Source organism: Pongo abelii, chromosome 13 (assembly GCF_028885655.2).
Source record: "Pongo abelii isolate AG06213 chromosome 13, NHGRI_mPonAbe1-v2.0_pri, whole genome shotgun sequence".
NCBI classification, from domain to species: Eukaryota; Metazoa; Chordata; class Mammalia; order Primates; family Hominidae; genus Pongo; species Pongo abelii.
In genome coordinates, this window is record NC_071998.2 from 64,905,984 (window position 1) to 65,156,844 (window position 250,861).

The 250,861-nt window shown below is 37.6% G+C and overlaps 1 protein-coding gene across 1 annotated transcript; it reads left to right on the forward strand.

Moving 5' to 3' along the window:
- The first annotated feature begins 33,362 nt into the window (after positions 1–33,362).
- Positions 33,363–229,018, forward strand: RORB (RAR related orphan receptor B). The gene is made up of 10 exons (XM_024252412.3): positions 33,363–34,019; positions 166,169–166,254; positions 170,514–170,655; positions 178,264–178,665; positions 196,505–196,626; positions 198,356–198,488; positions 201,336–201,443; positions 203,623–203,733; positions 207,615–207,727; positions 221,293–229,018. Exons 1-10 carry the CDS (start codon positions 34,013–34,015, stop codon positions 221,446–221,448), a joined length of 1,380 nt encoding a protein of 459 aa, XP_024108180.2. The 5' UTR covers positions 33,363–34,012; the 3' UTR covers positions 221,449–229,018.
- The last annotated feature ends 21,843 nt before the right edge of the window (positions 229,019–250,861 follow it).

Below are 250,861 nucleotides of genomic sequence, written 5' to 3' on the forward strand. Positions count from 1 at the left end.
CAAACTCCAGACGCGCCAGCTTAAGAGCTGTAACACTCACCGCGAGGTTCCGCGGCTTCATTCTTGAAGTCAGTGAGACCAAGAACCCACCAATTCCAGACACAAAAGGACAAGTGGCATTTAAACATTGAAACTGGCAAAGTTAACTGAATCAACTAGATTGCTTTACTAAAGACGTTATCATTGGCCTTGATGGAAATCATATCCATCCCTACTGGAAAACACAAATTAACCCCTTATGAAATAGTTACTGGGAGACCTATGTCCCTAATATTAAAACCTTCTGTATCTCCTGGTCTTATAAACTCTGACATGATTCAGTGTTGCAAGGCTTTAATGCCTTATGCCAATGTATATTTTCATCAGGTAAAAGGAGCCTTCTGTGACCCACAAATGATAACCAGATATTTAATAAACTAAGACTTAAAGACTGCATCTTTTTGGAATTTCACCAGAGAAGGACTGCCTTTTAACCCTGTTGGAAGTGATCATACTGTATTCTCACCACCCACACATCAGCAAAACTGCAAAGCCTCAAGCCTGGGGTCCATCTCTCTCAACTCAAGAGGGCCCCTCCAGACTCAGGAGTGTGCTCCTGTTGGAGACCTCAACGTATCAGACAGCTTCCTCCCAGAAGCAACTGACATCCCACATGTGGACAGCTTTCCCAAGATCACAGATCAAGACTTCTTTCCTCTGTCATCATGAAATGTTTACTCTTTTTCTTTTTTCTGCACCACTATTCTGTTTATGCATGGGAACATAATGCTATGGTTATAATTTCACAATTGATAGCTTCCATAAGAAATTTAACTGAATGATGAATATGTCATTTTAAACCTAAATCTCTACATGGTCTTAGAGATCCTCTAGCTTATCCTATAACAAATTTCATTCATATTCCAAGTGCAACTACTGTTCAAATTGCACATCTGATTCTTTCCATAGTGTTAGGCTTTTAGATTCATATATTCACAGTGTTTGTTTAAATCTGACAGCAGGCAAAAACTGTAATGAGGGTTTTGCAGTTTTTTTGCCAGAAACCACATAAGAAAATTAAAGGGAAAGATAATTCAACAATTTGTAAACAACTTCCTAACCCTAATTTTCATTATCCTCCTGATAGTCATCATAGCAGTCTCCCTGGTACACTGTATCAAGAGTCTTAAATGCTTGTATGCAGCCATCCACTATGCATCAGATGGTCTCAATCTGGTTAGAATAACAAAAACACAAAGAAAACATAAAGCATCAATCAATTGACCTGGCACCCTGACTTGTGAATTCCATACTAAGACCAAACAAGTCCATGAGGATGGTGACAGAGAGTGGTGTCAATGTTGAAGATTTTCAGAGGCTGAGCAAAAGGGGGACATTATTAAAGCAAAATTGGTAGGAGTTCATTAGCCTGAGGCTATCTTCATACTTTGAATTTCTATAACAAACTACAATAAAACATAGTATGTAAACAAACTGAAGCCTAACTTAGTAGTAACAAACAGCAAGCTTTCAGCCAATCACAGACAGACAACTGAACATTTTCTGCCAATCACAGTCAACTGACCAAACTATAATCAAATAAGGCAAATGCCTAGGTGTAGCCAATCAGATGATTTCTCTCCTTTGTTTTTGTGCTTGGCGTAAAAAAGTTCACTGCTCACGCTGTTGGGCAAATCTCTCTGAACTACTTGTTCTGATTACTGCCTTGTTCATGAATTGTTCTCTGTTAAATGTATCTAAAGTATTTATTTTAATACCTATATGAATACATATATATATCCACCAACAGACATATGCAAGAATTTTATAGCTGTATAATTTATAAATGCCCAAATATTTTCTTAATCCAGTCTATCATTGTTGGACATTTGGGTTGGTTCCAAGTCTTTGCTATTGTGAATAGTGCCACAATAAACATACATGTGCATGTGTCTTTATAGCAGCATGATTTATAATCCTTTGGGTATAGACCCATTAATGGGATGGCTGGGTCAAATGGTATTTCTAGTTCTAGGGGAGTGGAGGGATAGCATTAGGAGATATACCTAATGTAAATGATGAGTTAATGGGTGCAGCACACCAACATGGCACATGTATACATATGTAACAAACCTGCACGTTGTGCACATGTACCCTAGAACTTAAAGTATAATAAAAATATATATATACAAAAAGGCCAAATAGGAAATAAAGCTAATGTCTATCAACAGCAGAATTGTCAAGTAAATTGTGTAATATTCATTTAATGGAATAACATAAAGCAAATAAAATGAACAAACAAGTTAACACCACAACACAGCCAGTGTTGTGGTGAACAGTCAAACAGTAAGGCTACTGTGAAGATTAATGAGATTATTGCTATAAATGGCCTGTTGCTTGGACTCTTCAAAGTTCCTCTACTTACCAACTGCACTTAACTACACAAGTATAGCTTGGTAACATTTATTTTACTTCTTTAGTGGAAGGATCCTTTCTGATGCTCAGCCTGTAACATTACTTTGCATCTACCTGATGCCCTTCTGAGCTGCTGGCCTTAAGAAAAGGTGGTATCAAGAAGGAGCAAAGGACAGCATGAGCACTGACTATGGGGAAGTTCTGAGTGAGGTTCTGCTGAGCTATTAATGGCTGTGGTCCAAGAGTAAAAGGAAGAGAAATTTTATTGTGATCTATAGATTTATCAGCAAGAGAAAAATTCTCCCTACTGAGCAGCCAAAGAACATAGGATACAGAGTGTGGGTGACAGAGCTGCAGCCCACACTGCAACACAGTTCAGAACCCTGAGTGGGGAACATACTGTGCACACATGACAAACATTCCTATCCTATGGTCTTGGAAAGGAAAGCACAGACAAGCTCTGAGAAATGGACAGACGGCTGGGAAATCATGAGAGAACTTTCACACTCAGAATGTTTGTATGGCATATAAACAGCCTCTTTAAATGTGATCCAGACTATAAGTGACAACTCTAAATGTTCTTTGATCCACATCTGTGGAAGTAAGCTCTGTGTACAAGTAACCTCAAATACTAGTCACCCTGTAAAAAACAAACAACAACAACAACAAAATCAAGAGTTCAGTAGTGGAGGCTTTTACACTTTGGAGTCAGAGTTACACATGCTGTAATCTCAGGATTTTATCAGTTACTAGCTGTAATGTGTCTAAATTAATCTTTCTGAGGTCAAGTTTTATCACGTCTAAAGGTGGTGTAACAATATCTACCAAACAACAGAAGTATTATAAAAATAAATAAATAATACATGTAAAGTACATATCACACTGGTTAGTGAAAAAATAACTACTGAATAATGGCAGCCATTATCCAAAAGACAAATACATTCTCTTTGTGTGTGTGTGTGTGTGTGTGTGTGTGTGTATATATATATATATATATACACACACACAAACATATATATACATACACACACATACATATATGTGTATATATATACATACACACACACACACACACATTCATGCTTTCAAGTAGCTCAAAGCCTCACGATGGAAGTTAGTACTAAATCATATGAGAAATAAATGCAGAGGTTTAGATTTGTCATCAAACCAAATCTAGGGACTGACTATCAAGGAAAAAATTATTCTCCTGAAGAGAATGGACATTTATGGTTCCATATATGCTATATGCTAGATGACAATGCATGCTATATAATATTATAATGCTTTCTAACTGGGTCAATCCACAGTGCCCTCATCAATGTGTAAGTATTACAAGTTTCACAAAAACCATGCTTACATAAGGTGCTATTTTGTTGTTGTTTGGACTAATTTTTAGACTTTTAGGAGATGTTAATTACTAGAACTTCATGAAATGTTTAACTGTTTTTCATGATTTTTAGGAGACAGTTAACTAACAAGCATTATAGAGCTGTTCAACTGAGCAAATTGGTTTTCACCACTAGCATAGGTTGATGAGGCCCATCAAACAAAGAGTGTGAGAAAGCATAAAAAAGAATTGTTGTGCTCTAAAATGATACATCCTTAATCCGGAAGCTCATGCAGTTCTGAAGCTCTTTCACAAAGCATTTGCAATTATCCATCAAATGTGCTTCCCAAGAGCATTTTGAAAATCAAAATTGGGGGTTATTTTCGCACATCCCAGTGTTTTCAGGCTTTCACTGGTTTTTAAATTAATGGAAAAAGTATGACAAAACAAACAGAATTTTTTTCTTACAAGAACCTGTTTGAATGCCCATTGTGCTTTTTGACAGTAAACACCAGGTAGGAAATTCAGGGGTTTTTTGAATTCAGTGCGCACAATTTCCTATTTACTCTTAAAGAGTGATTTGTTAAGAAGTTTCTTTATTTGCAGTAATGTCTCATCATCTCAAAAGCAAAATAATCATTAATAGTGACAATTATATGACAAAAAGGATTAGGCCTTATGAGAGAAGAAAGCCAAATTTAAGTAGCTTGTGATAAATTATTTTGCAAAATAATGCTGAATATGTATTGAAATATGTGTATGTTTGTGCACACCTGTGTATGTATATGTTTATGTATGAGTGTGGGTACATATATATCATATATATATACGTTACTGTTACTGTCTACTGTCATTGCTGACTACAACACCTGTGATTATGGTTTTGATATCACAGACATATATAATCATACTGATAGTACTTGTCATTCCTTCTATTATGTCGAAGGGTGGTAACAAGGACCCACTATGTAGCTAATAACGTCCAAGAATCTTGAGAAACCCACTACAACACTGAACTGCTCTCTCATTTTCTGTTTAAAAAAAAGGAGAAAGAAGAAATCGTATGTGAAGTACATCATCATGCCCTCTACAATTTGTGTGAAACAGTTCAATACAGTTGTCACCTGAATTAGATGTGGCCTTCTCTACCACTTTGGAAATAAGACTATTTATTGTACTGTTATTTCTATTCTATGGTAACTTGCCTATCATTCTTGAGAGTGCAGCACTGAGAATAAGTTTCGTTTTTAAAATAACCCACATGGCTTGTACTTTAAGGATGTTGTTGAGGATGCTGTTTGCTACATCAAACAGATCTTCCTGATGAAGATAGGTTAGAAAAATGTTGCATTAGTTCATTTTTCACGCTGCTCTGAAGAAATACCCATGACTGGGTAATTTATAAAGGAAAGAGGTTTAATTGACTCACAGTTTTGCAGGACTGGGGAGGCCTCAGGAAACTTACAATCATGGCAGAAGAGGAAGCAAATACATCCTTCACGTGGCAACAGGAAGAAGAAGTGCCAAGCAAAGGGAGAAGAGAAACCCTTATAAAACCATCAGATCTCGTGAGAACTCACTCACTATCATGAGAACAGCAGCATGGGTGTAGCCACCCCCATGATTCAGTTACCTCCCACTGAGTCCCTCCTACAATATGTGGGGATTATGGGAACTATAATTCAAGATAAGATTTAAGTGAGGATACAGCCAAACCATATCAAATGTCTTTCAAGCCCTATGTCAGGAATAATTGAGCTTCTCATCAGTAACTTACCTATTTTCATCTCATGAACATTGGGCCTACTGTAAATGAATGATTGTATTTCTTCTTTTGCCTTGGCTTACCATAAACTTTGTGAACCACCTCTGGCAAATAATACTAGACCACACTACATAGTGGCTATGAACCAATCTTGTATATGAATTCGCTTTATCTTTTCCTTTCTTTACACTTATTTCATTTTTGAAATTGCATTATAAAAATTTTAAGCCCCTTAAATTATTTTTGGCAATGCAAAATAGGCATCAATATATTTTCTTGGTGTATTTATACTAATCAATCATCTACCTTTCCCGAAGAACTGTGAGAGATACCAACATGAGTCAAATATGGCTTCTGCTCCAGTTTTGGAAGAGACCTACACATAAATAAGTATAATAAAACAGAAGTAGGTAAAAGTACAGAAAAAATATATGGAAACTGGGGAAAGAGAGACATGAATTGCCCTTAGTGGAAAAAAAGGATAAGGGACATGTGGTGAAGTAAAATGAGCAATGCTGTTTCTTACTAGCTGTGTGATCTTGAATAAATCACTCACCTTCTTTGTGCCTCAATCTCCTCATCTGCAAAATGGGAATAGTAATATCTTGCTATATAATTAAATGAGATAATGTACTTAGCACAGAATCTAGCACAAAGTAAATGCTTAATATATTTTAGCTGATATAGATAAATTTTAGGTACTGTGACAGAGATTATATCAGAGCTGAATTTTTATGGAAAAGTATAATTTGAATATTTTGATATGGGAAGAAAAAATATCCAGTACTACAAAAATATACAAAGAGAAAAGGAACAGAGACAGGAAATCATTGTACATGCACAAGAAAGAGTATGTAGAAGAGTTTGACTAGATCTATAGCACTCAAAGAAAATCAGTCAGACATAGGCTTAGAATGGTAGGTCTTCATAAAAAAGCTTAAACAGAGATAATGAATTTGGGATTTATTCAGGAGCCATAGGAAGCATTTTGAAGTTTTAAATGAGTACATATTGCAATCAAATTAATTGGAGGACAAGTGAATTAAAATGTGAATAAAAATAATTACCAGTGAAATGATTAGTCCAGTGGCCCAAGTAAGAGGTATTGATATCTGAATTAGTGTATTTGCAGAAAGAATAGAAAGGAAAGAACAGCTGCAAGATAGTCATAGTCTACAGATGCTTCAGAATCTGGCAACCTTTCGGTTTTAGTGTAAAAAAAAGAGGAGAGAAATCAAAGTCTGTGGTTTTAATTGTAGCTAATAATAGATATTCAATTTCACCAAGAGAGGGGAAGTTACGGAAGAAGAGGAGTGGTGAAGGTAAGTTGATCAATTCACATTAAGATGGTTGGCATTTGCGACGCTGAAGGGCTACAAGAGCTGAGGTGCCAACGAAGTTGGAAATGAAAGCACTCAGATGAGGAACAGAAGTGGAGGTAAAGAATTGGGAGTCACCTTCATTGCTGAGCTGTCAAATTAGGTGAGCTTTATCAGACAGAAAATAAGGGAGAAGATAAAAGAGGTAAGGATCGGCCTTTGAAAAGCATTATATTTAGGGCTGAGAGGAAGAAGAGCACCAAAAAGGAGTAATTGATGAAGCAGGAATAAAATCAAGGAAATTTGGTACAACCCCAAAATCATAGAGTTCCATTCAAATGATGCAGTTTTCCTTCATCTTTTGCAATTTTTTTAAAATTAGAACTTGATGAAATTGGAGTAAACCCTTCTCCCAAGATAATGCCATTAAATTTTTTTCTAAATATAAGAATTACATCCTGAGGTAGCTTAAGCCTGGAAAATTCAACAGAAGGAATTTGACTCCATAAAGTATGCTTCGGTCTCAGTAGTCATAAATATTACTCCAATTATGAATTAAAATTTTTCAAAAGAAACTAAATTAAATCACAGTATATTTAGTGTAACTTTTGAAAAATGCAGCACTTCTGTGTAATATGATACTATTGTTTCTCCACTAATTCATTTTCTATATCATTTGGGACAGATAAGTACACTTTCCTTGCAATCTGACTATTTTGCTTCTGTTTGTACATTTTGCCTTCAGATTTTCTTCACTTCTAAAACTCTATTATCATTTGGCATTAGAGGAATCATTTTTATTAATATTTTTCCCTTAGCCTATTTTTTCATGCTTAATTTCTATCATACATTTTTAAAAACTTAAAAAGGACCATTGGTAGTAAGTGATTGGTTATTACAGTGACCTGAAAGCTTCAAAATCCATGAGCAAATGAGAACCAATAAGCTCATATGAATATTAAAAGATTTTTCTATTTACTTCTCCCAACCAAGTCCCTCACAGTGATTTTTTGTCACTTTTTGTGACACACTTGGTCTCTCTTGTTCTTTCCTTCTACTCTCCTCCATTGCTTATAACTCTGCTTTTGAGTCATACCCTTCTACTGCCACTGTGTTGATGCCTTCAATTAAAGCAAGGCTTCCTGGTGCATGAACTTTAAGTTATCAAAAACAGAAATGTAGTAGGGCTCTCCACAAAGACAAAACCAATAGAATATATATATAAATAGATAAGAGAGGATTAATTAGGAAAATTGGCTCACCCAATTATGGAGACTGAGAAATTCCTCAATAAGATGTCTGCAAGTTGGAGAACCAGTGACTCTGGAGTGTGGCTCAGTTCAAGCCCAAAGGCCTCAGAACCAGGGAAGCAGATGGTGTAACTCTTTGTCCCAGGCTAAAGGATGAGAATCCAGAGGTGTGGGAGGTGGGTAGTGGTAAAAGTCCTAGAGTCCAAAGGCTAGAGAACCTAGAGTTCTGATGCCCAAGGGCAGGAGAAGGATGTCCCCGCTCCAGGAGAGAGAGAGAGAAAATTCACCTTTCATCTGCCTTTTTGTTCTGTCTGGCTCCAGCAATTGAATGATGCTCACTCACATTGAGGGTGATCTTTCCCACTCAATTCGTCAAATCACATGCCAGTCTCCTTCAAAAATACCCTCACAGACACACCCAGAAATAATGGTTTACCAGCTATCTAGGTATTCCATAATCCAGTTAAATTGACACTAAAAAATTAACCATCACAAATGGCATGTTCCTTTCAATCATGCATGCACCAAAATCAAATTATATTCCACAGAAATAGGGAGAATGCCTATGCAGCTCACACATTGTCTATCAAACAGGGCTGGAGCATAGATAATGTTTTCCCCATCTCTCTCCTAAGGTGTCCATTTCAAAATGCCCTCCATATAGCCTCTCTTTATTCTAATGCAAATTAAATCATTTAAATGTGTGCCTATGATAACACACAGTTCAGCTATTTATTAGATTCATTAGACCCTGATTTCCAGTTCAGACCAATCTAGTCATCTTAATATGGAGAGAGATATAAACAAACATAGTTACATAAAAATGATAATATAGATATAGATGGTACAGATATAGATCTAGAGATAGATACATATCAATAATCATTTTTATTTTGATACCAATTACCTATATCCTAATGTAAGATCCTATATATACAATAAAAGTATCAATTTAGCTTCAGTGTTGTAGTAGTTACTTTTTTCTGCATAAAAAACACCTCAGAACTTAATGGCTTACAGTCATTTATTTAGCTTACAATTCTGCAAGTTGGCAATTTGGGCTAGGTTTAGCTGGAAGTTTCTTGTAGGCTTAGCTGAAATGGCTCATCTGTACTCAAGTGGGCCTGTACAGACCAATTCACAGAGTAGCCACAGAGATCTGAGAAAGAAAGGGGAAGCATTCAAGACCTCCAATGATCTAAGCTCAAAACTCGCACATAATCACTACTACCGTATACCTTTTCCAACACGAGATGAGGCCAGTCCAAATTTAAAGGATAGGGAGGCAGACTCCACCTTTTTATGGAAGGAGATACAAGGTCATATTTTAAAGCTTTTGGACCTGGGACTAGAGGACGTTTTTTAAGCTGTTAAATAAAAACTGATTGAAACAAACAATAGGACATGCAAGTTCACATGACAGCCCTCTCCCCAGGAGTGTCTATTCTACATAATAAACAGTGAAGATTCTGAAAGATATTTCAGGACAGTATGTGGCAAAAAGAAGGCATTCAAACCTATTTGTCAAATAAATAAATGATTTGATAAAATGAATTTTCATGGCAACTAAAAAATGCTTAACTCCTAGCATATTCTGAAAAACTGTCACATCCTCCAGATGCCTATCATTAACTTAAACAAAATATATTAATTATTCTAAGTTACAAGAGTTTAGAAATATAAATAGTTTTTCAAAAGGCAAATGATACATAAGTCCTCACTTAACATCGTAGATAGGTTCTTGAAACTGTGACTTTAAGCAGAATGATGTATAATAAAATCAATACTTTTCTCATCAATGTTATCACAAAATGATGTTAATTGAGGGCAGCAGTCTTGGTTTCTAAAAGCCTATTTTGACATTAAGTGAAGATTTACTGTGCCAAAATGAATACAGCATCTTGCATTTGCTAAAGAGAAATGGAATTACAGTAGCCTCAGACTCTCTTGAGTACAAGCCCATCAAAAGATAAATCAGGCTGAGCACAGTGGCTCACACCTGCAATCCCAGCACTTTGGAAGGCCAAGGCAGGAGGATTGATTGAGCCCAGGAGTTCGCGACCAGCCTGGGCAACATAATGAGATTCCATCTCTACAAAAAATTTCTTTAAAAAATTAGCCAGGCATGCTGATGTGCATCTGTAGTCCCTACTCAAAAGGCTGAGGTGAGAGGATTGCAAGGCTTCACTGAGCTATGACCATGCCACTGCACTCCAGCCTAGACAACAGAGCAAGACCCTGTCTCAAAAATAAATAAATAAAATAGAAATAGAAATTGATGTAGTTTGCCTGTGTCTCCACCCAGATTTCATCTTGAATTCCCATGTGTTGTGGAAGGGACCTGGTTGGGGGTAATTGAATCATGGGGGCAGTTCTTTCCCATGCTGTTCTCATGATAGTGAATAAGTCTCACAAGATATGATGGTTTTAAAAAGAGACATGCTTCTGCACAAGCTCTCACTCTTTTCTCCTGCCGCCATCCATGTAAGATATGACTTTCTCCTCCTTGCCTTCTGACATGATTGTGAGGCTTCCCCATATACATGGAACTGTAAGTCCAGTTAAACCTCTTTCTTTTGTAAATTGCTTAGTCTGGGGTATGTCTTTATCAGCAGTGTGAAAACAGACTAATACACTAAATTGGTACCAATAGAGTGGTGCATTGCTGAAAAGATACCCAAAAATGTGAAAGAAACTTTGGAACTAGGTAACAGGCAGAGATTGGAAGTTTGGAGGGCTCAGAAGACAGGAAAATGTGGGAAAGTTTGGAACTCCCTAGAGACTTGTTTAATGGCTTTGAGCAAAATGCTGATAATGATATGGACAATGAAATCCAGGCTGAGGTGGTCTCAGATGGAGATGAGGAACTTGTTGGGAACTGGAGCAAAGATGACTCTTGTTATGTTTTAGCAAAGAGACTGGCAGCATTTTGCCCCTACCGTAGAGATCTGTGGAACTTTGAACTTCAGAGGGATGATTTACAGTACCTAGCGGAAGAAATTTCTAAGCAGCAAAGCACTCAAGACTTGACTTGGGTGCTGTTAAAGGCATTCAGTTTTATAAGAGAAGCAGAGCATAAAAGTTTGGAAAATTTGCAACCTGACAATGTGAGAGAAAAGAAAATCCAATTTTCTGAGGAGAAATTCAAGCCAGCTGCAGAAACTTGCATAAGTAATGAGGAGCCGAATGTTAATCACCAAGACAATGCGGAAAATGTCTCCAGGGCATGTCAGAGGTCTTTACAGCAGCCCATCCTATCACAGGCCCAGGGGCCTAGGAGGAAAAAGTGGTTTCACAGGCTGGGCTCAGGGTCCCCATGCTGTGTGCAGCCTAGGGACTTGGTGCCCTGTGTCCCAACTGCTCTAGCCATGGCTGAAAGGGGCCAATGTAGAGCTTGGGTCATGGCTTCAGAGGGTGCAAGCCCAAAGCCTTGGCAGTTTTCACGTGGTGTTGAGCCTGTGAGTGCACAGAAGTTAAGAATTGGGGTTTAGAAACCTCTGCCTAGATTTTGGAATATGTATGGAAATGCCTGGATGCCCAGGCAGAAGTTTGCTGCAGGGATGTGGCCCTCATGGAGAACCTCTTCTAGGGCAGTGCAGAAGGGAAATGTGGGGTTGGAACCCCCCCCACAGAGTTCCTACTGGGGCACCACTCCATGGATCTGTGAAAATAGGGCCACCATCCTCCAGACCCCAGAATAGTAGATCTTCTGACAGCTTGCATCATGTGCCCAGAAAAACCATAGACACACAACACCATCCCATGAAGGCAGCCAGAAAGAAGGCTTTACTCTGAAAAGCCACAGGGGTGGAGCTCCCAAAGACCATGGAAACCTACCTCCTGCATCAGCGTGACCTGGATATGAGACATGGAGTCAAAGGAGATCATTCTGTAACTTTAAGATGTGACTGCCCCACTGAATTTTGGACTTCCTTGGGGCCGATAGTCCCTTTGTTTTGGCCAATTTCTTCCATTTGGAATGGCTGTATTTACCCAATCCCTGTACCCCTAATGTATCTAATAAGTAACTAACTTACTTTTGATTTACAGACTCATAGGTGGAAGGGACTTGCTTTGTCTCAGATGAGACTTTGGACTGTGGACTTTTGAGTTAATGCTGAAATGAGTTAAGACTTTGGGGGACTGTTGGGAAGGCATGATTGGTTTTGAAATGTGAGGACATGAGATTTGGGAGGGGCCAGGGGTGCAGTGATATGGTTTGGCTGTGTCCTCACCCAAATCTCACCTTGAATTCCTATGTATTGTAGGAGGGACCTGGTCGGGGGGTAATTGAATCATGGGGGTGGGTCTTTCCCATGCTGTTCTTGTGATAGTGAATAAGTCTCACAAGATCTGATGGTTTTAAAAAGAGGCATTCCCCTGCACAAGCTCGCTCTCTCTCTTTTTCTCTACTGCCATCCATGTAAGATGTTACTTGCTCCTCCTTGTCTTGCACCATGATTGTGAGGCTTCCCCAGTCACATGGAGCTGTAAGTCCAATTAAACCTTTCTTTTATAAATTTTTCAGTCTTGGGTATGTCTTTATCAGCAGCATGAAAATGTACTAATACAGAAACAAATAAAAAATTTAAGATAAATCAGAGGTAATTCTCAGAAGACAGTGGCCTAAATACTTTGCTTCTTTCCTTAGCCAATGTACAGCTGAGATGACTCAAGCAGTGGGAGGTCTGTAGGGCAATTGGAGAGGTGGTGGGAGGAAGTGCAGGATACCTTTTAAGCCTGAAGGAAACCCTGCAAACATCTAAGGAGCTGCTGTCAATCACGATGACATAAGACTTATAGGAGGCTCCACAACACAATGTGAACCAGACTGTGAGCCTCCTCTGGAAAAGCATGGGGCAGAGTATTTCAATCTTGAGACTATTTAAGGGTTTCAAAAGATTGGTAACAGGATCCACTCAGTTCATAGAAAAAACTATCCCAGCCCTCTTGTTCCTCAGTCCTGGAAAGAGACTACTGAAACAATTCTAGCTATTTAGAAAATTAACTGTTTTCTTTGTTCCCACTGCTTGCCAATATAGCACTGCCCAAGATGCTGAGTATAATAACCTCAACTGACATAGACTGATATAGAAAAATAGAACACATATTACTTAGAAGGCTTGGTTATTTCAAGGAAGCAGACTGTCTTAGTCCATTTTGTGCTGCCACAACAGAATACCTAAGACTAGGTAATTTATACAGAACAGAGATTTATTTCTTACAGTTCTGGAGTCTGGGAAGTCCAAAATCAAGGGGTGCATATCTGGTGAGGGCCTTCAGGCTGTATCATCCCATGGTGGAAGGTGAAAGGGCAAGAGAGATCCAAAGAAAGAGATATGAAAGAAAATCAGGTAGGCTTCAAATTTCTCATTTACTACACAAAAATGAAAGAAGACAGTGGACTATTTCAAACATTTTATTATTTTGTGAATAAGGAAAAAAGAGACACTCTCAGACATACACGGACTCAGAAAGTATACAATGCAGAAATCCTTCCCAAGGAAAATACTTAAAAATCTAGTAAAAAATAAATTAATAAAAATAAAATCAGGCCAAATGTCAATATAGGAGTAAAGTATACCCCAAAATTTGAATAATTGACATTTCCATTTATTCTGCCTTCTTAGGTAATTTCCCTATTGCCCAGGAGTTCCAGGTGGGGCCCATGAATTAAGTTTAAAGCAGTTGTGGATACATACATTCTTCCAGTTACAGGAATTAATTCAGAGATGGGAGCTTGACCAAGTCAAAATTGCTAAGACATGACAAGACTCTCCCATTGTCCCTGTGTCTGACTAACAGTAACAACATCGGGAGTTCTTCAGCCACTTTACAATCAGAAGCAAGATATGAAGAAAATGCTAACATTTTGCTGAAGAACATAAAACAAGACAACTTTTTGGAGCAATGTGTCACATGTGAACCCATCTTCCAGGAAAATTCAATATCATAAAAATATTAATTCACCCTAAAGTAATTCATACATGTAATTACAATCCTAAATAAATTTCTATGGAACCTAACACTTTTTATTGAAATCAACAAGCTGTTTCTTATAGAATTTAAAACTATAATTCTAAAATTCATCTGTAGAAAAAACATGCCGGAGGATAATTTTTTTTAAAAAAAGAACAATGTATTAGTCTGTTCTCACACTGCTATGAAGAAATACCCAAGACTGGGTAATTTATAAAGGAAAGAGGTTTGTTGATTCACAGTTTTTCATTGCTGGGGTGGCCTCAGGAAACTTACCATCATGGTAGAAGGCAAAGGAGAAGCAGGCACCTTCTCCACAGGGCGGCAAGACAGAGTGAGTACAAGGAAGGGAAATGCCAGATGCTTATAAAACCATGCAATCTCATGAAACTCACTCATTATCACAAGAACAGCATGGGGGAAACAGCCTCCATGATCAAATTACCTCCACCTGGTCTTGCCCTGGGGATTATAGGGATGCATGTGGGCCTTATGTGGATTATGGGGATTATAATTCAGATGAGATTTTGGGTGGGGACACAGCCAAGCCATATCAAACAATGAGAGGCATATGCCCTTCCAGACGACAAATATATCTTAAAGTTATAGTAAATAAAGAAAAGCGGCACAATGAGATCAATAAAACTCAGTAGAATCCAAAAACAGACCCATTTGTGTATGTATATTATAGTAAATATGATGTATCAATTCACTAGAGGAGAGTCTAGATTTGTTGCTGTTGTTGTTTTGTTTGGGGAGTTTGGGGGATTTTGTTGTGGTTAGCATATATTAAGAAGAGTTTACAATATGCCAGACATTATTCTAAGTGTTTTTCATGTAATAATTCATTTTATCAGTCCCACAATCCTATGAGGTAGATAAAAGTGTTATTCGTGTTTTGTGGTAATAAAACTGAGGCACAGAAGAGGCTAGTTACTCTGAACTACCAGCAAACGGTAGAGCTGGAAAATAGACCTGAGAATTTTGATTCCATTACATCGTGTAGGAAAAGACACGTTTGATTCCTACCTACATTATACTAAATAAGAAAGCTCAGATTCCTGGCTAAAACTAAAGCCAAACTATAAAGTATTTGAACAAAATATGGGAGAAAATTCTCACAAGATTGGATTAAGGAAAAGTTTCATTGTAAAACACAAAACTCAGAATCTAAAAGGAAAAAATGTTTTCAGGTGATTCTATAATACGTATTTACAAGAAAAAGACATTAAAGTAAGCTAAAAGGCAAACTGCGGAGTGAGAGAAAATGTTTTTAACTCATATGATTGCAACAAAGAATTAATATCCATACTATATAAACACTCCAAACAAATCAGCAAGGGAAGAATAAAGATAAACAATTCATACAACAAGAATTCCTAACGGCCCATAAACACATGGAAGGGTCCTCAACATCAGTAGTAATCAGGGAAATGTAAAATAAACCAACAGTTGGGTAGCAAGTGCTTAACTGAAGAGTGAATGACTCTGGGTTGGTAAGGGTAAGAGGAAATGACTACTTTCATACACCATTTGTGGCCATGGAAATTGGAAGAGCACATTTTGGAGTCTGGTCATATCCACCAAAAGGTTAAAGTTAAACCTTAGACTCAGCAGTTCTACTTGTTATGGTAAGAGATTAATTTGTATGTATAAGGAAAGACAATGATACACACACACACACACACACACACAAAAAACTAAAATTACAAGTGTGAATGTAAAGTGAAGAGTTCTCTAATAAATGCACTAATATTTTAGCAGTAGTTCCTGCTAGTAAGGGAAGATTGTGGAGGAAGGGAAATGAAATTGTAATGTTCACTCTATATGCTCATATTATTTAATACTTAAATGTTTCGTAATATATAAGTGTTTATGTATGACTCGTGTTATTTAATTTTTTAAAGAATAAATCTTGGTTGTATAACAAAATGTCAAAACTAGGTTCTCCTGTGTGCAAATAAAACTGTATTTCACAGTTTTGCCATTTGCTGTCTCAGTTTTCCTTCTCTGAGACTATTTGCATAAATCCAGACAGAGAATTAATGTAACTTTTTGAAATGTATTTACAGTGGTCCACTTGGGCCGTGTACTGTCGAGTAAAGTCAAATCTAGTCCAGCTTGTGAATAGTCAAAGGTTTTTTCCACCCCTTTTCTCCAAAACCCTCACTATATTTCTGGTATCTCTAGCACTGTCTCTTTAGTTGCTAAGGCCTAGCCATGAGTGCCAGGTCAGCTCCTAGCAACAAGGCCCATTGATAGCGCCAGGCCAGTTCCTGGCTGCCAGGGGCCTCTTTTCTCTGTCTCTCTCTCTCTCTCTCTCTCTCTCCCTCTCTCCCTTTTTCCCTTTCTCTCTCTCTCTCTCCCTCTCTCTTTCTCAGGGAGGACAGTTAGCTGGCATGCACCTTCTGCCCTCTGTCTTCTGCGTCTTCCTGAGGTAATGTAGGAAGTGGAGAAAATATCTTGAGATCTTCAGGGAAAATGCAAGAGGACAAAATCCATATCCTACGGGTATCTAAGGAACAGACAGACGGCCCTGTGTCCCTGACGGAATCATGAAGATACTGTACTAGCCTGCTTACCTCTGGCCTTCACATAGTGTAAAATAACAATAATAACTCTCTATGTGTTTCCTCCAAAGATAAACTTGTTTTTCTGTGATTTACAAACACTTTTCTCACTTGTGTAGAATGCTCAGTGACAATTCAGGGAAACAAGGTGGAACTGGACCAGGTAGTAAGGTGTAAAGAGAAGACAGTGGCAGCTCCTCATGTTCCACAAGGCTGACTGTCCTGTAACTTCTGTGGCAGGAGCAGCTGATTCAGGAGTTCTTTCTTCCCATGGGGAATAACAAATGAAAATAGATGTGATTTTTTTCACTGTCTTTCCCTCCTGCAATGTTCCTTAAAAAGGGTCACAAAAGAAATCCCTATACAAATGTGTAAAATGCACATATGTGGGGCAGGCGCGGTGGCTCATGCCTGTAATCCCAGCACTTTGGGAGGCCAAGGTGGGCAAATCACGAGGTTAGGAGTTTGAGACCAGCCTGACCAACATGGTAAAACCCCGTCCCTACTAAAAACACAAAAATTAGCTGGGCATGGGTGACACGTGCCTATAATCCCAGCTACATAGGAGGCTGAGGCAGGAGAATTGCTTGAACCCGGGAGGCAGAGGTTGCAGTGAGCTGAGATCACACCACTGCACTCCAGCTTGGGCAACAAAGCAAGACTCCGTCTCAAGAAAAAGAAAAGAAAGCACACATGCAATTTTGCCTCCCAACTCATTTTCTTTTGGGGATATTTTCCTTTCACATAATTCCAGTAGGGCTGACCCCTTCAGAGGTCACCAAGGACCCCTTCCAGACCTGCCAATCAGACCCACAACCTCTGGGTAAAGGATGTGAATAATATCCAGACCAAGCCAATTGATATCAGATCTGGGGCTTTTGCTGAACTGTTAGAAGAGATATGCCCTTTGCACAGAGTTTACTCAGATGGTAGAATACAAGCTAGAACATCTGGTAACTAGCTTCGCCATCTCCTAGGGACATGAGAAGGAAGACAACACAAAGTAAGACACAGTCAGAAGATGGAAAGCGACAAGCCTGATGATATTGTGTGAAGTCCTACATCCCACTGTGCTCCTTCTGGCCATAAGCCAATAATTTCCTGTTTTTCTCAAGCTAGTGTTATTTTTTAAGTGCTTGAGTGTTTTCCCTGTCACTTGTAACCCATAGAATCCTGACCATGCAGATATGCTACAGAATTGCCTTTCCTTGATAACTAGAAAAACCATGAACAAAAGGAGTTGTTCCAAGGAGCAGACTAACATTTATGTAATAATAATTAGATGCTGGGTGCTTTTGTATATGGTACTTCCTTTAATTCTCAAAAAATTCCTGTTGGATTGGTATGACAAGTGAGAAACAAGGAAGAGATGGAGTAAATGACCAGTCTCTGACTCTGAATCCTTACTCTTTTCCTGGCCTTCTAGCTCTGAGACCTCCATCCTGACCTCATTCTTCTAGCACAGTAAAGTGGTTACAGAGCTCCCTGCCAATGCAGGATTCTGAGAAGTCACAAGAAATGTTAAGGTTCTAATTAGAAATGCTAGGATCACAGAGAACATGTTAAAACTTCCAAAGCTCAAAACTGTGCCACCTTTGAGAAGTTCTTCAAAGAATTGACCAGGCATGGAGCTTTTATGATAGGGTTATATCCCTAGAAGACACTTTTCTACCTTCTAGGTTTTCACAGTCACCAAATTAACTATCATATGTTAGGGGCTCCACGAGGGCAAAAGCTTGCCAGCATTTTATTACATGTAAAAATGATCCATATCTATCTATAATCTCCTGTTTATATTAAGATATTTTAAGTCTCTGGTTTTGTAGGCCACAGGTCCATTAGAACATGTTTTCTGTTAAGCGTACCTACAAAATAATTCTTCATTTCCAAAATAGGTCACTTTAATCTACCAAAAAAAAAAAAAAGATTTAGCAGAATTTGCAGTTTTCAACTCAAAAAGAAATCTACAGCGTTCAGGTTCAGTGGCTCACACCTGTAATCCCAGCACTTTGGGTGGCCAAGGCAGGAGGATTGCTTGAGCCCAAGAGTTCGATCAAGATCAGCCAGGGAAGCATAGTAAGACTGTGTCTCTACAATAGTAATAATAATAATAATAATAATTAGCTGGATGTGGTGGCACATACCTGTAGTCCCAGCTACTCAGGAGGTTTATCTAGGAGGATCACTCAATCCTGGGAGTTTGACGCTGCTATGAGCATTGATCACACCATCGCACTGCGACCTGGATGGCAGAGTCTCAAAAAAAAGAAAGATTTATAAATTTGCTTTGTTAAAAAAAGAAAGCTTTTAAAAACATTGCATGACAAATGGAAGTAACCTAAATATCCAATATAAGGAAATGATTAAGTTAATTATAATATACCTACTCATTTATAATAAATTATATTAATAATTACGAGGTATAATATTTCTAAAGGACCACATAAAATTGTATGTACCTAATGACAATTACATAAAATTCTTTTGCATTTGAACAAAATAATGGAAAAAGATAATATAAAAACAAGAATAGTGTGGTTAAATGTGATTTTAAATAACATTTTTGTTTTTCCAAGCTTTCTCTGTTGACTATTTCTCTGTATGACTATATATACATATATAATTGTGTATGTTTTATAAATTTAAAATGATCATTTTTAAACAAAAGATCTGAACAAATACCTCACCAATGAAGGCATACAAATGCAAATAAGCATACGAAAAGATGCTCCACATGATATTAGAAAATTACAAATTAAAATAGCAATGAGATACCACTACACACCTATGAAAATGGTGAAAAGCCAGAACACTGACACCACCAAATGCTGGCAAGGATGTTGAGCAACAGAAACTCTGATTTACTTCTGCTAGGAATGCAAAATGCTATAGCCACTTTGAAAGATTGTTTGGTGCTTTCTTGTTAAAACTAGGCATGCTCTTACTATGTGATCAAGCAATCACACATTCCTTGGTATTTACATAAATAAACTGAAAATTTATGTCCATTCAAAATCTGCACACGAATATTTATGGCAGCTTTATTCACAATTGCCAAAACTTGAAAGAAACCAAGATGTCCTTCAGTAGGTGGATAAACAAACTGTGGCTATCCAGACATTGGAATACTATCATTTGGTGCCAAAAAAAAAAAATGAGTTATCAGCCCATGAAAAGATATGAAGGAAAAGTCAATGCATACTACTGAGTATAAGAAACTAATCTGAAAGGGCTCTATACTGTATGATTGTAAATATATGACATTCTGGAAAAGGCAAAACTATGGAGACAGTAAAAAGATCAGTGGTTACCAGTGATTGCGGCGGGGAAGGGATAACTAGGTGGAGCACAGAGGATTTTTAGGGCAGTGGAACTACTCTGTTTGCTACTACAATGGTGTATACATGTCATTATAGACTTGTCAAAACCCATAGAATACACAACACAAAGTATGAACTTTAATGTAAACTATGAACAATAGTTAATAATAATACATCAACATTAGTTCATTAACTGTAAAAAAAACTTACCACATGAATGCAAGATATTATTAATAGAGAAAACTGTTGTGGAAGTGGGAGGGTGCATATGGGAACTCTCTGTACTTTCTGCTCAATTTTTCTATAAACCTAAAACTGCTCTAAAAAAGTAAGTCTATTAAAAACTATCAGTCATTTTGATGTGATTTACAAGATCATTTTATTATACATTTGAGCTTAGCTTTTTATTTAGTTCGCTTAATATTTTGGTTTTAGGGTATTTCTTTTCATTTGTAAAATGCCTACAAATTTCCTACATAAATTATAAAGCAAAATTATAAACGACAATAATTTTTCAGGCTTATCTATATCTTAGAATACTTTTTAGAAGGACTTCTGTTTAAATAAATTTCAATGGTCCATGATTTTTAACAATTTTTACTGTCTTTGCAACAGAATTTACTCAAGGTTTGCCCTTTGTTGAAATGTATAGGAAATTGAAATGGCAGATTTTACTTAAATCTATATTTATTGAATCTTTAAATGAATGACAAATCCACCTGTAAGTATAGTGATGGCTCTATAAAGTCTGCTTTTTAAACTATGCTTTTCAAAAATAATTCCCTTTTTCCTCCCTAGTGCTGAATTCATCTCAGTCATGTGTAACTACATCCTCCACATTTTTCTCAAGTCCATGATGTTTGCACAGACATCAAGTTGGTCCCCATTCATCACAGTCCACAGGGATCAAAACCTGTTTCCTTTTCCTTAGGCGTTTTAATGTTTCCATTTTCTGTTCTTTTGTCACTGTCAAGTTCATTAGTCCTTTAGAAAAAACAATTCTTGGCCAGGCGCGGTGGCTCACGCCTGTAATCCCAGCACTTTGGGAGTCTGAGGCGGGCGGATCACAAGGTCAGGAGTTCGAAACCAGCCCGACCAACATGGTGAAATCCCGTCCCTACTAAATACAAAAATTAGCTGGGCATGGTGGCACGTGCCTGTAATCCCAGCTACTCAGGAGGCTGAGGCAGGAGGATTGCTTGAACCCGGGAGGCAGAGGTTGCAGTGAGCCAAGATTACACCATTGCACTCCAGCCTGGGTGACAGAGCAAGGCTCCCTCTCAAAAAAAAAAAAATAGTGATTTTGTAGCCTGACATTAGCTTCCCATGAATGGGAAGATGCTGGTCCCTTTTATTTGCCATCACTGCTATGTTCAAGTTCTCCAGCTCCTTCTAAACCAATAAAGCTAAGGTGTTTGCTAAATCAGGTCCTGGCACCAGCACTACTCCCTCTGCTGGTCACTGTTCTTCCATTTCCAAATCTCTTGGGGCAGGAAATTTATGCAAGGGACCCCTTGGATGAGGCAGAGTACACAAGCTTATTTGCTGCCCCAAACTCTTTCATTTACCCATTTCATTTATATCCTGCCCATATCTCCAGAAGCAAAGATAGTGGATACAAGTGATCTAAGCAAATCTCTACAACTCTTTGTCAACTTATCCCCGTTTAAATACATAAAATAACTTCACTAGCCTTCTCTGGGGACACATCTGCACATGTGTTAAGTGTGACATGACATGACCAATTATTTTCAAAGCCATGCTTTTCTGCTTCCACTTTGATTACATAACCCTTTGGGACTCATAGCCCATAAAAATTAATTCTTTTATAAAATACTTTTGTTCCTGTTCCTGATACATTTTGAGTATAGCAAACCTGTTGAAGAAAAAAGAAAAAAAAAAAAGACTTACTTGAATGTATTGTCCCTTCACTGTGTTGTAGATTCACTGATACGTGGAAGAAACTCTTTTCCTTTTTAACATATAGTTGTCTCATAGCACTAATTTCATTAATTTTACATAATCCCCAAATGAACAATACCAGCTTTACCAAAATTTTTTTTACAACTTCATAAAGCAATTTAGTTAATGGATATGTGCTTGCTTTGCAGTAAAGAAAAACAATCCTTTCTTAAACTTTTATTGGGGGACTGTGAACATTGCCTTGTATTATTGGTTTCATGTTTGCAGGTTGGACATAAACTAAACCCAAGCAGAAAAGCCCATCATTCCCTTTTCCCAGGGTAGTCCATGGTTGTCAAAGGTAGGGACTGGTATTTTACAGAGGCCATTAAGAGAAGACCCTTGAGACTTAATTGACAAAAATACAAACAAACAACAAAAACGCCAGTACTACTCCTCAGGAAAACAGACAATCAATTCGGTCCTAAGTGATCAACTCCCCTTCACATAAGCCAATAAACAAAGTAAAAGTTGCCCCTGCCCTTTGTCCTCTTCTCTTTTTCCTTTTTAACCTTCTTTTTCCTTTTCTGCTCACCATCCTAGGCATCACCCCTGCTTTTTCTCACTTATTATAGAATGACTCATCTGAAATATGTCCATGAAATATACAGCGCACTTTAGCTACCATTCTGTTAAAGACATATGTATGCCTTCCCTGTCTCTCTCAAGGCCTTTTTAATCCCTTAATTCTCATTCCTTTCCTTATTCTTTATTCCTACTTTTCATCTCATGCTCATGTTTTTTTTTTTTTTTCTTTCCTTCTTCTAAGTCCTGGCTGTCGAGTTAACAGAATTTACATTCGAATAAAACATTCTTTCCACATTTTGATATAAACTGACTAAGGTTGTAGCCATCCCACTAGGGAGTTCAGGTAGACTTGTTGAGAATTTTTTTTTTAAAGCATGCTGCTTTCGTTCCTTTACTCCCAGTGTCCCTTCAAAGAGGAAGATGGACTACTCTAAAATTGGTTTATATTGATAAAGTATTTTTCCCTCATTTAAAGGGTTCATCTTCCCTCAACCTCTCTTCTCATTTACTAAACAGATTCTGCAGCTCTCCTCATCTGAGAAAATTGGCCTCCCTTGTCTGCTTTGATCCAGAAAATTATGCTTTTATTAACACGAACATTTCCTGATCTCTGCCAATGCATTTAAAATTTTCAAATTATGTATGTGCATCATTTATCAAAATGCCATCAGGTCCCAGGAATGCCAAGCATTCAAACTGAGCAACCTATGGCCTGTATGTGGATGCATTCTAAGGGAGGGACATGGTGATTATAATCTTAGTCCCTAAAGTAGCTGCAGTTAGCTGTATAGTTTTTATTTCAAGGAAAGAAATGTGGCAATAAACTCCAAGGATGAGCTCTCACCAAATTGTAGAATCTCAAGGGAAAACACAGATTCCCATCTACTCCTTTAAGCAATAGAAAAGATAAAAACACTTTGTACTAAGAAATGATCTGATTTTGGTGAGTGTGTTGAAAAGAATGTAGTAATTTTAGTGATACTATAAACATGCAGCTATATACCAGTAACAATTTTGATGCTTGGGAAAAGGAAACACACAGTAAGTTCTTTAATCTTCATGGAAAATACCCTGAGTGAAGTTTGGCCTATGTATATGTTTTTCAACAAAATTTTTTTCAAACTCAAATCTTCAAAATTGTCTTGACTTGTGTTCTCTCTGTTCATTCCAATCTTCTCTGGAACAGAGAAAGAAAACACTACCATAAAAAGCAGCATTTTGATCACCCAGAGATTCTTTAATTTTTATAAACTATGTCCAGAATTTCAGTTTAAATACTCTAGAGAATAAATTAACAATATATCAAATGAACAGATGACCTAGATATTGGAATTATCTGACATTGGCTTTAAAGTAACTATGTATTCACATGTTCAAGAAAATAAAGGGCAAGATGGAGGATTTTATCAGATAACTGGTAAATCTATAAACAAGAACAAAATGGAAATTCTAAGACTAAAAACAGTAACTGAAATAAATGCCTCAGTAGATAGGTCTAACAGCAGACTTGAAGATGGGACATAGCTGAGGAAAGGATTAATAAACTAGAAATCAGGTAAGTATAAAATATAGTGATGGAAATCTAAAGAATACAAAAGATGGAAACTACGTATAAACTGAAAGGGACATGTGGGACATGGTGACATGGTGAAAGGTTCTAGCGTGCATGCAACACCATCTCCCTCCAGAAGGGAAAACAGTGAGAATGAGGTGAGAACTGCATTTATGAGTAAATATCAAGAACATTCCAAATGCTAAAAGATACCCAGCCACAGATCCAAGAGTTGCTTCAAAATCTAGAGAGAGCAATTAAAAAGAAAACCCACACCTAAGCACATCACAATAAAACAGCTGAAAACCAAAGACAAAGATGTTGTAAAAGGATCCAAAAAATAAGACACTTGATTTTCAAAGGAGCAACCATGAGACTGATAGCTGACTCTACAACAGAGAAGATTTAAGACAGAAGACAATGGAATTACATGAATAAGGGCCATACATTTAAAACGGCCACTAAACTGCTAAAGATAGTTAAGGAAAATAATCTCAAAGGGAAACACAAAAAATTCAAGAAAACTAGATAGGCTGAGCCTGGGGAATATCTGAAGAAATTCTCACCACACAAAACAATAACAATAATAGCAATAGCGATTAATATTATCTTAAGGAATAATGTTATCTTAAGAAGGTTAAAATATATGTAGAGTTAACAATGCATGATAACAGTAACACAGTATTCAGGAGATGAGGAAAGATTATCGGAGTTAAATGTTGAGGGTCGCAGCATTAACTGGAATGTAGTAAGAGTACTAGTTTATATTAATTATAATAATCCAAAGACACATGTTAATCTCTAGAGAAATTACTAGTAGAATAGTGAAAGACTGTATAACCAGCATGCAAACAGAAGGAAAATAAGTGAAGTAATCCAAAACTGATTAATCCACAATATAATAAGGAAGGAAAAAAAGGGGCAGTCATAAAGCAGTTGGGAAAAATCAAATTGAAAATAACTGATAATAGGGTAAATATTAAATTAGTTTTGTGCATTCTTTGAGCACTTAACAGTAGCTGTAGAGTATGATGAACAAGCAAAGTCTAACTGACCTGAATTGAAAATATTTCTATTACCTATACATGAAACAGATTTTCCCAATAAAATAATAAAATGTTTCAATAGTTAATGATTTTTGCTTGATTGTGATGTCCTGAGCATTATACTAGTACATCTCATTTTATCCTTTTAAGTGTATTAGCCTTATTTTACATATATATACATATATACACAGTACATACATGTAAAAAAAATTGTGTGTGTATTTTGTGTGTGTGTGTGTATATATATATATGCACACAAAACTAGATAAATAGTTTGCTATAACAAAATACCATAGACTGGGTGGCTTAAACAACATTTATTTCTCACAGTTCTGGAGGCTGAGAAGTTCCAAATCAAGGTGCTGCCAGATTTGGTATCTGGCGAGAGGCCTCTTCATAGCTTGCAGACAGCTCACCTTCTTGCTGTACTCTCACATGGCAGAGAGAGGAAATTCTGGTGTTTCTTCCTCTCCTTATAAGAGCCATAAAAAATGATGAGTTCATGTCATTTGTAGGGACATGGATGAAATTGGAAATCATCATTTTCAGTAAACTATTGCAAGAACAAAAAACCAAACACCGCATATTCTCACTCATAGGTGGGAATTGAACAATGAGAACACATGGACACAGGAAGGGGAACATCACACTCTGGGGACTGTTGTGGGGTGGGGGGAGTGGGGAGGGATAGCATTGGAAGATATACCTAATGCTAGATGACGAGTTAGTGGGTGCAGCACACCAGCATGGCACGTGTATACATATGTAACTAACCTGCACATTGCGCACATGCACCCTAAAACCTAAAGTATAATAATAATAAATAAATAAATAAATAAATGAAATGAAGAGCACTAATCCCATCATAGGGGCTCCACCCTCATGGCCCATCTAAACCTACTTACCTCCCAAAGGCCCTACCTCCTTAAACCATCCAATGGGGATTAGAGCTTCAACGTATTAATTTAGAGAGGACACAAACATGCAGTCCTTAACCAGTAGGTTCACAACCAGCTAGAAGTTACATTGCAAATAGCAGATCTGGGGACGAAATCAGTTTCTGTTTGTTTTTGTTGTTGTCCTGTTTTATTTACCCCCAAACCAATACATTTAGTCATCACTATATGTCAGTTGCCTTGAAAGGAAAAACAATATTTCATGCATTTTTTTAATGTGGCCATAATGAGATCTGGAGATATCTTAGCAAATATGTGAACAAAGTTTTCAAAAAGAAAAAGAATTATTACTTATACCACTTTATTTGTGGCAATTAGTCAAAGTTATCAATTCACTGAACAAACTTACTAAGCATGTACTAACTGTCAGACATCATTCGAGGCACTGATAATATAATACAATATACAAGAAGTGGTTACTGCCTCCTGCAGCTATTAATAATATTAATTATAAATTAATTGAGTTCCTATATTAGATAATAAAAGAAAACAAACAGATAATCATAAATTCTGATATACACTATAAAGAAAACAGAGATTTTTTGATAAAGAATTATAAACTCTTAGGTGGTATTACAAGAGACGATTTCTCTGAGACCCTAACATTTAAGCAAGCAGAGCTTTATAATCGTCAGGATAATTATATTATGCATTGCCCAAACAGGAACACATTTGAAAATGAAAGGGGCACTTTTAATAATTATGCAGGGTTTCAGGGCAAACTATAATATGTATGCACCCTACTTCTAAGCCACGGTGAGGAGTATGGGTTATTTTCTAAATGCAATGGGAAGACACTACTGTGTTTTAGCAGGGCAATGTTTATTATCTGATTTTAAAAGTTCTAACTGCCAGTTGGGAAATTAATGGGGTGAGAGGCAAGAATGGAGATAGAGAAAATATTCTAAGAATATTATACCCATCTAGGCAGGAGAGGAACAGTAGCTTAGATTGATAAGGCAGTGAAGGTACAGAAAAGTAGCCAATTCAAGATAAATTTTAAAGACTATCAGCAAGAATAGTGAAGTTATACAAAATATTACTTTTGCATTTTAATTCATATTTTAAGAAATGTACAAGAAATTATCCTAAAGCCTTATCAATTGATCTGGAAAGGAACTTCTCAACCTTATTCACAGAGCTATAAACATGAAGAAGAAATTATTCACCTGTATCAAAAACCATAAAGTAGATGTGGATTACTGCACATTGGGCACATGTACCATAAAACCTAAAGTATAATAATAATAATAATAATAATAATTACAATAAAAGAAAAAAAAAAAAAAAAAGAAATACAATCAAAAAAAAAAAAAAAAAAAAAACCATAAAGTAAAAAAAAAAAAAAGAAATTAGCCACTAAATTATCTTCTCTTTCTTCTCTACCAACTTCAGTTTTAGGGTTTTTTAAAATCTAATGTTTATCAATTTGTAAGTTTGCATACATTTGTTATGAAGGCTACTAATCTTTCATCTGTCACATGGGCAGCAAATATTTTCTCCAGCCTATTGATTTTGTTTTGGGGTCTTTGCCATTTAAAATATTTACTTTGTGTATAGGAAAATATATCTAACCTTATGGTGTCTGGGTTTCCTGATGTAGACAAGTTTGTCCCTATTTAAAATATCATATAAATATACACAAAAATGTAATTCTATTATTTTATGTACTTATTTGTTCATATTTAAATCTAATATTGTCTCTATTCTCCTTGGTGTTTCTGAATGTCATAAATTTTTTGAGACAGAGTCTCGTTCTGTCACCTGGAGTGCAGTAGTGCAACCTCGGCTCACTGCAACCTCCACTTCAGCCCCCCAAGTAGCCGGGATTGCAGATGCCCACCACCACACCCGGCTAATTTTTGTATTTTTGGTAGAGACGGGGTTTCACCACATTGGCCAGGCTGGTCTCGAACTCCCTGCCTCAAGTGATCCACCTGCCTCGGCCTCCCAGTGTGCTGGATTACAGGCGAGAACCAACACTCCTGGCCTGAATGTCATAAATCTTTACTTTCACCTCTAACCAATTCCCAAATCTCCAGTTCTATCTATAGCCAACTATCTGCTGTACATTGTCACTGACATGCAAAATTGAAAATTAATGTCAACATTTTCCCCTATTTAAACAAGAATCTGCTCTTCCTTCCTTATATACTTATTAGATTATTGGGATATTCATTCTATAAGCCTCCTACTGGTGAAGCTTTGGTTTGACTTCTCCCTCCCTTTAGCCAACACTCTGCCCATCAGCACCACTGGTCTAATCACGCATTAGATGTCATAGCTTCTGCCTGCAAAACGTGTCGTGCAACCAACCTTTTCATTTTTCCCCCTTTTTTCTGGTGCCAATTTAATTCAGGCTTACATTGTCTACAACCTGAAATATTTATTGCAGAAGTATTTTCCTAAACTCCATGATGGACCAAATCAGGCCATTATTGTTTCATAAATTTTTCACAATGTCCTTTTATTTTTAAAGTCAAAATTAACTCTTCTTTATTTAATGTCATTCAGTCATGAGAATGTACATATGTAGTACTGTGTGGTGGACGAGGGTTTAAATGTCCATTTATTTATTCACAAGTGTATTTTAAACATCTACTATTTATCAGGCAAGAAACTCTAGATTCTGTGGATTCAGCATTGAAAAAATAAAATAAAATGAAGAAAGTTCCTGCACTCATGAAACACATTTTAGTGGCTACATCAGGGTTTCAATCTTGGATCCAGCATTTTACAATTTGTGATCTTAGATAAGTTAACTTTTTTAAGCCTCTGTTCTTTTTGCCATAAAATAATTTTTTAAAAGATGGAGAGGAGGAAGAGATATAATGTATAACATGTAGACTTTTGTAAGAAATGGAAATTAGATAGGTTGAGAAATCATGTGATTCACCCAATAAATGTTGGCTCTTGTTTTTCCTGACCTGTTTGTTTTGTCTTTGTCCCAAAGCTAGCCTTACCTCTCCCACATACTGGGCTTAATTCATGCTTTGGCCCTTATCACCTTTTCCAATTTATTACAAAATTACATGCTCTATTTTAATATTTGCTTTCTTTTTTTATTTTGAAAACTTGTTGAACTTGCATCTATACTTTAAAATGAAGCAAAACTTGAAGAACTCAAAGATTATGAAGAAGACTCAGTACCTGGGAATAAAATTGAGAATAGGGCTGGGTGTGGTGGCTCACGTCTGTCATCTCAGCACTTTCGGAGGCTGAGGCAGGCGGATCACTTGAGGTCAGGAGTTTGAGAACACTGTGGCCCACATGGTGAAACCCCGTCTCTACTAAAATACAAAAATTAGCCAAGCATGGTGGCGGTCGCCTGTAATCCCAGCTACTCAGGAGGCTGAGGCAGGAGAATCACTTGAACCCAAGAGGTAGAGGCTGCAGTGAGCTGAGACTGTGCCACTGTACTCCAGCCTCCAGCGAGACTCCGTCTCAAAGAATAAATTAATTAATTAATTAAGAATAGTAACAAATATGAAAATAACTAAATTTTAGTTTTCTTTTATGACTACATAACCAATCTCAACCATTATTTTTTGCTTCCCCAAATTAGGAGAATTGAAAATGCAGATTCTCCCCACCCTCCTCTTCCCATTCAATAGAAACTGAGAAAGAAGGATCTTATTCAGGTCTTCACTCCATTTGTGGTTCACATCCAGTGGCTGAAAGGTTAGAAAGCATTCACTCCACCAATAATGATCAAGCACCTATAAAGTACCAGGAGCTCTTACAAACTCTAGGGAAATTCTGGCTCCTATTTTCATGAATTGTGCATTCTCAGGTAGGAAATATGGCTCTGATGCCTGCTGGGGGGGTGGTAGCAACCTTTAGTCCACGTGAATGCAGGCATCCCTTGGTATGCATTGGGGATTGGTTCCAGGACCTCCCACCAATACCAAAACCCACAGATATTCAAGTTTCTGCTATAAAATGGTGTGTAGTATTTGCATATAACCTATGCACATCTTCCTATATACTTTGCATCATCTCTAGATTACTTATAATGCCAATGTAAACACTATATAAATAATTATTATACTGTATTGTTTAGGGAACAATGACAAGAAAAACATCTGTACATGTTCAATACAGACACAATTTATTTTTGCTCTGCTCTTGGTTGAATCCACAGTTGCGGAACCCATGGACATAAAGGCCAACTGTATACTTAGAGCTACGGAGGATATTGGAGGTAATCTAAACAATTTCTACCCTAGTATAGAAATCTGTACACTAGAGCATCTCTAACAGAACCTTTCATTCAACCCTTTTTTGGATGCCTTCAGCAACAGGCAGCTCAGTACTTCCCTTCCCACTTGTAAAAGGTTTGAATGTTAAAAGTTCTTACATTTTTCTGGCTTTTCCAATATTTAATAGCAGCTTTATATCTCTTTCTCAATTTTCACAACCACACAGCTCCCTAAATAGAGTTAAACATAACGAATCTTTCAGTCATTCCTAAATGTAATATTGTTATCAGTGTTGCTAATGTCCCTTCCAGATTCTTAATTATTTAAAATATTCCCTGACCAGTGAATATTCTGACTTATCAGCTCAGAATATTATGAACTATGACTTCCTGTTTAAGCCTTTTAGGATTGAAATAATCCTAAATGCCGTGGTCACCCTACCTGGTTGGCTTATATTAAAACTTTGCCTCTTTCAGGATATTTGTTGTCATTCCTATTCCGTGGTACAGCTCAACCTGAGGGGTGCTAATGTGTCAGAAAAACAGGTAAGCAGGCAAGCCTAAGTGGAATCTGATGTCAATTCTTGAGATTGAGGACAGTGCTACGTGACCGATTGTCATTTAAATTAATCAAAATGTAACTATCAACTTAGAAAATCCTTCAGGCCCAGAGCGAAAAGCAGAGTTTCAAGCTTATAGGAAACCAGACATAATCATTCAAATAAAATTACTGATACTGTACTTCATAGGAGCAAGGACATTACAGTAATGTATTATTATTATGCCACTTGAAATATGATTATTTGCTGGCAGGTAGGTTACAAAACCATCAGATTATATATACGTGCTTTGTGAGTTCTTAAAAAATACTGACTTCTTTCATTCAAATTCTTAATATTTATTTTAAATAAATGGGCTCCATTCAGTTGAAATAAATGTGAAAATTATTAGAAACATTCAACAAACCAGTTTTTAAATTTTTAGAAAGATCCAAAATGTCCCAGGCCGCCACATTATAACCAATGATTAGCATTTAAAGAGAAAATACATACTTTTGTATCACTGTATATAGAGATTATATACATAGTTTTGAAAAACGAAATAACATAGAGTCTTCTAATTAATAATTTATCCAAAAATACTCAGAAGGAATTAAGAAATATGTTCTAAGCAAAATTATGCCTTGTTGAAACCACAAAACAAAGAAAATATAAAAATGTATCGGGGGTAAATACTTTTTATACATGTGTTGACTACCTTTTTCAAGGATTACAGTTATTGCAGCATTAAAACAAATTTCAGAATTCAATAAATGTTTAGAAAGTCAAAATTACATAAATGTTTAAATTTTTGAATTTTGAAATTCCTGTTTACTCTAAAGAGAAATAGAAATCTAAAATGATAACAACAACAATAATAATTAGACAATGTTTACAAAGCCTTTGGAATTTTCAATATTCTTGTGTCTCTGCTTGAAGCAACAAAATTAAAATGATATAGTCTCAATTTGTTTCTTGACTATTTTATATTCAGTAATTTTTAATGAAGCGACTAAATTAGGCATAACTTTGTACAGCTTTAACGTAGTTATGATGAATATATTTTACTTGATTAAAAATGATAAAACCAGGGAGCCTTAAATATTATCTTAAAAGATTAACTACTGTGTCCATTACAAATCTAGGAGAAAGATATTTATAAAGGAATAACTATTCTGAACAGTAACTTCCTTTTGTTCATTTCATTTAATTAATGACTCAATCAACTTTCACTCTTAATACTAAAATTTTCCTAAATTACACATTGGTTTGCAAATGGGATGGCATATAGCAGGGCTACGTCAATTTAACACTGGTGAAAATTCAGCAGATAATTCATTTTTTATTTAATCAGGAAGGAAAAAACTACTTGGCAGTGTAGAGCGACCTAATTAACTAAATAACTGCCAATTCTACATTGTCCTTTGTGTTACATGACATATCATGAATAAATACCAGTCAAAAATCAAATTATTTGGATACTTAAATGATGATGAGGCCTGCTGCCAACAGGTATGCTAATGAGTGGACATCTCCCAGCCTCAAGACTGAGTGAATGAGGCAAATATTTTCACCTCCCAATCTTTTAGGGTGTTCAATTAACTCAAGTATTTAAGAAGTTCCCTACTATTGGGAAGGAAGTAGATGTAATCATCTATATGCTTATTTTGTCAACTGAGGAGGAAAAACTTGCAAAGGAACAGTTTGGATATATGTATTAGATTTTTATCAAAATACAAATAAATGGTCATAGATGACAATTTTCACCTAAGGAATACAAGTAAGTTTATCTATGTTCAGTTACCAATCGCCTCTAACTAAAGTTAACAATGTCTTCCTTCTAAAACCTTTCTAAAGAGCACCCTACAATCACACCTTCTAGCAACAGCCATTTCTCTTGAATTAGTAAGGTGGCTACACCGCCAATTTGAGCTGTTCTCCTTCAGTCCTGTAGTCCATCGCCAGGGGAGTCTCCAAATGCTAATAAAAATCAATTTCCAAGACAAAAGAACACATACACGTTTGTTTTTTGTTTTGTTTTGTTTTGTTTTAGAAGAGGGCCAGGGAGCATCTGACAGACGTTTTTAAAGGAAGGGGACAGCTACTTGCATGGGACTGCATTTTAGTTGTGCTAAAAGTGATCAAAGTGGGTTTGCATTCTTCTACCACCAACACCCAAACCACCTGCCCACGGAAACCCCTGCCGGAGACCGAAGTTTACCCAAACAGCGCCCGGCAAAGCGCTGCCATAAATTCAAAACTAACTCTGCCGGGCCCGCGGGGGTTGCGAGACAGGGACCGAACGTGAAACCCGGGGAGCCCCGCCTCTCTTGCCTCCGAAGGTTTTCCGTGATCAGTGTCCCCTTCTCTGCTGGAGTCGGAAGTGCCTGTCACCTGCGGATCTGCCCGACTCTCCCGGTCGGCCCTTCTTCTCTGCCCAGTTCGGACAGTCTTGAATTCCCCGTCGCAGCCCCGGCCGCCTCGGACTCCCTGGTCCCCAGCCCCCGCCCCACCCCCCGCCTCCACAGCGTCCCCTCCCCGCGGTCCCAGCCTCTCCAGGCGCCGCTGGGCGCTGATTGGCGGCTGCGCTGACAGCAGGCGGGGCCTGGAAGTCGCGGCCAAGCCCGCCCTCGCGTATAAGCCCCTCTCAGCGCTCTCTCTCCATCTCTCCCCTCTCTTTCTCTCTCGCTGCTCCCTTCCTCCCTGTAACTGAACAGTGAAAATTCACATTGTGGATCCGCTAACAGGCACAGATGTCATGTGAAAACGCACATGCTCTGCCATCCACACCGCCTTTCTTTCTTTTCTTTCTGTTTCCTTTTTTCCCCCTTGCTCCTTCTCCCTCTTCTTTGTAACTAACAAAACCACCACCAACTCCTCCTCCTGCTGCTGCCCTTCCTCCTCCTCCTCAGTCCAAGTGATCACAAAAGAAATCTTCTGAGCCGGAGGCGGTGGCATTTTTTAAAAAGCAAGCACATTGGAGAGAAAGAAAAAGAAAAACAAAACCAAAACAAAACCCAGGCACCAGACAGCCAGAACATTTTTTTTCACCCTTCCTGAAAACAAACAAACAAACAAACAATCATCAAAACAGTCACCACCAACATCAAAACTGTTAACATAGCGGCGGCGGCGGCAAACGTCACCCTGCAGCCACGGCGTCCGCCTAAAGGGATGGTTTTCTCGGCAGAGCAGCTCTTCGCCGACCACCTTCTTCACTCGTGCTGAGCGGGATTTTTGGGCTCTCCGGGGTTCGGGCTGGGAGCAGCTTCATGACTACGCGGAGCGGGAGAGCGGCCACACCATGCGAGGTAAGCGAGTCTGCGGGCACCGAGGCTCCCCGAGTCCGGCCAACTCCAGCCAGACGGGGAGATGGGGGAGGGGAGGGCACCCAGCAGAAAGGGAAAGAGGTTGCCCAGGCGCAGTTCCCCGAATTCGCTCTCGCAGGTGGGGCTGCAAATGGCCTGGGCGTAGAAAGTTGCGGGAAGGTGTTGATGTCTTTCGGGAGTTCTGGAGGGACGCGGGAGGGCGCTTTTTTGGAGAGGGGAGACAGGCTAGTTGGTTCCTACCAGTCCTTGAGTTGCACTGAATCTTTTTTGCATGTCGCTCTCGGGTGCGGAAGCGGACGCGGGATGGAGAAAGCCGAAAGAGGGATGCCTCTGGACAGGAGCAGTTTGGAAGCGCCCGGCGCGCAGTGGTCGCCGGCCGGGTTTGGGCGCGCGGGGCGCACCGGCCGGGGGCAGGGTGGACACGCGCGGGCACACACTCGCCAGGTTACGAGGCCCACTAGCGTCCCGGCCAGCAGGCATGTCCCTTCGCTGGAGTAGCAAACAGAAGAGCAGTGCTGCGAGGCTGGACGCGGCTAAGGAAACAGTTAGTTCTCCGGCGCGCGCCTTCGTGCCGGCGCTGCGCCCTGGCCAGGTCCTCGTGCCCGAGCCCGCGCGGCCCAGGGAGTAGTGCGACCCCGGAAAAGTTGTGATGAAAAAGTTCTAGAGGCTTGGAAAGGCCACACTACTCACGGCCGGAGAGTCATGGGCTCCGGCTCTTTTGTCAGATAAAGGGCCCGTAGTGGAAGGAGGTGCTGATGCACCCTCGGGCCAGGACCCTCGCAGTCGCAGGCGGTGGCGGCGGCTGGACCCCGGGGCGAGCTGGGGTCTGCGGAGATGCGCGCCAGGGACTATAGCGTTACGCTTGCTCCGGCTGGACTCTGGGCCTCTCGAAGGACTGGAGGGTGGGTTTCGGGGAGTCACTTGGTCTCCTCTCCTGCCTTGCCGGAGACTTCAGGTTTCCTTCGCGCTGTGCTCGGCCTTTCTTCACTCTTTTACTGAAGAGCCAGGCGGGTGTCCGCTTGACATGGGGATTTGTGCAAGCTCTGGGCACCCACCCCCACCCCCAGTCTCTCTTCCTGGCCACACCGCGGTTAATCGGGGGCTCTTCTCTATCCTTCGCACAACCCCTGGGTCTTGACAACAGGAAGTTGGTAACGGCCAGTTCCAGACCTTCTTGCATCCCAGACCCGGAGAGAGGTGGTCTAGGCAGGGAGCACTTAGGAGAGTTGGGATGCAATCACTGGTCTCCTCCTTCCACTGAAAGTGATCCTCTCCCACTCAGCCCCCCTACCCCCTAGAGGAGCACCCCAGGAGGCAGCGGGTCTCACTCCCACTCCCTCCCGCACCCCGTGAGCCCCGAGCCTGGACTCAAGGGTTTGCTGGCTGGACGCTGGGATGTGTCAGGAAAGGGAAGGAGAAGAAGGAACGGAGAGAGATTGTCCATGGGGGAGGGGGTTGACTGTAGATAAGAAACAGGGACGTCCTGATGGGATGGTCTTGATTGGCCGGCTCGCTGAGAGTGGGGCACCCGTGTGTGTGCGCGCTGGCTCCAGCTGATTGTCCCGGTTGGGGGTTGGTTACATGCTCCACTGTCTAAATTCTTTCAAGAAACTATACTTGGGCAATTGGCGAGTAGAGAACCTTGGCTTAGTAAGAGACGCCCGGTCTTTTGTTTTTCTTTTTCTAGCCCATCTCACCATCCCATCCATTCTTTCGGTTTCCCCCGTCCCAGTCTGGAGCTGCCAGTTTGTCCCTCCCCTTCTTCCCTTCTAACTTTCCCCCTGTGGCTGGGTTCATACTTTCTGAACGTCGGAAACTATGCACCACCTCAGCTCGGACCCAGCACTAGGACCTAGGGCATAAAATCCGCTCACTCCTTACATCGTAGAAGGAGTGCGGCGCGGGGTGGGGATGGGTTGTAGTTTGATCTAGCCTCTCCTGAAGGAGCAGTTTGCAGATGACTGTCCTGGTTCGCCACGGCCGTCGCTTTGAGGATTCCAGAAGCTGGAAGGATTGAAAGCCAGGCGCTGGTCCTCATGCCCACCTTGAGAAAACCAGTTTAAGCCCACAGACCTATCAAAGAGGGCGCCAGCCTCGCCAGGCGCCCTAGGACCCCTTACAACTTCTAGCTTGAAGCAGCTCTCAGGCGGCCTTAGGGGAACGCGCTGGAGAAAATGTAAGCTTAAAAGATGACCAGGTCGCTCTACCGCCATTCCTGGTTGCCCTTTCCTGACCCCTAGTGTCTTTCCTTACTACCTCTTCATATTTTCCCCGGACAGTGCCCTTCCACAGTATGAGAGGCTGTTCCATAAGAATGTGATTGAGAAAAGATCCAGGCTACTCTGACGTCTTGTGGAGTTGGGAGTTGAACTTGAGAGTGAACTTGAGAAATGAAAGCGGGAAAAGAATCAGCTTTCGCTCGTGCAGGGCTACTGAGCACCCTATGTTGGGAGAGGGGCAGTTTTTGACCTGGGCTTTACCGTGGGCCCACTGCATTTCCCTCATCCACACGGGCGCGCTTTCCATTCCCAGGTGGTCCTAGTTAGCGCCTGGGCTCCACAGTCTGCAGCTGACAACTGTCCTGAATCAGGGCGCTTTGCGCGACGGAAAGGTGATCTGGGATTCAGTGGTCTCCCTGGGGGCCAATCCGGCAAACCTATTCCCACACCCTACTGCTCCCGCGCCTAGGGCATTTAAGAGACTTTATCCCCAGAGAAGCTACGGGGAAAGAAAGGGGTTAAGAGTCCCTGATCTTTGACGTCCTTGTCCTGCCCCATGGCTGAACTGAGTCCCGGACACAGCGCAGTGGCTTACTCTAGCCTGGGGCGGAGGAGGTTGTATTTGGTAGCGCACAAAGCCTTTCATCCTTTGTCTGTGAGAGGGTACCACAGAAGTTCTAGAGAGGCTTCTGCGTAGATTTCATTACTGAAAGGAATAACTTCTGAAGGCGGAAGGGAGGACCTTTAATTGGGCCCATCACTAGGTGAGAAAGAAGTGAGCCGCGGTGTGGGTTTCAGGGTTCCTTCTTGAAAGATCTGTGGGCTGTTTATTACACAGGGGCGCGGAAATGGTCGGATTTTTCAGTCCTGCCTCCACGGAAAACCCTGCTTCCAAAAACAGGGGCATAGATGTCGTCGCAATCAATAGGTGATTGTCGCTGGGGCGGATTAGAAATCTGGTTTTATGCTTGCTATAAACAAGGATTGGGCTTGGCTGTTTTAAAGTCTAGTTTTCCTCTATTATTTGCAGGTAGTTAATTTTTACCAAGTGCTAAACTTTAGAAAAGAGGCTTCTTGCTCTCAGAGGTATGGCAGCCCTTCAGAAGTATGGAGCTCTGAATGTCCTGCTGGCAGGGCCTTTAGATTACCTAAACAAGTTCTTTCTCTTAATTTCCTCCACAAGTTCCAATTAAATATTTCTAACCAACATTCCACCTCCCGCAATTAAAAAAACATTGCTGGAAGGACATCTCTGTTAGTAGTCCATTAATAACTGCTCATTAAGTAATCATCAGTAAGCTGTCTTCATTCCAAGAAATGTAATTATTCAAACAGTTTAAAAAGAAATCCTAAAGCTGTATTCCAACTATTGTTGAAATAATATATAGCCATAAGAATAAAATATTTTCTTAAATGGTTACATCTAGCGACTCTCTCCTTCCTCCCCCAGCATCATGGGTGAGTTTGTAACAAGTATTATGACACAGAAGTGCTTGACATACTGGACTTCTGGGATAGGTATTAGTACCACCAAGGCTTTTACTTTTCTATATTTTCTGACAATCACGAATTGGGAAACCAGCAGGAAAATGTAGATAAAGAAATTTTGAACAGCAAACTTTATAAACCTGAGGGACACAAGATTAAAACTCCTTTCTTGGCATTTACTTAAAACTTACTGATCTTTGGATTTTCCATCAACCACAGTATAGCTTTTGCTCATTAGAGAATCCCTAAGAGATGAGTTTTTGCATCATTATTAAAGTGGTTTATGTGATCATTTAATATAAATAAAAACATTATTTTATACTCTTAACCAAATATGAATGTTAACATTTACTTATTTTGGCAGCAATTTGATAATACTAAACTATGATCAGCCATAAAAACAACTATTCAGGAGTGTATTTGCATAGATTATATTTTAAATTTCAGTATTTCCAAGCCATGAAACCTAATTTTACAGAACAAAAATTTTACTACACCAAATTACAAAGTTTTTGGGTTGGTCTTCATGAAAATGGCATTTAAATCTCATAATAATACCTACTTTTTTCCCTCAAAAGTAGCGTATACACAGTTGTCAACAGGGATTTAATACGATTTGATACAAAAAGCTTTTCTACATAAAAAGATAAGTAAATTGCTTTTTCAGCTATGACATCACCTTTTATAAACCTGTATTCACCTTTTAGAAATACAAGACGGCCTATATGGCTTTTAGACCTCTCATTACAATAGTTCTAAGATATAAAAGTATAAATCACAGCGTATTACTAGATTATTCCATTGCAATGAATAATACACCTCTAATTTAAAGTACATATTATAGCATTCGATTAATAGTTTAATATTATAACTTTAAAAATTATTAGTTAAAAAATTATGTATGCATGGGTCTGCTGGGATTCTGCAAATTTGTATATAAAGTGAGGCTTAAAATTGTGAACAATAATATCAGTGCCACTGTGCATTGGTGAAATTTAAGCCTTACAAGTAAACATATTAGGAAATAAGAATTGATTCCAAAGTGAAGACTGTCAAATTCTGGCCAAATTGAAACAATCAAAGGTTCATGAGCACATACGTTGTGAGTGCAAAAGTTATTAGTGATTGAGGTGACATCTTAATAATATGAGGATAATTTCTTAAGACTAAACTATTTCTGTATTTATTCTACAAAGACAAAAAAAGTAAAGACTTTATTTGTACTGGCATTCATTTAATTAACATTAACAAAACATTTATTGTGATGTTAAAATATACAGAAAAGTAAACATTAGAAATGGAAATTGTGCTTAATAATTAATGTATGTTTTTTATTCTAGTTGTAGTTCTGTTATTCTATCTATTCTTATCTAAAGGATAGAAATCAAGCTGACCAATGAAATAAGTCTTTTGTGATATAATGAATGATGACCTTTGATGAAATAAGCACTCTAAACAAAAAGTATTATTCCTGTAATTTTGTAATCATCTTCCAATTACAGCTTTTTGCAAATATTTATCTTACTTTGAATAGAATCTCTGACTTAACAGAATCCCCAGCAGATAATAGCAGTCTTTGGAGGCGTCTGTTGATACACACTGATACGCAATATGTATATGTATGTGCCTATAACCACCCACTCAGACAAGGAGAATGAATATTTGAGAGAGAAAATCATTCTTATCTTTGCTTTCACAATCCAGACTTCCAAACTCAAACATATTTAGAGAAACAGAGCAACTTTCCAGAGCATTCAAAGGGAAGATATGAATACACGTGGTACTAGAGTCACATAAAAAAGAAACTGTTAATAACATCTATTTATAAATAATCTACACAAAACTCCATTATACTACCTAATGATAATTAGAGGGAAAGGGAATCAAAGAATTCAGGACTGCCAAGTAAATAAAATATTCCCTCTCAAATTAAGCAACAAATTCATAGATAACAAGGTTTATGCCATGAATTTGAAGGATGTCTCCTTTGTAGCACAAGACAAAGGAAGCATAGAGGAATAAATATTGATTGAACTAATCATCTGATGAATAGAAATGAGATTTACCAGTGCACCAATATAATAGGCTATGTTAACTAGTTCTTTCATAGCGCATATGCTGCCCTTTCAACCCCTGACCCCATCCATTCAATTCTTAATGAGGGAAACCACAGGTGTTATAACGGCATTTATAGTGAATCAAGCTACATATAATAACCATGTGGTTAACTAATGGCACTGGGGGTAGATTCTTATGAAAGGAAATATTGTGATCATAATATGACAAAATTATTGTATATTTCAAACCACTTAGAATTTTGGGTTGCTCAGGTAACCTCTAAAATATGTCTACGTGGCCATTAATATCTCAAGTCCCAGATTTGGTGGCTCTGTAATAAGTGCAAATTTATTAGTGCATATCTGAGGAGCAAGAATTATTCAATATATATTCTACCCACATTGTTGTACACCTTGCATAGTAAGCATTTAAAACATTTAAAAAATAACACTTAGAAGGTACAGTATTTTAAACTCAATATGTCATGCATGCTGCTTGGTTAGTAGTTATTTTATAAATATTGTAAACAGATTACAACTTTATGGTAATAATTAAATGATACACTTTGTGTTAAATTTACATTAGAACATTCTTGAAATAGGCATGTTTTTACAAAAGCCAAAACGAACATCTTGCCTTTGCCAAAATATAAGGCTAAAATCTTACTCAAAAATATGTTCTTATAAAAGAACAAAAGTAATTTGCTTTGATTAAGCATGTTCACCTCTGCATAGTAAATATTTTATTAACTGGCTAGTAATTTAATGCTGACATTAAAATTACTAGAATGGGTATTTACTAATGTCATTTCTGTGTGATTAGTTATGATATCATGTGGTCCTGGCTAATTTAGAGGAATCACGGACATCAGTAAAGAAAGATCAAATTAATCTGGTTGTTTACTAAATTATGCTTTTCTTACTACCCTACTTATTACTTTGTGCTCATATAAACCAAATATCTTGGCACTGTGGAGTATATGAAAAACTTGGGATGCTTAAAGAAAACTGTTACATAGTTTACCTCATAGTAAAGCTTTTTTCAATAAATAATTGCAATAAATTAATTTTAAATTGTGTGTTTAAAAAATTCACACTCAACTGCTCAATATAGAATTCTTCTTTTAAAGACTGCTACACCATTAACTAAATTTCACTAGATTATGTTGTAATCATGTGACACCCAGAGATATACAATATTTTAGGACTGAATTAGATGTACAAATGGTATTCTGAATTTAAGCACAAAATTATCCTTAAAAAAGAAATAGCAAGAGCTTTTTAAAAAGGCCTTGGCATTTATAACCAGAACTTGGCATGAAATAAATGAGTATTATTAGCTGCAAAAAATGCAGATTTATTTAATTTTAATTTTCTGACCAGCTTTATTTTGTTTTGTTTTGTTTTAATATTTTCAAATACAAATGTCTCTCCTTATCTGAAACCAGCTAAGCTTGATTCTCATCTGTTCTGAAAACTTTGTCAAACTCATTGATCAACTCTTTTTTAGGAGCCCAAATTAAGATATACTCTCAAGTAAGTACAAGAATGATACCATCTTCTCCAAAATATTTCAGTTTTAATTTTAAAAAGAATAAGCTCAAAGATGATGTCATCTTTTACAGCCATATATATAAAAAGAAATGTGCATGACTCACATATTTATTTATTAAAGATTTATTGAATACATCCACCCAAAGTAAGGTACAGGGCTGAACCCCAGGGATGCTCAGGTTGATAAAGCACAGTCAGTAGTCGAAGCTAGGATCAAAGAGAAAGCAGAATGGAACATGGCAAGCACGCTACCAGAAAGTCAGACTAGCTCTCAAAGGGGAAGTGATGTTTGAGATGGGCCTCTAAAGATAAGTAGAACTCCCTCTTTGGGTTAATTTGTTCATCATAAATGAGGTCTATTAAATTACCGTTAGTTGTACTCCTCAGTTGCCTTATATAGTTGGTGTTATGTGAAATTGAGTTTATAGTAGAACTATTCCAAACAACATAACCTGATGTAGCACAAATAATAGTATTGCTCTCAAAACTTTTAGTAGTAAAATTGTTCTCAAGTGACAATTGAAAACAAAATCCTTTAAGGCAATTTTTTAAATTACAAAAAGAAAGTATATTGAAGGTGAGACGAGTATCAGTGTAAGGAAGAGGGTACAGCTTGTTTTAAAAAAAGTATCACCAAGAAAAAGAAAACGTAAAAATACTTTATAATATCTATATACATTTGTTTTTATAAGGAAAATTATTATTTATTTTTTAAAAAAGGAAATGACTGATGTATATTGAGTTTCATTTTGTTTAATACTATTATCTGAAAGTAGCGATAGCTGCTCTAGAGAGTACCTTAGATTACTAGATATCAAGTAGAATAAAACCCATTGAAGTAATAGAGTATGTAGGCCGTATCTGAGGGCCACAATGATATTCTTCAAATTCTTCCATTCCACATACTTGGATATAATACTGTACTCTGAAGATTAAGTTATAAAATCAACACTTACTGACTTTTGAGCTATTCTCTTTCTTCAGCATATTTAAAGAAGGAAAATTCTGGAGACTCTTAGTAATAAAAACCTGAGTGTGAGAGGCAAATATTAGCTGGTTCCATCCCAGCACTGTGAGTGAGTTGCTGATCAGGCTGAAAAAAGTGTCCACTACAGTCCTCAGTTAAAGCTCAGTCATTTTGAAAGGATAGTTTGTCATTCTGGTCTTACACATTAGCTCTTGTGAACTTAGTTAACATGGGTCCTCGTACTAATGTCTGATCTACTCTGAAACACTGGTAAGATCAAATTTCTGAGACCACAAACCTGAAAAACAGACTCTGAGCTGGGATAAACTCACATAAGCAAATGCCTCCATTTGAAACTTGCAGGCAGCCAAACTGTCACTCTTGGCCATAACCCTCTGCATTAGCATGAATCTCGTCTTCAAATTTCCACATAGTGGGCAGGACCACAGAGTCATACCTTTTAAGTCCTGAAACACAAACAATTGTTTTAAATGCTGAATATTAACTAGAATATATTAGGCTAAGGAATTATGCCCTTCGGTTGTAATAATATCCAGTTAACATAGTGGTTATGGTGATTCCAGATTTTTTCTTGGAAATAGAAGAATTCAAGAAGTGCATGAATGATTTCATTTCTTGAGGCTTTTCCAAAAAGGTGAAGGCTTGGAAGGCTCCTGTAACTTTTACTAGCCTTGATTAAACAGCTATTTAATAAGACAACCAGTTTTCTGGATACTCATTCCCCCATGCCTTATTGCAATTTGTCTCTGGTGTTCCTAGCTTATGTGACAATGGACACATACAACCACTTCATGTTATGCCTGGGCCAGGGTACTATTCTGTTTGGTGAATGGAGACTAAACCATTGGAGAACAGTCGTTTTACTTAAAGTGTTACATATAACTTGAGTCTAGTGTTTTTACTCTAGCTTTTATGTAAATATGCATCATACTTAGTAAACAGTAAACCGCTATTTTGGTTTTTCCGTTAAAAAGCGATTTAAAGACAATCTTATTAAATAGAATCAAAATGTGTTGTTGCCGGTAATTTGCTCTGAGAACATGAAATGCAGACATACTATTGTTATTTGCCTAGTGCAATGAAAATAAGTGAAACCAGTTGTATTTGACAGGCTACATTTAAAAAGTTTCATTTCACCTCTCCAAGGAAAGGATCACATAGTACTTCATATGAGTTTGTAATTCTGCATTAGTATGAAAACTCATATTCTAAGTTTCCAAAGTAAAAATCTTATCATATAGCTTGAACCAGAATAAACACTCAAATCATATTTAACCATCCAGCAGCTGTTGACTTCCAGAATCCAGAACTAAACAAGAACACACAAGTTTCAAGAACTTAGACATACTGAGTTTCTAATGAATAACTGGCTTTCATTATCATTGCCAGGACAAATAATAAAATTATTACACAGAACATTTCCTGTTAACTTGTATATAAATTGTGCCTGGCCCATGTAAAGGAATTAAAGACTTTTAAAGAAAGGAGAAGAAACCTTGTTCCAAATTTCCACAGTTGTTGAGTATGAGCAAATGCCACACAGTCTGGTAGAATAGAGGAACATTTGTTCAGGAAAAACACATCATATCGTTAAGGTACATGCTTCTTGGCAATACTTTGTTTTTTACAAAAATAAAATATTTTAAATAAATTATTTAGAATTTTTTAGGATCTCAACTTATTAATCTGTTTGCTCTAAAATTAAATTTAAAACAAACAGTTCAATATGCTGAGTTTTTTTCCCCACTTAAATGCTGACTACTTTTAATAAGCTTAATTCTAAGCAGTTTTATCCTTGCATATATACTTTCATTCTTGTGATTTCAAAAAAAGTTAAGTACCAAAGGAAAAGAGCTTTTGGAGTAAATTATCCCAAGGACAACTCAGAAATATCAATAATGAGAATCCTAGTCAGACAGCATTAATACCCTTCCAGTTGTGTTTTTGCTTTGCTTGCTAATATAAGCAAAGATAAGTTCTGGCTGTCACTCATGTCAGAATAAATTAAAAATTATGTGATTGGTTTTAGAAAGTGTTCTTTTGCAGTTCTTTTGCAATAAAATAAATTGATTTGGAATTTTTTCCACCAAAATTGTACTGTATCTTTATGTTCATTAATGATTTTTGAAAGGTTGTCTAACATGGTTGATTTGTGTATTGATTAAGAGTAAAAGCCATACTTTTTAAAACTAAAATAATGCTTTAAAAGTAAAGGGAACTATCTGACAGAGTTGTAGGTGACACCTTCTATAGTGAAGAAGGTTTAAATGTAACTCAGCGAATCTTAAATATTGAGTACTTATGATGTCTAAGAAGCAATACCCTCCAAGATAACAGTCTGAAGCACAACAAAACTACATCTTATAAAAGTCTTAAGGAATTCCTTAGATAATATTTGTCTCATTTGAATTTCTCAAATGTTCAATATTGATTATGTCTCATTTTCTTAAATGAGAAAAATCAATGACTTGGTCATAATTATTTGTTAAAAGAGACTAGTATCAAAATTTGACTGGAAACAAGGGTTCCTGCCTCCAAATCCAGTTCTATTTTTATTAATCTATGCTCTCTCTCTCTCTCTCTCTGGCCACACTATTTTTTGCCACCCCTGTATTCGTAGTAGATATCCCTAATCAACCATGGCATTAATACTTGCTAAGTCTGAATGCAACCTCCGCTACCATTTGGCCAGCATTGGCCCTTAAGATAAAACTTGTTACCACAACTCTCACCAGTGTTTTGACCACATGAAGAATAGAGAATAATACAGTAAAACTATTATTTAATCACAAGATCCCCTTGGGTAAACCATAGTTCTCCACAGCTTTCACTCCCAAAATAATGATAGTGGCATTTACCAATCTCGGGAAAAACTAAAATAAAGTAAGTATTATAGAAAAATCTATAGATTCTGAACTGCATCTGTCTAGTCAAAATAATAACAAATTCAAAGTATAAGTAGTAAATTTTTTATCTTTCCATAATTATTCCCTTGAAAGTTCCAAATATTTAATTTTATAAACAAATAGATCTCCTTTTATATATATTTCAAAATTTTGAAAAAATTGCATATTTATAGATTTTTTTCCTCACTAAGAATCTGTATCCACTTTAAGGCAGCGATTTTATCAGAAATAGCTATGAAGACAATAAAAAATTTCTCTTCATTCAATAGCCGACATGCATTTTTAGTTTGTGATGTGAATGCACTCATTTGACCCTCAGCTTGTCAATTCTTTCCTCTAGTTTTTATGCCTGTTAAGAGGCGGGTTCTCTATCTTCAGCTATAAACATTTCAATGAAAAAACTGTGTTAATAGCCTAGCATACCACCATTTATCCACCTGAGTTTAATTAATTTTGTCTGATTGACTGAGACTGGAACTCTCATCAACATACTATTTAAATCAAAGGCCTATTATCATCCTTCTATGTTGTGTACAAGCATAAGATGTTTTCTTAAGGAAAGAACCTTGACAACATTAAGAAGGTGCCATGTCTAATTGTGCCCAGCATTATAAAGAAAAAAAAATTACATTTGACATTAATTCTAAAGAAATGCAGAGTTCTGCTCCTCCTTAACAATATTGCAATTTAATTTGTTTTGCATTTTGGCTGAAACATAATATTCCTTACATCAAGCTATCATTTATGCGGTTAATTTTTATGCTTTCAAATGAAGTTAATTTGCAATTCTTTAAAAGCACAGTTATTAGTCTACTGTTAGTGATTTTTCAGGCCTCTTTAATGTAAACTGCACTGTAAAAAACATAGCTTGAAATACCAATCCTACTCTGTCATTTATTCCACAGGACTCCAATTGATCGTATTATAGAATGGTCCTGACACCCACAACTTGACTAAATTTGACCACAGATGCTATTAGAAAGAAAATGAGCCACACTGGGTTTCTTCCTCTTATATTTAGTATCTACTGTGTTTAACAATATCGGGTTGGAAAAGATTGTACACTTACCTCAGGTGATCCTCTTTGTTTTACAGCGTGTAAAATATCTTTTTTGCTTGCTCCATTTTAGATAGTGGTATGTTTCTTCATATTCACTAATCCTGTCAGCCTGCTCTGCAGCTGCTCTTAAGGAAAATTCTGAAAACATTTAAGAGAGGAACTATGTAAACCTGAGAGGAGCTGACAGATGCAGTCTCATCTCTACAAAATGTAATAGCAGTTAAAATTTATAATAATCTCTTGCCTGTGTTTCATACTCTATAGCTCTCAATAAGCTTATGTAGCCACTGTCTCAATGACACACCCAGCAATCTTGTGAGCTACGCAGGACAGGTATGAATAGGAATGTGCCCAGAGCACCCAGATCAAAGAAAACTCTAAAATATAAAAGAGTGCTTTTTAAACAGTTTTAAAATGCAGTTTCCACACTTCGAAAAATTGTACCAAATCAAAAATATAAATATTTGATTTATAAAAGGAGGAAATATAAGTGGTTAATAAACATTTGAAAAAAAGAGCTCAATTTCACTTATTAAAGAATGCAAACAGAATGAGTAGCATCTTCACCTGTCAAATAATAGCAGTTGTGATGACACCCTCATATTCCGTAGCAGGAATTTATAGTGGTACAGTCTTTTAACTTAAACCCTTAAAAATATCATACTCTTTAGCCCAGTAATTCACCCTCTGGGATCTTTCCAAAGAACTAAACTAAAGGACAAAAAAGACTTTATACCTAAAGACCTGTGCCTAAAAACGTATTGCAGCCTCACAGTGATGTTTAGGGAAACCTTAGTTATAATGCTCTTTACCACATACTTTCATGTACTATGTATTCACTGTGTATACTATTATATACTCATGATATACTCAATGCACTTCACTGGCATTAAGTCTCTACATGTACTTAATAATTTATTTTAGGTACTGGGGATAAAATGCTGAGCAAAAAAGACATCATCCTGACCTCACTAAACATAAAGACTAACAAAAAATCAGTAAAATGCAAAATTGTATGTACTATATGATTTAAATTAAATAAAAATTCATAAAAGAGCAATCGAAGAAAACATAAAACTGTTAAAAATCACCCCTTGATATTAACATCTTAGAAACTGTTTTCTTCTTCTTTTTTTTTCTCTCCTTTCAACTTTTCCCACACAGTCTCTGTAGATTAGTTGTAAGTGTCAAAGTGTGGGAGGCGCAGTGACCCAGGCCTGTGGTCCTGGCACATAAGGAGGCTAGGGCAGGAGTTCAAGACCAGCCTGGGCAACATAGCAAGCCCTAATCTATATAGTAAAAGAAAAGAAAAAAAAAGTGTCAAGGTGAATGAATGTTCAATTACTCTGGTATAGTAATAAGGCTATGCTTTATCTTTCACTCATTGTGTTTTAGCTCATCCATTTGCCTGAGGTCATCTAGTATGATAATAAGGTTAAAGTTGAAAGTTTAATGGCTGATTTATAAAATTAACTGATTTGATATTGCACAACTACTCTTTCCTTCATCATCCAACATTTATCAAGGATCTATTATGCACCAAACACTATCTTAAGGTTTGAAGATACACAGGTGAATAGGATTCCATCCCATACTCTCAAGACCTTAGAGTCCGGTCTTTTTGAGAATCGTATATTACAGTTCACAATAGGTACTAGAAATAGCAATAATACAAGTGATAACAATAATAAGAAGAAAAAGGAATTAAAAAAACTTTTTCTATCATTGAGAAAAGAAGAATTCTGCCTTATTAAATTCTTTAACAGTGGATTGATACTGTGCTTTTTGTCTCTAAAGGCTCCTAATTGGGGAAGTTTATTTTAAATGTTAGAGGAAAGATCAGGATACTCATATAGAAAAGTTAGTCAGCTAGTCTTCAATTTGTCTCCATTAAACGAGCTTGCATCTATCCCCTGACAAAGCTGCAAGACTGCAATTCCTAAGGATGTTAAAGAATATCAACACAGACATACCAGTTCTCAAAATATAAGATGAATGATGAATTGATTGCCATTGGTGGAGTTGTGGGAATGCTTTAAATATTCCTACACTCTGTGGTAAATGAAGAATCTCAATTTTCTCATAAGACTGTTATAAACTCATTGGTATTTAATAGGGCAGAATTCATTATGATATTCACTGCTAAAGTAGTCTTCATATATTAGTACTAACACCCCTAATACAGTGATTCAAAACAGGCAGTGATTTTGCCCTGCAGGAGATAAATGACAATATCTAGAAAAATGTGGAGTTGTCACAACTGAGAAGATGCTACAAACATCCCATAGGTAGAGGTCAGGAATGCTGTTAAACATCCTGCAATATACAGGACAGCCCACAAAGCAAAGAACTATCCTGTCCAAAATGCCCATAATGCTGAGATTGAGAAATGTTGCCCTAGGACTATATGAAGGTTTTCTGAATAGAATCACTTTAGGATCCTCAGTTTTTTTGTGTATTCTCTGAGAAAGCTGCTTCCTCTTTTCTGCCTCCTCCTTTACAATAATCTCGCTTCCATTCCACAAAGAAAGATTGAACTCTCTCACTCATTTCAAATATTATTATGTGCATGGTTCCCAACATGGAAAACTTCCATTGCAGTAAAAAACAGACAATTTGAAATATTGATTTTGATGTTGAGAAAATGATCGATTTTAATGAATGAGCAAAATCGTCTTTTGCAAGTCAGGTAGTTTCCTTTACTTTCAATGAAATTGAAGGAAGATGCATTCAAATGATCAGTTATTGGTCATTAAAATAGTTTTTGATAATAGAATGCTATGTGATTTGAGGCATATATCTCAGAATGAGTTTAAAGAAGTGAGTTCAATTGCTGTGGCAAAATTAGTTCCAGTTTCCTCTGCATATTTTTGTGAATAAATTTTTCAACACTTGTATTCCTAAAAACGAAAACATAAATAGAATCGATGTGAAACCCCATTACATTCTAGTAGTAAATAATAGTCAAGCAAAAGTACCAGAATTAAGTGAAAGAAAAAACCTCGCTCTGGTCCATTAACAGATAATTTTTCTTTTAATATTTATTCTTATATTTAGTATTAGGTTGATGCAAAAGTTATTGCAGTTTTTGCCATTACTTCAGCAAAAACCGCAAAAACTTTTGCACCAACCTAATAAATATAAAATTTGTAATATATTTGTGTGATTTTTATCAATTGTGTTCTAGTGATAATGATAATAAGTCAATCTAGAAGGAATTTTAACTCAGAACCTGTGTTCACAGAGAGAAAAATGGTTAAATCTAAAATATATACTTTTTTTTTTTGGAGAGTGGTATAACCTAGTAACTAATAAAAGACTTTCAAACATGAGAATTTAGACATTAGAATAAAATCATGTGCAGTAAGTGAAAGTATGAATTCAAGGAGAAAAGTAGATATTGTAAAATTTCTGTAAAAGAGTTTATACATTTTCTTTTCAAATGTATGATATGGCTATTAAAACATTTTGAGATATAGATTCCATTGGTATATTTAAATAGAAACTCATTAGTTCTATTTTAATATATAAAATCTAAAATGCTTCAAAAATTACATCCTTTGCAGTGTTATTGTATATACTATGTAATCTGCTTTTACAATAGTTCTGAAATGGAAAAGAATGCCGTAGGATCCACAATTCCTATTCCACAGGGTTCAGCCATGGTTTTTCAGGTCCATATTAAACATGGTATCCTTATTGCTTAGAAACTGCATTAGTCAAGTACTTGGGCAACAACTATTGCAAACTCTTTGAAGAACCCAGAATGATAATTCATTCTTCGTTAACTTTTCTTAGATGACCAGGCACAATCATATCTGAGAAGCTTTGGACAACAGCTACTGCTTATTTCACTCAAGTTTTTGAAAGTGCTAGTTTTCTGCAGAAATTGTGAATAACTACCAACCTCAGAATCAGCAACCCTGAAATCGAAACATTATTCTCCTCAAAGAGACACTTCAGTACATTCCACTAGACCACATATCTGCAAACTTTTACGTAAAGCCCCAAATAGTAAATATTTTAGACTTTGTGGCCTGTGTGGTCTCTGTTGCTCTGACATTGTAGCACAAAATGTCAGAGTAGCGCAAACATAGCCACAGTCAATGTGTAAATGAACAATCATGACAATGTTCCGATAAAACTTTATTTACAAAAACAGGTGGCAGGCTAAACTGGAGTGGGCAGTAATTTGCTGACCGCAACACTTGACTGTTAAGTCCCTAAAGACAGGATATATGTCTTATTAAACTTAGTATTCCCATCACCTAGCACAAAACCTGAAACTCAATAAATGTTGAATAAATGAGTAGAAGTATTTAAGCCTTAAGAGGATAACAGTATATTCAAAATATGCTAAATGATATTTATATAATATATATTTAATAATATATATAAATACATATATGTAAAATGAATGATAGTGGAGAATAAGACAATTGTAAACCTCATCGACCTTAGATATTGGCCAAGGAGCCCTATTTCTAGAAGTACTAGGCAGCTTGACCACAGTTACTAGAATGAAGCTATAGTATTCAATTATTTCAATATAATTTTGTATATAATTCAATACAGTTATTTCAATATTCCATTGACTAATAATTATTCAACATAATATTGAATAATTAATTAACCCTCAAGTATAACTTCTGAACCCCTTGAGGTCAGACAGCTTTGAATCCTCAACTTCAACTCTATATCTTCTCCATAATAGGTCATCGAAAATTCAAGTTAATTGTGAATAAGGAAAAGTAAATCAAAACCTAGCCAATTAATAAATCAACAAACATCTGGTGTATCTAGTATGCTGTAAGCATTACATAGTTGTTGAAAAAATCCAATGAAGAAAATGTATTTATTCAACAAACTAACACCATTATAGCACTTACGTGTCATGTTTGCGTCTAATTTCTAACAAATATTAACTCAGTTAATCCTCACAGCAAATTTCTGATTAAACAGTGTTTATTATTAGGTCCATTTGATAGATGAAGAGGCTAAGGTACAGGAAAGTTAAGTAACTTGTCCAAAGTCACACATCTAGTAAATGGCAAAACTGGAATTCAGACCCAGGCACTCTATCTCCTGAGTCTGTGTGATGTTTCCTCACATACCATCTCACTGAATATTATTATACCCATTGTGTTTTTTACATAGCTGTGGAAGGTTGATTTGTTCTTTCAGGGGAGTTTTTTATGAAGGAGCTCACCCCTTTTTCAATGGGAGCTAATTAATATTTTATTTTCTCAAACTTTACACATAACTTTTGAAGATTCTTCCAAGAATCTAAAATAGCTAAGTCTTTCCTTGCCCTCCCACTAAAAAATATGCTTTCTATTAGAAAAACTCAAAATTCTCAAAACCCACCATTCCAAAATGCTGTCACTTTTCTTGCAAAGTGAAGCTATAATGTTTCAAAATGACAGATGCAAATTGTTAAGTAAGAGTACAACACACTATGGCATTGCCAAATGACACCTGTAACCAGTAAAAGCTGGATGAGTTAAAAAGATCAATATCCCAGTGATTAGGAAGAACTCTGTGAGAAGTCACTTGAGCCAAGCTTTCAAATTGTGTAGAATTTTATTGCCAAAGAATCACAGAGAAACTTTGCAGGTGAAAGGACAGAGGGAACAAAATCTTGGCAGCAAAAATCATGTGTGTGCACCACCTCAAATGAAAGAAACAAAGCATAAGAGAGAGAACTAACATTGACTCTACTCTATGTGTCAGATACTGTGTTTGGTCCTTGACCTCCTAGGGGGGCTAGTTACAATCCCAGGCATGGAAGTAAAGCAGTCCAGGTACCAATGCCACCTCTACTGCTTACCGTGCTACTTAATTTCTCTAAGCCTCAATTTTTTTGTAAAGTGAAGATAGATAATACCTTCATCGTAGGCTCATTGTAAGAGTTAAATCAAATTAGATAACATCATAACATGCTTAGCATTGCACCTGATATTTAGCCCTCATTAAGTGGCTTAACATTGTTCTTGAATTTTTATTGTCACACACAAAAAAGTGAAGTATTGTTATCTCTACATGGCAAATGAGAAAGCTGAGGCTCAGACAGTCTTAGACTAACATCTATAATATATGTATAATTACCACAGTACAATAGGCCTCCAAGGGAGTTCTCACTGGGAAGCGGAGATTTGGTTATTAGAAGAGAGAATTGAGAGATGCTGAAATGTCAAAATAGGAGTTTTGTTGTACTGAGATAAATTGAAAATGTTGGGGGCCTAGCGTTTGAACTTCTGAAAAAAGGGAAATCTGTGCCTGTTCCTGTGTTTAAAACTTGCCTCTTAATGATTTAGGGGTCACTGAATAAAAAGAGGAGTCAAGCATGAAGCAGAGAAGCAGTCTGGGGACTTGGTTTGGCATTCAGTGACAGCAATGTCAGCTTAACTGACATATCAGTTACCTCCCTAAAACCTGTCTCATAGTAAGTGTCCTCCCTCCCATCTAACAGTTCCCAACATACCTGGTGCACTTGATTTGAGTCTGGTGTTTTTTCCTTATATTTATTTACATTTGTTTAGCACAATCTGGTTGAAAAAATTTATAGACACAACATTTACCAAATATAAATTGCAATGTTTCCTCACATACCATCTCACTGAATATTATTATACCCATTGTGTTTTTTACATAGCTGTGGAAGGTTGATTTGTTCTTTCAGGGGAGTGTTTTATGAAGGAGCTCACCCCTTTTTCAATGGGAGCTAATTAATATTTTATTTTCTCATACTTTACACATAACTTTTGAAGATTCTTCCAAGAATCTAAAATAGCTGAGTCTTTCCTCTCTCTCCCACTAAAAAATATGCTTTCTATTAGAAAAACTCAAAATTTCATCTGAGTCTACTTTCAAATGCACATCTGCAAAATGCATGTGTCATCTTTTAAAAAAACTGAAATTCTCTCATCATTTTTTTCTCAAAATGAATCAATGTTTTTCTTCATCATTTCATTTTTAAGATTCCCTTTATTCCCATGATTCCGATGTTGTTTTCTGCTGTAACGAAAGGTACTGACATCAGGAGATCTAAATTGTGAAACTTATGTAACTTGCACTATACTCGGTCCAACATCTTGTGGTCTAATTAAATACAAGCCAAGTCAGTTGGCAGAAAGGTACGGCGTGGTGGTGTGGCTATTAGCACCTTGTTAGCAGTCAAAAACCTGCTTTCTCAGGCAGAACCTATTTCTGAATACAAAGTTTTATATAGATTAATGCTGTAATGTTTGAAAGGCATTTGATAAACAAACTTATATTTGAATCTGGAAATAGAAATACTTTCTTACCAGACATTTTAATCTGATCTTATTTTTTAAAAAAGGCTAGCCCCATACTCTAGTAGGCATTGCCCTAAAACCATTGTTTTACCTTTTAGTGTTTAATTTCTAGAAAAAGAAAAAATTATACTTAAAATGTCACTATGAGAGAAATGATCTTGGAAAAAAATACTATAAATGTGTAATACAAATAAAAATAAGTTATAAGGTTCATATTCCCTGGCATTAGTCTAAATCTTCTTCATCATAAGTAATTCTTGTTGAACACTCACTATGTGAAAAGCACTGTGCTGAATACTTCATGTGAATTAGCTCAGTTAATCATCAGAATAAACCCTTGAGATTAGTAGTATTTTTATCCCCATGTCACAGGTGAAGAAAATGAAGCACAGAGAGGTTAAGTCATTTGTCCAAAATTACCCAGATAGTATTTGAAGGAACTGGGATTTTAATTCGGATTTTTAACAGCTCTGCCCTCCCCATTACAGACCTATGGCTGCAAGATGCTTCAAGCTGACCTCTTCCTCTGGGTCTGTCTCATTTGTCTCAGAGGTCCTTTCTGGGATACATCTCCCTTACTCTAGTTAAGCCAAAGCTAAGTGAGTGGTCTAGGAAAATGCACTAATTTATCTTCTTCTTTAAGTCATGCATAAGATGAAAGCTTCCCTCCATGGCACTGTTAATTGAACATGTGAAATGAGAGGATGATCGTTCAAAAACATTGGAAAGCATGTCTTTCTACCGAATGGGCATTTAAAAAATTGCTGCCAATGACCACACACTGCAACTGACCCTAAGACAACCTGAATTAATTTGAGAACATGTGGCTCACACCTAAGTGCAAGAAGTATCCAACGTAGTGGTACTTTGCTATCTCACAAAAGACAGACTGTCTTCTGGGGGTTCAGTGGAAAGACTTCTAGAATTTAAATCAAGAGGCGTGTTGTTACCCTTAACTATGTAGCCTGTGCAAGTCACCTCTTTGCCCCCCCACCCTCCTCATTTCTGAATGAGAATGTGGGCTGTGGTTGTCTCCAGAGTACTTTCCAGCTTTCAAAGTCTATAAGTTCATGCCCTCCAGTATAAAACTTTTCTTAGATTGTTACAAGGATTGGTTTTCGGTTATTTTAGTTTTTGAGGGAACAGGAGCTTTTATAGACTAGGTAACCTGTCCAAAATCAAACAGATATAAGATGTGCCACTGGGATTCTGCCTTAGAACCATGTAATTCCAAAATCCTGAACTACAGTGTCCTTTGTGATTTTAAAGTCTAGTAGACCTGTCCCCTAAAATATGCTTTTTCTGCAGCTTGTTAGAATTACAGTTTTTACATAGTCTCATAATCTTACAATACACCAAGAATACAATATTCATTAGAACTACAGTAAGATAAGGGTCACGTATATCAAAAGAAGAGTATAGCTTTTCTTGAATGCTATGATAAAGTATATTTTACAGAGAAATTCAGCCTAGATTTTATTTATACCCCAGTAAATGAGTTTACCGAATCCTTTCCTAAGAACCTATTTTCATAGGAATATGAGGAAAAAGCTCAAAGGCCTGAAAACTTGAAAGATAGTTCCATCCCCTCTTGACAAAGTCGAGATGGAGCCAGTAAGGTTGTGCTGATTTCAGATAAATATCCTACCTACTTCACAATTTTGCTGAGGGCTAGTTGGAGTGTGCACACGCATGCACGCGGGAAGTATTTAGAGAAGTCAGGGTGGGTAGGTTGTGTGGGAGACAGGGGAATTCAATGAAGGGAGATTCTTTAGCCTTTCCTTCAAGTACATCTTTCTCCTGAGTACATTTACTTCCATCACAATGGACTAGAAGAGATCCTTGCTTAGTGGTGCAGAACCCTTGAGACCTAATTTAGCTTTTATAGGAAATTCAAAAAGAGAAAGACGGCACAAGAGCAAGAGAACAGAACAAAGATATGAGTTTGTACAGAGAATATTGATACTTGTGGACTGCTTCTGTAACTCTTTTAAAAGAAATTTTCTAAGTAAATGCTGACGTAGACTTTTCTGTTAGTGGAAGGCTGAGCTCCTCCCGCCAAACAATGCGCTGCCCAAATCATCTTTACAATTTCCGACAGTCTGTCGTCTCCGAAGCTCGGGTTCATTGGTTTTTATTCTGTGAAGGTCAGGAAACGTTTTGGAAAAATAAATTTTCCTTTTTAATTTCTTAAATTAAATGTGCCTTCCCAAGGATGCCCAGAAATAGGAAAGTTACATAAATGCTAATTAAAAACATGCCTGACAAGCTGTGCCCACTAGTCCCGTTGATCATTCTTTAATTCACATTTCACAGCAATTTCTAAGAACATCACCACGTCCTTCATTAACTACATATCAATTAAAATACCTCTGAGAGGCAGGTACAATAATGCACTATATATTATCCTTGAAAACTGAAAGGCCCACTTTGCTAACTGCTACACACACCACATAAAGTCTTAGAGAGAGAAGGAAAAAAAATAAAGCCTGCCCTTAAGGATTTCACAGAGGATGAAGAAAGACATTTTTTCCAATGCTGTACAAAAAGAAAAGAAAGAAAAAAAAATCAGCGGCTTAACCAGACAATCAGTGGGAGGGATAGGACCAGACCTAGACATTTTTATTCTTTCTCATATAATGCAGCCACAAAATCTAAATAGTCATTCACAAGCAATTTTGCCACACAAATATAAAGTTGTTAATGTAAAGAGCCCATATTATATTTATGGATGGCTGTAGCAGTGTAGTAGTAAAAGGCAGACTGACTGAAAGAAAAAAACAACTTTGAAAACCTTGAATTCTGAATATAAGTGTCTTTCTGCCCTACTTATGTTCTGCGTCGGCTGGGATCATTTACCTACTCCTCTTCGTCTGTTTCCTCACCTGTCCAATATGATACCAATGAGAGCTACATCATTAAATAGGTGTAAGAATTAAATAAAGCAATAAATATCAAATCTACTAGGTTCTTTTTAAAATTTTTTTTGTTGATTAAATTCAGATGATAGTGAGATAAATTACCAGGTTCTTAACTGGTTGTATTATTATTTGATAGATAGCAATAATATACAATATTTCAACTTTTAAAAGTTGGCTTCAAACAGCTACCTAGAATTTAATATGCCTTTTATATTTCTGGGCCTGGCTTTTTTTTTTTTTTCTGCACATTGTGAACCTGCCTGTGGTTCTGTTGATCTTGCATCTTGCCTGATAACGAACTAACCATTATCACTAACCTTAGAGTCTTACATATTCTATAGTCTATTTCCTATCTATAGCTCCACATTATTGCAGGCCTGTTAGACATGAAAATAAATGGTAAAATTCTGTGATTTGACAGATTAATTAACCAGCTCGAGGTGTTAAATTGAGGCAGTCATTTTCATGTGGCTAACCCTGTATTTAGTTTATTAGGCAACCAGATGCCAATTGGCATTCCCTACCAGCTAGAAAAATACATGAACATAGCATCTTCCTGGTCTCTAAATCCTGCTGTTAACTAAAACTTCATTGTACCACTGCATTAATCACCAAGCTTGAGCTGAGACTTTTGTTTTTATTCTGGAAAGATAATTTATTCCAAATAATGTTTCACTTAAGGGTCTAATCATAAGTCCAGGATGATTCAGATGGTGAAGTCCAGCTGTAACAACAACAGTATCATCCAGAAAAATAACCACATGTATATTGAATCCCTTGAAAGTTTTCCATAACAGATCTGAGGGTGATAAATCATGCAAACTCATTCTACAATTAACTAAAGTGTTTCTTTTCCTTCACCGTAATCCAAAAGGATTAGCCCATGACCTTTAGTTGGATAAATCAGGGGGCCATAATTTACTCTGCTGTACAAAATTAAATTCAGATTTTAAAATCTAACAACAAAAAAATCAAACACACCCCAAAGTGAGCCTTTTCTGGAACTTTAAAAGTCTTCACAGTTAATAAAAGTTTGAACAATGAACAATATCTCTATGGTAAGTAGCACAGCTTTCAATAATATATTTCAGAACTTTTCTATAGGACTCTCCTGAAATGTCATGATTATGTCATCTGGAAAAGTTATTGAGCAAGTGACATGGATAAACTAAGAGAGCCAGGCTTCTACAGTTTACTCCTGATCTCGGATTGTCACAGGCTAATTTTTCATCGTTTTATCCCTATTGCTGAATACAGTACCTGTCACGAGTGTCTGTTAAATGAAAGCACCAAGAAAATTGAACCATACCTTGTTTCCTAATCTGTAATAGTATGAAAGTATGGTTAGCCTCTTTAGATGGTTTACTATAAAATTATAAGGACTAGTGAAGCAACATTGCTACAGTCCTTTGACATTTTATAAATATGCTCCTTGTGTATTTTATCCTATACTAATTCCTGCTCTTGTCCGCAACAGGCCTTGGTTCTGTTCTTATTTGGCTTTTGTTTTCTGTTGTCACACCACTGATACATTCAATGAAAATGTATTGAGCAGTCACTTAAGACCTTTCTGCAACAAAGCAGAAGATGGATGGATTAATAGAAAGATAACTTTCTCTAGAAAACATTTATAATTACTGAATTTTAGCAGTAGACTTAGTAAAATTACTGCATTTTAGCATGCCTTCAATTTGTTTTACATTTTCAGCCCTCTAAAAAATTGGCTGTCTTTGGAGAATTGCATTGTGTTGAACTTATTGATTTCCACTGAGCATGCTGAAAATGCCCATTATTTGATGCATCATTAATATAATAATAGAGATCAAGCATTTTTAGATCCAAAATAACTGACATCAAAATCTTACAAGCATTAAAAAAATAGAAGGTAGAATTCACCTTCTCTCCAGGAACAACTATCCAAAATTATTCTATACAGTGATTTTTATTACATTATTGTCTGAGTTACCTGTATGTAGGTCAAATAAAGGCTGAGAAATTGAGTTCACATTATTAACCCAATAACTGATCACAAACTGGTTATACAGCAGTGGATGGGTATTTGCCTCAATAAGGGTAAAGCCCAATTCTTTGATTTTGTTAAAATAAATTATTTACAATGTAGTGCATTGTCTGTCACTTGCTTCCTTAGAGGATGGTGTTGATATTCAGTTTTTAAAAAATGGTTACCAAAAAGAGGACAACATAAATCAGAATCTGTGCAGGTTATTCTTCACAAGGAACAACCTGTAAGCCAAAGTCATTGTTTGGTGCTCCACTGTACCCAGATAATCAGCCAAAGAATGGAAGGAAGTGTTTTGATGAATAGGGGTGTCACTGCAAATCACTACTGGCCTAAAAAAAGAAGCAGAATGTAAAATGCATGTGAGCACCTCTTTTCTTCTAGTTCTACCTAATTCTTATTAACCTAGCACATCACACTGATTTATAGGATAGGGATGGTGCCACTTGAGTTTAGGTGCATAACAAGCAGTAAACATTTGGTAGATATTTCTTGAGGTTTGACTCTGGTTGTTATCTGCTGATTCTCTCAAATTCCTCTTCTTTTAATTTAAAAATTAAAATTTAAATGTAGTCTTTTAATTTGCTATAGTCTTATGTTTTTCCCTTACATTTTCTTACAAGTCTGTTTGTTTTCTGTCATTTCTCAGTTTTTCCATTATCTCATAGTTCTCTCCCTTAAGATTGATGCATTTTCTCTCTTCTTTTGTTATCCTTTCATCTTTTCTTCTTGTTTCCCTCTTTTTCATTGATTTTATGTCAGTAGTCTTCTAATTTTTTCCCATTTATTTTCAAAGCATTTGCTTGGCCTGCATCTTCCTCTTCCTCTCTTCAATCTGCCCATTTTCATGCTTTCCTTTAAATAGCTCCACCTTTAGCAAAACTTTATCACAACTGCCATTGGATTCAGAAAAAAAGATTGCAAAATCTTATTCTTGTACCTTCATTAACTGGGAGAGATGCAAAGTATAAATCTGTATTTACAGGCCATGGATCTGATTTAAAAGTATAATTGTCCCATATCTGTGTTATTGTACATATATGAACAATTCACAACTAAAGGACTCAAGCCAGAGCTTTCAAAATAAACTTATTGGCCTGATTGCCAGTGCCCTATAATCAGAACATTAAAAGGAAAAAAATCACCTGTGATGCTTTTTCCAAACTAGCTTTAACTAAACTCTTTGCCTAGAAGATGGTTAATCCAAACACTTTTTGAACTTGATTCTTTTAATAAGGATAAGTAATCTTTTGTTTCCTGTTGAATCTTCCTTCTTGAATTAATATTAAGTGTGGCCTGACTTTTGATGAACTGATATATGCACCCAAGGCTGTTTGGGTTCATAGTCAGTCTTTAATTCCTGAGCTGTGAAATGCTCTTCAGAATGAGTCAATGGCACACCACTCCAGAGTTTGAAATTTGCAACATGAAAATTATTGCCATGACTTATTCACTGAATCAACGACACATTTTTTTTTTTAACCAAATAGTATGTACCAAAACCTGTGCTAATTTGGAGGGAGTAAAGAGGAATAAGGTAAATATCTCGTCATCTACAGAAAGCTGGAGACATGACCAACCAGTAATTCCAGTATAGTGGGATATGCCAGGGTGGGGTTTTACGTGAAGTGCTAGGAGGTCACAGGAGAGAAGACTTAGTTTGTCCTGGATGGCAAGTGAAGAGAAGACTGTGGAAAGGCTTGAAGAAAAGTGGGGTTCCAGAGGAAGGAACAGTTAAGGTCAGTCAAAGCAAGAGCAATATCCAAAAAGTGATTCACTTTTTACTAGATACTATGGATAATGAAATTGGGAAAAAACTTGCCTTGAGTGATTGATACTACAGCAGAGTCATTATAATCTCTTACATACTAAATCTTAAGAGATCTTGAAGGAAAACCAAAGGTCTTGACTTCTACTGAAAAGCTAATTACCTTTATTTTTTGCTGACCTTTTCATTTCCTTTCTACAAGATGAGCTGTTGATTTAAATGCATGCATAAAAGATTCCACTAATTTATAGAAGAATATAATGTTTAAATACCTATCCTATTTTTTGCTCAAAATATGCCTATGGTGTCTTCTGTATTTGCATAATGTAAATACTTTTTTTTAACCACTATTGATTCTTCCCTTGTCTGGTAATCAAAGCTTAGATCAACCATTATAATTCAAATATGAAAAGCCACATTCAAAAAATTATAATATTTGTCTTTTTTTATGTTCAGCAATGAAAGAGAAAAATAAAAGTATTATATAGCCTGCAAAGATCACATCTGGAAGCCTGATTTTTCTTTAAATTTGTTAAAAATTTTTTGAAAAATATGTCTTTGATTCTAATTTCCTAATGCCTAATATTTCAATATTCTAATAATCTAATAAGGAAAATCTTTAGAAAGGGAAATTATTATTTTCACCTGGAATCTGCCATATCACAAAGCTAAGGATATAAAAAGTACCCAATAATTACTCATCAAATTATATTTAATATTACTTAAAACTAAGTCTACTTAGTGATTTACATTCCTAATGCTGGTAAATAAACACAAAAGATTAACCCAAAGCTATATAATCTTTAGATCAAGAATGACAATATTAGACTCCTGATTTTCAAAAAGCAAGCAATACTTCATTTTATCAGCGGAATGGAGAAAGAAGTGTGTTTTATGTGCCATAATCACTACTGTGGCTTATTAATTCCTTTGTAAGAAAAATATAGAGGTTATAAAGAGTTGGAGGTTATATTAATTTTTCATTACTAGCTAAAGGTTTGCATGCCATATAAAATGCATTCTAAAATCAAGGTGGGAGAAGTCATGTTCCCAAGATCCTTTTTTAGAAATCAGTGGGAAACCAAACAGTTATACAGTCTAGTTCATAAAGTTAGGCAGTAGGGTGGTAAAACTATATTGTTACTCTTTCATAGAGAAAGCTAAAGGTTTATCTTTATACATAACTGATCAAATAATCTTCCATTTCCCATCTTACATTTCTCATTTTATTAAACCAGCCAGATTTTCTTCCTGGTCCCTCTTAAAAGGACAAGAGGATGTCATGCCCACACAGAATTTTCACTCTATGAACAGCAAGTAGGCAGGTATGTGGGAAACCGGATTTAAGTTCAGATGTTCCCATGGGAAAATGAATAAATTAAAGAGCATACATTTTCAGTTTTTGTAATAAGTATAGAATTCTACTGCTTTTTGCTTTCCATCCCCATTCTAACAGAACCTCGATGAAATTCGGGAACCCTTTGCGTCCTGAAATTCCCAACTAAATGAATCTTTTTTAAAGATTCAGGTGATTTTCACATAGAGCCAATGCTGAGAGACATTGAGAAAGCAAATGCAAATGTACTAGAGTTAATTACTAAATTTTTTAAAGTATAGGGGAAAAAATTGCAAAATGACTAGTTAGAAAATACAAGGATGGGATACAGTCACTTTAAGAAAAAATTGTTTGTGCCGATGAATCTAATTTACAGCTTCTTCACACACGGTCTCTTTCACAATAAGAAACCAAAATGGACTATCAAAAACTCTTCTAATTTGGAATCACTCAAGTTGTAGTAGGCACTCCTGGCTTGCATCAGAATCACAAGGGAGTTTATTTGAAATGCAGATTACTGAATAAAAATCTGTAACAGAGGGACCCAATAATTTAACAAACATTCACTTTCACTTTCACAAAAACCCCCAACATGATTCTTATGCTAAAGCTTGAGATTCATTACTCCAGTTAACTCACACACTTTCCCCTTAGAAAATAAAAGGTTTACATTTAACTTTGCGCCTTGAGCAACCAATGAGAAAACCCTAAAAGACTTATCCAGACCCAACTGGGCAATAAGCAGTAGTGATCCCAGCATAGAGCTCGCCTTCCTTCCCCTGCTCAGTGCCTCCTCCATCGCACTTTCTCCTTTCTCATCTTTGAAGCTGCTCTGCCACAATAGAATGGGTTTATTTTCATCAAATGCCTACTTCTCAGAATTTTCCATTACTTCTTCTAGCTAATGAGGATGCTTCTGTAAGACATCCAACACAAACTTCCTGTCAACTACCAAAATCTCACATTTGTGCCAGAAACTTGAGGAAGGTGTATTTTCTTAGATGCCGAATATACTGTGATTTGTGGTACTGCTGCAGTGGTATCTGGTTTTTAAAACTGGGTAGTTATAACCAATTTCAGAATGCACCACATCTGCAATAATATAAAAGAGAAACTTAGGGCAAACATGAGAGATGCTCATGGCTGATCAGAAGAAAAAAAGGGGGCCAATATACCTTTTAGAAATTGATGCTTTAAGAAACAAAAAGCAAGCAACAAAGAGAGTTGCATCAGGCTCTATCACTGGACTTATGATTAGAGAGAGCTTGGAAGGGTTGCCTTTCAGGAGGTTTACAAACATAAGCCTCCTTGAATGGAACGTTGGGATTAAAGAGCTAAATTCCATCAAGTGCTAATATTATATGTTGATAGATTTACAGCTACTCTCAAAAGACAACTTGTGAAAGACATCCTTATTAATTAAAGCTAGCCAAAAGACTCATGAGAATTTACAAACCGTAAGCATGAGTAATCAACCATTATCTGTTACTATAATAGTAATACATTTTTCAGTGTGAAAGGACTTTGTTATTCAGATTTCACATTAGAAATTTAGTCTCAAGCATTTTTTAGATAGGATGTGAGGAGTAGGTTTAGGTACTATACTCTACTATGGAAAACAAAATGCTAAATTATGGACATTTATGAATCATTCATTCTTAAGTATTTACTGAACACCTATTATGTGCCAGTCGCTGTTCCAAAATCTGGGAATCAAGCAGTGACAAAAGAGACCAAAACCCCCTACCCTAATGAAACCCACATTCCAGAAGGGAAGGAGAGACAGTAATTTAAAAACAAGTAAAACTGAAAGTATTTGTGACGATGGTAAGTTCTACAAAGAATAATAAAGCAAGGAAGAGGTTTAGAGACTGTCAAAAGGATGCATTGCAGGGAATTATTTTTTTATATGACAAAATTTAAACAACATCTGTTATTACCAAAAATGATTTTAGATTTTACAGACTCAGTATCATTTAGCTCAACCCCCTGGTTTTACAGAAGAGAGAACACAACCATCCGCAATTCATGTTTTGTCAAAGATTTCCGAGTCTGATCACACGAAGGCCAGTGCTCTTTGCACCGTATCCTGTGCCTGTCTTGGGAGTTTAGGAGTTGTCCCTTCAAATCTGTTTTGTCACTACAAATGAGCCCAGGCTTTGACTAAGAATGTTTTCACTCTTCCAAAATATTTCTCTCTGTGTATCTCACCAGCAGCGTGTTTATAGGGTAGCAGGTTGACTTCATGCACTTGAAGATAGATGGCTGCTAACACCATGCTGTGAGTGGTGACGTAATTTCACATGATTCCAAATGGGGTTTCGGAGCTACTCTTCCAAGACAGAGATCTATATAGACGATCAACAGATGACCATAAATATAGTTTGCTATAATTTATTTTTAAACTATCTATGTGTTTTTAAAAGAAACTCCAAATCTGTCACTTTCTTTTCCCTAAACCTCAGTGGCATAAAACCAGAGATCATTTTTTCACTAGGGCAAAGACCAGAGAGACCTTGAAGGAAGAGGAGCAAGAAATTACCCAACTTGAGTGAAACTGTAATCTACATAAAGGGACTAAGGGGTTCTTAGAGTCCAAGTGTTGAAACACTTTTAAAGTGCAGTTATTACTAGAAGTAACTGTGAAAATACTACTCTCCTAGCGCAGCTGCTCCCTGCATATTTGCTTTACTGAAAAAAGAAAAATGTTTATTCTGGTTAGTACTGCAAGCCTCAGGCATCAACGTCTCAAGTGTCTCCTAATCTCTCCTCGCACAGCCGTCCGTCTGGCGGTGGGAAAAGCAGCAGCTCTGGATGTTTGAATCCAGGATTTAGTGTGCCAGGCCAAAGTCTTGTTACCCTTTCCACTTGTAAACTGTGAACAAATGAGAGAAAGACAGAGACAGACTGTGGATATACCTAAACTAGTTTTTACACTCTGTGAGCCTGATTGGGTTTTCAATACCATTTAGGCATAACCTGAAAATTACTTCTTCTGAATGGAACATCTTCTTTTGTAATATTACTGAAATTATTTTCTTCTTCTTTTGTAATGTTGCACTAGCATTTATTGAAGAGCTACTAGGGGCTATTTTATGTCCTATGCTTTAGATTTTGTTGCACAGGCGAGAAGAGTGACCAACATTTGTTGTGTGCCTACTCTATCCCAGGCACTGGATAGGCAATCCCGTGAAGGGCATATTGCTATTAATGCCATGTTTTCCACGAGGAAATGAGACTAAGGTAGGTTAAATAACATTCCTAAGCTTGTGTACTCACTCAGTGAGTGTTGGAGCTAAGATTTCAGACCAGCAGGATTCAAATTCTTGAAACTTCTTTCAAAAAATGGTTGATTGAACTCTCTTTATTTGACAACCATTTTAAGGAGAAGTGCCCTATTCGTTATCTATGAAGATGGTTAAAGAGTAGAGGAAATATTATTGCAAGGACCAAATATTTCATAATTAAGAAAAATTTCTCCCGCTATTACAGAATTTCCAAGCACGGACTTTTAGATGATAATATCTATTTTTCTTGATACAGGGGAGAGATATTAAAACCCAAGGACTTCTAAAGGTTGATTTGTTATAGAAAAATTAAGGAAGAAAGGAAAGAAGGATAGTCTGTCATGGAAACAAGACTGAACAGAAGAAATTTATAATCTAAGAATAGTTAATGCAAAGCTAGAAAAAAAAAGTAACACTGAGATCAGATTTAATGATTTAGTTCTTAACCATAAAAAAAGTCTCCATAGTTTCTGCTCCTTGTAGGATCACTGCATATTTCTCCAATATTTCAATCTTTGAAAATTGAGGCTTTCTTTGCCTCAACTTCTCATCTTTAAAATGGGCATAATAATAGTACTTGGCACAATGACTTTTGAGAATTAAAACAGTAAAATTTACTATTAGTAAATAGTAAATTTGTGTTTCTTTTAAAATATAAATAGTATGTTTAAAAGAGCTAATATAAAGTACCTTAAAAGTGCTTTAAGCAGTGACTAGTACATAACAAGCACACAATGAATGTTGGATATTGTCATTTTTATTATTACGTATCTTTGTATAAAAGCATGATACCCAGGGAAATGAAAACTAGCTCCCTGGTTTCTGTCCTAAATTATAGATTTTTTAAATTAAATTGGTATATCAGGGTGATGGGTGCACCAAAATCTCAGAAATCACCACTGAAGGACTTACTCATGTAACCAAACACCACATGTTCCCTAAAAACCTATTAAAATAAATACATTGAAAATAATAAATTTGCATATTAATTTAGCAACTCTCCAAAGCTATGTCAAAAAAAGTGCATCAGACTGATGGCGTGCCCACTCAAGATTCTGTAGTATAAATATCCTGTCTCTCATCCCAAATGTATAAGCACTTCATGTTTCTTCTGAAAATTGATCCTCCCTTTCTGTTTCTACAAATCTCTGAGATAAATCCAAATTCTACTCCAAGTGGGATGAAAGGTCACATAAGCAAAATATTTTCCAAGTAGAAGTAAAATTGTATTCCCTATAGATTTTGGTGGTTGAGGAAGAAAACATGATTCTATTCATTTCTTTTGGTCGTTGACCGAAAATTCTCCACCTTTTCTTTAGGTTTAGCAAAAGTCAAATCTATCGTAGTTGGTGTACCCTGAATTTGAAGCCAAATACAGCCCCAAGATTAAAGTGAGTCCAGTATCTGTAAAGGTGACACTGGTCATGTTATGGATGCTGCTGTGAAAACTTCGCATTGCTTTCTGCAAGTAGAATAGGCCATATGGCCACCTGGAGAGGAAATTTGGTCTTTCTTGTCATGTAGATCCAGAGACGATGGACCAAGTAGAGGAAAAATTGTCACGCTGACATTTATGCTGATAACCTAAAGGAACTGATCTGCAAATCGGACAAACACCTATAGCTTGTGGTTTGAAATTATTCATTTTCCTTTGTATCATTCCTCCTGGTAGGTATGAATTAAGAACATTGATCCTTCCACGCTGGCCTCAAGGTGGTGTTGTTTCTAATGTAGGCTAATCGTTTATTTCCCAATGACTAATTGAGATTTTTTATCATTATTATTATACTTTAAGTTCTAGGGTACATGTGCACAAAGTACAGGTTTGTTACATATGTATACATGTGCCATGTTGGTGTGCTGCACCCATTAACTCGTCATTTACATTAGGCATATCTCTTAATGCTATCCTTCCCCCTACCCCCCACCCCACGACAGGCCCCGGTGTGTGATGTTCCTCATCCTGTGTCCAAGTGTTCTTAAATTTTTTTCTTTTTTTATCATTTTCATTTGTTAAACGTTATTCTTATCCCAGAAATGATTTATAACTCTTCATTTTTCTTTGTTTCATAAGGCACTAGATTATTATATTGTTAATGATACTGTCCTACAATATAGTGCTCCCCCAATGATGCTATTTATGTCACGAAAAAGCCTTCAATACCTGAGAACATTTTGTTAAGGAGGCAGTTTACTTTGAAATAGTTAGTCAGCATGAGTGAGCTCACATCTTTGTAAAGATGTAAACTGATGGCCTAAACACTGGGATTTCACTGATTATTGTATCAAAGTGACAATGATTGATTAAAGTCAAGTTTTCTGCTTTTTAAAATGCAGCCATTAACCCAAAGCTGCCTACCAACAATGGGTGCAAGATGCCACCATCAGACTAGGTCCATGTGCACAGCCAAATCAAAAGTGGCCCCAAAGCTTTCAGTTTTCTATGTATTATGCCCAAGATAAACTGAAGATCTGGAAATACTGAGAAGCTGAATTTCCCTTCCTGAATGAATGGCATTCCCATTTCAGAAATACCAAGCTTGGGGTTTTATGCCATTTTATCCCTCTGTGAAATGCAGTTCTATTACGAGATCCGTTTAGAGAGCTCAGACATCTTAGGTTCAGACATCTGAGCTTAGGATATGTATAACCACTGCATAATTGCCTTCTTTAAATAGAATGACAATCAAGTTTTATTGTTATTTGGCTCCTTTAATATACAAGAGAAAAAAATAAGCCCTACATTTTTTAATGATATCTTCTTTTGAAAGAAAAATAAGTACAAATGAACTCAGAATAGCTTTTCTCTTTCCACACTCCCCTAGTAAATTTTGAGTGTAAACATACTAAACTTTACATGAGACATTTTTTATAAAGACTACTGTCTTCTTGCAGATGGGGTACAGTTTATCTGGAGGGGTGGTGAATTCCTAGTCTTGAAATTCAGTGTGAAAATCCTTGCCATTTAAAGTCACATCTTGAAAATTTTTCATCAGAATTAATGCTACGTGATGTCTCAAGCCCTTGAAAAACCTTCAGTGTTTCTTTCTATCTAAGCTGACACACTGTCACTGTGAATAAAAATGAAAGAACATATAATGCTGTGGAATCATTTGCAATCAGAAATTTTGTTTCAAGCTTACCTATCCTTGATAAGCTATGATCTGTAGAGTCAATATTAATTTCTAAAAATTAAACAAATAATATTTATATAATTATTTCCTATGCTATTCTATACATAAGGGAAGCGACTAACAATTCTATTTCAACAGTCACATCACATAGATGTGTATCTCTTTGAAGATCATTCAAATCTAACAGATTCTCCAGCTCTCCCCACTTTTTCTCAGTGATCAGTTCTGATATCCAGCTCCAAAGCACCACTCTAAGTTTCCCTTCCCATGCTCCTTCACTCCTCCTGGTCTTTATTCCTCAAAAGCCTATTTTAGTCTTGTTACTACTACTAATCAGAGTGAAGAATCCAGTGCTGTCCTCTACATTGCTGCTTTCCTTATTGGTTCAGCTATACATCATACTCTTTAGGAGTAAAATTCTTGTCTTCAACATATCCAACAAATCCTTCAGAGCATTAATATTGAGCTTTATGTTCAGGAGACCCTTAGTAAATGTGGACAGTGTGGTAGCATATTCCATGAGCTAAAAATGGCAGCTAGTGTGATGAATTCCATATATGTGTGTATACATATATAAAATATATGTATTATATATAACTTACATATTATACGTATATAAATATACGTATAATATATAACATATATTACACGTATATAAAATATACGTATTATATATAACTTACATATTATACGTATATAAATATACGTATAATATATAACATATATTACACGTATATAAAATATACGTATTATATATAACTTATATATTACACGTATATAAAATATACGTATTATATATAACTTACATATTATACGTATATAAATATACGTATTATATATAACTTACATATTATATGTATATGAAATATACATATTATATATAACATATATTATACATATGTTTATACATATGTGTGTGTTACATATGTTTATATACATATACTTTTTTCTATATACACATGTGTATGTGTATGTATATATATATATATGAAATATAACAAATATATATAATTGTTAGTTTTTGTTGGGCTCATTTTGAATAAGCGACCTTCATTTTAAAATCAGGAAACTTTGCAAAAATTCAGATTTTCAGTTTCTCTTTTAAAAAGTTAGGAGATTTGGGCCCCCACTCCCATAAGGCAGCACATCTGGAGCTGAGAAGTGGCTTCCATCTTGAGATAGGCATCATTTTCTCTGTATTTCCATTGCCCACTGAACTTGCTTTACTCATTACACCACCTGCTTGGACTCTCTAGGCATTTGTGTTTGCTACCTCTGCTCCACACAAATATTGTTCAAAGACTTTCTAATTCGTTTCATAGAATTATCTCACAAACATAACTTCCCCATGAGGAAAATTATAGATGTTTCCCCTGAGAGGATCCAGTCAGTGTCAAAATGTTTTTCCTGGGGCTTTCCTCATATTTATGCAAAATTTTGCAGGACTTTATAGTTCCACAGGAGCCTCATTCAGCTGCTCCCATTCTGGGAATACGATGAGATCTACATTTTTGAAATGTTCTGTAAAATGTCCTGAAAAATTACTCACAGTGGCAGTGACAGCAACATCCCCAACCTGGAGAAGTACTAATGATGATAAAATAGAAGCAGAGTCCCTTTGACATGTATGCTTTTCATCACAATGTGGTTCTCCAAGAGTTAACCAGCTCTAATCTATATTATTTTGTTGTCTTTTAAAAATCTACTCCCCAACACACACTTTTTTGAAAAATTAGTTTAATCTGGTTGGGCCTGGTCAAGCTTATTTAAATTGATTGCAGGGCTGAGCATCAGTTCAGAGAGACAATGCCGTCAGTTGTCATATGTTTAGCTTTGCCATTATATCCATCAGCTATAGTAGTTATGATTCCTTAACTAGGAGGAACTTAGATAAATGTCTAATTCCTTTTTACTAAATATATTCGTGCTGAAATTTCAGACTTTTAAGAATATTGAACTTGTTCTCTTACTGAAACGTTAAAAAGTTAATGACATTCTTGAAAAACACTTGTGCATTAGGAGTTGGTAAAGGGGACATTAAAGAAGGACACTGTACTATTGACTTGTTTCTTTAATCTTGAATTGGGGAGCAAATCTTTCCAAATAGTGCTTGGCCACTGTGGTATCAGGATAACTGTTCTGTGGTGAAATTATTTATATCTCTACTCGATGTTCTTCAGGACTGAGACCACATTTAACTTTTCTGAAGTTGTTCCTTCTATTTCATAATTATCTTTTCCCTATGTTTGCTATTTTCTTCCTATGGTTAAAATGGCGAGGTTCATATAGGGATAAAAATAGACTAAATGCCTTTTAGCACTCCCTTAAGGAGCTAAGAGGGTTCTGAGAAAGAAGTTTCTCTCAGATACGGAATCGTGAATGGAGGTTGGTAGTTAAAGGGCACTAGTTAAATATGATTGATAATGGCCTGATATTATTTCTTTGATCTTATCTCCTTTCCCCTTTTTAATCCACATGAATAGTAATGAACACAGCTGAGTGAATGAACACAAAAGCAGATAAGCCACTGTGTGCCTTTTATACCCTCCAATCTAATGAGTGCATTGTCTTTAGCATCATTAATGAGTTTTGCAAAATCTGTAATATTTTCATAGAACATCGTTGCAGCTTGTTTAAGGATCATCTGACCATATTTTGCCCCTGGCACCAGAGTGATGGCTTCATTTTTAATGACAGATGCTAATTCTAATTAGCAGTCTGGAAAAAGTCAGACTGAGTTCTGGGTGAGCCTGCCTGTCCACCCATACACCCTAGATGCTAACTTGAATCCCAGTGCCACCATATATAAATTCTCTCTGCAATGCCTAAGAAAAGATGCTGACGTTGCTGCCGCACCCCCTATGGTGGATACGGAGGAAGGGAATATTTTGACATAATGATCACAATAATATTTTCATTCTGCAGCTACTGTACCCCAAAGTGGCTATGTCAGGACATTACTTCGTCTTTTTCTGTTTTCTCAACCACAAAATCAGGCTCACAATTGGATTTGGCAGCTGCCAAGCTACCCTAATATAGCAGCAGACGAATCCAGGCAAAGAACAGATCTATCACTGTATCTGACTGATCTTTCTGCTTATGCACAGTGACAAATTCTCACCTCTCCATATAGATCAGCGGGCTCTGTAACCAGTCAGTCACGCATAAGTTGTGACAGCGCATCACAAGATTGGCAATTTGGAGCCCTGGAGAACAAGGTGAAACATGCAGTTATTTTACACGAAAACTGCAGTCTTTCCCAGAGCACCATAGGGGTGTGTGTGTGTGTTGTGTGTGTGTATGTGTGTGTCTGTGTGTACAACATTTTACAAAAAGAAACAGATTGTTCTATTCACTATATTAAAATACACAGAAAAAGGAGATGAAAAAACAAATCTTTGCATTGCAGGAGAGGGATTTACATTGCCCATTGAATAAAGACTAAGCAGATCTTTTTTCCCACCTTCTTCTAGGTTACTCAGAATGGCTAAATCAAGGGAACGCCTGGCTAATGAGAATATGTGTATGTGTCTCTGGGATTCCAGGGCTGTGCCTAGGATGGCAGAATGGAAAAAATCTTGGAATAAATTTTCCAATCTTCCTCTCCCTAGTTCTAGTAAAACACAATCACAGGAGGCTTCTGTTTACCCTAGTAAAATCAACACCCCCCCCCCCACACACACACACTTTTATCTCTCAATTTAAGAACTTTGAGAAATGGTTTTGATATTTGATATTTGCAAGGATTTTAGAGAAACTTTCTTTGTCATTTTATGGTAAGCATATTAACAAAAGAAGATGTCTGGCTGCTTCAGAAATGTTTCAGGGTATGAGGTGACAATAATTCCCATGAGCTATCCAAATTCAGAAAAAAATTGGGGACTTGCTAAAAAAAATCTAGTAATAATGCATGCATGTTGGAATTTATAGATTAGTAGTATACAAATTAAATATGTTTTAACATTACTCATTTATAAGAAGCCAAATGTAAGTACAAATGACTGGAAAATAAAATGACATAGGATTTTAGGGTTGTTGTTGTTGTTGATTATCTAAAATTATGGCTATAAGAGATAGTAGGTCCTGGTCTTAGGACAATCTTAGGTCATTGATTCAACAGATATCCCCAAATGGAAACAATAGAGTCATATCTAAAAAGTAAATTTATTACAAAGTCTCATAAAATATAATGTATTTCTCTGCTTACATGAAGTATTCTCCTGTTCAGTTACTTCCATCAAGAAAAGACAAGAGTTTATTCAGTTTATGGTTTATTATGATTTAGATAATTAATATAACATCTTGTTTTTAAAAGCTTTAAAAAAGAGAGGAGTCAGTTGCTATACTTACTGTGCTAAAAAAGTGTGGGGGCTAAAATACTGCATTAAAACTAAGTAGGATTCTGATGATGCTGAAGAAGAGGAGGAGGGGAGGGAAGAGGAGAAGGAGAATGAGGAAGAAAAGAGGTAGTAGAAGAGGAAGAGGAGATTAGAAAAATTATACTAACTCTGATGTATTTCTATAGGATAATAGACAGAGAGGATCCTTTCTATGTTAACTAGTTCTTCGAGTTCATCTAAGTCCTTGGAAATACATTAACCGAAATCTTTCACCTCTTTTTGAGAAATGACAGAGCCATTAGTTCAAATATTTGGTAAATTAATTATAAACAACTGTAAACCTCCCTTCTCCCACTTTCTGGAGCAAACTCAGTTGACTGTATTATTCCAAACCAATTGTTCACTCTGACTGTCCCGTAGCAATAAGACCAAGTCAGTAACTTCAAGGTTCCAGAAATGAACTGTGTATCTGGAGTCATTTGTTAAATTGTTTCCATAGCAAGAAAAAAAATTCTGAAAATGTAAGAAATACAAAAAGAAAACATCAGCTTACTAGCCCACAGTCACCTGGTGGGACAGCAATAAAGACAGTAGTTTGATATCTGCCATTCAAAAAGCTTTTAACTTGCAGAGAGAGAGAGAGAGAGAGAAAGAGACTTTTTAAACTTTTCTGTAGTGTGTTAACTATCCCCATGACCCACATGAGGGAGAATTCTCTCTTATATTAATATCACGCTTTTATTATTTGCTCATACAGTTTACTTATTTGAATTTGAATTGATTCTTACAACCACTTGGTAATATATATATATAAGACAGTTATAAGACCCATTTTACAAATAAGGAAACTGAGCCCAAGAGGTTAAGTGACTTATTTCAAGTTATAGAGCCAGTTAAGAGCCAAGCTGAAAACAGAATGCAGCTCTTTATTTTCTGAATTTAATGTAGTTTTCTAGAATGTCATGGTGCCTCCTTCATCATTCATCATTGCCTCTTCCCCATGGTTCCTGGCATGAAAATCTGTTTTTGCTTGGGAACTTGAAGAATAAAGACTGTGTATCCTCTTATGTAGTAAACAGAGATGAATGAAGTAATAATGTATTAAGCATCTGAAAGCAAAGACTTTTTCTGCATATGGCTTTCTAGTTCTTAAACTTTTTATTTTTTTCTCTTACTCACTTTTGTTTATTCAAAAGAAAGTCCCCACAGCATCTCCTGAAACTTGAAAAGGCTAATTTGTTTCCCCCACATGAAACCCTCAACTCTTGTTTTTTTAACAAGAGTTTAAAAAAAATCATCAAACAGGTGTTTGTTTTCTTAAAAACACGAATAACATTTAATTTTATTCATTCTGCTTCAAAAATAAGCATTTTATTCATTAGTCCAGAATTAAACATTTTCAAAGAGCTTTGTTGCTGACTAGTTGCATGCCATTTGAAGTTTTAAATGTCATTTGATGAGCTTTAGCAGTACAGACATAGAAATAATAAAAAGATGTATGTTAACTAATGAAATACATAATACAGTCATGTGCCACGTAGCAACATTTTGGTCTGATGAGGGTACCATAAATTCATAATGGAGCTGAAAAATACCTATCTCCTAGTTATGTCATAGCAGTTGTAACATTGTAGCACAATTACTTTTTAAAAAATATATAGTGTAGCCTAAGTGTAAAGTGTTTAGGAAGTCTATGGTAGTATACAGTAATGTCTTAGGCCTTCATTCACTCAGCTCTCACTCACTGACTCATCCAGAGCAACTTCCAGTCCTGCAAGCTCCACTAATGGTAAGTTTCCTATATAGGTGTACCACTTTTATCTTTTATACTCTATTTTTACTATACCTTTTCTATATTTAGATATGTTTAGATGCACAAATATTTACCGTTACGTTACAATTGCCTACAGTATTTAGTTCAGTCACATGCTATACATGTTTGTAGCCTAGGAGCAATAGTTAAACCATATAGCCTGGCTATATAGTAGGCTATACCATTTAGACTTGTGTAAGTACACTCTGTGGTGTTTACACAACAACGGAATCACCTAACATGCAACATGCGTGTCTCTGAACTTATCCCCCAAATTAAGTGATGCATGATTGTATTCTTGTTCTCAAGAAGCCCTCTTGGATAATTTTTAAAATAGTAAAAGAAATGTTAACAATAAAGAAATCTGTTTGGTTTTGTCCACTGTTCACCCCTTCAGTTAAAAAATTAAAGATGAATGAAAGAAATAAAACTTTAGGATTTGAAAAGCAGGGAAAAAATTTCAAGAGATTATTTGTTTTGCATAATTGATTGTGAAAGTGCTTCCTCTGTTAGTGTTTTGCTTCAGCAATACTATTAGAAATACTGTGCACCTCAATTGTTATTATTTATTAGCAGTTATTAATTAATCAATTAATATACAAATAAAATCAGAAAACTTTGGGAGATATTTATTTATATATGTGCATGTATGAACAGATTATACCTGATCTACTTCATAAGTAATTTTTAGTAGCTTACAGCAAAAGATGAAGATGCAAAAAAAAAAAAAACAGAATTAAAAGGAAGGGTTAAATAGTAAAAGGGAAATATTCCAGTCATAATTAAGAGCATCGTCTTTAGAGTCAGATAAAACTGGCAGCTTGGCATTTCTAATCCAAGATTGTCTGGCTGTGTGACCTTGGACAATTCACTCAACTTCCCTGATCCCCAGCTCCTTAGTTAATCAAACACAGATAATAATGCCCACCTTGAAGAAGATGGTGGCGGCTGTTGTTTTCATTTCTGAAATGCTTTTGCTAATGAATTCTACACTAATTAAATACAAAAACAAAAATCTGACCTACACTCCCTGCCCCACTTATGATTATATAGAAATATATATTTAGAAAGCTAAACTCAAGTTCATTTTCTATGAAGGTTAGAAATACCAAGTTAAATTTTAAAACAAACCCTGTAGAATGGTATTCACGAATACACCTCACATGTTGAGCAATATCTTATGGAAGTAAGCAATCAATTAAGAACCACAGCAGAAAATTGTAAGCAAACATCAGAGATAATGACATATATTTAGTTTTAAATTTATAGGCATGTTTTGCATTAAGATTTCATTTAGATGTTGCTGGTTTCTCTTTATAACACCCCTTGAAATGCAGTATCTTTAGAGAAACTACTTCTATCATGCTGTAAAAATGAGCGCACAGCTTTCCAAGATTGGCTGTTGTTCGGATGAGAACAAATAAAAGAAACAAAATGTCATGTACAAAATTGCTCATTTCGAATATAAACTGGAACTTCCTATTCATAACTTTCATACATATTTACGGAAAGCAGGCCACATTTGAGACACTGTTTTAAAGTACTAGGCTACAGCGTTAAGAAGCCAGACAACGTTCTTGCCCTCATAGAGCGTTTTGTTCATTTGTAGTGAGGAAGAACATGAAAACGACAACAAAAAAATGATACAAATGGCATTTATAGATAAATGCCATGAAGACAAATAAAGCTGGATAAGGGAATAAAGAATGGCAGGGAAGCCAGGGGACAGTGAGATGGGGCCAGCTTTTACTATGAATTCCATGTATAGGTAGAAGGAAAATATTATTTCAAGCACAATTCCAGAAAACCTTAAGTTTCATGGTTAAATTACCAAATCACTTACACACCTTAACCTCTCAAAAAAAAAAAAAAAAAAAAATCCAAAGAAACAGAGTAATTTTGCTCCTTGCCTCAGCCCTAAGTCATCTCCCAGACAAAAAAGCAATCATCATTTTCAAATTTAAAAGGGAAAAGGAAAGACTCTTATTTGAGTGAAAAGATTTTTTGCAGTGTGATAGAGAGGGAAGACTGAAATAAACAGAATTTACAATCAACCTTCGCACCTTTGCACCTTCCTCTTCTAGCAATATGGCAAACTAAATAACTTGCACTGAAAACGACTTAAAAGGCTGTATACTTTTTTAAAAAATATATTTTGTTTATGTCATTGATCCACACAGTTTGAAGACAAAAATATATATAACAGGGAATATATTGAGGGCTTTTGCTGCCACCCCTGCCACGTCTGCTCACTCTGTGCCCCAACCTGCCTCCTCTAGCTTATCATTTGTGTTACTTTCTTTTGCATCCTTCCACGTCATAGCTGTGTAACCTCAGTCACGTTATTTAACCCCTCTATGCTTCAATTTCTGCATCTGCAAAAATAAATAAAACAGTATCCACATTGAAGGGTCTTAATGAGTATTAATTGGTTTAATATTCAGAAAACACATCGAAGAATTCCTGACAAATGAAATGTGCAAGCTATCTGTTAAGTAAATCAATGCATACAGCAAATAAGAAAATATATTGGTAACTTCCTCCTCAATTGTACAAAAGATAGAATATAATACCCTCTAGTTTGTGATTTGGCATTTTTTTACTTAAAATATCTCATTATTGGTACAGAGATCTTTCTCATTCTTTTTTTTTAAGCTGCATAGTATTACATTGAATAGATGTACCATATTTAATTTAAATGCTTCTCTGTTGATCATTTGGGATGCTTCCAGTCTTCTGCTTTTAGAAACAATGCTTCAATGGAAAACCACATAAATATATCATCTTGTAGGTATGCAGGTAAATCTGTCGGACAAATTTTCAAAAGTGAGATTGCAGAATCGAAGAGTTAAATACATCAATTATTTTATATACATTTCCAAACTGTTCTCTGTAGTTTCCAAATTGCTCCCTGTAGTGTTTGTATCATGTCGTACCCCACCAGCATCTATGAAGGTGCCTGAGAAAACATCTTTTAAAAATACATTGTTGAGCCGGGCACCGTGGTGCACGCCTATAATTCCAGCATTTTAGGAGGCCAAGGTGGGCAGATCACCTGAGGTCAGGAGTTCAAGACCAGCCTGGCCAACATGGTGAAACCCTGTCTCTACTAAAAATATAAAAGTAGCCAGGTGTGGTGGTGCATGCCTGTAATCTCAGCTACTCAGGAGGCTGAGGCACGAAAATCACTTGAACCTTGGAGGTGGAGGTTGCAGTGAGCCAAGATCGTACCACTGCTCTCCAGCCTGGGCAACGGAAAGAGACTCCATCTCAAAAAAAAAAAAAAAAAGGTAAAGGCTTTTGAGAACCAACCAACCAATCAAACAAACAAAAAACACATATGACAAAGCTAGAATCAAGAGAAGTGGGCTCTAATATTACACAATTAGATTTTAAAAGATTTAAATGATAAAATAATTCTTGTCATAAAAACTGAGTGATGTACATAGTACAAAAGAACAGCCCTCCCCTGTAAACAGCCATCTTATCCTCCAGCCTCCCTTCACTTTCTTAAACTGACTCTGTTTAACCTGTGATTAATTCTTTTCCTAAACTATGTTTTGAAGTTTTGGAGATGATGCAGTTCTGGGAACAGGGCTATTTATAATGTTGATGTGTGTTTCAACTGTGAGAGATTGCAAAGTTTAAATACAAAGGTTTGGGTAGAAAAATAAGCTTCCCTTTAATAAACTTACAAACATACCTAATCCGGAAAGCAGAAGGAGGGCATTTAAGCTTTTATTTCTGAGCTATCTGTCAACCCTCATGAGCTTTCATTTCAATAGGTGTGGGGAGTACAGGAGATAGGATAGTAATCTTAGGACCTTCTCCTAATGGAGATTCTAATAGGAGACCTCCAAGACATTAGATAATTTGTGAGATTTAATAGCTACAAAAAATTCCTGAGAATTAATACTACAAAGTTGTCCTCTTGTGGATTTTCAGCCCAAATTTATACTACCTATGTGGGTGAGAGGGAGCCCAATCCAATACAAAAATTTGTCTGAAATAAATGGTAGTACCCTTAGATACCTACCTTGAAGCAAATGCAATCCTCTTAAAAACATGAAACTTCAATCCAGACTTCAAAGAATCCACACAAAGTTCTACAAAATATAAATTAACAGTCAAAAATGACAAAAACACTAAAGTAAACAAAATACCCTAACTGAAACACAGACAGAAAATCTAGATTCCTTAAGACTTCAGATACTAGAATTACAGGATCCAAATATGAAATTAGTATGCTTCCTGTGATTCAAGAAATAAAAAGTGATAGATATTATGTAAGTAATAAGCAGGAGACAATGAGTAACACCAAACATATTTGCAAAAAAGCAAAAACATTTACAGAAATGAAAAATATATTGATTGAAATCAAATTTCAGTGGACATTAAATTGCAAAGTAGACACAACTGAAGAAAGACTTAGTGAAGACATTATCCTCAATGCAGTACAGAAAGGCAAGGAGCTAGAAAATACAAAAAACAAAGGAAGAGAAATAGAAGATGAAGGTCTACCGTAAAAGTAACTAGAATCACAGAAAGATAGGGAGAGAAAATGAGAGGCAATATTTAAGAAGATACTCTGCAGTTTTTCACAACTGATAAAAGATGTTACTTCTCTGACCTAGCAAAATCATCCCTTTCCTGCTTCTTATCCAATATCTTTTTCCAAAAATTGTGGCTAACTCTACTCAAGATGCTCATAATTCCAGTATTAATTATCTAAGAATTCTTCCAAGGATCTCCCAAGAACACATTTCTCAATCTTGTTTCTCAGGGCCTGCTTAAAAGGTAGTGGGGTATTGTGGAAAGCCTCTGGGAGTATAAGAATCTGGATCAAGGTCTGGTCTTTGCATAGCCTATCTTTGTAGTGCCAGGCAAGGTACTTAAGCCTTCTGAGCTTCAGCATTCTCACGCTTAAAATGGGAATAATGGAATCTACCTTAAAAGACAGGTTATGAAAATTAACTACTGTAGCATATATAAAATGCCCAGCATAGTGCCTGGCATATTTTAGGTACTTAGCACATGTTCATTCCATTTGCACATCATTAATTCTTACAGTCCCTGATCATGAGAGCCTTCAGACAGACGGGCCCATCAAAGCCCTTCTGTCAGGTACACTCACACCACTCAATCATTCACTGATTTTGGTATTAATCACACCAATGAGCTTGGTAGGAGCCAGCATGCTTCTTTCCACCACATATGGCAACCCACCCTCAAGTGAGAATACTTGTTTTCACCACTAGTAGTATCTACAGGCTTCAGGTACAGGCAGATATATGAGCAACAGGATGGTGTGGAACACCCCTTTGAGGAAGAGCTGCGTCATCACATGCCACTCATCCAACTCATGTATTGTGGGAAAACAACAGAGGCCCATTTGCTGTTTTAATTTCAAAGAATCCTCTTTGTTCATTCTTTATTATTTCATTCAACAAAGATTTGTTGAGCCCATTTTTTGCGTGTGCCAGACACTATTCTAGCCCTGACTTCAGGACCACATCAGTCCCAGAAATCATGAGGCTGTTTTCAAAAGACCGCTCTAGGTAAATCCAGAAGTTCAAGGAATTTGAGTTTAATTTTTTTTTTAATCTTCAATTGATGGAGGAGGAACCAAAGGAGTTGGAACTATTTTGAAATAATGCACATATCTCCAAATGAAAACAAATTGAATCAGTAAATAATATCTCCCTAATCACTTCTATCAAAAACTAATATAATCCCCTTATCAATGATCTTTAAAAGAGAGTTGGGAGATATTTTTCTTTGTAGTAATGCAAAGGAAATTAATATCACTTCATCAGAGCCTAGGAGGAAATTACTGTGAAACACAGTCTCAGCTAAATGCATATAATATGAGACCTAGTTTCATATATAGGTGTAAACTAAGCTGTGATGTGGATTTGCAATTAAATAGAACACCTTGAAGCTAGACTCAAGCTGCTAGAGGGTTTTGTTTCCAATCCCTTGACCTAGGGTTTAAACTGGATGAAATCTTTCAGGATATTGTACCAGTGACTCTCTTTGGTGGAGGAGAGCCAGTGAAATGTACTGTCAGCAGACACAATACCTTTTCACTTTCTTATTTTGTCTTCATTACTCAGCCTCTGTTGCCGCCTCCTCCAAACACTCTCAGGCTTGCCGCTTGCCTTGGTGCCTCTGTTTGCTCCATTCTCTATCATTATCCTTCTGATTTGAGGACACAGCTATTGATGTTGATTGCTATCTGGTCACATGACGGAGGCTGAAAAGGCCCGCACCAGTACAGCAAGCCCTCTTTTCCTCACTCACACACACGCAAAGACTGTTCTTCAGTTTCCAGAGACCGCAGGATGTCTACGCACAATTCAGTACTGTAAATGGTTAAAGCCAAAGGTAGGGGGAAGGGATGTGCTACAGTGATTGCTTTATAATTTTCTCATTTGCATACAGTGGGGCTAAGTTAATAAATAAATGTGCTCTGAGGCTGCAGGCCTGATACAGAGGTCTAGTTCTGTGCTAAATTGAAATTCATCTTCAGAGCCTGAATGTCTTCACTCGACTCCCTTCTTGCCTAATCTTCTCCCTCCAAACGCAGCCTTACTGGGCTGTCATGCAATGCTGTAGCTCATGGAAGTCCCTGACTAGGAAAGCTCATCACGACCAGCCCTCCTCTGTGTTTTTACCACGCTTGTCCTGGCAGAAACAAATGCACAGATTCCTGTCTCCTTCGTGTGCACAGGAATCCTGAGGGGAAAAACCTTCCTCTATCCAGCCAGCTCGATCAGCTGAGTCAACCCCCACCTGCAGAAGGATAACAGATGTCACAATCAGGTCCCCATCACATCTAGAGGAATAAACATAAACTTTGAAAGCAGATCTTTAGAATTTGCATTCAACATGGCCACTGACTGGTCGGGCGCAAATGGGGAGGCCATTTAACTCTCAGAGGCTCATTCACCTCATCCTAAAATGGGGATTAGCAATATGGGCTATTGCAGCACTTGAATATGGGAATGTATTGAAAGTTCTACAGAAATTGCTATGTACTACAGAACTGCAAATTTGCTCTTCCCTTCTATTTCCACTGCGAGCAGGCTTTTTTTTTTTTTGCGGCGCTTATTGGGGTTGAGGGTTCTTCCTTCTGTTTTGCCAAGTGATAGCTATCTAGTTAACTAGTGTGAAGTTGCATGGAGTTCATGGCTTAATTTACTCACAGGCCCTCCCTTCCACTTTTGTGCCTCAAAAGAGATCTTCTGGTACAGTGTTTAACCCAGGGTTATTTCAGTCATGGGGATTTGGAGCACGTTGGTAGTTCTAGTTGGAGTAAGATTGCGGTGCCTTTTTGTATCCATCAAATCACTCCATTATTTTACACAAACAACTGGCCCACAGGATTTTTTTGAGATACTCCAAGTCATTTATAGTAAATATATCTAACATTGTCATAGCTAACTCATTCTCTGTTTCAGAAATGAATGAATCCAATTTCCCAGTGTAGGTGATCAGAAGTGTTTGTGAAATAGGTAATGTCTGAGAAAAGTCTTTGAAAATCAGAGAAAGAAGCAGAGTACCCTCAAGAAGAAAAACAAGCAAAGGTGAAGACAGAAAGATGAGAAGGTTGGAGAGAGCTTGTAGAAAACTAATCTGATTAGGCTGGGGAAATTTCTCAGGAGAGAAAGAAGTTCCCAGGTCAATTACATTTAGAAACACTTCAGACAGTCTTTTTGGAGACTTGCAGTGCTCCTTAGAATATTAACCTGCAATATGGAAATCACAATTGAGTAACTCTTATTTTACCTGACAGTTTTTTTTCAGGGGACATACATCTATTATCATTGGCATAAGCCAATAATTGATGGACCCTTGGTAGAGCCTTTAAATCAGGGCAATGGCACAGTCAATATTTTGTTTCAAACATAGCTATCTAACAAAATGCAAAGGCGTAAAAATAAAAGGAATCTAACTGGCAATAGAGAAATATGTACAGGTTGTTGTGTTATCCAGGAGAGTGATACTAATGATTATTTTTATAGTTCTAGATAAAAGGATAAATATAAAGACACGGCAGAAGGAAAATATGTGAGCTTTGGCATCTGATCAGTGGGGATGATCTAGATAAAGCAATCTAAAAATGACGAAGATTTCAAACTGCCATGATGGGAAGCAAAAATTGATTTGATTTTAGATAGAGAAGCTTGGAGGTTCATTCCCGTGGGAAAATGGTAGAAATCTGGGTTTACCACTTGAAAGGAGAGATATGCCAGGGTTTAGGGAATCATCTTCAGAGAAGTCATCATTGAAATTGCTGAAGCAGCTGATATCTCTGATAAATGATATAGTAAGAGACGAGATCAGGGTTGACATGAGACCTTGGAGGATTGTCTGGCTTTAGGGGGCAGAAAGAGGAAGAGGTGCTAACAAAGAATGCAGCAAAAAAAGAGAAGAGCTAGTGTAGAACACTGTCACAGAAGCAAGTGAAAAAGGTTTTAGAAGAAGGGCCTAATCAATGGCATCATAAACTGATGAGAGTTTCAGGAAGAAGAAAACTAAGAAAAAGCCATTGGCTTTGATGCTTAGAAGTTTAATCACGGACAGCTCAGAGGGAAAGGTTCTCAGAGAGAAGTGGCAGATAAACCGCTAGGAACTGAGACTGTGGTGCTAGGTAGGTCTAGACCCTGTTGTGCATTTGAATCACCTGTGGATTTGATTGCTGTTGTTGTTTAATGCATGTAATCAAAACTCACCTAGAGATTCTGATGCAGTAGGTTTAGGATACAGCCTAATTATCTCTTGTGAGTGAGTTTAGAGGTGATACAAATAAAGGACTATGTTTTGAGAATACTGACAATGAGAGTGAAGACAGAAGAATATCAGGATCAAAATTTGGGAGTTTGAGACCAGCCTGGCCAACATGATGAAACCCTGTCTCTACTAAAAATACAAAAAATTAGCCAGGCATGGTGGTGTGTGCCTGTAGTCCCAGCTACTCAGGAGGCTGAGGCAGGAGAATCTCTTGAACTCAGGAGGCAGAGGCTGCAGTGAGCCGAGGTCATGCCACCACACTCCAGCCTGAGTGACAGAGAGAGAGACTCCATTCCCAAAAAAATAAATTGTTGGATTGTTTTGGGGTTTTTTTGTTATCAGAGGAGAGACCCAAGTATGTGTGTAGGTTGGTGGAGAGAATTAAAACTATAAGAAAATATGTATGAGAGAGATCATTGATGAAGCATGGCACAGAGCAAGAAAGGAAGAGATGGGATCTGAGGTATCAGGAACCTGGCTTTAAATAAGGTGGTGGTTTGAACTTGGAGGGAAGAAGGATGAAAGGAAGAAGGATGGGTAAAGCCTACTAAGATTTAGAGCTAGAGAGGAGGGAAAATAGGTGATGATTGAAAATCTGTCAGTTAACCAAGGACCAAAGAACTTCTACCAATATTGAAGGAGATAGAGTTAGGATTGGGGAACCAAAATTGGAGGTTTATCACAGCCAATTTGGGAAATTCTAATAGTAAACCCAAGAGGCTTGCAATTTTAAATAGAGTTGTCAGGGAGGCCTCACTAAAATGATGATATTTGTACCCAGATCTGAGGTTGGTAAGGGAGTGAGGGATGTGGATATCTGCTCAACAGCACCCCAGGCAGAAGGAATAGCCTGTGCAAAGGCCCTGAGGTAGGAGAGCACCCAATATGTTAAAAGAACAGCAGTGTGTGAGAAGATGAGGTCACAGAATTAATAAGGGGAGGAGAGATAGTGACTCCTATGACCCATGATTACATAAGACGTTGTACAACACTGTAAATAATTTATTTTTATGTTACGTAAGATAGGAATTCATTCAAGGGTAGAATGGAGAGTGATATTATCTAACATGTTTTTTAAAAATCTTCCTGGCTGCAGAAAATAGGCTGAAAGGAGGCAAGTAAGAAACCAGGAAGACCAACTACCAGGCTACTGTAATAATCCAGGCTAGAAATTAGAGTGACTTAGACCAGAAATGTAGCTCTGAAAATGGTTTAAATTTTTTTTAATGTTGAGTTTTCAATATAGTTTTTAAAGAAAGAACAAGTAGGTTGCTGATGGATTAAATATGGAGTGTGAGAAAGCACTCAAAAAATGACTCCCCATGTGTTTTAGCAAGAGCAGCCAGGTCATAACGTCACCCATAACGGCATGACCGTGTAGGGAGAGGATGAGGACAGGGCAGATCAGGAGCTAATGAGTGTGAGTTAGCTGTTAGTATTGTAGCTTCTCTTATGATCACCTTCTCTTATCCTAGAAATTATCTTTTTTTCATTGAATGGCATTGGCTTTATTGAGATTATAAATTAGGAATTTTTTTTATTTGGAAAGATCTTCACAACTTCAGCTTCTCTGAAGCAGCAGTTTCTGCTGGTTGAGAAGTATGAGAAATCTATAATTTCAAAATAATGCAGGGACAAACCCTACACTGGAAATGAGCTTTCTGGTTAGAAAATATTTTCTTTATCCCATGGAATTCACTACTTCTTGTCCAGATTAATTCTTTTTAGTGTTTCTTATTTTACAATTTACTTTTTCAGAATAAGTGGATTTACAGCATAATCTAGGTTTGCTGCACAAACAGCACACTGCACAACTTTGTTTATGTTGTAGCTTCTTGCTCCCTAGAGTGGCTCAGTGCAGCTACCCTGAGAGCAGTGTGAACGTCAAAAGTAATAACTGATCATTGCAGAGAATGTGGAAAATGCAGAAACATAAAGAAAAAACAAACATGTTAAAATAGGTCAGTGAATTCTCTTCCAGCCTTATTTTCTATACATAATACTATAAACAAATTTAGTATTCTATTCTTTTCATTGAAAATATTCTAAGGATTTTTTTATGGTTTCAGTTATTTTTCATGAACTTTCAGGGTGATCCACAGTATGGATAATACCTCATATGTGTTTAATAATTGCATCATTATTGGATATTTATGTCCTTTTAAATAAAATATATTAAAAATAATGCTATTTCAATCTTTTATTTAAATTTTCAATCCTTTATTTAAATCTTTGACCACATGAAAATGCGATATTGCATCAAATGGTATCTGTATTTAAAAACTTTTGAAATATGCGTACTGCTCAGTTGCTTTCCGTGAAAGTCGTACCTGTTTATATTCTCATCCACATTGTTTAAGACTGCTTGTCGGCTGGCCGCGGTGGCTCACGCCTGTAATCCCAACACTTTGGGAGGCTGAGGCGGGCGGATCACCTGAGGTCAGGAGTTTGAGACCAGCCTGGCTAACATGGTGAAACCCTGCCTCTACTAAAAATACAAAAATTAGCTGGGCATGGGAGCAGGCGCCTGTAATCCCAGCTACTCAGGAGGCTGAGGCAGGGGAATCGCTTGAACCCAGGAGGCGGAGGTTGCAGTGAGCAGAGATCGCATCACTGCACTCCAGCCTGGGCAACAGAGCAAAATTCCGTCAAGAAAAAAAGAAAAGAAAAAAAAAAAAGAAAGAAAGAAAGAAGGAAGGAAAGAAAGAGAGAAGAGACTGCTTGTAGGATTGTCTGTATTTTTTTACTGCTTGTAGGATTATGTGTGTGTGTGTTTGAGACGGAATTTTGCTCTGTCACCCAGGCTGGAGTGCAGTGGTGCAATCTGGCCTCACCGCAACCCTCCGCCTCCCGGGGTTCAAGCGATTCTCCTGCCTCAGCCTCCTGAGTAGTTGGGATTACAGGTGTGTGCCACTACACCCGGCTAATCTTTTGCATTTTTAGTAGAGACGGGGTTTCACCATGTTGGGCAGGCTGGTCACGAACTCCTGACCTCAGGTGATCTGCCTGCCTCAGCCTCCCAAAGTAGGATTATAGGCATGAGCCCCTGCGCCCAGCTGATTATGTGTATTTCTAATTCCTTTTCTTCTGGCCACACTAAGCAATTGCATCAATTTAGAAACGTGAATTCAAAATGTTCTTATCAATATTTTCTTAAGTATTGTAAAATATTTTATGTTGTGCCACTGTTAATTAATTTAATATTTTTAAAGTGGAATATGTTTTTAATCTCTGGCATTTTTTCACTTAAAGAAGAAAAAAAAATCTATGTTTGAAAATATAGATTGTTTAAAGTCACTTGCAGATACCAATCTAGATGACATTAGAGAGCAAAACTCACTCTTTTGGGAAAGACACACTTTTTCAGCCCTAAATGACTGTAATAAGTGGTTCTTAACTTTGACCACAAATCAGGATAACTTGAACTCTATCTCCAGAAATTCTCATTTAGCAGACCAGGGTGGGGCTTGGGTAACTGTAAGCTTTGAAAGCTCTGCAAGTGGTCTTATCACCTAGCTAGAGTTGAGAAATACTTTTCCATTAGTTTCCAATGTTAGAGAAGTAGTTTTTATTTCTAGCTCTCTACAAGTTTCTCTTAATTGGCCAATACCAACTTTGGTCCCTTCTACCTTTCAATTACTACTTGACAGTACATTTGACAGAAAAGGATGTCACTTAAAACCATTTTCTCTTTTCTTATACAGCTACTCTGGAAGAAAGCAATTGTCAGGTTGATCCTATATGCTGGTAATCATAAACAGCAAAATCTAAAGGGCAGCCCAAAGAATAAATATCTGCTGGGCATTATCTCTTCTATGAGCATTTAGAGCTGCATTGCCCAATATGGCACCACTAGCTGTTGAGCAGTTGAAATGTGGCCAGTCCAAATTGACATGTTCTATAAGTGTAAAATGTACAATTGATTCTGAAGACTACCAAAAAACATTAACTATTTTATTAATAATTTCTATATTGCTTGCACATAAAAATAATATTTTAGATATATTGGATTAACTAAAATACATTTTAAAATTTGATCTATTTCTTTTTACTTTTTTTAATGCAGCTACTAAAAAGTTTTAAATTACATGTAACATTTGCATTCTATTCCATGGAACAGTGCTGATCTAGAGATAATGTATGCGCACTGACACAAATTAAATTTGTTGTTTTCACATTATGTTATTCCTCATTTATCTGAGGGGGGATATATTCCAAGACCATCAGTGGATTCCTGAAACTTTGGATAGTAGTAAACCCTATATACAGTATGATTTTTCCTTATTGTAAGTCAAAACTTTTACCCTTTTCACTTGAAGCGCTTTATGGCTTCTTTTGGCATATGTAAATTGCCAGCAAATGCACTGGGGCCATTTTTAAATAAAAGAAGGGTGACTTGAACACAAGCACTGTGATATCACAATAGTTGATATGATCACCAGGTCAGCTACTAAGTGACTAAGGGGTGGAGGGCATCAACAGCATGGATACAGTGGACAAAGAGATGATTCATGTCCCTGACGAGACAGAGCGGGATGGCGAGAGATTTCAACACACTACTTAAACCTTGTGAATTGTTCATTTATGGAATTTTTTATTTAATGTTTTTGGACCAAGGTTGACGACCGGTAACTGAAACCACAGAAGGCACAGATTGGGGCAGACCACTATACTGGAAATTAATTTAGGGATCCCAACTTATACAATATAATTAGAGACTTAACAGTAGATAGTTTAGTTTAGCTTAATCTTAGGTTTTTTCATAGTGTACATGGAAATATCTCAGAGTATCTCTCAGGAATGCAAAAGTTTGTCCTGGGAAAAAAATTATAGTGGTTGCCATTCGTTTGATTTTCAAAAGTTTATTATGGAGTACTTTTTCACCCTTTTTTGTTGACTGGATCATACCAAAAATATGGTATCCAGTGCTGGGACCAAATTTTTAAAGGATATAGACTAGATGGAGCATGTTCAGGGAAGAGCAGCCAGTATAGTAAGAGAGCTGAGGTATCACTACACAAGAGGCTATTGAAAGGACAAGGGACGGTCAGTGGAGAAGGAAAGATTCAAGGAGGCAATGCTGAGTAGCTTGCAAATGCTGGGGGGCCGTCAGGTGGAAGAGAGGTTACAGTTGTTCTATAGGTCTCAAGGAGTGAAGCTTCGACTAAAGGGTGGAGGTAGCTGGGAGAAATTTGGGGTCAGAAAAGGGAGAATTTCTTATCAGAGCTTTCACTGTAAGAAATGGGCTGATTCTAAGGTAATGAGAATCTCATCAGCGGAAGTGATCAAGTGTTATTGGGTAATCATTTGGCAAGGATGTGTTTTGTGGGGAGGATTTTCAGAATTTCATCTTATCATCTATAACATAATGATTAAGAGCACAGGCTCTGAAAACAGACAACCTGAGTTTGAATCCCGGCCATGTACTTCCTGGCTTTCTGACTTTGAGCAAGTCAATAACTTCTCTCCACTTCCATTTCCTCCTTTGTAAAATGTGGAATATGATGATGGGACTACATCTTAAGAGTGTTATGAGAGTTAAATATTAATATATTAATAAATAGAGCACTTTAAAAATGGCTAGCATGTAATATGCACAACATAAGTGTTTAGCTATCAGTAGTTCAATGTAGGATCATGTTTCTATACTGAGCAAAAGGGCTTCTTTTGCTCAGTATAGAAAATGATATCATGTTTATAATATCATTTATTCATTCACTCATTCATTCCATAAACTAATATATTGAGCACATATCATGCACGGTGCACCCTTCTAGGCTCTCAGTATAAGGTGGTCAATGCAGAGAAGATTTCTGCCCTCACAGAGAGACAGGCAATAAAGATATAAAGACACAAAGTAATAATAATAATAAGTGCTATGCCGTTAAAATAGGGCAATATAATGGAGAAAGATTGGCAGTCGTGGAAGAACTGTCTGAAGATCTGAATCAAAGCGGGAACCTAAGTGAGAGAGCATTTCAGACAGGTGTTTTTGGTGGAAAGACCATGAGGAAGAAATAAACTTGGAATGTTCAAGTATCAGAAAGAAGGTCACTGTGGAGTTTAGGAAGCCATGGGAGGCTGACTTAGGGTGGATGCGTTTGGAGAGGGGAAGGAACCTTGATATAGGGTTTGGATTTTATTCTGAGAGCAGGGAGAAGCTGTTGGAGGATTTTACACAGAGGGGTACAGAGCATAAGTGGAAGCAGGAAGACCAATTTTCGGTAGTCCTGGCGGGAGCAGATGGGTTTTAACAATTATTTTTCTTCCTGAATCTGGAGCCACCAGATGAGACCTACGTAGTTTGCCTCTTTTTTCATTTACATTTTGGTTCTGCTTCAGGAACCAAACATTTCATCTACTTACATATTTGAAAATTCAGAATCATAAATAAATATTAAGAATTCCATCTAAGAATGCTCTTTTTACCAATAAGAATTTTGAGACCCGGAGTAGTAAAATTACTTCTCAAACGCCATATTTTATCAGTAACAGAACTATAACCAGAATTGGCATCACATAACTTACCAGTGACTAATAGATTACCACTTATGTATCAAGCACTAAGGGTAGTATTCAACAGTGAGGTGAAATTTATGTCAAAAATGTGATTTTTAAATGTAAGGAGTAAATGGATTCAAAGAGAAAGCACAAGTTCTATAAGCATGAACTTAAATGAATCACCCACTCTACCTTTGCAGGCCAATTTGTACAACAACTAATTGATAGGCCGTTTACCTGTTTGAAAAAATTATTTTGCACTTTCAATTGTTTTACACCCTCTGTTTTAAGTATCAAGCAAATGATTTCAAAGAAAATTGGGATCTTATGATTTCCTACTAAAACCACGGTAGGCTGAGCTATGGGGCCAGTTTTAGTTTTCTTGACCCAGGCGTAAACAATATGCAACCATCTAGAACTGACGTGAAATGATCTGTAGCACTTTAGAACTTGAAGATCTCTTGGAAATCATCTAATTCAACAGTTCTCAATGAGTGACTCCCTGACCCACAGCGTCAGCATCATCTGGGAAATTGTTAATTTCCAATTAACAGTTGGAGATCGCGAATTCTCAGGCCCCACCTGTTGAATCAGACCTTAGAGATGGAGTCCAACAATTGGTGCTTTAACAAGCCCTTTTGTTAGGAGATCTCAATCCACACTTAAGTTTGACAACCACTGATTTACTCCAAACTCTTGATTGCACAGGTGAGATAACTGAGAACCAGAAAAGTAAAGTGATTTGCTTGGGGTGATCCAGCTTAGCATCAAAATCAGGACCAGAACCTGGGCCTCCTGACTCCTAGTGCCATGTATTTGCATCTTGAACTGGACTTCCTTCCTTTCTCTGCAACTGCAACCTGAGAAGCCCAGGTTAGGTCCAATCATCATTGCTTTTTGTCTGTGCCCTCCTATCCTACATCAGGGGAAGGTATGCTTCACCGAAGCACCTGGGCTCTTTCATTTCATTTTGGACAGTTGCAGGAGTTTGTTATTTAAAAGCTGCATAAATAATGAGCAGACACAGTCAGCCCTGTTTAGCCATGGCTAAACCTTAGAAGGGAGTGTAGCACTACCCAAAGTCCAGCCTCTTCCAGATGCAATTTGAATAACTTAAAAAAAAAAAAAAACAGAATAGAAGGTCACTATCTATCTTCACAAGCATTTATCTGATCATAGCTTTAATACAAGCTTTCTGTTTGTTTGTTTGTTGAGGACTGAATTAATACAAAGGTCTCAGTTAAAGTAGAAAGATAGTTGAAATACTAGCCTGAAAATTCAGATGACCAATGAATATTTGGTAGCGCCAGGCCACAGCAGTGTGCCCCCTGCTTTCTCTGCTAGTAAGATGGCATTAAGAATTCAGTCCCTACTAAAAAGATATCTTGTCATCCTAGAACATGACCCAGCATCTCCTTTCTATAGTTGTAAATATAGCCAAATACGATACAGTTACCCCAATGGTTGGGTGGTGTTTCTCTCAATCAGAATGTGTCTGTGTACAGAAGAAGAGAGCAAAAAAAAGACCTAGAGAGAAACGTGGGCGCAGAAGCAAAATCAACACTGGGAATTGGCTATCTGAGGAGATCAGTCATTAAAACTAGGCACATGCTAATTGCATGGCCTGGCCCCCATTTTTCTCCCTCACAGCCCCCTCTCAATTCAGTTTATTCTCCTAAGCACTGAGGCTACAGCCTGGCTGGCCTCTTATGTAAGTCTGAAATCAGATCTGGCATGCGGTTTGTTTTAGCCTGTCACAGACGCAGGGCACTGTGTTGCCCTCGACAAGGCTGTTCAGCATAGCATATGACTGTAAATCTTCTTTTTCATGTACCACAGTGGGGACCTTTGTCCTAGCAGTGATTTAGCAGCTTTTATTAGCCTGAGAAGCAGCCAGTAATCAGGAGACATTTAAAGTGGGAGCTTGCTCATTTTGATGGAGAAGAATCCAGAAACCAACGGCTCTTTGAAAATTACTTTTGATGGGAGAGAAATAAAACCTTAATACATATAATTATATGGTATATTTCCATTTTAAATTTATTATTGCTCAAACAAATGTATACATAATTCAGCAAAGACTCAAAGTCACATATCTTTAAAACTCTGCATTCATCAAGTCATGAAGCTCAAGGGTTTATTTAACTTTAAGTTTTCAGAAGTATGCATTTTGAAAGAACGTAGGTCTTGGATGGCAGCTCCCTGTATGTTATTCAGATCCTGGAGTGTCCACTGCTTTTAAATTCACTGTAATTCCAATTAGAGCTTGGGCTCAGGGGTTGGCAGCAGCTGCAAATAAGAACTAATAATGTTTCATTCCACTGCTTATGTATTCTGCAAATGCGTTCTTGACATGGTAGTTTGCATATGATGTCAGCGTGGGAAAATAAGAAGGTATTAGCATCTGTAAGCCCAGCAGAAATTTCTCAGAGAAGTCACTTCTCAAGTTCATACAGCTGATTCCACAATTTAGGCAGTGTTCACATTTTTAAAATATATTTTGCTGATTTTTTAAAATTAATTGAGTCATAAAATATCAGTGGTTCTTTATTTGCATGTATTTGCAAAGTTTAAATTCACTTTTTCTGAGATCGAGTTTTCTATTGCAAATTGTTGACGTTGTTACTTTCTGCCTTTGTAATTTTGATGCTGATATAACATAATTATTGTTAGAAATTTAAACATTTATGTATAGCCATCAATGTGAAGGCTAGTGGTTGAAATAACTTCTGTAAGTCCCCGGAACTATTTGTGGGAAGACAGAAGCATTATATGAATCCAGTTATTTATATATTACACTTATTACTGAGATATGTTATTGTAGAAACACAAGGGCCTCTGCTGTAGGTCGTAGGACCCTCTGGGATGGTGAAAGAGTGTCATATGACACTAAAAGAGTAAAATGAGCCTTTCAAAAGGAACTCTTGCTTTTAAAATGTGGCATAAATGATCTTATCTCTACAGCAAGGAGTTTGATCCTGATTCACAAAGAGCTGGAGTTATGCAGCCAAAGAAAAGTGGAGCCCTGTCCATTTATCTGAGGATTTGGGGACCATCCACAGCGACCAGGCAGATTGTTCAGGAAACAAAGCCCACCCTTCTCTGCATTATCTGATGGCATAGATGGTCTTATATTTCCCAGATAATTGCACCACACACTGTTTTACTTCGCTGGGTCATAGCAATTGGCTGATCTGCCACGAGATAAATGGCAACAACAACAAAAAAAAATCACCAGGAAAGTCATTCCTTTAAAAGTATTTACCTATATGCTGTAGTGGGTGCTTTGTGTGCTGGGGAGCAGGCAGCCAGGATGGGGGCGGTACGAAATGAGTAATGATCTGATAATGGAGCTGAATGGGGCCATAGAAATATTTTCACACCATCCTGCTATTGCTACAATAGCTGAAACCCAGAAATTTTGTGGCTTTCTTCACAGTCAAATGATGTGTTAATGTCAATAGATTCTGGATGTCTTGACTCATTTCTTGATAATTTTTTTTCTTCTGCTCTGACTATACTATCGTATAGTAGATATGTCCTTGCCTATTTAGTATTCATTTCCCCCTTTTTTCTACCCACTAGTACCTCCCCTCCCAGCTGTTCTTCCAGGAGCAAACTCTTTCCCTATGTAGCTCATAAGACACAGGTGAAGTTGATCCTATTCTCATCCCCATTATCAGATTGAATCAGTCTAAATGAATCAAGGTAACCTCTTCTCCTTTGCTTGGGATTGCTCTGGGAAACAGGCTTAAGCCAGTCATCACATGGCATTCTCTAACATCGTTGTTGGCTCAAATAAATAGATGAGAAAACTACTATTCTATACTTGAGACAGAGCTACTCCTGCCCCTCCACAGACATGAATGAGGAGGCAGGTAACCCCAGTTGCTGCTGGCAAACATCTGGAACCATGCAGAAAGCCAGCATGAGGAACAAGCCTTACACACAGAGGAGAATAGTGCCAAGAGAACAATCTGAACCTTAATGGTATTGAACATTGAGCTTTTCCTATCTCTGGATATTTTAAGGTAGTTAATAAATTTTTTAATTGTTTCAGCCAATTTGAGTCAGGAGTTCTGTGACTTGTGGTTGGAACATCCGACCTCATGCACACTAATATAATCAGGTATGCAAATACACCAATACTTATGATTTGGACTAAGGAAATGATTTTGCTTTTACAGAAGATCCCACTATCATTGTTAACATGGGTTTCTGCAACTTTGGCCTTAATTATGTAATGGCCGAGGACTCTTTATATTATCCCTCACAACTCAAGTAACCAGGACAAACTTATTAGGGCCTCAGCACACAAATTGCAACAAGCAGAAGCATAGAGACTAAAGTTCTGTCTTGTTCGTTTTCTTTGGTTTTGCTTTTGATTTCCAAACAAGGAGGAAACACTGTGTTTGATTTCTTTCTGGTTGCTCTTATGAGGCACATTTATTGGTTCATGTTGTATTTTTCTCTAAGTTTTAGGTTTATACAACTTAAGATATGACAACCAATTACTGTATAAAATTTAGAAAATATTTAAACAACAAGAAAATAAGAATGGCCTGTCATAGTCCTACCCTCCAGAGCAAACAATTATTAGCAGATACTTACATATGCTTCATTATGTATACATTTTCATTAATATTTACTTTATGTAAATATTGCTATTTTTAAAACTACTTTATTTTTCCCATACTGTGAACATCTTGATTAATGTTATATTCCATTTGAATTCTCACGGCCCTCAGAGCTACCCTTCCTTTTGCAGCTGCTCCTCAAATAGCTGCATCCAGCCTGTGTGCCTACAGATTGAAAGGATATTCAGTTGTGCTCGAGCAGGACGGGTGACTGTCAGAGCTGGAGACTGTTATTATTAATCATTCAGAATCTGTCGTCCTTGTGTGGGCACTTCTTTGAGATAGGCCTATTACTTCTGCCAGTTTTCCCTCTTTCACTGCCTTTTTAACTTAGTCCTCCTTCCCATTTTAAGCCTATATTAAACAGACACATATGTTGACTTTAGAACTTAAATGAATGGAAGATTCACTTGTTATCATAAACTGCATCCATTCATTTGCCCGTTCATCTAACTCATATTTATTGAACACCCTTGTATGGAGTGAGTGGATCACAGTACCTGACTTTCAGAATTTCCAGTGTATTTAGAGAGACAGAACTTTAAAAATATCACAGCAATGCAATGTAAGAAGAATAAGGACAAAGTGCTGAGAAGAGATAGAGGGAGAAACAATGAGAATCTGCAAGCCCCGCTTGTCTTCAGGAGCTTTGCAATCTATATAATGTCATTTTACATAAGTCTTAAGACTGGTTATTTGCCAGTTATCCTGGGACTTTAGCTGTAGAAAGGATCTGAGTACTTGAGTGCTATATTAAATATCCCCCTTGAAGAGAGTCTATTAAAAGCAGACACATGTAAGTGGTCATTGCTAGCAACAATTATGAAAAGAAAATTCTAGGGAGAGTGTAACTGACCCATTTAATTAGACTTTAGTCTCTTGGATTGGAGCATGGTTGTCCACTTTAAAATGTTGTATTTGGTGGCCATATTTTCCAAACTCCATGCATATAATTTGATAACCACCATGGGCCCAGGGCAAGAGGCAAAATATATAAAATTACTACTGTTTTGAAAAATCCAAGGCACCAGATCTCTGTAAACAATATTTCCCAATATTTCCTTGTAGATTTGTGTCTTGTTAACAAATCATTTTATTTACCATATATACCAGAATGCCAGACTTCTAAAACCCTGGAAGAGGTAGAGTGAATCATTATATTCTGTGCTCCAAGGTACAGAAATTAATGGAAGGCAGACACGTTAGACCTAGCTGCTCCTGCCAGAATATGAAAATGAGACTGGTATTGCATGGAGTTACTGGATGACAACTCCCTCGACCCAGACCCATGAAACCCATTTCATATAACCTCAGCTACCATGATTCCTTGCATGTTTTTAAGTCTTGGTAAGCTGTTTTTCTTTTTAATATAGCTATGGTTTCACCTTTAACTTTGCACATTATTGATAGAGCTAAAAACCTGATGAAATTTAAAAACAAATCCAGATATTTCAGACTGGATTTTTATACACAAAGACAGGACCTTTGGACTTTAAAGATCACTCAGGCTAGACAGGATAATAATAGTAATATTCTGGTTTTCTATGACATTTTCCTACCAAAGAGATGAATGCACCTTGATAGCAATATTGAAATATTCATAACCTTCTCATACAGTAGATGTAACACAGTTATCCTCCCTTGTTTATGAAAAAAACAAGGCCTGCTTCTTTTGAAGGCATTGTTCAAGGTCATATAGAAAGTAGTTGAGTTAGGACTCTCAGGATCTTTCAAGCAAGGACAGTAAGGAAAGATCTAAGAATTCCACATAAATGTCATATGACCACATTGCAAACCATTTGCAAAATGTCATTTGAATGTATTAATATTGAATAGTCATATGGAATGAATCCTGCTTGAAATTCATGTCTCAAAAAACTAAAGCAAAGGTATTCAGAAAATGCCAAGAGAATTGGAGCATTTGTTTCCTCTACGGTTTACCCATTTCTATTCACTAGTCTTCAGTGACATGTGAGAACCTTAAGGTTCTCATACAATATATCATTTAGGAGTAAGAATCCATCTCTAGAAGCATCCTTTGGGTGTTTACCTTACAGCTTAGTCTACAGAGTTCAAATTGCAAGTCAAGACTTGAAGTGCAAAATGTTTTTAATTTATTGTGTGCTTGTCAGTATGGCTTAATGAAAGTACTCAGAATTCGAAGTAGGACGGCGGAAGGCTCAATATGCCACATCCCTTAAATTCTCTAGCAATGTAAGAACGTCATCCACATAAAGTGTGTTAAAGAGCACTGTATCTCCATCTATGAACAATCATCTCCAACTCTAAACCAGGTTATTGAACTGAAAACATCAGGGAAAATGGCATGAGCAGGGTTGCTTTTTCATAGATCTAAGAAAATACATACATTCTCAGAAGTTTTTAGATTTGGTAGAAACATTTGATATCTTTCCAAAGAGAGACCAAAAGTGGTTGGGTTAAATTTTAAGGCAGATTCCAAAGATCTTAGTCATTCTTTTGAATTTTTTCTAATAAATTTGTCTAATAATAATTTATATAATAAAATAATAAATTTATATAATAATAAACCTAAACCTATTCCAGTATTGATAAATGGTATGTGATTATCACCGTTTATTTGTAGTTTCATAATTACTTGACCTCACTAAAAATCAAAAGTAAAACACATAAATGGTTCTTTCCTACAACGACGTGGGTTTCTGTTTCTCTTACATGGTCCAGTTAGAGCCTTGAGAATGTACACTGTTTGCCTTCATTCTATCTGAAAATACATTGGTTATCAGGATTAAGCCTTGAAATCCAGTATGAGACTGTAGTCTTAGCTTTCATTCTATAGTGTGGGTAAGAAGCAGTTATTCCTCCCAGCTCCTGAGTCAAATGAAAGATGATGTTGCTGCCAATAGATTCAACTTCCCTTCCATTCTTCTTTAAGAGAGTAAGCCACGCTCTTCTACATACTCCCAGTGAATTGAATGAGAAGAAGAAATATTAGAATCAAATTTTAGGAGTAGAAATCTCCAACTTCCTGAGAGGCTTTCACTGAGCCTCTCCCCGAGATGTGAGGAATAGACTATTTCAGCTCATTAAATAGTCATCGCTGCATTCTAAGTTTCTCTGGTTCTTGTTCTAAATGTCAATCAAAAAGAGGAGTGAAATATCAGGAGAAATAGTTAATAAAGAAATACATTCCTCTGAAAGGTACTAAAGTAAATATCTTTTTTTTATATAAATAACATAAGCTTATACAATCAGGTTTTGACATCTGTCTCTAAGTACCAACTAAATGAAGATGAGTTTAAGATTTCAAATCTTTTATTTCTAGTATAAAATAACATTTTAGGACTTAATGTGCCATGTTCATCCACAAAATTGGAAACATTCAAACTAGGATTGTGATAGTTTTATTGGGATGAATGAGTCCTCAGTAATATTTTATTTTTTATTTTGAAATACCATAATTTTAGACTTATAGGAAGGTGCAAAAATAGTACAGAGAGTTCACACACAGCCTTTACCCAACTTTTCCTAATGTTAACAATTTACATAACCAGAATACTGTGATCAAAACCAGGAAATTAACATTGGTACAATACTACTAATTAAATAAAAAACATTTTTCAAATTTCACCAGTTTTTGCTCTAATGTCATTTTTCTCTTCCAGGATCCAATCCAGAATTCCATGTGCATTTAGTTGATGATGTGTTTCTCTAATCTATGAGAATCTCTCAGTCTTTCTTGTCTCTCATGACCTTAGCACTTTTGATGAGTACTGGCCAGGTATTATGTAGAATGTCACTCCACTCAATTTGAGTTTGTCTGATATCTTCATGAGTAGATTGCTTATCTGCATTTTGGCCAGAATATCATAAAAACATTGTATCCCTTTCAGTGTGGTATATCAGAGGATGGTGCATGTTGTCAGTACGTCATATTGCTGATGGTGTTTAATTAGATCATTTGCTTAAGGTGGGGTCTTGCAAATCACTATTAATCTTGACTTTGCTACCCTTGAACCCTTGAAAACTTCTATACCCAAATGCTCTATATATTTCAGTCTACTTTCTTATTGTACACTCAATTATATGTCAGGTGTAACTCCGTATCTAACCTATACGGATATGCTTTGAGATTCTTGGTATCTCAAAGTTAGATCCAATGGAGTAGGAATTCAAGTAAAATACTTTATAATGTACTGTGATTCCTGCAATCTTCTCTGTGTGTATGTATGAATAAATTGTTGTATCTGTAATATATATTACTGCAATGCATTTTATACCAAGGATATCAAGAAATTTATACATTTTCATTTGTTTGGGAATCCCATCTGAGACCAGAGGTGGTGCTCTGAATGCTTTGGGAGGCACTCCAATCTCTGTCTTGCTAGTTTGCCTCTTCTTAGACCTGATGTACTAGGAAGCTGACATTTTTTTCTCCCTACTCCTTCACCATGACCCAGTGTTGGCTCATGTATCTCTGAAGCAATGAAGGAGTTAAATGGTGGGATCATCATTTCTTAACAAACATCAGTCAACATGGACATTGGAATCCATGTCAGTGAGGAACTTAGCAAGAATGAGAGAGCACACAACTAGGATTTTTGAAAACTCTTTTTAAATGTTTCTTATTTTGAAATGCTGTCAAACTTACAGAAAAGTTGCAAGAATAGCAAAAATACTCCCATGTATACCTCACCCAGATTTCCCAATTATTAACACTTTATCACTGTTGCTTTTTCATTCTTGTTCCCTTTCTCCCTCTCCCCCATCTAAAAATCATTTTAAGTGGAAACATGTTATTTTACTTATTTAAATACTTCAATGCGCATTTCTTAAAATAAAAACATTATCTCATATAATCACAGTACACTCATCAAAATCAAGAAATTAACAATGATATGTTGCCACTACCTAATGAACAGACCTTATTTATATTTCACCTACTTTCCCAATAGTGTTGTTTTTAGCAACAACTAAAAATCTTAACTGGAGCCTGATCCAGGATCATGCACGCCTTAAGTTGTCATGACTCTTCAGTCTTTTTTTTTTTTTTTTTTTGATGGAGTCTCACTCTGTCGCCCAGGCTGGAGTGCAGTAGCACAATCTCGGCTCACTGCAACCTCCAACTCCCAGATTCAAGCGATTCTTCTGCCTCAGCCTCCCGAGTAGCTGGGACTACAGGCACCTGCCACCACGCCTGGCTAATTTTTGTATTTTTAGTAGAGACGGGGTTTCACCATATTGGCCAGGCTAGTCTCGAACTCCTGACCTTGTGATCCACCCGCCTTGGCCTCCCAAAGTCCTGGGATTACAGGCGTGAGCCATCATGCCTGGCCCTCAGTATCCTTTAATCAGAACTATTTCCTCAGTTTATTTTCTTCCTTTATGACATTAACATTTTAAAGTGTAAAGGCCAGTTATTTAACTGATGTTTCCTCCATATGGATTTGTCCAACATTCTTTTGTGATTAGATTCAAGTTGTACATTTTTGACAGTGACGTGTCTTGAAGAGACTTATAATGAAGGGACTATCTACACAGGTATGGGCAGGGCTAAGGGATGCTGAGGCACGCAGAACTAACAACAAAGGAAGTGGCTACAACTCTAGGGGAGCCTGTTTCCAGCTAGAACCTTGGAGTGAGTGGGTTAGGGACTGAGGAAAGCAAGTCTTAGAGGGATGCAGACACTGCCAGAGCTGTGCCAAAGGCAGGAGTGGCAATAGATGCCTTCCAATGGTGACTATAACAAGAAGCCAGAAGGCAGGAAAGACCAGTGATGTCCTTCACAAGTGCCAGCCTTCTGAGGCCCAAAACAAGACAAACAATGGCAAGAGAACGCAGCTGTAGGCAAATGGAGAATAGCCACTGCAAAATTTAATATGCCTGTTTCTCATTTCTCTTCTTCGACACATATCATCAAGCTGTCATGTGCAGTGTCGTACAAAAGAACATATATAAAGAATTCTAATCTATGAATTAGAAAACCTGGTCTCAGTTGCTGGTATCACCTGCTTTGGGCCATGTTACCTTAGAGGAGACACTTAGCCCCTCTGAGTCTCTGTAAAGATGGTGTTCTAACATCTGTCCATCTCCCCCATGATGTATCTGCAAAGATCATTATCATTGCTATATAATAGGCATAGAACTATGAAGTTAATCACAATTCATTAACTTACAGAGAAAGCAAGTGAAGCATAAGGATTTGTGTTTATGCCTCATGTTCAAAGTAATAATGCCTATGCCTCTGTATTCGAATTGTTTTCCAAGAAAACCATTTTCTAGTGTAGTTTTCCCTTCTTGCATCTACTTCCTTGTGAGTTATGTAACCTGCAAATTACTGTAACTTGCAAGCCCACCATTTTCTCCCATTTGGGTAGATTGCTGAAAAGAATTGTACTTGTTTTGGATGCTGTATCTCTTGGTTGCTCTGTTTTTCTTCCCCGTTTGCATTTCTGCAGTCATTACTTTGTATAGCCGACTATGGTTCTTTGAATAGTCAGTAAATAAGCAGCTGGTGAAAGGTAGGTAGAGTTAATGTAAACGTGGTTGTTATTTAAGTCTCCTTTTAAAAAAAATATAGCATTCACTAGGATTCAAAAAAACTTAGAAATGAAAAAGAAGATTTTTAAAAAGAAAGACTAGGAGAAAGCACTGACGGGTTGAGATTTAATGGGATCTCAATTTCTCAGTTCTAGTATTTTTTTAAAAGGTGTAAACAGGCCAGAAGCTTAGGCTTGGGTTGGTGGCATTGAGAAAGTGTGGCTTTCTGATTGGCAGCAAACATTCAGAACATCTTTCTGCTTACAACTTCTCAGCATGGGTTGAGTAAATATTGGTTCACTGGCATTTTTGAGCAGTGGCGACTATCACAAAGAAGATCTCTTTACTATAATGGGCACTTGTCAGACACAGAAAAAGAAAACAAGCATCTCTTTAAATTTCCTATTGTGTTGTTACATCTCTGTCAGTGGTTCCTATTATGTGTTACTTTACTCTGATATTCAGTAACTAATGACATGAATACCAGATAGCAGGATAACTCTGAGCTAAAAACACCCACTCTTTGCAAAGACACACCACTCAGCAGAAAGGGTCCTGTGCAAAAATCCACTTATTCACAGATTTATACAAATAAAATTACTGTTTAAGAATTGCTAGAGAGAACCAACAGGTGGATTTCTAACTGTTTCTTCTTTAGTTTAACATCTAGTAACTTTGAGTAGGAGAACAATGAATCTTTGAGACATACTCACATCAAAATCAATGTGTTGAGTAACATCACATAAATGATGAGTTTCGTCACTGTTCACTGCCAGCTCTCATTTTTGCTGGCAAATATCAGCATCAAAATTTTGATAAGCATTCTGTACCTTAGAGATCAAAGTGGTTTTGTTTACTTTTAATTTGATAAGCAGATGCGTGACCCCTAAGTAGTTAAATTTATCAATTGTGAAGTTAAGATCAAAATTATTTATCTTCACATTTATTCAAAAAGTGAAATGTAAAAACTTGTCTTAATATCTTAGACCATGCTTTTCCCTAAAAAGCATCTTCTTTTTCATACATTTTTATTTAAGCTTTTCTGCTTGTGTGTTGACAAAATACATCTTTTTCAGGTTATATGTGATTATCCTATGGATATGCTGTTGAGTGAGATCTCCTAGTTTCATCATCTATACTTAGACTTAAGTCAGAGTCCCCTTCATGTCTCTTACATGAATATCAGAATTGCCTAATTCAAATTAAAACTTCCCTGATTAATGACAAGTGCTCTTTGAACAAGATGTTCTGATGATCTCCAATCCTAAAATTCCTCGTTCAACGGGTTGTGTAAAAATACTTCATACATTTCAATGTAGCTCTCAGGCACTGATGAAGTATTAATATGGGTGAAAAAGACCGTAGTCATCAATGTATGTGCTACTTATTGGGGCAATGGTAAATCTGCTTCCTTCCTCTGCTGTCTTTACCAACCCCTGTCACCTCAAACGATGAAAGGAAGAGTGAGGAAATGATAAAATCCAAGACCAGGGAAATCCATTAGCCCAAATATGCTCTCCATTAATGCCTTTCATCAAAAGCTTTTACAGCAATTCATTTTTTTCCGGCTCTATAAAATCTAAACTTTTTAAGTTAGAATCTCAAAATCATTCTGCTTCATAGAGTTGTTGGGAAGATACTAGATAATGCATGTACATTTCTTCTCATGTTTTGAGAACATATTATTTATGTTATTTTCTATTATTTTGTTAGTTGTATTATTCTGTCTCTACTACTATCAGCAGTTTCATGTTTCCACAGTGGTTCTTTATATCTTCTTCTCCAAATCTTCATCTTTTATAAAATAAGCCCTTCCAGCCGGGCACAGTGGCTCACACCTGTAATCTCAAGACTTTGGGAAGCCGAGGTGGGTGGATCACCTGTGGTCAGGAGTTCGAGACTAGCCTGGCCAACATGGTGAAACCCCGTCTCTACTAAAAACACAAAAATTAGCTGGGCGTGGTGGCACGCACCTGTAGTCCCAGGTACTCGCAAGAGTGAGGCAAGAGAATCGCTTGAATCCAGGAGGTGGAGGTTGCAGTGAGCTGAGATGGTGCCACTGCGCTCTAACCTGGAGACAGAGCAAGATTCCGTCTCAAAAAAAATAAATAAATAAAATAAAGAATCGGGGTGAGATATAAGGCTGATAGCCCCAAATAAATCAGAGATGTCATTAGTATTTCAGTTATTCAGCATACTGACATTGTCATTTGTTTATATGACTGTTCTTTCTATGTCTAAAATAACCCAGAAGTTTCTGTGGGTTTTTGGTTTTCCAAAAGCTGTTGCTTGCCTACCTCATTTGGGGCAACAAATGCCCACCCCACCCTTCTTTTTTTCTGAGACAGAGGCTCGCTCTGTCGCCCAGGCTGGAGTGCAACGGCGTGATCTCTGCTCACTACAACCTCTGCTTCCCGGGTTCAAGGGATTCCCCTGTCTCAACCTCCCGAGTACCTGGAAATACACGCACACACCACCACACCCAGCTAATTTTTTGTATTTTTAGTAGAGACGAGGTTTCACCATGTTGCCCAGGCTAGTCTTGAACTCCTGTTCTCAAGAGATCCACCCGCCTTGGCCTCCCAAAGTGCTGGAATTATGGGTGTGAGCCACCGCGTCTGGTCGGAATGCCCTCTACTTGAGAGGACCCTCTCTAGTCCTAGGAAAGCTGGATGGATTCCAAAGGAAGGAAACAGAGATTGACACAAGACAACATTGAATTGAACCTTCACATTTTCTTCTTGGTTACTGAGCTCACATAACCAAGATAGGGAAAGGGATAGGAATTCAGAGTAGGTAATGGCAAGGACAGAAAAGTCAAGTTCCCCAATGTCACAGCTCTCAGGAACAGGAACATGATAAATGTGGGGGGAAATGAGGGTCTCCACTGAAACAGTAGTTGTAATAGATCCTATGATTTAATAGAAACCATAGTTTTAACAGGCTCTATTAAATCGAATCTAATTCAGCACCACAGTCTCCCCTCATTCCGAGACTTTGTTCCCACTCGTAAGGAAAATGGTACCACTTATGGAAGATAAAGACTCAGCAGTCCCATTTTCAAAACTGTGAGGTATTCCTCTCTCTGAGCGAGTGGTTCCTTTCATTCGAAGGCATTGCATGTATGTGTGCTTTCTTTGGAATGAAAGTGCCATGAAAGAAAACACATTTTGACGAATTCCAGAGCAAGCATCAAGAACTGCCAGGTGACTTGTCATAGAGCTTTTAAGCTTAGTGTCATTTTATTTTTACAACCCAGGGTTTTAGCAACTCAAGAGGCTTTATATGTGTTCACTAACCACAAATCTGTAATTTAAATGGACAAATTATCCTGGTTAATAATCTAACACATCATTCCCAATTCTTCCTGCTGTCAATATTCGAAACAGAGCTCAATATTCCAAATTTTTATAACACCTTTCACATGTTAAGTGGGTACAGTTTTGACACACAAAACAAAATAAAATAAAATTCTGGACTGGACAACACTCCCAAAAGCTGCTTGATTCAGGTGAAAAGTATTTGCTTCCATATTGGCCTAGAGCATCTATTTATGTATTTTTTTTTTTTTGAAAATAGAAACTCAACAAAATTATTGTGATATGTTTAGGTCATTATATAAGGCATAGAGAGAGGTCACCTAAAATGATGAAAATTAGCACAATAAATATGACTATGAGAGCAGCAATCAATTCTTTTCTTAAGAAAATTAAACTGGAGCTGGGCACGGTGGCTCATGCCTGTAATCCCAGCACTTTGGGAGGCCGAGGTGGGCAGATAATGAGGTCAGGAGTTCAAGACCAGCCTGGCCAAGATGATGAAACCCCGTCTCTACTAAAAATACAAAAATTAGCCGGGTGTGGTGGTGGGTGCCTATAATCCCAGCTACTTGGGAGGCTGAGGCAGGAGAATCACTTGAACCCGGGAAGCAGAGGTCGAAGTGAGCCAAGGTCGCACCATTGCACTCCAACCTGGGCGACAAAGAAAGACTCCATCTCAAAAAAAAAAAAAAAGAAAGAAAAAAAGGAAATTAACTGGAAGTTTGTCTTTACAATAGTTTGAACTAGCATTATCACCTAGAGTGAAATGAACATTTAAAATCTAAACCTAAAATCATATTTATAAGTATAAATGTATATTAAAATATTTGCAGTTTCCTCAAGATATTTATAGTGTCACAGCTCTAAAGGTATGAAAATCTTTAATCTTTTATCAAATATTAAAAATCATACACTCAAAAAAGCCCTTATTAGAAGAACTCTTCTTCTAAGGAAACATAATGTGTTTAGCTAGAAACATTAGTGTGAATGTACCAATGTTAAGGTTTTTGTTAGCTGAACAGGTTGTTGCTAGGATAAATATAAACCATTGATATGTTATAGTGTAAATAACCATATATGAATCTACTTCAGTCACCAGACACAAGTGGAAAAAATTCTTAATAGATCATTATAAAATGGAATTATTATTATTGTTATGCAAGTCCAAATGGGGAGGTCATTAATTAATACAATGGTATATCTGTCATTATTTCAAGCTTTATCTTATAAAGCTTGTGTTTATTTTTCTTAGTTTTTATGAATACATGAGATGCTTTTTTAACTCTGTTGTTAAGAAGACTGTACTCAAAGACATTGGGAATGTAAATATATATTAAAGTATATAGTGTATAGTGTAGTCATAGGCAGGTTCATTTACAAATGTCAATGCTATTCTTTTGTGAAAGTTCATTATGGTGACAGTTTTAAAAGTAGGGCCAATTCAAGAGTGTTTATTACATACCAAAAAAAGGTAAAAATATTTACCTTGTATTTTTTGATGTCTGGGGATAAGATTAATTTATAAATCGATGTGTTGCATTGAAATAGCAAATGTAAAAACCAATCACGAATACTAGCCTTGAAGGTAGAATGTGTGCTGTTTCTATAAGCCCCTGCTCATCATTGAAACCAGGTGACTTTAAAAATAATCTACAAAATTAAAAAATTTGAAGTTTGGTTTAAAATTTTAAAATACCTCAGAAAAATAATAAAAAGAAAATTATATACTGCATTTGTCACAAATCTATCTGACAACTCTAATACAAATATACATTTCTCTTTCTTTGACTGTATATAAATAAAGCCAAATATCTAGCTTGTTAAATTAAAGAGTCACCTGTTTGTTTTCTCCACCAAATCTTTGGAAACTCTTGAAATTTTTATTCGATTTTGTTAGATCTCGTTAAGGTTTTTGATTAAGATCTTTTTTATTTTCTCCTCTCCTCCTATGTTCCTTTAAAAATAACAGCATATCCATTTTAACAATATAAAACTTCAGTTGATATTTTTTAGAGCTAGTAAAATTGTCACTTATAATACTAAAATTCTTCCTTCTTCAGAAATCTTCTTTGGAATGAATAGAAAATAATCCACAAAATAAATTTAATTCCTTAGAAGTTTGTTATTTTTAATGGAAGGACGTTTTCCATAAGCGTTCTTCAAATAGCTTTGTTCCATACCTTCTCACTGTTTAATATTTGTATCATTACATGTATCAATTTATTTGTAAATTAATTGAATTCTGCATACAGGCATATATGTGCTGAATGTGTAAATGAATATGTATTTGTCATCTTTAATGTATTTGAATTTGGCTGATGCACCCATAAAAAAAGCCTCCAGCATATTTGCATAATTAAGCATAATATTATGATAAACCATTTCAAGGGAAAAATTTGGTCTTACAATCACAATATGTTTATTTTTTTAACCTTGTAAATTCAGAATACATTTGTGGGAAGAATTGGAGATAGAAAAGATTGGCTTTACCTTCATGAAAAGAGGTCAAATGTCACTTTAATTAATCTTGTGTTATGCCAAAAAGAGTATTTATATAACACATAAATATTAAGCATGGCTGGTACAATTTTAGGGGAGCAAGAGTATTCTATTCTTTCTAGCTTTCACATAAGAAAAGAATTCTAGAAGAATTCTTGATTAAGACTCAAATGTACTACAGCTTATGAATTTGTGTGTGCGCACACGTGTGTGTGTGTATGAATGTGTCTCACCACAGAACCTGAAAAATAGTGTTCAATACATGCCCTTTGATTAATTCTTACTATACCTCCGAGTTATATCATCAGAACATATGTGAAGGTAACTAAGCAAACGGATCTTTTAAAAAGATATTACTTTTACATTTTATTATTAATATTTTTAAAAGTAAACCTCAAAAATTGTAAATTCTGGGAATCACACTATTGTTGTAAATTAATAATAAATAATATAATTAATTATATTATAATTAAATGATTGTTAGTTTTATAGATGGAAAATTCATGAACAAAATAGAAAATAATTTAACCCATGGAGAAATGTGTGCATTAAAATTTCGTCCCAGGGCTAAGTCAGTACTGTAGTTATTGGTGACATCGTGTGGTTGATGCTGGTATCAACAGCAAAGTCAGAGCATTTCCTAAAAAATGGTTAAATTACTATAAGCAAAATTAAAGTCTTAAAATGCATATTGTCTCGATTAAATTTGAAACAAAGAATTTCACCTAAACCATGACCAAATCATTCATCCCTCAAATTCTAGACTTCTTTTAGAATATTGTGGTATGCAGACACATGAAAATTGATGCATTACAATACTACACAGCAGAGAGTACTCCGGAGCAGTATTTTTCACTACAGCACTTGCTACTTTCCTTTAAAAAAAAAAAAAAAAAACAGTTTTAATTACTAGAGTTGGGGAATAGTTGTTCTCTCCAAAAAAAAAAGGGTAGAATTCTCTATTCACTATCTCACATTTTTACTTGAAAAAGGTTATCATTCTTAAAAGAATTTTCAAAACTAAATTTGCATCCTATTTTTACTTAAATTACCTCTGATATTTTAAGCAAATATTATCACTGCTGGAGAGCACCTAATATTACTCAATGTTATTTTTTTCATAATAGTAAAAGGTGAACTAATTTTTTTTTAAACTTTGAGGTTAATTTTTTAAATGAGAGTTCTGGTTTTTAATGTGGTAACTTTGACCTCCACAATGTCATACTCCTATAGTTTGATAAAATGAGAGGTTGCAGACGTTAAATATAGCCCTGTTCTCGTAGAGGAAAGGCAACGTTGCAAGGCAGGATTTCCAGCACAGATTGTAGTAAATGCTTTCTGAGCCATCTTCCTCACACAAAGAAGCAGTGATAATTCCTTCCGTGGACATTCCCAGTCGGTGCACATCTCTGCACCTCCCCCTCCCTCCTGAGGCTCTTACCTGATTTCTACATAACATGATATTGCATAGTGCAGAGACCTCTGGGGAACTTTCTTTCTCTACCTGGGGAAGGCCTTCTAAACTCTAACATAGCACCACCTGAGATATTAATTTGCGACTCTTGCTAGGGTTTAGTGAAAGCTAATTCCCTAGAGTAACTATTATTGTACCATGCGATACTGAATGAAAAGCTCCATCGTTCTGTCTCTTTTTAAAATTCAGACTGCTTAATTCAACAGGATAGGGAAGCATAGATAACATTTATTAATATAGACAATTTTCACTGGTTTTAAAGGAAGATGGTTATGATAGGTACTGATATGAAAAAAAATATTATGGTCAGTTATGTCTCAAGACCAAAGTCACAGGAAATATAATCCTTATTTGACTATGAACATGTCCCAAAGAAAGCACAGGTGTGAAGTCTTTTTCCTGAGCTTAGATGACTGAGGAAATCTGGGGTTACCTGGCACTGCATGCAAGCTATTTTTGGAGAGAGCCAAGATCTGCCTCTCATCAAGAAAGATGCCCCACCGTGATAGCTGGTTATTGAACTGGTAGCATTGACAATTGATGAGGTGATGTTATCACCCTTGAGGTGCAGGTCACTGGAGGGAAAAAGGGTGCTCTTGAGGGTAATGAGATACAAAACCAGCAGAATCACACTGCCATTGCCCAGAGCTAAATTAAAACTGGTAAGGAAAACCCCTTGGAATATTTTTTCTTTCTACACTTGGGGTCAGTCTTGGGATTAATTAGCTAAATTCAGCTGAAATCCCTGTTTTCCTCAGTAGGTTTCACTTAATTACTTTATATGTTTCCTCATCCAGGTGTAACATGACAATATAAGTTAAAACAATTCCCAGTAGTGCCACCTTGTGAAAGATATTCCCACTTTTCCCTTCGTGTGTGGCGCAAAGGGTAAGAATGTGAGGAAATTGCGTATCGAACAACTGTTCCAAAATTAGCAAATTGTAGCTGAATTTGAGACGGTAATTTTCACACTTCAGAATCTTTTAATTGTAGATCACAAAAATCTTATCTTCTTTGTATTAAACTATTTTGGTAATTCAGTCAGGTGCCCATTTTCCCAACCTACTAAGTATATAAACTTGAGGTAAAAGTAACAAAAGTTTCACACATACTTCAATTACTGAAGACTAGAGAGTTTTCAAATGTGTTTTTTTCCACATCTTAACTCCATGGACCTCACTTTTTTGAACAAAGTATGTGATGCCATTTTGGACGTTTAATTAACTGGTACATCTTGTAAAGAATTCACGCATGATCTGTAGCTGTTTTGAGGGGGTTGCACATCAGATATCAATGAGGGGCCAATCAGCCACTTGTGCATGTCATTTGTACAAGTGTGTTTTCCCATTCAATTTTGGCTCCACTCTAAATGACAACGTCAGTGCTTGAATTTTTTCCACGGAAGGCCAGGAAGCACTGCATTCCGTAAGCTTGATGTGACAACCTTCAACCAAAGGCTGAGCTTTTGTTATTAAAAAAAAAACAAAAAAAAACTGGGCCTAATGATTGCAGCAAACAGCGTTGGGATTTTATTGATGTACTCTATGTGACTGTGACAGTGTTGACATGAAATCAAATTCAATTAGCGGGGGCTTGCTAATGACTTACACTGCTTCAAAAACTCACAAGGACAAAGCACTTGGCCAGAAATCTCCCGGTTACTGTCTGGTTTCCAACTCCTTTTGGTTGCTTTTCAGAGCAATAACCAACTGCCAGATTGTCTCCATAGATTAATGTTAAAGAACTTCACTAATGAAACTCTTGACAACATCTGTGTGTGATGAGAGGGAAAGGGTAGGGAAGGGAGACGGAATTTCTGTCCTCAGGTGCTCTTGAAGCAATTTCTAAAACCACTGTGGAAGCACATCGAAAGAAACAGCAACTGTGTCTCTGGAGGATAACTTGGCTGGACAGGGTATCAAAGCTGCAAGGGGAAATAAGGTCTGTGGTCAGGATAGGGTTTCAGTAAGGCTAGAGGCACCCTCTCGGAATGCATGGGAGGCCAGGCCATTATCTGAGCAGTATTTTAAAGGAACAGAGGCGCCATTATGATGCCCGCATCAACCCAGCAAGATGAAGATGATGTCCATTCTAGATTTCCACAGCTTTTATTGACGGCCTCCTCATTGTGTCTTTCCTGATCGTCTGGCAGTCTCATTATCATACCCACTCCTTCCCCTGAAAAGGAGCAGGAACAGCTTTGATTCACACATGCAACTCCCACTACCTGATTAGCAAACAGATCCAGCCCTGAGTCAGTTTCAGTGGTCCTCCGTAAATACAATATCAAGCAAATAAAGTATGATCTTAATTGACAGAAAGTTTACGAGGGGAAATAAGCCAGTATTCTGCTGTGTTGTTATATCACTTTAATACTTCAAGGCGGTTTACTTCAATGTTTATCCTCAAATTATCTTCTCCATACCTCATAGATATTTTCCCTTAATATTTCTTTCTTTATTAATTTAAATATGCTGTTAATAACAATTGCATAAGTAGCATTAAGGAGCTCTAAAAAATAAATAAATAAAGCATAGAATCTGGTAAAAACATGGCTATTTGTGTGTCTTTAGGCCTTCACCACCATCCACATTATAGGGCAACCAGATTATTGTGAAACAACAAAACCTCAGAGTCAGAATTGGGCACAGACTCCAACCTTTTGGGATCTCCCGTAACTCACAGGTAAATTTACCATGTAAACCTGCAACTTGAAAACACCATTAAAACGCCATAAACTAGTCATACGATTGAGAATCCAAGCCACTGGTGATATGATTTTCACAAGCAAGAAGAAATCTTAAAATTCTAGTGACTTCTGAGATTATAAAGAAAGAGGAAAAGATAGAAAGCAACACCTCAGGAAGGAGTTTTAACACGAAGGAGAGCCTCTTCCTATCATCAGTCCCAATCACACTGCTCAGTGCTAAGCTAAGCTTACATGGGACTGAAACTTAGCACTGATGGGGGCCAAAAGAGTATTGCATAGCAGGAATATAGAAGTAAATAACTATAAGAAATTGAAGTTACATAAAGTGTGTCCTAAACCCTTGAAAAACTGCTTGAGCCATGTTAACAATGAGTACGGACACCTTAAATACCTGGACTGATACAAAAAAGGTAGACTGTGCCTCTCTCAGTAACAACAACTGCAAGACTATCGTTTTACGCCCAGACATGTAACAAATCACATTGTTTACTCTTTAAAATTACCCGGTATTACTCTTCTCATTTTACAAACAAGGAAACTGAGTCTCAACCTCCTTGATGGCTCCAGAATTGCTCAGGAAAATGTCCACTCATTGGAGACAGTCCCAGGACCAAGGGAAGATGGAGGACCTGCAGGGCTTTGTATTTGCTTAGCAGTCACCCTCTTTTCACCCAAGTCGATTGTTTATTTGACATGACTTAACACTGCCATTCTCTTCACCTGAGCACTTCAGAAACTTTTCTGAAGCCCCCTGAGCAGTACAGGAAGTGGTAGAGCGAGAATGATTTGTATTCACCTGCCTGACAGGAAAGCCTGTGTTTTTATGGATTGCCTGCAAAATTTTCTAACTTTCATTTACTGTTATTATCTTCCAGGACAAATGTATATGCCTGGACACTCACCAAGGAATAGGCTAATTATTTCAAAAGGCCCAATTGTTAAAAAAAAATCTGACTACTAGAGCTCACAAGGCAGTTGACACAGAAAAATGTTGTTCAGTTTCCTGTATAAGTTAGAGATCTGCCTCCTAAAATCTTGCATAGATTAAAAGTCAGAAGAGGGAGGGATAAAAAGCAGTCTCCTTATACAGTGGTACAGGGAATATTAGACTCCACAGAGTACGAAGGACAAATGAGACACAATATTATGAAGATCAAATGAGATAATGCATGTAAAAGCACTTTGTAAATTAAAAAGCCCTGTGAAATGTGAGCTGGTGTTAATATTATCACAGAGGATTTCTTTGCCTCCTTCTTAATAAAATAATGGTCTTCTCCAAGGTCCCTCAAAGCCAAACCAAAGGAGTGTGTTTCCAGAGAAATGAAATGTAAAGGTAATTGTGGATGTTAAATAAATATTAAACAGCCTCGCTGTTTGTGGGAAGCTTCAAGTACATGATTAAGTTGCAGGTGATAGTAAAGGAAACCAGCATGATCTTTAATTATAAAATACTTGTTAGGTTTGATTCCAGTAAAATGCAATTACCTTGAGACTTCTGGTAATATCTTACAAGAGGCTATGTTCTCAAGATGAAAGCTTTTGTGGATGCATGTTAGACTCCATTGTTTGGGACCATGTACACCCATCCTGGCTCCTGTCTGTAACAGCTAATCACCATTAACTGGACGAGCCTTGCAGGAATCCCCAGTTGTATGCCAGCCATTCTGTGGCCTGCCTTGAAGTATGGAAACATCACAGAAGTGGGGATAAGGGCAACAGTGGCAGACCACGGCATTAGCTAGGCTTAGGGAGAAAGAGATTTGAAGGGAATTCAAGATTTCATAGGGGACAAAAGAGGGCTCAGTAGGAGGGAGAAAATGGAATTGTCCTTGTACATGTCACGATGATTATAATGCAAACAATTTTTGTTAAGACTAGCAGGGAAACCTCTGGATTTCATTTTGGAAAATTATCTATCAATCTGTATAGCTTCATTTTAAAATGAAATTTTTAATCAGTGTATATTTTTTGAACCTGCCTGGGAAAGCAATTGGTGGGCTTAGAAAATGTTATTTTGAAAGCCTTTTTTAGTTTCACGTTGGTAGGGTTCCAAAAGCCTTTTTTAAAGAACATTCTTATATAATAATAATAGCTAACACTTAACTAGTGGGTACTACATGCCATGTACCGGCAAGTGCTTTATATATGTTAACTCTGTCAATACTCATAATGAACCCATGGGGAAACCGTGGCAGTAATGCTCATTCGTTTGTCTACAGTCACACAGCCTGTAAGAGGAGAATCCAGTTTTCATGTCCAGGCAGTCTGGATGCAGAAATAATGCTCTGCCCCGTCAGCGTTGCCTCCAAGGCCAGTGCTCTAGAGGTTTCAAGTGTATGTAGGTTACAAGAAAGACTGCATGTGTGTGTCTATGTATTCTGCTTAAGGGAGATGCTTAGGATGAAAATGTTTACCCATTAAGAACTATATTGCTTATCTTCTTACACACTGAAGCAATTGAATTTTGCTGGGTTTTTTTTTTTCTCTCTATGTTCATCAGTTTCTTCTTGTACAATCAGTTCTATGAATTGGACTTAGTTTCTTCACTAATGTCAAAATGGTTCTGTAAAAGAGTCCTATCCTCCTTTTAAGAATGATCTTGGTGTCTTTCCTTTGTCTTCCAAATTATTACTACCTTAAATTGTAGTCAACGGCTTTAATGCAGGGTTGCCATGAGTCTACTTTTAGGAATCTACTTAGTTTCCTTTGTTCTTCCTCACCCTAAATTTGCTCTAGGGAGCACTATCAGGCATCACAGTACATGACTCTTCAAAAGGAAAGTACCTGTCAGTAGGCAAAGTAGTGTGTATATTTCTATTTGGAAGAAACTGTGAGCTATGGGCATGCAATTGCAAGGTGAATGATAGATGGCCTCCAAAACCAAGAGCAAAACACTTCCTGAGAGAAAGTTAGCAGAAAGTGACACCCATTATGGATGCAAAGTGAAATGGGGCAGAGACACCAAAACCAAATGAGCGGGTTTGCCCCAGCTCTTTTACTTTCCAGTTATTTAGCCTCACTGATCCTCAGATTCCCACCCTATAAAATGGAGGCAAAAACATTGGCTCTGTAGGTTTATTATGAGAACTAAATGAAAACCTGTATAAAATGCCTGACACACTGACAGATGAGTTATGGTGCCAAGCAGTAATTGCTTTTGTTCAATTTGGTTTCTTAACTAAAAGGAACCTTGTGACCCTCCTTGAGACTGTCTCCACAGCTCTCGGGCCCCAACTCAAAGAATCCTAAGTATTAGCAGAACTGAAAGAAATCTCAAAATATTATGTAGCCTAACTGGATAAAGTATTAATCCCTACCCACCCTCCCATTTTGCAGATCAGGAAACTGAGGACCTGAGAAGGTAAGTGACTTGCTCAAGGTCATACAGGAGCAAAAGAGGAAGATAAAATTGGAACTAAACACTCTGCCTCCTTACTGGGCGTTTTTCACTACGCTTGCTGTTTTTCTTTGCACTAAAAGTCTTAGGACAGTAGGGGTCATCCAAGAGCAATCCTCTCTAAATTTTTAGTGTTTCCAATCACCAAGATCATATGATAAAAACAGGGGTCTAGAAAGGGGACAAGATACTGATTATATTAGGTCATTAATGGCTCATGTAAGAAAGAAAGCAGTAAATGTTTATTGAGAGCATTATGAAGATCCAAACTGAACATCTTCCTAGAGATGGTCCTATTGCCACATTACTTGGTTGAGTAAAGTATGTTTAGGTTTAGGGAATAAAGGACTTTGGGAAGTCAAAGACAACCATGTAAAAACATCAATGACATGCAATTTACCCATGTAACAAACCTGCACATGTACCTTCTGAACCTAAAATAAAAAATGGAGGACAAAAAAATTAATAAAATTTAAAAAGACGACCAAGTGATACAGTTGCCTTATCAAATGAATTCTTTAAATTGTGACATAAAATGCTGTAAAAGATATTTTATTTTGAATTTTAAAGGTTTATTTGGAGTAGAAGATTCTTTTAAGGATAACTTATTAATACCATGTACCACAAGTGTAGTTAAAATGGTACAAGCCTTTAATCTTCGGCACTGTTTCTGTATGAAGTATATTCTAGTTAAATCACTACTGGGGTTCTATCTTTCCTCCCAAGGCCACCCAAGTCATTTGCACAAGTTCTGATTGCCAATCAGGTACTCTGCTGGTTGGTATGTTTCAGCACGTCCTCATCCCTTGTCCTCTGCCTGTCCTGCTGTACTCCAGCTCGCCAATCAGCAATTATCTGCAAGTGAAAAGAGAGCACTCACTGACCTTGATTTTATATATATGAGTAGATGAATGTCTCTTCCCAACGAACCAGTGTTTATACTGTATTAATCCTATGTATGAAGATTTTTAGTTGATCATTAAATTATATTTTTGAGATTTTCTGATGTTTATTCCATTGTTTCCTCATCTAGACTAATAAGCAAACAATTTATATTTAGTAAATAATATTTAGTCTTATAACAAGCATCCCATTTCATAGGACTTTCAGCAAGTCAAGCAAATGAACATAGAACTTTAAACTAAATAGATATTAAGTGCTGGACAGTAGCAAAACTACTGTTTTATTACTTTTTAAACACAATTAATTAATTAAACGCATTAATTAATGATTTACACATTGCAAAGTGTACTTTCACAGTTTTATATTTCTTTCTTTTTTTTCGATTTGTCTGTTTTAAGTTGTTGGCAGCATCTTTGAGCATTTTAAACAGGCTGAATTCCCAAAGGCTTTCCTCCTCGACAACAGAATTAAATGAATTCTGAGGGGTGGGTCACTTTTTTTTCTCCTGGTTTTGTTAAAAGCTACAATGTTGCAATATACAAAAGTTGAGATGACACAAGATTAAAATATTGATGGTTAACAAACTTCTGGATAACGAGCTTATTTGCCTAAGAATGTAAATTGCAAACCTGAACTTGAGAGACCCTTTCATTGACTTTTCCTATCATATCACACTCACCACAATAGAAGGGAGTAACATATAAAGCCCCAGCAATACGAAATGGAAAATACCAGATTTTTATTTCAATTTGTGCCACTCAGCCTTGGCTCTCATCTGTCAGTGGACAGAGTTTCTTTCTGGGAAGCCTTATCTGACCACAGAACATTGCGAGGGCAGGGGTGGTGTTTCAGAGCTTAAAGGGTTTTACAGTAGTTCCCTCTTATCCACAGTTTCGCCTTCAGCAATTTCAATTATATGCAGTTAACTATAGTCTGAAAATATTAAGATATTCTGAGAGAGAGATAAACCACATTCATATAACTTTTTACAGTATGTTGTCATAATTGTTCTATTTTATTATTGTTGTTAATCTCTTATTGTGCCTGATTTATAAATTAAACTATCATAGGATGTATGTATAGGAAAAAACATGGTATTTAGAAGGTTTGGTGCTATCTGTGGTTTCAGGCATCCACTAGGGGTTTAAGAACATATCCCATTTGAATAAGTGGCGACCACTGTATTTAGCAGAAGTAAAATTTGGAAATGGCACAGACATAATATATCTCAACAAGAGTGTAACTGGAGGGATGAGGAAGTCATCAGCCAGTGTAAAATAAACTTCCCTGTGACACAAAGAATCTCCAAAATATGTATAAAATACAGTTGAATGTTTTTCTATGGTAATTTACTAACACAATGTTACCTTTTGCCAAGATTTGCATGGATACTCAAGAAAGTGAAATTATTCTAATACATCTTGTTCCTTGATTGGGATCCAGAATCATCTTTCCACAAGATATTGCCTAGCAAACAGTGTAAGACCAAGAGTAAAGTCTCGTTGGTGCACTAATTGATGGTGGCTAATGGGAAGATTAGAGAGAGACTATCACTTCTTCTTCTTTGTCACTGCAGTGCCCCAAAAATAATTCTATAATGATTTTTTTAGGAATATACTATTTTTTCTGAAAGGAATTAAGGCCATCAAAATATGTTCATCGGGGATAGTAAATCAGTTAGTAGTATTTTCCTTAAACTGCTGATCCCAACCAATTCACAGAAATCAGCCCAAACAGGTGACAAGAAAACTTGGCTAGCCAATGTTTTATAGTGATGTCATCTTACCTTGGGGAAGCCACTGAAATAAACCGTGCCACAGTTAGTTTGACTGTATAATGGGAATGTTTATAACAGCAAAAGTAGTAAGACGAAAATTTCTCTAGAAAGTCCACTAATAAATAAGGGGAAGTCATAGCTCTTTCAGGATCAAATACTCCATTGAATCTCCAGATGTGAATGAAGTTTTGCCCCATCCAGCTGTGGGGAGGAGACAGAAGTTCAGATGGGGATATAGTGTAATTTCTTCCCTGTACATTAAGGGCTTATTCCTGAGTAGTCTCTGAACTTGGTAGCACAGAATCACAGACATCTTACATAATTTCTCTGTGTCCCTAAGTTGAAATAAGAATGTATTTACTAGCTTCCTTCTTCCCTCATGAAAATTCACCAGCCCCTTAAGAACCTCAACCCTTTAAACCTTCTTAAAGGTCCTAAGCCCCAGAGAAAAGGCTCCATGCAATCTCAGAGACCAAAAGAATGCACCTATGACATATAAAACAGATAGTGGTAAAAGGTTAGGAAAAGGTCTACTCTTTCTTGAGCTGTAAACAAACATTCTCCATGTGCTCTACTGCTACATCAGCTGACTAATAAACTAAGACTATTTTCAGGGGGAAAATGGGGAAGAGATCATTTACTAAGGAAACCAGGCTTGTTTTGTTTTTCATCTCTTATCCCAGGAACTTAAGACCAAAGGAAGGCTTCTATTAACAAGTAAGGTTTGCCAGAAATGAATTGATTGCCTTCACAACCTCACCACCCTTGTGGAAGCTGTCTCCACCTGCTTGAGCAGGAAAAGTTTGCAGACCTCAAACCAAAATACAAAGGAGCAAGAGACATTAGCCATAAAATGTGAGCCTAAATCTTCCTCTTTAAATCTTCTACTCTCCCTACAAAAGTCGGGAGATCTGCATCAATCTATTCAGAGGTTCTGGTCTGCAATGAAATTCTCTCTTAATAAACTGATTCCCCCCTGAGAACCAAGCATCATTTGATATTGAATTCATGAGTGCAAGTAGGCATGAGAACACAGGGCATTCTTCTGATGGATTATTACGTTATATATTTTATGCCACAATTTCTATAGGGCTTCAGAAACTCAAAGGTGCCTGCTATGTACTTTATACATGTGTAGATGATTATTTTACGTTCTAAAAAATAGCATTGTTATTTTAGCTCTTAAAGTCTATACTCATGAAGTGAAATGAAGAATTTTCATCTGTATCAATCAGTTCAAAGAAAAATCAGATTCCTTGGGTTTGTGGTGACAGTATAAATATTCTATCATCTATTCAATGTCTATTTATATCTCTTCTTGAAGTTAGCAGCATGGATGAAATAGTGCATTCTGTCAGGAGAAATAACACTCAAAATAGCATTGTGCTTTAAGTGGAGTGGGAAAATTATAAGACTACACAAGTTTATAACCATACTTAGTTGTTTAGGCCATGATATTAATAAGACCAAGATTTAGGATTGAAATTATGAGCCAGTAAACCATTCTAGGGTAACTGACTTCCTACCTTTCTCAATTATGAATTTCCAGCTGGCTTTTCCTATGTGTACAATAAAGAACTAGTCAAGAGGGCAAATGGGCCAGTGGAAGATCTCCCCCATATTAGAAAAATGGATCAGAGCCCATGCCCTAGGAATGGCAGATAAGGAATGTCATTGTTACTCAAAAATGTGAGCAAATTATTAAATTGAAGAGAACCTTACAGAGGTTACAAACTGGCAGACTGCATGCCAAATACTCTTCACAGTGTTGTTTTGTTTGGCCCTTACAGTATCCTTAAAACACTAGGATTAGTTACCAACATTACAAGATTGGAAGATGTCACACAAAAATCTGGATGGCCCTCTGAGTCTGCATTCTTGCTTAGCAACAATCAGCTGGATCTGAGCAGCCACTGCTCCTCTGGACAGAGCAGGTACTTACTAGTTCACCTCAGCCCCCTCACCCTGCCGTCTTGTGGCCATCTCCCTTCAGCTGTGTCTATTACCTACCCAAGCCTCAGAAGGCATTTTAGCTTGCAACTTCCTAAAGATCCTGTATGCATGAGATAAACAGTAGTAGGATCTGAGTAGTGTATCTTGCAAAAAAGAAAAAAGATTCACTTTTTGGTAGGTGTCAAAATTTTCTTTGTAGGAGGGATAGAAAAGTGAGAGCTGCTAAATGTTCAAGAGATGACCCAAGAGCTTGAACCTGCTCAGGTGTCTATATGGGATCATATGTCCTACAGGCCCTACTCATGAATAAGGCAGCAATGTGGCACATGGACTGGGCCCCCGTGTACACAAGTGGAAGGTTGGGGAATGCATATGTTGCTCCCTCTACCCACCCTCTTTCCCCAAAAGTCTGCAAGGCATACACTTCAAGGACTGACACAAACCTACTTTTTAATCTAGGGCTCATGTAAGTGTTTCTTTTTACCAACTTACTATTGCCTCAGTAGATGGTTATAAAGCAGCAGTTAGACTAAAGAGGAACTGCCATGTACCCATGCAGACAATTCCCAAAGCTGCACATGACCCCAAGCACCTTCTCTGAACACCCAAACATTTCCTACAGAAACAATGGATCCATTTTCTGTACTCAGTCATGGTAATTCTGCAAAAGAGATATTGCTTTACCTCTCTTTTCAGGATGGTTTATATTTCCAAATATTTATGATATCCTTAATTTGGGTTACTAATTCTACAGGTAGTTATTTGTTTGCCAAATGATTGTTTTGTCCAGGGAGCATTTTCAATCAAACAGATTTCCAAAAGTTACCCCCAGGTTGATGTTCTGTCAGTTGTAGAAGATGAACAGTTCAGACCACAAACCAGCTCTATCCATCCTTAGAACTCAGGCTGTAGTGAGGATATTGGCATATGGCTGAAGTATAGCATCTAAGAAGTAAATATTATTTAGCACTAACCCTCTCAACTTTTTTGAGATTCTCAAAGCTGAATCCAAATATGCTCAGTGTTAGTTCTGGTGGGCCGTCTACTAGTAAAAGATGGCTCTTCCCTCTATAAGGCAGAATTCAGCATTTGCCAGCCAGAAAATAAGCTCACTAGGAGACAGACTGAGCACTTTGATGGTGTTGCTCAAGCTTATGCAAATGTTGTCTTTGTGTAGAACTGGTACAAAAATGCAACTTTTTCTGTGAGATAACATTTCAGAGGACTTAGCTTGTGCTGTCTCTCTGTGTGTCAGTCTTGACAGCCATAAACACTTTCTCTAACCTTGAGACTTTGGCTGGAGAAGCTGAGAATTAAAAAATATTAATATCATGAATAGGCTATTACTGGTAGGCTCAGTGCAGCAAATCATACAGAATTTTATTGCTATTCCCTGTGCAGTCTTACCAATTATGTGGGTTTTGTTGTAGCTTTTTTAAATACTGCTGTGTCATTACCGCAGCATGGATAGATAGTATGATGGAGTGGTAGAGAGTTCCTTGGGAGCCAGTCTGTCTGGAGTTGTACTGGCTGCATAATCTTGGGCAAAATATTTATCCTCTCTATGCCTCTCAGTTTTCTTATGCAAAATGGATATTATGATAACATAATTACTTATAGGGTTGTTGTGAAGATTAAATGAGATAATAGATAAAACAGGACTTACTACAATGTTCAGCTTACAGTCAGTACTCACTTAAATGTTAGTTTCTTATTATTTCTGCAGGAAGTGTGGTATGGTTGGTTCTAAAGAGCAGTCTGGGACTTTCACCATGCCATTCATTGCATCAGAAAGGTGATCTGTTTGTTCTCAGAGCCCAGAGTCTACTGTTCATTTCAGCCCAGTATCACAGAGGATAGAAAGCCATTAATGTAACACACCCAGCAAGACTTTAGTTTATTCTATTTAAAGTCATTGTTTGTTGGTATTGGAGATACATCATTGGTAATGGAGACGGTGGCTACTGTCATAGACCCTCAGACTCATGGAGCTATAGGAAAAAGGGAGGCAGGAGCCACAGAATGAGTCTGGGAGCTGCCTTCAGAGTGGATAGCCAGTTATGCTAATGAAAGCTTCTGGCACTAGGCTGGCTATCAATGGATGGGAAGTTTGCTATCAATGCAAAAACAAATGCTATGGAATGTGTTGAAAGTGATGATACATCCAGGGCTCGGGTGGACTGGGTCCCCATCCTCCTTCCAATCTCAGCCCTAATGCAGTGGTCCAGCCAGAGATCTTCAGGATAATGGCAGAGCCACCCAACCTATACCCGCACTAAGTATTGCCTGCAGACTAAATAACTATTATCTCAAATAGATAAATACAGCCATTTTTCAAATGTAGATGTTTTACTGAGTGCATCGATAGCATTTTATAATTGTTAATCCTCCCCATCAACAGCTTCCAAAAGTACGAATCAGGATGGGTCTGAAAACTTACCTATTCCAAAGCAGGCCTTTTTATTCCAAATTTTGGAAACTACTCTCCCTAGCCTAATTTCAAAATATATCAAGGACTGAAAGAGTAAAAATATATGAAAATACAAAAGCAAATGGAGTTCTCCAAAGGTTGAGTAACATATTCTATATGAAACTCCACACTTTTATTTCTTTTAATGTAAGCAGGTGTGTGCTATCAGATTTTTCAACCAGGTCACAAATTATTCCGAAGTTGTCAAACTGAAAATGTAGTGCCTTTTGGTAATCTTGGTAAAGTCCTCTCCTCTTTCTGAATTCTGTGTTAGAGAGAAGGCAGCTGATAGCTATAGTCTACCTTTTGCCTTGTCCTGACCATTAGATTATGAAGAACAGCCTCATTGGTACTATACCATCAACTAGTCCCTTTTTTCTCCACTATAAAAAGCTATTCACATGGTTTGTGCATATTACCACTCAATTCTAACCCTATGTAAACTCATGAGCATTTAGATATTTTTTAAAAATCTACACATCACTCTTTTCACAGGGGATATTTATTTATTTATTTATTTATTTATTGAGACAGAGTTTCGCTCTGTTGCCCAGGCTGGAGTGCAGTGGGGCGATCTCGGCTCACTGCAAGCTCCACCTCCCGGGTTCACGCCATTCTCCTGCCTCAGCCTCCCAAGTAGCTGAGACTACAGGCGCATGCCACCATGCCCGGCTAATTTTTTGTATTTTTAGTAGAGACAGGGTTTCACCATGTTAGCCAGGATGGTCTCAATCTCCTGACCTCGTGATCCACCCGCCTCGACCTCCCAAAGTGCTGGGAATACAGGCATGAGCCACCGCACCCAGCCTCACAGGAGATATTTAAAGAGCATAAGATACTTATAAATTTACCAAAGTGTTAATGACCCACAGATGTTAATGGCATATAAAATCTAGAGTTAACAGATATATTGTAGAGAAGTGTATTTTGGGCCAGGTGCAGTGGCTCATGCCTGTAAACCCAACACTTTGGGAGGCCAAAGCAGGTGGATCACTTGAGTCCAGGAGTTCGAGACCAGCCTGGGCAACATGGCAAAACCCTATCTCTACAAAATATACAAAAATTAGCCAGGCATGGTGGCACATCCCTATAGTCCCAACAACTTGGGAGGCTGAGGCAGGAGAATCATTTGAGCCTGGGACATGGAGGTTGCAGTAAGCCAAGATCGTACCACTGTACTCCAGCCTGGGTGACAGAATGAGACCTTGTCTGAAAAGAAAAGGAAAAAGAGAGAAATGTGTTTTATTTATTTGTATTTGTACTGTTGCCTTGAAAACAGTAAAATTGTATGCAAATGAGTATATAAGTAATGTCCATGTGTGTGTGTGCGTGTGTGTGTGTGTGTGTATTTTCAGAATCTTTTATTCTGGGAATCATTGTTCCTACTTCTTATGCTACTCCACATGGACAAAGTTGGAATATTTTCTCTAAATGTGGCACATGTTTTTATTTGTGTTTTGCTCTGTATTTGAATGTAGAGTAGAACAGGGATTACCAGAGCATGTGCCAGTATCACTCAGGAGGTCAATGAGATTGAACAAAGTTTTTAGCTTTAGTTTAATCATACAATTGACAATTTAGCCTTCTCCTGTCCATGTCAATGTAGATGTATTGTTCAGTTTTTTTAACCTCATGCTCCATACTAAATGTCATATCTGATACCCAGTGAGCTCCTAACCAATCTGTCCATTCCCTTGGTACAGAGGTACAGACATTAGCTAGTACTGCCTTACAGATCAGATTGTTTAACTTCAGATTTTAACTTTCTCCATCGACAAATTAAACAACTTCATCTAAACTGAGAGTAATACTGTGAATGATATAAATATTTATGAATTACTAATGATCAAATAATTAAGGAGGTCCAACCTAGTCAATCCATGGTGGTCTGAATCAATGGTTTCAGGATTTGAGCTTCCATTGGTCAGAGCTTTATTGCTCCCATCAGATAAGATTCATATTATGTCATTTCCTAACTGTCTCCCAGTGGAATATGCGAAATTCTTTATCAGAAGTTACTGTTATATGCAAACTTCTATCACCTCTAAATATAAGAGGCATTGGATGGTTTTTATTTTTGGAACTATTTAAGAATTCCCAGACTCCACGGATTAACCTGGAATTGCCCTCTTGCCTATTTTATATATTGTTCTCTATGTTTTTCAGTCATAGCCTTACTGTCTCTCAAACTACCCCAAAACTTAGGAACCTGTAAAAACAAACATGTATTATTAATTGTGAGTCTGTGGGTCAATTGGATGGTTCTTCTTGTCTGAGTCAGTTTAGCTGATCTCTGAGGTCAGCTGAGGACTCAGCTAGGGATGGATGATCCAGGATGGCCTTACCCACGTTTGGGGTTGGGAGGATGGTTGGTCAAGGGAAGGGGGCCTCAGCTGGCATGACTTATCCTCCAGTAGGCTAGCCTGGGCTTTTTCACATGTGATCTTAGCATTCCAAAGAGCAGCAAGTGATGGCAAGGCCCAATGTGTGCACACATGTCAATCTCTCCTACTCTCAGGATTGCTATTGTCCCATTAGCCAAAGTAAATCACATGGCCAATTTTAAAGGCAGATTGGGAGGCACTACCGGAAAGTGTGGACATAAGGAAATGTGCAACATAGGGAGCCATTACTGCAATAATCTACCAGACTAAACTGGCATGAGTTTGGTCTGAAAAATCATTCCAATATAAATGTGCATAATTTATCACTAGATTTTGGTTATTGTTCCTCTTTCACACGTGGCTCTTAGGTTATAGAATTCTATATTGCTCATAGGAGTTTTTTTAAACAGTAAGTTTTCTCTGAATTTAGAAGACAATTTTCAAAATATTTAATAAGGCAGGGAGATGGTGGCGAGAAGAGTAGACTAAATTTAAACAAGCATGCTTTTTCACCAGCATGATAGTGGGGCAAGTGTAATAATTAAGGCAAGTCTCTCACTCTCAGTGAGACTCAATTTCCTCACCTGGAAATTGAAGGATTTGGGCTAAGCCTCCTTCTGACTCTAATATTCTTTAACAAAAGACATCTGGAATATGTAGAACAGTACAAAAAGTGATTTTGTGGTTCAGTAAACATATGGATATACTGTCTTATGATGAAAATATTGACTTTGACAAAGTCAGGTCAATGAATTTTGACGTTTGCCTTAAAAGAAATCAATACCTATGTTTTTAATCTACACATAAAATAATGCTTTTAAGAGCCAAAGCTATTGACGGAAGTAAGTCTACCTCTCATCCTAATAAATGCCATTATATATGGTGTAATATTATTATAGATCATCATTCATTATAGTTGAGAATTCTTTGATTTAGAACATGGTATTATACTCTTAATTCATCATCCAGTTAACTTTTCTTCTGAAAGTAGGAAAAAAAACATTTCTCATTCTTTTTGGGCCATTAGTACATGAAATAGTATATTCATTACATAAGAACTGGAGCTTTTAAGCTATCAATAGAATCTTGTTTAGTCAGCTAAAGCACATGTATTACCTTGTTGTATGGGTACAAAGTGATTCAAAGCAAGATATCTTTTAATCCTCTGAGGAAAACAGTTGTATATTTTTCTCTGGCCTGCTTTCCATGTTAACATTTTCTTATTTCTTTTTGTTTTCCTCTGGACTTGGCTCTGACCATTAAGTGATGATTTAAAAAAAAAAATAAGAGACCCAGAAAGAAGTGAAGGCTTCATGTTCATGCTTAGGAAAATAATTATTGTAACCATAATTTTCCTTTAAAATGAAACATGATGTTAACATTCACAGCATAGTACAGGGAGGACTTATTGGATGTCCAGTTACAGAGCACCTCAGAAACATCACTTGAAAACAATTGTCCATGTTTTAGGTCAGAATATTCCTTGGAATCATTTGTCCACAGTTAGAGTCAATCTAAGGATTTAGTAATTTTGCAAATAGGAAAGACAGAAAGTGGAATTAAGGAAGTCGAGAGTTTCAATGTTTAAATGAAAGAATTTGTGGCCCTAAAAGAACAAAAAACTTCCAATGGATTCCTGTGTCTTTCTATTTCTTCCATTCCCGAAATATGACTACACAGGTTCCCACCTCTCTCCCCCAACACACAAACCATGGCCCCAAATTTTCTCCTCTAACAGGTTCCCCACGAGTCAGTGATAAGAACCCAGACCAGAACTGGATGCAAATCCTGGCTTCAACCTATGAAACAGTGGGCAAGTCACTTTGTAAACCTCATTCTTAAAATGATACCAAGACTTATCTCATAGGACATTTATGAGAATTTAAAATAATTTATTGTAGAGATGCGGCTAGCGAAGTGCCTAAGACTCAATAAATATTAGTTTTCTTTTTCACACTTAGGTGCTTTATCTCCACATTCATGTAAACAAAATTTAAAACGAAAAGAAAAAGCACAGGATGAGTGTCACTGGGGGTTCCTTACGTGCCCTCGCATGAACCCCACACTCTCCTCCCCCAGGGACTTGCTGGCCTCGCTTGTTCTGCACTCCACCCAAACCACAAGCATCAGGTCTTCCTCAGAGAAGTCCTTTCTAACCACAGACACCAGGTTGGGTCTCCAGTTATACATGCGCTATTCTTTGCCACAATTTGCACACTGCTATTAATTTATTTATTATAGTTAGTGGCTTTCTGTGGTGGATAAGAACATAGACTTTGGCGTCAGACTACTTAAATTCAAATTCCACCCCCTCCATTCGCTACCTGTGTGATCTTGGGTAAGTTACTTAATATTTACCTGCACTTCAGTTTTCTCATCTGTAACATGCGGATAATCGTATTACCTATCTCAACGAGGCAATATATAGACAGTATTTAAAATCCTGCTGGGCACATAGTAAGCTCTCAGTAGTAACAGTATAGTAGTAGTAGCAATAGTAGTAGTAGCAGCAGCAGTGCTGGGAGTACTAAGACCTCTAGGAGTAGCAGTAATGTCTATTGGACTGAAATGCAGTGTCTTTTGTTTACCACTCTATTCTCAGTGCCTAGGTTTGTGCCTGGTGCACAGTAAGCTCTCAGATACATTTGGTGACAGACTGATTGCTTTCAGATCAATTATGAGTCTTTGTAAAGTGTAATAGAAATACTTTATTACTTATATAATAATCTGGGTTATAGTCTAAGAGCTGTAGTGGTTAAAACGCTGTACCACGGTCTCAGTGTAAGTCCTGTTTCTGCCATGTACATATTGTGTGGCTTGAAGAAATTTACTAAGCCTCTCTAATCTTCTGTTTCCTCACCTGTACATGAAAATCATCATGAGGATTGAATAAGATAATCCATATAAAATGCCAAGCAGGTTGACTTGCACACAGTGAGCTCTTTCCACGATGTGCTGTCATGTCAAGTGAGACCTCTGGTCCAGCCAGCAAGGGGTTCTGTCTGGACCTCACAAGGCCCCAAGGGGGATTTTAGATTTTGCAGACATACATTGTTGCCCTTTAGGAGATATTTGTATTTTCACTTCAAAAATCTTCCTAATCTGTTTTTTTGTTTTGGTTTGGTTTGTTTTGTTTTGTTTTTGAGACAGAGTCTCGTTCTGTCACCTTGGCTGGAGTGCAGTGCAGTGGTGCAATCTTGGCTCACTGCAACCTCCGCCTCCCGGATTCAAGCGATTCCTCTCCCTCAGCCTCCCACGTACCTGGGACTACAGGCACATGCCACCAGGCCCGGCTAACTTTTTGTATTTTTAGTACAGGTGGGGTTTCACCATGTTAACCAGGATAGTCTCGATCTCCTGACCTCATGATCCACCCACCTTGGCCTCCCAAAGTGCTGGGATTACAGACGTGAGCCACCGTGTCCAGCCAATCTGGTTGTTTTAAAAGAAGTTTCAGAGCCAGCTGAATAGAGTGGAAGAGGTAACGATGAAGATCCCTTCTTCCAAGCGTTAGAAAGCACTGAAATTTCTAGTTAAGTTGAGTTTTTGTAAAAAGGACCTTAGTGTAGACTGAACTTCTAAATTCAACTGGCTTTATATCGCCTTTTAAAAATGGCCCCAATCTAGAATTGGGACCATGATATCCTATGCATGTGAATGAACCGCTTTCCACTGTGTGAATCAGTGTCTATTCAGCAGGCAAAACATCATGGTCTCCTCATTAACTCCCTTTTTAAAATGGAGTACCTTAGCTTTAAAAACATTTTAGGAGAACACAAAAGTTACACACACTGTAGTTACAAAGAAAAGAAAACTCCAGATTTATGGCAAGTAATCTAAATAAAACAAAGCCATAAACACTCTTAATTTAATATGGATAGCTGATACTACATGGACATAGATCATAAATCCTGGAGACTAGTCTGATTATTTATTTTACTGCCCTAGTGTAATATGATTGAGATAATAAGTAGATGCTTTCATGGAATTTGAAATTGTTTTTCACATAAAACATGTTTTTCTTAAAGCTGGATTTACCTAAATTCACTGACAGCTGGAAGCCAAATGTATTCACACTAAATTGTTTATATCACAGGGATTCCAGTAGATAGATGAAATATGTTGTATTTATTAATGTACAACAAGTAGAAGAGACCCTGGCTTTCATATTTTACCAAACATTTCTCACATTATTTCTAAAGTTTAGAATGCTACTGAAATGTTGTATGGGGTGTGTGTGCGTGTGTATGTGCATATGTGTGCATGTTCATGTGTGAGAGTGAGAGAGAGAGAGATAGAGAGAGAGAGGATGATTGCTTGTTTTGACAATGTGCCATTTTTATGGACTGTTTTTTCTTTTTGGTTTCACAAAATAGGAAGTAGATGACTGTTTACAATGGCCCAAATTTTGATAGTTCAGAAACTGACCATAGCCATCCATACTCACTTGGATCTTCTTGGAACCCTCAATCTCCTGCTTCAGGATTCTCACATCCCTAGAAAATAAACAATGGGAATGCAGAACTTCAGGAATGATAGGACAAGAGTTTACTTCCTTGCTAGAGAAAGTGTAGTACCTAGAGTGGAAGGATTTATTAAAAATTCAAATTAGGCCCCATCTCATACCTACTGAACCAGCATCTTATAAAAATCACTTATAAAAGTGATTTTTACCTACATTAAGTGGGGAAGCACTGCCCTGGGAGATTTCTCACATCGTTGGCCACCAAGTACTTTGGAATATCGCCATGGCATTGCTATAGAACTGGATAATAAGAAAGAGCCAAGGGCATAGAGAAACCCTTCTTTTACCACCCATTGCCTCGAAATAGATGACTTACATGATGATGGAAAGAAGAGTACTTCAGAGAGAAAAACAAGTACTACCTGTACATGATCTGAAAAGCCAGACCCAAATGGCTAGTAATGGTCAGCAACATGTCTCAAAACCTGCAGTGGGTGATAAGGAGGCACTGGGACTCTATCAAGAACATTCCAAAAGCTGATGAGAATCACAGGTACTATCAAAATTTGGGCCATTGTAAACAGTCATCTACTTCCTATTTTGCAAAACCAAAAAGGAAAAACAGTCCATAAAAATGGCACATTGTCAAAACAAGCAATTATCCTCTCTTTCAATCTCTCTCTCTCTCACTCTCACACGCACACATGAACATGCACACACATGCACATGCACACGCACACACACACACTATTCAGGGGTGAGGAGAGCTAGGGGAAGCTGTCAGGAGGCCTGCGAGGAGCTTTCTGAACCTTAGGAAAGTCTTCCTTGTATCCATAAACTGTTTCATGGGCTGATGAGAATCACAGCAGCTTTCTACTCAAGGTATCTTCAGGTACAGCCCTTTGTCCATCCATTACTGAAACATCTAGTGATGTCTTCCCCAGATACATACCGTAAGTTTTGCTTAATTCAACTCAACAAATTGTTACTGATTGCAAGTCAGGCACGATAACCATGACTTGATTAAAACAGAAGAGGAAGGAGCCGGGCACGGTGGCACACACCTGTAATCCCAGCATTTTGGGAGGCCAAGGCAGGTGGATCACTTGAGGTCAGGAGTTCGAGACCATCCTGACCAACATGGTGAAACCCTGTCTCTACTAAAAATACAAAATTAGCCAGGCACGGTGGTGCACGCCTATAATCCCAGCTACTTGGGAGGCTGAGGAATGAGAATCGCTTGAACCTGAGAGGTGGAGGTTGCAGTGAGCTGAGATCACACTGTTGCACTCCAGCCTGGGCAACAAGAGCCAAACTCCGTCTTAAAAAAAAAAAAAAAAAAAAAAAGAGGAAGAAGAACTTCTAAATAACCAAAATAGGTAGCAAAGTTCATCCCTAAAGCTTATCACTCTTCCATGATGTAAAATCAGGCTGGGCCTATGCTGAGTCTATTTTTATTTTTCCATTTTATTCTACATTACACATAATTCCAGCAAGCCTGGTTATCTGCTTTCCAAGTCCTCCATAAGAAGGGGTGAATTGGAGTCAATGGAAAGGAAGGGACAGGACAGTGAACAATGTTGCTGCAGGAAAATGCACTAATCCAGCCAGAAGAGCAATAGATTCTCAGCAAACAGAGGAACAGAGACCTACAAATAGAAGACACAAGAGCTTATAAAGCATGGCCATCTGGTGCCATTTTTGTGTAAACACCAACATTTCTACATACCTCAAAAGACCTGGGTCTTGATATAGTACATCAGTGCAATGGGTTCTGAAAAGGCAGCTGAGTCTTCACAAAAAGTTAACTCATATTCGGAATACTATAATCAGAAAAAATAAAAATTATGTAATATATTTTAGAAAGCACTCCATGCAAAGAGCCTCCAGTAGAAAAATAATGGTGCTTGAAATAGCAACCACAGTATTTTTGGGGAATTTGCAAAGGCTCCATCTATAAAATTCTGGATGGCTGAGACTTCAGTATGTTTTTATAGGAATAAAACTTACTTAGCATAATGTCAATTGACTGAAATAAGGAACATTTACCCTGATGAGCCCTGAGTTATCCATATGCCTTTTGCACGAGTGAGACCTTTGCATTATCTGCATCAGCTGTGCAGGTATGAACACTGCATAGCACTGCCCGTGATGCACCCAAGGACTCACAGCTGTCAGCACACCCCTCTCATACTTCAACCCAAATTTCCAGGTCCTCGATGGTTATTTCAATCAAACCTCGTGGAAGCTCCAAACAAAACAACCGCAATCCTTATTTGCCTACTCCTTAAGGCATATTCAAAACTAGGCCTATCTGCATATAAAATATCATGAAAATCATATATACAATCTATATGTAGTATATATGTTGATATAGTATACTTAATACTTTTTTTATATCATCACATTCATATATATGAGACAGAGAGAGAAAAAAGCAAAAAGTTGGGAATATGCATAGGGAAAGTTCATAAAATATATTCTAAACTCTTAACAGTGATTGTTTTCTGGGAAATAGTATTACTTGCAGTTTTACTTTCTTCTTTACATCTCTGGCTGCAGTCTATAAAGTTTTTGTAAAGAGCACACACATGCACACAAACGCATACATATAAAATTCCACTATTTTCATTTGAGAGGAAAAGAAGAAAGAAAAAGAGAAAAAGGAGGGAAAGAGGGAGGGAGGGAAGCTGCTTCATTGATATCCCAACTTTCATCTATCCTATAAGTTCCCATTCATCTTTCTCTACACCAGGATATCCTCTCCTTTTTACGTGTATGTGACTTCCCTGTCCATGCCATTGATTATTCTACACATCCAGTCCCTGAGGGTGTCCCTTTTTGATGGATGATAAAACCCAGGCCCTAAGGATGAAAACCATCCTGAAGCCATAAATCCAGCCCTGGACTGGGCTGGGCTGGCCAAAAACTGGGGACCCTTCTTCAGTTGAGTCACTGTCCCAGAAACATAAGGTATGCTGTGACTCTCTGCTTCAGTTCCATAATGCAGTGAGGTTATCTTCCTATTCAGAAACATGCCTACAAACCGAGACCAATCCTTGGCTCAGAATGATGATCATCCTGTCAATGGTTAGTACACATTAGGACAGGCAGTAGAAAGTGACAACTTTGGAGACAGGCTTGCTGTCATTCAAGAAGACTTCCCTGAAGCTCATGCCTCACCAAAAGTAAGCAGAGCTTAAGTAACCTAACAAAGCAATCTTACTTTATTCACTCCTGACCATACCCTTTCTTTGTATGCTGTTTAAGACTAAACAGTATAAAACAAGATTGACATTATGTAATTACTTGCCTTTTACACTGTGCTAACTTAATTTGCTTTTCATTCTCAAGTATTTAAGAAACCATTACTTTCCCATCAGACTTTACTGTCTGCCAATTAAAGCATTAGATCGATGAGGTGGAGAGAGCACAGTGTTTGGCAAGATTTCAGGTGGAGCAATTGAAAACAACAGCTTTGTATCCCTTTCCTTTTGTCAAAGACAGAATCGTTTTGCCAGTTTACCACTTTCTGTGTCACCCTCTGTTCATCCTACATTGTTTTTTGGTTCCACTTGCAAGTAAGGACGGTCTAGCCATCGTCTAAGATTTGCAACTAAATACAAACTAAATTTCCTCTCTATGGGAAGAGTAGGTGGGTGAGGATCAGGTTGAGGAGCTGGAGTTTTTTGGGGTCACGTTTACTCTATTGGGGGCACCTAAATTACTAAGCATGTTGCGATGGGCTCCTCAGACGTCCCACAGAACTGTGCGGTCCCTCTGTCTTAGCTAGTAAATTTCCGCAGGAGCTACATCCCAGCTCTATAGAGCCCATTTCAATCTCATGATCAAATATGATTTGTGTCCAGGGAAACTCAGAGTTTGAGTTGGTTTAAGTAAGGCATGATGACCTGAACAAAAAATGCAAGTCACTTTTCTTCTAATTCACTCTTATTTTGAGTAATAAGAGCTGTAGCACTGAGGGCTTTCTATCTCGTCCTCATCCCTTGAAATCCAGTCATTTTCTTTTTCTCTATGTCATTATGGAAAACACCTGTACTTCAGAAGTACAGGAAATCATGGTAATTGCCCCCAAGAACAGCAGAGGGAAGAAGAGTCCAGGGCAAAGGTAGAGACATTCGTCAGCTCCAGAAAGCATTTTTTAGAAAAGAGAATTAACGAATAAAAAGGGTCACCATCAGCACAGCCAGATAGCCTGTGTCATTAAAAAATTAATAGACTTCCAGTTCTGATAACTCAGGGACCAGAGGATGAGAACACCTTGTGCAATCTCTAAATACAAAATATGATTATTGTGTGTCGTGGCCTCCTTGTGAGACTTCATGGTTCTACTGCTGACCTAGAAAAAGTAACACCACGGGTCTTGATCAAACAATGGGCTACAGGTTGTTTTGGTTACCCTAATCCTGGATTTAGAACACACACTGATTCAGTGAATCCATTTTTTCTCCATTCTAAGAGAGTATCCCTGGAGAAGACAGAGCTGTTGCCTCACAGATTCTGCCTCAGACTTAACCCTGAGCTCACTCCAAGTTTGGATTGATGATTCCTCACAACAATTACTGAACCCATACTTCTCCTGCTTATTGGTAAAAGAGGTTAATTAGATAGCCATTAACCACATGCAGCTCTCTAAATTTATATTTAAGCTAATTAAAATGAAAGAGAATTTACAACTTAGTTCCTCATTTGCACTAGCGACATTTTGAATGGTCAATGGTCATGTGGCTAGTGGCTACCATATTAGAGAGTGCAGATATAAAACATTTCCACTATCACGGAAAATTCTATCAGACAGCACTGCAGAATGAGAAGCTCTTGCTCTCTCGGCATCACTTCATTCCCAGGGGAAGCCCTAGGGAAAATAAGATTTTTTTTAGACCTACAGCAGTAGTTTTCAAAGATCACTGGGGCCTCCCCCAAGAGTTTCTAGCTCAGTCGGTCTGAAATTAGGTCCCAAGCATTTGCATTTCCTACAAGCTCCCAGGTGATGCAGCTGCTTCCATAGGAGACTACGTTTTGAGAATCACTGCTCTATAGGATGTAGGAGCAATACCAGATCATTGGTAACTGGTACATCTGAAAAATGAATTAGAATACCCAAGTTTTAGTCTCAATTCAGTCAAAACTCATTTGTTGAGTTTCTCCTTTAAGCCAAGCACCAGGCTGCAAATATCAAGTCTTGATTCTATAACTGAAAAGGAACATTATGTAGAGAGGCACTAGCCAATACAGCAGCCACAGGGCCTCATGGGGCGAGTGAGCACTTGAAACATGCACAGAATAAATGAAATTTTTAACATTATTAAATTTAAATATCAAAGTGATTTAAAATATTTTCCATTAAGCATAACTATATCATTTTGGCAGAACTATGTTTCACTTCAATCTTTGAAAATTTAATGTTAAAAGAAATTGAGAAAATTCAAATGAAAACAAATTGAGATGTGGTCGAAATGTAAAACACATATTGGAAATATAGTATTAAAAAAGAAGGTAAAATAGCTCAATAATTTTATATTGGTGGCTGGGCATGGTGGCTCATGCCTGTAATCCCAGCACTTTGGGAGGCTGAGGCGGGTGGATCACCTGAGATCGGGAGTTTGAGACCAGCCTGACCAACATGGAGAAACCCCGTCTCTACTAAAAATACAAAATTAGCTGGGCATGGGGGCAGGCGCCTGTAATCCCAGCTACTCGGGAGGCTGAGGCAGGAGAATTGCTTGAACCCGGGAGGCAGAGGTTGCAGTGAGCCGAGATTGCACCATTGCACTCCAGCCTGGGTGACAAGAGTGAAACTCTGTCTCAAAAAAAAAATTATATTGGTTACATGCCAAAATGATAACATTTGATATATATTAGGTTAAATAAAATATATTAATGAAATTATTTTCAGCTGTTTTTGCTACATTTTTAATGTGGCTACTAGAAAAATTTGAATTCCATATATATTTTGCATCATATTTGTATTGGACTGTGCTGATCTGCAACTCGAACTCACTCTCTTGGCGTGTCAATTGCCCATCAACCGACTGGGGCCTGGGGTGTTGGAGGTGAAGAGTAGTAGATTAATGACCTCTAAGGCCACTTACATCTCTGAAAGTCTGTGATTCCTAGACAACCTACTAGGAGATCATCTTTTTTAGGTTCTGTTTTTCCTCCAAACACTGGGCAAAATCTGCCATTTATTCCCCTCTGAAGATCCTAACAGCCCACTCTAGATCTGCAGTTCAGAGAAAAAGAGCAATCATAATTGAATCTCCTTCAGCTACAGAGCGGGTCAGCATGTTGGACCCACACACGCTTTTCCAACTGGGCTGTACTTTTTTTAATTTTTTTTAAATTATATATTTACAAAGTATAGTTTATATTTGTATATATTTGTGGGTACAAAGTTGTGTTATGATTTCTAAATACAATGTGGAATATGATACTAATTCACAGTTTTGTGTTGAAAACATTAGAAATTTCCTCTTAGCAATATTGAAGTATACAGTACTCATTTATTAACTGTATTCAGCATGCTGTGCAATTGGTATAATAATAATCAGACTCATTCCTCCTATCTAATTGACTGCCCTGTTTAGTGTCACTACAACAGAATACCTGAGGCTGGGTGATTTATAAAGAAAAGAGGTTTATTTATTTCATGCCTCTGCAGGCTAGGAAATTCAAAGGTATGACCCTGGCTTCTGGTGAGAGTTTAATGATGTATCATAACAGCAGAGAAGGTCAAAGGAGGAGCAGACACATGCAAAGAGAGGACCAAACCAGAAGAGGAACCTCACTTTACAACAATCCTTTCGCTCAGGAATACTCTATTCCCTCAATAATTTGTGAAATCTCTCTCACGACCATGAGAACAGCACCAAGACATGCATGAGGGATCCACCTACATAACCCAAACACCTCCCGCTAGACCGCACCTCCTGACACTGCCACAGCGGAGATAAAATTTCAGCAAGAATTTTGGTGGGGACAAACTCAAACCATAGCACAGAGGCTTTGTACCCTTTGACTAATATTTCCCCATTCTCCTCACACTTCACCCTTTGGACCGTACTCCTTAAACACATACCTATGGAATTAAGTAAAAATGGGCTTGTTTTTCTTGTGTATAGCAAGACATTGGACTCCCAACTCCAGTCTTTCCACCAGAAAAAAAAAAAATGCCACGAATTGAAATGCCAACTATTATTCAATGGCCTCTAAGGTCAAAAATATGGAAGCTACTTCAATCAGAATGAGTAATATAGACACATTTAAAGAAATTAAAACAAGCCCACAGATTTTCTAACATTATGAGTGCTCTCTACTATCTCCTTTCCTCTCCTGTCCCGGAAGAGCACTCAATCCCAGAGAATCCTAACTAATAGTAGTAATACTAACAATAACATTCATTCTAGAGTTGAGTTGTATTTAGCATGGTCTTTTAAAAGGCTTTGTGAATGCTAAAATGTTTACAAAACTTTTAAAAATACAATATTTCAATATTCCAACCACATTGTAACCATGTAGCAATGCATAATTAGCTACATTGAGGAGTAAGGTTCAATGATGTGCCCAAGGTCATAAGGCTGAGTTGTGGCAGGGCCAGAACTCTGACCCCATGCCCTGGCTGTTTTACCTGCCCCGGCTGTTTTACCTTCCCTGTATCTGGCCTTCTTCTGGGGTGCTAATGGCTGCCCCAGAACTGTGATTGAGCCAGACCATGGGACGAACTTTAAACATTCCAGAAATTCCAGTTGTTTTAGAAACTACTAGCTGCGGAGCCACTAAGAACCAGGTAAGAAACTTAAGGACTAGCACTAGACAAATTATGAAGTTGAGATTTTTCTCTAGTGAATTTCTACCTTTCCTTTTTATGCTGCCATCTCCTGCCCAGACTTATGTCTACCTCTCAGATAACAAACACTTTACCAGACTTATAAGGACACTTAGGGCAGCTCTGGACATGTCCCTCTCCCCAGCTACAGTAAAACTTACCCATCCTGTGTCTCCTTCACTTAGAGCTTAGCAATAAGCTCCAGACTCGTAAAAGACTAATTCACATTCAAGATTGCAGTATTTCTCCTAGAGGTGGTTTTATTCTTGAAAGTAATTCCTGGGCAAAGGCAATGTCTTAAAGGAATAAATTATCAAAAAATCTTGGACACTAGACAGACCAAAAATATTTTCAGACTTGATGGTGTCTTTAACCACATTATGAAAACGTTTATTTATAGGTGAAGGTCATATTCAAAGTGAATTAAATTAAACCTCTCCGTTCATCACTGAGGTGTTTTGGCCATCTTGCTGAAAGTTAATGAAGATGTAGAAAACTTCATGAAGTCCTTTTGAGGTAATTGGTGTTTCTGGGATCACTGATGGGCTGCACAGTCCATCACCCACAATTGTCATTTCAGATCTTCCTCTGAGCCACAGCTGGTCCCAACTTAAACTACTGAACTGAGTTTAGGGTCTCATGCTAGATTTGGTATAGTTTTCTTAATGAGATAGACTCAGATATCAAGATATTAAAATATTTCAAAGGCTTTAGAGTTAACAACATTAACATATTGAAATTTGTTCTTGAAGTATAAGTCCTATTTTATCAGTACATCTTCTACATTGATAATTAACTCTATTCTTTACCCAGTGAATTTCTAAAATAATGCATAGTTTTCCAAAATTATGGGAAATCTGCAGACTACTTCTATCTAGGATAGAGCAGATTTCCCTTTAAAATGATAATTCTGTTAGACTAATGCTTGATACAAAACGTATAAGAGCCAAAAATTCATGTTAAATGGCACGTAAAAGGCAATCTGGGGTAAAATACGTTATTGTATTATAATATGAAATGTTCAAGAGGCCATTGTTCACCTATTGCATTAGCAATTACTATTTTTTACAAATAATAACACTCAATGTCAGTAAGAAGCATGAGATAGGCATGCTCATGCAATGTTCAATGTTTCAAAGAACTTTTGAAATAATTATACTCTTTTTCTTAGCTATTCCTCTTCTAGGAATAAGAGAAGTAAACAGACATGTGCAATTTATAGTAGGAAAAAGAAGCTTAGAAACAACTTAAACATTCACTTATGAAAAAATTTGAATACATTAAGGCACATCACATCAAGAAATATTACATATCCACTAAAAGTAATCTTTTAACAATTGTGGTTTTTATTTTAAATTTTAATTTAATTTAATTTTGCATACAGAATATTTAAATTATATATATATTATATATATATATAAAATATTTTAGTTGCAGAGAAGGTTTTCAATGATATGTTCCCCTCACATGCCTAACCATCTCCCCAAGGCAATCAGTTTTACCAGTTTCTTGTTTATCATGTCAGAGATATTTTATGCATAAACAACTTCTAACATGTGTGAATAAAAGTTTGTCTTCCCTCAAGGATATCACATTAAATTTGAAAGTTTAAAAAAGATTACTACTCAATTCTCTACGATTTCTCACTACAAAGCTTTCTGTGAGATTGCCAAAATTTTCAATATAGAAGGACTTCCTACCGTGGGATGTTGCTAGAAATCCTATTTGCCCACCTGTCTATAGAGACCTTCTGATTAAGAGCAAAAGAAATAAGGAGTTGTAGTCATGCGGGCACTTTCCCTCCAAATTCCTAATCACTGGCTGTATTTTAGGGGGTGAATGGGAGTGAATGAGTTTTCCTTTTTCTCAGCCTAGATGATATTCACTCACCCACTAGAAGAGATGAGTTGAACAAGCAAAGCAACTTCTTAATTTTGACATTGGCTACAGTGACAAGGAAACACCTTAAAAGCAAAAGTAGACCTTGAACTTAGCTTCTCACATGGTCAGCAGAACGGTGTGCTGGCCAGTCCCACACCGACACTTCCTGCCCTCCATCATGCTGAGCCAGGGGCCCCACTATGTCATCATGGCACATTTAACTTCCATCCAGGTCCCCATCAACATCATTGCCCTCATTGTGCTTAGAGGAAACATCACAAACCTTGGAAGGCAACCCTCATGCACTGTCTCCCCAAGCCAAATAAAATGTCTTCCACGATGACCTTTTTGCTGGGACTTTGTGCTTTTTTCCTCAGATAAAAATTGCAAGATGTAAAATTTGTTATAGAAACTGTTTAATGAGTTTCTGGACCTGAAGCATCATAAGCACTTAATAATTTTCCAAGCAATGACTAAATGAATGAACCCTATATTGTTGTTTTAAAGCATAAATGTTAAAGATGCATGCATGATACCTTTTGGCACTGTGTTTGGTACTAAATGAAAACAGCAGAGGTGGACATTTTGATAGTGAGAAAAGGACTTCTGGATTTGTATTTGAGAAATGTTTAATGCAGTGTTCGGTTCCAAAGCCCTAATGATAACAGGATACACATGATGACAAGTGACGATCTGTCCTTGGCAGCTGACCTTACTAACAGACTGTTATGTCCCTAAGCTATTTTGTTGGAACTGAGCCATACCCACAGAGGGGGAGACAGTTAACAATTCTTGAGTTAGGTAGCATCTTTCTCCCCCAAAAGAAATCCCACACTTAGTTGGCAAGTCCTTTCCCTGTATCTGGCTATTTAATGCCTTTTCTTCTGCTCTGTAGAGAAATTCTTCACTGTATAAATTGGTTTTATTTATAAATGGTGAAAATTTTTAAATTAGAAATGTACAGTGCCATTTAAATATAAAGTATTATTATTTATGGTAATTATTATTGCTGTAATAATTACCATAAGAATGATAATGTTTATAATGCTCTCCCAAAATAACAAGCAACTTGTTAGCTGGATAACTAGCTCGTGTAACTAGCTAGTGTAAATGAGTATAAGCCCAGGCATTTAGTATGAATTTGGTAAGAATTTATTGCTGAATTAATCAGTAGGTGTAATTTTCCTTGTCTTGGAATTGAAGGGAATAAGAACTAGCTCCTAGGGGAAGGAATGCATGGTCTGTAGGGGCAGCTCTATTTGATACACGATCTGCCAAGTCAGAAGAGTTTCAGGTACTCAACCCCAAAACATGCATATGCCCAGTAGTGGCTCTCAGAGAGGATGCCCAACCTTCAGTGATGAAGAAAACACAGGCACTCGTCACATCTGGGCTTTTGCAGCTCTTTTTGATGCAATGGCAGTGATGCTCAGCTACAGGATGGGCAGTTTTCATGCTCAGTAGTGACAACCATCTTCTGACCACTTTCTATTTGCCAAGCACAAGGAAGGAATCATGGCACCAGTTTGATAAATGGGGAAAGTTGAACACAGAGAAGTTGATTCTGTTGACTAAGGATGCATCTCTTAAGTGGACTAGTCGTAATATAAGCACAAGTCCAAAGCCCATGCCACAAACTGGTGTTTCCCAAAGATTCAGTCTCAGTCCACTGGGAGGATCATGAATTCCTCCAGGCAAGACTCTAATTAACTATCACAAGTCCTTATCTCAAGTCTTATAATACACAAATAATTACTCCACTGAGTTTCATTTTTATGTAAGAATAAGGACCAATTCACCAGTAACTTACTTAGTCGATTACTAGGAGTTATTAAAATGTTGGTATTCACAAACTAAAATGAACATGTTATTAAATAGTTTATAGATGGCTCTAATACATCACTCTACCAAGGGTTCAGGCTGACATAACACATTGTAAAGTTGCTATTTTGCCTGTGTGACACACAAAGAGCTGGAAATCCACTAGAAAGTGATAATGGGTGGGGTAAGCAGACTGTGAGGTCTTTGCCTTGCTTACGTGTGCTGTAATAATATATTAAAAGGTTGAGTGCCATTGTCCTAACTATTATGCTAAAAGGAAAGAGGAGAGAGTTTATTCCCTTCCATGTGAACGGATCAATGCAAGCTGGTACTATGTTCTTGTATATGGAAAGGTAGCTTAAGCACTAAATATTATTTTATTTTTCTCACATCCCTATAATTTACATAGAACACAATTCTTTTAAAAATGTCCTATTATTTTCTAAACTAATGATCTAGAATCTCAAATAAGGCAGGACATATCCAATGCTGATGAGGTCTTAATTCACAGGTTGATTCATTTTTTGAATAAATATTATTTGAATCCTTGCCTGTTTTGAGGGATGCTAACCAGCCTGCCTTTTTCATACCCTAAGCAATATAAACTCCTTGGCAAGGCCATTTAATCTCTCTTCAGAAAATCAGAATAAGCACTTTTCTAAAACATACCTAAGGCAGCTGTGCATTCAACACATCACCCGTCAACTGCCTTTAGCAAACAGAAGATCATTTTTAGATTCCCAGCATTAACTATTCTTGGACCCATTAGTTGCAAGGGCATGGGTGAATTGGGTTATCCATTCTATGAGTGTTTTTATCACAGAGTTGACAATATACATTGTTCTTTAGTAAAATGTTCCTACTCATCTGAAAAATTCTTTAGCCGTTGGGATACAGCTCTTAATTTTCAACCACAAGATAATAATTCAACATTTATTTATCTAGATCACCCAATTATTATTTGTTAGTAAGTGTAGTGGTGTTAAATAGCAATTATTTCTACTTGGCAATTTTTATCTCAGCCCAGGAAAAAATAAATTGTTTAAATAAGGTAGAAGAAGAAGTCTTTTAAGTCTTTGATATGACATTTATCACTGAAGATTCCCCAGGCTTTGTTGACCCCCAAAGCAGCTATATTTTAATAATGTTTTTCAAGCAGTTTGAAAATAATTTTCATTTACCACTTAATAGTACTTAGGACAGCAACTTGAACAACTAGTAAGTGTTAAGGATAAGAAACAAAAAGTAAATAAAATGGAAATGCAAATGCTACTACATTAGCTAAATTGTATTCACATTCAGTACTTTTTCATTTGTTCTGTTAAAGTAGGGTAAGCCCCCAAGTTTTATGTAGTAACCCTTCATCCTAGAAAGAAAAGGAGAGAGATCACTGTGCACATGTATTTCTCTTTGTACTTTTTTCTTTCTTCAGGGAAACCAGAGTTTAATATGTTTTCATTCAGTCCCGAAATAACATTCAACATTAAGTATAGCATAGGTATTAATGATGATAAGTAAAAATGGTAATGATGAAAATGCTGACCCAGCTTAATGTCTATGATTAAAAGGTAGAAAGGAAAAACAAGTGACAATTCTCATTCGGAAACACAGATTTACGGCAGGTAGTCAAATTTCACGAGGGTTAGGAGGATTGTAGATAGCCTTTCAAACCAAAAACTCATGGTATTTTTGGTCAGTAACCTCCTATGGACCAGCAGTATCCCAACAGAGGCCTTTTGGGGAATTTAAACTTCAACAACAGTGACATACTGTATTTTCCACAGTATAGGCGGTGTGTCCACCATGGTAGCCACCAAATTGCTCCTAGCAAGGAGGTGACCCAGTGTCTGTCTGCTCCTTAGATTAAAGAGGAAAAGGCTTTTGTAATATGTAGTTTGTCTTTGTTGGCAAAGATCACCTAGCCCTACTGAAAGTATAGGGGTTGGAAGCACAATTCTTCAAGACTTCCTCAAATAGAAGAAATATCAATATTTAATACTTAAACATTAAAAAGTATGTCTTTCTTGAAATGCTCTAAATATCACTCACCTTTGTAAACAAGTCTATATATTGTGTACGTGATTTAGAGAATGGGCTTAAATGCTCAAACAGACATGGATCCACATTATCAATTATGTAATATAAGCTATTGTTCACAGATGTTAGCAAGCATTAGAATCAGGCTGGAGAGCATTTTCAGACACAGATTGCTATCATGTTTATTCCTAGGGTTCCTGGGCCACATCTCAGTAGACTTGAGGTGGGTCAGGGAATTTGCATCTCTAACAAGTACACAGGAGCAGGAGGTGGTACTGATGCTACTCATTGGAGGAACACGTGGAGAATAGCCAATCTAAAGTTCCATTCTTAGCCCTGCTGTGCCTCAGTTTCTTCACCAGTTACTTGAGAGTACTAACACCTACCACCCAGAGTTGTTGTGATTAAATAAATGAGATAATGCATTTAAATCTCTTAACACAATGCCTGGCACCTACTGTAATATGCTCTCAATCCATGCTAGCTATTACTACTGTTTAATTCTATGGACCCTGGAGAGATCAGAAAATGAAGACAGTGAATGGCATGATATATTTGCCTTTGGTTGTGTCTCTGAATTTTCTGCTTTTACCTTTAAGTAGACTAAACTCCTGTTTTCACTTCTGAGTTAGAAAGATGTAGTTCTTCAATGATGCTAAGTCCACATTTAGTTTGGCAATGTGAATTGTTCATGTGGTTTTATATTCCTCATTTGTTTCTCATTCTATTCAGTAAAATATTCATGATTTTGGTTGGCTGTAAGATGTCCCAGGATGAGCGAGGGAAAAGAACCGTGCACAGTTCTACCTTGTAAGATACTTCAGGGACAAATTTCTTTCTACAAATGCAAACTTGGGCTGCACACAGAGATAATGCTACCATTCTTGGACTTTTCTACATTTTTAAGTAAATTTGCTGTAGTTGGTTGTTAAGCTGTCTCCTGGTGAATATGTTCCTTAGAAGATATAAGATGAGAAACTCAACTCTTTTGCTGGTTTTGGAATAGAGCTGAGTTGGTTTAACACTGATGACTGTACCTGTATTCTTTCTGACAGGATTGTCGGGTTCTTATGTAAATGAGTATATGTTGTTGGTGCCTTTGTACAGAAAGAAAAGAAACAGAATGAGATCTAAAAAATAGCAATAAATTAACCAAACCTACACATCTAGGGTTAAAAAGCACTAATGTTTATAAAGAAGCAGGTATTCTATTTGTTGTTGTTCTTGTTGTTGTGATAACCACAATGGAAGACCAGACTCATGAGAGATAGGAATGGTTTCGGTCGAAAATTCTGAGCTAGCATGAATGAAACCCATGCATGAATATATAATAATATAGGTCCCAGGTGCAGCAGCTTATAGCCATGTCTCCTGGATTAAGACAATCAAAGCTCATCCTGTGATGCTGCACATTCAGCAACATGCAAAATTACTACCATCACCCATGACACCAAATAATAGAAGTCTTCATCATATATGGGCTTCTGAACGGACTTATCTGAAGTCAACTTCCAAGTTAAGATCTCTTGGGAAAGATTCTTATGTTATCAATTTCTTTGTCTATTTTTTTGAATGGTGTCTCCTCCACTCAGGGAAATGACTTCAGATGGCAAGAAGGTAGAGCAAACATCATTAAGGCAGGATTGAAGTTCACCACTGACTTGAGGGTTGTAACGGTGAGGCTTGCCACTTTACATAAGCATAACTGTCCAGATGAAAGGTGTATTGGGGGACTACAGATGTGTTTCTACTTTGATGGCAATCTTTGTGATTCCCGGATAAATGAAAACGTTTCAGAAGTTAGAAATAAGTGAAATGTCCTACGTTCAAAAGCAGACAGGGAAAGACACATTTCATATAGACATGTTTATACCGTATATATATATATTTATATATATACATACACACACCTAAGTGTGTACATAAGTACATATCTATATACATATATACATGTATTCATACAGACACACATGCACTACAGACACTATAGACACTCTACACCACGGCTGTAGGACGAATTACTGACTACAGCCTTACGACTTGGGAAGTAAAGTGGTATCATTGGTAGTCATCTTGGGCATACCAGAAATTAAGTAATGACAAACTAATCTCATAGCATTTCTGATACTATACTGATAAGATCAATGAAGCAACACAGAAATTGTGTTTTTATTTTAGCAAGGTTTCTAGCCATACTACAGACATATGGGCAGGAGGGAATCATAATTGGTTGCAGGAGAATGCGACAGGGGAACTTGTTTTGTAATGTGCTGAACTCCCCATTGTTGAATAGACGCTGAATGAGAACCAGGAAAGTCTATTTCTCTTCCTGCACAATAAGCTTATGGGCTGAAAGTTCCATGAAGTAAGGTTCTTAACTCAGGTACTAGAATATCCACTCAGCAAAGAGGTATTTGATAAATGAACAAATGTCAAGATTTAAGAAGTGATTGTTACAGCCATTTTCTAACATCCAGATCTCTATTCTTAAATAGCTTCGATTTCTACTTAGTTAGGACGTGTTTGCTTAACAAACACGTCCTAACAATAAGAAAATTGCTAGTTCCTGGGCCGGGAGTGGTGGCTCACGCCTGTAATCCCAGGAATTTGGGAGGCCGAGGCGGGTGGATCACGAGGTCAGAAGATCGAGACCATCCTGGCTAACACAGTGAAACCCCGTCTCTACTAAAAAGAAAAAAGTTAGCTGGGCGTGGTGGCGGGCACCTGTAGTCCCAGCTACATAGGAGGTTGAGGCAGGAGAATGGCGTGAACCCGGGAGGTGGAGCTTGCAGTGAGCGGAGATTGCACCACTGCACTCCAGCCTGGGCAACAGAGTGAGACTCCATCTCAAAAAAAAAAAAAAAAAAAAAAGAAAAAAGAAAATTGCTAGTTCCTTTGTTTTCTATTCTGTTACCTGTATAACTTTCCCTCTGATGAAAATAAATAGAAGTACTGTCGGGAAAATACTTAAAACTGTGAATGGTTTTTTATAACATGAGTTTGAATCAAAGTTAAGATATTTGCAAACTCAGTCACCAGAATAATTTTACTACTAATTAAAGCAATAATCCCTATTCTACATTGCACAAAAATTAAACTGCAGAAGTTTCTAAGTGCATTTTCCAAACTGTAAATAGATTAACCCATTCTTTTAGCCTTCTGAAGAATTGACTAAATTAAAATAATATTGAATTTTAGTAAGTACCCTTCAGATAACTCATTTTGCCAATGCACATTTGACAGAACAAAATGCTTTCATGATTGAAGAAATATTTTTCACTGCTTATTCATCAATTCAGATGAAATGATGTCATACAAAGTCAAAGTTCAGAAAGACACAGATATACCCACATTATTCCCACACTGTTTCCTTCTATGCTGTCATCTGTAATTTTAACGGAATTAAATGTTTAATTAGTGCCTCCTACATACCAGGATATTGGCTTAAGTGCATTCACATTTATTATCTGATTCAATTCTCGTAACAAATACACAAAATAGTAATTATTTTTCCTAATTGACAAATGAAGAAACAAAGGTTCTGAGGGGCTGTAACTTCCCAACATTGCATAGCTAGAGAAGTGTAGAAACAGAACCCTCTTCTAATTCTGACACATCCTTTCACCATTGCTTTTTTCTCTATCACCTACCAACTGTTGACCCTAGGAGGTAATCAGTAGTTGGTCATTCTGATTCTCAACTCAAATGATAAATTAATGAATGGACACACAACTTCTTTTTTTTCTTTTTAGTATGACACATACTGCCTCCAGAAGGATACATGAGTTCAATGTAAAGACTTCAGGAGAATTTTTTCAGTGATTTGGAATCAAAATAAGACTATCGATAAACATACAATTGATAGCTGATATTTACTGAGTATTTACAATGTTTCAGACACCATCACCTGTGCTTCATATGCATTTTCTCTTTTATTTCTCAAATGGCAAAACTGAACTTTATCAGCTGGGTATAATTTTCATCTCTACTTCACAGAAGAAATTGAGGCACAGAGGGATTAAGTAACTTGCACTAATCATACTGTTACATAGTAAAGCCTGGATTTGTGTCCAGGCACTGAAACTCTAGAACAGTGGTTGTCAACTGGGCCTATTTTGTCCCCAGGGGGCATTTGGCAATATTTGGAAACCAGTTTGGTTGTCATAAGTGAGGGGCAACACTGGCATCTAGTGGATAGAGGCCAAGGATGTTTAAAATACACAGAACAGCTCCAGAGAAAAAAAGAATTATCCAGCCCAAAATATCAATGACAAGCATAAGAAACCCTGCTCTAGAACCTGCCTTTCGGCATTTCTCTGTACTTCTGTACTCCTGAATTTGGGCAAAATCATGGAAATAATGTATACAACATCTCACATTACTGATGATTAATTCTCAGCTGCTTTTAATCTCACGACACTTTCTCATGGCAATATTGATTATAATACATTGCAACAGCAGATTTTACTGTACCTCATAAAGATCTTGGTATCTTCTGTAAAATAAAAACGCCTGGTTTCACTTCCCAAAATTTCTTGCTAAATTAGTCTGATGTAAATCTCTTGGGAATCAGATATTTTTTAAAAAGCTCCCCAAGTGATTTTAATGTGCAGCCAAGTTTTGAGAAACGTGTAGAGAAAAATAACAGAGATTTTTAAAGGATGGAACACTTTCTATTCTCCACTAAAATAGTATCCTAGTAATGGTTCAAAGTTATTGAATGTTTATTATGTGCCCAGGGCTGGACTGAATGCTTTGCAGGAATTATCTCACTTTAAATTCTTCAAATATTCTCTATGCAAAATTAAATTAAATTAATACCTCAATTCCTGATACCATCATCTTGAGGGTAAGAATTTGAACATATTAATTTGGGGGAGACACACACATTCAGACCATAGCATCACCACTTTACAGACGATGAAACTGACACATCTGAAAATTAACTTCCAGACTACACAGTTAGTGAGTAACAGAGCTGTTTATTAAATCTAGCTCTTTCTGACTAGAAAACCCATGGTGTAAACCAGCAGTTCTGAAACATGAGCATGCCTCAGAACCATCCAGAAAGCTAGTGAACACATAGATTGTTGAGCTCAGCCCCAGAGTCTCTGATTCAGTAGGTCTGGAATGGTATCTAAGAATCTACATGTTTAACGAGTTCCCAGTGATGCCGCTGACTTTGCTGGTCTGGGAACTACACTTTTCAAGAATCACCGTGGGATGGTTTCTATAAAATCAAGCTATTTTTTATGATATTTCTTCTATTTAAGGGGATTTATCCCTCATGTCCCCCTGAATCTTGGCAGCTGTGGGTGGTCGGAGAACTTTTCTGTCCCCCTAGCATAATGTCTTCTGATACTAGGGACGGTTGTAAGCACCATGTTAGTGTGAAAAGTGCATAATAGCTTCTGCCTGCTGTGAGATGGGGTCAAGGGAGAGCTACCCAGGGGAGAAATCAACTCCCCCTTGCCTCTAAAGCTAAGCTCCCCTAACCAGAGAAAATGAAATCTACCAACAGGACAGAAACAGACCTAAACCACTGAGACAACAATTCAAAGTGACAATTAAATGCCAGATCAAGGGGATGAAGGGACACGTTGTATATTAAGGGAAAACAGGAAATGAAGAGAAGTTTGTTTGTTTCAACTTCCTTGTTCCTACACTTAGAACCAACTACGATTAAATAAAGAACAAAAAGAGGCAAGTGTTTTTCTTTTTAAACTATCTCTCATCCCCACTAAACATCAGCAAGCAGGGAAGCAAACATATCCCAAAGATGAGCCATCGATGTAAAACACAAGTTAGGGGAAATCATGAGAGTAGGCAGTGAGACTCCTATATGGTCCCCCAGTGTTGAGTCAAGCAACAAGTGTGTATTCACCCATTGTTCGACTCCATTCTTGGTTTGTTTGTTTGTTTGTTTGTTTGTTTGTTTTTGAGATGGAGTTTCACTATTGTTGCTCAGGCTGAAGTGCAATGGCAATCTTGGCTCACCGCAACCTCCACCTCCCAGGTTCAAGCGATTCTCCTGCCTGAGCCTCCTGAGGAGCTGAGATTATAGGCACCCACCACCGTGCCTGGCTAACTTTTTTGTATCTTTAGTAGAGACAGGGTTTCACCATGTTGGCCAGGCTGGTCTTGAACTCCTGACCTCAGGTGATCCGCCCACCTCGGCCTCCCAAAGTGCTGGGATTACAGGCATGAGCCAACTCCATTCATTTTACTGAATCCTTATGTTAGACACTGGGAGACACACAAAGAGAGGGTTTTATGCCTAAGGAGCTTATAGTCAAGGTGAAAGAGAAGCATATAAACAGGATTATTGAAGAGTACCAGGACCAAATGAGTGGTGGGGACATAGGATCCCAGGGTAAGCAGAAATTACTGTGGGTGAATGGTCAGGGGACACTTTGCAAACGTGGTGGGAGTTGAGCTGGGTCTTCAAAATTAGGTTAGGTGTGGGTAATTGGAGCAGAGTGGAGAGAGGCTGTCAGGAAGTTCAAGGAGGAGATAGAGGTGGCATGAAAAGGCAGAGAAGTGAGGCATTTGGGATGGCTCAGGTGAATGGATGGCTTTGACCTAGGATCACAGGTGAGTGCCTGAAGACAGAGCTGGCCCGGGTTGTAGAAAGGTAGGCCAAGGAGGAGCTTGGGTTTGTTTTGTGGAACCTAGAGGGCTGAAAAGTTTTTGATAAGGAAGGTGATGTGATAAAACTGAAACTTTAGAGAGATACTAGCCATCCTCCTTCTTTCCTGAACACACGCTAGATCCACCCCTCCTGTCTGAGCTCCTATCTCCAACTCTGCCCTTTGTTTCTAGGCGACAAGCATACTCTGTACATCAAGATGCTATTAATTCTCCTTTGATGCTCTTTTGTACCCATTTCGTGGTTGCGAGAGCGGGAGCTGGATTTTTATCAAGGCTCAGTAGACATAAAGATGTATCAGTTTCTACCCCAAATACTTGGCTTTTAGCACCCTATGAAGGGTGCCTATTAATTTCATTTACTCAAGTTAATATTTAATAGCCTTGAAGTAATTCACAGGGAACAATTCTGTCTACAATTTGAACTATAACACATCAGATATTTGGTATCCCCCAAATCGATTTGCTTTCTGACAAAAAAAAAGTCCTTAAATGGTTTTCTTACTTATTCTCATTACCTACAGATCTTCTAAGTTAGAATTTTATTTCTTGTAAAATACAGAAAACTAACAATTACAATGAAAACAATCAAATAGGATTAAATCCACAGGATTTAAATACACACTGGACTGTGAGCTTCATCACATTTATTTCCAAGTACAAATGGTAGGAATTACTTATGAATTAATTAATAAATATTGAAAGAATGAATGATAACCAGAGTCAACAGCCAAAATGCATATCTCCACGATGAGCAAAGGCATGAAGATTCACATTGAACTATGTTTACCGAATTCCCAGTGTGTTTCAGACACAATATTAAGCACTTTCACATTTACCCCTTTAAGACTTAATGAGTGTTACAATCTGATTTCAGACATGAGTAGCCTGAGGTACAAATAGTTAAGTAATTTACCCAAGAAGTGACAACCAGATGTGTTAACTCAAAGCCCAAGTTTCTTTGCTAAAGGTTTTACCAAATGTATCTAATCATAACAAATACCTAAGTGCTTATGACTATAGGTTCCCAGACCCCTCCTCAGATTCTGACTCAGTAGTTGCTGGGGTTAGGAATCTATGCCATATGTCTCTGGTGACTCTGAGGACCATTCCAAGGGTCCTCAGTCCCTGCTGCCCATTAGAATTACTTTAGAACTGTTTAAAATTCCAGATGCCTTGGCCCCCCACCAAACAAATCAATGAGAGTAAGAAGGAAATCCCTGGACATCAACATTTTTTAGCTCTCTGGGTTATTCCAATGGGCATCCACAGCTGAGAACCACTGAGTTTGGCTCTACCATGCCAAAAATAATCTTGAATGGATTTCCCAGCCTCCTCTCCACCCCTTGCCTTTCTCCCCATCAAAAAGCAGTTCTACTACAATGTAAGCCAGGTAAAAGTGGAGATGTTTAAGAGAAGACAGGAATAAAAGGAGGATTAACAAACCATTTGTTTTCTGTTCCTATGTTAATTCACTTCGGATAATGGCCTCCAGCTGAATCTACACTGCTTTAAAGGCCATGATTTTATTATTTTTATGGCTGTGTAGTATTTCATGGTGTATGTGAACCATATTTTATGTATTCAAGCCACCATTGATGGGCATCTGGGCTGATCGCATGTTTTTGCTGTTGTGAATAAAGCTGTGATGAACACATGGGTGCATGTGTCTTTGGTAGAATAATTTGTTTTCCTTTGGGTATATACCCAATAATGGGATTGCTGGGTTGAATGACAGTACTGTTTGAAGCTGAGAAATATCCACCTGCTTTCCACAGTGGCTGAACTAATTTACACTCCACCAACATATATGGTTGCATATGCATAGACTTGTTCTGAAAAAAAAGCAAGGAAATATCAGTGTGTAACTGAGTGGGGTAGTACTGAGGGCTGAGGGTTGGGCTAACACAAAGAGATTAAAATTTCCCCTTTATACCTTTGTGTATGTTATGATTTGTTTAATATTCAAATATCACTTTTTTAAATTAAAAGACAGCCTCTATTTTTTTTTTTGAAAAAAGAAGCCATTTGTCATAATAGTGTATTGTATTTTCTACTAAATGAGTAGATTATAGTTGCTCTTGGCACAAGGGGGAATGGGTAATTATGTGAGATGATGGATATGTTAATTTATTCCACTATAGTAACCATTTTACTATGTACAATACATGTGTCCTAGAACATCATGTTGTATATTTTAAATATATATAATAAAATTTATTTTTAAAAAAATAAGAAAAGGTTTGTGATAAGTGATTAGTGGAAAGAAATCAAGAGCTATCAAAGGTGGTAGGGGATGAGAAGAGCAAAGAGAAAGATCTGAGATTCATCATGCAAGCAACTGAGCAACTCTAAGTAAAGTTAAATAAAGCTAATACATATGTAGGCATTTTGCTTTCATATAAAGAACATATTTTGTTCCCATGGAAGTTAACGCAATTTTTACCTATTCATATATTTATCCTTCCTAGCGAGGATCAGAAATTTCTGTCTTTGTTTATTCATCATTCTTACAAGTGGAGCACCGGGGCACACTGGGGAAATGAAGTCACTTTAGACTTTAGGTGTGGGGCCCGGTGAGGTAACCTGGTGTTAAGTCTCTACACTGGTGCTCAGGCTGTCTTGCTGCTGCTGCTCCTGTTAGGTGTGCATATTTTCTTAGACTATAAACTGCTCCTCTGCTGTATTAAATACTTCATAGACAACTGTAATCCAATATTTGACAGAATAGGAACATGGTAATACCTTGATGCGATCCTTCATCCAAAATAATTTGAGACAAACTAATTCTGAAGAAAATTTATGTTGTACTTTTATAGTCACAGGGATAACTTTTGTTACATGCCATATGCATATCGAATCTGTTTCCAACAGGATGAAAACAAAGGGGAATTTAAGTGCAGAAATTATATGTATCTATATAATTTGGGAGTGGGAACATCTTGAAGTTGCTGATTGCTATTAAGCAATTGCTGCATTCTTTAGCGAATAAGTAGCATCAAAAAGAAAAACCAATATTCTCCCTCCCACCTTCTGCGCCTGAGCAGCCTTTCACCCTTACTTAATGAAATGGAGCCGTTGATGCCTTTAACTCCTCTTTCATTTAATCTCATTAATGCAGCCTGTTGGGATTGAAGTTGTGGGTTAACGCAGGGGCAGTCGTCAGACCTCCCCAGTGAAAAGTGTCATATTTTTCGGTTAGACTTTTAATTGCTACGTCAAAATGTGTGAGAACCAGCTCAAAACTAAAGCTGACGCCACTGGTGAGTTTTACGTTTTCTTCTCTCTTCTGACATTTAGCTGTATGGACCATCCTCCAGGCAAGGAAGTAAGCATTTATAAGCTCTCAGCAAAATAAATTGATAGCTAGGTGTGGGGACAACTAAATATTTTCTGACTCAGGAATGTATATAATAAAATAAGTCACTCAGGCTTAATTTTACACTGGAGAAGATATTTATATATAAATACTGTCATATCCTGGAGTGAACTACCAAATGCATAAGTTTCAAGATTAAATTCAAGTAGTTATCCACCACATTATACTAACATTAGGTTAATCATATGAACATGCTTCTCACAGTTTTGTAGCTTTGATTTTGGTCATCGGCACTGCTATCATAATTATTTTATTTTTCTAAGTTTAAAAAAAATCTATTTGATTTATATATATGATACCAGATGCTTTATCATATGTAAGAAATGTATTTTCAAACATAATAGCTATTTCGTTGAATGATTATTAACAATGAAGTGAATTAAATTTGAGTTTTTCTCCTAAATATTTTACAAGTTAGTGCATAATTCTCTAGACACACATTATCTCATAATATAGGCAAATTTGGAGCACTTGTTTTAAGAATATTTCAGGGTAAAATGATTTATTGTAATTTCCTTGCTAGTACTAGATAGCAATGCACAACAGTTGGAAATATTAAAATGAAAATTGATATAATTGTTTCAAATAATATAAACACTGCATTGCTCAAAAAAGTTACTTATCAAACTAAACTCCTTTAAATATATAAACTCAGAATCACATCTTTCCACAATGCTTATAGCTTCCTGGTGCTTGTATTTGTAAAGAAAAAAGTAGATACTCTTTCTGTGCAATTACCAATTTCAAAATATATGCATTTAAAGATTTTATTGGTGAAATAAGCTATTACCAGCAGATTGCATTTCTGACATCAATGGAGTCTTTAAGTAACTATTTATCCTTGCTACTGACAGATTTACTCAGGATATTGTTGCTGCTGTTGTTCAGAAATTAATAACACTAGACATACTAACGTCTATGTACTTAATCCTCTTTGGGTCTGAATCAAAATAAGCAGGGGCTCACAGGTGAAGAGAAATGTTTCTTTCTCCTCTAATTTTGTGTTTAAAAAATATGAAGTTACCTTCTACTGTAAAATCACATAAAACATAGTGGCCGATTTTAGGGATTTATGTGCACACACACACACACACACACACACACACACACACAATTCACTTTTTAAATGAACTATATGAACAAATGTGTTTTTACATTTTGCAAAGAGAACCAGATATTTCTCTTTCTCCACTTAAATTTTAGTGGAATTAAAATGAATATCCCAAATTAAAGCTGTAGCTTTTTAAAAAAAAAAAAAAAGTTCCTACGGTAGAACACCTGGTGCTAGGCTTAGTAATTCCTAGTTTTCAGTAATGTCTTTCTCGTCTAATATTCCCCCCCACCCGCAAAAAAACTCTGCCTCTTTAGAAGTAATTCAAATGTCTAAAAAATGGAAAAGAAATTTTTTGTACCAATTCAATTTACATGGTAGCGTCAAAATGCCTTTGCTACAAATTAATGTATAAGAAACACAGCTAACAAATGGAACAACCATAAGTATCTCCATTCAAATATTAGTATAGATCTCCAAAAGATCATTAGATTGTTCTACTTGTTAAAAAAACAATTTGAAAGATGGAAATTTGTTAAAGTGAAATTTGAAAATTATATTATCATTTCTCACTACTTTTTGTGGCAATTATACAGAGTGATGTTGTCTCTGGGAATAAGGGACAGTTGACATGTTCATACAACTTCACCAGCTTACATAAACACCGAATAAAGCTGTTAGGGATTAGGTGCAGCATGCTGGATCTGATGCGCTCAAATATAAGATATCTCGGGTCCCATAATATTTAGGATTATGCTGGTAATCTCTTTAGAGAAAGTGTGCAGTATCAGCAGAACAGGCGCTTCAGTCTTTGAGGGAGCTATTCACTAATTCTACATTTGTTGGGTGACTAAGCCTCCACCTCAGTCCCACACTGACACCGGGCCTTTGTGACATTTCGCATAGGGTGAAATTATAAGAGGGAGCTTCTAGAGTGACATTCTAAATTATCATTTTGCTCCTGAAGCAATTTCTGGTGTGGTGTGCAAATGAGAATACTTTAAATTCTGTATGTTTCCTTTTCAAAAAGGCCACTTGGGTAAAGATAAACTAAACTCAAACATGCCTTTCTCTAACCTCTAAAGTCATTCTTATCTCTAGAGATGAAATAAGAACTAAAATTATCTCTTTGATTCTATAATTTCCTTTTATTTCAAGATTCAATTCTGAAGCAATGGAGGCTAAACTGCAAATTTACTGGAACATAAATTGTATAACAACGTAATTTTCAGTGCAGAAATTTACAATATATTTAGTCATTGTAGCATCATCTATGTTCAAAAAAATCAAAGCTCTTGTAGATAATCCAAACAATCACACACACACACACACACGTGCGCATGCCTATAAATACCTCACCTATGTTCTATAGTTTGTGTATATAAGTATTTGGGGCATCAGTGGCTAAAGGCACATTAAAAATCAAAAGTGTCTGCAAACGTGAAAAAGGGACAAATAACAATACAGGTAAATTGTTAAGATGTTATGAACAAGTTAAATAAAGTTACTATTAGATTAGGAAGAGAAATGTTAGTAGAGTACTAACATTCTAATCTTACATGGACATTGTCTCAGTGTGGGGTAATAGTCCACTCACATACCTCATGAGAAGATATGATGTCACTTTTATTTTACCAGGTTTCTTTTTTCTAAAACAAAGACATTGAAATTGGTTCTGATCACTATATTTTAGAACATAGCCTCCTTCTTTTCTCTGCCGTCCTGGCTCGTCTCTTTTTTTAACACACTCAAGAGATTTAGTCTTTCTTTGCCACCAACCAGAAAAAGACATGTTTTACTTATTTTCAAACTCTCTGAACAAGTGCTGAGAACTTCGGGAATGGTCTCTACTGTGTCTATCAATGAACACAATGAGAAACAGTGTGTATGCTTTCTACACCAAACTTTAGTTACTTGACTTTTGCTCGTGTGTGTGTATATGTGTGTGTGTGTGTATTGTGGGGGGTGGAAGGCCAAAGGTTATTGTCCCAACCTTTGAATTGTCTGACTCCAAGTAGATAATTTAATGGCTTTATATTTATATTTAACAAGCATGCATTGAATCCTTGGTGTTTTCAAGTATTCTGGAAAGTAATGCAGTATAGGAATTGCACCTCAGAATACAGTGAATAATACTTGGTTGAACTATATGAAATTGGCAATATTAACATTTTTTACACAAAAAGGTGGCAATTTCATATGATTCAACTTGATATATGGTTAGTGACTACAGATTAAGGCATGATTGATAATTCTGGAAGCATTCTGCTACTAGTTACTTTTCATTTAACCCCATTAACTAAGTCTCCAAAATAAACAAGTAATCTAGAATTTTGTTCTTGTTCTTAGATTTTCCTTTTTCACTCTTCAACCACCAACTTTAAGATTGCCCTTTCCCATTGCTATTTACTACTTGAAACTTGCTCACTTTCCAAGACCTGGCTCAAAAGCCACTTCAGCACCAAACCTTCCCAACCTCCCCCAGTTCATATTAACATCGTCTTCTTCCAGGTTTATTTAGCAGTCACCTGTCTGCCCTGCATTCAGGTGATGTAAACATGTGTGGCTGTAGAATTACAGTATTCATTGCGAAGACAGAAACTTGGTTTTGCACATAACTGTGGTCTAAAACAAGTAGATGTTGGCTGAGTTGTTTTTCTTTTTTTTTGAGTTGGAGTGTTACTCTGTCACCCAGGCTGGAGTGCAGTGGCACGATCTTGGCTCACTGCAACCTCTGCTTCCCAGGTTCAAGCTATTCTTCTGCCTCAGCCTCCTGAATAGCTGGGATTACAGGTGTGCACCACCATGCCCGGCTAATTTTTGTGTTTTTAGTAGAGACAGGGTTTCACCATGTTGGTCAGGCTGGTTTCAAACTCCTGACCTCGTGATCAGCCCACCTCAGCCTCCCAAAGTGCTGGAATTACAGGAGTTGGTTGTTCTTAGCATGAAGGGTTGTTGAATTTTGTCAAAGGCCTTTTTTGCATCTATTGAGATAATCATGTGGTTTTTGTCTTTGGTTCTGTTTATATGACGGATTACATTTATTGATTTGCGTATGTTGAACCAGCCTTGCTTCCCAGGGATGCAGCCGACTTGATTGTGGTGGATAAGCTTTTTGATGTGCTGCTGGATTCGGTTTGCCAGTATTTTATTGAGGATTTTTGCATCGATGTTGATCAGGGATATTGGTCTAAAATTCTCCTTTTTTGCTGTGTCTCTGCCAGGCTTTGGTATCAGGATGATGCTGGCCTCGTAAAATGAGATAGGGAGGATTTCCTCTTTTTCTATTGATTGGAATAGTTTCAGAAGGAATGGTACCAGCTCCTCCTTGTACCTCTGGTAGAATTCAGGTGTGAATCCGTCTGCTCCTGGACTTTTTTTGGTTGGGAGGCTATTAATTATGGCCTCAATTTCAGAGCCTGTTATTGGTCTATTCAGGGATTCAACTTCTTCCTGGTTTAGTCTTGGGAGGGTGTATGTGTCCAGGAATTTATCCATTTCTTCTAGATTTTCTAGTTTATTTGCATAGAGGTGTTTATAGTATTCTCTGATGGTAGTTTGCATTTCTGTGGGATCGGTGGTGATATCCATTTTATCATTTTTTATTGCGTCTATTTGATTCTTCTCTCTTTTCTTCTTTATTAGTCTTGCTAGCAGTCCATCAATTTTGTTGATCTTTTCAAAAAAAAACCAGCTCCTGGATTCATTGATTTTTTGAAGGGTTTTTTTGTGTCTCTATCTCCTTCAGTTCTGCTCTGATCTTAGTTATTTCTTGCCTTCTGCCAGCTTTTGATTGTGTTTGCTCTTGCTTCTCTAGTTCTTTTAATTGTGATGTTAGGGTGTCAATTTTAGATCTTTCCTGCTTTCTGTTGTGGGCAGTTAGTGCTATAAATTTCCCTCTACACACTGCTTTAAATGTGTCCCAGAGATTCTGGTATGTTTTGTCTTCGTTCTTATTGGTTTCAAAGAACATCTTTATTTCTGCCTTCATTTCGTTATGTACCCAGTAGTCATTCAGGAGCAGGTTGTTCAGTTTCCATGTAGTTGAGCGGTGGGAGCTGGTTGTTCTTAAAGTACTCCTTACTTGTCTTTGCTGGACCGTCTCAGATGCTCCTCACTACCTCCAGCAAAAGAAGCACTTCTGTGCAATTCACTTTTTTGAAAAGTTAATAAACACTTTTAGCACCACTTTAGATTTACAAAATAATTGAGCAGATAGTACATAGAGTTCTATGCACTCACCAACCCCCCAGACACAATTTCCTCTATTGTTATTTTGCACAAGTATGGTATACTTGTTACAATTATAAACCAATACTGATACATTATTATTAACCATTTATTCTTTGTGTTGTACTATTCTATAGGTTTTGACAAATCTGTAATGATGTGTATCTGTCATTACAGTATTGTACAGAATAGTTTCACTTCCCTAACAATTCCCTGCCCTTCACCCCTTCATCCTCTTCCCCCACTCCAAACCCGTGGCAACTAGTGATTTTTTTAATTATCTTTGTAGTTTTGCCCTTTGAAAAATATTATGTAGCTGGAATCAAACGTCTTCTTTCACTCAGTAATATCCATGTAAGTTTCCAACATATATTTTCGTGGCTTAATAGCTCTTTTTATATTGCGAAATAATATTTCAAATCACAAATGTACCACAGTTGGTTTGTCTGTTCACCTGTTGAAGGACATCTTAGTTGTTTCCAGTTTTGGGTAATTACGAATGAAGTTGCCATAAATATTTGTGTGCAGGTTGTCATGTGGACATAAGTTTTCGTTCAGTGGTAAATACCTAGGCACACAATTGTTAGGTGGTTTGGTAAGACTATGGGTAGCCTTGTAAGAAACTGTCAAACTGCCTTCCAAAGTGGGTGTACCATTCTGCATTCCTAGCAGCAACAAGCAAACATTCCATTTGCTCTGTATCCTCTCCAGCATTTGGTATTATCAGTTTTTTAGTAGGTTTATAGTGGCACCTCGTTGCTTTTAATTTGCATTTCCTTAATGATACATGATATTCAGCATCTTTTCATATGCTTATTTTCCATTCATAAATCTTCTTTGGTTAAGTGTCTATTCAGATATTTTGCCACTTTTTGAATTTTAAGAGCACTTTGTATATTTTGGATTCAAGTACTTTATCACATACATGTTTCACAATATTTTCTCTCAGTCCTCACGTCTCTCCATTCTCTTAATGCAATTTTATTTTTAACATAGAAAAGTTGTATTCTTTTTTCATTTTCTGAAACGATATTCTTTTTGAATTACTCTCCAAGGAATAAACTCTGCCTGGTCATTCTAAATTATCTCTGAGACCTGGTTTTGTGGTGTGCCCCATCCCTGTCCTTCAGTGAAGGTGATGCTGTGTAATCACAAGCTTCCTGTTGAAGGTTTTAACTAAATGTAGACTAGAGAAAGGAGTTTAGAAAAAAAATAAGGAACTAAAGAGAGATGAGTTTTATTTACTGAAGCAAATAATTCTGTTTCTTCTTTTCATAACTGGATAAAATGAGCTATCAAGTAGAGTACATGTCTTCATATAGAGAGCAAGAAATAAATAAAGTTCTCTTCACAGAGAGGAGAGGTTTGGGAACGGAGATCCTGAGGGGTAAATTATAGAATGTATCGCTTTCCTCTTTTTTAGAACCTCTGAAATGTTGTCATGTATATGAATCACAGAGATGCTGTTACAACCCAGATTCTTTTTTTTTTTTTTTTTTTTTTTTGAGACAGAGTCTCGGTCTGTTGCCCAGGCCAGAGTGCAGTGATGCGATCTCGGCTCACTGCAACCTCCACCTCCCGGGTTCAAGCGATTCTGCTGCCCTAGCCTCCTGAGTAGCTGGGACTACAGGTGCGCACCACCACACCCAGCTAATTTTTGTATTTTTAGTAGAGACAGGGTTTCACCATGTTGGCCAGGATGGTCTCAATCTCTTAACCTGGTAATCTACCCGCCTCAGCCTTCCAACATGCTGGGATTACAGGCATGAGCCGCCATGCCCAGCCACAACCCAGATTCTTATAGGCCCAGGGTAGGAGCAAAATGCTGCATTTCTATCAGGCACCCAGGGAAGGCCAATGCTACTGGTCAGGGACCACACTTTGAGTCAGCAAGTCTCAGGACAGCACACGACAGATGAGAGGAATGCCATAAATATCCATCATGACCATTGAACTCCATGTTAACTAATCTGCCTCAATGAGACAGGACAGCTTTTCAAATGTTGGATTTCCAGAACTACCGTGAATAGCCAAAATGAGTTCATTGCTTGGTTTCAAAAAACTGCTGGATCTCCCTTACCTTTATCAAAAGAAGTAAACTTTGTACCATTCAATTTTTAAAATAGAAAAACTGTATGTTTTTTAACCTTCTCAAGAGAGCCTTTGTCAGTACTGAGTATCCAAGGAGCAAGCTTGTAGCCACAACCGCAAGAGTGAGTGTATAGAAGAGGGAGGTGCCATTACCAAACATTGCTAGAATGTGGAGAAAATGTGGGTGCAGGTAACAATCATTAAATCTGCAAAGGAAGCCTGGTACACTGGATGTTAATTACAGTAACGCAAGATATTTCTGGAATATGCTGTGTTCTCTTTTTTCTGCCTTGTCCATTAGTGACCAGAGCTTTCTCTTTTTTTTTTTTATTTTCTTCTAACCTTTCAATTATCCTACTGCCTTTATAATCCAAAGGAAATGCCTAAAAGGCAAAAGCAGAGACCACTTTTCCAGAATCCAGGGAAATTTAAAATTCCATCAGTTCTTACAGTTGCTAAAACTGTGGCTACCTGGACATCACAGAACAGTGCTTCTCAAACTCAAATGCTAGCCTCAGGATCTCATTCTAAAGCAAATTCTGATTCAGCTGGTCTTGAGTGAGTCGTGGTAGTCTGCAATTTTACCATGATCCCCGGAGATGCCAATGCCACTGGTCTGTCGATCACACCTTGAGTGGTCAAGAAGACATTCACTCAACCTGAATAACGTCAGGTCCCACACACAAGTTATCCCATTATAATTAAAATGTTGACAGGAAAAGATGAATTTAATGGGAATTAATTCCTAAAGTATGAGTTCAAAGCCACTACAGCTTATAAAGTGATTTACTTTGTTTACAAGGGGAATATTTAACTTATCAGTATTTTCTCTTAATGATTATACTAATTGCTGTCGTTATTTGTTGGTCTCATGTTCTGTTGTTTCAGTCCTCTGGGGAGTGAACAAACAACACTTCAGGGGTAAATGTTCATATGTAAAAGATAAATCAGCCTCTATTGTGACAATCCTATACATGATGCCTTTGAAAATGATCTTATTTTGTCATTATCATATGGTAGTAATTTTTTTCTTAATCTAGCTTTCGATGATATATGGTATAGGGAATTAAAATAATATAAAGCCAAATGTATCTTTAAGTTATTTAGGAGCTATCAGCCATTGGAACAGAAAACTCACACAGCCCACCACCCAGAGTATTACAGAGAAGACCCCAGATGCTGATAGACGTGAGAGTGTTATAGTAGAAATTAGAGTGCACTGAATTTCATGCACCATATTGTATATTTAGACAGGAAGCTGATGTTGAGATGCACTCTGCACTGATGAGATACACATGGGCACAATCAGATGACAGGAATCTTTTAGAATCACCACCTTCTAGCATGGTATAGCGGCCGAAGTTCAAGACTTTTATATTTGTCCTCTGAGGATCTTATTTTTCGAAGATCCTATCCCATCCCAACCTTGGGGCTACTGTCTGATGAATCACAGTTACGGTGGAACTGGTTCCCAGGGATACCTGCTGCATCACCGACCTTTGGCTTTGTTATTAGGTGACATCAGAACATTTTGTACCTAATAGAGATAGATACTTATCAGTCTGCCAGTGAGAGAGGGAAAGAGTACAAACAGAGATTTTTAACTTGAATTTCTCGCAGATGGTAGATGAGATACAATTTGGGTAGATGAGATACAACTTGGGCTACTGAGACCATCTGCAAAAGGATTTTTAACCAAAATAGTCATCTTTATTGGAAATTTCTACATGTGTAAATTGTGCTTTACTCAGACATTAAGAGATTTAATTGCACTGCCCACTTTTAGCATAACTGTAAAATTATTGGAAACAGAAGCTAACAGGTGAATCCAATGTCCTGGAATGTAGTCTGTGTCTAGCAATACAGTGTCCGGTGTCCAGGAATCATAGCCAGGTCAGATGTCCTTAAGGCAAAAAAAAAAAAGAGAGCAGAAAACAAAGATGCTACAAGTATAGCCCCAAACCAAAAGTGAGAAAACATAGAGAGAATTCCTGGTGACTCTTTAAAATGTTCAGATCTGGCCTGTCCCTGGGTTTTTCCACCTTCACAGGTGATTTATGTGGTGGAGAAAATTCCTAGCTAATAACTTAACTCATTTAATTCCCAATGGGAGCCTCATCATATACAAGAATCACTTGCGGGCCTTTTCCAAAATATATATCCCCCACAATCTCTGGTTCATTCTCTTTATCCCAAATATGAAAAATCAGACCCAGCTTGGTGGCTCATGCCTGTAATTCCAGCCCTTTGGGAGGGCAAGGCAAGCGGATCACTTGGGGCCAGAAGTTAGAGACCAGCCTGGACAACATAGCAAGAGTCTGTCCCTACAAAAAATGTAAAAATTAGCCAGGCATGGTGATGCACACCCACAGTCCCAGATACTCAGGAGGCTGAGATGGGAGGATCCCCTGAGTCTGGGGGTTTGAGGCTGCAGTGAGCTACAATCACACTGCACTCCAGCCTAGATGACAAAGTGAGACCCTGTCTCAAAAAAAAATTAATATTGCTTATCACCTCTTTTATAAGAAAGAGTGTATCAAATCTCGTGGTTGTACTGAAATAAATAAAACATTTAGAACCACTACTTTAAGGAGTTATAAAAATTATCCTTTAGACACCATAGAAAATAAAGTATGATCTTCTCCCTGTCTTCAATGGATTTAAAATGCCCAGAATATAGGAATGGCCAAGTTGAATTGTAGGAGTTGGAAAGGTGAGAATTGAGAGCCATAAGAACAAACACAGTAAAAATGTTTCCTCCAACCAGAAAGTACGTGAAAAGTCTGTTATTATTACCATTCTTAATGGATGCTTGTAAGAGTTAAGGTATTTTGTTGAATCAATGTGATGCATTTTCTAGTTAACGCATTAGCTGGATTAGTTTATATAATCTTAACACCTGCTGTTACTAGCGGAGGTTCTGAGGGGGCAGAACTAAAAATGTGTGTGTTTTGACACGCAGGAAGAAGTGAAAACATGGTAGTTTTGTGCAAAGTTGTGGCAGGGAACTCTAAACAAAGAAGGGGTTTTCAGGGAGACTTGGGGGGAGAGAATTGCCATCTTCAAAGAGGGAGAGAAATTTTGTTTATTCCATAATTGTTGAATAGGATCTGCCTGCCAGATCACTAGATAGTAAACTAATTGTACCTCATCAATTGTTCTAATATAAAGTAAAGCAGCAAATTATTTTAAATCTTTCATGACACTCTTTGACACTGTCAGAATATTGTTTCAAAAAAGATAAAATTATATAGCATTGATTTTATAAACAAAAATATTAATTAATACATAACATTTTAACTATAGTCTCCACAAAGGATTATCAATAGAAAAATACAATGAAATGAATATCTAAGAAATTGAAAAAATGAAAAATGAATAAACCTCACTCAAGCCATCTCTCAGGGCATTTCAGTTCCTCTAAGTTTGTCTCTTGGGGAATACTATTGTTGAATAAATCCATGAGTCAAGCAAAAGTGCAAAAGTCAAACTCTTTCCTCAATTTCCTTCTATAACCTTCATTGTAACAGCTGGTGAGGTCCAAACAACCAAATCCTCACAAGATGTTCAGTTGGAAACCATAGTCAATAGCATGTCACTAGATCTGTATTCACTGCAAGACAATTCCACAAGAGCCTATGCCTGTTACAGTGGCAAGATATTGAGAAATAGCAGGCATTGGAGAAATAATGGGATTTGTTGTTCTAATCAGTTTGTGAAATGCTGTCTGGAAGATGTGCTTTATAAAACACATAGTATAGGTCGGGCATGGTGGCTCACACCTGTAATCCCAGAACTTTGGGAGGCCAAGGCAGGCGGATCACAAAGTCAGGAGATCGAGACCATCCTGGCCAACATGGTGAAACCCTGTCTCTACTAAAAATACAAAAATTAGCTGGGCATGGTGGCGCACACCTGTAGTCCCAGCTACTGGGGAGGCTGAGGCAGGAGAATCGCTTGAACCCGGGAGGTGGAGGTTGCAGTGAGCTGAGATCGCGCCACTCCACTCCAGCCTGGCGACGGAGCAAGACTCCATCTCAAAAAAAAAAGTATAAACTATAAAGCTGCAACTCAGAAGCAGTTTATTTCCTTACATGAGAGAAAATGAAAAGAATTAGTATTTTAAATGACTTAAATTTACCTTTACCTATCATAAACCTCAGATGATGTATTCTATTGCAATAAGTTAAAATGGTCACAGATTTCCAAACCGATAACCCCTTTCCACACACAGCTATACACATATACCATTTTAAATGACTTATTTCTCTTTAAAAATGTTGTTAAGATGTTTATAGTTCTTCAGGATTACATGTTGAGCCAGGATTATAAATATGTATAAATATGCAGATGCTCTATCGAATGTTCCTTATCTCATTTGTATTTCCAAAGTTGTGTAAGATAACCTCTGTGGCTTTCAAAAACATCTTGTCACACCCCAGGGGGCAAATTATCTCTATTTTCATTTCCTTTAAAGTTAGATCATTTTATAATTAAGAACTTATAGAAGCAGATTCTCCCCACGTGTAAGCTACTCCCTGGGGAGTAATTTATGCAAAGAGAACCTTTGACTTAATATTATATAAGCTAAAAACTATACAATGGATAACTGAGATTTTTAGTCGTTATAAACAATCCAACATTTGAAAGGTTATTGCTAAAAAAAACCATAGTACAAATGACTTGCTGTGTCACTTATTAGATTATTTTTAAATGAAAAGATCTTTGATAAAGGAATAATAATGTGGCTTGTCGTATTTTTTGTCCAAAAGTTTTAGAAAACCAGTTAACAATGATGATTGATGTGATGATGATGACGATGATAACGAAGACTAACATTTCCTAGCTCTTTAAGATTTTACAAGGTGCTTCTATATAAAATATCTATTTGATCCTCACAAATCTATGAAGTTTGTCAGTTAAGCTTTATAAACTAGAAAACATAAGATCAGATATTTTATCTTGGCCGTGACTCCAATCATTAACAGACTAAGGACTGGAGTCCAGAAGGACAGAATAGAATAACATCAAATCTCATATTTTTCTCCTATCACAAAATCTTGAAAACAAATACTAGCTCGTGTAATCTAAAAGCTAAAATAAGAAGAAACGAATAAAAATGTATACTTAGTCTCACAAGTATTTTAGGTGACTTTGTCTCTTCTGATGTTTTTTTATCATTAGCTCTTTAGCTGGAGCTACTGGAGTAATATAGGAATTTAAAACTGTAGTCTTATTTTGTCTGTGTGGAAGTCAGAGAATAGTTACTGAATGAAGTATCAGGATATTTAGCTAATTTCTGGTTGTCAATTCCCAAATCAACTCAGAAGCAGAACTTAACCTGGATCCTCAATTTTTTCACATGAAAAATAGGCACATAACACTGAGATTTTTTGCTTACAAAGATGATTTGAAATTTCTGTGAAATATTTACTTTTTAAAAAATTCAATGTACTACCCTAAAGCTAAGTATTATCTTTTTTAAAAAATGTAAACTAATAAGAAAAAGAGGGCAATGTCTTGCATTTATTTGTTTTGTATATTCAAGAGTGAGAAACTGTAGAAAAGCATCCAAGTGGCAGATTGATATACAAAGCATTTTGAAGTATATTTTGCATAATTATTTTAAATTGGAAGAGGAAATAGCAGATCTTCTAGTGTGTATAATTTTAACAACTCTTAGAATACTATCAGACATAGGAATCACTACATTCTAAATAAATTTTATCTCATGGATCCATCCATAACCTGTGTGCTGATTATTTAAAATCATCTTACCAAGAGGTTCTATATGCACGACTTTACACCAAATTGCACACATAGAAAATAGAAATCCCATGCTCCACCATATTCCACCAAAGTAATTGCCTTACCAACAACCCCATTTCTGTCAAACTTACTACCTTATCTCAGCCTCTTGGCTAGGAAATTAGGAGTCACCTTTGACTCTTCCTTTCCATGTCGGTTCCCTTTTTTAATCATACAATCTAGCTTCTGCCTTTGAACCATCTTTCTATTTACATCTTCCTCTCCATTTATCCTACCACTTATGTAATAAGCCATGTTTTTATCTCCTAACACCCAAGTTGGAAGTAATCTTTAGTTGGTTTTCTGCTTGTTTATGGGTAGCCTGACAAACTCACCTTTCTAAGGTGAGTTACTTTGATCACTTCTTTACTCTGTTCACTTCATTGATTCCTTATGGCCAGTGAGATCAGATGAAAACCTCTCTGCCTAACCCCAGGTACTCCATAATCTGGCATCAACCCTCTAGCCAATCATCTGACCTAAATTTACATTATAGCCAAGTTATTGTCTCAATGATCACAATCCACAATCATCCCAGGCCTCCAATCTTTTTTCATTTCCCTTCTGCCAACAGAAATGCCCTTTGCCTTTCCCTTCAGCCTAATTAAATCCTGCACGATCTTCAGAATCAACAAAAATGCCTTCATCTCCAATGAAACTATTTCAGTTTGTATTGAATTCATATTTAGTACCCTCATAATTTATCCTGATTTCTCCATGTATTAATTTCATTTTATTAATTAGATTATTAGTATCATTAGCATATGTTATCCTCCATCAATAGCCTTTATTATTTTAGAGAGCATATACAGCATGCTCAATAAATATTGGACTGATTTATTATTGACATTTTTGTAAGTAAACATCCAGCCACACAATGTATAAAGCTACCATGCACTGCTCCCTCCGAGTTTTGCTTTATTTATGTATTTATTTTAAATATCACTGAGATAAGGCCACGTGAAAGCGCTCAGTAACTTAATGTTTCAAGTGCAAAATAAGAAAAGAAAACCGTGGGTTCAAAGGCTTTTTGAGTCCCACTACTTTTAAGGTCAAATTCACAAAGGAGAAAACAGTGAATGCAAGACTTTGGAAAACTGGTTTCTGGTTGTATTTTTTTAGTTTTGAGAAAAACGAAGCAAACTATGGCAGAGAAATGTACTTTGACTTAGAAGAAGCTTAGGACAGCCATGCAAATACTAATGGATGACTCCCACACCACCGCCCACACCCCAGTATTTTCAAATACAAACATCAAGGCAGAGATAGATGGGGAGAGAGATAGGAAGAGTGAAAGGAGAAAGAAAACTTCTGTATGCTCAAAATGTCTATTTTCTCCTTTCAGCACAAATTGAAGTGATACCATGCAAAATTTGTGGCGATAAGTCCTCTGGGATCCACTACGGAGTCATCACATGTGAAGGCTGCAAGGTATGGGACTTTTATACAGCACGGTTCTGTATTTGCCTCAGGCATCTGTGTACCTCACAAGACGCGGTGCCACCTTTTTAAGGAAGGCTTGCTAAAGGATCCTTCTGCCTGCTGCTGACATTCAGGAATTCTTGCGTGGTGGGTGGGAGGGTTGATTTTCGGTTTTGCCTTTTACCTTTTTGTTATTGTCTAACTGGTCAGCATCTCCTTAAAAATGGATGCGTATTTAAAATCTTGAATTATTCACATTTACAGAGATATAAACACTGACTCTTGCTGTTTTAGCAGTATTGTCTCCAGTAAATCAAGGCACTTATTACTATATGAAAAAACTAAAGGTTAAAATAAAGATTATAAACTAATAGGTATATATTTAACTTTTTGCTTGAGAAACAGGAAGTCAAGGTAACAGCTACAATATGCATATGGCCATCCTTTATTCTCACGTTACAGGAAAAAAAAAAAAAGAAAAGAAAAGAAAACTGGAAGCATGGTATGTTAGAAGCCGACAAGATTAACTCTAAATCGACTAAAATTCACCTGCCCCCACCCACCTCTTCATTTTCCGATGAGGTCCTGAGGTATAAACAAGATTATGTCATTTGATCAACATCATCGATTCAAACAGTAAAGAACAGAGCATGGCCAAAAACACGGGGTTTTTCAGTCTCAATCCAGTGTTCCACTTCCAGACAGATTCCACTCATTCTTCCCGTGGCAAACTAATTCCTGTGAGCAAGCTGCTTTCTTAAATAAAGAGCTGGAGGAATAGCAGTAAACATAGACTTAATCTGAAATAAGAGAATGTTGAAATTTAACAGTAAGTTTTAATAATGAATCCTTAGAAGGAAAGAAAGTGCGTGTGAGAGACATAATAGCCAGGGGAAATCAAAACAGTTCTATAGCTAACGTTAAAGGACCATGTGTAACCAGAACAAATAAAATGCAGCCACAGTCTGGGAGGGAAAGGTAATATGCTGGTAAAGTTATTGGCAAGAGCAATTATATTTTTGATCAAAGATGCAAGCAAAGTGAATTATTCTTTTAAGACCAGTAAACTGAAGGAAGTGTAGTACAGTCATAGAGTCTAAGATCTAATCTTAATCTTAAACAGGATTTCAAATATAAACAAGGCAAAACATACTGTAACTGTCAAATACTGGTACTGTGTGATAAATTGACAATGTCTTCATAATGGTCTCAAAAAGGCATGAGTCTTGGAATTAAAACTGGAGTGAAGAAAAGAAAAGGAAATAAGTAAGAATAAAGTGGGAGAGGGAAGAGGAGGAAGCATGATATTAACGTACTAACCTGTCAACACACTGCTGTACTTTAAAGATGATTAGTGATAATCTATTTGTGAATATCATGAGATGTTCTTCACGTTCTGTTCCTCTGCAGATCTATAATTAAGAATTGAATGTTGTCCACTTTAATGCAATTTTTCAACTCATCAAGAATAAACAAGAAAACAAAATTACGTCAGCAATTTTTTACCCTCCTTGAATAAGTTATTACGTCCTCTAGGCAGATAGACAAATAGTTTTCTTCATAAACAATAATAGTTTAGGAGTCAGAATCCTCTCCATTGAAAGTATTTCTACCATTCTATTGGCTTGTTATGCAATCTTGAGAGCTCTGGTTTACATAATATCTACTAAAACTGATTTTTAGATCAATATCAAAATGGAGATGTTTGGCATTTGATTGTATAAGCTCTATCTGAAAAATGTGTGATTTCAAAAGATGGGGATATGTTCAATTTAAAAAGCAAAATATTTTAAACAGTAATTTCCAAAAAGTTTAACTAGTGCACAAATATAACCCAGAAAGCCAATAGCCAAGAACAAGTGTCATCTTTTCTATTTAAAGGAAGAATCCACAATCAAAGAAATTATGCTGTTATTATGAAGCATACTCTGAGGTTTTAGTCAAAATGGCACTGTACACCACACTGTTTTTTTTTAATTCATGGAAAAAACCCACATTTGTAAATATGCTACTTTTTTCTGCAAATAGAAAACTTAAAAATTCTCTTCAGAATTTGATGTCAATGTCAGCACATTCAGTATCAACCTCTGAGTTTTCATAATACTGTTTTCAAGTCAACATAAACAACCCATTCTAAATAACATCAATTCAGCTTGTGCACTTATTCAAATTTCTATTCATTCAATAAAATTTGGAACGCAATCTCTTTTTCATGCCAAAAACCTCATTTGCAATAATGAGCAACAGATAAGCAAGAAACGAGTCGTAATTAATGTCAAATTGGTCTTAAATTAGGGCTGTAGCTGTGACTTCAGAAAAGTCTTTTCTGTCCTGTCAACTCTTTTGCTAAGTAGCACTAGAGTATCCAAAGATAAAAACCACACAATTCTGTCTTAAAATGTAAATCTCAAGTCATCTTTAATCAAGACTGATGGGCTGAGGTTATGCTTTCTGACAGTTTTTATGGTATATAAAGTACATCATTTCAATCCCTGGGAGCTTACGTTTGATCTCTATTCTAAGATGCTCCATGAATTCAATCAAACTGGACAGTCAGATGTCTCACTCTGCCATCACTGGTTTATTAAATAAGGAATGCACTTGAATCTATAGGGATGAAACTAGTCCCTGTTGTTGAATGGCTAAGCCAGTTGGGACTCTCTCTCTCTCTGAGGAGATGCTTGGCCACACCTCCGTGTCTGAGTTTCATCACAGATTGATCAAGCTCTCTTCACCAGTGCCGCACTGAGCCATATTGGAGCTCAAGATAAAAGGAAAATCAATAACACAGATCCTTTCTTTAAACTATTGGGTATTTTTGCGTTAATGTAGATTTTTAACACATTGTGTTAAAATATTGTATTTTCTAATTACAAAAATTTTAGGTGACCTTTAAATGTTGTGCGCAAGGTCTTTGCCTCACTAGGCTCATCTAGCCCTGGCCCTGCTTGTTCATCCTGTAGATAGTTGAGGAAACACAGAAGCTGTTTGAGGGAAGTCAGGGGATCTATTCTAGGCTTCTCTGCAAGATAGGCATTGAATCTACCATTCCTGAACTTTTCTAGACTTCCTCCATCCAAAAGATGATGCTGTGGGATATCTCTTCCCAAAATTTCTCTTAGAAAGGTTGATGTAGACCATCATTTTGCTCGTGACATGTTGCACTTTTCCTTTTTTTGCTCTAGACAATTCAAAAGCAAAGAGTAATTAGGGAAATCGATTACATAAGTCAATGAATAGACGAATGATAACTTATCTATCTCTGGAGAAAATGCTTATTTTCCCCAATAGAGTTTTCTATAAGACAACTAAGGAGAAATCTTTTAAAAATCAACTCAACTGTGGATTTATTTAAACAAGCAGTGTATGGTCACTGGCAGTCATTTTGTACCTGATGAACCCAAATGTACTTGCATGAAGACATCTTACACTGAGTAGCCTGAGGCCAAGTAGAGACCATTCATTCAGTTTTTACTTAGTGCTTTTTGTTGTTAGACAGCTTATATATAATATTTTCTTTTTTCAATGGTGTGGTTGATTATTAAAAACAACTTTCAAGACCCAGTCAAGGTGGCACACACCTGTAGTCCCAGCTATAGTCTGAGGCAGGAGGATCACTTGAGTCTAGGAGTTTGAGGCCACAGTACACTATGATCCTGCCTGCAAATAGCCACTGAACTCTAGCATGAACAGCATAGCAAGACACCTCAAAAAGTTAAAAAAAAAAAAAACACTTTTCAGCTGCATTCGAGTCAAATTCGAAAATTTTATGGTGGGGAAAAACACATCTTAGAAACTAAGAAAACAGTAGTGCATACTCCTCAGTGTTGCTTTTTCTTACCAATACCTCAAGTTCCTCACCACCGCAGCACTTGACACAAACCTGTGTGATTTTTCCCATCAAGTTCTGTCGTGTTTGGTTTAGTAGTCTCCTTTGCTACTCCTTCCCCACTGCTCTTTGCAGAGCAGAAACTTCTGTTTATTTCTGCATAGAACAGCACAGCTGCAAATGTCTTTAGCAAACATTGATTCAAGGAATGAATGAATGAGTGAATGGGTAAAATGAATGATACCCTCATATCCCTGCAGATAGCATCTATTTTCCCCAGCAGAAATATCTGCAAGCCATACATGAAGAGGTATCCAAAGAGCTTTAAAAATTAAACTCAGTTATGTTCACTGTAGAAAATGTAGCAAATGTCTATGTTAATGTTCTCTGTTTCCCTTCTTATAAATCTGTTTCCCTCCCCTTCTCTTTTTCCCTCAAGGGATTCTTTAGGAGGAGCCAGCAGAACAATGCCTCTTATTCCTGCCCAAGGCAGAGAAACTGTTTAATTGACAGAACCAACAGAAACCGTTGCCAACACTGCCGACTGCAGAAGTGTCTTGCCCTAGGAATGTCAAGAGATGGTAAGGCATTACCTTCCTGTTTCTTACTTAAGCCCTTTCAAATGGATGCTTTGCTGGAGTCTATTTAAGCTGCTGGAAGAATTCTAGATGAGGGAATTGGGGATAAGAAGAAAAGAAAATCACTGTGCTGGTAGTGCATTAAAAGGAAAAGTAAGAATATACAAAAATAGAGCATTGCCTATGAAATAAGAAAGCAAAGACTTTACCGTAGCTCAGGGAGCAACTTGTGCTAACTAGGTTTAGTGCAAGCCACATAGGCCTAGGTTGAAGGTGACCATCTGTCTAGGTGTGCCTGCAAATGAGGGATTTCCTGGGACATGAGACTTTCAGAGATAACACCGGAAAGTCCTAAGCAAACCAGGACCACATCTGAGTATGTTCACTGGGCAGGTCTGACTGGGCTTGCTTACTGTGTGGAGACACTAAGGAGTTGCATATGCCTCTATGGGAAGCCTGGAAGTCCTGCTGGCTGGTCATAGCTACCCAGAGGAGGAATTGGACTATATGAGCCCATAATGAAGTTTCCAAAGGCTAGAGCGAAGTCCAAGTGTTAGAAAGGCTGCCTAGGTGATGTCTTCCTCAGAATATGATACCATCTACACTCCACCTTGATGCCCACCCACACTGAATGGCTTGGCTTCCCAAGGGAACATCTTAGAGTAATGAAAGAGAACAAATAAACTCAAACAAGATGAATGAAGAATTTCACCTAGCTTTGTTTTCTGTTTTCATTCATTCATCCAAGTAATTCTTTCCCTGATGACATTGGACACATCACCCCTGTATCATACAGTGAGTGGCCCTGAGTCCTGGGGCCATTTCTGTCTTGTTCCCACTAAAACATCGGGCTCTTCTTAAAAGCACACACCTAAATGTTTGTTGAATAAACGATGGAAATCCCTTCTACCTAGAGCCTAAGACATAGACAATGCCCCAACACTTTCTGTCTTTATGTCAGTCAGTGTGGATTCTGGGCCTCTGGTTGCACTCCTTCTAGTGAAATTCAAGGCTGTATAGACACACACAAAACAAGAAACTTCCAAGTTTTAAAGAAATGTGAATAATTGGCATGCATTTAGTATAAAGGGATTTCGTGAGTGACTAGATTCTTTACCTTTTCTCTAATTCCCAATCCATCTAAACTTGTCCTGCAGAAAAGTACACCTATAAAACAAATTTGACCAAAAAAAAAAAAAAAAAAGAATCTGACCTGAAACCCTTCAGTTTATAGGTAGCTTCTAAAGCTACAGAGATGAAGTTTCCAAAATTTTTCTATTAACTGATTTGTTTTACTTGGCTCACTAACCAGATATATTTACTCCTAAGATAAATGTATAGCAATGGGTACTTCTGTATAATCAAGGCAAATAAGTTAAGAGAGAGGATTAAGTAGTTTTCAGTACTTATTTGGTGTAATTATATGGGAATCTGAGTTGATGACTTTGCACTTCATTTCTACCATATGGCAGTAGGTAGCACTTTAATTCACAGTGTCCGAAAAGCCCCATTAATAATTGTGCAATGAGATAAGCCATAGGGTATTTGTTTTTGTTACTTCTTCCTACAATAAAAGGAAGTATCTTTCTGGAAGAGCAGGTCTGAGTCTGTGCTGGTGAACAGAATCATGGGCAAGAGATGAATATATGATCCAAGGCAGATTCAACAGATTTAGTGACATCAGCCCACAAAATCTAGATGGTCTGAATCCCATAACATAAAAGAAATGTGTCGGGAGGATGGGAGGGTCATTTAACAGAGCCACAATTTATTCTCAAGGAGGAAGGAATTCATTGCAGCACATAAACCTCTATGCAAATAAAAGCAATGTAGTGTCTAAGGACACTGAGGATTAAGAATAATGATTCATTTCAACTTCAGGTCCAGAGACAATCCTGAGGCTGCCTGGGACATCTTCAAAAATGCCTCCTAAGCACATCTTATGTGAAATTTATCATGAGGAGAAATGGTCAGGGGGGTGTGGGTGGGGTGGGGAATCTGGAGAAGAAGGGGCTTAAGCAGAAGAGAAAACAAATGATTCTCTCTAAGAGAAAAAGCTGCCTCTTCACTATATCATACAGAGAAAGTTTGGTCTGAACCTTGATTACAAAGGGTGCCTTATGCCAGGTAAATTATGCTAATACCAGGGAAGCTGAATAGGTTTTATCTCCTATTGATAAGTATTGCCTAGTATGTAGTATTGAATGAGTCAAAAGCCCTGAAATTATGGTTGATTACCTATGTCTAGTAAAGGCTCAAGAATGAAAGGCAGGGTTATTTCTGAATCAGAAGAATCCCTACCTTCTTCTGATTCAGCAAGTATTTTTAAAGTGCCCTAGAAATTGTACCAATAGCCAAAGTGAGATGCCCTCATACCTAACTGCTTTCTACAGCCCGCTACTTCCCTCTGAGATAAAGTGGCATCTTCATTTTGGTATATGCATTTGCTCTCTGTCAATTAGGCTCCAAGAATGTTTGTTTCTTCATACCTGGCTGCTTAATGTGGCCACTAGGAAATAGCTTAAAATAACTGTTGAAAACACTGGATTTTCATTCTCTCCTGAAATTTCACTGCTATATCGGTTTATTAGCTATCGAATATATCAGTAGCCATCAAATTTATCAATAATGAATTTGTTCAAATTTAGCTTAAGCGAAGAATCAAAAATCACATCCACTTGGAAACATATACGTGTGTCTTTATGTGTATAAAAAGGTGAAGACGTGTGCATGTGTGTGTCTGTGTGTGTGTGTGAATTGGCAGCATGCATAAGCCTACTGAATCTTCTCTATCATTTTATTTTTTTTCTTTTACCTACACCCTTTACAAAGGAATCTTCAGGATAACTGTTTCCAATTGTGCTACTATAAATTGATACTCACTAGTATATGTCCTCCCAAGTGGCATGTCTCTACAAAAAGACAGAAGTTGCCCTAAAAGGACAGGTTTCACAGATTAAGCTTCTATCCAGAACTACATTGCCCAATCCACATGTCACTATTTAAATAATTTAAATTTAAATGAATTTAAATTAAATAAAATTTAAAATTCAGTTCTTCAGTCACACTAGCTATATTTCAAGTGTTCATTAGGCACATGCAGCTTGCAGCTACCATATTGGAAAGCAAAGAGAACATTTCAACATCACAAGGAGTTCTGGCAGAGAAAAAGAGGAAGGAGAAGAGAGAGAAGATTTTAAAATAATGAATAGGCTTGGGTAGATTGAATCAGACTTCTAATACAAAGCCTACAGCATTAAAAAAGGGTGGCAGAAGAGGCACATCTCTGAAGCTGAAAAGAGTTAAATTAAGACCAGTTTCATTGGTAAGCAGCAAAATGTAAATATAGAGAACTTTACAACCAAAGGTAGTAGATAAAATGATTTTGGAAATTTATAGAAAGTCATAGATTGATAGTCAGTTGGGCTCTCTTGAAACCAAAAACACATGTCCATGTGTTATGTAAATAGAAATCTTTAAAGGAGCTATGACTTTACTTTTTAGTTATACCCAAAACTTCTATTCCATTTAGAATACCACAATTCAAATAAATATAAAATGATTTCCAATACTTTCACATAAAATTGTTCTTTGCTATTATGGGATCAAAATGAGGGTTAAGAGCATATCATGAGAAAATACCACATCATTGAATATTTATAAGCACTTGCAATGTATACAGAATTGTGCTGGTTTCTTTAAGAGGTAGCAGTTTAACAAGAGGCTGTCTTTATACTCAAGTGAATGTCATTAACAGAATAATTCAAGTTTGAGAGGGGCAGACAGTTAAAATATATGCCAGTCTGATTAATACGTAGTGATAAGAAGAATGCTAATATTTGAAATATTTACATGGCCTTTGTTAAAATAGTTCTATGCATACAACAAATGTATTTACAAATAGTGAAAATGAATTATGTCAAGAAAGTCAGTAGGTTTATTTTTGCCATGTACTGTAATTTTTTTCCCAATTTGTCACCACTGCTATTGCAAGAAGAGGCACAAAACTGAAACACTGGCTTATCAGTGTTTCTGAAATAAATGGAAAATTAATTATAGAACAGTATTACAGTCATTGTCTGTGAAGTCTTTGATTTAGGATTACACCTGAAATAACTCTAAAATGTAGTAGTTTTAAGTTGTTTCTTTGAAAATATTTCAGTTGCTCAGTGACCTGATAAGTCAATTTTGTAAAAAATGCAGAGCTTTTCTTTGTTGAGTTTTTAGATGTCAACCATGGCAGAGGTCTTGGCAGCATACTCTTTTGACATTGTTAGTTTGTGATTATGATGTCTGTGGTTAACAGCAGATTTCTGTGTACATCAGCTTCAGGTCAATTCTATAGCTCCGCTGATTGTAGATGGCCTTGCCTGGGATGACCAAGGAGGTTCGGCTCTGCTTCACATATCTCCCAGCAAGTTTATCCTCTAGCAAGATAGCTCAGGCATGTCCTTGTCACGGTGAGGTGCACAATCACACAAGCCTTTTTCAAGTCTCTGCTGTGTCACATTTGTCAATATTCCATTGGTCCACAGTAAGTCACATGACCCTGGGCAGGATGCCTGCAAATTGACATGGAGAAGGGCATGGAAAGAAATAGACAAGAGGAATCAGGGTCATTAATGCAATCAGTCCTCCACAAAGTATATTTCACCTAAATATAGAGTATACAGAAATCTAAAGCAAGGATTAAATGGAAAAGGGTTTTTTTAAAAAAAAAAAAACACACACACAAATTTCTGTTTTCGTGTTAGAAGAGTTTCTTATTCTCAATCTTTAATTCCTATAAATTTTGAACCAATAAAATGCAAAACTATTCTACTAAAATAAGTCAGAAAGTAGATCTACCCTAGCTAAAACAAAAATCTTGATCTATAGCAATGGATAGAAACCTTGTATTCACTTCCATAACTCTACAACAAAGAGCTATTCTGAACCTACCCAAATGCAAAGGGCAGAAGGGCAGCAAATAAAGAGCTCTACTTTCCTGGGGGAGAAGGGGAAGTTCTTTCTGAATCAATATTTATAGTTGTTTATTTTTTCCTATACAAAAGGTGTTTTTCCCCTAGAGAATAATATGTAATAAATTGCTTAGAAAGATGTACTATAAAGATACAGAGGAAGCTTGCCCTACTAGTTACTGTAGAATTTGGTACATAGACAAACTGGAAATGTCACCGCAATTAGTAAGCAAATAAATATGTCTATGAGAATCAGAATCTAATAAAGGTAGTATCTCTACAAAGTTAAACACAATGATCTAAATAATTCAAGACCATATAAAACCAACCACTAAGATGGAAAGGGGAGTTTAGTCTGAATGAGTCAGATTGTTTGCCTTCACACAGAAAAAATTACTAGATAATTATCACTTTGTTTTCCTACTTAGGCAGCATCAGAAAGCCAGAATGTAGGGGTTGGTTGGTTGGTTGGTTTGTTGTGTTTTGTTTTGTTTTTCGAGACGGAGTCTCTCTCTGTCACCCAGGCTGGAGTGCAGTGGCTCAGTCTCGGCTCACTGCAATTTCCGCCTCCTGGGTTCAAGGGATTCTCCTGCCTCAGCCTCCCGAGTAGCTGGGACTACAAAGCACACACCACCACGCCCCCAAGCACATGCCACCATACCCGGCTAATTCTGTGTGTGTGTGTGTGTGTGTGTATTTTTTGTAGAGACAGGGTTTCACCATGTTAGCCAGGATGATCTCGATCTCCTGACCTCGTGATCTGCCCGCCTTGGCCTCCCAAAGTGCTGGGATTACAGGTGTGAGCCACCTCGCCCAGCCCCAGAATGTAGGTTTTTAAGAAGGATTAAGAAGATACAGAAAGAGTTTGTTTGGCTTCTTCAAGCCCAGCCCTCACATCCACAATCCAGCAGGCAAGAAGGAGGAAAACATGCCCCAGTATCCCCAAGTGAATGCGACACTTGCATTTACTTCCCCTTAATCAGAACTTAATCACCTGCATGTACCTGCCAGTGAGGGGGCTTAGGAATTACAGTCTCCATTCTGATCAGCCTATGCTCAGATAAATATAGTAGCTCTGTACCCAATGGAAAAAGAAAATGAATTTTGGAAGAAAATTGGAGGAGGAGGGTGAATGGCAGCTCTTTCAGACTGTGGGAATCTCTTCTGTGTTCCCTTTGTGCTAGAGAGTTCTTAAGCACTTCACCATTTAGATATTCTCAGAAAAGCATCAACCCTCATGATTGAATCCAAGAACTGTGCCTTTTTCTAAACTCCATTTCCTTCTTTCTCCATTCTCTGAGCTCCTAACACCAAGAGGTGGTGGGAATACCGTCACAAAAGAACAGAAAACAGAAACTCAGAGAGGAGCCTCCAAGTTTGTGGTAGCCCCCACTATTAACATGAGCTGAACAATGCTTGATAATTCAAACAAGGTAGGCCTGTGACTCAGGATGTTCACATCCTAAAAAGGCAGTTGACACCCTGTGAGGAGAAATGTCAATATTCACAACAGTTCAGGAGGTTAAGTATCTTAAGAAACAACACGTTGAAATGAAAGCACCTTGATATTACTCTGTGACTACTTGGCAGCACTTCTTCCTTCTTTTTCCTCGGACTGCTGAGAATATTGCCAGAAGAGATAGGAAAAATCAAACTTGGGAGTGATAGAATGAGAAAAGATAGTTACTGTTTTGGTCACTTGCTAGGCATTGGATGCCCCAAATTGCTATTTTCCAAAGAATCTTATCATTTGATCCCAAAAGCCAGCTGAAGGCAAATGATACCGTCACTTAAAATTATGTTTATCACCCAGCCCCATGTCTTTGGTCTTACCCAACACACTAGAAAATCGGCCTGGCTGGGTGCAGTGGCTCACATCTGTAATCCCAGCACTTTGAGAGGCCGAGACAGGAGGCTCACTTGAGGCCAGGAGTTCAAGACCAGCCTGGGCAATATAGCAAGGCCCCATCTCTACAAAAATTTAAAAAAAAAAAAATAGCTGGACCTGGCGGCATGCACCTGCAGTCCTAGCTACTCAGGAGGCTGAGGTGGGAGGATTGCTTGAGCCCAGGAGCCCAAGGTTTCAGTGAGCTATGATCATGCCACTGCACTCCAGCCTGGGTGACAGAGCAAGTCCCTGTCTCTTAAAGAAAATTATTATAAAAAGTAAAAAGCAATTTAAGAAAGAAAACAGAAAATAGATTTGAAAGTGAAATACTAGGGTCCAATCTGGCAATCTAGTAATCCTAAAGATTAAGAGAAAAGTTAGTTATGAGTGTTGGTTAACATTTTAATAGCGGGTACTATTGCTAATTTGGTATTCTGGTTTTTTGCGTTTTTTCCACAGGTAAGAAAAGAAGAGGAAAACTTGCTTTCTAACTTCATGCCAATGAGAAATACATACATAAATTTTTGTATTTCTTCTTGGCTTAGATTTATTTCTCACTGTGGGCGTAAACCAGGACAGATACCCTCTGAATATAACCTTTCCCCAGATGCGGAGTGCAAATGAATGGGTTCTTAAGTTATGGTGCTAGACATTTGTGCATTTGAAGTTGAAGGGACAACCATCCCATGACCCGTTGTACCTGAGGTGGTTAACGTGAATGATAACCACAAGTGCTGTTTTCTGCTTTTCTCTCCAACCCAGCTGTGAAGTTTGGGAGGATGTCCAAGAAGCAAAGGGACAGCCTGTATGCTGAGGTGCAGAAGCACCAGCAGCGGCTGCAGGAACAGCGGCAGCAGCAGAGTGGGGAGGCAGAAGCCCTTGCCAGGGTGTACAGCAGCAGCATTAGCAACGGCCTGAGCAACCTGAACAACGAGACCAGCGGCACTTATGCCAACGGGCATGTCATTGACCTGCCCAAGTCTGAGGGTTATTACAACGTCGATTCCGGTCAGCCGTCCCCTGATCAGTCAGGACTTGACATGACTGGAATCAAACAGATAAAGCAAGAACCTATCTATGACCTCACATCCGTACCCAACTTGTTTACTTATAGCTCTTTCAACAATGGGCAGTTAGCACCAGGGATAACCATGACTGAAATCGGTAAGTGGAAGTCTCCTCCCAGTGGCTTTTTTTGAGATTTTGCTTTGAATTTACCTTGGTCCTATTTAGTATGGTAATTTTCTTAGATTTAAATTGAATTACTTGGATTCACAGCTTCTACTGAGAAAACAAATTGATTTTTAAATATATTCTAATAAATGTCATTTTTCCCCACCCCATAAAAGTTTATTTCAAGCAAAGGAAGAAAGAAGAAATTATAAATAGAAAGATGCTATCTGTAAAGAACAGATGCTATCTGTTGAATTTGGGTTCTCACTGAAGGAAAAATGTTATTGGTATAAACAGGGAAATTTCGGCATGTATTCAAAGTTGATGCTATTCAAAGTGAAATTGCTGAAGGATATAGAAACAGTGTGGAATAACCAAACGAACAGGGGCCCAACTCTTCCTCTAAGATAAATGGGGACAAACTTTAAGCAAACAGTATCTCAGCTTCCTTCTTGGTGAAGTCAGGGCGATAGACCAGAAGACCGCCAAGGCTCTTGGAAATCTGAATTCAAGAATTCCATATGGGATTCTGAATTACAGCAATGAAAAGAGTGTAGTCTGGAATCTTATAGAACATGAGAGCAACAAATAAGCTAGTCATAGGCATGATTGCATCAGAAAGCTGATCCTCTTTCCTTCGATTCCTAAGGAGCGATCTTCAAGAGTGCCCTGTCTTAGGCAAGCTCTCTTCTGACCCACTGCAACTTTGTTTTACTCCATCAAACTCAGGGGTCTATTAAATGTTTAACCAGTTAATCTCATCAACTAACTGCCATAAAAATATTGAAGTAGGTTTAACACATTACTCTCCTGGGTAACAGGGTTGCATGTTAACAGTAGCCTAGAAGAGCTAAGCAAACAGTGGCGATGTGATCCCAGGCTTCACTGCAATATTTAGTGTACTGGAGAAAGCAGGCTAGAGCTCAGGAACCTTCAAGAGCTCTTTACATTTTACCCAAAGAGGTGGCAGAGCAGAGCAATTAAGAACTGTGCTGCCTGAGTTTAAATCCTGGCTCTTTGGCTTACCATTTAAGCTGGAGCAAGTTTCTCAATCCCAGTTCCTTCATCTTCACAAGGGGGAAAGCATTAGTTTGTAGCTCACAGGGACATTGTAAAGCTTAAATGAGTCAATACGTGTAAAACATAGCAAGGTTTGGCACTCAGGAAGTGCTCAATAACTCTTAGCTATTACTGTTTTATGCTACATGCTCAGTCACCTTCTCTGTCTAACCTGCAAATAGGAGCCTAAAGCCTACAAGTGTTTTAAATTAAGCTGCTGTGAACACATAATGAAATACATGGCCATATTCTTGGCTACTTGTACCATCTGGTTGAGGAAGAAGCGATGTTACACAGTTATAAACCTGAAGTGTTATTTCTCCCTTTTAGCAATTCAGCATGTGACAGTGAGTAACATTGTTGACAAAGCACCTGTAATGACTTTCACAGCTGAGAGACACACACAAAAAAGAAACATCAACTAAAATAACAAAAATAGTTAATTATTACTGTCATCCTTAACCTTGTTTTTACTATATCATAGGCCCTTCACACGTTTACTTTTCACGAACATCTTAAAAGATAAATTAAAATAGTATATCTGTTATACAGATGCTGAAACCGAGGCTTAGCGATGTCGCATAACTTCCCGGAGTCCTATAATTACTAAATGACAGAGCCAGGGTTCACCTCAGACAGTCTGATTCCAGAGTCCCTCCACTCCTCTGTTAACCTGCTACCTGTCATGGGTCTCAATTCATAGACTGCATTGTCAACTAATAGGGACGGTCATTTAAAATAGTCATTCAATCTTTTCAAGAGGGAAAAGGCACCTTCCTTTGCATTTATACTATTTAATATCTAAGTTCCCGAGTCTACTATTAATTTGGGAGATATGTTTGAATCCTTATAAAACAACAACTCACAACAGTGGAGCAATCTTCTGGCCTATATTCAAAAGGGGAGTCTTCTAAGAATTAATAAATCATAATTTTTTTATGATTTAGCAACCACATTAATATTATGGAAAGAGAACTACAGCCAAACCATCAGGTCTGGGTTACCCTGAACAAGTCATTTTTCCTCTCTGACCCTGAGTCTATTTTGTGAACTGACAGAACTGGACTAGAGAATCTCAAAATTTATCCAGATATTCTGCACAGACATTGACATGCAAAATAAACTCATGTATATTTTACTCAATTATTTCAAGATACCGCTAGTCTTTGGATATCTTTAAATATGTTTCAAATTTTGGAGGATTTTTTTATCAGACATTTAGGGATGCAAATGGACTGTCCTGCCAGTGCTCTCAAATTTAGCAGACCCCTAAGCCTAAATAGTGGTTTGGTTCACATTTCGTTAAAACAGCAATGCCACCTAGTGGACACAAACCCATTCTATGAATGTCGAATCTAGGTACCTATGAAGAGCCACGGTAGTATAATATACTGTCTTTCCTGCAGCGTCCAAAACATTGACACTCATTTCACTAAAATATTAAATCCTTGACAGTGTCACTGGGCAAGAAGGCATCTGTGGTATAGTGTGGTGGCTAAGAACTCTGCTTCTGGAGTCAAAGTACGTGCATTCAAAACCCAATTGTGCCTTTTCCCTTAAACAATTTACTTAACTTCTCTGAGTCTCAGTTGTTAACCCAGGCCAATAATAGTCTTTATCTGTGTGTGTGGATTAAGTGAGTTAATATTTATGAGTTCTTAGTACAATACCTATCATATGTAAGCACCATTATTATTAATGATATAACTGTTATTTTAATTGACTATTACTTAATATCACTGGTTATTGCAGATAATATAGTTACCTTTTATCGAGCACCTACACTGTGATGAGCAAGTCCTATTTTAATTCTCATAACAATCCCATTATGCCTGTTATGTAAGTATTTGTATATTTTACTGATGGAAAAATCAAGGCTTAGAAGTTATATAACTTGTAAAAAGCAAAGAACACGTATGAGCCCATGTCTGAGTAACATCAAAACCCATTCTTTTAACCATTATACTATATTTCCTCCCACCAATGGCAGCTCCTCACAAGTTGATTGCCATTCTCACAGCAAAACAGGTTTGGTGTTTGCTGCCTACCTGATCTCCTTCTAGGCACTACAAACTGGAGCTTTCAGAGTATGCACGCTGTCATTTTGACTTGATTTGATTAATGGGCATCTAAACCAATCTGGTTGGTGGCAAGATGCCATAGAAAAAAAACCCTATGCATTTAAAACTGAAAATCAGATTTTGCCACATCCTGACTGGGTGAATTCAAGATTATGTCACATCAAAAAAAAAAAAATTTAACATCACCCTTGGCTACCAGAAGTCCTGATCTGCTTCCTCTGGATTCTAAGAGAATAATGAAATGTGTGCAACTAGGTCATTACGCTTCTGATATTGGGTCATCTTAAAAGCAGATCGCTTTTAAAAACCAGTTTTTAGATCAGTCCATATAGACTAAGATCTCATGAGTTTGAAATTTTTGATAAAAACACACATGTAAGAACCATAACACAACTATATAAGCAACTGCATGCAGATCCCAAAAAGTCAGTTTTTGAATATTAGCAGAGTCAGGAATATTCTCCCAAAAAAACAAACTTGTCTTGCTGAAAGTTCACCAACGAAACTACAAAATTCCTAGGTTAAGGGCTCTAATGATAATGTTTGATATATGGAGAAAAATGTAGAAAATCATTTCATGCTTTTTAGTCATTTTGAGCCTCACACCAAATCCTTCAGGTGAGCAGTGAAGAAACCATTTCATTGTACAGATAAAGAAATTGAGAGTCTGAGACAGTGAGTGATATTCCTAGGACAGAGAGTTAGTTGAGTGATAAAGCTTAAATTCTAAGGTTAAGGTTAAGTCACTGTCCTAGACTGCCAGGCATTTTTCTTCAAATATCTATTTTTGAAATGTGCCATACACTTGAGAAGAGCAGAACAAGGTTTCTGCCCTCACCATCTAGGAGATACCACGAAAATAAATAGTCATGGCAATTCACCACATCCTAAGTATACGTTCTGGGCAGGATGCTACCACACTCTTCTGGAGGTGAGGGAGACGGCAAGTATTGATCAACCTGAGCCACATCTCTTATCAGGAATGTTTTATTCCCCTAGTTTTGAGAATAGAAATAAAATGTGGGTAAGCAAACAGAAAACCATGAAACATTTCAGGAGTTACATCCTTGGGTTTTTCTAAAACCATAGGAAAAAGAAGCCATGAGACGAAAGAATGGCAACAAGTAAGCTGAAAATTAATATTTAGACAGCAGTATTAACTGGGTTGAGCTTGAATTTTACTTCAAGCTGACGTGATGGATGTGTTATATCTTTAGGGATAACATTTTGCAGTGGTTGGTGGCAGGGAGAGGAAGCTAGCTAAAAGATGCTCCGCAAACATGCAGAAAAGGAAAGTAGAACATCTTGTCTTTGCTCCACCGCTAACGAGCTCAGATGAGTTGGGGAATTCTGCAGGACTAATACTCTTAATGAAAGCTCATTTAAGCTGGAAGTGATTGGCAATGTATCTACAACGTCTCAGACAACAAGACAATTCAAACAGCCAAACAACATCCTTTTTATATTAAAAAAAATCCATCAAATTAGCTACAATGCTAAGGGTGTACATTGCCTTTTACAAACATCACCTTGGTTTGCTCTTCTATTCAGTAACTTTCTCTCCAGATAAAGACAATGAAATGTGAATTAATTGATTCCTTCTTATATAGTCTTTAACATAGACTTATTTTCATATTGCTTTTGTGTTCTATTTATAGAACTTGGAATGTTAAGCATCATAAATAAATAAAAATCTCTTTTTTAAAAATTCACCTATTACAGAAACTGAGTATTAATAGTTAAAGGAGATTACAAAGAGGTATTGGCCTAAAAGAGATCTAGTCCCTGTAATGTACTACTTCATTCTATTAAGGCTACATAAAAATACAGAAGATTTTACTAGTAGTGTTTTATTTTGCAGAATTCTATTAAAAGTGGTGGTGTTTCAATTGTGGCTTATTAAGAACCCCAAGCAGATGCTTTGGTCTTAAAGCAGAACCTTTAATGGCATATGCTTTTAAGGATAAATATTTTATACTGTTTAAATCTATTATGTCCATCTAACTACACATGCAGAACTGGTGCAGAGAATAGAACTTAACTCTTGCTATATATTTCCTGTGTCCTGTGATAGAACCTGTATCAAATACAGGTAGGCATTCCATTTAGAGGTAACTGTCCGATACATCCTTAAAACAGATAGAAGTAGACCAAACTAGCAAGAAAAATTACTTGAACAATATGGGAAAGGAAAATTCAGTGTTTAGCTCTTTCTTCCTTGCCTTGAGAGGAGACATCTTGTGAACTTTCATTGTCATCTAACCCCTCTCTCACCCCCACCCCAACCACACACCCTTTGCAGGCAATTTAGGGAAAGTACATTGAGATTGGGGGTCCTAACTCTGCATACTAGCCATGTGAATGTATTCAAAATTAGTCCAGCTGTCTGAGATTCTGTCTCACCATTTGAAAAATAAGACAATTGGATCAAATGACTTTTAAAGACTATGGTTCTCTCATCTTCCAGAGAGCTTTGGTCATGTGCATTAATATTCCCCCCTTGTTACAGCCACGTCACACAGATAAGAGTAGAGTAGAAGAGAGGAGGGGACTTGGAAGCAACTAAGCAATTCTGAATGATGCTGAATAACTTGTCTATGGCAGTAGCCAGCACACCTCCCTCCTGGAGAGCAGGACGACACTTGGGGCTTTCACTGAGTGAAATGACCCAGCCAAACATGCAGTTAACAACCACTGTCAAATCAGAACCGTGCACTAGCCTCTTCTCTCCGTCCATCCTCCTGAAAACAAAACAAAACAAAACAAAACAAAAAAAACAAGAAATCAGATTAAAATGAATGTCAAGGACAACCAGGAGCAGTTCAAGGAAAGGGTAGTAGCCAATCCCAAATCACTCCAAGTTCATGTACAATCCAATTAAAGAGTGAGCTGCTGTACAGATGCCGCTTTAGGGCAAACGCTCCTATCCTCCCTAGTTCACTACAACCTGATCACTTCCAAGCTCCTCTTGAAGAAAAAGCAAATATGTTCATAAAATGAAGATAGGTTCTTTTTTTTTTTTTTTTTTTTAGACGGAGTCTGCCTGTCATCCAGGCTGGAGTGCAGTGGTGCAATCTCAGCTCACTGCAACCTCCACCTCCCAAGTTCAAGTGATTCTCCTGCCTCAGCATCTCAAGTAGCTGGGATTACAGGCCTGGCTAACTTTTGTGTTTTTAATAGAGACAGGGCTTCACCGTGTTGACCAGGCTGGTCTTGAACTCCTGACCTCAGGTAACACACCCACCTCAGCCTCCCAAAAGTGCTGATATTACAGGCGTGAGCCACCACGCCCGGCAGAAGATATTCTTGACTACTGAGGGACCAAGCTACCTAGGTCACCTGGGTCATTTGAGAGGGACTTACTTGACTCTTCTGAAATTTTAGCGCCACCTTGTTCTGTGCCAACCACAGAATATCTCCCAAAGCCTGCTTATTTCCAAAATCCTGCTTTCTATCTCAAAAAGGAATTCTCCCAGTTTGGGGCCAATTTGTCATATTCCTAGGACCTCTACCATGGTTACATCTATAGTATTAACCAGTCTATGGCCGTGAATTATTGTAGAGGATACCTGGAGCCACGGACTCTACAGTTAATCCCTAGGGTTATTTGAATCCATATCTTTCTAGATATACTCTAATAACCCCGCAAAGATGGTCTACAATCACCTAGTAACATGTACAGTGCTTCCCCACAATTGCAATAAATGGTAGAACGTATCCAAAGCACTTTGTAACCAGCCAGTTTCCAAACAAATGTAAATATGATTTACATCACAAACAACACACACTTATGTGCTCAATTCAAGTACTCATAGACATACATATCTACTTACAGTACATGTGTGCATATCAGTCACAACATGCTTGTGCCTCTGTTAATACAGTTTTCCCAATGTGCTAGCAATTCATTAGACTACATTGATCTTCTAAAGCACTGTTTTTATTTTGACTTGAAACTATGCAAAATTTATCTTCCTCAGTGTATTTCTCCTGGAGATACTAGTTTGGTATTACATTTTGCCTTAGAATTCAGGACCTCATAAGAAGATTCTAAAATCTACCACCACCACCAACAACAAAATGTTATTGAGAAGCTACTGGAAAGCCAACTCCATTTTAGACATTCAATTTCAAAAGCTATAGTAATTATAAAATATTCTACAGTAAGCAAAAGGAAAGGAGATTTCAGGAGGTTCTGCCTGTGACTTGGAGGAGCAGGGAATGTTTCTATTTATGAAGTGACCTCAGAATCAGTCCCTAATGACAGTTTCCACATTGAATAGTATTTCAAGACGTTATACTGCAGAGAAGCCATACTTTTAAGGCATTGCAAGCTTTGACATTGGCTTTTAGAGCTCTGAATTACTTTTCCACTGGCTGGGGTGAATGTATTAGCCACATTTTCAAGCACCCATTTTTGGAAGAGCTGGTAAGGGTTAAAATACCACATGGGCTATGGAACCCAGAAATGCCAATTGATCACAGGGTTGATGAAGATTAGCATACTTTGGTGTGATTAGCATGGTATGCAACCAATTTAACAGGTGCTCTCTGCTAACCAATACAGGATGTATTTCTGTGATGTTTGCAAATGTGGAGAAACCTGTTGGAAATTGTCCCAACTGGAAAACAATTTTTGCTTTATTTTATTTGTTTTTTAAGGTAAGCTTTCTCTTGACAACATAATCTTAATACTGAGGAGAATGAATTTCCTGTTTAAATTTGAGGCATGTTTATGAGGCCTACTGGGGAACTGCTATTTGGTTTTCAGCAAGATTTGTTCTGGAACAATTTGACACAATAAGAAACCATCAAAAACCACTATTTTAAAGCTGTAGTCGATTAAATGCATTATTTAAATTACCATGTACTTTTTAAAATTTAGGGTGTTTGAAAATATAAAAATGGCCTTCAAAGATTACCTCTAAATTAGTTCTTCCTAAAGGTCAGAAATGCATTGACTAAACATCCAAAAGGGTGGTGAGGTGGGGGAGAGATTGCATCTGTTTAAATTAACAATCAATCCATATGTCAACAAAATTCAAATGGTGAAAATCAATCCTAGTGATGGCCCTGAGCAATTTTCGTAATGAGATTTCATCATCTGTGACCCATTGGTTGTCCTTTGGTAGCGTGTGGAGGTGCAGTTTTTAAGGAGACTAAAGGAAGATTTTCCATGGCTTCTGGATTTTGCTGTTTTGGTTTGTCCTATTTAAGACTCTTCAAGTGCTTGTAAGCCTGTAAACTGACTCTCACCTTCTGTAACTCTGCAAGGCTTCTCCCCCATGCGTCACAACAAAGAAAATTCTCATGTCGGCTGGGCGCAGTGGCTCACACCTGTAATCCCAGCACTTTGGGAGGCCAAGGCGGGTGGATCACATGAGGTCAGTAGTTCGAGGCCAGCCTGGCCAACATGAAGAAACCCTGTCTCCACTAAAAATACAAAAATTATCCAGGTGTGGTGACACGTGCCTGTAATCCCAGCTTCTTGGGAGGCTGAGGCACGAGAATCGCTTGAACCTGGGAGGCAGAGGTTGCAGTGAGCCAAGATTGCACCACTGCACTTCAGCCTGGGTGACAGAGTGGGACTCTGTCTCAAAAAAAAAAAAAAGGAAAGAAAATTCTCATGTAGCCTCTCCAGACTCAAGTTGTCAAGCTTCACACAGCCCTTAGAAAACATCGCTGATGCCAAATCCTCTTGCAGATGGAGGATCAAACCCCAAAAAACTGAGTTAAATAGGTTAAGCGACTTCCCCAAAAGCACAAACTAAAAAGACTGAAAGGGACCATGTTGGCTTCCTTGGTCTTACTATATAACTCCCTTAAAACTCATCAGCTGCAGGACATTTAAGTAAATTAATCTTTCTGACTGTTCTGTGAAGGAGATCTTTCACTGTAAAAGTTCATTTTTAAATGTAATCTTGTAATAATAGATTCTTTCTCAATTTCGTCAACTGATTTCAAGAAAGGAAACTGTAATTTCCCAAAAATTAGACACACACTGTTGCAATATAGCAAAACGCTTGTGATCCAAAACAGCTTTCTGTTGTTAAATAAAGAAAGCACCCTCTTAGATAGTTAACTTGTTTTTCCTGCTTGTAATTTTTTCCCTGCTTTGGATATACTCTGTTTAAACACAAATGCTATGTAGGTTCTTTCAGTTTTACTTCCTGCTTTCTTACCTTTTATTAGAAAATGCTATCTTACTTGAAGCCAGTCTCGGTGGCTCACTTTGGGAGGCCGAGGCGGGCAGATCACCTGAGGCCAGGAGTTCGAGACCAGACTGGCCAACATGGTGAAACTTCATCTCTACTAAAAGATACAAAAATCAGTCAAGTGTGGTGGCTCGTGCCTGTAGTCCCAGCTAGTTGCACGACTGAGGAAGGAGAATCCCTTAAGCCAGGGAAGCAGAGGTTGCAGTGAGCCAAGATGGCACCACTGCACTCCAGCCGGGCGACAGAGCAAGACTCCAACTCAAAAGAAAAAAAATGCTATCTTACTTGAGCTTCCTAAAATTTGAGAAAATGTTAATTACTTTATTAATCTATTCATTCAGTCTTTGCCTGGCTATTACTATTACTTGCATTAATCTGATTTTTTAATTTTTTTCCATTTCGTAGTTTATTGAATTGTGTTTTATTATATTTTTATCATTTTTAAAAGTTAGCATAATATCTTAGATTTTGTCAACATATTTTTTCTGAAGAACTCTAGGAGCAAATTGGTCTTAGAATATTCAGGTCTGCATGAAGTAAAAATCAGTTATGCCATTCTCTGATACATGAGTTGGCATTAGAATTTGCATGTAAAGGAGATTGAAAGCTATCCTGATTAATTGAGGAGGAAGTAATGAGTGGTTGGACCATGAACTGAGCCAACAAATAAGTTATAAATTATTGATGCCCCCAATTTCTGCTTAAAAAAAACTTGAGGAAACGAAATGCTAAATCTCTTACTCTTCCTCTGAATCTACAGATCACTAATAGATTGCTGTTTTAAGCTTAAATATATCGATGGTTTTATTCTGACAGCAGAATTGTATTTATGCTAAAAATAACGATCTCTAAATAGGGATTAGAAAAATCAGAAAGGTCTTTAAATGACATTGTCTTTTTGGCATTGCCATCAGTGACAAACCACTAGACTTGTTCTGTCTAATGACAGAAAACAAAACTGGCGGTCTGTTTTGAAAAAGGAAAAATGTGTGTGCATTTGGTTAAATGTTTCACCTTTCAACCAACTGTTTTAATATGTTTTAGTTACCGCCTAAGAGCACAGATTCTAAGAAATCTTGATATTACGAAAACCTAATGTAGGCACTTAAAACATGCCTTGGGCAAGTCCACAGAGATATCCTGCCACTAATTCACAGTGAATCTCCTAAGAATTCCATTTTCGCACTAGTAGTATAAACTAAACAGAGAATTCAGTGGTACTCTAGATCCTTAAGGCAAGTGACAAATTAAAAATTCATTAATCACTTTGAGGCTGAGATACGGTATTTTTAGGAAGAATACTTCCAACTTTAAAAAAAAAAAAAGAAAGTCCCTTGTGGAGAAAAATGAATAGAGGGTATAGTTCACCAAGAAGAAACCATTTTTTTCTCAGGAGGAAAAAAAAGAGGGAGGAGGTGGGAGCAGAGAATTACGAAGTTCAGGAGCAACACCCTCTAGCGCTATATATAGCTCTGAGGCTCAGCTTTCTTGCCTTGGTGCAGTTGGGCCTCTGGTGCTTTTGGTAATAATACTGAAAGCAGCAGTTTTTAAAGATATACTCAACTTTCCCCACTCCCAGGATGTGGGATTCTAATGAAACTACCCGTGCAATCCGTGTCTGAGACATTGTAGCCTTTGGAGAGCGCCATTTGCTGAAATGTCTAGTGAGAGCTAAAATAAGCCGCTTTGGTGGAAAAAAAACCCGCTGAGTGGTTGAAATCAGAGCTGCAGAAGGTCACTTGCTATTTTAGTAACTGCAAGCTGGTCCTCATTTTATAACATCACAGTTATAAACAAGACATTGTCACCTTGCTTGTCAGTTTACTTCTTTTTCACCAAAATAAGCAGATGTAGCCCTTTTTCTTTCTACATAGAATTAGGTAATTTGGATGACTTGTTTCCAAACTTTGCTTAACTGTGTGGATCAATATGTAAGAGAAGTTATTTTTCATATATTTCTTTAAACATTGCTTCAAAATATTATTCTTACACTTTTTTACATCGTCTGATATAATTGACCTTTTAAAACTCTATTTACTTGTATAAACCTTATCATGCACATCTCAATCATGCTGTAAATCCTTACACTGGACTTTCTTTCTTACTTCTTTGATTTATTAATAGATCACAATGAAGAGTATTGAGGATGGGGTAGGATATGTAGAAGTCCTTTACAGTCTCAGGGGAGAGAGAGAGAGAGAGAGAGAGAGAGAGAGAGAGAGAGAGAGAGAAAGTAAAGAGACTCAGCTAATTTCTAGGATTATTTAGATATAGTCCATTTGGAAATGGAGGAAGGAGGTTAGTTCCAGCCCCAGGGTTCTATAATTATTGCACACACTATTGAGAATTACCATCAATTTTATTCTAGTTTTCTCTTCGAAAATTTAATTTCTCCCTTCTTATTTCCCACATCAAAAGTAAAGATTACCCTTAAGACTTCTAGGGAGGTTTGACAATTTTAACAATATTTTAAAATATTTTTTCATCAAAGTGATGCAGAAGTATATTTACCTATATCAATTATTTTAAAATTTTCTGAGACTTTTTTTCATTTGATTCACACATTGTCATTTCTATCCCATGAAGTTGCTCAATATATAAAATTATAAATTCTGTTAATTGAATATAAATCTTGGATTCCAATAAGACTTCCACAAAGAATAGTATCAGGGCCAAAGTTGAAAACAAAACAGCAATTTTGGGGGGGGAAAAAGTTTTATGTGTTTATATATGTGAGACTATAGAAGGGAAAGGAAGAGAAAGAGAGAAAGTGATAGCAAGTGATTGTTCATGAAATTAACAAATAGAAAATGAGGAATGTGGACTTAATATTAGCCTGCAGTACACACCCAATTTTTCCTTGCCTGCGTCAATGTTCACTTTTTGCCTTATCCTGATTAAAAGGAATGACTGGACAGACTGAGCATAAAAAATTGTTTTTCTCTTTCCTCTATATCATTATATTAACTATCAAAGCAGCCCACATACTCTTAGTAAATTGAACAAACCTCTGTCCACTGAACACATGTAGGGAATCTTAACTACTGAGAAGATGTAGCTGCATTTTCATTACAAGTTTTCTTTCACACCCACTTAAGAAATCTCCAGCCTCATCCGTGGTCTCAGGAAGAGCAGAGTGTAGAGTTTGTGTGCATCACCTTTGGAGGTGGTAGAATTTCCCATCAGTTAGTTATCTGGGCAATATTCCTGTTGGACTTACTATTCCAGCACAGAGCATACTGACTTCTTCTTCGACATGTACCATCTGCAGCCCAAGCTAGTCAAAGAAGCCAACAAAAACTGAGCTGAAAACAGCTGCAATCCAAGTTAGGGTAATGGATGAAGGATGTGAGATTGCCCAGAAAGATTCCATATCCTCTGCTCTTTTACCTCAGTCCCTTTTGTCTGGACTTTCTCATGTGGTTGGTCCCTAGAGAGGACTACATTTACTATTACCTTTTCTACTTTTCCAAGCAAGGACTCTTGAAAGTTCCTTTGGCTCCCAACAGGAACTTTGCATACTGTATTCTTTGTCTCTCCTTTGGCCTTTCTTTTTAAATCCTTCTCCTCTTTTCACAACTGCAGACTCTCAGTCTAAGCAAATCATCTCCTTGGACATTCAAGCATCTTTCTAATTGACAGAATGAGCCCTCCAGCCTTGCTCCCATGAGACCAAGTCTAGCTGTTCCACGTCTTGTATCAAGCTGAGCTTTGAGAGGGTCAAGTCGGTTTTTTCAGGTGGCTCACCTCTGCACTGCAGAATAGTGAGAGAAAGTAGAGGAGGAATGTGTCTGCAATTGCTGCTACTGTGCTTTTGCCTTCATTGCCATTCATAATAAGTCTTATTGATAAAAGAGATTTGACTTGTATTTCCCACCACAAGGATATGGAAAATAATTTTGCATGCTTACCATTTGACTTCAAAGCCATTCTGAGTGCCTAGGCTTTAAGATCATCAAACAAAGGATCAATCTTAACTCTTACAAATCCTTTGCGAAATAAAGCAGACAATTGAAGGAAGGAAGAATGGGTAGACAGATGGACATCTTCAACATTATCTTCACTAACTCAGCATTGGTTGAGCACCTACTATATTTAATATTTTGTCTCGGTGCCACATCTGCTGGTCCCGTGTATTCTCCTTCAAAATTGTCTTGACTCTAGCTCTTCCACTCCATCTCTGTCATTATGACCCAGTTCAGACCTTCCTCATAGCTTGCGTGAATTTTCACAACAGCCTGATTAATTTCATGTACTCACTAATGCCATCTCATCTTTGCCATGACTAAAGTCACCTTTCTAAAACAAAAACCAAGGCCAGGCGTGGTGGCTCACGCCTGTAATCCCAACACTTTGGGAGGCCAAGGCGGGCAGATCACCTGAGGTCAGGAGTTCGAGAACAGCCTGGCCAACATGAAGAAACCCCGTCTCTACTGAAAATACAAAAATTAGCCAGGCGTGGTGGTACCCACCTATAGTCCCAGCTAGTTGGGAGGCTGAGGCAGGAGAATCACTTCAACCTGAGAAGTGGAGGTTGCAGTGAGCCGCGATCATGCCACTGCACTCCAGCCTGGGCGACTGAATGAGACTCTGTCTCAAAAATAAATAAATAAGACAAAAAACAGACCATACTTTACAGCTCCTACTTTACAACTTCGGTTGGTTACCAGTTATCTCTGAATTGGTAAATTCAGAGATAAAATCCAAAAATCCTACAAGATGAAATTCCTTGACCTGCTTACTCAGACATCCCTACTTCAGTCACAAAATCTGTCCACCCTAGTCTTATTTCTCCTTATCTCCTCCATGCACCCTGTGTTGCAAATATACAAGACTTCAAGCCAGGAAAGACGGACTCGGTTTCAAAACATTGTTTACTAGCTCCATAGAAACTGGTCTAGACTCACTTGGTCTTTTCTTTTTTTGAGACGGAGTCACGCTCTGTCACCAGGCTGGAGTGCAGTGGCCCGATCTCGGCTCACTGCAACCTCTGACTCCCTGGTTCAAGGGATTCTCCTGTCTCAGCCTCTTGAGTAGCTGGGATTACAGGCACCCGCCACCATGCCCAGCTAATTTATTTATTTATTTATTTATTTTTTTTTTTTTTGTATTTTTAGTAGAGACGGGGTTTCACCATGTTGGCCGGGATGGTCTTGATCTCCTGACCTCGTGATCTGACTGCCTTGGCCTCCCAAAGGGCTGGGATTACAGGTGTGAGCCACTGCGCCTAGCCCTCACTTGCTCTTTCGAAACCTCACTTCTATCCTCAGTAAAGGGGAGACTGGTCGTAAAGAAGTAAAGGTTGTAAAGATATAAGATGTAATGTCAGAAATTGCCTAGCCTACAGCTAGCTTTCTATCTGTGCCTTCATAACATCATTCCCTCTACCGGGGATACATCTTTCTCTTCTCCATGTGACAAACTGTGCTCATCCTTCAAGACCCAGGCAACACCTCTATGGTTATTTTCCTGCCCCTGCCCCCAGACTAAGTTAGCCACTTTCTTCTTTGGGCTCCCACAGTAACTGTGGGCATTTATTGCATCATGATATGAAATTACATTATTGTAAGATACTTTAAAACACAGGCAAGGGTAGGGGATGGTGGCTCACGCCTGTAATCCCAGCACTTTGGGAGGCTGAAGCAGGTGGATCACTTAAGGTCAGGAGTTTGAGACCAGCCTGGCCAAGGTGAGGAAACCCTGTCTCTACTAAAACTACAAAAATTAGCCAGGCGTGGTGGTGGGCACCTGTAATCACAGCTACTCGGGAGGCTGAGGCATGAGAATCACTTGAACCTAGGAGGTGGAGGTTGCAGTGAGCCAAGATCGTGCCACTGCCGTCCAGCCGGGGCAACAGAGTGAGACTCAGTCTCAAAAAAAAAAAAGAAAGAAAGAAAAGAAAAGAAAAGCCAAAATCTTTGTTTTTTAATCTGTACCTTGACCTGATATAGAGTACCTTCTCAAAAATATTTGGTGAATGAATATATGAAGGCATTATGCTGGGATCTGCTGTCCAGTTCTTAAAGAGCTCATAATCTTAAAGGGTGTGGGACAAACAGAGGGATTCAAATAACCACAGTATGAGTCTCACTGGAACAAGGGCTCAATTGAGGCAGAATCAAAGTGTGATGGCAGCCAGCCCTTCTTCCTGAGGACATGGTTGGCAGGGAAACTTTCACCAGGCATGACCATCCGAGTTGAGTCCTGAAGCATGCATGTGGATTTAATTTCCTATTTCCTTAACCGTCCCACGTATTTATTATACCTACCCTTCCTCATAAACCATAGACTCCTAAATTTTGATATCAGAAGGCCAGAGAATTCTTAAGCTTTGGCCAACAGTTCCAGGCAGATATCATAAAAGAACAGATAGAGTTTTTCACAATACAATTGTGAGTGACAATGATAGTCTCGTTTGTAAACCCTGAAACCTGTAAATTACCAACAAATCAGCATGTCTTTGAAAATGAAAACAAACTACACCAAGAAGATAATAGTTTGAAAACTATAAAGCTGTAAAATCTTTTGTTAACATTATATACCTACTGGAAAGCAAATATGTTTTTAGATTCTAAATAATTAGACTGCCCCGGTGAAATTGAAAAATGATGAGCCATGACATACCAATCTATTTTAATATGATGGATAGAGTAATTTTTACCCTTTTTATACCATAGAAGAATGTTCAATAAAACTTTGAATATAGGATTTTTTAAAGAAAGGATTTTGTAATATCATAAGCAGTGCAAGTCTAGAAATGCTCAATGCTGAATCCAATAGAGTAGAACTATCATCAGAAGTTAGCATTTGGTAGCATCTTCTACATGTATTATTTTATTTTGATTGAAAAACTCTTGAAATATCTTCCTTCTGCAGGATGGATTGCAGAATTAAGTATCTCCACTGAATTGTATCTCCATTGGAGTCATCATATTGCTCCCCTGATGACAAACTGTGTAGACTGTCCTAATAAGGATAACTGTGGCTACCATTTAGTCAGTGTTTCCAATGTGCCAGGCAATGGTCTACAGGAGATTTTTGTTTAGAAAATTTATTAGAAGCTTAAGTTTACAATTTCTTGTTCTCTACATCACTAAAATTTAATTTACTTTGTACCCTATATACCAGAAGCTTAGTGAGATAGAAAGGAGACAGCCAAATGCTGCTTTGAGGGCTGTCCTGGAGAAATGGGGTTGGCCATTTAGAAAGAACAGAACTTACGTTTGAAATGGCACAACCTGAAATACAAGAAAATTTTATTTTCAACTAGTGTTCAACTAGCAGGTTGGATTACAAGGGACCACCTCCTAGCTCTAGCCACTGTCAGGGGACTCACAGCAGGCTTGTTTTGTTTTGTTTTTTGTTTTGTTTTGTTTTGTTTTTGAGATGGAGTCTCGCTCTGTCGCCCAGACTAGAGTGCATTGGTGCGACCTCCACCTCCCAGGTTCAAACGATTCTCCTGCCTCAGCCTCCTGAGTAGCTGGGATTACAGGCACATGCCACCACACCTGGCTAATTTTTTGTGTTTTTTTTTAGTAGAGATGGGGTTTCACCGTGCTAGCCGGGATGGTCTTGATCTCCCACAGCAGGCTTTTTTTAAGGAGAGCTCTTATGCCTGGTTCTATTGCTCAACTTTCATGTCTCCAAACCCAAAATGATTGGTATTTAAGATACAATGTGAAATACAACTCGATTGGTATAAACTGCCCAAAATTGTGTTTGCTACTAATTTTTGTGAATATAATCATTTAATCATTTTTAAACTTTTTAAAAGAAAAAGGTTATTATATAAAAAATTAAAAAGGAGAATATAATGGTCCCTATGACCTAATTCCAATCATTATCAACTCATAAGCCAATATTGTATTGTGTATACCACCTCTCCTATTATGTAAGATATTTACATTGCCCCAAAATCAAATCTACAAAAATAATATTATCAGAAAATTTAATTTCTTTCATTGTCCCCGCATTCTATTCCCTGTTTCCTCTATACATAGCCTTTCTTTTAGTTTATTGTTTAATGCTTCCTTTAAAAAAAAAAGCAAATAAATTTATATTTTAATGCCCCCTTTCTGAGATAAACAATAGGGTTCTAGTGATTTTCAAAACATTTTAAAGTATTTGGAGTACAAGTGTTAAGACTGTTAGTTGACTTTCAAGCCAAAAAGCAAGAAATATAATAATTTTATATCTTTTTTATAAATAAATACCTTTGAATGGTTTCCAACTTGTAAAACCGCTAAGTTGTGATCAAAAGATCTGGGGAAAAGCAATAAATTTTGATTAAAATACTGAAAATTGAAAAAATGCAATAAAGAGTTTGTCTGAAGATTTTAAGATAGATAGCAATGTTAAAGACACTTTAATACAATAGGAGTATCTCCAAAAGGCATTCTTATAGTAAACACATTAAAAGCTAATGAGCAGAGTGATTTTATTCACAAACCTTTGAATTGATATCTTTTCTCACAGATCGAATTGCACAGAACATCATTAAGTCCCATTTGGAGACATGTCAATACACCATGGAAGAGCTGCACCAGCTGGCGTGGCAGACCCACACCTACGAAGAAATTAAAGCGTATCAAAGCAAGGTACTCTGGGAAACCATGAGAAAGTTTTTCTGTGATTACCCTATTGCTGTCTTGCTCAAGCTCAACACTATTGGCAAGTTGTGCTGGGCAATTCTTTTCTGTAAGGGCATCCTGCAAATTGTTCGATACTTACCAGCATCCCTGGCCCTACCCACTAGATGTGCCTCACACACACTTGTGACAACCAGAAATGTCTCCAGATACTGCCAACTGTTTCCAAGGAGGCAAAACTACCCTGATTGAAAAACCACTGCCCTATATGAGTGACTACAGAGACTGTGCCTTCATCAAATGATTTTAGGACATCTCTTGCTGACTTCTTGGGTGGAGGCAAGGAGCAGGAGCAATGTAATAATCACAGCAGTTGTAATCGTCACAAGCTTACACAACAAATATATGGAACAAGGCTTTCTAAATTTTTTTTCTTGCCCTCCATGTTAAAAAGAATCCAAAAAACAGGACAACTCATCCCATATTTTTATTATTACACTGTGTTATTTCTTTGGGTTTGTTGAAGAAGTTTTTCAGAGGAATTTATTGTTGTTTTTCAGTATTTACATTACATTACTTTGGGATAGAGATCCCCAATTACAAAATCTACCAGTAGATGGAACTTTAATAAAATATATAAATGTGTGTATATCTAAATAAATGTTTACAATATGCTGATTTTTCTCCACCAGAACAACTAAATCTTAGTACTTTTATATAAATAGGGAAACAAAGGCATTGTGTCGCTATGGTCAATAAAAATTAGAATTAACACACATAGATTTTTGTTTCTCATTTCAAAAAATAAACTGAGGACTAAAAAATATTTGGGGGATTCTACTGAACTTAGGAGAATGATTTTGATTTGATGTAATGCCTTTTTTCTCGGAATTCTTTTTTTCTTTTTTTTTTTTTTTTTTTTTTTTTGAGACGGAGTCTCACTGTGTCACCCATGCTGGAGTGCAGTGGCGCGATCTCGGCTCACTGCAAGCTCCGCCTCCCAGGTTCACGCCATTCTCCTGCCTCAGCCTCCCGAGTAGCTGGGACTACAGGCGCCCCCCACCAAGCCCGGCTAATTTTTTGTATTTTTAGTAGAGACAGGGTTTCACTGTGTTAGCCAGGATGGTCTCGATCTCCTGACCTTGTGATCCACCTGCCTCGGCCTCCCAAGGTGCTAGGATTACAAGTGTGAGCCACCACTCCCGGCCCCGGAATTCTTTTTAAACCAGAAAACACTCTCCATAGGTCTGGAAAAAAGACACAACATAAAAATACTACAAATTTAGTGTCCATCAGATACCCATGAAAATGATGCCGTGGAAGCCTGTGAATGAAATCACTATCCCTCAGTGCAAAGCTTTGTTTTTTATATTAATAGTATGTAAAGATAGATTTGTTATTTTCTTTACAGACTCAGACTTCGTTTAGGTGAAAAGGAGGAAAAGGAGGAAAAAATAGTAAAGAAAATAACAAAGCTATCCTTACGTACTATAAACAATGTTGCTATTATTTTAGCCTCAGTACTTTGATCATTTTGGCCTATTGAGGTCCAAACAGGTCAAAATATTATCTTAGGGAAAAAAAATAAAAGTAGTGCCCTCCTCTTTTAAAGGAATCGTATAAATTCCCTCCTTGGGCCCCAAGTGACAGATAAGCACCAGTAAGGCAAACCTGAGTGTTCTGTTGACTCTCCGTAAGTCGTTTGCCCTATTTACATTCTGTGTCTTCTCTCCTGAAGTCCAGGGAAGCACTGTGGCAACAATGTGCCATCCAGATCACTCACGCCATCCAATACGTGGTGGAGTTTGCAAAGCGGATAACAGGCTTCATGGAGCTCTGTCAAAATGATCAAATTCTACTTCTGAAGTCAGGTAAGCAAGAAGATTCACTGGGGGCCTATTTCAGATAAGGATGTGGTCAGCCCTTAGCACTGTGTTGGTTCTAGAAAATCCTCCTTCCGATATGCAGCTCGTTTCTACCACCCACATTGTCAGCCAACTCCCAAAGGAAACTCTCAGTAATAAAAATGCCCTGATACTCATTCAGTTCCCCTTTGAAGTCAAATACAATTTTGCTTATTGAAAGTGGAGCTATTAATTGCGGAGGTTGAGATACCCAGCTTGACAGGCAGTGCAAGTAATTAGCGTGTCAAGGTGGCTGAATTGCTGAGCCGGCGCTAAAACGTACTCCTTGCCTTCTGTGAAAGGAAAAAAAAAATGCAGGCTAGCTGCGTTCTGCCTCTGTGGTCATTTCCAATCATTTTAATGAGGATAGCCTGCAGCCAGTATACACCAGGAGAAACTCCACGGTACTCTGATCTTTCCCTACCCTTCCCTCACACACTCTCTGAGACACACAATCGCTACAATCGCTGCGGAAATAGCTCAAGAAACTCTGCATATGACTGACTTTGCAGATGTTATTACCAAACAGGAAAAAGAAATTATTGGTCTTTCTTGGGCCCCTTTGAAAACAGAAAATAAGAACCATGATGGTGTTTATGCGAATTTTCATGGTCCTAGGCCATGATAATAATAATAACATACTCATATGTAAAATAACATACATATATGTTTATGTTTCCCTATGACATCTCTAGTAATCTTGTGAGATCCATATTATTATTTCCATCTTACAGAGGAGGAGGAAAAGATTCAGAGAAGTGAAGAGCTACGTTCAATATTACAAAACCAGTACACGGCAAAGTTGGCATTTGAACTTGGGCCAAATATAACTGTTATTCTAAGATCCCTTCTTTACCAAATGACGCAAGTTGATGAAAACCTTGACTGAAGTGCCAACTTGATGTACCAGTCATCTAAACCACTGCAAAATTTAACTAAAACAACAAGAATTATTTCTTTCGCTCTCAAAGCTACAATTTGGGCAGGGCTCAGTGGAAATGACCTTATCTCTGCTCCATGTGGTATTCACTGAGTCAGTTCAGCCGAGGGCGGAGGAATCCACTTTCAAATTGGCTCATTCACACAGCGGATGAGTTGTGCTGGTTGACAGCCTGGAACTGGGCTGGGGGCCTCAGTTTCTCTCCATGTGAGAGCCTCCAAAGACTGCTTGGACTTGCTCACAACATAATCACTAGGCTCCAAAAGCTAGCACCCCAAGAGAACAAAGCAGAAATGCATAGATTTTTCTAACTTAGCTTCAGAAAACACATATTGTTATTTCCATTATATACCATCAGTCATGAAGGCCCACCCAGATTCAAAGATAGGAGACATGGATTCTACTACTTGATAGGGGAGTGGTGAGGTCCTAGAAAACATATGGGACGGAAGATATTTTTTCTGACCCTCTTTGAAAAGTGAAATCTGCCACACTTGATATGTGACCTTGAGCTAAACTCTCTAGATAGCAGTTTCCTCATTTGTAAAATAAAGAGATGGACTAGAAACAATGAATTCCAAACTCGGAATTGCATCAACAACATCAAAGGAGATTATTGACGGTTCAGAGACATGGGCACCATGAGTCCCATGGAATCCAAATCTCCTGGAGGGGAACCCAGTTCATTGTATCTCTAACTAAGACTCAGATATAACCAATCCATGGGCTGACATTTGGGAACCAGTGAACCATATAATCTTTAACATCTCTACCTGGTGTAAAAATGTTGACTCTAGTCAAAAAGGTAGGGTACTTAATATTTTCAAGCCTCATGTAACTCCTCCATAAAATAGGGCTAATAAACTCACCTGAAATAGTTATTGTAAGGAGCAAAGATAAAAAATGAATGTAAGAGGCCAAAGAAAGTTCCTTCCATTGTGTAGATACTCAATAAATGGTACCCATCTACTGTTTGTGTCAAAAAGCATTCCTTCAATTAATATTTGCAAATCCTCCCCATGTATAAGCCTCTATGCTAGGTGACATATCAAAGACAAGCAGAGAGAAATCAGCAAACATATATACAGCCAAGGAAATAAAACAGAGACATAAAGATAAAGTGGTGGCATAAGACAGGTACCAAAGTTGTAGGCTAATCACCAGTATGATGCTCTCATGCAAATCTGTGGCTGCTGAGTCTGGCTGTTAACTTCAACTGCACTATGGGGCAAAAGCCCATTTCTCCAAAACAAGGAGAAGCTATGCAGCAGTATTTCCTCAGGATGTTAATAATGCTTAAAGGGAAAAACAATGGTAGTAAACACATTCATTCAATAAATATTTGCTTAGCACCTACTATGTGCCAGAAACTTTTCTTGGTCCTGGAGATGCAAGAGTGAATACAATAATCATGGCTGCCTATCACTGCAGACAAAATTTCTGCCCTCATTTCCTCAATTGTGAATTCAAGAATCGAAACTAGCTTTAATATCAGTCAAAAAATAGAGAGAAATGTATTTTCAAAAAGTAATGTCCAGCTTAGCCACCTGTAAAATATATTTTCTCCTTAATTCCTCATATAAGTATCAAGAAAACTTTATTTCTAATATATTAAGTTAGTGCAAATATATTAGGTTTTTGCCATTACTTTCAATGGCAAAAACTGCAATTATTTTTGCACCAACCTAATAGTTATTTTAGGGGAAGGAACTTAAGGGATTTCTGTATGTGTGTGCCTGTGTGTGTGTGTATGTGTCTCTTTGTGTGTTTTAAAGTTCTTGAAAGTCTCTTACCTATATGCAGTAATAATTTCTTTATTATTGGATATATATGTATATTTTTATTTTATTTTTATTTTTATTTTTTACTCATAGGTTGCTTGGAAGTGGTTTTAGTGAGAATGTGCCGTGCCTTCAACCCATTAAACAACACTGTTCTGTTTGAAGGAAAATATGGAGGAATGCAAATGTTCAAAGCCTTAGGTAAGTTTCCCTTTGATGAGGACACAATTTTATTAGCCACCATCAGTTTCTCCACTTAGACTGAAATTGGTAAATGAAATGCCTTGATTCTTTGATGTGAACCAGTATCTCATTATTCGATAAGCGATGGACCAGGTGAGCTTCTAATTCAGGCAAGCCTCTCCTGATCTTGTAACTGTGGCCTCCAATACAACTGAGGACCCTCCTGAGAACAACCCTACTGAGACATCGTTCATTCAGAAATAAATGGAGGCCCAGTGTGGCGGCTCATGTGTATAATCCTAGAACTTTGGGAGGCCAAGGGGCGCAGATCACTTGAGCCCCAGAGTTCAAGACCAGCATGGGCAACATGGCCAAACCCCATCTCTACAAAAAATACAAAAATTAGCTGGGAATCACCAGGTGCGGTGGCTTATGCCTGTAATCCCAGCACTTTGGGAGGCTGAGGCAGGTGGATCTCTTGAGGTCAGGAGTTCTATACCAGCCTGGCCAACAAGGTGAAAGCCCGTCTCTTACAAAAATACAAAAATTAGCCACGCGTGGTGGCTTACGCCTGTAATCCCAGCTACTCAGGAGGCTGAGGCAAGAGAATCGTTTGAACATGGGAGGCGGAGGTTGCAGTGAGCTGAGATCATTCCACTGCACTCCAGCTTGGGCAACAGAGCAAGACTCCATCTCAAATAAATAAAATAAATAAATAAAATTAGCTGGGCATGGTGACACACACCTGTAGTCCCAGCTACTTGGGAGGCTGAGGCAGGAAGATTGCTTGACCGTGGGAGATTGAGGCTACAGTGAGTCATCTTCACACCACTGCACTACAGCCTGGGTGACAAAGCGAGACCCTGTTAAAAAAAAAAAGAAAGAAAGAAAGAAATAAGAAATAACCGGCGACTGATGCTAAAAGAGCTGGGCTTGTTTATAGATCATTCTTTGTGAAATCAGCTTTTTTTTTTCAACTTTATTGTACATTGCGTAGACCCCTGGTCATCCATGGGGGTGACCTCTTACGTTTCTTATGTCAATTTATCATCATGAGTTAAGATACTTAATTAAATGAGGAGCTCCTCTACTTGTTTCTCACCCACAGAAGTTAATTCACAAAGTTCTGGGAGCACAGAGTTCATGCCAACCTACCCACAATGATCCCAGACCATTCCTGTGGGAAGGCACTAACAGAGTCAGTCTTTGTTTGGAAGTGTTATATATCATCACATCCAGTGATCAGTGCATGGCATGGTAGGAAGAACATTAGCAAAGATGGGCTGATGCCAGGAAAGGTTTTAACGACTGATAGTGCCATTTGTTCCATATCCTGCCCATGGACACCAAAGAAGGCCACTGCCCTTTCACCTCTTGTGCTGTTAGTTGATATGGCAGCCAACAACAGGTCCATCGGGGCTGGCAATGTTTCCCTTCTACAGTTGATACACATCCATGTCATCTCCAAGGCTAGATTTTCAAGAAAGGAGGAAAAGCCTTGGCAAGCAACCTCAGTATATTTCCAGCTTCATCAAATAAACATTCACCAGGGATCAGCGTAGAGACGCAACATTATTTTGCCAAAATACGCAACAGCTAAGCAACTGACATGTGAGTCATTCATTAGAAGGTAATAATAAATAAACTCTAGCTCCTCAGTCAAATTTCCAAGGAAATTGGGAAACTGAAGTGTATCTCATCTCTGTTCCATAAGATATTTCTAACGTCTCAGTTTAAAAGACCAGAATATCCTACATTGCTAGCTTCAAGTGTTACGAAGACTGACAATCCTCAGCCCCTATATGTAATGTTTTAGGTTTTCTATGAATACTATCTCTATTGTAAAGGATCCCCAAATCACTTATTTTATATTCTTTAATGTGAAATCATTTCAAATTTATAAGGATGTAATCATATTATGGATTGCCAGACAGATGTGACACTGCTCACACACCAAGTCTACTTGCTTGCCATTGGTAGGTAATATTAACTTCGATTGCCTGGCCACGATGTTGCCCAATTTCATCATTCTTTGATTAGTATCAAATCATTTTTTATAATTAGAAACTTAAAAAATATTTTTTCTAGCAGTCTAGTATGCACCTCCTTGGATAGCTTATTGATTATGAGATTTTTCTTACTCTTGCCCCATTTCAAGTTCAAGTATTTTTGTTCCATTTTTCTTCTTCCTTTATAGGTTCTGATGACCTAGTGAATGAAGCATTTGACTTTGCAAAGAATTTGTGTTCCTTGCAGCTGACCGAGGAGGAGATCGCTTTGTTCTCATCTGCTGTTCTGATATCGCCAGGTAGGGCAGTCTCAGTTCTCTTACCTTTTTTAAAAACTTGTTTTACTATTTTTAACATTGATGACACCTACCTAAGCCAAAGTGTTCAGGAGAAACTTTAACAGAACTATATTTTCTTTACCAAGTTTTTGATATTTTTGGACAGTGAAAAGGGAAGTAGCCTCAAGTTTATTAAAATGACCAATTTTGGCCCGAAAGCAAGAGTAGAGCATAGGTTAGGGGTTATTCCAGACTCAGATAAGCAGAATCATTCCTTAACAAATAAAGGAAGACAAATAGTGGCCTAAGTTACAGCCAAGTTCTATTTTGACTTTAAGAATAAAGTACATAGAAAATAAATGTCCAGTTGGGTGACACACAGTAGAAATGTACCTAAATGAAAGCTCCAGAATGGGGACCTGCATAAGTAAAAGGAACACTTTCTACTCCTTAAATACCTCTTGGTTGGCATCTTTGCCCAAATTCATGTTGATGTGCTCACTTCAGACAAATGCTGGTGCCTATTTTCTTAGCAATACATTTGACCTTGAACAATGCAGGGGTCAGAGCATCAACTCCCTGCATGCAGTCAAAAATCTGCACGTAACTTCTGACTCTGAAAAATTTCACTACCAATAGCTTACTGTTGACCGGAAGCCTCGCTGATCACATAAACAGTCGATTGACACATACTTTGCATGTTAAATGTATTGTATACTGTATTCTTACAATAAAGTAAGCTAGAGAAAAGAAAATGGTACTAAGAAAATTATAAGCAAGAGGAAACAGATTTCCTGTTCATTAAGTGGAAGTGGATCATCATAAAGGTCTTCATCATGGTCGTCTTCATGCTGAGTAGGCTGAGGAAGAGGAGGAAGAGGAGGGTTTGGTCTCGCAGTCCCAGGGTGGCAGAAACAGAAGGAAAATCTTCATATAACTTGACCTACACAGTTCAAACCCATGTTGTAGAAGGGTCACCTGTATCAGGAGTTTTTAAAAGGAGGTGAGGACCGCAGAGGTGGAAATGACTCATACTGAAGACTGCCCGGTAGAAGAGGAAAAACTTCAGACATGGAGGTGGACATTCTGGTACCAGCTCTGTAACCAAGTATCTGTGTGATATTAAACATTTGACCCCTCAGAGCCCTAGTTTCCTCATCTATAAAATAAGAGGGATGGACTCCATAATAACTAAGACCTCTACTAGCTCTAAAATGCACTGAAATGCCAAATTCTCAAAGAATTCAAGGTGTGGCAATATTTATGGATCAACTAGAACTGTAGTGAGTAAAATATTTTTTAAAAGTATATACTAGGCCTGGCATGGTGGCTCACGCCTGTAATCCCAACACTTCGGGAGGCCGAGGCCAGCAGATCACCTGAGGTCAGGAGTTTGAGACCAGCCTGGCTAGCATGGTGAAACCCCATCTCTACCAAAAATACAAAAACTAGCTGGGTATGGTGGTAGATGCCTGTAATTCCAGCTCCTTGGGAAGCTGAGGCAGGAGAATCACTTGAACCCAGGAGGCAGAAGTTGCAGTGAGCCGAGATTGTGCCATTGCACTCCAGCCTGGGCAACAAGACCAAAACTCTGTCTCAAAAAAAAAAAAAAAGTATATGCCAGCTTAAAATATAATAATAAATAATATCATCATAATAATATAACAACAATAATATAGTAATAAATACATGGGTCTCTAACCAGAATGAGAATTCAGTTACTTACTCAGCTGTTGTTTGGTTACATTTTGGGTTAAGGGATAACAGCATCACTGACAGGTCTCTACAGAAAGAAAAGCAAATTCCTGCCTAATTTTTAAGGTCAAGAGACTCATTTCTTCTGTTACCCATTTATCTGTAGAGACCAGATCTCTTTTCTTATATATGCCCTACTATATTTTTCAATGAAACTGGAAGAAATTAATCTTACCTGTGATGTAAGATAACATATTATAATTTTAACATGTCATTGTAACTGTATTTTCCAATAACACCAATGTCTACAGTTTTTATCTGTTAGGCTTTATTATTCCTAATATGATTCTTGATGATCTTATCAGGGTATTTTTAATTTGCTACTGTTTTTTATTTAACCACTTTATCAAAAATGGAAATTAGTTATCACATAGAGTGTTTTTACTAACAGTTTCTTTTATGGCTCTGTCTAAAATCAAGCTGTTCCTCTAGGCCTTTTTTTTTTTAAACCCTAGAAAGTTTCCCAGGCTTGGAAGCACAAAGATAGATGGAAGAAGTGACAAGAATACTTTTCTCTGTTAGCAGCCACATGCCAAATAATTTTCCTTCTACCATTTTCTCATTGCATTTGATTATTTCCATTGAGAATAGTTCAATAGAAAACTAAATCTAAACTGGTGAATCTATGGATGAGGGAGATGGTTTTCCTCTAGTTCTTGCTTGCTCCAAGGAAGCGTTAGAAAGGGTCACTTTTCTCTTTGGGTATATTTGTGGCAAGTCAGTAAATTTTAAGCAGCAAATATTTAAGACATGAAATATTAAATGTATTAAATATGAATGATCTATGAAAATGATCACCCCAGAAGAAAAGCTAGCCTCTTCCTTCTGAACTAGAAATCAGCTGAGCTGTTTGGCCTTTTTCTAGGAAAAAAAACATACTATCATCATTAAATTCTGAGAAGTTTGGAAGCATGCAATTTGGTTTACTCTACCTAGTGGGGACTCTTCCATTGCTACTAGCAGACTCACACTGAAAGGCTTCACGAACTCCAAATACCTCATTTGCCACCCTGGCTTAGTGCCATATTCAAAAAGATTTCCAGCCTATGTAGGCTCCATCTCCTGCCAGACAGCCCCCTATTCTTTCTCCAGGGTCCTGACATAAGAGCCACTGTTTATTCAGCTTCAAACAGCTTAGGGAAGGGAGAGGGAGGGGAACTTAATGTATTCTGATTGACAATTGTCACTGAAAGCTTTTGTACTCACTTACGTAAGGGTTTGCTTAACTGTTGGCTAGACTTGTCTTCATCCTGTCTAGGATTACAGAATTGAGTTTCTCACCTGACCTGAACTGTGTTCAGGAAGATCATGTTCGAGTTCTTTTCCATGAGTATTTGTTCGGCATTTGAAGATTTGGGGTGTCTCTTCCATAAAGGTCCAACCTAAGGCATTGATGCTGGGCTGAATTTTGTCACCGTGGTGTATAAATCTTCTAGGAAGGAAGGAAAGAGTGAAGGAGAGGGGATGGAGGGAAGGAAAGAAGTGTGAGAGGGAGGGAGGAAGGGAGAAAAAGAGAGGAAGAAAGGAGGGAAGGAAGAAAAGAAGGGAGAGAGGGTCTGAGGGAGGGAGAAACAGATGAAGAGAGGGAGGAAGGAAAGGAGGGATTATCCTATTCACCATTTAAGAATTCAATATAGGAAAATAGAACTTAGAAGTGAATTTTTGAAACTGATTTATGTTTATGCTATATAAATTCTAACATAGCTTCAGCTTTATATCTGATGAGAGAATAAGCTGAGAAAAGGAAAAGGGATCCTGAACACCAAAAATATTCCTGTGATTTTCTTCGCTTCTATAATTCTTCTTCACAAATCGCTAACTTCTACTTTGAAAGAAAACTTAAGCATATGTCCAAAGCAAAGAGTGAGAGATGTAAATTGTCACAGACAATAAGAAACAAAGCAGCAGATTATCTGAACCATTGTGTCCTTTCCTCCAAAGTGATTTCCTGCGTCATAATATTGCGCATTCCTGGCATCACGGTATTGCCTATGAAATACTTATGTTTTATGTAAATAATGACATGTCTTCAGAAACAGCTTAGAACTAAGTAATATGAAATGGGTCTGAAGCTTGGCGCTTATGTATGTGGGTGAAGCAAAACAAAGTTGATGTTCCCTCCACTTATCCACTCTTTCTTTCATCAGACCGAGCCTGGCTTATAGAACCAAGGAAGGTCCAGAAGCTTCAGGAAAAAATTTATTTTGCACTTCAACATGTGATTCAGAAGAATCACCTGGATGATGAGACCTTGGCAAAGGTAGGTCCGCAGATCACAGAGCCACCACCACCAAAAGAGAGCACAGTGAGAAAAAAAGGTCTGCTTATAAATCAAGGGAAATTTCTCAGCAGGAACAATTTCTGAAAGTTACCAAAGACTGCACAAATTTGAGGTATGCAATTTAAAAGAGAGACTAGTGAATTATAATAGATTGCAAGAAGGGCTTTCTTATAGAGGGATGATATTGACAGATCTGAATCCAAGCTTCAGGAGGACAGATCAATGAAACCAAGGGTGTTTCATCAGAAGAACAAGCACTCGAAGCAAGGAAACAAGTCTTCAAAATTCATATGTGAAGAAAGAGAGGGCTTTTTGCCAGTTCAGGAGCCAGGTCTGGGACAAAGTTAAAAGTAGGCAGATTTTTATTCAAAGTAAGAAAGAACAATCAAATGATGAGAATTGTTGTACGGGGGGTGGACTACTGTGTAAAGCAGTGAGCTCTGTGTCATAGGTCATGTTCTAGTAGATACTACCTAGTCACTTCTCAGGTATGTTATAAATGACATTCCTACTCAGAGTGCAAGATTAGACTGATGACTTGCAAATTTCCCTTCAACAGTGATCTCTTCGCACAAGACTTGCCCTGAGGTTCTTTCAAAATGGGGAAGTTTCCCTGGAGCAAAATCCATGCAACATGCCATCAATTTCTTGATTCAACTTAATTAAGAATGATCTTTAATAAGAGTACTGAAAAAAAGTGTTTACCAAAGTAAAATAATCACAAAAGGAAAAAGTAATTCTCAATGATTGATATTCAGCATTTTTTATATCTTAAAGTATCTTTGATTTCTCAAGAACTGAAATTTTTGGGCAGCCAGAATTATCGTAGATTTTAAAGTATCTTTGATTTCTTAAGAACCAGAATATTTTAGAGGGTAAGAAATTGAGAAATTGAGCTTATTCTTGGTTAAAGATCATAGGAATCCTACTCTTTATATTTTTATCATTAAAACCTTCCCACTCTGCCCTTGAAGTTCTTTGTTTTAAAAAGGGGGATGGTAAAGACTCTATTTGGAGACACCATCAGATTTTACTTTGCACATACAGAGTACTGCTATAAAAAACCTCCATGAGTTAAATATGCTGCTTCATTATGGTAACATTTTGTTAAAATTAACGCATCACTAGCAAGAACATTTCCACATTATAGAGCAATAGTTCTCTTTCACGTAACTTTTCATTTATTAGGTGGTCAAGGACAAATCACCTACCCTCTGCACCTGTATTCTCCCAGTCAATAGCAGAAATTCAACATGCTTTCAGATTCACTGGGCAGAAAAGACAATAATGTAAATATATGCATGTGTCTCTATAGTTGCTTGGTAGCGTATATGCATAAATACATCTTGTTAATTAATGTGGAAGGATGTTGTCTGCATTTGGGATCTCCTGAAGACTTTTGTCCCCATATTTACCATCCTAAAATTAGTCTTGAAAAAAACACAGAGTTAGATGAAAATTCTCGCTATTCTGCTTGCTTGGGAGGATTGTCCGCTTGTATGAAAACCATGGTCTCATCATTTATAAAATGAAGATTACAATTTCTTCTCCTGTGCAGATGTGTTGTGAGGTTCAAATGAGATTCTAACACGTTGTAAAATGGTGATTATTACTCCCCTAGAAGGGTAAAATGTTTATGCTTGCACCACTTTCTACCTCCCACTGTCCTGGTTATGATTTGAGGTAGGTGAGGTAGGAAGAAGACAGAAATTGAAGAACGAAAGATATTTGAAGGCAAGAAAGAAAATTATGTCAACTGTAGATCAGATTAACTTCCCTTTCTCCATCTTTACTTGGAAAAGTACACAATTCAGTTCTTTTCTTATAGACAAGTAAGGTTGCAAAACTGAGAAAGCATTAGAAGAGGATTATTTCTTGGATAAAATTGGCTAGAACCAGGTAACAAAGCATTGCTTCTATAGGCCACGTGCAGATGTTGGGTTTTTATGCGGCCCCTTTCTTGTAACAGTTATCATTTTAATAAGACGTTATCTGAACTAATGCAAACTGACCATGAAATTGAATGAGAACTGAATTTTTATTTATCGCAGCTCTGATGCTGTGGCTTCAGATTAAGTCACTCCATTTGTCTAAGTCTCACATGTGTCCATTATCAAACGCTGGAGGGTTGGGAATATGGAGTGAGCCCCGTTAGCTCCTGACTGCTTTAACACTCTGGACAAATGTGCCATCACTGTCTAGGATGCCCTCTCATCAAATTCCCCAAAAGGAATATTTTATTTAAATGTGAGAGAAACTGTTTCATCCCACCACAGATTCTTCTTATCTTTGCAGAAAGGCTCCTTATGCCATCATAGTCAGGGAGCTCTTCTGCCTTCCACAATACCTCTAAAACAGTGAGGGTCATTCTTAATAGTTGTTATTCATAGACCCCTTGGGGACTCCAGTGAATGTTGTGAAACCTGTCTCTAAAAAAATGCACGTGTTCCCAAAATGTTGTGTTGAAGTCCAGGGGCTCCGGTGAAATCGCCAGTAGGTAGAGGAGATCTCTGCCTTCTGTGTCGTGTGCAAAAGATTATTTCTACCGCTGACCTGTTCAACTCTGAATAGGTGTTAACAGACATCAGGTTAGAGGTACAGGGCTCATACACAGTCACTGAACTTCATCCTGCAAGAGCAATCTCCAACACACTTTCTACATGCCTACTTCCTGAAATTAAAATTCAGGTAGCAGTGCCTTCTACTTTGGGCCAAACTTTAACCTTAGAAGGTTTGAAAATTTGGGGATTATGTATCCTAATGTTAACTAGAAGATTTCAATCCCCATGTGTTAACCTGTGTTTTGGTTTGGGGAGAGGAGAGAGTTGGTTAGGGAAAAAAAAAAAAACCCCTATTAAAGCATCTAGTTTCTTCTCCTTATCAGCATAATTATGATACATAGCATATTTATAATAAACCATCAAAGCCACTTGCTAGTTGAGTGTCCCTGGACATGTGACTTTATCTCTCTGTGCCTCTGTTTCCTCATTTGTACCATGTGACTAAAGATATACCAATATATGGCTAACTAAATGAGATAAAATATAAGTAAGCTGCCCAGTCCATAATAGGTAATATGTAAGTGCTGTTGCTGTGTTGTAGCTGTTGTTGTTGACAGAAAAAAAAATTATTTCAGCAGAGACATTTTTATCTAAGAGATGGCATATTTGAGCTAATCACTGATAGATGAAAATTATTTCCAAAGATGGAAGTTGGGAGGTTGAAGAAGTGCAGGATGGCATTCCAAGTGATGGGGGCAATGGCATGGAGGTAGGAAAGCATAAGGTATATTCAGGCTATAAATAATAGTTAGATTTGGCTGGATCTTGGATTTGAGAAGCCAGGAAATGAGATAACACTGGTCACTTTCACTAAAGCTCATGAAAAAAAAATACGTACATATATATATATATAAAATAAATATACATATATATTTTTAAGCCCCATATGACTAGAGGAGGCAGCCCATCTGTTCTCTGGGCTTCACTTTTCTTGTCTGGGAAATGAGTAGGTTGGACTGCATGGTCTTTAAGGTCTCTTTAGTATTATCTTCTTTGACTCCGTAAAGAGAAAAACAAAGGTTCCTCCTGACATCTTGTGTTGCCTTCCAACGTCCAGTCCAGTGTGATTGTTTTAAGGACTCTTTTGATATTTTACTGTTATAAGAAGTGAAGAAAAAGACTGATTTTGCCAAGTCTTATGGATCCAAATTAGTACTCATTGCACTATGGTCATTTAGTTGAGGACGATACTCCAGCCTCAAAGCTGCAAAGCATACAGTGTGTGCAAAGCCTGGGTTCAGAGGTCAGCGTGCCCGTCGGCTTCCAGGAGGAGCTCCGTGACTTGTGCTTTGGATGCTGCCGTGACTCACTTTAGGAGGTTTACTTCCTCAGTGAAGACAGCTGTGGGAATTAGGAACCTGTGGTGCTCTTTCCCCACTCAGTTGAGAATAGCAGGACCACTGCTGAGGTTGGAGAGAGGGTGAGAGATAGGGCAGCAAATGTTTGAACTGTAAAGACTGTTGCTCTTCCATTCTAGGGCTTTCTCTATTAAAGTCACTGAGTCTGCCATTCTTGTTGCCCTGACCAGAGGTGCAGAGGGTAGAGGATAAGGAAGGCTGGTCCAGTTGGGGCCACGCTGTGGCAGTGTGCTCACAGCCAAGGCCAAAGCTTGGATCTGTGGTGTCTTGCTCACATCTTGTCCTCAGATGCATGGGTCCAGCCCTTTCCCAAATGCAGCCTGCAGGTCAGGCCCATAGCTGGAGCCTTGCTTAATGTTGGCCTTCCGCAGTCTAGCCCCTCCTTTTGTGCCTGCTGGTTAATTAGAGTCATGAAATATTGTTAGATAGCATATTTATTTTTCCCAGCACTCCTGAAAATAGATACAACACTCCTGGAGGTGTGTTCTTGCCCAAAGCTGTATTGAGAAGTTTGAAAATAGCTAATTCTATAACAACACATATATCCAACAGGAAGGCATACAGAACTGCTGATATCCCTCAGAGGCAAAGCCCACTCAGCTCACCATATACAGACTTAGAGAGAACGTTGCTTTTTATTTTCTCACAACTAACATTCAGCAAGTACCATGCCTTCAATTCACTTCTGAAAACATGTTCAAGTGCTTGTGCCTCACCGTGTGCTTTACATGCAAGCTTTCCAGGAATCATGGGCCACACCACACCTCTGGGTGGTTTTAGGCCCATAGCTCTATGCTGATAAATCCTTTCTAATTCTCCTAGGATGTAGGGGAGTCTATAGTTACTTTGCTGAAGTTCACAATCTCCTTCTCTCTTTCTTCCTATTTCTGGCTGGCCAGAAAGTTATATCCTGCCCCCTGCGGGGCTCTCTCTTTTCCCATGATTCTTCCTAAGCTCCTGCTAACATATAGATGTCCTAACCACACACCTGCATCCACAAGGAATTAGTGTAGTCTAAGGTTATGTCACGTTAATGAAAATGCAGTGGGAATCTAAGGGTAGCCATGGAAAGAGCATATCCTGTCTTAGAAGAATGACTGAAGCCTGTGCTGACTTTGAACTTTGAAGTTCATCTCCTCAGATCGTTTGCTTGATTCACTGTCATTGCCACGTGGGCCACAGAGGAGACAGATCCTCCCTCACACAGCTGAGTCCCAGAGTAAACACTAGGCGTTTCTCTGGATCCCCCACAGACCGCTAAGGAGCCAGACTTCTCAAAAAGACATAATCCATACAGGCTATGACATAGAGAGAGGAGATTGATCTAACTCCAGATGATCAAGTGTAAAAAGTCCAGCTTTCCCCATCACACACCCATCCCATTCCAATAAGGCTCAGGAAGACGAGAAAGGGAGGCGTTCCTTTCATTTCCTGACTTCTGACCTACTATACCGTGGCCAGCACTACTTTGGGCATCTACGGTACAAGATTCTCCTTCCTAAGCCTTTAGACTTATATATAGCTATTTCAAAGAGTTAGGATTTAAAACAGAATGGAAAATATCTCATTAATTCTTTTTAATTATATGTTGAAACAATAATATTTTAGGTACTTTGAGTTATATAAAATATATTATAAAATTAATTTCACCTGTTCTTTCTTTTAACTTTGTGTAATGTGGCTGCTACAAAGTTTTAGGTTACATCTGTAGTCCACATTATATTTTTATTGGACATGGCTGATCTAGAATCTCTGAGATTCAGACCAGAGGGAGATTCACCTCCCCTGCCTACTCCACACACATTCTCTTGCTTCCGTCATTCTGTCTGAGCAAAATCTTCTTATCCAGGTGAGGAACCTGAGCATTACCTTCAGCTTTCAGGTGAGACACTATCTAGAGTATGCAGCCTTCACTTTGCAGGATATAATGATAATGTGCTATATTAATACAACATCATAGCCACAGCTTTCATATTGCAAAAGAAACATTCACGTGGAAACAGGGCGAAGTAGGAAGAGTTTCTAAAATTCATTTTTGTCATTTTTGTTCACTCAATAAATACTTACTACAGGTCAAATATGCAAGATAAATAAACATAGATGAGATACAAGTTCACATGCTGTGGAGGAAAAAATCAAATGCCTCACTGACTACAATGAAAAGAAATACATGATCAGAATCATATGACTGATAAAAAGAATGGCGAAAGTTGAAAAGGATTGAGCATTTACTATGGGCCAGGCACTGTGCTGATAGATTCTAAATAGACTGACATTTAATTCTCAAAACTATACTCTCACTAGTTGAAACTTCAAGTGATTACATATCTTGCCTAACGTTAAGCAGCTTCTAAGTGGGAGAGCCAGAATTTGAACCCAGTTAAGCCAACTCCAGCATCTGAACTCTTAATGTAAGGCAGCTACTCCTAAATGTTTGAGAGGCCCAGAAAATGTCTCTTTCCAGCTCAGACCTCTGCACCTTCCCAGGGAGAATTGCAGTAAGTTGGGCCGGGAAAGGTACATGCCAACAGATTCACTAACTTCTTAATTCCTATGCTTGTTTCTAGCATAAAGATAACAAAACTGTATCATCAACATGAGAGAGAAACTTGTCTTTCTATTATAACAATAATGAATTACTAAAAAAAAATTTAAAAAGCTTAAAAGATAGAAGGCTTAAACAACCCTACTTTGCATGTTAATAATTGAAATTGTACTTGAAAGAAATCATTTCTGGTCACATTGGTAGTGCATTATCATTCAGATTTAGGAAAAACAGTCATGTTGATTTGTAGATGGAGTCTATGGACCAAACACTGATTAAGAGATCAAAGGAAACTGCAAAAGGTCATTTATGGTTATTTTTATTGCTTTCTCATTGAGATCAAAATAGACTTCACTATGATTAATAATGGGATGGGCCAGGCGCCATGGCTCATGCCTGTAATCCCAGCATTTGGGAGGCCGAGGTGGGCAGATTACCTAAGGTCAGTTCAAGACCAGCCTGGCCAACACGGTGAAATCCCATCTTTATCAAAAATACAAAAATTGGCCCGGCATGGTGGCAGCTGCCTGCAATCCCAGCTACTCAAGAGGCTAAGGCAGGAGAATCGCTTGAACCCAGGAAGCAGAGATGGCAGTGAGCCGAGATCGCACCACTGCACTCCAGCCTGGGAGACAGAACAATACTCCGTCTCAAAAAAAAAAAAAAAACAAAACAACAACAACAACAAAAAAACAAAACAAACAAAAAAAAAACTGGGTGTTATATTAGAATTCCTAGCAGGTGGGACTAGAGATTTGGGTTCACTTTCATCTTGAACAGCACAGTCTGACTAATCAGCACTTGAGGAGCCCCTACCCAGATGATGTGACTCGTGGTCTTAGTCTCCCCATTCTCATTTCTATTTGGTCAGGACTTTGTTTTATACTTTAAAATGTCTATACTTTTTAAATGTATAACATACATAGGGAAAAGTTCCCAAATCATAAGTGCATACTTCACTGAATTATCACAAAGTTAGCATACCCATGTGACCACTGCTGAGGTAAAACTGGCATCCCCAAAGCCTCCCTCAGGCTTCCTCCCAACAGTAAATATACTTTAAACTAATGCAAGAATAGGCAAAATTATAGAAAACAGTTCAACAGATCCCCCAAGTTTTTAAATTTCAAATCTAGACTGAAGAAACACAGCTCTCTCCTGGGATAGTTTTCTGCTTGAACCTGCATTTATTATGAATAGGTACTACGTGCCAGGTGCAAGGAGACAATTGTGAATAACACATGGCAGGTTTCCTTGAGGAACTGCACTGAGAAGCTAGATGATTTCAATATATTTTAACTGTTTATGGTTTGCTGGCATATACTATAGGTAAAACATCCAGAAATTCCAAGGGTTGTCCATCAGATTAATGGTCTGTAAATGAGAAGAAAGATTTTGATATTACTCCTCATTCATCAAATTGCAAGTTGATGTATTCATTAAGACTCTTTGGCCTGTAATCCCAGCACTTTGGGAGGCCGAGGCAGGCGGATCAGATCATGAGGCCAAGAGATCAAGACCATACTGGCCAACATGGTGAAATCCCATCTCTACTAAAAATACAAAAAAATTAACTTGGCGTGGTGGTGTGCATCTGTAGTCCCAGCTACTCGGGAAGCTGAGGCAGGAGAATTGCTTGAACCCGGGAGGTGGAAGTTGCAGTGAGCCGAAATCACACCACTGCATTTCAGCCTGTCAACAGAGCGAGACTTTCTCTAAATAAATAAATAAATAAGTACTCTTTGGTTACAAGTAAGAGGAACCAACTCCAACTAGGTTAAGCAAAAGTATAAAAAATAAAAATAAAACAAATAATGAAGCAATATCTCATAGAACTCAAGGTTAAAAATGCAGCCATCAATCAGGAAAGTACTGGAACTACGAATTGAGGAATTGAGAAGCCTTCCGAATTCTTCATTTTACACACTTATGTCCCTGTAGGTATCTACTTCATTCTTCTCCCTCTCTGAGTACCAGTTTTCTGTGCTTCCCTGGTCCACGTGATGAAATATGGCTAGCTCTTGGCTCCTTAGGTTACTGGTAGTTTCTGCTACAATTAAATAGCAACTTGCTGACTCTCAGTCTGGTTTCCTATTCTAGCCCCAGCGGAGTCAAGTGTCCACTTTCATTTTGGTCAGCCATGCCCAGGGTAGAAAGTACAGGCATTGCCACACGGATGCTAAGGATGGGATCAGGATGGTGGGGGCAGGGCTTATGATCCGGAAAGATGTCTCAAGTTTAATGTTATAATTCGAATCCAACTAGGTTTGACTCAACAAAAACCAAAAAAAAAAAAAAAAAAAGAAAAAAGAAAAGAAAATCAAATGGACATGTGAAATTGATGTGTTCAGCTTCACTTTATGTGCCCTGTTTTCATTCATGCTCCTGAAGCTTCTTCCAATTTGATCAAACCATTGCTGGCTTCGTGCTTTAGGTTGGAGGGCATCTTGATGGCCTGGAAGCCCACATGAACAAGATCACTAGTTTTACCCTCTGCTTGTTCCATTTTTCTAACATTAAATGTACCAGTTATAAAATTGTGAATTTTCTCATAAAACCGCCCTCTGGAGAGAAGCATAAGATTATTATCTCTTCTCAAACAGCTGCTTTTTCTTCTTGTAGACCCCTGTAGGTATAAGCTAAAGCTCCCTTCTCATAAGAAATGCTTGTCATAAGAAAGAGATGAGTGTGAAAATGCCTTTTGATAGACCCTCTGTCTACTTCTGCTACGGGGATTATTTAAACATGAAGGAATTTCACGATGATTTAAAATTGACTACCCCCTCCATCTCCAAGTGCTTCTGGATCACTTCCCCAGCTGTTTAAAAAGTTGTTGAGCTATTAACTGCTGTGGAGGCTGCTCTGAGCTCCCTTTGAAATGGGGGTCCCCTGGCTGCAGTACATAATATTAATGAGCAGTAAGTGATTGCCTGCTGCTCTCTACACCAGGCCCTTCTGGGCTCTGACAAGTGCTGCTGCCGCCTCCACATGGCCTCCTGGCCCACCATGCCTCCAGAGTGATGGATGCTTCTGTCGGCACTTCTGTTTCCACAGCCGATTGGGTGTCTTGCAGTGAGCCTATTCCAAGAGCATGGACGCTGGGAGAGCTCTTTGCCTTCTCTGTGCTGTTTGCTGAAGCGGTCTGAGTGCTCTTTAATGGAAAGCAATTCTCACCATCCGGCCCATTCTACAGATGAGCGACAGGAACTAGATCCAAATCGCATAAAAGAAGGCAGAACTGGGTCCTGAATCAGACTCTTAAATCCCAGTTTTTTTCCCAGGAAAAGAGGAAGAGTCGATATTAACATTCCAAAACCAGACACGTAATTAAATATTTCCAGGGCAAATTAGCAACTATAAAAGGGTTTCAGTCATCCTCTTATACATTTCATGTCCCACACCACCCTGTCACTAAAGGAGCAGAAAAATGCTTCAAGAATTGCTGTACATAGGATTCTACATTGTGAGTCACAGTTAGTAAAATAAGCAACTTATTTGAATTGCTATAAGAAAATGAAAAATCGATATGATTTTGCTTTTTCATTTTAATAAATGTCAATGGCTGACTTTGTCATGCATTAACTTTTGGTTAATGACTCCACTTTTGGAGCTTGGTTGAGAGCTAAGCTGGCTTCCTGCCCTCCATGTCCTTCCACTGAAAAGTATGGCCTTGACTCTTTCTCTCCTGAAAGGAAGAGCAATATCTCAGAGTGTGGGAGTGGAAGCATGACAGCTACCACGTAGATCACCACTGTGTGTCAGGCACCACTGTAAAAAAATTTTTGTTGCCTCACTTAATCCTCACAACCTCCCTCTGAGGCAGGGACTGTTATAATCGCCATCTGACAGATAAGAATGCTGAGAGGTTGTTCCCCTTCCTGTGTCCATGCGTTCACCGGGGCCTGTTGTGGGATGGGGGTAGCGGGGGAGGGATAGTATTTGGAGATATACCTAATGTTAAATGATGAGTTACTGGGTGCAGCACACCAACATGGCACATGTATACATATGTAACTAACCTGCTCATTGTGCGCATATACCCTAAAACTTAAAGTATAATAAAAAAAAAAAGAAAGCTGAGAAGTTAAGTGACTTGTCTGAGATCACATAGCTGTAAAGGACAAAAATAGGATTCAAACCCAGGCAGCCCGACTCCAAAGCCCATGTTCTTTATCAACAGATTAATCCTCTCTATGTAGTATTTGTGTGTCACAGGGAACTCAGGAATTTCATTACTTGACCCCCACCAAACTAACAGCTCTAAGCACATGGAACCTTCCCTCTCTAGATGTGAGAACTTCCATGTCTGCCTCCTGAAAAGCAGCTAATTCTACACTTAGTTCACAGGACTGTTTCAAATTCAATGTATAATTTACTTTTTAAAAAATTTTTTTAAGAGACAAAGTCTTGCTATGTTGGCCAGGCTGGTCTCCAATGCCTGGCTTCAAGCGATCCTCTTGCCTCAGCCTCTAGAGTAGTTGGGATTACAGATCTGAGCCACTGTGCCTGGCTCAACTTTTCAATTTTGAAAAGCAGTTGTAAATTTATAAAATTTGAACCTCTGAAGTAGTGTTTTTCAAAGTCGATCCCATGAACCCACTGCATCAGTGTCTGCAGGGAATGTTTGTTTCAAACATGGAGTCTGAGCTTCACCCAAACTCACTGAAACTGAATCCTCCACGAGTAGGTCCCAGTAATCTGCATTTTTAAGAAGCACCCCAGCCACTCTTATTGACAAGATTGACAATAATTATAGAGTTGCATCTGGAAGTTTCAAGAGCTCTGCACATCATCAATTCAACCGCAGATGATTGTAGAAAGCATTCAAAGCCACTCTGCATTCAACAGCTATTTCAGGGAGAATTACAATGTGCAAGAACTGTTCCTAAATTGTTGTAGTCTCCTTCTGTGTGAGCCAGCTGGTTAAGAGAGTTTGAATAATTTCCCAAGCGACTCCAGTTAAGTGGACACTTGAACACTCTGTACCTATGAAAATATAGAAAAGACACAGTTTTCCACCCTGGACCCAAAGTGAGTCTTTCAGAATGGGACTCTGAATCATCTTTCTTTTTTGCTTAAAATCCTCTCAGAGAACATAACGTGAACTATGAGGGCTTACATAATCTGGTCATGCACACCTCTCTGGCATTACCTCACCCACTGCTCCAGCTACCCTGAACTGCCTTCAGTTCTTCCAGAGTGCAAAGCGCTACAGCATCTAGGGCATGTTATGTACCCTCTGCCCCAGCACCTAATTAGTTCTCTCACTCTTCCATCAGAGCTCAGCTTCAATGTCACTTTCTCAGGGCAGCCATCCCAGGCCTGCCATAAGTCAGGGCATCTTCTTACCTCCCATTTTTCCTCCCGCTATTCTTCTTTGGCACTCACCACAGTTTTTCAGTCTGCTTTTGACTGTGTGGTAAACTTATTTCATCAGTCTCATCAAGTAGACTACAAACAAGAGTCATAATGTTTTGTGCATTCTGGTGTTTAACCAAGTGCCTGCTACATACTAGGCATGCAATTCCTTGTGGTGTATCAAGAATGAAGAAAAAATTAATAATGTTGGAGGTAAAGTTTTGATTCTCAGTCTAAAATTTAGCATCCATTCTATCAACAAAGATTCCGCATTTTTCATTTCTATCTCTGTCTTTAAATAGCAGTGGAGATGGTTAAGATTGGAAAGTCTGAACTCTAAACTTCTTTACATGTTCTAGATCCCTTTACTGAATGTGCCAACAGCTCTAATCCTGATGCTATTTTTAAATTGCTTGTAGTATGGTTATATAGTCATTAGTTGTTAAAAGGAAAATTAATGAAAGAGTGGAAGTTTCTAATTTTGAAAAACCACAAGGCAACTAATTATCTATTTCCTCTTTTATTTCAAAGGCTGAAATGGATTCTTGTTATTGAACAGGGTAGGGAACATGATGAGCCTAACTGGTGATGAGATAGGTTTTGTTTAACTGTATTTTTCATCACTTTCAAGTGTGTCTTTAGTCAGCTATATGAGCTATCATGCCTATCTTTTATAAGAGTGTTCCTCTGTACAAGAACATATCTCTCACAATAATTTAATCACGGTGACTTTTGTTTAAGCTAATTTTGACACAAAAATGGTGGATTCGAAGTGTTCCTAAACTATAAGTATGTTAAAAGCTGGAATTGTTCATCTCCTAAGACCCATACAGCATTTAAATTATTATAAAACACTGTCTTCTGGGTATCTTAACTCAAAAAATTACATCTTACGTGATACATATATCAAAACCTAACAATTGTAAGTGGATATCCTTCCACTCATTTTTAGAACACTTTCCTAAGGAAGCTAAGTCCCAGTGACCTCCCAAATTCTCTATGTGTTTCATATTATGCATTACAGTGGAAACAGATTAGAGAGCCACTCTACAAGTGGGTTAGTGAGCTTGATAGCCAAGCAGTCCAGATCATTATACATTACACCTCATACAGTTTGGTTGTATATCCCTAAATATTGTCACCTTCCAAAGCTAAAAATCTAATATTCATGTCACAAAAATCTATGGGAAATTATGGGTAATAATTATGTTCACTAACAATTACACTTCACATCTCCAGTGTTCTTAATACTTTTGTAGGAATTACCTCCCTCAGTCCACACAACAACCCAATGAAGTAGGTACTGTTAGTAAGCCCATTTTATGAATGAGAAAACTGAGACATAGACAAAGTCACAGCTACACCATTACTAAGCTCTTTTGGAACTCAGGTAGCCCACCTACAGAGCACCCACTTGTCACTATTAAACTAGAAAACCTCTCATATATACTTATTTAAGAGCAATGAATCAGGAATCTTGGTCCTGCTTCCTTTCTTTCTCTTTATTTTTCCTTTAGGAGATGGTGTCTGGAGGGGCGGGGGTGGGTACGTTTTATTTTGTTTTGTTGTAAGAGAAAAGCTGAAAGTGTGCCTTCTTTCTTTCTGAACATCTTTTTCCAAAGCCGTTTACCTTCATCTGGGGCCAGAAAGGACAGTGGTTCCACAGACAGAGCACTAATGAGCTTCCCTCTCTATCTCCCTCTCTGTCTCTCCGTTCTGCAGTTAATAGCCAAGATACCAACCATCACGGCAGTTTGCAACTTGCATGGGGAGAAGCTGCAGGTATTTAAGCAATCTCATCCAGAGATAGTGAATACACTGTTTCCTCCGTTATACAAGGAGCTCTTTAATCCTGACTGTGCCACCGGCTGCAAATGAAGGGGACAAGAGAACTGTCTCATAGTCATGGAATGCATCACCATTAAGACAAAAGCAATGTGTTCATGAAGACTTAAGAAAAATGTCACTACTGCAACATTAGGAATGTCCTGCACTTAATAGAATTATTTTTCACCGCTACAGTTTGAAGAATGTAAATATGCACCTGAGTGGGGCTCTTTTATTTGTTTGTTTGTTTTTGAAATGACCATAAATATACAAATATAGGACACTGGGTGTTATCTTTTTTTTAATTTTATTCGGGTATGTTTTGGGAGACAACTGTTTATAGAATTTTATTGTAGATATATACAAGAAAAGAGCGGTACTTTACATGATTACTTTTCCTGTTGATTGTTCAAATATAATTTAAGAAAATTCCACTTAATAGGCTTACCTATTTCTATGTTTTTAGGTAGTTGATGCATGTGTAAATTTGTAGCTGTCTTGGAAAGTACTGTGCATGTATGTAATAAGTATATAATATGTGAGAATATTATATATGACTATTACTTATACATGCACATGCACTGTGGCTTAAATACCATACCTACTAGCAATGGAGGTTCAGTCAGGCTCTCTTCTATGATTTACCTTCTGTGTTATATGTTACCTTTATGTTAGACAATCAGGATTTTGTTTTCCCAGCCAGAGTTTTCATCTATAGTCAATGGCAGGACGGTACCAACTCAGAATTAAGTCTACAAAGGAATAAACATAATGTGTGGCCTCTATATAGAAACTCTGTTTCTGTCAGTGACATCAAAGCCTTGTCAAGATGGTTCATATTGGGAAGGAGACAGTATTTGAAGCCATTTTCCTGCTTCAAGAATTAGGCCACAGATAACATTGCAAGGTCCAAGACTCTTTTGACCAAATAGTAGATATTTTCTATTTTTCACCAGAACACATAAAAACACTTTTTTTCTTTTGGATTTCCCGTTGTGAAAGAAGCTTGATTTCAGTGCTTATTGTGTCTTCAACTGAAAAATACAATCTGTGGATTATGACTACCAGCAATTTTTTTCTAGAAAAGTTAAAAGAATAAATCAGAACCCAGGGCAACAATGCCATTTCATGTAAACATTTTCTCTCTCACCATGTTTTGGCAAGAAAAGGTAGAAAGAGAAGACCCAGAGTAAATAAGTAATTCTTTATATTCCTTCTCTTTAATATATTTGTTAGGAAAAGTGGCAATAAAGGGGGAGGCATATTATAAAATGCTATAATATAAAAATGTAGCAAAAACTTGACAGACCAGAAAAAAAAAGATCTGTGTTATTCTAGGGAACTAATGCACCCCAAAGCCAAAACTAATTCCTGTGAAGTTTACAATTATATCATCCATTTACCCTAGAATTATTTTTTTAGCAAGTTTTAGAAATAAAGAATACAAGTGTGACATTAGGATCAGAGATTTTAGACTTCCTTGTACAAACTCACTTCTCCACCTGCTCACCAATGAAATTAATCATAAGAAAAGCATATATTCCAAGAAATTTGTTCTGCCTGTGTCCTGGAGGCCTATACCTTTGTTATTTTCTGATACAAAATAAAACTTAAAAAAAAAAACAAGCTAGGAGAGAAGTTTGTGTATAAGACAATGAAAATTATGGTCTCCTATAAGCATATCCCAGCCACCAACTCCTAAAGAACTGCCCTCTTCTCCACATTACACACACACACACACACACGTACACACACACACACACACACACACACATACAAACCCCTGCTTTGTAAAGTTTCCATCAGTGGAAACTTTGATTTTTTTTTTTTAATCTCTTATGCTCTCCTGAAGTTCATGGTTGAGCACCATCTCCAAGATACCACAGAACTCTTGATTGATTATCAAAACAGTAGTGTCATCTTTTCCTTTTAGAAAATGGAACATTTTCTCATCTCATGATTGATGAATTCTAAACCAATGGGGAAAAACAAAAAGGCTTTAAAATAATGAATCTGTTTCTCAACTACTGTTATATTCAATTAATTTAACTACATTGAACCAAATTACCTTTGGTTCTAAGAAGACAGCTGTAGACTGCTTATTATGCTGCTACAGGGACTCAATTCTTTTTGGTGTAAATGTCACTCCTGCTAGCTCTTTGTATAAAGAATTAATTCCCAGAGTCATATTTCCTTCTAATGGAAAGATTACTCTACTGATTGCTAGGAAAACAGGGTAATGGAAGGCACTCAATTAAACCAAGCCGTTTCCAAATGCAATGTATGTTTTATGATTGGCTTGTGATAAGCGATGCTTCATGTGTCTACTTGGTGTTTCCCTTTGAGCTTTGAACTTATGTCAAACTTTGTTTTCATTGTTCTGTTGGCCTAGTGTTTTCCATTGTCAGCCTGTAATTCCTGCTCAGTTGCAGAGGGAATTATTTATTTCCTCCAATTTACCTTAGAGGATTTAAATTGGCTCAATTGATGAAGTGGCTCAGAATTTTTTCCTCCCTTTTCCCATGGGTGATATAGGAAAAAGATTGTTCCCCACATTTACCTAGGGAGGTACTGCTTTTGAATTTGTGTTGTTTCCGCTAGTGTAAGCATTTCATTGGGACAGCATGGACCTTTTGAAGCTGGGAGGAAGGAAACAGAGCTAGCATCTGAACCAGAACAAAACAATGGCAACCAGGATGTACTCATCGCACTTAGTTGAGAGAAGAGATTTCTAGTTTGGGTTACAGTTGCCCAATTTTCCCTTTAAAGAGAACCCAGCCATGTTTTCAATGGTAAAAAGCCTTAAAAAGCTGCCCTTCGAAGATCTCCTGTGACTGCATGTCAAGGTATTTTGTACCTACAATCCCAGAACTTGGTTCCTTCCCCATGAGGACTAACAAATATTCACAACAATCATGATCAAGTGTGCACTGGAAGAAAAAATTCACAATCTGGGCTTCTCACTTCGTGCTTCATAAATGACAATCACTGCTTGATGCAGATGTTGCACTGTATCCACTCAGGGATGTTTCATTTAAAAAAAAAAAATACATCAAGAAGGAGGAAACAATTAAAAACAGGAAAATGACAACAAAATGTGAATGGTGTAAATTAAATATGTTGCTGAGAGCACCTCTCTGACAAGGCTTTCAGACCAACAAGCAGTAACTTCATGTCATAAACTAGACTGAATTATTTGGACTTGCTGAAAAGTTGTGCCCAAGTAAGGACAACTTGGTCTCACTTTCTAAACTCTGCTAATAGCCAAATCATCTAGCTGTCCCATTCAGAGGAATTTTTATCTCCCTGCAAATCCAAACTTTCTATACAAATCCTGAACAAGGAAAATACAGAAATCCAACTGGCATTAGATAAAATGGACAAGGGAGGTGAAACTGGGTGAATTCAAACTTCAGTGTATTTGTGGTCCATAAGAAGAAAGGGAAATTTTGGAGGGAAAATAGGACAGGAAAGGATTCCAAATCTGGTTTGACACCCGTATATACCCGTACTGTCCATGACTCAACTAGTCTCTGGCCCCTTTTTCTGTGGCTCCTTTTTTGTTTTGAGACATGTTGCTCAGGCTGGAGTGCAGTGGCATGAGATCTCGGCTCACTGCAATCTCTGCCTCCTGGGTTCAAGCGATTCTCCTGCTTCAGCCTCCCGAGTAGCTGGGATTACAGGCACATGCCCCCACACCCAGCTAATTTTTGTATTTTAGGTAGAGATGGGGTTTCACCATGTTGACCAGGCTGGTCTTGAACTCCTGACCTCAAGTGATCCACCCGCCTTGGCCTCCCAAAGTGCTAGGATTACAGGCCTGAGCCACCATGCCCTGCCTTCAGTGGCTCTTTTATCCTCCAAAGACTGAAAGCTGAAGGTAGAGATGTTCTCCACAAACATACCCTTTCTGAATTTCCCTTGTTTTAGCACTGTGTTCAGGGCTCTGGACTAAAGTACCTCTGAGTAGGTAAAATCAGAGAATATAACGATCTCCTGAGTGATTAGATTTCTTTGGTAGATTCTAAGAGATCTTAAATCATAATAAACTCTGCATATTAACAAGAGGTGCCAGGGAGGTGTCAGTACATTTCCTATCATAGCTGCCTTGTTCAAAGCGTAACTTCACAGCAGTCAAGCTAAACTGTTTGTAGAAAACCATGAAGATCAACTCATGCTCACTCTCTACAATGTAATGTGTACCAGACTTGAAGGCAAAAACAATTCTTGGGTCCCAAGGACAACCTAAAACTTACCAGCTTTTTTCAAAAACAACAATCAGATGCAAATAATGGCAGTGTTGTTCTATGTTCTTTGTTTCTGTTCATTATAGAAGCAAGAAAAAATTCTACTTCTATTGGAAATTAGAAGAAATAATTTCTTCCTGACTCTTTCTTTTTTTTTCTATAAACTTTTATTTCCAAGGAAGCTGCTACACTTGGCAGTCAATTCAGGCCATGGACGGTTGTGCCCTGACAGAAGCACCGTTCAATAGAACAGCAATAACCTTAAAGTGTGCATCTGTAGTGAAACTCTGCACAAAGTCCCCTGCATAAAGAAGAGAGGAAAGCCTACCATCTGCTTTAGACGAAGTGCTATTTGATGTTCTGTTTCCAACTGTCAGTATAAGCAGCAACTAGAGTAAAGGCCTGATGTGGGAAACTATGGGGGGGGTCTTTCAAAAAAAAAGCTGACACTCTATTCATTTTTGGGTCTCAGGACCAGAGGGTACAGGGTAGAGGGTAGTTTACCATTTAAAGCAGAGGTTGAAAATTTGAAAGCCTAAAAGGGCCAGGGGGCTTAATGCAAATGGGTGAAGCAGCCCAGTGACAAGCTGGCCAGGAAATGCCCTGTGGAAAAAGGGACATCCACGATTTACCTGAAACTGAATGCTGCTGGAGCTTCTGAATTTTATAAAATCTCTGAAATTATACATGATGGCAGTTGATTCAGAGCTTAGTGCAGACCAAACAAATACGTCACTGAGCAGAAGAGGGCCCATAGATCGTCAGCTTGCAGCCTCTGGTTTAAAGCAAAATCGCATCTGAGGCCAGCTCAACTACAGCAAGTCTGGCCAGATTCAACCCTGGACGATATTAGAATGATATTAGTTTTGGAAGGAGGGGATGGAGATCTTCCCCTTCTGATACTCGATTTTGTTTTGGTATTTGATTGTCACAACTAGAGGATATAACAGGAGGTCAGTTTAAATAATAGCAAACAGTCTAAAAATGAAAATAATTCAATTTAGTGATGTCTTATAAAAGACACTCCAACTTGTCTTGCCCAAACTCCCTTCTTCATAGAGCCAGGGGGCTAGATTTCTTGCCACTTTTTTCTGAAAGGTAAATGCATGACTTTTATTCTTTTGGGTCTGAACGTGTTTCTTTAACTGTGTGACTTCAATATCTGTGACAAGTTTTTATTTTCCCTTAGTCATATGTGAAGAATTTATTCTATAGTCGTGATCATGTAGTCCTCCATTGTTTGGAAGTGCAGACCATGTATTCCTATGCAGCAGATGGGGGTTGTCTGTTTGTGCACTTTTTTCCTAAGCTGCTGAAATTCCTCCGATGTGAATGGGCCATAGTAATCTTTGCCTCCTGCGTGACTGTAAGCATGGCCTCCAGTGGATCAGAGAAAGCAGCTCAGTGATTGTTCTCATGGCCAAAAATAAAGCACAAGGGTTACCGGAATTGAATGAGCCCTGTTCAGGGCAGCACAGGGCATCTGCACCCCAGCTGGGCAGCATGATCCTTGTATTCAACTATACTCTTCTGGCAGTAGTTGGTGGCAAGCATTCGCGTGCCTCTGTCACAACCATACGTGGAAACACATTAGGTATGTCTGGAAAGCTACAAATCCCACATCCAAGCACAGTACCGTCTGCTTCATCTGATTAACACACACACAAGAAGAAAAATTACACCCACAGAAAACTGAGTATGTATTGTAGAAATGTAGAGGAAAAATAAAAATATTTTTTCAAATGTAATTACTTTTAATATATGCTTGTGGAAGGTCTAATACAATGTATGCTGTCTCTGTAATTTTTGCTGTAAATAACTGGAGACAGTGAGTACACTGATTTTTCTATGTCTCTGTTTAAGCATAAGACTTTGTAACAATTTTTTTAGAGGGGGAAAATCAACAAAGAGCAAATATGTACTTGCTTCCTTTCTGCGTGTTATGTACTTCTCAGTTTTTTAATGGAAACTGGTTGTAACAGTTTAAGCATCTTGACGGGTCATTGGTGTTAAGTGTATGCTTCTTTTTGTAATATGACTGAGAAAGGGACAGGGCTGTCAACTAAATCTGCTCCAAAGAATTTGTATTGAAGATTGGCCTAAGACCTGCAAACTCCATCTGTAACTAGACAATACGAAAAAGGAAAATTAAAAAAAAAAAAGTTGCCTGAGTTAAGTCATCTTTCCTTGTAGCAAATGGCTTTGTCCAAATCCTTTCTGCATGGAATAGCTTAAGGAAAACAAACTCCGCTTTCTGATGAACAAGATATTTTTGTACACACTTATTTCTTATTAATAACCTGAGGTCAGACCACTCATTTGCTGAAGCCATAACTGACCTTCACCAAATAAATGTTGTAAAGAACCTAGGGGAGGGTTGGGAAGAGACTGAGAGGGAGGAAAATCCAAGGTGTCATGAGCTATAGCAACACAGGCAGGAGCAAGTTGTTGAAACTGATGCTTTTCCTGCATCCCAAATATGACTTTAAAAGGCTAGTATTTTATGATGATCGATTTATAATGATAAAAAGATATTTAGATTTAAATGAGACATTCCAATATTTTTGAAATCCCTAACAATGCTTCCTTGCTTTTAGGATTGAGAGAAATGATTTTCATATACTTCCAACGTTCAGAGATTTAATGTTTTTACCGTAGCTCCAGCCTACACTTGTAAAGTGAAGAGCGATTCTAAGCCCCGTGAAACCGTGGGCTGCCTGGGGCTTGGCTGTGCCCACTAACCTACTGCTCCTGGGGGGCAGCATGGGAGGGGTACAGTTTGCATCTCATTAGCATGCACACCACTGTTGGCAATGCATAAAAGTTGCATTGCCACAAGTATGTAAAATAAAAATATTCACTCTAAAAAGCATAATAATTCTACTTTTTTAAAAGAATAATGTCTCTTATAGTCACCATTGATTTTTCTGGAGTTCAATTACATTATTACCACATATTCTTATTGGCCTGTAGAGGAAAAAGGCAAACCACAAATAAAGCCAGTGACATATATAGTTTTAAAATCTACAATTTTCTGATCTCTCTCTCCTTGTTTAATATATAAGCCCTAATTTCTGTGTATGTGAGTAAAACTGCAGCCTGAGTCATTTAGGAAGTAAGTATTGAGTTTTTTTAATTATAAATATACTAGAATAAAACAGCACTCCCTAACAATTAAAAAAGAGTTTTCTATTACTTTAGAATGTAATAGGTTTTTGTCCTTATTTTATGTCCTGTAAATTATTAGTTCAATACTGTTAGCATTCCCGGATAATGCACACATGATTTCTGAATGTTTTCTGTAAATGACAATCAATGTTTATGAAGTTCCCTCCTTTAATGCTGAACAAAATTAAAAGAAGAAAAAGAAAAAAGGACTGCCTAATGGTTTTCTTTCCTCCCCACCCCAACCCCCACTCTCATCCCTGGGAACAGGGAATGGGTAGAAAAGATAAGATTTAGCTTTGAAAACATTACCCCATGGGTTATTACCTACAGAGTTTTCCTTTTTCTAGTAAGCAATGGTTAATTTTTTTTTTCAGGAAATTCTTGTATCCTCAGGGACCTGGCCTGAGTTAGAAATACTCATTGAGAAAAGACTCAGAGTCCATTCTAGCCAAATAGCTTACCAAGTTACAATTAAAATGAGAGCAGCATCTCTCAAAGATAATAGCTCTCTTTTTCTCAGCACTTTAATAAAAGGAAGCCCCAACTAACAAAGCCATAAGCAACTCCCCTGCAACCACTTTGTTGAAATAATGTGCAGCAGGTATGAAATGGATATGACAATCCCTACATCTGATGAAAGCTTTCAGATAATTTATGATTAAGTCTCTGTGTCTGATTTTTTTTGTTTTGTATCAAGCTGCTCCACTACCAAAATCAATGCCCACCAACATATGAATGCTCTGAATCTCATTTGGAGCTGGATTAGGAAGCAATTGAGGATAATCACAGACTCATAGTGTTGTTGAAAAAGGTAGTTCCAAGAGAGGCCAGCAATTTTTCAGGTGCTTGGAAGTTGCTGCAGATTGGAGTCCCTAGAGCTGAAATGCTCCAAGAAGAGTAGTTTAAAGCAAGATTTAACAGATTTTAAAAGTAAAAGCTCTGATGCAAATGACAGGATGAGCTCTAGAAACCCTTCTTAAAGTTTCTTCCAACCTTCGCTGGTCTTTGAAACCAATGAAAACCCTTCCAGTATATTTCCAACCACATCTCTACTCAAGACATTCAGATCCCATGTGACCCTGCTCAGAGATTACAGAAACAGAGAACTTCACTGATGTTTCTGTGAGAGTACCATTTATGTCCCTTGGTTTATAATAAGGTCTTCAAGTGTCTAGTCAGAGATGGCAAACATATTACCTCAACCTATCCCAGGCTCATGTCAATTGTCGTCAATGACTGGTCATAGAACTCTTGGCTAAAAAGTCATCTAAAGTTTTTTCAGAAACCTAGATCTATGCAGCATTGCAATACAAGATAAAACTTACCATTTTAAAATTCAGCTTGGACCATATAACATGATAATTATCAACTTTTAATAGAGTTATCAGAAATTATAAATTTTAAGCCTTTTTTATGCACATAGCTTTGTTCTGTTCATAGATCCTCTTCTTTACTTAAGAGCAAGTCCTGGTGACATATTCCCACAATCACAGTAGGCCAATGTGCATGAGGCATGTCAATTATCAAAGGCATAGCCCAGATGTGGCCACACATTCCAGGTGTCAGCAGCTCCTTGATCCATTTAGAGAAGAGGCAGAAGTGAAACAAACCTTCTAATACCATCTTGGCAGTGAGGTGTCTCAGATTACAAAGCCACCATGCTATAAGTTTTCTCTTATTGTTTTCTGAACTTGAACTTGCTAAGCTTAACTGGTTGAATCAATATTATTCCAAGAGACTGTAAAATTCTTGACAGCCTTGTCTCAGAGACCTTTAAAGCACCCAAGATCGTGAGGTAGGTCATGGCATGGTGGCACTCAATAAATGTGTCAACTACATTTATTGGAGTCTGCTGTCCTTTTCTACTTCTAGCTTCCCAACTATTTGCTGTCATTTCACTGAGTTTGCCCTTGAGAAAATCATCCTTCAGCAGAGTCACCAGACATAGACATGCTTTTCACCATAAGCAATGAGAAGGAAAGTGATGGCCCATTGGCAATGGACATTGAAAGAATGGTCTTTCCCCTTCTCCAAAGATTTAGCCAAAAGCAACAAGAGAAGGAGCCTGAAAGTAGCTTATCAGAGGGCACTAGATATTACACATATCTTCTCAGATTTTCACAGAAGACTCAGCTAGGCAGGAAACAAAAACAGAGAGATCTGGGAGCCTAATTTGTAAAGCAAATTTGGCATCAAAGCCTGGTGTTGGCATACCCTTCTCCAACCTTCCAGTCTGGTTTGATCAAATCACAAAATCTCAGTCAAAAAGTAGAGAATCTGGATAACTGATTACTTCTTGAAGTATATACCTGCTCAGGTAAGAAATTTTAGGAAAGGGCCCACTTTTTAAGAGATGGAAACCATTTTATCTGTGATCGTATGTTCTTGTTACAGCAGTCAAAACAGCAGATCAAATGTCATTTTAGATGTCTATCTAGTCACTAGATGCTTTGCATGTGGCTAGAAGATGAAGGAAGCAAGAAAGAACATGCAAGATTACACAGTAGATTTACATAGGCTAGGCCTACCCACACTTCATCACCCGGAATTAATCCCATAGCACCAAAGCAGTGGAGGTGGCTGAGACACGTAGCCTAGTTAGTTGTGTGCCCACAGAGAAAAGGAAACAGGGTTTAGGAAACAGTTAGAAGTCCTCACCCAAATATGAAAGAAATTCAGGAAAGTCTCTAATTTCATCTTCCATCAGATACTGCAACAAACATTTATTCAACAAGTATTTATCGATCCACTACAATGCCAACAAAGTCACTGATAATACAATGGTGAAATATGACAGGTACAGACTCTGCCCTCATAGAATCTATGATCTGGGTCCAAGAAAGGTGGATATACAGAGGAAAAAGATATAATATAAATAATTATAAAGAGTAGACCTTATTACAGCTGCTACACTAGCTACACAAAAATTATAAGATGTCACTACAGATTATCTGTTATTCTCTATTTAGCTCTACTCTTGAACTCATTATCACCCATCATAGCCCACTTGGGGTTTTTTTTAAATAATGTTAATTATTTATTTAGTTTCTTAATAGTGAAATAAAATCTTTCTTCTCATATCTTTTCCCCAAGTTATAGCTAGTTCTGCTCATTGAGACTAAGCAGAGCAAGTGCATGTCCAAACCTATCTCTGTCTTATTAACGGACACACCAGGGCCTGTCGTGGGGTGGGGGGCTGGGGGAGGGATAGCATTAGGAGATATAACTAATGTAAATGACGAGTTAATGGGTGCAGCACACCAACATGGCACATGTGTACATATGTAACAAACCTGCACGTTGTGCACATGTACCATAGATTTTTAAATATCATAAAAAAAACCTTCAATAAAATTGATACATCTTTCAGTCCTTGCTCCCAGTCTAATTTTTTGCACAATAAAAATTCTCACTTATCCCTGCTATCCCTCACAATTTAATCTGCTCATAAAATCAAGTTCCGTTCATTTGAAGAACATCATCAGAACAACCAGGAACACAGATTCTTGACATGGAGACCAGTCACGGATCTTGTCTATGTCATGGATGCCAGTCATACACATTTAGAACATGGCTTTTGCAGGCACTTGTGTTACAATGTAGGTTTTCTTATTATTCAGGTATTGTGAAGCCAAGAGATGAGGAGACAATTACCTTTGAGAAGATAGTTTGTTACTCACAGTTTCCAAGAGGAGGGGGCATGCCACACCACACAAGGCCACAAGGGGAAGCAACGGTGTAAATGCCAGGGGGCAGAGGGAACAAGGCGGACATGTGGGTAAGACCCTTTTTATGGTTGTGAAAAGGAACAGGTAAAGTAGACTAAGCAGGTTTAGGATTGACTAATTTGAATAATTTCAGTTGACTCTGGTGTGGTGGCTGTCTCTAGTTGTCTAGTACCTGGCTGTAGGTGATTAGGCAAGGGGACTAATGTCATCCTGTGTGAGAGCTCAATAAAGATGGTTGGGAGTATGGACTCTGGATTGGTGAATTTGCATTCAAAAAGTGGGCTCAGAGGCAAATAATTAACTGTCTCGAGGAGCTGGGTAGCACTGGAAGGGGCAGTCTTTCCTGCATCAGTGAGCCCCCAGATGTCAAAGCACCAGGATAAAAAGGCATGCGCAACACAGATTGATTTGTGCATGTTGACCCATGGTGGGAAAATACCTGATCCCAGACCTTATGTATGAAGAATAAAGGAATATCTGTCCATCATGGAATGGAATTTTTCTGAGAACTTCATCTGTATTGTTTCCCCCTTTATTTTCCCTCCTCTGACTCATACCTAAGCCTCTTTGTATTTCCTTTCCTCAAGGACTTTTACTGGGTAGAAAGCTGACTCCCAGATTCTTTGCAAAGATTACTGTGCCTCACACAGGGCACCAAAGAGAAGGATTTTCAATCTGCAAGGTTTGGATCATGAAGGAATATGCAGTGATTAAGATGACTCTAGAACACAGGCACTTAATCTCAATTTCTAGATGCCATAGAGGCCTCCTATGTGAAGAGGGTATTTGTTTATTAATTCATGCAGATTTCCCAGGGATCGAATACCCCACTGTGTATTTAAACATGAACCAAAAGAATTTACAACACCTTCTTGCAGCCAGGTAAAAATATTTAACCAGGAGGATGAAGAAGGGAATTAAGAATTCCTTTACGGCTCCAAGTGGCAGCAGAAGAGACTCACCAAATGGCAGGACAAGTTCTACCCGAGCTGTGAGCCATACTGAGCTACCACCTGGTATCATCTAGACATCTAGACTGTTAACAACTTCCTCCTCTGTACTTTCCATCCTCACCACATGTTACAAGCCTAAAGTCCTTCAGTCTTCAAACATGCTTGGCTTTAATGCCATTTGGATTTTCCCCCTTTGGAAAGATTAAACATTATTTTAAGGTGGGATGAGTTGGAAGTAGGCGAGTGGAGAGAGAAGAGTCAGGAAAGACTTTCCCAAAATAAACTCTCACGCCCCTCAGTCACCGGAAACTTTTTCTTCTCAAACCACACATCCACATCATTGGCTAGAGAATTCTTGTTCATTACACCTCACAATTCCCTGCACACATAGTAGACAATCTAAAAACGTGACATACACAGAAACTTGATTTTTTTTTGTCTTGTGCTTAAAGCCATTAAGCCCTAAAATGTTTCTAGTCTTGAAGAAAAAAGTCATAAAAATGTTTGCTATTAAAATAATCCCTTGGCACAGATCTTAATTCTACATCTTCCAACTAAAAGAAAATCTTCACCTTTATTGATTTTTTTAATCAAACTACTTTTTTTAGGATAACAGGGTGGGGGCTCTAAGTTTTCTCTATTTAAATTTACCTTTTGAAAATACCATTCCTCCCTGAAGTTAGGATTTTAAATTCTAAAAGTAATTTTAATCTAAACTTGTGGAGATCTCAATTCTCAGATGGTTTAATGACCATCTGAGAGTATTTTGGGGGAAATACTAATTTATTCCTTAGAAAAATTTAAATCTCTTTTTTACATAGATTCAAGGTAGCAGTTAAATTGCTCTTTCTAATTCACGTTCCAGAAAAAAGAATTCCAGATGTTTATAGTTTCATCCAGCTTCCACTTTGTACCTTGCTCACACGTTCCCCCCCAACCCTGGCGAGAACAAATGCCTGCCCGATTGCTCTCAATAAACTGCACAGGAAAATACTCTTCAAAAACAGACTTTTCAAAGAAAGAGCCCAGACATTTGATCAATGCAACCAGTAAGTTTTTTCCACATTAGTTTTCCACATAGATTGTATCAGCTATTTTTCTGCTTGTCCTCAAAGATTAGGAATAACAATTTTTCAAAGGCAATGTACATTATACTTGATCACAATGCCTTGCCTTGTAGCAAAAAGAATTTGAGAGGTAAAGCAGAAAACAGATCTCAGGTCTCAGGTCCCAGAATCATGTCTATTTCCTTCATGCATTCAACAAATGTTGAGTGCTTACTCTGTGCTAAGTTCTATACCAGATTCTAAGGATGAAAGAATGGCTAACATGGTCCCCATCTTTAAGTTTTTCACAATGTAGAAAAGCAAGCAGACCAACAACAAAAAAAAATGCCGTGACACATTTAGAAAGAGGTATTTGAAGAGAGAATTTTGGAAACTGAAAAGAAGTACCAGTCTGGTCAACATGGCAAAACCCCGTCTCTACTAAAAATACAAAAATTAGCCAGGCGTGGTGGTGCACATCTGTAATCCCAGCTGCTCGGGAGGCTGAGCCATGAGAATCACTTGAACCCAGGAGGCAGAGGTTGCAGTGAGCTGAGATCATGCCACTACACTCCAGCCTCGGCGACAGAGCAAGACTTCGAAAAAAAAAGAGAGAGAGAGAGAAGAAGAAAAGAAGAAGAAGAGGAAGAGGAAGAGGAGGAGGAGGAGGAGGAAGAGGAAGAGGAAGAAGAAGAAGAAGAAGTGGTGAAGTAGTGGGTAAAACTATAGAGGAGAATGACAAAACAGAGAAAAGATGCCATTTGAACTGAGCCCTGAAGGATACCAAGATGTTTGTCACAACATATAGTGAAAGAAACATGTTGAGACAGAGAGAAAGGTCTAGAATGTAGAATAACTGGCAGCTGCATTCTAATATTGCCCCCAGACATGTTTTGTTAGGCTTATACCTAATTAGAAGATTTTGTATCAAATCAAAATTTCTAGATTGTTTTGTAAAAACCAGAAGATACAGCAGCATGGTTCCCACATTCCCACATGCAAAAATTGATGAGAGCCCAGTCAAGGCTGTTCCCTTTAGACAGGACACGTTTTCTCTGGTTTCTTCTTGTAAACATTTGCTACCTGCCTGGCTCCATAGGCAGTTGAGTACATGGTGACCAATGATGGAGGGAGAATGGAGGAGGAAGGTCAGAAGTGGCTGGTTACAGAGGCTTAGTATGCCTACCTGGGAAGCTTATTTTTAGCCCAGTGTTTCTACCACTACGCCCTCACCAAACTGGTCATCCACAAGCTAGATAAATCGTTGATTGTTCTCCCTTATAATTTTTTTTTAAAACATTGGGACTGGATGTCACTCATCTATATTGGTAAACCAGGAAAAAATATCTGTTACTTAAAATCACAAGTACCTGCTCAGAAAGACAATTTCCATTAAACATAAAATGCTCCGTTCTGTTGAGATTGTATGGCTTTGTACTTACAAGTTTTAGAGAATAATTCAGTTTCCAAGGCTCTCCAAAAGAGAAGAAGTGCATAAAGAAGACACCAAGAAAAGACTCAATGAGATCATGCAACTTGGGCACTGATGAACCAACAGGTCAATGAGAAACTGTTGGTGGCAGAATGGCCCAGAGGATTTTAAGAACAGGGATGGCTAACGTATGGTTTTTAAGTTGTTTGCTGCTCATTGAACAATGTCATTCCCATGCACTTTCAATTTTTTTGTAAAAACCTCAAAATGATTTCTGTGATGCTGAGGATTTAAATACCCAGAAATCTTGAGAAGAGGTTTAGCTGTCCATAGGCAAGGAATTGTGTGTTGAAGCTAGAGCTCACAAAATAAGAAAGCCTTGGCTAATATTAAGTTTATGCTAGAATTTAACCACCAATGAAATAATATTTAAAACCAAAATATTTATTAAATTATTTTATGACTAATAGTAATATTTGATATTGAGGTATTATTTTCCTGTAAGGAACATGTGACTCCCAGGAGCTCTGATACCTGAACACATCTGATGACCACAAAGCAGGAGAAGACATTCTGAGGTTCTTTACTTGGGAAATGGCTCATGGAACTCAACCTAGGAGAAACCACAGGGAATATTTTCTAAGTCTCCACTTACCTTGTGGAAAGATATTTCCCTTGTAGGCAAATACCCTGGCAAAGTCTACGCCAGCTTGCCTGATTGCCCTTTGTTAATGAATGCAGTTCTACCTGCTTTGGAATTGAATTGCAAAGTCTCTCCAGCTGGTGAAACAGCTTTAGCCTATAATTCACCTTCTGGCTCCTGGTCCTTGTGCCTGATGGATACAAATCCCCAAGCTTCCCATTTCATTCCGAATATAAATCCCTGTAGTAAACCTTGGGTCTCACAGTAAATCATCAACTCATAATCCTGCCTTCAGCTGGAATGAAATGTGTTCTTCAAATTTCCCAGCCTGGAGACTCTTGCCAAGTCAACAAAGGCCTGCCAGGTGGTTGGAGCTCAAGCATACATCTGCTCAGCTTCGTGTTTGACCAAAATGACCACTGGGAAGCATGTATTTCACAGATGTGTTGTCAGCATCAACAGTAAAAACAAGCCCCGAAATCAGCCTTTAAAAAAAGGCTTTCTGTTGTAATTCATCTGTAAGTAAATAATTCGTACATACCTAATGCATCCCTGCGCACAGGATCATATACTCCTTTTTAAAAGGACATAGATCATTGAAAAAGGAAATATGCTGTTAAGCTGGCCAAGTTAGGTATCAAATTGAATTAACATATACTGGTTGAGCACTTACTATAATAACAATGAATAACCACTGCAGAGTTCTTCATATCTTATGACATCTTTCACATATATTTTTATCTGAACACCACAAGAGCCCATTATGAGAAAAACAAGTATTACAGAAGATTAGTATTTGTAAACAGTACTTCCAAAATTCGGCTATGAAGTACAATTTCCCACTATAAAATGAAGTAGAGTACAAATGAGAAATATAAAGAAGACCTTCAGATCTTTATATTACTAGAAATTTAAGATTAAGATCATTTATGAAGTTATTAAAATAAATTCTACCATTAAATAAATGATACATCACATTGTATTATTATTGTAGTAATATTACCCTCTTTATTGTCTGTATATGCTGAAAAGAAAGAAAAATGATTCCTAAAAGGTATAAACTAAACTTCCCACATAACAAATTTAGGTTGAAATAAATGTTATGTAAGAATTGATTAAAGAAGAAGAGCCTACAGTTTTATTAATAGCCTCCAAAAAGACATACTTAATAAAAAAAAAACTCTAATATATGAATAGAAGGAAACTATGTATACCTGATAAAAGAATTATATAACTGGAATAAGTATCAGAATAAAAGAAAAAAATCATCTTTGTGTTATAAGCAATATTATTGTGTATCTACAAAACACAAAAAAGACTATTTTCCAACAATCTATTCAAAGTAAAAAGATAATTTTATTAGATAGTGGCATTGATGATACATATGCAAAAATCTACATTTTAAAGTACTATATCAGCAAGAAATGAAATGAAGAAAACTCACTGACTGCAGTAATAAATACCGTAACATACAAAATCTCATATGATCACACTTACAAACTCTTATTGTAAGGCAGAAAAAAAAAACTAAAGTACATGGAGAAGCATACTACATTCCTGGAAAAAAGAGAAACAATAGACAGCATAATGAACAGAAAACATACAATAAAATGACACAAAATAAATTTATACACACTAATTTGTAACAGATGTGTTAATTACCCTTTATAGAGTTCTATAGCAGTGCAAAGAATAAAAAAAAATTAAACAGAAAGAATATATAGAATCACAAATCAGGTTGTTTTTTTTTTAAATCTAAATACGTAATATTTTAAAAGAGAACCTTAAGGGAGAAGGCAGAGCAAGACAGTCTAAGAGAGCCCTCCAGTGATTGCCTCCCTGCAGGAACACAAAATTGAACAACTCTTCATGCAAAAAACACTTTCATAGGTCCCAAAAAATAAGGTGAGCAATCACAGTACCTAATTTGAATATAATAACAAGGAAAGAGTCATTGAAAAGGATAGGAAGAACAATCTTGAATTTCCTGCTCCACCCGTCTCCCAACCCCAGACAGTGAAGCACAGAGAGAAAATCCATGTGCTTGGGGGAGGGAGAGTGAAGTGAGTGTGGAACTTTGCATTGAAACTTAGTGTTTCCCTATCACAGAAGAACACAGCACAGGGAAGAGTTCTGCAGGTGCTCACTGGGGAAGCATTTTAGCCTGGAGGATAATTCCCTGCCCTGGTAGGAGGAACTCAGTCCTAGCTGGCTTCACCACTAGCTACAGACCAATATCTCTGGTGAACATAGATGCAGAAATCCTCAACAATATACTACCAAAACAAATTCAACAACATATTGAGAAGATCATTCATCATGATCAAGTAGAATTCATCCCAGGGATGCAAGGATGGTTCAACATATGCAAATCAAGAATTTTGATACATCATATCAATGGAATGAACAACACAAAAACCATATGATCATTACAAAAGATGCCAAAAAAGCATTCAGTAAAATTCAACTTCACTTCATGATAAAAACCCTTAAAAAACTGGGTATAGAAGGAACATACCTCAACTTGATAAAAGCTATATATGACAAGCCCACATCTGGTATCATACTGAATGGGAAAAACTGAAAGTCTTTCCTCTAAGATTTGGAACATGACAAGGATGCCCACTTTCACCACTGTTATTGAACACAGTACAATGTGTAGGCAGAGCAATTAGAATAAGAGAAAGAAATAAAGGACATCCGCACTGGAAAAGCAAAAGTCAAATTATCCTTGGTTGAAGATTATATGATCTATATTTTGGAAAAAAAAAAAAGACTCCACAAAAATCTATTAAAACTGATAAATTAAGTAAAGTTTCAGGATACAAAATCAACATACAAAAAATCAGTAACATTTCTATATGCCAACAGTGAACAATCTAAAAAATAAATCAAGAAACTAATTCCACTAACAATAGCTACAAATAAAATAAAATACCTAAGAATTAACCAAAGCTATAAAAGATCTCTACAATGAAAACTATAAAATACTGAAAGTATCTTTTTCATATCATGACTTCTTTTCCTCTGGGTAGATACCTAATAGGGGATTACTGAATCAAATGGTAGTTCTACTTTTAGTTCTTTAAGGAATCACCACACTGTTTTCCATAGTGGCTGTACTAGTTTACATTCCCACCAACAGTGTAAAAGTGTTGCCTTTTCACTGCATCCTTGCCAACATCCATTATTTTTTGATTTTTTGATTATGGCCATTCTTGCAGAAGTGAGGTGGTAGCACATTGTGGTTTTAATTTGCATTTCCCTGATAATTAGTAATGATGTTGAGCGTTTTTCCATATACAGCATTTGACCATCTGTATATCTTGAGATGGAGTCGCTCTCTGTCACCCAGGCTGGAGTGCAGTGGTGTGATCTAGACTCACGGGCTCAAGCAATTCTTGTGCCTCAGCCTCCCGTGTAGGTGGGATTACAGGTGTGCACCACCACACTATGAAAAACAGACATGAAAAAGATACCTGCACATGCATGTTTATAGCAGCACAATTTGCAGTTGCAAAAATATGGAACCAGCTCCAATCCCATCAATCAACAAGTGGATAAGGAAAATGTGGCATATATATATATGGCATATATATACACACAATGGAATACTACTTACGAATAAAAAGGAACAAAATAATGGCTTTTGCAGCAACCTGGATAGAATTGGAGACTATTATTCTGAGTGAAGTAACTCAGGAATGGAAAACTAAACATCATATGTTATCACTCATATGTGGGAGTTAAGCTATGATTATGCAAAGCCAGAAGAATGATACATTGGACTTTGGGGACTTGAAGGAAAGGGTGGGGGTGGCAAGGGATAAAAGACTACACATTCGGTACAGTGTACACTGCTCAGGTGATGAATGCATCAAAATCTCAGAAATCACCACTGAAGAACTTATTCATGTAACCAAACACCACCTGTTCCCCAAAACCCTATTGAAACAAAAAAATTTGAAAATTTTTTTAAATGTTTGTACTATCAAAAGCAATCTGTAGATTAAGTGCAATCCCTATCAATGCCATGCTTCACAGAAATGGAAAAGAAAATCCAAAAATTTATATGGAACCACAAAAGACCTAGGATAGCCAAAATAATACTGAGCAAAAAGAACAAAGCTGGAAGCTACCTGACTTCATATTATACTACAAAGCTACAGTAGTCAAAACAGTATGGTATTGGCATAAAAACAGACACATAGACCAACAGAACAGAATAGAGAACACAGAAATAAATCCATGTATTTAAAGCCGAATCATTTTTACAGAGGTACCGAGAACATACATTAGGGAAAGAACAGTCTCCTCAGTGAATGGTGCTCAGAAAACTGGATATCCAAACACAGAAGAATGAAACCAGATGCCTATCTCTTGTCATATATAAAAATCAAATCAAAATGGATTAAAGACTTAAGTCTAAGACCTGAAACTAAAAACATTTCTTGAGAAGAAAACATTGCAGAAACACTTCAGGACATTGGTCCGAGTAAAGATTTCTTGAGTAAGACTTCAAAAGCACAAGCACCAGAAGCAAAAATGGATGAATGGGATCATGTCAAGCTGAAAAGCTTCTGCACAGCAAGGGAAACAATTGACAAAGTGAAGACACAACCCACAGAATGGAGGAAAACATTGCAAGCTACTTATCTGACAAGGGATTAATAACCAGACTATATAATATATCAGTAGTTCAAACAACTCAATAGCAAAAAAATAATAATCTGATTTTAAAATGGGTAAAAGATTTGAATAGACATTTGTCAAAAGAAGACATACAGGCCAGGCACAGTGGCTCGCACTTTAATCCCAGTACTTTGGGAGGCCAAGATAGGGGAGATCATTTGAGGTCAGGAGTTCGAGACCAGCCCGGCTAAGATGGTGAAACCCAGGCTCTACTAAAAATACAAAAATTAGCTGGGTGTGGTGGCAGGCGCCTGAAATCCCAGCTACTCAGGAGGCTGAGGCACGAGAAAGACTTGAACCTGGGAGGCAGAGGTTGCAGTGAGCCTAGATCGCATCACTGCACTCCAGCTGCTTAGGCGACAGAGCAAAACTCTTGTCTCAAATAAAAAAAGAAGACATACAAACGATTAACACGTATGGAAAAAATGCTCAATATCACTAATAATCAGGGAAATGCAAATTAAAACTACAATTAGATATAATCTTACTCCAGTTAAAATGACTTATCCAAAAGACAACAATATATCAAAGAGATATCTAGGCCTGGCACAGTGGCTCAAGCCTGTAATTCCAGCACTTTGGGAGGCCAAGGTGGGCGGATCACTGGAGACCAAAAGTTCGAGGCCAGTCTAGCCAACATGGTTAAACCCCGTCTCTACTAAAAATACAAAAAGTTAGCTGGGGCCATGGTAGCGCGTCCCTGTAGTCTCAGCTGCTCAGGAAGCTGAGGCATGAGAATCGCTTGAATCCAGGAGGCGGAGGTTGCAGTGAGCCAAGATTGCACCAGTGCACTCCAGCCTGGGCAACAGAGTGAGATTCTGTCTCAAAAAAAAAAAGAGATATCTAGACAGCCACATCACCATATTTATAGCAGCACTATTCAAGATAACCAAGATATGGAATCAATCTAAGGGCCCATCAGTTGATAAGTGGATAAAGAAAATGTGGTACATATGCATGATGAAATATTATTTAGTCATAAAAAAGAATGAAATCCTGTCATTTGCAACAACACAGATAGAACTGAAGGATATTATGTTAAATGAAATAAGCCAGGCACAAAAAGACAAATATTGCATGTTCTCACTAACATACAGGAGCTGGAAAAAAAATGAAGATAGAGAGTAGAATAATGGTTACTAGAAGCTAGGAAGGGTAGTGGGGATGGGGCGATAAGAAGGGATGGTTATTGGGTACAAAAATACAGTTAGGGAGAAGGAATAGGTCTAATGTTCAGTAGCACAATACAGCAACTATAGTTAACAATAATTTATTGTATATTTCAAAACAACTAAAGGAGTGAAATGGAATGCTCCTAATTCAAAGAAATAAGTATTTGAGGTGCTGGATACCCCAATTACCCTGATTTTATCATTATACATTGTATGTTTGTGTCAAAATATTACATGTACCCATAAATATGTATAACTGTTATGTATCCATAATAATCAAAAATGAAATATTGGGAAAAAATCCCATAGGTTTCCATCAATGGAAAAAACCTCTTCAAATATCTAATTGGTATTTGTGTTGACACTCATAATTGAGAGAAATTAATGGAAAATTGTCTATGACTAGACAAATGCCAGCAAAAAGATTTTTTTAGTATGTAGAAATAGTAATTAGACAAAAAAAATCAAGAAAATTATAGTTTGGATTATTTAGCATTTCAAAAAGTTAAATTCACCTACAGTCATTTTTTTTTTCAAGACGGGGTCTCACTCTGTTGCCCAGGCTGGAGTGCAGTGATGCAATCATGGCTCACTGAAGCCTCGATCTCCCATGCTCAGATGACCCTCCCACCTTAGCCTACTGAGTAGCTGGAAATACAGGTGCACAGCATCATGCCCAGCTCTTTTTTTTTTTTTTTTTTTTTTGTAGAGATGAGATTTTGCCATGTTGACTAGACTGGTCTTGAACTCCTGGGCTCAAGTGATCCACCCACCTCAGCCTCCCAAAGTCCTGGGATTATAGGTGTGAGCCACTGTGCCTGATCATCATCTACTTTTGCCGTGTACCTAAATATAGTTTTGAAATATATAAAGCAAAATCTATTTGAGTTCCAAGGGGAAATTGAAAAACCCACAAAGAACAAAAATCACATAGTTCTCAGATCCTAGATCAAACAGGTTTTTTTAAATAAAATTTAGAAAATATTTTAATAACACAGTTAACAAGTTTGATCTATTACATAAAGATATTTAACTCTGTACCCAATAAACAAAAAAATTGACATTATTTTCTTTTTTAAGGCCCTGGGAAAAATGCACATTATTTTCAAACACATGGAACATTCATAAAAATTTACTTTGTATTGAGTCATGAAAAGTCTCAATAAATTCCAAAAACATGAAATTACCATAATTGAAAAATTAGAAGTTAAACAAGAAAATAAAGACCGCATCACCACCACCAACAACAACAAAAATCAAAGCACCTAGAAATTTAAGAATAAATTTCTAAGTAATTCTTGGATTAAAGGAGAAATCAAATTACAAATGATTTAGAAATGAAAATAAGGTGAGCTCTAAATACCAATATTTATGGGATGTAACCAAGTGGAACTTAGTAGAACACATACATATGTTTATACAGTTTAGAAAGCAATATTTAAACTGAACTCAGCTTTCAGCTCAAGAAGTTAAAATAAACACAAATAAAATTGAAAAAGGAAAATAATATAAAGAGCAGAAATTAATACAAACTGTGTAGAATTGATCAATAAAACAAAAAGTTGACTCTTTGAAAAAGCTATAAAAGAAACTTCCGACAGATCAGATTATTGGGTGCAGTGGGGGAGAGCTACAAACAGACATCACCAATTAGTATGAGAATTTAATTACATATACATCTGCACTATTAATTTTATCAGTTTCTTCCTCATAGGCTTCTAAGCAGCACAGCTTTTAAAATAATTTTTTTTAAAAAACTCCCAACAACTAAGTCTGCTTGAACCCTGTTTGCTGACTCAGAGAGGAGCATCTATGGGATCAAGCACTATCTTTGACAGGTAAGCATGAACTCTTCTTGCTGCTGATCCCGTGTTTCCATCTGCCAGGATCCCTAGGCTTGAATGCCTCCCATCTACTGAAAGTTGGGGCCCTCTGTTGCTCTCTCTCTCCTTGCCCCAGCCGCAAGACTGCAGTCTACCATGTCTCAGGAGTGACCACTGATCTGACTCTGTAGCCATGGTTGCACCCCTTGCAACTGCAAAAATGTCGACCCTGATTAACAAAAGAAACCAACAAACAAAAAAAAGAGATAAACCTGAGAAGCACTTAGGGAATGCAAAGAAAAGAATGAAGGGATAAAAATGATTTGAGAAAATAATAACTGGATACAAAGAACAAGTCAGAGAGATCTAGCCAATTAAGGAAGAAAACAAAAAAAATTGGAATTGGAGGAATAATTGAGGCTAAATCAAAAAAGATGTTTCAGATTGAGAAGGGTCATTGTACTTCAGGCCATTTACTGAAAAAAAAAAAGGCATGCCTAATTAAATGCAGTAAATATTTACATGGTAAAATGAGGAATCTTCAGGAATCCAATCTATCAGCAAATCCTGATTGTTCTTTCTTTAAAATATACCAGATCCACTGTAATCCAAGCTACTCGGGAGGCTGAGACCAGAGAATCGCTTGAACCTGGGAGGCAGAGGTTGTAGTGAGCCAAGATTGTGCCACTACACGCCAGCCTGGGTGACAGAAGATATTCCATTTCAAAAAAATTTTTAAAAAACTGTATATATATTCCATATATATATACATATTCCATATATGTATATATATTCCAGATCCAGTATCCACCCATTTCTCCCATCTTTTGTCCCATGTCAGCTCTGGGACATTATAAATTATATTTATTACTATAAATAATTGTTACATTGACTGATTTCTATATTTTTGTTTTCTATTTTATTCTACATAGTTGTCTTTGGGTCCTATTAATCCTAAGTCATGATATGTTAGCTAGAGATTCTCTTATTTTAGCTTATGTCTTTATCCAGTGTTTTTAGATGTCTTTCATAGATATTTGATCTGAATTATAGCTAGATATTCTTTTAAATATTTTATGAGTGGTTACAGTAAACCTTTCTTTCCTTTAAGAATGTGCTTAAGCCTATATTCATGTAATCATCAATTTCAAAGTCAAAACAATTATTTTTTATCTTTTATTTTAAGCCAGTGTTTAGTATCTGTGCTTAAAAGATGAGTTACTCTACTTCCTTTGTCTTTATCATCTTTTTCTTGGGTTTTGCAGCATATTTTTGGGAACAAAACTTTTTTTAGCATTCAATTTTGTAAATAATAAGTGAGGTAATAATTTAGAATCACCAATATTAATTTCTGTTATTATGTTTAAAGTCTTATTAGAGGCAGCATGGTGTAAGGGTTAAGAGTGTCAATTTTGAAGCCCAAAATGCTGAGGTTCAAATCCTGGCCCTACCTTTTATTGGATGGATGAGTTTGAGCAAGAAAGTGAACTTCTTTATGCCTCAGCTTCCTCACTGGAAATGGGGAATAATAATAGTAGCTACATCTCATTGGTTTGCACAAGAATAATTAAATTAATTAATGTATGTACCCAGAAGAGTGCCTAGCACATAGCAAGCACTGTTAATTATTATTATTATTTCCTCCTTTCTTTGCGTTTGATTCATCTTTCAGTGGTCTGACAAATGTCTTTGAAAATAGTCTTTTTTTTCATTATCTAGGAAAACCATGTAGTTACTATTCTTTTGCCATCTTGCTTATTTGGATTTTTTTTGCATTTTCACACAGTAAAAAGAAATTGGTGGAGTATAGGATTCTTGGATAATAAATTTTAACTTTTTCCCTGAAAGCTGGTAAATGGCATTATATTGTCTTCTAACACCTATTGTTGCAAAAGTCAATGAAATTTTTGTCCCTGGGTGGGGAAATGTTTTATCTTCTTGGATTAATTAATCAATTCAATAAATATTTATGGTGCTGATTCTTTGTATAAGAGAGCCTAAGCCTGTCTATGGAGTAGGTGTATATGTGTGTTATATGTGTAAGTTTCCATGAACGTGTGTGTCTGCAATCTGTAAGTTTCTATGAACGTGTGTGTCTGCAATCTGTATCAGGACTTGGCAGGTGCCTTCCACATCAGTGCTATACGACAACTTGCAAAAGAACCCTGCCTTTTAATGAGTTTACCATTAAAAAAAAAAATTGGGACACTGCCTGGTTCCACAGTGTTAAATGAAAATAACATTCAGAATTGAGTTAATCTGATTGCATGGGATCTCTTTTCCCCCTTGCTGCAAATCAGAGCAGTTTTCAGCTAACAAGAATGGGTGCCCTGCTTGAATGGGCAGCAGGCACTGCTGCTAGTCAGAGCGGCACTTAGCATGGCATTGCCATCATTACATCCCCAGGTTCGCAGCAATGAAACTCCAGGAGTGGCAAAGTCAAATCAGTTCAATTGTCTGATTGTTCATACTCATAAAGTGGGGAAGCTGGCAGGGGTCCAGCATAAAACTTGGAGTTCTGCAGTGGAGCTCCTTTAAGGTAATTCATTGCCCTCTGCAGTAGCTTAAATCAGAGGGGCCAGCGTGGCCACAGTAAATGCAGCTCCCCATACTGCTTGAGAGCAATATCGCAGATAGCCGGCTGCTATGCCAGATGTCAAAGGTGCACTAAAAGCACTTGGTTTTGATCTACCCCATTCCCGAGAAGTACAATGGATGGGCCTTTAAGCGCTGCCATAAAAAAAGATTGTGATTAATGAAGCAGCACAACTTAATAAACCAAGTTGACTCCCGCTTCCTTCTCCTAGGCATTTTCACTGTCCACAAAGCAGTTCTTTTACTTAGCAGCAGGGACATGTAAAATGTTAATCATCAATCTGTGGGCCATTAAAGAAGTTGCTTTCCCTTTCTCAAGTTGAAAACCAAGGGGGAAAGATAATAGGTTTGGTTAACAGAGCTGTTCGCATAATGGAGATGTGCACAGAAAAGCTTTGATGAAGTCAGCGTGGGAGCCCTTGAGCACTAATCCATTCTGCTCTCGGGACCATGAGTTCAAATCCTAGCTGGGGCTGGGAGGCTCAGGATGGAGGCTGGGGTGAGTGTCTTGATCACAGCTGGACCAGCAGGAGGTTACTGTACCTGAGTGAGGCCAAACACAAGATGAGAAGGCACAGAAGCTTTCTGTGTCGGCAGACAGGGCAAGAGCTTGCTGGTACTGCCTTAACCTTACATGGCCTTCTTCCTCCCAAAGAATGCCAAAGCATTCCTCCCAGGTAGGCAAGTGGCCGCGAGCAGAGCCCTGGGCAGTTAAATCCTCCCTCACCCAGAGAACAGTGCAGAGTTTCTGGCTAATTCACCAAAGCCTATTGAAATATTTTCTCTGGGGACTCAAAAGTACATCAGTCAGAGATACACAATTTCATAATGTACTCATAATTTAGGAATTGCTTTGAGCGGGGTCAGGGATCAGAGACCTGATGAAATTCCACTTCCCTGCTTAGAACTTTTAACATTTAGTTGTCTTTCCTTACTCTAAAAAGTATATAGGGGCAAGGCCATTTTCTGTCTTTTAAAATCATGCACACCTGCAAGCCATTGTTTGTTTGTTTGTTTGTTTTTGAGACAGAGTTTCCCTCTGTCAACCAGGCTGGAGTGAAGTGGTGCGATTTTGGCTCACTGCAGCCTCCGCCTCCCAAGCTTGACTGATTCTCGTGCCTCAGCCTCCTGAGTAGCTGGGATTACAGGCATGCACCACCACAACCAGCTAATTTTTGTGTTTTTTGTAGAGATGGGGTTTCACCATGTTGGCCAGGCTGGTCTCGAACTCCTTGACCTCAAGTGATCTGTCCACCTCGGCCTCCCAAAGTGCTGGGATTACAGCCGTGAGCCACCACATGTGGCCCTGCAGTCCTTTTTACGTGTTTTTTTCTCAGCATGCTTCTACTGAATGCCCACGTTCAGACCCTATGGTCCAATGAAAATCTGTCACTAATCCAGGTGGTTCATTAAGTCCAAGGGAAACCAAGCAAAGTCAAATATGTGACACTCAAAATCTCAGAAAAGACACAGGTCATATAAGAGTTGCCAACAACCTTAAAAAGTAGACTATGGCAGAAGAAATGTTTGGTAGTTTATACTAGGGCCATGATTTTCATTGTTTGATGAGATTTTTTGAAGCAAGAATATGAACTTATGGGAGAGCTTTGTTGAGTCAATAAGGGTGTTTCCTTTCTCCCTCTCACATCTTACTTGAATTCACTGGATGGCCATAAAGGAAGAGATGTTGGTCAAATGAGCCTGAGCACTATCTTTAAAACCTTGTATTTGTTAAGAGGACCACAACATTCTCCCACTCTCAGGCTCTAATCTCTCCTCCATGAAGCAAACAAAACAGTCGTTCCGGAACACTTGATGCTCCAGTCAAAGCAAACCACTCCTTTTTCCCAGACATACCTTCCGCTCAAAATGCCCTTTTCCTATCTTCTTCCACAATATCTTCTCCAAGAAGCCTCCACATGCCCCTACCCACAACCCTGGCTGCACATATTACTTGCCTACAGAATAGCTTCTGATGTACCTTATCTCTCTCTCTCTGCACTTACCAACTTGTGCCAGAACAATTAATTTGGAACTGTGTGTCTCTCAGTGCACACATAGTTAAAGCAACTTGTCTCAGAGTACAGTAAAACCTGTCACTGTTGGCTACTCTAGGCTTCCTTTACGGGACAGGTGTGAGGAGGGGACAGATTGAAAGGGTGGATGAGGGATTTTTTTCTTGCTTGTACATGAAGCACATTGTTTTCACACAGGGTTTACATTATAAATCAATAAGATAGCAGTATTTTCAAAAATGCACTTGACAAAGATTGAGGAAACTTCCATCAGCCGCATAAAAGTTAATAATGAGATTAATGGTGAAATGAAATGAATTTGGAAGAGGTTGATGATATGAGCAATTAATCCTCTTCCCAAAAAACCTCAGAACCATCTCTACTGGTTGTAATCATTCACCAAACTATAAGTTCCCATGGGCAGAGTCCACATCTTATTCACTATTACACTTCTAAGGCCAAGTAGTTTGCACTCAGTGGATGATTCATAAATGTTTGCAGAAGTAATTAATTAGTAAATTGACCTAGAATTAATTATGCTTAAAATATTTGCTAATTTCTCTAACCTGCATGATAAAACTTAACTCCTTATAATTATATAAAAGTCTTTTAACACATTTACCCATTCTTTCCACCTTCATCTTCTGCTATCTTCTCTACCTTATCCCAATGTATGCCCTATGAACTAGCCACACAATTATTCACCATTCCCTAAACATCTCCCCCAGATGTTGTTTCCTCTACCAGGTAAACTGCTTATCATTCTGTGTGAAGCCCTGCCTTCCCACTCGAAAAAGAAAGTCTCTCCTTAGCTAAACTCCAATAGCATTTTGCAAATGCCTCAACTGTAGCTCTTGGTGCAAGGAGATTATTTTATGCCTGTCTTCTCATCAACCTATGAGTGCCCACCTTACTAATCAGGGCACAGTGCCTTGCAAATACTGGGCACAAAATTGATCTTAGTTAAATCATAAGTCAATGATTGAACAAATAAAAACCAAGCAGCCACTGGGGAGTTATGAAAAGATCACATGCTCTGTCTTAGCTATGTTCTGTTATCTGTGGTTCTTGGGGCTTGAAAAAAAGGTAGATCATAAATTTTCACAATAGTACTCTAGAAATGTCTTCAATTTTAAAATTTGATGAATTATGACATTTCATTACAAGATTTCAATTCCCCAACCATTGTCCTTCAAGAAATGATCTAAGCTTAAAAATCATTTTCAAGCTATAAATACAACCTTTAAAGTTGGAGCGCTCTTTAAGGTCTTCTACTGTGTGGAAAAGGTATATGATAATTAACTCTCTTTGGCAGGGTGTGATGGCTTACACCTGTAATCCCAGCACTTTGAGAAGACGAGGTGGGCAGATCACCTGAGGTCAGGAGTTCAAGACCAGCCTGGCCAACATGGTGAAACCCCGTCTCTACTAAAAATACAAAAAGTAGCTGGGTATGGTGATGCATACCTGTGATTCCAACTACTTGGGAGGCTGAGGCAGGAGGATCACTTGAACCCAGGAAGCAGAGGTTGAAGTGAGCTGAAATGACACCACTGCACTCCAGCCTGGGCAACAGAGCGAGACTCTACCTCAAAAAAATCCCAAAAAACAAAAAAACTGTCTTTATAAAATTTAGCCAATTCCCATCTCTTATGTATATCCAAGCTTTCCATTTCCATATTAGGTCTTGCCATGATAAAAATTTACAGTGATCATGGCCATTCAATATAGGAAATGAATTAACATTCTCCATGGTACCCTCATTTGTATGGCATATTAATAGGATCCTTATATAAATTTCTGCTTTTACCTCACTGCCTATTTGCCTGCTAGCTGGTTGTATGTAATTTAGAAAGGAGGACAAGAAATGTTTGATTTCACATGATGTTGCTTAGAGGGATGGGGAGGCAGAGGGAACAGATAGGGGTCAAGCAGCAACAGGAGAGTTAC

Excerpts from the sequence above, each read along its gene's own strand:
- RORB (XM_024252412.3), top strand. Across the intron at positions 166,255-170,513 it reads TCACATGTGAAGGCTGCAAG|GGATTCTTTAGGAGGAGCCA; the intron begins GTATGGGACTTT and ends TTTTCCCTCAAG. Across the intron at positions 170,656-178,263 it reads CCTAGGAATGTCAAGAGATG|CTGTGAAGTTTGGGAGGATG; the intron begins GTAAGGCATTAC and ends TCTCCAACCCAG.